Below are 288,358 nucleotides of genomic sequence, written 5' to 3' on the forward strand. Positions count from 1 at the left end.
TTTAAGTAATATGGAACGGTAAACAATATTCAGTTTTCCAGCCCATGAACACAGGATACCTTTCCATTTATTATCTTTTTTCATCAGTGTCTTTTTGTAGTGTCCAGTATTCTTTCACCTCCTTGGTTAAATTTATTCTTAACTATTTGTTTCTGATGTTACTGCTGCAAATGGAATCATTTTATTTCTTTTCAGGTCATTCATTGTTAGTGTATAGACATGCTACTGATTGTTGTATGTTAATTTTGTATCCTGGAACTTTACCAAATTCATTGCTAAGATCTAGTTTTTGTTTTTTGTTTTTTTTTAATGGAGTCTTTAGGATTTTGTATACATAAAATCATGTCATCTACAAATAGAGACAATTTTACTTACTTTTTTTTCCCCAATTTCCTGCTTTTTATTTATTTTTTTTTTTCTTGCCTGATCACTCTGGCTAGGGCTTCCAGGACTATGTTGAATAAAAGCAGTGAGAGTGAGCTTGTTTTTGTTGCTGATCTTAGAGAAAAAGATTTCACCCCTTCATCATCAAGCATAATCTTAGCTGTGGCCTTGTCATATATAGCCATTGTAATGTTGAGGACATTCCTTCTACACCTAATTTGTTAAAAGAATTTTTATCATGAATAGATTTTGAATTTTGTCAAATGTTTTTTCTCCATCTATTGAGAGGATCATATAATTTTTGTCCTTCATTTTGTTAATAAGGTGCATCACATTGATTGCATATGTTAAACCACCTTCTGACCCTGAGATAAATCCCACTTGGTCATGGTGAATGATCTCTATAATGTGCTGCTGAATTTGGTTTGCTGGTATTTTATTGAGAATTTGAGAATTGGCTTATAGTGTTCTTTCCTGGCTTTGGTATCAGGTAGTGCCTGATACTTTTCTACCTTTGGTCAGGCCTCATAAAATAAGTTTGGAAATGTTTCCTTTTTTTTTTTTTTTAAGTTTGGGAAAAGTATTGGCATTAATTCTTCTTTAAATGTTTGGTAAAAGCCACCGTGAAACCATCTGGTCCTGGGTTTTTCTTTTTGGGTAGATTTTTGATTACTGATTCAGTCTTTTTACTAGTATGGATCCATTCTGATTTTGTTTCTTCCTGATTCAGTCTTGGTAGATTATATATTTTTAAAAATTTTTGTATTCTAGATTGTCCAGTTTGTAGGTGAATAGTTGTTCACAGTAGTCTCTTATGATCCTTTGTGTATTTGTGGTATCAGTTGTGATGTCTCCTTTTTCTTTTATAATTTTGTTGACTTGGGTCTTCTCTCTTTTTTCTTGCTTAGTCGAGCTAAAGGTTTATCAGTTTTGTTTATCTTTTCAAAGAACCAGCTGTTAGTTTTATTAATCTTTTCTATTTTCCTATTCTCTATTTGATTTATCTGCTCTAATCTGTTGTTTCCTTCTTTCTGCTAATGTTGGGTTTACTTCGTTCTTCTTTTTCTAGTTTCTTAAAATGTTAGATTGCTTATTTAAGATCTTTCTTAATGTAGGTGCTTATTGCTATGAATTTTCTTCTTTTAACTGCTTTCTGCACATATTACGTAAGTTTTGGTATGTTGTGTTTCCATTTTAGTTTGTCACAGGAGAGTTTTTTTATTTCCCTCTTTAATTTCCTCTTTGATCGATCTGTTGTTTAAGAGAGTGGTGTTTAGGGGTGTCTGGGGGCTCAGTTGGTTAAGCCTCTGTCTTTGGCTCAGGTCATGGTCTCAGGGTCCTGAGATCAAGCCCTGCATTGGGCTCTCTACTCAGCAGGGAGCCTGCTTCCCCCTCTCTCTCTGCCTGCCTCTCTGTCTACTTGTGATCTCTCTCTCTGTCAAATAAATAAATAAAATTTAAAAAAAAAAAGATAGAGTGGTGTTTAATTTCCATTTCTCCATGAATGTTCCTGTTTTCTTCCTGTTACTGATTTCCAGTTTCATATCATTGTGTTCAGAGAAGATACATGATATGATTTTAACCTTGAATTTTCTTTGACTCGTTTTGTGGCCTAATGTATGGTCTGTCCTAGAAAATGTTTCATAGGCACTTGATAATAATGTATATTCTGTTGTAGGATAATAATGGTCTCTGTATATCTGTTAGGTCCATTTGGTCTATACTGTTCAAATCCACTTTTTTTTTTTTAATTGATTCTCTGAATGATATATCCATTGTTGAAAGTGAGGTATTAAAGTCTCCAATAATTATTGTATTGCTGTTTGTTTTTCCTTTATCCTCTGTTTTATTCAGGTGCTCTAATGTTGAATGCATAAATACTTACATTTTATATCCTTTTGATGGATTGACCCCTTTATCTGTGTGTAATGACCTGTGTCTCTTACCATTTTTAGTTTAAAATCTGTTCTGCTTGGTCTAAGTACAGCTACCCCTGTTTGGTTGTTTTTGTTTGGTTACTGTTTGCTTGAAGTATCGTTATCCATCTCACAGTCTGTGTATCTTTGAGGCTAAAGTGAGTTTCTGGTAGGCAACACTTCATTGGGTCTTGTGGTTTTTCTTTTCTTTTCTTTTCTTTTTTTTTCAATCTGTTCATCTATTTTATGTCTTTTGACTGAAAAATTTAATCCATTTATGGATGAGGTAAGGACTTACTGTTGCCATTTCATTGTTTTCTGGCTGTTTTGTAGATCCATTGCTCCTTATTTCTTCTCCTACTGTCTTGTTTTGTATTTTGGTGTCTTGTGGTATCAGTATGCTTTGAATTCTTTATCATTTGTTTCTGGTTTTTTTTGTTGTTGTTGTTGTGATAACTACAGATTTTCTCTTTGTGGTTACCATGAGGCTAACATAAAGTATCAGAATTATGACAGCCTATTTTAAACTGATAACAATTTCTATAGCATTCCTAAACTATGCTTAAAGTCAGGATTGATATATGTTGTCTTCTTGAGGATGGGCAGAGGGAAGCAGGGAGAGAGAGAGAATCCTCAAGCAGACTCCCTGCTGGGCACGGAGCCTGATGCAGGGCTGGATCCCAGTACTCTGGGATCATGACCTGAGCTGAAATCAAGGGATAGATGCTCAATGGACTGAGCCACACAGTTGCTCCAGGAAGCTTTTCTTAAAAGGGTTTGCTACCCACTTGTAGGTACAATGCAGGGGGCACTGCTGCCTGTTCCCTGTGGGTTTTTCCCCAGCTATGACCATAGCTTTCATGTTGCTTTTTATTTTTTTGTTATTATTTATTTATTTTTGAAAGATTTTATTTACCTGAGAGAGTGCATGTGCACAAGCAGGGAGAGGGGCAGAGGGAGAAGCAGGGTCCCCACTGAACACAGAGCCTGACACAGGGCTTGATCCCAACACCCTGAGCCAAAGTGAGCAGCTTAACTGACTGAGCCACCCAGGTGCCCCTCATGTTGCTTTTTAAGTGAGCAAAGAAGCTTCCCTCTCCTGGCCTGTCTTCTACCATTCCTTGAAAGCCTTTTCCTGACATAAGCCAGGAGTTCTTAGCAGAAATGTGTGTCCTAAAAAGTTACAACCATTTGTATATGAGATGGGGTTTTAAAGTGTTTGCTTTCCCTAGCAGGAGATCAGGGTATCTGTCCCTGTGCTTTGGCAGGTTCCCCACTTCCCCATACCTGGTGCCTAGAGGGAGTGGCAGAGAAGACGATGGGATGACCTCCTAGTAGACTAATGTATCCGTTTATTGAAGCAGTGTACTTGGAGCCCTGCACCAGCCGGGTGCTGGCTGGGGTGGTGCTGAGAGTTGAGGAAGGTTTGCCTGGAAGATACCAGCTGGGGGATGGTCACAGCTCCATGTAAAGCCTAGGCTGCCATGGCTGGAGTGTGCAGGGGAGAAGTGGAAGAAGAACTCAAGTTCCTGAACTGAGACAGTAGCCACTTGGGTTGGCAAGGCAGGAGCCTGAGCTTGGCTATAGGAAGGACCCAAACAGATGTGAAGATTTCTCTTTGGGAAAAGACTGGGATGCAGTGCAGAATAAAAATAATCCTCATTCAAACCATGGCACTCCCGAGATGGTAGATGATGCTCTAAGACCTTTATCACCAACTCACTTCCTTACGGTGTCCTCGGGAGGTTGGCACTTACTCTTCCTGTTTTGTTAACGGAAAAATGAAGCTAAGATCATGTAACTTGCAAATGGGGATGTGGGAGTCCCACCCAGGCTGACTGGCTTGGGACCCTGGGGTCTTGAACCCCTTTGCTTGGGATTTTGCTGCTCTCTGCCTCCCAAAACAGGGTTTTAGGGGGAGGCAGAATTGAGAGAAGAGAAGAAAGAGAAGGACTGAGAAAATATCTTCTGGTCCCCAATGTGTTACTGGCCACACCTGTTAAGAAGTTAGATCCCTGCCTTCACCTGAGGGAGAACTGTGGAATCAGAATTTACCTGCCTATTTCCTGGGTGGTGCCAGTGAGCCAGGCTCCTTGACTCTGAGAAATAAACCTCATTTGTGTCAGTAAAGGAAACTTCCCCGAAACAGCCATTTCCCCGAAATACTTAACATCTTGGGACAAGGTTCCTTGAAGCTTATTTTCAGAGAGGAGGGCCAGTAAGGGCATGGGGAGTGGTGAGAGGGGGAAGGTACAGGATCCATTTTTGTCTGTTCTCCAGGAGCCACCTGGGTACAACAGCTTCTGAGGAGAGATGGGCCACCCTCCCTGCCCCCTGCGTGGTCAGGCCCCACAGCCCTGGGAAGGATTGGCATGGCGGTGATGTGCAGAACCTACCTGGGCCCTGGGCCCTCTTCCATCCCTCCCTCCTTTCTGCAGGAGTCCCAAGGGACAACTACAGCAGTGCTCTGGGGAGGGGCTCTGATCACACGGAGACCTTCCCAGAAGTTTAGGAAACACTGTTATTTTGAATCCCACTGGCCACCCCGAGTAAGGAACATGTGTTACCATTCATGCATTCATTCACAAACTTTCAGAGCACCTATTATATGCCAAGAGGCTATGTGAAAGCAAGGCATTGGCCCTGCCCTCAAGGTGCTTCTAATCTGGGGGGAAAGGTAAAACTTATATTAAGGGTGCTGATGTGGTAAAACGTGCTGGGCACCATGAGAAGGTAAGAAGATAAGATGATTCATGGTGGATAAAACAAGAAAGGTTTTCTAGAGAAGATGGCATTTCCTTAGGTGACACCTGAAGTCGGAGGCGGGGGAGCTATCTTTCCATATCTTGTCTTCATTTTCTTTTGATATATACTTAGAAATGGGATTGCTGGGTCATATGGTAGTTTTATTTTTAATTTTTTGAGGAACCTCCATGCCATTTTCCATAATGACTGAAACAACTTATGCTCCCACCAACAGAGCATAAGGGTTCTCTCTTCTCCACACCCTTACCCTTGTTCCCTCTTTTTGCTGAAGGTGAGATGATACCTCATTTTGGTTTTGATTTACGTTTTCCTGATGAGTAGTGATGTTGAGCATCTTTTCATGTACCCGTATGTCATCCTTATGTCTTCTTTAGGAAAATGTCTACTTAGATCCTCTGCCCATTTTTAAATCAGATGACTTGTTTTTATACTATTGAACTGTATGTGTTTTTATGTATTTTGGTTATTAACCCCTTATCAGCTATGTGGTTTGCAAATATCTTCTCCCATTCGTATTCCCATTTCTTCTCCCATTCCCATTCCCATTTCATTTTGTTGTTTCTTTTGCTTTTTAGTTTGATGTTGTCCCACTTGTTGATTGTGGCTTTTGATGTTTGTGCATTTGGTGTCAAATCCAAAAACTCATTGCCAAGACCAATTTTAAGGAGCTTTTTCCCTGTGTTTATTTGTAGAAGTTTTATGGTATCAGGTCTTATGTTTAAGTCTGATCCATTTTGAGTCAATTTTTGTGAACATGTAAGATAGAGACACACCGTCATTCTTCCGCATGTAGTCATCCAGTTTTCCCCACAGATCTTCTCTCTGTCCTTTCCCCAGTATTCCTGGCTCCCTTGTCAATAGTTGTTGACTCTATATGCAGGAGGTTTTTGTTTTGTTTTTTCCTTCCTCTGGGTTCTCAATTCTGTTCTGTTGACCTATGTGCCTGTTATTTTGACGATGATGGCTTGGAGAATAGGTTGAAATCAGGAAATGTGATGCCTGCAGGTTTGTTCTTTCTCAGAATTGGTTTGGCTGTTCAAGGTCTTTTGTGGATCCATATAGACTTCAGGACTGTTTTTTCTATTTCTTTGAAAATGTCATGGGAATGTTTTTTTACAGTTTACACTGGATCTATAAATGGCTTTGGGTCGAATGGACATTTTAACAATGTCCTTCTCATCCGTGAACACAGGTTACTGTTATATTTCCTTGTGTCTTCTTCAGTTTCCTGCATCAAAGTCATAGTTTTCACCATACAAAACTTTTACCTTTCTGGTTAGATTTATTTCTAAGTGTTGTTTTAAATGCTAATATAAATAGGATTATTTTGTTTCTTTTTCAGATATTTTGTTGTTAATGCTAAAAACTGTTTTCTGTATGTTTATTTTGTATCCTGCAACTTTACTGAATTTGTCCGTTCGGGCAGTCTTTTGGTTGTGTCTTTAGGATTTTGTTAAGATCATATCAGTCATAAGCAAAGGCAGTTTCCCTTCTTTTCTTATTTGGATGCCTTTTACTTTTTTTAACTGGCTTGGTGACAGTAGGTATCATTGTGTTGTTCCTGATCTTAGAGGAAAAGCTTCCAGCTTTCACCATTATGATGTTGGCTATGGGTTTGTCATATGTGGCCTTTGTTGTGTTGAGGTGTCGTTCTCCTACACTTAATTAGTTGAGCATTTTTTATCATGAAAGGTTGTTGTATTTATAAAATGCCTTTTTTCCACCTGTTGATATGATCATATGATTTTTTTTTCTCTTTCTGTTACTGTGTCTCACAGTCACCCATTGATTTGTGTGTGTTGAACTGCCTTGCATTCAAGGGACAGATCCCACTGGATGGCGAGTGGCTCTTTAATGTGCTATGTGCTAATTAATTTGGCTTGCTAATATTTTGCTGAGGATTTTTGCATCTATATTAAGTATATTTGTTTGTAATTTTCTTGTCTTATAGGCTCCTTTATCTGGCTCTGGTATCAGGTAATGTAAAATATGTTTGGGAGTTCCTTCTTTTTAATTTTTGGATAGTTTGAGAAAGACCATCACTGACTCTTCTTTAAATATTTGGTAGAATTTGCAACAATGTGGATGCAACTAGAGAGTATTATGCTTAGTGAAATAAGTCAATTGGAGAAAGACAACTATCACATGATCTCCCTGATATGAGGAAGTAGAGATGCAACGTGAAGGGGTTTGGGAGGTAGGAAAAGAATAAATGAAACAAGATGGGATCAGGAGGGAGACAAACCATAAGAGACTCTTAATGTCACAACACAAACTAAGGGTTGCTGCGGGGGAGGAAGGTAGGGAGAGGGTGGTGGGGTTATGGACATTGGGGAGGGTATGTGCTATGGTGAGTGCTGTGAAGTATGTAAACCTGGCAATTCACAGGCCTGTACCCCTGGGGCTAATAATATATCATATGTTTATAAAAAAATTATAATAAATATTTGGTAGAATTCATTAGTGAAAGTATCTGATCCTATACTTTTCTGTGTTGGGAGGTAGGAAGTGTGTGTGTGTGTGTGTGTGTGTGTGTGTGTGTTGGGACATTTTGAATACTGATTCAATCGCTTTACGTGATACTTGTCTGCTCAGATTTTCAAATTCTTCACATTTTTTTAAACAGCTCTTAGTTTCATTGATCTTTTTAATTATTTTTCTTGTCTCTATTTCATCTATTTTTAAATTTTCTTCCTTTTACTAAATTTGGGCTTAGTTCTTTCTCTAGTGCCTTGACCTGTAAATTGAGGTGGTTGATGCTTTCTTGTGTTTTGATGTAGGTATTTGCGAATTTTTCCTGTAGCAGTACCCTTTGATTCCCTTCTCATCTTATGTGTATCTGTTGTAGATTTTTTGTTTTTATAAACTTCCCTCTTAGAACTACTCTTGCAGCATCCCATAGCTTTTGATATGTTGTGCTTCCATTCCCATTTGTTTCAAGATACTTCTTGATTTTTCATTTGATTTCTTCTTTGGCCTATATTCAGGAGCATGTTTTGTAGTCTCCATATATTTGTTATGTTTCTATATTTCCTCCTGTTATTTATTAATTTCTGGTTCCATACCACTATAGTCAGAAAAGATACTTGGGTTTTTTTCAATCTTTTAAAATTTGCTAAGACTTTTTTTTTTTTTTTTTTAATGACCTACATGTGATGTATTCTGGAAAATGTTCTGTATGCACTTGAGAAGAATGTGTATTCTGCTGCTGTTAGTTGGTCTGTTTATACATGTTAGGTCCATTTGATCTAAAGTATAGTTCAAGTGCAGTGCTTTCTCACCGATTTTCTATCTGGATGATCTAGTATTGATAGGTAGGGTACTGAGTTTCCTTTCTATTATTGTGTTATCTGTTTTTTCCTTCAAATCTGTTAGAATTTGCTTAATGTAATTCAGGTGCTCTAAAGTTGGGTGCATATAGTTGATGATTTTTGTATCTTGATGAATTGACCCCCTTATCACTCACTATGCAGTGACCATCGTTGTCACTTTTAACTGTTTTTGGCTTATTGTCAGTTTTGTCTGGTATTACTACCCATGTTCTTTTGGCTTCTGTTTGCATGGGGTAGCTTTTGCCATTCCTTTGATTTTATGTGTGTCCTTAGAGTTGAAGTGAGTCCCTGGTAGCATATAATAGGGTATTATTTTTTAAAATCCTGGCAGTAAGTCTGCCTTTTGATTGGAGAATTTGGTCCCTTAACATTTACAGTAATTATTGGCAGGTAAGGACTTACGAATGCCACTTTATTATCTTCTGGCTGTATATAGTTCCATTTTCCTTTTCCTCTTGTTGCCTCCCTGTGTAAATAAGAGATTTTTGGTATCAGTATACTTTGATTCCCTTCTTATTTTATGTGTGTCTGTTGTAGATTTTTGTTTTGGAGTTCCCATGAGGTTTACATAACAAATCTTATAGATATCAGAGTGTATTTTATGCTAATAATAATTTGCATATTAAAAAAATCTATCCTTTTCTCCCCCATTTTATATTTTTGATGACACTATTTACATTGTTAATGGTGTATCCATTAACAAACTGTCAAAACTATACCTAGGTTTCATACCTTTGGCTTTTAATCTTTAGGTGAATCTTTACCTAGCACAATGCCATATTAACAGTGTTAAGGTATTCTAAGTCTGACTCTACACCAGTGTGTCATATATTTCTACGTTTTCAAGCTACTAATTAGTGTCCTTTTGTTTCAGCTAGAGGAAATCCTTTTAGCATTTTTTTAATTTTTAAAAAAATGCTATTTAAAGTGGGCTCATTACTATTTTATGATCTAATATAAAATAAATACTATTTATTTTAATTTGGGAAAGGAGCTCAACATAGGGCTTGAACTCACAACACTGAGATCGAGGCCCAAGCTGAGATCAAGTCAAACACTTAATCGACTAAGCCACCCAGGCACCCCCCACTTTCAGCATTTCTTGTGTAGTTTAGTGGCAAAAGTTTAGCACCTTTTATTAGGGGAAGATTTTATTATTTATTTTTATATGTGTATTATTATTATTGTATGTTTATTATTATTTAGCATTTCTTATAATGTAGTTTACTGGCAAGAGTTTAGCAGGTTTTGTTTTTTAGGGGAAGATTTTATTATTTCACTTTCATTTCTGACGGACAGCTTTGCTGGGTAAAGTATTTCGGTTGGCAGTTTTTCTCTCAGCACTTTGAATTTATCATCCCACTCTCTGCCTGTAAGTTATCGGATGAGAAATCCTCTAAGAGCCTTATGGGGGTTTCCTTGTGTGAGAATTTTTTTTCTCTTCTAGCTTTTAAAATTCTGTCTTTGATTTTTAGACCATTTCATTATTATATATCTTGGAGAACATTTTGGGTTTGTGGTGACCAAGCTTCATGAACTTGGATATCTAGTTCTCTTCCCATGTCTGAGAAATTCTCAGTCATTATTTCTTTAAATAAGCTTTTCATTCCTTTCTCCCTCTGTTCTGGGACTCCAGTAATATGTACATTGTTTCTTTTGATTGTGTCTCTTGACTCCTGTAGGCTCTGTGCCTTTTCATTATTTTTTCTAATTGTTTAAATTCAACTGATCTGCCTTCTTGCTCACTGCCTCTCTCTTCTGTTCAACTACGCTGTTGAAACTATTGAATTCTTCAGTTCATTGTATTCTTCAGCCCCCAAATTCGGTTCTTTTCTCTTTGTTTAGCTACTCCTTTTGTTCTTGTATGGTTTCCCTCCTACTATTGAATCATTTATGTGTTCTCTTGTAGCTCTGAGCATTTGTACTACAATTATTTTGAATCCTGTGATGGGCAATACCTGCATCTCTGTTTCTTTGGGTCCCGTTACTGGACTCTTCCTTTGGTAGAGACATGTTTCTCTCACGTCTTCCAGACTTTATGGATTGCTTTTGGTTAGAGAAGACTTTCACTTGCAGATAGGGGAGCGCGGACCGCATTGCGACCAGGTCTAGTGGTGCAGGGCAACAGGTGCAGGAGTGTGCAGTAGCAGTAGGTCCAGTTGGGGCATGATGGCTCTTTGGCTCAAGCCACTGGGGTCCACACTGTTGGTAACAGTGTTCTTGGTGATCACTGCAGGTGTCTGCAGCACCTGTAAGGGCTATTGGGCTTCTCAGCCTCTAGAACCAATTAGTAGCTAGGGACCAGAGCAGGCAGCATTGGTGGCTAGGGCCAGTGGTGTGCATACACTTGACTGTGAGGGGCCAGCTATAGGCCCCTTGGTAGTGGCAGATGTCACTTGCTAATAAAGTTGTTGTGATGGGGTTAGGGCAGGTAGCAAGGGCTAGGGCCAACTGGGGGCTCCCTGGCATTGGCAGAGGACCTGAGTGTCCGTGTGCTGCCCTAGAACTTGACCCTCTACCCCTGGGCGTGCATATTGCAATGGAGGTCGGTGACAGGTGTCATGCTGCAGAAAAGGAGGTGGAGGGCGTGCAGGCCCTTGGCCAGAGGGACTCACTCTAGCTGCAAGTGGGCATGGTGGTGCTGGCCAGTAACGGAAGGCAGGGCTCCCCGGTGGCTGTGCTGGGGGCATGCACACTGGAGGAGCTAGTGACAGGTGGCGTGCTGATGCTGGCCTGCACCGGAAGGCGGGCTTAGTAGTCCCGGAAGAGTGTCAGCTTCCTGGTTCTGATAGTGGGACGACAGTTATGTCAGTGTTAACTGTGGGGAAGGTGGGTGCAGGATATATGGAAACGATGATTTCTGCAGCTTTTCTGTAAGTTAGAAGTAAGTTCAAAGTAAAGTTTAAAAAAAGCTTAAAAAGGGGAGTGGGATGGGGTGGGGGGGTAGTTTACAGTGAAACCAATTAGTACAACTGTGATTTTGATTTTCTTCCCCAGCTGCCTTCAGCTGCTTTGGAAGAGAGTGAGCAGGCAGATGATGTCAGGAAGTGACTGAAGTCTAAGCATTCTCTAAAGCTGGGTGAGCTCCTGTCAGTCTGGGTCGTCTGGAAGCAGAAGCAGATGGGAGTTGGGAGTGCAGATGATTCCTTGCAGGAGGGAAGGGGCGTAGCCCAGCTGTGTGCAGTCATTGGCTGGGGGCTGGCTGAGAAGAGCGTGTCCTGTGACAGCTGGAGCCCAGGGCTCACCTCTCCCACACTGGGCTCAGCGGTGTCTGCGGTGTGATGGCGCGAGTCCACGGGTCCCTGAGGAGCCCCTCTCCTTAATGTTCCAGGCACCTCTCCGGAACCCCCTTTCTGTGGAGGACAGGAAAACACAACCGGTTTCCTCGGTCCCATGCCTAGGTGGTGCTTTGACCCCTGCCGAGCGACTGGCCGGGCACATGAGAGCAGGCCGGGGCCACCGGGCTGGCGGAGAGTTCCGAACGAAAACTCCTCTTCGAGGCAGGTGCCAGGCAGCATCAGCTTAAAAGCAGGCTCCAGGCTAGTGGAGGGCGCCCGTGGGAGCGAGCCTGGAAATCGCGATGAATTGATTTTAAGCAGCTGCAGCTGTGATCAGACTATTTTTAGCCACGGGACTCAAGCAGCTTTCAAAACCTGCTAATAGGAGCCTCACTGGAGCCAGCGAGTAAAACCAGCACAAAAATTTAGCTTTTAATCTAACTGACAGCAAGAATGTGCTCCGTTACGAGCTGGCTTAAAAGGCAAATCCAAGGAAGAGAGCGCTTGCCACTGCCAAGTTTAAGATAAGTTTTCACACCTGTCATTTTTGAAATGAACTCATTCAGTAAATCTGTCCTCTGCTGCGGCTCGCTCAGTATCGGGTGTGCATTTTGGGTAGACCGAGTCGCTATCCTCAGAGCCTGTTTAGCAGTAACTCGCCCTCTCCCCCCGCCGGTATATCCTGCGGGCCCTGCGGCAGCGCCTGCGAGGGCCGGCCCCATCCACGCCGGCTGCAGTGACGGGCCAGGCTGGCCGAGCTGGGCCCTGGATCGCCCCCTGCCTCCTGCAGGGACCCGGGCAGCCCAGGAAGGGAAGCCTCAGGAGCAGCTGTGGGCGAGGCTGGTGAGCTGCCGCCGCTGCTTCCTTGACCAAGCCTCAAAGTAGGTAAAGGGGATCTCGGGCAGGAAGAGGCCTGTGAGGGGAAGGGACAGGAGTCGCATCTGGGGGCGGGGCCAGGGGACGACTGGCGGCAAACATGACAGAGTCTGGAGTACACAGGAAAAGCCAGTCCGTCTTTACTGTAGTGAGTGCAGGATACAAATAGTTTACAACAACCTCTAGCATTTTCTTAACCATTTGATAAAAAGTTCACTATAATATTTATTGTATAATGAAGAAAAAACAACACATTCAGGGAAAAATTGAGATTAACTTATTTTTCTTAAAAGGTTCATCTCAAGGATGGCAACAAAGTCCAGCTTGTGCCGCCAAACGGTTTTACATGATCAAACCGTGTACAGCTTCTTGTGTGAACTGTTGACTACAAACATTTACCAAATACATAAATCTCTTTTTAAAAAAGCCATTTTAAATATAGCAAAGCAGTGTCTTCTTGCACAGCAAAGTGAAGAAAGTTTCTACAGAGAAATAAAAGTTTTACATTTGTAAAATCTTTTTCACATTCTAATCATCTAGCTTCTTATGATCCAATGCCAGGAGTTTTCTGGTTCCTTATTTACTATGTATTTCTTGTGCGCATGATGGTTAATACAGAAAATAGGTTAATGCTTTATTAGTTGTCCTTACAGTTAAAGGAAATGGTAAAACATATATTGTTCTTTTCGAACAAACCCCTGATTTAGTCTCTAACACAATGGACATAATTAGGGCTCAAAAGATGGAGTTTTGATCGGGACCATCTGCAGACATACAATGGTGACTCTCACTCAATGCAGGACGGTTCACGCACTGAGGGAAGGACAGCTGTTGGAAACCGTACTTGAGCCAGTGCGGCGTCCTCTAAGCTTTTTTTGTTTTTGTCTTTTAGTAATAAAATACTTCATCTGAAGGATAAAATTTTCTGGTGATGGTGTCATACAAAACACACGAGTCTAAAACGGTAAGAAAAGTCAGTTCTAAAGAAACACCATTCGTGTCTTCCCCACTCTGAGTTGGTTTCCACCAGGAGATGTGCATGTGTATGTGGTGTTTGTATATGGAGTCTGGGTGAGGGTGTCTGTCAAGTCCACACGCTCCAGGTCACACTGGGCAGACAGGAAAAGGGTTAACAGTCAAATATTCACTTCCTGAAAACGGAATACATTGTTACTTGGTCAGTGTAATTGAAATACAAACTCCGAGCCTCGTGTAATAGTATTTTAGAAAACAGTAGTTGTACTGATTATAAACCTGCATAGAAAGAAAGACTATTGAGATACAGTCAGAAAAGCCATCTCATAAGGCACACAAGAAAATAGACAGTAAATGCGAATGTGGTAACTCCTATTCCAATGTACAGCAGAAGTTCATGAACGTGCATGAAGAGTAATGAAAGAATCACTTAACACTTTCAAAGCTATAAATGGTTTACAAAGTGGTAAGGATTATCTTGGAAATTCAGTGTCGGGAGACTGTCTTGTCTCAATCAGGTGTGACCTTACGAAGAAACGTGCCGGTATGCAGTTCAGTAAAATAAGTACGTTTGAAAGAGAAACTAATCCTTTCTGAACAAGAGCCCAAGGGCCATCCTGCTGAGAGGAGACAGCACGTCACCCTCCCTTTTTTTGGCCTCTCAAAATTTACTACCTGAACTGTTACTAAAACCGAATTCCATTTTGTAGCTGTGAACACCACAGGTTTCCCCTGTACCTAATACCTATGTGTCAGTCAGGAAGTCTGGCTGATGATTTGTCACAAATAGCATATGAGGAAAATGTCAGAAGCAAGGCAATTTAGGGGGAAAAGCAAAACCTAAGTAAAAAATTGTAGGTAGCTGCTCAACATTAAGTTTAAAATACAAAATAGCAGCAGTTTTTAAACCCTTATTTTGAGTTTCTCAGGAAAGGGAGTATTTAAAAATCTACGATGAAAGATATACAGGACTTTGAATTTTGTTTGTGGCACAAGCCCAGGAAACGGACGAACCTGCCCTCCAGCCCCGCTGTCTCGGTAAGAGGGAGGCCGCGCTCGGAGGCGGAGCGGGGCGCGGCCCGGGTTTCAGGAGGACGGCGCGCCGTGCCAGCCAGCGGTGTGCCCGTGAGAGAATTTCTCCCCACACCGAAGTGCCATTTCGATGCACAGAGAGCTCAGAATGGTAGTATTTTGTAACCAGCTGCATCATTCTATTTTAGAGGGGCCAGGAAGAAAGATCCCTTTCCCCACAAGTATTTTTCCCTAATCATTTACCACTTATAAAACCTTTGTGCTCGTCTACTATTTTGCCATGTTCTCTAATATTAAATTAGGTCAGCTTTTTCTACTATATTTTTTTCCTCACAAAAGGCAAGTTTTAAATAATGCCTTAAATCTGTTACAACACATTTTATATTTATGCAAGATGAACTTAACACCAGTTTTTTTTTGCCACTTTGCTATTTATGTACACATATAAAATATATAATGGTGTTCAACCCGTACAGCACAAAGATTACAACGTAACATCACACATTCACCACCAGTGAGGGGAGAAACCCCTTTATACAATCCTCTGAAAAGACTGGGCTAATAATTAAAATCCAAAGTACAGTATATTTAACAAAATAGTAAATATTAAACAGTGAATACTCTACTTAATAAGGATCTCGCCTTTTCCCCCCAAATTGGCGGCAATCCACAAAAATATACTTTTTAATCTGGTGACCATACAATACATAGGTACTTACATCAAAGGTGATAATATATTTAAGATGCTATATACACAAAAGAGTTTGGCTCAATTTTTAATTTACATATAGAATAATAAGTGTTCATGGCTTTTTTTTTCCAAGGTTCTGCTTGCAAGATATTTTTGTTTTTTTTCCCCTCTTAAAATAAAACTAAAAAGTTAAAACAAGATAAAGCTATTCTCTTAAAAAAAAAAAAGTTACAACATACAGCTTTGGCTTATATAAATAATTCATAGCAGAATGTGTTCAAAAGTAGTGAATATAATTTTATATATAGTCATCAATTCATAAGGGTGTTTTCTTTCATATAAAATATACATGAGCTAAAATCAGTTTCTTTAAGATATGAATGTAAAAAGAAACTTCTGACATAGTCCAATTATAACTTAATATATTAATTTATTTTGTTAATGCTCTATATTTCTAGACTAGTATTTTCTGAATATCTCATGCGTGTTTTCTACTCTCTCTCTTTTTTATTAGCTAAAGATCACTTCTTTGACCCAATACATTTTTTGCACGTGCAAAACAGTTATGTGTGGGGCTTTTTTGTTTTGTTTTAAAATATCAACAGCCCTTCCCATGCACCCCTCTGCAACAGAGACCCATGCCAGGCTGGGTAATTAATATAAATGACATTTTATGTACAGTATTGCTTTCTTGGTTCCTGCTTTTCTACTGCTCTGTTCTACAAAGCATTTTTCTTAAGTAACTACAGTCACTGCACAGTTAAATAAAACAAGTAGGGGCCCTCTAGGTTTCTGCAAGCTAGTGTGGGAGAATTATATATGGGTACACGTTTTTCTGCAAAAACTGGTTATCTTATGAAACAAGTAGTCCAAGGAAGTGCCAGACTAGAATCTGCCTACAGGGCGCTTTGTTTGCCACGGGACGTACATCTGCAGATCTACGAGGCAGGTAAGTGCCCGATTCTGTATGTAACACACACCCACACACACACACACACACACACACTCACACCCACATACATATATATATATAAAGGGATATATATGTATGTATGTACATATAAATATAGTTAACTCATGTCCTTATTTACCGATGTAGATATGTAGGGCAGTTCGCTGCGGGATCACGAAGTACAAACACCAGCCCGGGAGCCTTAGGTCACCCATGCGTCCATCCTCATTCGCTTGACGGAAGGGCTTTCTCTGTCCTCCGTGGTGGGGGGTCGGCCAAGCACGATTGGAGAATGGAAGTCGCCCCGTGGATCCTCCCGGTCACTCCCATCATAGGAGCTGCTCGAGCTGCTCAGACTGTCCACAGGGGAGCGCCCCATTTCCTGCCGGGGCTGGGGGGGTTGGGGGGGTTGTGGCGGCGGCGGCGGCGGCTGCGGCGGTGGCTGCTGCTGCTGCTGCTGGAAGCCTGACGGGGTCATTCGATCCCGGGGAGGTGAAATTGGTTCTGACTTAATGTTGATGTTTTGGTTGGTATTAATGGATAAATTCGAACCCTGAGATAACTGCCCTCCAGCACTGAAGGAAAGACAAGATGTTAGAGGGTTGGTGAGTGCATCTGTGTGACCGGAGTGATACTGCAGCCTCCACCCGACAGAGCCTGTCCGAATGCCCAGAGTGGTTTTAATGACCTCTCCATGGGAGGAAAACAAAACCAGGGTGGCTAGTTCTCCTGCCCAAGACCTCGGTCGTTCTGCAGATGAAGGAGCCGAAACTGTGTGTCCGCTGCTGTGCGTGGACCAGAACGGGAGAGGAAGCCTTCGGCTTCCCCTCTGCTCCAGCCCTGGGAGAGGCACCGCTCACTGCTCGCACAGTACCTGCAAGGCCGTCACCTGACCCTGTCTTCCAGGGGAGGGCACCGCCTCAGACAGGCCGACTCAGAGTAGCGGAGCGTGCGTACAGGCTTCTCCCCCGAGCTGAGTGACCCTTTCGGCTCATGGTGTGTTCATTTAGGATGAACAGACCCCCGAGGGCCAACGGGTGAAGAAATGCAAGGAAAACCACCTTGGCTTTCTCCACGGACAGGACGGGAGGAACAGTAGGGGGTGGGCATCTTGTGTGTGGAGCCAGCTAGCTACTGGGTTTCATGCGGATGATCCCAGCCCACCGCCCACACCGACCCTCACCGAGAAGAGTTCAACTCAGAGAACATTCGTTCTGGGCAGGGTGAGGGGACAAGCGTGAGAAAAGCTTAAGGCTAGTAGCAGGGACAATGTGGGGGCCGCCTGTGCCTCAGTACCCCTAGGTCACCATCTCCAGAGAAGAGAAGCCTTGCCTCCCGAATCTCTTCAGGGAACGCCTAGTTTGAGCAGGACCCAAGCTATTATCCGGAAGCACGTAAAGGAAATATTTTCTCCAAACACTTGTACCACATAAAGAAGTAGTCATCCTAGGACCGTCACGTGACAGTCAACAGCACCAAAGACTGTAACTGATAGAAAAATAAAGTGCAAGGGTCGGGAGGAGAAATTCGGGGACAATTTCCAGTTACTCACACCAGAGAGCTGAGGGCGGCTTGTCCTAAATGGTGCTGCTGCCAGGCCGACACCTGTCCCAGAGACAGCATGCCCGGGGAGTTGAAGCCCTGCAGGGCCGACAGGTCCGCGCTAGTCAGTGAGTAATCTAGGACAAGGAGAGAAGTATCACTCATGTGAGAGAGAGAAGGCCCAAGCACAAGCCGGTTACCCCAGCTGCGAGAAGCCAGGTACTTCCTAATGTAAAACACACACGTCTAAACCGACAACAGTTTTTCTTTCGGCAGGTCCTAGCTGCATTTGCTTGTCTGGGATTATCTCGATAAAGTCAGCCTCAACTCTGTGCTACCTGTTTACAGTCTGTCTCACAAAAGGTTGAGATTCTTTCTCCAGACTTGTAAATAGAAATAATGGCAGGGCCATTGCTAAGGGACGTGCGCATGCAGCGGTCGCCTGACACGTGCGCACCGCTACCCCCTGGGAAAAGCAGCGACAGACCGGATGGAGCCTAGAGCAGCAGCTCTTCTCTTCCCGAGAAGAGGGGAGCAGGAAGGACACAGCAGCCCTCCTCGTGTGGGGCCAGCTCGGCGGCCAAGTGAAGGACGCCGGCACACAGCGGGTGAGCAGCGGTCGCTCGCGGCCGGGGCTGTCGGAGATCGCTGACTGCGTGCAACCCAGCTTCAAGTTCATGAAAAAACTTATGTGTGACAAGAGTGTAACAGAGAATGTGGCTCATTTCCTCAGAAAGGCTCAGTCATAATCACTCTGGCCAAGACCCAGGACATTAGGTATCGTTCACACGTCGAGCTATTTCAGTTCTTCATTAACACTTGTTTTTTCCATTTACTTTCAAAGAGAGGTGGCAAAAACCCTTCTACTTTTAACTGTTTTTTCCCGTCTCAAGGGAGGTATTTAAGGAAGCCCATCTTCCTAGTGCATTAACATTCATAAAAAAAGGGACTCAGAGGAAAGAACGTAGCTGCTGCTTGGGATCCTGCCGGCCTCCACACTCTGCTCCCGCCACGCTCTCCGACTGCCTCAGCCACTCCCCGCCGAGGTGCGCAGGGGTCCCGCATGCACACCGGTGCCCCCTGCAGCCCCCAGCTCTCGACCTCTAGATCCACCCAGCTACCTCCTTGGTATGTTCATTTGGATGTCTCTCCAAACCCCTCAAATCTGACACCCGACTGGACTCGTCTCCTCCAAACCTGCTCCTTATCTTAATAAACGGCACCGATATTCACCTCGGTCGTGCCAGAAACCTGTGGGTGTTCTTGATACTTCTCTCCGACTTCCAGCGCCAACCACCAAGGCCCGTCAGTTCTCTGTGTTGTCTCTCAAACCTGCCTGTTTCACCAGCTTTCCTGCCACCGTTCTCCTCTAAGCCATCAGGATCCACTACCTGGGCCACCATGCGAGCCTCCGGATGGTCTCCTAGCACGCAGCCTTGCCCCAGGAACACTAGCCAAAGTGATCTTAAAGTAACAAATGGGCTCACGATACCTCTCTGCCTACGACTTTCTGGCTTCCCTGTGCTCTCAACATCCAAAATCTTCAACATGGCCTAGAAATTGTGATGTACCTCTACAGTTTCCACCCTTCACACCCTGCGCCATCCCGATCCCGCCGTGCTCCCTTCTCCCCGGAACAATCTCCCTGCCCCGCCCCGCTGAGTCACGGGTGCCCCTCTAGCGAGGCTTCTCGTAGCTCTTAACACGACTGTGGTACCTGATTCTCACAGTGGTCTGTCCCAAGTTCCGCTGTGAACCGTACACTCCCGCGTGCCCAGCCCCACAGCTGCCACCCAGCGAGTGTTCAGCAGGCGTGTGCTGAATGGACACACGAGCAGGGCTGCGGAGGGACCTTATGAGGGGCATGACGGGACAAAGCACTGGGGCTCTTCCACATAAAAACTTGCACTTTTGGAAATGTTGCTCCTATCTTCATCCCTTTCCTGATCATTTGGCACGAGTCTGACTCTGCACAGAAAGGCAGCTGCCAAACTACAGAAAGATGAAGGTGGACATGTTTAAAAAGGGCAACGAGATAGAGTAAAAATACTGTTTTTTAAGATTAAGCTGCACACATGCTCTGAAAATGAGCACAGAGACTGAGTCACAGTTAAAAGAAGGAATGAGACTGAGGCCAAGTGATTGATGGTTTTGAGAGAATCAGACTCTGTTTTTATGTTTTGGTAATTCCTTCTGGATTTTTAAAAAACAACTTCTTGCTAATCCAACAGCATTTCTTAAGCACGCACAGTGGCACAGGGACGTATCCTGGAAAACCTGTCATGAAAGCTCAAGAAACTGCTCTCGCTCCGAACCAGTTCAAGTGCCACCTTCCCCGCTGGAGCGCTTCTGAACCTTTCAGGTCGTGCTTTCCCCCCTCTTTCCTCATGTTCTCAGGTCTCAGAGCACAAACTACTAACCTCAGCCGCTTTAACCTCAGCTCCGGCCTGTATCCCGAGCTGGCACGAACCTGGGACAAAAGCTCTGTCCCTGGCATATGGGCGCGCCTACAGCTGGCGATCACCGCCAGGACACAGAATTTCTATGAACGTGTTATCTCTCGCTTCACTCTAAATTTGCACTTAATAGGTTTGGGCATTTTTTTCCATATTGATTGTTAGAAAAGGTAGTGGACATTCTCCTAAGAGGCTTTCTTTTTTCAACAAAACCTTTTCAAATTCTGTTTTAAATGAACTACACAGCATTAAAGTGACAAGCAAATGTATCAATGGCCGCAGGGAGCGTCAGACAGCAGTGTGAAAGCACCGTGCTAAAGCATTTACTCTGAAGGCTAAAATTAGATGGTTTTTATTACAGTCTGCTTATAAGAATCCTGAAAGGATGAATAACCTGCACCGCAGTCTGAAAGCTGACAAGGTATCGCTTAACTATTTCCTTCTTTCCTTCTCCCTTTGAAGCATCAGGTGTTTGGCTCAGCGGGTAAGAAGGAGAAACCACACCCGCCAACCTTCTGCCTCTCCCCAGAACGGCTGATCTGGAAGAAACCTGCCGCGCGCCGGGCCTCTGTGGACAGCCTGCGTGGCCCACAGCACCTCTCCGGTCACTCAGCAGTGCTGACTTTGCCTTACAGACCCCCGCAATAGGTGTTTTAAGATGAAACGTCTAAGTAAACATAAATGAGTGAGAAGCTCCTCTCAGAAGGGAGGAATGACTGACTGGCTCTGAGGAGAAACAAGAAATGTCCTGGTTTTGCTCCTGAGGCACAAGGGACAGAAACTAAAAAAGGTAGTTACACAGAGGAATACACCAGCTGCCCGGCGCAGCCACGCACGTGTCCCCTTCCGGAGTCCCGAGTCCAGGCGGAGGCCGTGCTCCCCCCAGCAGGTCAACACCTGCCAGCCTGGAGGACTGCAGCGAGACGCACCAGAGAAAATGCCAAGCGGCGCTCTCGTCCTGTCTGGTCACAGGCCGGGATTCTGGAACAGCTGTTTCTTCGTCAGGGTAAGTAAAAGCAGACACTGGGAAATCATTCCACAATGTATTTTTTGTACGTTTTTCAAAGCTAACCTTTGTCTTTTAATATGCCCAAATGTGACTCTAAAGAACTGGAGATGATTGATTTCAATCAATATACTTGTAAAAAAAAAAAAATCACAGAAGCACATGGTGATCACCAAACAAAGAAGTACCAGCCACAAAGAAGTACCAGCCACAGAAGGCAAGAGAGCAGGCTTACCAGTGTTGTAGGCGGTCGGCATGGCTGAGTACACGAGTCCCTGTGGAGGCAAGCTCGGGGTGGTCACAGACACGACTGGGGTAGCTAGAGGCTGAGTGGCTTGAGAACTGCTTATCCTTTGGGTATTCTGTGAGAGAGTAGAAAAAAGGGTCATTATTTGAGTATTTATATTCAGCCTTAGTATTTTAAAAATAACATTCTATTTAAAAGTGACATTTTTCACAGTTTTATGATGTGAACGTCATTATGTCTTAAAGCAGTGATGATGTGAAAAAAACCCTTAAAAATACTAATGGGAACTAAATATTTAATTTCAAGGGACATAGTTTTACATTAATTATTCATTTTCCCTTGTCTTTCATAGTGTTTATCGGTGGCAAGGATATATCCTTAAAACAGAAACCTGCACTCTGGGTGAGAATGCTTTGATGTGTTACCATAAATGAGGACCTGCTGGCACTAAAATACCGCCAGGCTGCCCCAAATCAAACATCTAGGTTTTCGAGCCGAGGAGAGCCAAAAGTCTTTTGTATCCTGAGAGTGTAAGTAAGTTTAGGGATCAAAACCACTTGCACCGGCAGCATTCCCATGTTAGTGTGCTGTGAGGTCCTGGCTTCCTGAAGTAGAGTTTGCTTCCAGTTTTCCTGCCCTGTGCTCCTACAGTTGCTACACCCACACCCCCCGGTGCCCCACCCCCATACATGCTCAGCCTCCCCTACTGTCACCGCCCCCCCCCAGTGACCTATTTCTTGGCAGCAGGTTCCAATACACATCCCTGCACAGGCTCCCGACACTTCTGAAAGGAGAGGCTTTGCGTGGAGAGCTTGTGACTAGCATCACTTCTCGTGAGACGGCGAATGGGGCAACACTAAATGCTCGCTGACCGACTCCATCTACACCGTATCCTATCTGTACCGGGAGTGAAAAAACCCAACTACTGAATAATCAAGTCAGCCTGACATGGCCACTCTACGTTTCGGGGGTGACCGCACTTTCTCACGACAGGGGCTTCCGGGAATGCTCCAAAAGCAGGATCATAGAAAGAGAACAGACTCCATGATCCATGGGTTCAGCACCCAAGAAGGCCAAAGCACAACTAGCCCAGGGGCTTTTAATATAGAGACATCACCTACGTTTTTCTCCCCAATTCCCGACTTCCTAAGCTTGGGGAGGGGGGAATCATTTCACTTTTCTGAACCTCTCTGTTTGCACAGTAGGGAAGACAGCGATCTTTGTGCTGCCGGCCTTGGGCACTACTGGGAAGCTCTAATGAGCCAAGAGGTGGGAAGTGCTCTGGTGACTGGAGTACCACCCAGATGTAAGACAGTATCCTTAAATGACTCTCCTGAGAAACCCTCTGGCCCACATTTCTACGTCACTTCAGATCCACAGGTAAGACCCCTGGAGCTACCACAAAGCGAGGTTGTTTAGAACAGCAAGGCTTCTCAAGGCATCTCAGCAGCCCGGCTCTCACCATGAGAGTCTTTCTTCACCTTGTGGTTTTCAAAGATTTAGAAATTTATCTTTTGAGATTCTGTAACTGGGGAGTGAACTTTAAGTGGGTGGAAGTCAGTGTATGGTAAGTGGGAACACATGTTCATCTCAGCATCAAGTTAATAATTTTAATGAGTTTTTGAGGTAGAGATATACTTTGGACTTAATCTGGAAACTCAGAGTCAGACAGTAGGCGAAAGAACACAGCATGACCCAGTTTGGCCTAACTCTATCCATGCCAGGGCTTCAACTCCATGGCAATCTCCGTGCATGACCTCAAGAAGAGGTGGTGTGTATGTGTGTGTGTGTGTGTAACAGTGAATGCCAGTATATAGGCAGGATGCATCAAAGCTCCGAATCTCCAAGGCATTGATTTTTCTGAGTAAGAGACTTGTGGGACCACTAGAGGGCAACATACTGCTACAGAATTGAAAGGAAACACTTGTGACAACTAACTTCCTAAGGGTAAACAGTCGAAGACAAATCATTTTATCTTTAATTATAAACTTCCATTTTCTAATTATTACCATATCACTAAATAAAGTATTTCCCCAGAAGAAAGTCTAAGTCTGCACATGATATAATCCAACACCACAGTTGATGGCACACTAGTATATTTTAGTTTACTGAATACAAAACCACATCTAAAACTGTGAGTGATCACGAAGTTAAAGAATGATCTCTTAGTTTAAGGACAGAACACAGACAACCTTATCTAAAAAGACACAGACTGTGCAAAACACACCAGCATGCATATATATGTAATAATAAAATATAAATAAAACCAACAGATGCCTTCCCCCCATGCTCTCATGCAATCTGAACCCTTGTCCATGCTACAAACTAAACATTTTCAAGTTTTTCTCCCTTAAGGTCACTAATTAGCAACTGACTGAATTTATATGATTTCTGTGAATTTTGGGTTTTAGTTCCCAAAGAAGAGATAAAAGTTATTTTTAGTCAAATTTATTTTCTAGAAGAGAAGCCAATAGAAATCATTTATTTTAGAAAAAAGAAATCATTTATTTTAGAAAAACTTTTAACAACAGAGTATGTCCTGATAGAAAAAGGTAAATTTGTGTATATTAAATTACAGACATTCCTTTTAGCAAACAGGGAACCCCCCTTATGGTTCAGATCATCTCATGCAGTATGAAATAATTTCAACTCTGAAAAAAGTGACCTCACCAAAAATGATGTAATCTTTTTGAAAGAAAGAGAAATAACACAAGACCATGTGTTACAATCTGAGGAACTTTGAGGGTGAAGTCATTTTCTAAAAATATTTTAATAATTTGGGGAACTATATAAGGTATTTTATATCTTTCCTTAAAAAAAATCTTTAGCAAGTGTCTTGTGATCATTGACAGCTATTGTTTTTAAAGGCTCTGTTCCAATGTTCCCTCCAACAAACAAAATGGGTCAAGATATACAACTATAAGCAGAAAAACGGGATGGACTCAGTAGTACCAGATTGGTTCCGTTATTAAAAGTGCTTGGATAGTGTTTTATAACAGCAAGAAAAACTGTGTAACAAAGGGAACACTGGTTAGATATAAACACTTAAGAGAATTAGTACTTTCTAGATCTTTTGCAACTCCCTTCAAGCAGAAACGCACACTCACCAACTCCAATTCCTCTTCCTCCGACTGCACTCAGCACATGAGAGGGATACGAGAGTTACTAAGACTGTTGATACTCAAAAATAAAATATTTCTTTAGAAAAACACGTTATTCGGACACTAGCAGTTGCTTGGAACTCTAAAGAGATGATTAAATATAAGCAGTGAATACAAATATAAACTATTTATCGTATCTCCACTAGTAGCTGCTTTCAGAAGAAAGATTCTTCGGATTCTTGCAGGCCAGGCTTTAAAGCTGCCCCCGCTCCCTGGCTTCGTCCACTCCTGTGTCGGCCTCACCCACATACCGCCGGGCTACCACCACTGTGTTTAAACAGAGTTCCTCATCATGACACCAGTTTATACCTGAAACCCTGAGAGTACTTCATCCTCGCATCCCTAGCCCACCTGGTCACACACGTCCATTATTTATCTCCTAGATGTGTGCTTTTCGGTCGGCAGGAATTTTTTGTTTTCTAATTTCCCACCGCAGCTAGCATAGTGTTACAAAACAAGAAGAACTCCAACAGTAGTTCGTAACAGTCTTGGATAACACGGATTTGGATGCAAATACAGCTTTCGTGTGTATAGTTTCGCTGCGGAAAAACAGTAACATGTATGAAGCTAATGAGACTGGAAGAGAACTGAACTGATAAATCACATCCAGAAAAGAGATGAAGGACACATATTTGCTCTTCTCCTAAGCATTCAGAAAATACTAACAGGTTAGAAATAATCTGCTAGCTAGTGCTTTCTTATTTTACTTGAAGGAGTCAAATTTCTCTGTCAATCTACGGAAGTCTTTGTAAGCATCAGTGATGGAGGAGACCCGGATCCAAAAGCCAGCCAACCTGCAAACAAACGGTAACACAGGCAGGCTGGTTGCCGACTCTGAAAAACAAGCGCCCAGCCTACAGCTGCTGTCTCAAATGTGGGCGAGAGGCCCTTCAGCGGCGGAGTTACACAGATCTTCACAGGCCTCCAACCACAGGACCCGCGTGCAAATACCGCAGGTAAGTGCTGTGTGGTTTCCACTTGCACCTGCCAGGCCAAGGGTGTAAAATAGTTTATATGGCAAATTCTGAGTCTTCTAAGAGCTGCTTCATGATCTCTGAAAGAAAGCCCAGACAGAGATAGTCCTGACCAGCAGCTGAAGGCCTCCATGCAGGTCTGCCCTTACCTTCTGCAGTTGACTGAGCCTTAAATGAAACTTTCTGTAGCCTCTCTGAAAGACAGGGGCAGGTGTTCGACATCCTGTTCCTAAAAGGTGACCCAAATGACTACCCTGAATGCCCACATGTTTTTCTTTTCGGGGTTACCTGTTACACCTGTGTGTATCTTTAACTCGGTATCCTGCAATAATTTTACCCGTAGAGAGCGGCTGTGAAGAGAGTGCACCATCACAGCACACACCCCAGCACCACCCCACCCGGTCTGCCTCTCAAAGAAGCACGAGACAACTGTCAAACTGACAGGAACGCAGCAATAACTGTGGCTACAGGACTTCACCTGGCTTTCACCCGTCTTTCACCGATGTCCTTTTTCTACTCCAGGACTGGATGCTGCATCCCACATGCCCTTACCGGTCACATACCCTTCGTCTCCTCTGGTCTGTGACCGCTCCCTCCATCTTTCCTCATTTTGCATGACCTTAAAAACTGCAGAGTACTGGGTGGATATCTCATGGAACATCCCGTAATTTGGGTCTTAAATTTTCTTGGATAGAGAGCATGGATTTTTGGAAGAGTACCAAAGAGGTGATGTGACCCTCTTAGCACATACCAGAAGGTATGTCAGTCCATTATTGGTGATGTTAAACTCGATTGCTGGTGAAAGTCGCGTCTTCGAGGACTCCCTACTACAAAATTACTATTGTTCCCTTTGTCAGTTATTTGGGGAGAGACATTTTGAGGCTATGCAAACAACCTGTTTTTCCTTAAACTTTCGCTCACTCATTTTAGCATCCATTGACCCTGTCTGGCCATGATCTCTGTACTGTGGTAATGACAGTGATGATTTCCTATTTCTCTCATTCTTTCTACATGTAATAATTAGAACTCTTCTCTAAGGAAGAGCTGTTTCTTTCATCATTTTTATCAATAACAGACTTGGTATTTTGTATTCCTTGGGTACTAATCCAATACTATTGTTACTTATTTTGTTGCTTAAATTGTTCTAGTTTGGGCCACTGGAGCTCTTTGGAGAGGCTGGTTCCTGTAAGCATTTCACCTGCACTTGCTTATCCTCTGGCACCTCCGACTCATCCTGTATTTTCATTGCCCCCACTCTATAATCAATCATTTCTCCAAGGAATCCTGATTCCTTTTATTGGAGAATGTTTAGAAACGAAGATCTGAGTACTAGGTGTGTTCAGTTATCAGGTGCCATTATCTGAAGGGTCTGTCGGTAGAGCTAGGAAATATATAAGGTACACTATTCACGTGTATATACATTGATATTTCTCTGTTAAGGAAGTTCATACTGAAACTTCCAACAACAGCCCAGAAACACAGTCTTCACTGTAGCCTTCCTTCCCCAACCACCTTGCTTATTTGTAAATTTTTCCCCCCCAACAATGAAAAACCTGGCTTTATCTACAATGTATTCACTGTTTGAGTGTTGTCTAACAAATGTACCCTCTTGAGCACAAGGACTTCCTCATTTTTTTGTTTTCTCTATCTAGAGTTAAAACCGTTTCCAAAGTTACTGAGAAATCCTTCCCCGTCCCCTTCCGGATCATCCTGTCACAGACTTGTACTACAGCCATATTCATGTGTCACAGTCTGTATTCCATCTGCAGTTCCCCTGGAATCCTGGTTGATTTTTAACTGCATATAGTAAAACCACTCTTTGTACAGTTTTATGAGTTTTAACAGAGGCATAGACTCATATGCACACCCACCAGCACAGGATCACTGAACAGTTCCATCGCCTCAAAAATTCACCTCAAATACCCTTTGCAGTCAACTCCTCTCTCCATCCCTGGCAACGACTGATCTGTTTTGCATTTTGCAGAATGAAATATAAATAGAATCAAATGCTATGTAGTCTTTCGGATCCAGCTTCTTTCACTTAACAAAACTCATTTAAGATCATCTATACTGCTGTGAATAAGTGGCTCGTCCCTTTTTATTGCTGAGCAGTACTCCTTTGTCTGGATGTACCACAGTGTGTATATCCATCCATTCTTCTGTTGGAAGGACATCTAGGTTGTTCTCAGTTTTTGGCAACTGTGAAAAATACAGATTTCTATAAGCACAGTTCTCCGTTCACTTGTGTAAATTCTCTAGGAGAGGACTGTTGGGTTGTATGACAAGTATATATTTAACTTTGTAAGACGTTGTTGATCTGTTTTCCCAAGTGGTGTGTGACTTTGCATTCTAAGCATGAATATACGAGGGTTCTTGTTGCTCTGCATCCTTGTCAGAACTTGGCATTTTAGAATGCTGGGTTTTTGTTTTGTTTTTAAGTAGGCCTCATCGGGTCTTGAACTCGCCTTGAACTCTGATATCAGCGGGTCTTGAACTCTGCTATCAAAACCTGAGCTGAAATCAAGAGCTGGACACTTAACCGACTGAGCCAACCAGGCACCCGAGTAAAGCTGACACATGATGTTACATTTTTTCAGGTGTGCAACACAGCAGTTCCCCAACTCCATACAGCATGCTGTGCTCACAAGTGTAGCTTTTCCATCTGTCCCCATACAATGCTATCACAGTACCACTGATTTTATTTTTTAAATCTTAGCCATCCTAATAGATGTACAGTTGTATCATCATAGAAGCAGGTCCTTTATAAGGTATGTGATTTGCAAACAGTTTCTTATCTGTAGGCTGTCTTTTTATTCTCTGGGTAGGACCGTTTACAGAGTAAAACTTTTTGATAGTGAAACTATTTTGATAGCATCAATATATCAGAATTTTCTTTATGGATCATGTTTTTGGTGTATTGTTTCTTCCAAAATTTTCTTCTAAAAGTTTCAGAGTTTTGTATTTTATATGCTTGAGTCTATGATGCATTTTTAGTTAATTTTTGCATAAGGTATGATTTGTATTTTGAGGTTTTATTTTTGCATATGGATGGTGAACTGTTCCAGGAGAGTCGGTTGGACCAGCTATCCTTTCTCGGCTGAACTGCTTTACTGCCTTTGTCAAAATACAACAGAATATATTTGTGTAGGTCTATTTTCTGGGCTCTCTGTTTTGTCCACTGGCGCCCACCTTTCTGCCAGTACCTCTTTCATTCTTGATATTGATAACCTGTGCCTTCTCTTTTAATTTGGTCAGCTTGGCCAGAAGTTTAGCAATCAAAAAACTAGGCTTTGCTTGATTGTCTATTGCTTTCGTTTTAAATTTCATTTATTTCTGAATTTTTTCTTTTGATTGCTTTGGGTTAAGTTTTTGCTCTTCTTTCTTGAGTTTATGAGTTTTAACAAATGTTTACTGATTTAGTACCTTCTCTTTTCTAATATAAACATCAAATGCTGTAAGTTTCCCTCTCTCATATACATACATACACACACACACACACATACACACATACATATTTTATAATTTCTCCTGAGATTTCCTCTTTGACCCAGAGATTATTTAAAAGTGTGTTAATTTCTCAATACATAAGAATTTTTCCTTTCTGTTATGATTTCATTATGATCAGAGAATATAATCTAGATGATTTTAATTCTTTGATATTTGTTGAGATTTACTTTATGGCACAAGTAATGATCTAGCTTGGTGAATGTTCCAAGGGCCCTTAAGAAAAATGTTATGCTCTGCTGTTGTGAAGTATCCCATATAAGTCTGTTAGAGTACTGGTGAGGCTGGCTGAGTATTGCTCAGGTTGTCCAGATCCGTACAGATTTTTCTGCCTGCTTGTTCTGCCGATTACGAAGAGAAGAATGTTTAAGTTTCCAGCTACAGTTGTGGATTTTTCTATTTCACCTTTTAGTTCCATCAGTTTTTGGCTTACAAATTTTGAAGGCAGGCTGTTACGTGTGTATACATTAAAGATACTTATTTCTTGGAAAATGGACTGTGTGAAGTCCTTCTTTATTCTTGATAATATTCCTTATTGTGAAGCCCATATTGTCTGAAATTAATATTGCTACACTAGCCTTCTTGTGGTTAACATTTGCATAGTATGTTTTCTCTGCTAACCTATGCCTTTATATTTAAAGTAGGGTTTCTATAGACTGTGTATAGTATGACCTTCCTTTTTTTTTAATTAATTAATTAATTTTTTAAATAAACATATAATGGGGGTGCCTGGGTGGCTCAGTGGGTTAAAGCCTCTGTCTTCGGCTCAGGTCATGATCTCAGTGACCTGGGAACGAGCCCCGCATCAGCTTCTCTGCTCAGCAGGGAGCCTGCTTCCTCCTCTCTCTCTGCCTGCCTCTCTGCCTACTTGTGATCTCTGTCCGTCAAATAAATAAAATCTTAAAAAATAAATAAATAAATAAATAAATAAATAAACATATGATGTATTTTTATCCCCAGGGGTACAGGTTTGTGAATCGCCATGACCTTCCTTTTCTTAAACAATCTGACATTTTGTCTTTTAACTGATGTTTACGACCACATTCAGTGTGATTACTTGTATGGTTGGATTAAAATCTACAATGTTGTTAGCTGTATTTATTTGTCTCACTGTCTCTTTGTTGTATTTTTCTGTTTTCTCCCATATCTTGGGCTATTCGAGCATTTTTTTATAATTCCATTTTATCTTCTCTATTGACTTTTTATACCTCTTTTTAAATTGTTTTCTGTAGTTGCATTAGGTTTTATAACATACATCTTTAGTTAACTAGAGTTTACCGTCAAGTAGATATCATATTAGGTGTAGAGTAAGGGCTTCGAACAGTGTGTTTACAACTTTGCTTCCTGTCTTTTGTTGTCCTACACTTTATTTCTACATGTATTATAAGCACCAAATTCATTCCCGCTATTTTTGCTTTAGAAAGTAGTGATCTTTTAGAACAATGAAAAAGAGAGAGATGCCTGGATTCCGGTTTCTAATACCAGTCTCCAATAATAAGGAACCAGGTTCCTTAGAGAAATGACTGATTCTGGGACTGGGGCAGGGAATATACAAGATGAGCCTGGAACACTTCGTTGTAACTGAAAAATTTTAAAGTAACCTTCATTATCCCCTCCCTGCCAAAAATAACCCCACAAGGATGAGGGTGTATTTTCAGAGGAACTGGAACCAAGTGAAAAGTCCTCGACAGCTAAAGCTGGAATATGAGCAGCAGAATGAAACAGTATTGGTAGAACTATATGTTAGCAGAATTTAGTAGTATAAATATCCATAAGTCTGTATTAAAGTAAATCATTAAATAATAAAAGCAAACAGATAAATCACCTGTTCAGAAGAACTCCAAATAATTTATGTAGATATTCTGCCCTCAAGGAGGTAGAGCCTAATTCCCCACTCCTTAAGTATGGACCTTGCATAGGACTTCTTTCCAAAGAGGACAGTACGCAAAGGAAGAAGTGTAACTTTGCAGCACAGAAACCCATGCAACACTGCATCAGGAAGGTGACCAAGGTTGACAACAACAGTAATTACTCATAATGATACTATGTACCCTTTGTATGAGGTGATCAAAATGGCACACTTGAGTTGTGGCCTTCCTCCCTGAAACCCATAACCCCAGTCTAATCATGAGTAAAACGTAGGGAAAAAAGTCCCAAAATACCTTACTAGTACTTCTCAAAACTGTCAAGGTCATTAAAGCAAGGAAAGACTTAGAAACTATCACAACCAAGAGGAGTCTGAGGAAACAGCCTACTAAGTGTAATGTGGTGTCTTGGATGGGGTCCCAGAACACAAGCTATGTGGTTTAAAAACTAAAGAAATCTGAATAAAGTACAAAAGTTCTGTGAATAATAATGTATCAATACTGACCTTTTAGTACTATGCAGTACTCCAGTACTACTGTACTATACTAATGCAAGATGTCAATAATCGGAGAAACTGGTATGAAGCATTAGGAGAACTTTCTGTACTATCTTTGTAATCTAAAATGTTTACAAAATGTAGGGGAAAATAAATTGTGTTTTATTTTATCTTCATTTATTTCATTTCCATTGTTCTATATTTCTCTGTGTTCTATATTTCTCTGTGTAGATCCAAGTTTTGCTGGCATCACAGTCCCTTTGCAGAAGGACTTCCTTCAGCATTTTTTGCAGAACAGATCTCCCAGCAATAAATTCCCCAGATTTTTTTGTTTGAGAAAGTTTTTATTTCTCTTTCATTTCTGAAAGACAACTTTGCTGGATACAGAATTCCAGGTTGAGGGTTTCTTGTTTTGAATTCCAGCACCGCAGGTTACTCCGCGGTTTTATAGCTTGCATAATTTCTGAAGAGAAGTATGGTATATATTTTCTTTTTCCTTCTCTTTCCTCTGGCTGCCTTTAAGATTTTCTCCTTGTTGTCCCTTGCTTTTAGCAATCTGAAATGTATGTGTATTTGTCCTACTTGGTGTTACTGTTTCTTCAAATATTTCTTCTGCTCTGTTCTCTCTCCCCTCTTTTTGGAATTCCAATGACAAATATGTTAAACCACCTGATAGAAGTCCACAGCTCTTGGAAGATTTGTTCTGCTCTTTGTTTTGCAGTTTGGGTTAACTTCACTGACCTACAGACCAATAGGTCTTTAGCGCTTGGTTGGAGTTCATTTAGTTAGGAATTGGGCTGAGTTGGAGCTCACGGGTGCAGTCATCACCCTCGGTGCCGCCACCATGGGCCCCGAATCCCTGCAGCAGGAAGTGAGGCTGGTTTGCTGGAAGTCGGTTTTTCTCCAGTGTGTGATCCATTCTCAGTCTGCAGCCTTCCCCTCTTGGTGCTGCGCCCCGGGCTGGGGCCTCTTGGGCATCTGCCATGCTCTTGGCGTTCACATTGTTCCTGCGCCTCCGCCCTGGCTTCAAATGTTTTTCCTTTTCCATTTCTCAAGATACAGTGGGAGGTCGCCAAAGGGCCTGGAGGGTGACACTTTCTGTCGTTCATCCCCTCACAGATGAACACTTCTGGTCCATAGGACAGAAAGGGGAGAAGGGTCCAGGCAGCACATTTTGTCCCTATTACAGGGGCTGCTCGTCCCTTTTCTCAGCCGTACATCATAGGGGAGACATCTTCAGGAGGTTCCCAATCTCTTCTGTGAGCACTCAGTGGGGTTTGTGAAGAAAAAGCCTCCAAAAGAACGTGGACTTCACCTACGTCAGAGTACTAGGGGTTTACATGGTCCTGCCAGTGAACACTTGGCCTCCAGCAATTCCCCAAGCATCTGAGCTGAACCTCTCATTACCTGTGGCCTACCCAGACAAATCAGTGCTCGAATGTCCTCTCCCTACAGTATCTGTCTCTTCTTTAAGTTTGGGCCACTTGGTTGCCATGAAATCTCAGCACCATGATCTATTCAAGGAGAACTGTGAACTTGTTTGTCCAACTCGTTTTCCTTGTAAGGCTGGGAGCAACACAGTTTCCAGCTTTCTATCATTTCCAAATGAAAAATTGTTTGTTTCTTGCCTTAAAAGGTTTTGGGTCCTGGCTCTCTTTTATATTACCTTGGACAAGTACTAACTTCTCCCTCAGTTTCCGCATCTCTACCCAGCCAAGATTACAACATAATTGACAATCAAATGTGACAAGGCATATGAAGATGTTTGGGAATCGATAAAGCATTATACATATGTAGATTATCTAAAGCCTGATGGCATCAACTTTTACTTAGCAAAAAACCAAACAGTGCTGCACTGGAGAGAGAACGCCTTGCATATCACACTGCATGTTAGTCAAGCCATGCTGTATAAGGAATGGTTTCAAAACTTGCATACATATTCTGATTTTTTTTCCTATTAGAAGTGCAGGGAGATAAACATACTCGCCTCTTCTTCATAAACACAGGATTCAAAAGCATATGACCCTGGAACTATGAAGACATTGCAAAGGGCTAGAGTGGGGAGACCTGTATTAATAGTATTCAATGGGAAGGTTAGCTGAGAAGGAATAAACAAAGACTACGTGGAGACGAACTCATTCAAGTTTTGATGCCTTGTCCCTTATTCTATAGTGGTTCTCTTTGGTATGTAGAATTTTCTAACAACTAATACAGTGTTTCTCCTACAGAAAAGCATGTGTAATCGATTACTGAAAGTATGCAAAGTTATAGAAGAAATACTTAAGTCAGGTTTATGAATTTGGTCATGGAATCTCTGAGCTAAGATCCCAGCCTGGTAAAATTAAAATTAAGCCTAACAACCTCTCCTCATTTAGCTTTAATTTTAAATAACCACTAAGCATATTTACATCCTGTTTTTCTATAATCTGATTTCTGTGTATTTAAAATAGACCTGTATCTTCAAATGCTGACTTCAAACAGAAATATTAAGGGTCTAGATTCAATGGAAGTACAAAAAATTCCAAAGAAAAACACAGACTGTATTTTGAGGAATGAGGCTGAAGAGAAATTTAACGTACCAGTGGAGGCATCATGCCCTTGCTGGAAGGAGGGATGACAACTCGAAGATCTGGTTTTCGACTGTTCATTCCAAGATTGCCACCACCTGGAGGAGGGGGAGACTTTGTAGGCATAACTTTGCCTAAACTATTTGCACCAGTAGTTCCAATCAAATTTGGAGAAGCTCTTGAGTTTACGAATCCATTCCCTGGAAAAAGGAAAAATCATTCATTAATATGAAAAGAGTTGTTAAAACACATTGGTAGAAATAGGAAACAAGTTTTCCCTAGTTCTAGTTTCAAATAAATTTTGTAACAAAACTCATTAGCAGCTGACCACGTGTATCTCTGAATATTTTAAAAAGAAGCAAAAATATCAACCCAAGTTTGAAACACACATAAAACTTACGACTTACGCCACTTGCTTCCAGTCTTACTGCTTGGACCTACTGAGAGATATTTAAAACACAAGATCCATTTCTAACAGGGCATGTCCTACTGGGGAGCAAGGTAATGGAGATCGGATAAGCTGGCTGCCAGTAAGGTCTTCGTTAAGTATTTGTGGTTTGTCTGACTTTAATCATCTTATTCCTGGTTTTCAACTTTCCTAAAAGAGCAGGCTCTCTCTCAGAGGAAGTGAGGACGTGGGTACACAGTGGTGATGTTCTCTATGTGCAGCCCTTCTGGGCGTCAGCTGAGCTAAGAGATCAAAGTGAAAGACCATTCCTATTTTCACAGAGGCTGCAGTCCTTCTAGTCCTCCTCGGGGGTAGCAGCCACGTGGTTAGGGTGAGCGGACTCCACTCCAGCCCCGCTCAGTGACAGGTCCGAGCTAACGTGTGCAGGCCTTCTCCCTCACCACTGGAGGGGACCCAGGAACGTCCAGTCGGATCCTAAGTAAAGCAGCTCTTACATGATGGTGAGGGAGGCTCCTGCATTCCTCCAAACATGATTGAGGAAGCATTTGATACTCGAGCCATTTTGAGACTCAGAAGAGAGCCAGGATGAGGAAAAAGCTGACACAGAAAGGAGAACTGCACCCTGGAAAAAGCATGCCAAGAAGTGCAATGATGCGTCTCTAAGAACTGCAATGAGTTAATGACAAAAGACAACTATGTACTACAGGTTTTTCACTTTAAGAGCATTTGTATTTGGTTATCAGAACATTTTAAATCTATGAAAGTTTCTTGAATGGAGCAGAAATATTATTTAAAATTATTTACAACCCATATAGTGTTTGGTGGTTTATAAAACACTTTCGGGGGCGCCTGGGTGGTTCAGTCAGTCAGTGAAGGATCTGCCTTCAGCTCAGGTCATGATCCCAGAGTCCCAGGATCAAGACCTGCATGGGGCTTCCTGCTCTCTACCCCACCCCCTTGCTCGTGATCTTTCTCTCACTCTCAAATAAATAAAATCTTTTTAAAAAATTAAAAAAAAAATTTCAGGAGCAGTATTCAAATGAATAGGGCAACTGATCTATAGAATTGTAAAATTTAAAAAATGTAACCAGAAAGAGAGGGATTAAGTACTTGAAAATAATCAGCTGAAGAAAATGGATGATTCAATATATCTGCTTATCATAAAGAGTTTGAAAAACATGTTATTTGGCTGTACTATTTACATGAATAACTAAAAATTGACGTTTGACAAAGTGATCTAATCAACATTACTGGATCCTAACCAGTACATTTTCAAAGGACAAAGAAAACTGAGTGGTGAGGTGTGGCCCCGGAGAACTGGCCTGCATCTTTCCTGCCGCTGTCATTCAAACTGTCAGGATTCCAGATAACCGGTTTTCCTCCTGGCATCCCCCCCCCCCCCACTCTCACCCAATTCCTCCTGCTTTCTCTGGAACTTTTACAGAGTGCCCTACCAGTTTTAATTCACTTATGTGATTTAATTTTTGTTGTGAGGACTGGTATTTCAGTTAACCTTATGAGGCTGTTTCCTGCATTCTACTTCCATTATCTTGAAACAACATGTATTAAATCTGGGCCAAATCTCCTCTCCACACCCCAGAGAGCAATTCCTGCTTCCTGTTAAGCTTCAGAAAGTAGTGCTGTTAAACAATCTCTTCACTAGGCCATCCCCTGTGGAGGAGAGCTCATCCAGGCATTAGGCAGAGGTAAGTGCTAAGGGTAGTCATCTGAATATAAAATGCTTATCAAGTAATTTTTCAAAAATAAGCTTAACAGAAACGAATAAAACGTTAGATTAACATTAGTAAGTACAGATAACATTTCTCTTAATAGGCACAAATGTTTGTAATCTCTTCGATAACATCTGCAAGATTCTTATTTACTTGATTTGCACTCAAATCTGAAGGACAAAGCAGTATTTCTTCTCAAATACATGACAAGATGATGCGAAGCTAATGTAGAAGAATGCATTATCAAGAAGCTCTAATACTCTTTACCCATGTGGAGCCTAGGATGCTTTTCAGCTACATAAAATACCAGTCACCCAGAGTGAAGGAAATCTAAAAGCATGGTATTTCTTAGTGTGAAGCTGGGAGTCTGCAGCAGATAATTACTAGATGATAACGTAAGTGTCTGGTGACTTGCCAGGCTGAAACAGGATAACCTTATATGCACTGTTGGTTATTTTGTGCAGTGGAGTGTAGCATATATTAAATATACTTCTTACTCCCCATGCATTTTTTTTATGACCAAAAAACCACCTCATTTTGCCACAGCCTACAAATTTAAGAATTAAAATACCAACTCTAAATGAATTAACCCAATGTCATTATTATCAAAATGTGTTCTCAGGTTTTAAAGTAAATTATCCCCTGACACAAACATGACAAAAATGCTCTTGAGCAAAGTGCATACCGATGTCTCCAGAAACTTAAGAAAGCTAATCTCATGGTCCCTACAGTTCTAAGGCAGATCATTCAATTATAGCAGTCTGGATCGTAGTTCAGAATATCCTAACAGCTGGAATAATGTATTCAAGTGGCTAGAAAGCACTTCATGTCCTTAACACTACTCTTTAGGGCTGAATTGCAGACAATGATGTCATTAATGTTTTACTACTAAGAATCAAATTCAGAAGTTGAACTGACATGCACAGGATTTTGAAAATCTCAAAGGATCCTGAAAAATGTGTCCAAAGCAAGGCTCAAAAATTGATTTTTATCATATCTGACAAATTTTCATAAAATCTGATAAACTTTCAGCTGATTATTTGATAAATAAGAAAACATTTAAAAAATCTATACAATTATCTTTTGTATAAAGAACCAAAAATTAAAGAAGACTAAAAATCATGGTAGACACATGCACTTAATGCACTGGAAATCCCTATATGACAGACAACATGGGTTCTGTCCACTAGAAGTTTGTAATCTCCAACAGACAATGCTCATGAGATAAACCTGTGAGCCCTTCCTGAGGACTGTACTCAACCTCTCCATCCCTCCCATGTGGGCAGCCCCAAAGCGGCTTCTCTTCTTCTGAGGCTCCCTGGCTTTAACCGTTGCCTCTGTATGACTCTTAAATCTGTTTCTACTCTTTATATCTCCTAATTTCTAGTCCCCATGCAGCCATATCCCACAGATATGCTGCCGTCACCTCAAACCCCGCCAGTTACACACCCCTGTACTACAAGCACCCGCTGTCACTCCCATCCAGGTTTCAGAGCTCCAGCTTTACTGCTCTTTGTAACGTTTCTTGTTTCATCCACCTCTCATTACTGGCCACTGCCTCTGCCAGGACGCAAGCCCTTACATATTCCCTTCGCTCACCCCTGAAAATTTCTAAGAGCTTCTTGAGCCTTTCTATTTCTAGTCTGATATATTTTTTTCTTTCTCAACATGTTTTTAAAAAAAAGTGAAATTGCTGGATATCAGAGACTTTATTTAACGCTTGATCTTTAAACACGGGCCCAAAGTCAAAAGGAGTTCCTGAAGTCATCTGAACTACAGTGTTATTTAAGTATTAAATGTCAACTTTCAGTAGAGAAATGTACTTCGTATGCCAAGTCAGAATGCCACTTTGGAAAATGTATACAATTTACAGCATGTACAAAACTGGCAGGTTTTACTTGAACAATAAAAGACTGAAAACAAATTATGTTTCAAGAAAAAACAAATGAATGCTTTAATTTACTATAATAAAATGTTATGACTGTGGAGGTACCAACCATATCAATATAGAAAGTTTAAAAACTAGAAAAGGAGAGAGAAAATTCCTATATCCACCATCCCAACATAACTATGATAATCAGTTTGGATTTCCCCTCCTTTTTATTTTCCACATGCATATTTTTTGCATAGTTTTAAATTACAACTAAAAAGAAGTTCAGATGAAAATTTTCATTTACATAATTTTTATACTGTTGAATACATTGGTTTCTTCCTATTATTCATACTATAAATAAAGTTGCAGTGAATCTTTGCAAGTTCTAGTTCATTTCTTTAGGAGAGATTCCCAGGAATGGGATTTGTGGGCTCAGAGGCATGAACATTTTTATGACTACTGGAACATCTTCACAAAATCTTTTCAGAAAGCTCATTACTAACTTACAATGCCATCATCAGTTTCCTCACACCTGCACTGGTTCTCCAGATCACAACACAAAGTGGTAATAGTTGGTAATTAGTGAGTTTGTGGTTTTCTTTTGTCATTTTTATTTAAATCTCCTGATACATCCTTTCCATTTTTCAAATACTAGTTGGGTTTCTTTTTTGAATTGTACATTTAGGTACATTAAAAAACCCACCTACTTATTAAATATTCCCCTTCCTCTTGCTTGTATTTTATTTTACTTCTCTATGGAATGAGAAAATCTTTTTATCTCCCTTAAGACAACTGGAGAAAAGTGGTTGCAAGCTCAGTGGCTTTTGCAGCTCACTGTGGAGGAGCCAGAGCTTTCCAGCTTTCTGCTCTGCCATCCTAGGCTTTTGCTGGTCTGTCCCCTTGACACAGTCTTGCTTCCTGATCTCAAGATGGGACTGTACATCCCGCTGCCACATGCAGACAATAGTGCCCAATGAACGGAGTCTTTGCCCAAAGACTGTTAAGTCTTTCTGAGAGTATGAATGTGTAATGTTTTCTCTCTAGATTTCAGGGTAGTATAACACCTATACAATGTACATTACATTCTCTTATCATTTGATTGATTTATTTATTTTTAAGATTTTCTTTATTTATTTGACAAACAGAGATCACAAGTAGGCAGAGGGGCAGGCAGAGAGAAAGGGGGAGGCAGGTCTCCCACTGAGCAGAGAGCCTGATGCAAGTCTCCCAGGACCCTGGGGATCATGACTTGAGCTGAAGGCAGAGGCTTTACCCCACTGAGCCACCCAGGCGCCCCTCTCTTATCGTTTTAAAAGTACCTCCACACTTTGGTTTAGAATTCCTTTTAAAAATCAAATGTATCTATTTTAAAACTCATATTAACGTACCACATAATACAAAATGGTACATAAAATAAAAACTTAAAAATCAAGGCTTGGCTTTAGCATAAATTTAAAATCTCCACGTATCCATTACATCAGGAAAAAGAATACTGCCAAAACCCTGAAAAGGCTCTATAACTGGGCCCCCCAAACATTCCTGTTGTCCCACCTACCCAAAATAACCAGTATTATGACTATTATAGTGACTTGTTTTTCTTTACAGTTTTATCATCTATCTACACGCAATCTTAGCACATAATATTGCTTGGCTATTTTTCCAGCTTTATTTAGATAGAATAGAATAATTTTGTATTTGCATCCATTGTCTTTCATACATCATAGTCTGATGAAATTCAGCCACCATGCTAATTACTGCTACAGTTTCTTCCTTTTCATTCCAGTATAGAACTCCTTCACATAGACATACTATCACTTATTTATTTGTTCTACTGTTGACAGAAATTTGGATTATTTCTAGATGTTGCCTATAACAGGCAATGCCATGCGCATTCCTTTATTTCCTGATGCTCATGGTACACATATGCATTTCTCTACAGTATATAAGGATGAATAAAAATGGTGGGTTGTAGAACCCATATATCCACTACTTTAGGAGACAATGTCAAAACAGCTGCATCAATTTGCACTGTCATCCTCAGGGAATGAGAGTTTGGAACTCTCACAATGAGAGTTATCAACAGCTGGTATTATCAGCCTATTCTGCTTTCGCCATTCTGGCTGGTATATGATGCTTTCTGTGATTTTAATTTTGCATTGCCTTGGTTACTGAGACTGAGTATCTTGTCACAGGTTTACTGGATACCTGGTAACTTCTTCTGTAAAATGTTCTCGTGCACATTTTCAAAAATCAGATTTCTTTTCCATGATGACTTGTATGTATTCTTGATAAAAAAGACCTCTGTGTACTGTATGTATACAATCTACATTTTCTCACTGTCTTGCCTTTTTGTTCTCTTCATGGTGTTTTTGATCAATAAAGATTCTTAATTTTACACAACCAAATCAATCCTTCTTTTACGGTTATGCTTCCTCTGGTTTCCTATTTAACATGTCTTTCCCTATTCTAAGTTTGTCTCATGCTTAAAAACCTCAAAGATGCTTCTGCTTTCCTTATTACATGGGCCTGAAACATCCTGTATTTTGGGAAGCAGGAGACTCAACAAAAATTAAAATAAGAACAAGGAGAACAGAGGCTCATCTATAAAAACATTATACATTTGAAAATTACAGTATCAGTAAAAATGTTCCAGTTTAAAGGTTAATTGAAACTATATGGAAGTGGTTCATGACAAGTCTTTAAGCCTGGACTGAAAAATTAAAGTTATTATACAGATTGTGTATAAAAAATTGATTTTAAACAAGGGTCTTTGGATATTGGTTGCTGGCTGAAATACTCTGTCACCAGAGAGCTTACCTCTATGTGATTAAATTCTCCGAAATTTGTTGATACTTTTTTTGTGGCCCAGCATGTGGTCAATTTTCAGTTTTATGTACACAAAGAACTTTTTTTTTTTTAAATATAGAAGAACATATGGGACACCTGGGTGGTCAGTCAAGTTAAGCATCTGCCTTCAGCTCAGGTCATGATCCCAGGGTCCTAAGACTGAGTCCCACACTGGGCTCCCTGCTCAGCAAGGACTCTGCTTCTCCCTCTGCCCTGTCTTTCCTCCCCCCTCATGCTCTGACAAATAAACAAGCAAAATCTTAAAAAAAAGAAAAAAGGAACACAGTGTAAAGAATGTTTACTCTGTACTTTAAATGTAAATAACAACACTCTAGTGTACAGAAAGCAGATGGCGCAGATGTTAGATGTAGCTACTAGAAGGGCCTGTTAATCTCTGATTCACTCTACTTCTATGGTCTTGCCTTTTGGGGGCTCAACACAAAGTGACAGGAGCACACTGGACCCTCCCAATTTTTAAGGGCCCTGAACTTTGACTTCTGTGTCCCCCTAGGTCTCTGAGGCATCCTGCTCCACTGTGGACGTGGCAACTACCACCTGCGGAAAAGCAGTCATTAATGCCAGGCTCACCCTCTTTGAGGATCTGTCTCCAACATTCCCTGGATCGTGAGCCAGGAATTCTTCATTATTTTGTAGGTTCTCAAGTGCTTTCAAGCAGATTTTAAAAATATTTTGCCTAGCATTTGTAGGTGTCTTCAGCGGAAGGGCTGGTCCCAATAATCAGGTCTACTATTATCAGAGCAAAAGCTTAATTGTCTTGTCTTTTTTTAAACCTCAATTTTAATTTCATTTATGGAAGGTTTCATTATCCAAAAACTCTTTTCTATATATCATCTTAAGACCAGAAAGAAGATTTCCCAAAATGTTTTATGATACTAATTATGAAAGATGCTTTTTCATGAGGAAAAAAATGAAGGTTTCTATTATGAAATCACTTTGTGTAACCATATGTTACATACTAAGTTTAATGACTCACAAACAAATTAGCATTTTAAAGGCTCCAGTAAGTCCTACAGTGAAGAAAACTGCTTAGTTTTATTTAACACAAGGTTTATCAAACATTGATAAATCCTTCTTCTCATACAGTTCCAAGAAACATATCTGGAAAAATAGATTAGAAATCATCTTTACTTTTAAATATTTTTCCCCTCTAAACTTCTCTGGGAATCTTAACTGTTTAATCTTTTCATTCATAAAGAGTATATCTGGTATAATAATGAGTTTAAACTACTTTTTCCAAACTACTAAACCAAAATGGCATCATTGTTGAAAATGAGCTAAAACATATTATCTGGCTCTTCCTCACAAAAATAACATTTTAAAAATACCCATGGCAGATCATTTACTTTAGGGACAATTTATAGTAAAAACACTTTAAACCCATGTATGCTCTAAGTATTTCACATAAATACATGCTTCCAGTTGGTATCTTAATTGACATAAAAGGTCTACTCAGTTAGATCTAATTCTGTTAAAAAGCAGTTATATATATATATATATATGACATTTAGAATACAAGCCACACAAGTGGAGTAAGTAGAGTTACGCACAATCTAGGTAAAATTGGCATGTACGAGTATGAGTTAATGAAGAATCAGGACATACAATCTTGATGCATTATGAGATGCTGAGGTGTACCCTAAGAAGCAGGATTTATCTCTGTTTATACGTAATAATGTAAACAGACTTTTAAATAACTCACTAAAGGGGTGCCTGGGGGGCTCAGTTGGTAAAATGTCTGCCTGTGGGTCAGGTTGTGATGCGGTTCTGGGACTGAGCCCCATGTCCAGCTCCCCAGTCAGCAGGTCAGCAAGGAGGCTCCTTGTTTCTCTCCTTCTGTCTCCTCTCTCTCCCCCAGCCCCCCATTCATGCACATGCTCTCTCTCAAATAAATAAAATCTTTAAGTTTCTCACTAAGCACTTACAATATTTTAATACTTACTTGAATTTTAAGTTTTAATAGAAATACATGTTCCCTAATCATGATTATTAACACTATCAACACTAAACACATTAGTTACCTAAGATGGGGGGAGGAAGGGCATGGGAATGGAACAGAGGTATAAAAGGGATTAATACACAGCAGACTGAGATGCTTTGTATGAAGTAATGACAATGTGCCATGATCCCAGGAGTAGGATTATGTAGCCCTCTAAACATAAAGTTCACGACAGGGAGAGGAGGCTTATAAAAAAAAAGAAAAATGAATGAAAACAACAACAACAACAAAAGAAAATGTCTTTTGATGATGACAAAGTCCGAGTTTCAAACTACCAAAGGGAGCACAGAAAAACCAAGCAGCAGAGACAGAGTTTAGATTTACAGTTGCATGGCAGATAAGAAAAAATATTGATAAAAGCTTTTAGGAAGTGTAAAAAGTACAAGAAAAAAAAAAGGGAATTGAAACATTTGTTTGACAGGAGTTAGAACCGTGTTTACAATATGCCAGAAGGATGAAGAAAAAAAAAAGAAGGAAAGTCAAGGGGAAAACACATTAGAAATCTTCGAAGAGTTAAACTCCATGGGGGAGGGGGAACTAATTTCGGAAATAAACCAAGAGGTACTTACAATTAACATTAAATGAAATAGAAATTCTTGAGTCTAGCCTTAACTAAGCTAGGAAGTAGAAGGCAAAGTAAGATGGGCAGTACTGGGGGAGTACAAGCATATGGGAAGGTTTAACACAAAAAGAGTATGTATATGGGCATGCAAATAACTCAAATGAAGTTTAAATAAACTATAAATATTTGGAAATACACATATAAGTAAAGCAGCCTAATGTGTAACTATTAATACTGTTATGAATTTTCCACAATTATGTTAAAAAAGATCCTACAATGGGTCTTATATAATATTCCATCCAAAGCACAATTAATATGTGGCAGAATTAGGCATTTAACCTACCACTATGTTTTATAACTTGTCTCAGCAATATGTTTCTTTCTCATCACCTTAAATTAAGTTATTCAATTATCTCTGCAAATCTCTTGAGGCAGAAGCTCCTTACATTTTAATAGAATGAATGGACTGAATACATACAAGTGTAAATTTTTCTTAGAAGTGTCTATGTTCAGAAGTCTCCAGGAACACACAATATCTAAAATCAGGGAGGAAATTTTTTGTTTTTTCAGATACAATGATGATACAATGATGACAACTATGTTTATCACAGATTAAGAGACCAAGACCACTTAATGTGATGATAATCCAAAGGAATACAGTTATTCTTACAACTCTTTGACATATATGCCATGTTTCTATAATGTTCAGTTCATACTGTATCTTTGCCAGCACTCAGAGGTTGGGCAGACATATTTAAACATGTGTTTAAACTTGCTAGTCATCTTTGGGATCCTAAAGTAAAAAACAAAACAAAACTAAACCAATTTGGCTACAACTGTGACAAAATGTGGATGTTCTACACGTAGCCACCAAAACAATGCTTTGAAGACAAACTTCTTAATAATCTTTGTAGCTCTAGAAGCAGGCCCACCATTTCTTTGTTATTGCAACCTCTCCAAAAACATTTCATGCTATTATAAAATGTATCAGTCTGCTAATGATCTAACTTTTGGCAAGAATAGATGATACAGAAATCTTCTCCTTAAGAAACTAGCTTGATGTAAAAACTGTTTGAAGCAATTGCATCTTTAGCAAAGAACAGTATCTGAAAGCACTTGAGGAAGCACTCAAGGCCAAGGTATAAAGAACAGAGCAGGGATGTTATTTAAAAATGTTAGATATTAGTAAAAACACCCCTCAGAAGAAAATTAAGTCTACGAAGGGACATGTCTGCTCTAGTCATATACCCATTTTTCCCTTATCTGGTATAAGGCCTCATTTGAGGGACAATATTCCCTTTATCTCATATAGGGCAGATGCCTAGAAAGACAAACAGGAGTAATTCACGTACCCACTGGACTGCTTCCGGCTCCATTTGGCACTGTGAGGTCTGAAGTGCTCAACATCCCACCTAAAAATTTTAGAGAGAGAACAGAGAGGGCAGAGAATGAACATGAATTGGTTTTCCTTATCTGAACGAAGTAAACTGCACTCCTTTCCTAAAAAGCAAAAATAAAAACTAGCCCTAGACTGAATCTGGCATAACTGTGTAATATGATATAGTTAAATATACATATAAAAGCTCTGGATACAAATGCTTTCCTGTATCAATATCAAAAAGTAGAAATTCCTAAGAATGGGGTCAGTGCTAACAGTACTATTAAATTTGGGACTTAAAGAAGAGGAAACACGGTATTACAAAGAATAAAGTCATAAATGCTGATTTTTGCTGAATTCATGAACTCTAACTCCAGTCAGGTACATCTACTCTCTTATTTTTGACATGAGTGACTCACACTCGAACTTAAGTCTTTGCTCATGATACCCTAATTAAATTTTCTGCCTGTCAAAGTATGGTTTCCCGTGAAAAGGAAAGTTATAGATGGCAGATTCTGTATATGGGTCCACTGTACCCAAGAGGATGCCACAGCGCCGCAGTAAATCCCCAAAAATATTCTTTAAAATGGAATCAATTATGTGGCAGGGACTCTCGCACATCATAGAAAATTAAAGGTAGCGAAACAAGAAACTGCTTATGTCAGCAATTCTTTTTCTTAAAGAACCAGCAGAAGAGAGACCACTACACACCTGTACTGCCGGTACTCGGTGGTCTCTGAGGGACTCCAGGGGATACATTTCTGTGCAGCGTGGCTTGAGGCGGAGACAGCATGCTTGAATCTGCTAATGTTGAGCTGGCGGCCAAAGATGGCGACACAAGTGAACTCCCTGGGTTAGTGTAGGACAAAGCGTTAGGGCTGGTCACAGGGACTGTGACAGACATTGAGAAGTTTTGAGGTGGCAAACCAGGCTGTAAATAAAGAACAAGGAAGAAGAGAAAGCTGTTAGTTTCATTTTCATCTATATTAAATAAATAACTTACGAATTTTAATTTGGATAAGGTAACTCCACAGTTATTAAAAGTTGAGGACAGGGATAGTTTCTTACTAATCAACTGGTAGATTTAAGTTGCCTTCTTCAGAATTACATTTGAACATGAGTATGTCTGACATAAACTTTTCAATTTCCGTTTTATATATGAATACATATACACTACTATAAAGTGTGTGTGTGTGTGTATATATATATATATATTTCAAACGGTCCTAGAAATGAAAATTAGATGTCAGAACCTGATATTAAAGTAGTGTTGTCAGATTTAGACATTACAAAATATATCGTTACCAAGTGAGCATAAAATTAGCACTTTAATAATCCAAACCAGTTTAGCAACATTACATTTCTATTGAGAGATTACAAATTTAACAAAAGGAGAAAATATGTACACAAATTATAAATTTAATACACCAAATGTGGGACATTATAAATCAGCCCTGGTTTAACTGACTGACATTCTTAATGGACAAAACTTAAAAAAAAAAAAATCAAGTCATATATACAACACAATGCAATCTGAGTGTGATGAAATGCAAAGAAACCATCTAAACAATAAAATTAACCGCTGAAAACCTATCTTTAAATTGTATGAAGATTAAGTTATAATTATAAATGCTATCTTACTTCCCTCCTAAGTATTCCACACCCCCTTAAAACAGTATTTGTCATTTCTTCTTGTATTTCCTTCATAGACCATATACAATATACTTGTTAACCATGAAAATAACAGTTCTTTATAAAATCTCCATTATAGAGAAAGAAGAAAGCTTGCTTCTCCCCATATTTTAAAAGTGATTGCAAAGAGTGGTAACACTGCTAATTCAAAGTTGGAAGAATATAGTTTATGTTCTCTATTCAATAGATTATTTCAGAAAGAAAATTATCATCCATTAACTGACATAAAACAATGGCTACATGACAAAAAAATTTTTTTCAAAGGTAAAGCAATTTTATTTACACAATATTTTGCAGTTTAACATTTACTTCAAAGTCACCAGCATCCATGTGAGGTCAGAAGGGATTTTATTTTATGTTTTTAAAGAATAATAACTGTATTAGCACAAAAATACGTCCTTAAATCTATTTTTCATGAGCTTCTTATAGTAAAGGACTCCTTTGAAGAGATAATCCATGATGTATACTTCAAGGCATAGTTTTTAAGAGAATTAACTCTGACAATAAGATAAATATCAGAATCAGAACCAATTTGTTCCCTGAAGCCTACAATACAGATGCAGCTTTAGAAAATCAGATCCAAAATAGCTGTTTTAAGCAGCTCTTGCCAATGAGCTCCCCAAAAGAACTTTTTGAAGAACTATCAAAGAAGGATAACAAAAAACTACTGGTTTTCATGATGGATAGATGTATGAGCATAGGAAAATTTTAAACCAAGTATTTGATTTGCAACCAGTTTAAAAACATTGCTTCCTTAAATTAGTATCAAGCCAAGGCTCTCTTCCTCAATACCTACAGTAAAAGAAAAGAAAAGTTTGGAGGTATTTTGCCAAATAGTTTTAGGACATTTACAAAGAACCAAAGAGTAAGCTACTACTATTACAGCAACTATACAAAATAATTAAAAATAATCCTGAACATCAAATTTTGTAATAAATCTAATCACTTTATATTTTATAGTCTCAAGATCTATTAATGTACATGTAATATTTTTTAAGTCATGAGAGGGAAAGGGAAATCTTATATGAACCCTTTATATTTACGAACATGGAAATTTAAGAGCTAGAAGGGACCTTAAAAATTACGTAAGCCAGCTCATTCACTTTACTGATGAGAAAATTGGCATCTGAGAGGGATTTATGTGCCCTGTCTAAAGGTATAGGAGACAGTAAGTAGAACTTAGATTAGGATGCCTTCTCTTCACTTCCTTGTTTAAGACACTGAACATGTATTATTATAAGACTCCAACAAATTTATTTTGAAGTTCTGTAAAACAAACAACAACAAAAAAACCCTAATGAAAATTCTTCCCCTTCTATTATTGGTATCATCACCCACTGCGAAAATAAACAGGATGCGTAGCCAATATCTTCATGCACAAGATAAAAGCACAAACCATACTTTAGTACTCACTGCGATTTTATGATTCCGCATCATATTATCAAATTCCTCATTAATTTTTTTATATTTTTCTTCTGTATGTGGAGTTAGCACATAGGAAGTATCAGGGTCTGGGCTGTCGCACCCTCTGTGTTCCTTCTTGTTCAGAGCCTATATAATGAAGTTAACAAAAAGGATCAACAAATAAAAAGTAGAGGTAAAGTAAAAGTACTTACAGGGCCTCGTTTGAAAATAAAATCACTATCTTCATTTAGTTTGCTGAATCTGTCCTCCGAGAGTGGACTGTGCTCAAAGTAATCGTCAGCATCAGGGCTCTCACAACCATTAAGGCCTTTCTTTCTTAAAGTCTGAAATACAATTGGAAAATTCACACACAAATGATACTAACTTGCCATGAGTTTTGTAAAATTTATTAAGAGAGCACAGACTGAATGAATTATTACAAGAGCCACTGAAATGATTTTTAAATGATCACAAATGTACTCTAATCCTCCAAATAAGGTAAACCTTAGATATAAGCAAAATTAATGCTCCCAGTGCACATTAAGAAAAAAAGGAATGTTAATTTGTTTGGATTCTTTCTTCCCAAACTTCCTAGAGAATACTAAATTACTCACGGCTCTGACATTTACAACCTGAATCTGATTACAGCCTGATCAACACATCTGATAGGGCCAATGAGTGTGCAAACTGACACATAAATGTATCAAAATGATGCTCTGAGAAGCTATCATAGTACCTTTACAAAATGAACATTTCAGCAACTTCATCTACTGAAACTGCTTTCCACCTGAGTTTATCCTAGCCACCAGAAAGAATTAGCATCCTATCTCAGTAACCTCATTCCTAATTTGTTCTTAAATACTATCATTTTCCTACAAAACTTAGAGGCAAAAAACTCAAATACTTATTTACATATGACAGCTATGACTCTTTTCTATGTAGAATATACATATTATTAGTGACTTTATTAGTGACACTGAACATCTATTGGTGTAAGATTGCAACAAATTTATTTTGAAGTTCTATAAAACAAAAAAAACACCCCACTAATGAAATTTCCCCCCTTCTACTTACTTTTAGTTTGTAATAATATGTTAAACAGCATGTATCTTTCACCCCCTTGGCTACCTCTTCCTACAGAGCTCCTTCAGGGGTTGACCTAATCCACTGAACTGACTTTCTTTTGGAAAACTTTGTGTTATGAAAGTATCTCCTAGACAATATGTTCACTTTTCCTTCTTATTTTGAGGTAAAAATATAATGAACAATTGGTTTTCTGATTTTTATTTTTTTTTTTCCACTAAAATCACCATGAAATGACTTGTCCAATATTTAAAAGAGTAGCTTTACAACCAAGGGCTTGACAATCTGTGGAATACTAATTTATTTCCAGAATGTCTAAATTTTTAAAAACCCCAATGGGTGTTTTTTTAAAGTAGAATTACAGAGTTCAACATTTTAAATAGCTTTGAGACTGGCTGATTTTCTAATCAACCACTGTGAAGTTTTGGGAAGCTAAAATTTTCCAAGTAAACTAATGAAGTTTATTTAATTGGGAAACAAAATTTGATCAATAAATTAGTACTATGTTTGTTAATTAATTCGTTAATGATTATTTAAATTAGATTTAAGATGCACTTTTAATTAATCCATAGTAATCTTGATATCCTTTAAAGTATGATTTACAATTATGAATGCTTATTTTATAAGCACTGAAAGAATGTAAACACACAACAGGTTAAGATAGGAAATTTTTTTCTTAGTTTCTCTGAAGTCAAATTATTTTAAAATCACTTTAGTCAATTTGATTTTTTTCATGCTTACAGAATCATAAAAAATCCTAAGTGCTGATACGTTAACTTCTCCAATTACTTAGCATGCACCAGGAATCCCACATATAGTCTCTGAAACCCCCACCGTAACACAATCACTAAACATAAGCATAGAGCAAACACTACCTGTACTTCCCCAATACTGGCCCCATGGCTCTACGTTCTATGGATATAACTAATCACATGAACTTTTATGTGTACTTAGCCATAAAAGGTCCTGTTATTTAGAACTAAGGGATGGAGACATGTATTCTCCCCTGCTCACTGTAGCAAGTTCTGCTTGCCAAAGCTCTGCAAGTTGCTATCAGCAATGAAGACGTTAACACTCAGAATATTGGAACACAATGAACTCTTATAACCTACACAGCCCTAGAAACAAAACAAATATAGTAAGTGCCTACACAGATTTCATCATGAACTTGTTGACTTATTCTAGCCTGAAATCTCCAGATATTTTCCCATCATATTCACGCATCTTAAGACTAGGAAATTCATAGTCATGCTTTCACTAATAGTGACCACCAACTATGTGCCTCTTTGAAGTTCTTTCAAATTACTGAAGAAAAAGAATATGGCCTTTTAAAGTAATTACACAGAAGTTTTATTCTACAACAACAGGGTTAACCCTACTTGCACTCATAAAGAATAGTGTTCTGGTATCTCCAGGTCTGCAAGCCTTCACTTCAGATGGGGTTCCTGTCATTGTGTGGGAATTCAAGAGGCTCTATCAGCTCTGGAGATAACAAGCTCATGTACCTCTACTGGATACCCAACTTGCGTCTTCTTATCACCAGAACACGAAGAGTTGTTGTGAGGACCCAACTACCATAAAAAGACTTTTTCTGTCTTCTTTATCATTACCACATAGCTTAATAGTAAAAGTCTCTCCTGTGTCACAGGTACTAACACATGGAATGCTGTCATCTATTAACAAGCCTAGGTGAGGCATATAAGAAACAGGCTAGCTTCAATTTTTTCAAGTGCTTCAGGTTAGCCACAATAAAAACACTTGGTCAACGAAGAAAACAGTCTGAAAAGCTACCATTTTGAGGAATCTGTTGTTGTGTATTCCTTAAGAGTACTAGCACAGTGCACAGTCTATGGCTATTACAGATGATTATTATGGTCCATTCTGAAGTAAATGGTACTTCGTAAAAAGTACTTTGCTATTGTACATCAACTGACAGTTTTCAGTGACATTATGGCAAACTCACGGGGAAAATTCAATTGTGACAAAATAATTTCAAGTTTCACAGGTATGTATCATGTAAGTTGACTGAAGTTGCTTTTCTTAAATAATTAAGTTATTAATTTAAGCTAACTTGATACAACCTGTTTGGTGTTCTTTTGTACCAGTGTTCTAAACATGTCTAATGATTCCAACTGCAAAGATTACTTAAATGAAATCCTAAAATGAATGCCCATATAATTTTCATCAGTGCGTTTCTATAAAAGAAATTTTATTTTTGGAGGGTTAGCTAAACACCTTTAAAAAACAAACATTTCTACTCCTCACAATAGATGTAAACTATATTATGATTTTAATGGCACTTCTTATATTTTGGGCCAATTCGGTCAGGTACTTTCTGCATACTTTAACATACAGTATAAAATGCAGATTTTAAAAAATCACGTCCTTAGCTAATATTTACCTTAAGTATTAGTTATCTAAGGACAGATTCTGAAAGCTTTTTAAATGAATCAAAAAAAAAAAAAAAAAACCCTCCTAAGTGTCTTTATGGAAAACTATGTATTGTTTAGGGCACATCCTTCCATGTCATCCGATTCTATGGGGTTTGTGCCTTTGAGCTATTTAACAACTCTGTAGAGAGAGAAGTTAATTTGTTGAAACTGGTAATAATGGAAATTAATGTTTGTAGACATGCAAATAAATTCTGTCTGATGGTGGTTCAATTGACTTCTGTCCCTACTGTGGAAGAGGTCAGGTCTTTTATTTGTTTGCACCTATGAAGAAAATTTATTTTGCCTTCTTGATGGGCTTATGTATTTGTCTAATCTTAGGATTTATCTATTAAACACTTGTAATTTTTTCCAGTTTCCTCAGCCACTAATGAGTTAAAATCTTTTTTTTTTTTTTAAAGAGTGTGTGTGAGTGGGGAAGAGGAGCAGAGGGACAGAATTCTCAAGTGGCCTCTGCAGTGAATGCGGAGGCCAATGCAGGGTGATCGCAGGACCCCCACGATCTCGACGTGAGCCCAAACCAAGAGCTGGATGCTTAACAGACTGAGCACTCAGGTGCCCACGAGTTAAAGTCTTTGATTCATGTTCATTTTAGATTTGAGAGTCATGATTTTACTTTTGAAGAGTACTGTTTAACAGTAGTATAAAACTACCCTTGACTTATGATTCACAGTAAATGTAAACTCAAGGGAGCTTCCCAGTAATTCTTGTTAGGATTTAGTATGTACTAAGCATTGGTTTTTAAAAGAAAAAACTAATGTGCTGCTAAATTTTTTGAAAATATTTGGTTAACTGATTAGTGATCTGTGTTAATTTATTATAGTATCAAAAATTAAGGAGAGATGATCAGAGAAGACTTGTAACCTTTCAGTATTCTTCTTCAAAAAATAAAAGAGTAATCCTTAATTCTTGTGGTAATTCATAAATTAAATGCTATTCCTATCACAGTATTAAGAGTACAACAGTCTAAAACAACAAACCCACAATCTTCTGAGGCAGGGTTCCTCTCCATCTGAAGCAAGTGAGTTCTAAGGTGAAATTTGAGCTGCTAGAAGACTGGGTAGTGTTTTACCTATACGAATTTACAAGGGAGGGTCAGCACCTGGGTGGCTCAGTTGGTTAAGCGTCTGCCTTCAGCTCAAGTCATGATCCCAGTGTCCTGGGATCAAGCCCTGCATTGGGCTCCTTGTTCAGCGTAGAGCCTGCTTCTCCCCCTCTTGCTCTTCCTGAGGCTTCCCCTGCTTGTGCTCTCTCAAATAAACAAATAAAATCTTAAAACAAATAAACAAAAAACAAAATTTCCAAGGGACAAGGGATCCCTGTATCACATCCACAGTTTCTGAGCTGGAAATGCCCAAATTAAACTTAAAAGAGGCGGGTTTTTATTGTATTAAAAAATATAAATGAGTTTTAATTAAATGAAGAGGAACTTAAAAACTTCTATTGATTAAAGACCCTACCAATAGGAAGGCTCTGAAATTTAAAACATTTCCATCAATTTAAGGAAAAAACAATGAAAATTATATCCTGGCTAGAACTTTCATTCAGGTTTATCTACCTTTGTTCTTCGACAAAGCTATATTACAACTCTGTAGGGATGGATGTTAATTAACTTGCAGAAAATGAATAATAACTGCAAATAACTCCTGTTCATAGAAATTGTTTCCTGTGGGATGTCACTGATTATCACCTTGTGGATACTGACCCGTTTTCTTGCATTTGTAAATTCACTTCAGCATTCTTTAACCACTATTACATGGTATTTTGAGTTCTTTGAACTGGCTGTAACATCTTACTGGTGTACTCATTTGTTAAATAAAATCTTTGATGCCTGTTCATTCTATAGTTGTAAGAGTAACGATTATGCTTTCTTTCACACCTAACCTAACATTTGGAAGACCTATAGTCTCAACTGCCTGTTGCACATTTTCATTTGGATATCTGGCTACTCTATTTCAATGGAACTCACTACCTCTCATTAAACAGATCCCCTCTTCAGACTTACTCTTCTCCAGTTAACACAGAAAGCAATCTTGCGGTGCATGCTTTGTTTTCTCCCCCACAATTCACAGGGAACACCAAGTTTTATAGATTATAGTTATTTCCACTGCCACCATATTCAACACAGGCCTGTGCTGCTTTATATCTAGATGCTTATAATATACCCTTGTACTTTTTCTACTCTCTTTTCTAATCTGTCCCATAACTTGTTAGAGATTCGGGTCTCCTCAATACCACTTTGTATTTATCACACCTGTTTTAAATCTTTGATGCTTCTCTAGAATCTAAAGCAGCAGTCTCTAAGACTTAGATTAGCTACCCCATCCAGACACATATTTTATGCACAGCCCCCAAAATATGCATACATTTTGCAATTTACAGGCATAAATTAATCTTTTTAATATTAATAAGCACATTTTAGAGTAAAATAGAATTTCTATTATTTTCTTCCTAAACCGCAAGAGACTGTTTTACATATCTTACATCCCTCTTTTGAAATAACAGATACAGAATACAGAACCAAAATTCCTTAGCCTAACTGCAAGTCACCAACAGCCTAGCTCCTACTTACCGGCTCACTTGTTTAAAACCCTGCCCTCTTTTCTGCAGGACTGCTTCATAGCTCACTATGGCCTGTGGCCTTGTTTGAACCCCATCTTCCATGAAACTTTTCCCCTACTACTTCCCTACGCTAAAATTCTAAGAGCACTTATTCAATAGAACATTCATTTATTTATACTACCTTGTATTTACCTATCTAATGTACCCTCAACTAATACGTGAACTTTCAAGTCAAAGACTGAAGTCTAGACTGCTTTACATTTTTCTGAATCTAGACAAACAAGGCGGTAGACAAGCATAAAATATTTATTTATTAATACTTGCAAGATAAAAAAAAAAAAAAAAGGCAAAGAACGAGACCAGGATGCTATGACAAGTTACTTTAGAAGTCTTCTAAAACCTAAAGTTATGAATTTGTAAAAATACATAATAAGGCAATCTAAAAATAATAGTTTGTACCAGATGGATCCACAGAAATTGTTGTATTTGGCTACTTTTGAACTATGAGAAAAAATATAATTTCATAGGTATAATTTCTTAAATTCATACATGTATTTAACTTACAACAGCTTATATTCTGAAAGCTGCTAGGAGATGCCCCAGTGGGCTTTTGGATAGTAAAGAATAGAACTGGTAGTGCAAGAGGACATCTATTACACTGTGTGTGTATAGTCTTTACCAAACAAAGGTTTTGATTCTGGATCTTATTTTGAGCCCAGCAGGTTGGAATACAAACTTGGTAACCTGAAAAACAAAAGTCATACTTTTCTAGAGTAGAAAAATTCATACCATCTATAGAGAACCAACCCAGTTTTTAAAAAAATCTTATTAGTACTAAGATAGAGGTCCCACAGCTCACCAACCCTTTTCTCTCACTGAGACAAAAGACAGTAAGATAAATAAAGCTTTTTTTAAATTTGGAAATTATACTCTGATTATAAAAACGGTTAACTGGAAAAGGACCCAGAACATCAATTATTTTTACATAAAGCCTTTGCCAGAGTCATCCAGCAAACCAGGGTTGGTGGCAGAGATGACACACCATGCAGACCTTGAGATGGAGCTCCTGGTGTCAAGCCTTTAGAACACCCGGTATTCCTTCCTGCCTTGGGTGCCACGTGACTGTATTCTCTCAATAAATTCTCCTTTAGGGGTATCTGGGTGGCGCAGTCAATTAAACATCTGCCTTTGACTCAGGTCATGGTCTCGAGGTCCTAGGATCGAGCCCTGAAGAAGGCTCTCTGCTCAACAGGGAGCCTTCTTCTCCTTCTCCTTCTGCCCCTCTTCCCTGCTTGTGCTCTCTTTCAAATAAATACAATCTTTAAAAAAAAAAATGATAAATTCTTCTTTAGCTTCAGTTACTTTAAATGGATTTCTAGTTCTTAGAATCAAAGAACCTTGATGAAAAAAACTATCATAATCCTTTAGGTCATATATTAGTGGTCTCTTATCTAAGTCCCATAATTCCCAAAACAAGTCTGGCTAGTGCCCCCACTACTCTGAGCTCAGAAAGGATCCCAAACCTGGAAGTAAGATGCCTGAGCAGTGCTTACTGTTTCTAGCCAAAGATAATTGATTCAAATAATGGTACATATACCAACAAAGATCCTTAAAGTGCTGTACTGTTCTACTTACAAAGCATCACCGACCCTATCTCTCAAGTTCAAGGAAGCATATACAGAATTCTGGGTACATAGCACAGCTTGGCAGGTCCTATACTTCATTTTCTAGCCTATATTATTAAATCTGCTAGTGACAGTGGAGATGGAAAGGGTAAGGAAATGGTGGAAAGGAGACAGGGAAAAGAAACTCAAGGCAAAAACAATGCTGTTTACTTTTTTCCCTAAGTATATCCAAGTTTTCTTTTATACAATAAACTTAAAAAAGCAAACATATTTCAAAATGGGTTGTATACAAAAGGTGGTCAATTTTAAACAGCTTTTTTAGCTTAAACGCTCTTATCCCCAAAAAACAATGTATTTAAAATTTTAGATACGCTTGGGCGCCTGGGTGGCTCAGTGGGTTAAGCCGCTGCCTTTGGCTCAGGTCATGATCTCAGGGTCCTGGGATCGAGTCCCGCATCGGGCTCTCTGCTCGGCAGGGAGCCTGCTTCCCTCTCTCTCTCTGCCTGCCTCTCCGTCTACTTGTGATTTCTCTCTGTCAGATAAATAAATAAAATCTTTAAAAAAAAAAAAATTTTAGATACGCTTATTCTCCATGGAAATTACATATAATCATGTGTGTATATAGAGATATTATATAAATACATATACATACAATCATGTACCATAATATTTTGTTTTTTAATAAAGAAATCTAGTACTCATATTTTTCACTGTAAATAAGTTTAAATATTTAAACTCCAGGAATTCTGAAATAAGAACTGATAAAAATCCCGACGGGCAGGGTGAGGGATGCCTGGGTGGCTCAGTCAAGCGGCTGCCTTTGGCTCAGGTCATCATTCCAGCATTCTGGGATCGAGTCCCACATCGAGGCTCCTTGCTCAGTAGGGAGCCTGCTTCTCCCTCTGCCTGCCACTCTGTCTGCCTGTGCTCACTCGCTCGCTCACTCTCTGACAAGTAAATAAATAAAACCTTTAAAAAAAAATATCACAGGGGGCTGGCATTTTCTGCAATTTTGAGTTATGCTACAAAGTTTTAGACTCAGGAGTCTCTACTGTCTGTTTACCAGAGCCCACACCTGACAAGACTGTGTTTTTAACAACTGCCTACAAAGAACTGAAATGTTCTTTAATGTATGCTCAATTCTGTCACTGCCAAATTCCATTACAAGCTAATAGAATCACAGTACTCAGAAGCAAAACTATGGAACTAAAAGTACTCAATAGGTATATATGCATGATTTTTTAAATGCACAAGGAGCTAATTAATCAATCTATAGTATCACCACCCATCCCGAATCTCATTTCTGTCAAGCACCTGAGCAGTAAATGCTCCATAAACACTGGATGAATGGATAATCAGATCTAGCACAAGATATGACTACTTGTAAAATAAAGGAATAACATGTCTTAAGTTCCAAGGAACTCAAACCAAATAGGGTTATTTTAAATAGGCAAAGTTCTCCTTTTCCTCGTTTTTAATAACTGTTGCTAATTAAAGACACTTCATATTCTTCCTAAACACTCTGAAAATGCATAAAAACATTTAATTTTTTAAAACTGAAAAATTCACAAAGGCCATCAAAATTTATTAAATTCAACAATTAGAAAATGACTACTAGTAATCAAACCAAATCAAAACACAGACTAGAACTGGAACCTATATATCTTCCTCAATCACACACCTCTCCTCTCTGCCTTCTCCAGGAAAGACCACCCAACCTCTGTGATGACGAAGCTTTCTGGTTTACCACATATATGCGTACCTGTAACTATATCCTTCGGCTTACTTTTAAATATTATGTGAATGAAGTATATGCGATGCAGTATTCTGTCTTGCCTCTTTTATTATATATTATGTTTATTAGATTCATCCTTAGGGTTGCATACAGATCTAGTTTGTTCATTTTCACTGAATATTGTAACTCATTGTATAGGGGAAAAACTTTATTCATTCTACTACAGATATTGGAGCTGCTTCAGTTTTTTGGCCATTATTGAAATGAAAATGGTGCTATGAACATTTTTGTAAACATAACCTACCCCATATCTACACACACTTCTCTAGAGTATATTCTTGGGAATGGAACTGCTAAGTTCATAAAGTATGTGGCTCTTATCTGTCTTATACTAGATAATGTCAAAACATTTTTTAAAGTACTTTTTATCTTTGAACAACACAGGTTTAAACTGTGCAGACCTACCCAGATGTCTTTCCCAATAAATACAGTATAATACAGTAAATGTATGTTTTCTTCCTTCGAGTTTTCTTAATAACATCTTCTCTTCTCCAGCTGACTTTACTGTCAGGATACAGTATGTAACACATATAACTTGAAAAATGTGTGTTAACTGACTATGCTACTGGTAAGGCTTCTGGTAAGCCGCTAAGTTTAGGGGGAGTCAAAAGTCAAACATGGATTTTCAACTGCACAGGGTGCTGTTTTCCCAACTGTGGAGCTGTTCAAGGGTCAACTATAATTGTATCGAAGTACATTTCTACCTGAAATGAGAAGTTGATTTGCATTTCCCTGATTACTAAGGAAATGAAGCACATTTCATACCTATTGGCTCTCTGAATTTTTTTTCTAAGTGTCTGGTCAAGTACTTTCCAAATTTTCAATTGGGTTGTTCATCTTTTTCTTATTTATTGTCATTTTTAAAATTTGAAATCAACATAAGTCCTTTACTAATTTTATGCATTATAAAAATCTTTTTCCATTCTGTGGTTTAAAAAAAAAAAAACTGCCTTCAGATAAAAACAGGCTCTTAATTTTAACAAAGTCAAATTTACCAATTTTTCCTTTATAGTTTTTATGTCTTCAATAAATCCTTCCCTACCTCAAAATCATGAAAATAATCTCCTGTATCTTCTAAAAGCTTTCAATTTTGCCTTCTGCATTTAAGTCTATAATCTTCCTGGAGATAGATTTTACGTAAGATATGAGGTAGACTCCCTTCATAGTTTCCTATGTATCTAACTGTCCCAGCACTATTAAAGAATTTTTTTCTTTCCCCTATGATTATAGATACCCCCATTTATGCACACATGGTTCCGTTTCTAAGCTATTACTTCACTGCTATGTTTGGAAATCAGTATTTGTGCATTGTCATAGTATCTTCATTACTACAGCTTTAAAATTAGTCACAATATATTGTAGAGCAAACCCTCTCACACTGTTATTCTTCAGGATGTGCTCTTTTCCCCCTCATTTTCCCTTTATTTCAGAATCAGTTGTTGAATTCTTTTGACTGGCATTTCCTTGACTCTATAAGGATTATTATTATTTCTTTCTTTATTTGTTTGTTTGGTTTTTTGGTGGTAGAGATATATACCTATTGAGAGTTCCATTCCACAATAATGGGATAACTGTTAAATCAACCCTACATTCCTGTGAGCAATCCAATGTAGTCATGATACACTGTCCCTTTTATATACTGCTGGATTTAATTTCTGTTTTAGCATAAGTAACATGAGATGCTTTAATGAACAAAACACTCTCAGTGGTCTAACACAATGAAGTTTCCTATTCATAAAAAGCCATATGAGGATGTTTCTTATCTCAGAGGCGTGCATGAGATTATTCAGAGCCCAGATTCATTTATCTTGTGCTTCCACGCATAAGACCTCAAGAGTGCTCATCTGGATTCTCTGCACCTGGCAGGCAAAGAGGGAAGAGACAGTATGAAGATCATGTGGGAGGTATTTGACAGATCAGGCCTGGAACCAGCATGTGTCACTTCTACTCAAATTCCATTGGCCAATTTAGTCACATGGCTACTCCCAAAGGGAGGCTGACAGAGTCTATATGCATGCCCAAGGAGTACAGAAAACGGATCAAAGTGAAAACAAGTTAAGTGTCTCCACTAAAAAAGATGTGAACTCAAAGGAGTGGACTAATATTTTGTTTAGGAGTTCTGCATTTATGTTCAGTGGGGCTGATTTCTGATTTTTCTTCTTCGAACTCTCCTTGCTGGTTTTGCTATCAAAGTTGGGCTAGCGCATATAATGGAGAAAAGAGTGTTTCTTCTTTTTCTGTTCTCTGAAAGAGTTTAGAAATACTGGCATTATTTCTTCCTTAAAAAATCTGTTAGTCCTTGCTTATGAAGCCATCTGGACTTGGAGTTCTTCTGTGGTAAACTTCACAATTAAGACTATTCAGGTTGTCTATAGTTTCATGATTCCATTTTGTTAAGTTTTATTTTTCTGAAAATTTGTCCACTGAGTCAAAATATTTGAGGCACAATAGGATCCTGAGATTTTACATACACAAAAAAAGTATACTAAGATAGCTGATGAAAAACAAATTAAATGGTACCATCGCAACCTAGGTTAACCTCCTATCTTTACAAAGGAGAATATGAAGCTTAGGAGAGACCCAAGTACTCCGCCTTCAACCCTACCACATCACACAGCTCTTAAGTAGCAGAACTAAGACTAGAATCTAAATCTTCTGATGTCCAATTCAGTGCTTTTTCCACCACACTGTACTAGTTCAGCTGGTTCAACAGACTGCATTAATCAGCCGATAAATGAAAGGGAGAACACAGAGAGGCTTGGGATCAGGAAACACTTCAACCTTGGGAAGACAGCACATTCCTTTTGCATATAGCTATAGGCAATGCCTTCTGGCTCCTTCTCCAGTTCCTCCATAATCTTATTCCTATCTTCCTCAGTAAGAAGTGTGTCGTGTTCAAAATATGGCTTCTTTGAATTTTAAAAGTTCTATGATACTCCTAGGTTTGAGTGTAAAGATCCCAATTAATGGCAATGATACTTCTTCCCTTAACCCTGAGCAAAACCAACAGTTTGAGGGGGCCCTTAACTCACAGAAACCAGATATTGGGCATCAGCCTATCAACAGGGGATAATGTAATTCTGTTGCAAATCTTCACACATAAATATTTTGATAAACTTGGTTCTCAGTGCACCATGAAGTCAGGAAAGTGTATCTTCAAAAGCCTTGGCTATTGGTTTTCACCATCCCTTCTTAGTGTGTGTGTGTGTTTTAATTATACAAATAATTTAATTTGCCTTCTTTTTTTCCAACAAAACTTACTGAGAGTACCTATTAGGTTCTAATGTTCACTGATGAAACAGAGACACGGGTCACTGTCTACTGGAAGCTTCTGTAGATCATTTGATCTTCCCATGAAGACTGCTTTCTTACCAAGACAGTCTGACTTGGGTTTTGGACCCCTTCTTCAAAAGCCTGACGTGGTTTAGTTGCAAAACTGACACACAGTTTTTTGCTTTTTTTTTTTTTTAAATGAATGAGCCAATTTATTAACCCCGCATTTGTTCTAATACTTCCGGTGGCAGCTGATACCTGTCTGGTGATTCTTTCCAGATTTCTCTGTCCCTGATGTGTCAGTGTGCAGGTTCCCTCTTGGTCCTTCTTCATAGTTTTCAGCTCCTAAGCTTTGGAGGACTTGTGGGCCATGCTCCTAGAACCTCTGCTGAAGTGGCTGGGCATGAACCCATTTCTCTGGTGTCCCCCATAGATATTGGTTATGGAGCTGACCCCAGCACCACCCTGGAGAAACAGGTACCGTGCTGTGGAAGCAGCCCATGTGTAGAACCAGTTCTCATCAGGGACTTCTGGGTGGTTCAGTCGGTTAAGTTTCTGCCTTCGGCCTGGGTCATGATCCAAGGGTCCTGGGATGGAGTCCTTGCTCAGTGGGGAGTCTGCTTTTCCCTCTGCCTGTTGTTTCCTCTGCTTGTGCTCTCTCTGACAAATAAATCAAATCTTTAAAAAACAAACAAACAAACAAACAAACAAAACCGTTCTCATCACAGGGAGCAAGCAAGCTCTTTCTGCTATAGTGTTTACCCATGCAGGGACTTTCAGCTCCCCAGACTTTTTCAGCGAAGACTGCCAGAGCGCTGATGAATTCCTGCTAGTTCACGTCTTTTACAGTACCTCCAGCTATAGTGTGGCCTCCCTGCTGCCAGCCAGAAGAAAGGAAGCAATGGGGTTTCCTGGGCGTGTAAGTCAGGCGTCCTGCCTTCATTCTTTAAGACATTTTCTCTGAGTATAGAATTCTAAATTGGATTACAAGTTCCGTCTTCTCAACACATTCAGCATATCATTTCATTGACTAGAGATTTTCATTTGCTGCTATTTAGAGTCACTACTCCTTTGAAGATAATCTGCTCTGTATGTTTTTCTCTTTGTCTTTGTTTTCTGTAGTTTCCCTCCATATATATATATATATATATTCTTTTTTCTTTTATTCTGCAAGGGATTTGTTGAATTCCTTAAACCAATCCTGGAAAATTGTCATTATCTCTTCAAATATCGCATCTGCCCCCATTCATATTCATCCTCTCTTCCCCTCCTTCTAGAAAGCCAACAAAAATTCAGGCTAGAATTTCCAACCAATTTTCCTCTTCCTCAACATCTTATATTTTCTACCTTTTCATCTCTTTGTGGTGAGCCTCCAGATAACCTGTTTCAGTTCACAAATTCTTGTGAATTTTCATTGCTCTAAGTATTTCATTCAATTTTGCTATACTACTTCGTTTCGATTTTCCTGTTTCTTGCAGATATTTTCAAGCTTGTTTATTAAAACAGAGTGAAACTGTTTATAATCTATGTATAATAATGAGTATCTGAAGTATTTAGATGTTAGTTTCTGCTATTTCTTCTGCATTTTGCTTATGGTGTCTTATTTTCTTTTATGGTCAGTCATCTTTGTATGAGGTATGCTCTATGGTTTTGAAAGAGATTTTTGATGCTTTGAATAAAGTGCCTTTCTTCAAAAAGTATATCAATTTGCTTCTTCCAGATACCTGAGGCAAAAGTTTTCCCGGGCTTCCTGTGTTAAATGATTTTGGACAATGAGTGGTTCCACACAATGCTGGTACTTGTTTTACAACCCTCAGAGACAGGTTCTCTTTCTTACTTTTCTTATTCTCCTCTTTCCCCCATCTGTTCAGGACAACAGATCTCCCCTTGCAATTTTTTCAAGTGAGAAAAGACTGTGGACTTTTTCCTCTTCCTGAGGTCCCAGTTTGATATAAGAGGTGATCTATTAGACTTGGAAACCTAGATGTAATGAGTTGTTCTTTGCCTCTGGATCCAACAAAATCTGAAGCTCAGTTTTCAACTGTTTTATCCTGGTGGGCAAATGACTCAGGGTAGCCAGAATTTTAAATACTTCTTTACCTCTTAGGATCTTACCTTTTCTTAGATTTTGGTCTGGCATGTTCCTTAACAGCTCTTTGATACTATAAGGAAGTTTTTGTACAATTTATCTAGTATTTTTAGTTGTCTTCAGCTGAAGGGTTGGTCCAGATAACCTGATCCAACATTACAGAAATAAAAAAAAAAAAATAAAAATCAATGTTTTAGGAAAAAATTAACCAAATATTTTCTAATGACATCCACAAAGTTTTTTGATGATGTTTCTGCTTTTCCTTGAAATGTGGAAAGGAGTCCCACATTTTCCACAGAATTCCACTGTCAAGTTCCTCAAAAAGTTCAACACAGAGCTATCATACAAACTGACCAATGCCACTCTTAGGTAGATACCTAAGAAAAATGAAAACATGTCCGTACAAAAACTTGTACGGACAAGTACAATTCAGAGCCACATTTTTGTAGCAATCAAAAAGTAGAAATAACCCAATGTCCATCAATGAATGACTGGATAAACAAAATATGGTTTATCCATACAATGGAATATCATTTAACCATGGAATGATATATTGATACATACTAAAATATAAATGAACCTTGGAAGTATTATGCTAAATGGAAGAAGCTAGACACAAGACAGAACATTTATATGAAATATCCAGAATAGGCAAATTCATAGACACACAAAAAAGGTTAGTGTTTGCCAGGATGAGGAGGTAAGGGGAGCTGGGAAATGACTGTGAACGGTTGATGAAAATGTTCTGGAATTCGCGTGCACAGTTGCACAAACTTTTGAATACATTAAAAACTATAATTTTAAATGGTGAATTTTATGGTCTGAAAATTATATTTCAATAAAAAGAAAAAGTTAATCTCAAATATGTCTACATTGTGGTAGCCACTAGCTAAACTACGTTGCCTTGCTGAACATTCAATCATTCAATTTCACATGACAGTGAAGGATTTGGGGGGCAATGATTTATAAAGATATCAGGTAGTGTGAAAGCACTTTATGCAGGTTGCAGAAAACACTAGAAATCTTTACCAATTACGAATAATCACACTGGAATTCACACCTATTGAGTCTTATACCCAGGTATATTAAGATTAGCACTGAACAGAACTATATGAAACAAAAGCCAATAGAATCTATGAAAACAGCTATTTTTTGTACCTTAAAAGAAACCAGTAATAATAAAACTCCCCCCCCACACCCAGAATAATCTTCTTTTACACAGCAGCCGCTTATTCAGATGAATATTAGCTAATAAATGTGCTTTTTAAAAAAAGCAAAACTCTTTCTATGATTAAACAATACAGTCTGCTCTACTATAATGTGTTTTGGAATGTAAATTAGGTGCCATGAAACTGACAAATAGGGAATGGTGTCAGTATAAAGAAGTCACTCTGGTTCACTGGGGATTTTTCCTAGGAAAGGGGAGCCAGGAAAGTGGCAACCTTTAGCAGGAAAGGAGAAAGGCCTCCTGAGAGCCAGAGCATTTAAAAAAAAAAAAAGAAAGGAAAAAAAAAAAAAAAGAAATTGAAAACGAGGGCTTCAGAGGACTATTCCCAGCCTTGAAGAAGGTTGTAATATTTCCCATGCTCACTTTAATGGCAAGCCCCCCCACCTTCCATTGCTCATTGCTACACAGCCATCTGCACTGTCCTAAGACCCACTATCTCCATTCTAATTAAATGTTGCCAACACTTCTACTCAAGTAATCAATTCTGTGCATTTATAACAACTACTGTGGTAGCCACTAACTACATACTAAGCTGTCTCACTGAGCAGTTCAAATTCTCTTTTCAATTACTAATTATTTTTTAGTTTGTGTTGATCAAAACACAACGTTGCACAGGTTTTGGAGTTTATGAGATTTTTCAGGAATGCATTACAGCAGAAGCACTTGTATGTTTTTCTTTTTAAGTCTGTTCACTTTTCTAAAGGTTGGAAATAATATATCGTGGGAGTCAATGTGGAAGATGGGGGCAATACAGCAATAAAGGCAGTATTTCCAGTATTACAGTGTGAAGAGAATCACATTCTTTCATTCTTGAACTTTATTTCCATTTAAACATACTTCATGCTTTTTGTCCTTAACACTTTTGGGTAACGTCTGATGTTTGTTTTTTGTTTTTTAATTTAAAGATTTATTTGAGACAGAGAGACAGTGTGTGTATGGGGCAGGGGAGCAGAGAATCTCAAGCAAGATTCCACACTGTGCAGGGTCTAACATGGGGCTTGATCCTGTCACCCTGAGACCATGACCTGACTTAAAATCAAGTTGGACACCCAACCAACTGAGCCATCCAGGCGTCCCTGATAAAGTTTTAAGAGTATAAATTAACTGAAGGAAGCAACATTGCTTTTAGTTCAACCTTACAGGTTAATATTAAGCTGTGTGCTGATTTTTGGGAATCCAGTGGGAAGAATATTGATGTTCTTTAGCAAAGACTTTCTGAGATAGACCCAGGGTCTTCAAGAAAACATTATTTAAGTCTTGGTTTTGTCACTGCAAACTCGTAAGATCTTGGACCAGTCCTTTGCTTTGTTTGGACTCCTGCTTTCTTATCATTTAAATGAAGTACAGAACTAGATCAGGGTTTTCCAAACCTTCTCATAATAAACTCCTTTTTACAGTAATTTTGGTCACTTTTTCATAATAAATAATGACTTTAAATAAAAATACTTTAAATTGTTACATTAAGGGAGATCACATTACAAAGCTTATTTATACTTATACTTGATCACATTCACATTATGGTTAAATTCTAAACATTTCCTTTTCTACAAATGATGCTCTCTTCAATTTTTTTATAGATCAATTAAGAAAAAGCATGACATGTCAATATTCCATAATCTTTAGGACACAGTCTAAACCACCATTTTAATCACCATTCCTCATTCAAACTAAGTGGAACAGCATTCTTCTTCATAAAATCTCAACATTACTAAAGACTATCATAATTAAAAGATGAGATCTGTAGTCTATTTTTAAAAGCTATAAACCTCCTTTAAAATGCTGGTAATCTGCTGCCAGATTAGTATTCTTGTAACAATTATTTGACTACCTAAACTTTAAACACCTCTAAAGGCTGCCCAATACCTGTAAGACAAAGGTCAAACACCACAGACTGATATTCAAGGCCCTGTATCAACTACACCCAGTCTGTCTGTTCCTCACCTTTATTATTCACCCATGCAAACTCTTTACTCCACAGACATGTGTATGATGTATAGTAATATTAAGGTTTATTTTTTCTTTATGTATATCCAGCTTTTCTAGCACCACTTATTGAAAATACTTTCCTTTTCTCATTGATTAACCTCAGCACTTTTGTCAAACATCCACTGACCATGAATGTATGGGTCTGTTTCTGAGCTCTGTGCCCTGTTCCACTGAGCTACAGGTCTATCCCCACCTATGCAAATAGAAACTTTCCGGATCAATGTAGCTTCATAGTACATCTCAGAGGTGGAGTATCTAGCAAGAATAAGCCAATCAGCACTTTCCATTTTCTCCTCACTACCATGATTAGTGTACTGCAGGGAGGAGTGTGGAAGCATGTTATCCAAGCCAGCATAACAGAGTTAATTTCAGAACATTTGGTGAAAACTCTAGGACACAATAAATCTCTGATGCTTTATATTGGTGCTTAACAATATGGTAGCCACTAGCCACATGTGGTTACTCAATTAAAGTTAAAAATACAGTTTCTCAATTGCACTATTTCTATTTCAAGTGCTCAACAGCTACATATGACTAATGGCTACCACTACTGGACAGCACAAATAGAGAACATTTCCATCACCACAAGAAGTTCTATTGGGTAATGCTGCTATAGATGATGCCATGTGCAGAGGTAAGATCGGGAGCTGCTACTGTCAATATGCACCAGCCAGCATAAGGATGCCTGAGAGAAGCTGATGCCTGAGAGAAGGCAGAAACCTGGAGCCAACTTCAACAGAGCAGAGCCTAATCTCTACCACACTGCTGCATTTTTTGTTATGTGATGTAACAAGTACCCCTATTTTATTTATTTTTTAATTTTCTAAAAAGATTTTTTAAAGATTTTAAAAGATTTTGGGAATCCAGTGGGAAGAATATTGATGTTCTTTAGCAAAGACTTTGCTAATAAATTTATTTATTTGACAGACACGAGCAGGCAGAGAGGCAGGCAGAGAGAGGAGAAAGCAGGCTCCCTGCTGAGCACAGAGCCCGATGTGGAGCTCAATCCTAGGACCCTGGAATCATGACCTGAGCCAAAGGCAGAGGCTTTAACCCACTGAGCCACCCAGGCGCCCCAACAAGTACCCTTATTTTAAAGGTGAGTTTCAGTCAGGTCTTTGTTGCTTGTAATCAGAAACAACCTAATACAAAAGAGTTTTCAAAATGCTTTCACGGGGTGCCTGGCTGAGTTAGTCGGTAGATCATACAACTCTTGACCTTGGGCTTGTGAGTATGAGCCCCATGCTGCATGTAGAGATTACTTAAAAATAAAAAATCTTTTTAAAAAAATGCTTATGCATATATTATTTTAATTGATACTTAATACCCACAAGATTTAGAACTTTTTTTTAAAAGATTTATTTATTTATTTGATAGAGAGAGATGACAAGTAGGCAGAGAGGCAGGCAGAGAGAGAGGAGAAAGCAGGCTCCCCACTGAGCAGAGAGCCCGATGTGGGGCTCAGTCCCAGGGCTCTAGGCTCATGATCCAAGCTGAAGGCAGAGGCTTTAACCCACTGAGCCACTCAGGTGCCCCAGGATTTAGAACTTTAATTCTACTTTCTGTTCCTATTAAACAGGCATCATAAATATTCAATAAATAACAGATCAGTATAGCAAAGAAATGCTAATTATAAATACTAAATATAGAAATTTACTTTGGATCATAATCAGTGAAGTCTCAAATAACAGAATTTGAGAATTATTACCACCTTTCACAAAATGCCTAAATCTTCATCTAAAACCCTTCCTTTCTGTTGTTGTACAGAACATAACTGATAGATTTTTTTATACCCCAAAGTAACAGAACAATTTTTAAAAACTTAATCCAACTATAACACATACGGAAAATAGCACTAAAAATATTTTAATTATATCATACAATGGAACAATCCTATAAGACCACTGGTAGCATAAAAAAGCAAACTGATTTTTTAAAAATTCCTTTACAAATACTAGTTACTATTTCTAAGGTTTTTTTGCAGAACATAAACTTTTTGAGATTTTCAAGAGACTTTGGAAATAACAACTCAAGCCCAGAAATTACCACAAAATAACAAAGCAGTTATATGGAATGAAAATTTCTTTAAAAACAAAGCAGCACAGAACAATATTCCCTGTCAAATTACAAGAGGTAAATTCCAATATGAATTCAAGCTTTGGTTTATTCTCTAAGACTCAGACTTGTAGTTTACATAACAAGTTGCAAGAATCATTAACATTTAAAAAACAATCTTAAAAGCGTACTTCTGATCTTTTACTGCCCGATCATCAATTAAAATCAAAATTTTAGGAACTATTCTTTGAGTAAGAAATAAAATCACGTATCAGTGCGCCTACACATACAATAAGATTCTTCACAGAATATCCCTAGGACACACAAGTATCAAAGCACATATCCAAAATTGATTTGATTCACAAATCAACACACCAAACAAAACCTACAAAATTATAAGGTATGCTTACTTTTCCAAAACAAAAGAAGTTCATATTACCATTTGGAAGGATTTATAGGTCAAGCACTGAATGTGTAATTGTAAATTTAAAAAGTAGGATTATGACTAATCTATGATAAGAAGATACCTCTCGGGGTGCCTGGTCAGCTCAGTTGGTTGTGTCTGCTTTTGGCTTAGGTCATGATCCCGGGGTCCTGGGATCAAGCCCTGCATCAGGCTCCCTACTCAGCGGGAAGCCTGCTTCTCTCCCTCTCCCTCTGCTGCTCCCCCTGCTTATGCACACATTCTCTCTCTCTCTCTAATAAACAAATAAAATCTTAAAAAAAAAAGAAGATACCTTTCTTTAGACTCTAGATCTCTAGAGCTTCTCTCAAAGCTGAGCTACAAAAATAACATCAGAATAAATATAAAAACTATACAAGTTGTCTCCTTAATTTTAAGAAGGAGCTATGTGTTTCAATGGCCATTTTTTTTTTAAAAACTGCATGTCTGCACTTGCTACAACTTTATAAGAGAAATATCACTTACACTCTATCTATCTCTCACTCTATAGGCATACACAGAACATCCTTAAACATGGTAAGTACCCTGCATCTTTTGCACTAAATAACCTTATCACTCTAATAGTAAGATAGTATTTATATGCTGAATGATTACTCTTTGATGGGAAACATCAAAACCTTGAGATTCTAAGTGTCTTGAATCTATACTGAAATGTATCTAACAAAAGAACTTCTGTAGAAAGATAATAAAATAGCTTTTAGGAAAACGGCAGAAATATGGCCACTTATTCCCAGTGTCTGGCACAATGCCTTGCACATGGTATGGTAAGTATCAGTACAATAAATTAAAAATGTAAAAATAATGCATTATATTTAACATTTTTACCCTTTTCCTCCTTCCTTTTCAACCCCTTTCAAAAACAAACAAACAAACAAACAAACAAAATTACAGTGTGATTTGAACACAAGGTACTGCTTGGGAAGTGAAGAGAGTCCCTAAAACCTAGACACAGCTCTCTCAATAGCTACCCAAGCCTTCAGGAGAAAGTCAAGGGCCTTATACACCTCCCTGGGATCTGGTTTCCTTTCCAGGTCTTGGCTATTTCCACTCTTCACATTATACTACCACAGCTATGCTTGGCTGACTTTAACTCCATAAACTAACTGTGCTAGGTTTCATTTCCCAATTTCCACATAAGCTGCCTCTTTGAGCTAGAACACCGTTCTTCTACCCTTTTAGCTCTCCAACCCTGTCCTTTAAAGAACTAAGATGATGGTGTTACCTGGAGAGGAAGTTTGCTCTGACCACTCCCCCAATCCTCTGTACCCTTTTTCTCACTGGCCAAAAATGTGGCTAATGTAGCAAAGAACTTCAGAGGAAAAAGAACAACTTACTGATGCTAACTACTAAAACACTCAATCTGTGACCCAAAGAGACATGAAAAAGATACATAGGTATTCATCGATGAACACAAGAAATGCAGTAGAGAAATGTAAGCTGTATTATAAAGTGATCCCTCATCCCTTTCCCACATGAACTCCTGTTCATATATCAGCAACATCAATCTTCGATGGGAGAAAAATCTGACCTCAAGAAAATAAAAATCACAAGCAGAGATGCACAGTTCCTTAAAAAGCACATATGTGAGAACCAATAATTGTATGATAAATAATAATATTCAAATACATAGTAAAAATAAAAAGAGTCAAACTGAAATTGCGAGAGCTACGGTGACTGCTGTGTGAGGTGATGGCGCAGGACAAGTGAGAAGAGGAGGAGGGCCATGAGGATTCGTGCCTCACCCTGTGAATCACCATCCTGCTGCATCAGGCTCTGTTAGGAATAAAAGAGCAGGGCAGGGGGCTGGAGGTGGAGGGAAGCTTTGTCTTGTCTTCGGTTGTCTCATTATTTTTCCCCTTTCCCTGCCGCTCCACTGCAGCCCTGTAAAACATTAGGCAAGCCTCTTAAACACTCCCTGTCTGTTCCATTCCTCATCTGTAACATGGGAAGAAAAAAAAAAAAAACTGATTGGCTCAGAAAGATTCTCTGAGAACATTGTAATACTGTCAGAAAACCGAAGTATAATGATGCTTCTGATTCTATAGGGTCAGTACTAGATGATCTCAGGAGACAAAAATCATTTTTATCTTTCTGTTTTGTTCAACTGAGGAACTGTAATCCATGGCCCACACATCTGCACCAGACCCTCCATATACATTCAAAGAAGCACTTATAACCATGCAGAAGTGAACTGAAAGTAACCCGTTAGAAGGTAACCCACTGGAAACGTGTCCCCTCGTTTGTAATTCACACCAAAATTGGCATGCTATTTTGGATTGCTTCCTTAGAAGGTCTTACAACTTACACTTTTTTCTTGCTCATTGCTTAAAATTATTTCAGAGGATATTCTTGGGAATAAAAATGTTTAAGAAGCTGGATAACGACTGCCCAGGGACTGCATGTTACCTTGAAGCTTTTGGGCTCACACCACTTAGGACAAGTTAATTCGAATTCATACAAGATTGCTCAGACCTCCCCTCAGCGTTTCTGCTTCAGTAGCCTAAGATCTCTAAAAGTTCTCTTATGACGCTGCTCCTGGTGGTCAAGGTACTATACTCTGAGAGCCACGGATTTTCAAATAATGTATCCCTGCCATGGTCAACTTTCACTACCAGCTCTTTTTATTTAATAATTGGTAGATGCACCTTATATTGATTCCCTATCTTCCTCTTTTTTAAGATATTGGTAATTTCTAAATTCCTTTGTGATCTGAAAGTCGGAGGAATGAGTAAGACTCTGAAAAAGCAGATTTTCTCTTTCTTTAGAATCCAAATTATTGTCATCCTATTTTATCACTGTGTCTCAAATTCCTCATCTGTGAAATAAGGACAGTAAGAGGGTTCAATCAGATGAAATAAGTAAAAGCCCCAGAAGGTACCAGGCTAAATTAGCAACTAGATAAAAGTTATCTACTATTCTTACTACAATTATCCCCACTCATTTTCTGTTATTTTTGAGGAAAACTCATTCATGTTTGCTACATGTTATGTATACATCACTGACTTATATATAAAAACCTTCATCCATTTATGGCGAAATGTTCCAAAGCTCCAATGGATTCAATAAACTGGGGAGCAAAGGGAGGCTATAATGTCAATGCCAGATTCTAATCCTATTTCTGCTGTTAAATTGCTACATGACTCTGGGCAAATGGAGTCTCAATCCCCACTTCTGAAAAAGCATACTGTGGATATGAAGATCAAATAAGATAGTACAAGAGAAATTTTTCTTTTGAGTACTATAGTATTCCTGTCAAGAGGAAGATACCTCTATCTGGGAACAGTTTACAAGATACGAACTAAAGAGGTAAATGGCCATGGTCTCTTACATTCTTAAATAACAGCACAGTGATAAGAATCACCACATAAGCTATTTGCTGAATATTCTCCAATATCACCAAGTCAAAACTATTTTTAAATATTTATACACTGGAATATATCATATTTCAAATATTCCTACAAAGCGAAAGAAAGAGAAAAGTAGATACAAAAGTATTCTCAGGTATTTACCAGCAGCTGCTAAAATCCTCACTTCGTGGCTTTAGCATCATTTTTATTTTGATGCAGAACTGTTTTATTGGTCCTAGGCTTTTGTTTAGTGTAAACACAATGTACACACACATGTATGAATAATGGTAACCAACTGATTTTCATTGCAAGTTTCTCTAATACTCTAAGACAAATCCAATGTTCTTATCAAATTGCATACTACAGTTCACAACCTTTTAAATCTTAATTTATTGAAAAGAAAAAGATGGGGGATTATAACATTGCCTTTGTACATTTCAACTAAATTACCAAACAAAAAGCCACATATTTTTGTTATCAATGCTTAATAACATGGAGAGGTACAATGTATATTTCTGATGACATTCTTTACAAAATGTCTCCTAATGAAATATAGTAAATATAGTAAAACTCATTTTTTAAAGGAATAAGCTCCTAAAAAGCATTGTATAAGCATTTTCAAATAAGATGCCATTAACACAGCAGCAATACTCTCCATTATAAAGAAATCCAGTTATGAAGTCTCTTATAAAGTTTATCTTAATGACACTCTCTAATTTACTAATGTGTAAGTTTCCATTTTCATTTATTTAAGCTTTCTGAATGTAAGGGGTATTTACATCCTACAAGACACTACAGACTTTAAAATATCTAAATGCAATTTAAAATATGCAAATGCTGTTGATTTTTTTTAAAAGCCATAGCGAAATTATTTTTTATCAATTATAATTGTTAAAATTTTAAGAAACTAGTTTCAAAATATAAGTAATGTGAAACAAGGGACAGCAAAGATAGAACACCATTCTGTATATGGGTTTCTTAAATTTGAGGTTAAAATCAAAAGATAAAATGTGAGAACCGTATCTTTCTTTATATCTGTTTATCATCATAATATTTAAATACCAACTACTTTTAATATATTTTTTTCACTGTGTTCCCAAAAAACATACTAGGTCTAGTTTCATAGGCCTAATATACGTACATCCTTGCAGGTATAGCTTTTTAGCAATATGGGAGAAAGTAAAATCCTACTGATCTTAAAGAGTAATATTGCATTAGGAAACACTCTAAAGTGAGTCACTTATGCTTCCATTTACTGTAGCTGATGAACTCAGTCACAGGAGATGGCTTTTCAGCCATCCAGAACATTACACCAATTTGTTAGACGTTCACAGATATAAAATCTTCAGTTGGTACAAGCGTATCTCACTGGTTTACAAAACTATGTGTAGAAACTGGCGCCTGAGTCAGAAATCACTAAATAACATCACTCTGCAGACTCCATGGCACACAGGACCCCTCGAATATTTCTGTTAAATGGACAAAAATGTGCTTCCAATGACTACAACTGTTTGAAAGGAAACTATATGAAACACTATATGAAAAAAATACTTACAATGGTATTCTAAAAGTATCTTTAAATGAGATATTTGTAAAGCACTTGGAAATGCCTGGCCCATAGGAAGTTCTATATGTATCTGTCATTACTCTTATCCTATAATCTTAGTTTGGTTCACAATAATCTTCATAGCTCCATTAGTATAAGCCATTACCACCACTGATAAAAGGAACTCAGACACATGCACACCACTAGTGAGGCTGCAGTTCCGTTACTTTTGTATGTAGAAGAAAAAGTATCTAGGATAACCACCATCGTTTTATAATGAAGGTTAATTCAGTCAGCTTAAGATACAAAGTAAATTCAGCCTTATAATTTATCCTACCAACAAATTTATCCCTTATAAGCCAATATGTCTTCTACCCACTGTATTTATATAATTCAGAACTCCACATAATATTCATGTTCACTTGTATCTAAGAAATTCACTTAAAAAGAAAACATTCAACTCCCAATTGATAATTGACCTGCAAAGTTTCCCTTCACACTAAAGTAAACTGTAATATAGGAGACTGCTAAAAATTGTTTGGGATTTACTCTCTTACACTTTGATTGCTGACCACAACAGAGATGAAGACTGAGGTAGTTTGAAAATTCTGTGAGGATTAAATCAGACTATATTCTTCATATTCTCTAAGGAAGTAAACTTTAGGCTGTGCGAAGTACCCTCAACTTCCAGGGGCCAAGAACAACAACTGCTGCAATGAAAGAGCAGAGTAGTTAGGGTTAAAGAGGTGGTTGCCTTCTACAATGAAACTAGCTTGAATTATCTATTTGTTGGCATTATTAAAGTCAACTCTATTTCTTTGACTTAGGCAGTGGAGCGTTTGATAAGATACAAAGATTTTTAAAATAAGATGTCATTTTAAAATAAACGCACCAGGGACATTCTCCATTTCAAGGGAATCCAGTTATGAAGTCTCTGATAAAAGATTACCTGAATAATGATCTCATAATTTACAAAATCAAATTCAAAATGAATTATGGTTTAATAGGGAAAGGGTCTAATTTATACCGCACATAAGTGATTAAGATATACCATAAATGCTAATATAAAGTAACTTAAAATTGATACAATCACAACTGCATTAAGGGGTTTGGCTACGATGTAATCAGGTTGTTTAACTGAAGTGAACAACAAAAGCAAAATCGAACACTTCATACACATTTCAGGGGATGTTCATAGCAAAGAGCCATTTAAATAAAACTGTGGGGAACAAGCAACGGAGATGAGTTGTAGCTGTAATATAAGATGCTTTTACTTCTCACTGCAAACAACTGGTTAACTGATAAAAAGTAACAGAGGTTTTTTTAACTATAAGTAGCAGATTTTTTTCCCCCACAGTAACAAACTAAATCAATTACTGTCCAAAAAGGAATGGTTGCAGTAGAGTACAGGGTATAGAGGAAATTTAAAATGCATTTCATCAGTGGAGGCAGGTAAATTAGCTTCCTGTACACTAAAATAGTTAAAGAATCTTTATCTTAATTTTAATTACTCAAAATCTACATTAGGATTTCATTTCTTCCTTTGTGGTTAATTCCGCATCGTTTCACACGGTTTTAGTATTTTCAAAAGGAAATCCCTAATTTACTGAAACAGTCTTCTAATATAAAACTAAAGCCAAAGTATGTAACTTTTGAAGTAGTGGGGGAAAAAATTTCCTTTTTTGAATAAAAATGAAACAGAACCTCTAAATGTAAACAAAAAAGACAAAAGTATTAAGCTAATTTAAAATGTCATTAGAAATATAAATGGAAAATTATCTTTTATAAAAATATTTTACAGCAGAAAGAATTATAGGGGAAGGCATACAGATTCTTTTTTGAAGGTTTTGCTTTAAAACCTATTTCTGAGTAAGATGGAAATAATTCCAAAAAATTCCTTTTATTTTCACTTTAATTAGGTTGGCAGAACTATTAGAAATACTGAAGGACAACAGATAAGGAGGGAAAAAAAAAGTAAAGAATCTCTCCCCACCCCACAACTAAAATAATATTCACAAAATAGAAGCATTATTTTTGTCATTTTCTTCCATTTCATTAGTGTTTAAAATTGTGGGTAGTCACTGATGCAACAAAATGATTAAGGCATATTAAAACTGTAACTTCATACTATCCCAAGTGATATAGTTTCTTATAATATTAACTTTAAAATGCATACAAAATAATCATAGATAAAATGCTGTATTATACTGCTCTACACAGTACAATAGCCTAATTTTGTCTCAATAAACAGGATATGTATATAGCCTAAGTGGGTCATGACAGAGCAATAATCAGATCCTTGTAACAAATGATTTGGATAAAAAATATATATACATTATTATACAATAATCAGATCATCCCAAGAAATGATTTGGAGAAAAAAATAAATTATATATATATATATATATATATATATATATAATATAAAATATATGTTTTAAAATATTTTTATGTATTTTATATATATATAAAACGGATTTTAAATGTGGATGTGAAGCAATCTGGCAGTTAAAAGTTACTAAAGGGAAAAAATAATCATGTCTGCAATTCAGGCATTACTAGATATATGTGTTACCTCAACAATATCCGAGTTGGTTCTGCTTTCATGAGGTTCATTATACTCTGTATACTTGAGAAGAACTTTGTCCATGTCAGTGCTGGCATACTGAAACAGTTTGTTAGAGCTGTTGAAAATGATGAGTGCTATTTCACAGTCACAGAGCACACTAAGTTCATAGGCTTTCTTCATTAATCCAAACTTTCTCTTTGTAAAAGTAACCTAGACGATCAAAGAAAAAAAGGTATATTTTTAGTAAAAGCATTAGCAGTACTTGAATACAGGCTACCTAAAGATGACGCCTCTTTTAATCCTGAGTCAGATTCCACAGCTGAAAAAGGTTCATAGCCTCACGTTCCACATGAGCCTCTTACTCCCCCATCTGCTGCAAGACTAGTGTTCCAAGTTTAACTTCTAATTCCTCATAAAGCACTCTCCTGAGGAAGTTTTCCTTTATCCCTGGCTGCCAGTCTGCTGCAGAACGCAGAAAACAAGAGGACACAGTTGACCACTGGGCCCTTATCATCCAGTGTAAAATTCACAGTCTAGGGTCAACAAATTCCCCAATGTCCTCAAAATTTTCTTTGAATATTCTTCTAGTTTCCAACTGAAACCTGTCACCTGAAGTCCTCTCAAACAGAGACCACTATTTGTTGGTCTATTTTAAATATTACATCTACTATGCTCAAGAGCGGGAAAGTAAGTCCTTTTTGCTCTGTATTCTATCTTACAAGTTATTTTTCCTTCCTTCCCCTTCCAAAGCCCCAGGTACTTTGAAGCTCACACCATGAAACTTAAACCACTCAATAACTGTCCTCGTGAAGGGCACCATGTGACCCCCTCATGTACTGATATCTTTCACCTGGTACTTCTCTTTCCAGCCCTACTCTTATAACTGGTGACTTCAGTATCCCAGTTTAAAAAAAAAAAAAAATCGTTGCAAAACCATCCCCCAACCTCCAAATGATCCACATCCACCGCATGTTAAACACCCACTCCTACTGTCACACCTTTAACTCTGCCATCACCAATAATCACATTGATGAGGGAGCAGGAGGCTGGCTGAAGACAAAGCAAAAGCTGGTGCCTTGCACCCCCCTCTCCATCTGCTCCCCCTCAGTATATGTGTAGCATCCCTCAGGCAGCCCTGACTGCCATGAACAATAAGCAAATAGTTAACTTGCAGAGCTCACAATCTTGCTAGACAGGAGTCTCCCTTGGCTTACAAATGTCCTAAGTCTCACTAACAAAGACGATTGATAGCAGGATTGTGACACCCCACCAAAAAGTCTCCCAACTATCTTAATGTTAATGGCTGGTCTAAAGACAACATTGATCAAGCCCCAAGGGCAAGGCCTCAGGTAGGCCTCGGACATCCTGGCACCTTATAGGCCCTCTTTAGCATATGAAAACTCAATTGAAACCTTCCTCCCCCCTCACCTTCCCCCAACCGCAGGGTATATAACCTGCCATCCCCACAACCAGGGGCAGCAGCTCTTCCTGCCCACGGGTCCTGTCCCCTTGCTTTAATAAACCACCATTCTGCACCAAAGATGTCTCAAGAATTCCTTCTTGGTCATCGGCACCAGACCTCAGCCCACCGAACCTCATCTAGGTTCTAGAACTTCATCAACATCACCTCCAAAATCTCAATTTCATGTATTCCACTTTGCTTCCTATCTAGCTCTCCTGCTTTGTATCCTCTCTCCAGAAATTCTTTAACCTGCATCCAGTCCTGCAGTCCACTTACCTCACCCCTTTGTTACAGTCTATTCTCAGGTCCTTTCTTCCCTCACTGACATGCATGTGCCCTTCAAATGACTATGCCCGTATCCTTTGGATAAACAAGTGATATTTTTAAAACCTACATCAAATTGTTTAGGTAGAAGTTTAGAGCTTTTTTTCTGCACTGGAAGTAATATCCAAACTCATTAAGTAAACAAAATAAATTATCTGCCTTCAAACTATCTCTCTGAAGTTATTTCCCATCACTCTCCTTTACATCCAGTAAGCCTCATTCATGTGTCTGTGTGTGTGCTTCTGTGCATGTGTGCGTGTCTTCCTTAACCACCAGCTACTTTCCTCCCTGGGAACTTTTCTATTTTCCCTCCTTGTGGAACACTCTTAACACTACATGTGCCTAATGGTTCCTTTCCTCACCTTGTGAAAGTAAATCTATTATTAATTAATCTTTAAAAAAAATCCTTACAATATAAATACACAAATATATATTTTATATAAGTGCATATATATATGGAAATAGTGTTTTATACTTGCCTCCCTACTTTCCCCTGAACCAAAATAAACCCCTTAACCGGTGTTTTTCACTTAGTATTTTTCATTCCACATTTTTATGCAAGATCATATAACCATATTCATATATACATGTATACATAATAAGGGACTTTGTCAGCATTTGATAAAACAGGGACTCTATCAATACTCTTTATTTTATTTTAGTCATTCAACCACACCTTGTGGATATGCCTCTATGTCAAATGGTATACTAATGGACTCTTTCATAATTTTTTCATATAAATGTTACAACTGTTTTGTTAGTATGATAGATGTAAAATAAAAATCTCATTTCTTTAATATGCATTTCCTAAATAGTAATTGTTAGATATATTTTTCTTATATTTGTTGTCATTTGGGATTTGCTTTCTCTATATTGCCCATCTTTTGGCCATTTCATACTTTGTGATTTTTTTTTTTACTTATCTAAGTAAAAGCTCCTTAGCAATATTAACTATGTTTTACAAATACTTTCCCAAATTTCCCACTTAAATATCAACTTTGTTTACATAATATTTGTCATTAAAAAGTTTTAAGCTTTCATTACTGATTGTGACACTGTTTCTTAGAATCCTGGCCTTGTATTGAAAGACCCGCGGATCCCCTTACCCAAGAATCCAACACTGCCACTGGATGCAAACAGCAAGAGGTTTATTGTCACGCAGGTACCGGCGGGTGGTCGGTAGCTCCGGCTAACCAAACACCCCAACCGGAGTGAAGCGGGGTCTTTTATAGGAAGGTACAAACAAGTTTTGGGTGGGGCGCAACTGATTGGTGGACAGTTTGAACTTTTGAAAAAGGCATACTTGGGTTTTGCTGATTGGCTCTGAGGACCCGCGCGCGCAAAGAGAGAGGCGGAAGGGGGTACAAGCTGATTGGTTCTGAGGGCCCGCGCAGGGGAGGAGAGAGGCAGGGAGGGGGAACAAGAAGGGGTAAGGTAGGAATGCCATCATGGCGTCCCTATTATTTCTATAAGCCAAGCAGTTACAGAAGGGCAAGAGAGCAATTAATCACACAATTAATAATCTAATCTTATACCTAAAAGCCAGCGGTTCACAGAAAAGCAAACAAGCGGTTAGTTATCCTATCTATCTTCTAAGGGAGGGGGCTTTCCAGGGCAGGGGTCTTTCAGTATCATACCACTTTAAGAATATAATGAATATAAGAATACCCTTATTAAAATACTGAACTTGAAATCAGTTATGTTTTGAGATGCACCTAGATGTACCTGCTGTACTAAAATTCTGAGTTTAGCAAAGGTTTAGTCAGAAATGTTTTCCCATACTTCTAATACTGAAGAGAAAGAAAATGACAATCAACAAAGTATTTATTCCAAGAATAATTCTTACTCTAAATTAAGGCTTGCAAATTAAGTGAGCTATGAAAAAGCATGAAAATTGAGACAAGTAATGCGGCTTCACAATATCCATTAAGCATGATTAGAGAAAATTTGTTAAAATAAAAACTATAGGGGTGCCTGTGTGTCTCAATCTGCCTTTGGCTTAGGTCTTGATTCCAGGATCCTGGGATCGAGCCCCATATCAGGCTCCCTGCTCAGCCAGGAGTCTGCTTCTCCCTTTGCCCCTCCCCCTGCTCGTGTTCTCTTTTTCTCAAATAAAGAAAATCTTAAAACAAAACAAAAGAAAAAACTATAGTTCACTATCGGTAAAATAACAACAACAACAAACTATAGTTCACTATCAGTAAAAAGAGTATGCCAGTCCCTATTATCCTTTCCAAAAATACTTATTCAAAAATATTTCTTCTAAGTTAATAATAAGAAGGAGTTCAAGGTGAAGGAAGGAGTTAGTAGAGGAAGGGACTCGATTTATAGCAATGTCCTCTCTATTCCTCCAACTTACTACAGGTCTAAAAGAGCTTTCCCAGTAATTAGAAAAATGTGTACAAGAACACACTTATATTTCAATGATGACACCAAAGACATAACATTGAAAACTAGAAATATTAATATTTCACTTTCAACTTTCATAAATGAAGTATTTTTTTCATTTTATCTATAGCATTTAGTCTAAAACACTGGTTTACTGCTAGCAACTTATATGAAATTAGTAACAGAAAATTAACTTTATATTCCACATTTTTCATTTATCTTCAACCAAACTCCCCAACTGTTAACATTTTACCATGAGTGCCTTCCCTAAATAAAAGACACACACACACACACACACACACACACACAGTTTTTTTTCCTGACTCCTTTGGACAAACTAAAGTAGAGGTTATACGGTCCCTTTGCCCCTAAATATTTTCTTAAAAACAAAGAAAAACACAATTATCAAAATCAGAAAACAAGGATATAGCACTATAATCTACAAACCTTATTCAAATTTCTCAATTATTCCTAATTTCCTTTTTCCCCCTGCTAGTGCAGGATCCAATCCAGAATTAGCTGTTGCTTTCTCAAAACTGCAACCTCTTTAATCTGAACCATTTCCTCAGTCTTTGTCTTTCAGGACCTTCGTACTTGTGCAGTATATTTATATATTTATACTATAAATATATTTATATTGTCATATATCTCTCAATTTGACTTTGTCTAATGTTTCTTTCTGATTACCTTTAGACTACGTTTTTGGCAGGAGCAACTTAGAAGTGATGTTCTGTCCACAATCTCTCTCATGAAAATCCACATGACATCTATTTGTCCCAACTGGTAATGTTAACTTGGTTAAGATAGAGTCTGTCAAAATTTTTCCCTTATACAGTTACTATTTTCCCCCTTGTAATTAGTAAGTATCTTGTTAAAATTTCTATGTAAATATCCTACTTATCAAACTTTAACTGATCCATTAATCCATTCACGATTCTTGCCTAAAAATTACTATGGTGGTTGTCAAATAGGGATTTTCTAATTTCATAATACATTATATCTACATTTACTACTAATTGCATTTTATAAGACAGTTTGCTTTTCCTCCATGTATGCATTTACTCATTCATGTCCATATCAACTTATAGGCTACCTTATTCAATGCATTATAATCATTACCTTTTTTCTTTTGATGTTTAAATTGTTTTTGATTTTACCAATGAGATATCCACTATGCTATCTTCTGTGTCCATCTGACATGTTCCCAATATTCTCTGAACTTGCAGGCACAGTGAGATGCTCCAATGAATTATATGTAAGCTGGACCTCTCTAATCTACCTCCCTTTTCAAACACCTTCTCCCTAACCCCTTGAACAATCTTATCTCATTTCCATTCACTTAGTTATCTCCTGCTTTCCTTCAGTAATCTTTTTAAGATTTCACTTGAATCTAGTCTTCTGTGGTCACTGTGTAATTTAATCTTTGTTTTGATATAATGTTATCTTTTTATTTTTCTTTCTGCAGTTTAATCACTTTGTTTCATCTATACCTTTGGAAAAAATCCAACTCTATTCTTAGTATTTCCAAATTCTGAATAATGATTTTTTTCATCTGTCACATTTCTAAACACTTATTTATGGAGAATGGTTTCAGCTTGGAGTTATCATTTTACAGGTTTTTATCCACTTTTCCATTGTTTGGGGACAACAACTTCATCACCTGAACAGCTATAAATCATCTTTTTGTTTTCTTCTTTATAGTAGATTGTATACGTGAAAATTACTGGCCTCAATGAATTGCAATGGAAAGAACTGGCAGTGGGAGGATGGATCATTCAGTATGGTCTCTTTAATGGAAGCTTTTTTTTAAGGGATCAGCAGGAGGGAGAGGAGTTCTGATATCATTCAATATCTTTTTTTGTACTTTTTTTTTTTTAATTTATCTTGAAGGATTTCTGTATCTCTTCCCTTCTTTTCCATTCAAAAAACATTTTCCAAACGATCACCTCTGTCTTCCTTTATAAAAGCCCTCTTCTCCCCCAAACAGTTACCCTCCCAAGACAACTTCCTTAAATATCACATAAATTTTAAGTCCTTTACCGCTGGTCTGTTTGACCTACAAGTAGTATTTTTCAGAATTTTTGTACTTATTAGGATAGACTTCCCTTTTTTAGTAATGATTACAAATCAACTTTAGATAGTCACAAAGTCTCTTCTCCCTTACACATTGTTTTTCCTTAAGTATGCTTGCTCATGTGAAAGACCTGCAGAAGTTAAAGTTAAAGAAGTTAAAGAAAAAATAGCACACTGTAAGCTGGTAATATTTCCCTAAAGTTAAAACAAACTTGGACATCATTTGCTTTCTAGTTGTGCCAAGGTTGTAGGTTTCATACAATTGTATTTGTTCTTCATGCTTTTCTGTATGGATTATTTTTGGAAATTATGTTGAGTGAATCAGGATTTATGCAGTCCTCATTACCTTGATTACTAAGAATTCCCCCATAAATTTAAATCTTTGTTTTGAATACATATTTTGTCATTTCTGGAGATTTTCTCCGATCCTTTCTTGTCTTTGTCACTTTTGGTCTCTCTTTTGCACTTAAAAGAGTACCTTTTAATACTTCTTGCAGGGCTGGTTTAGGGGGGTCATGAATCTTCACTTTTGTCTGGGAAACTCTTCCCACTTAAAGGTAAAATGGTATCTTGAATGATAATCTTTTTCTTTTAAAATTTTATTTATTTATTTGACAGAGATCACAAGGAGGCAGAGAGGCAGACAGAGCAAGAGAGGAGGAAGCAGGCTCCCTGATGAGCAGAGAGCCCGATGCAGGACTCGATCCCAGGACCCTGAGATCATGACCTGAGCCGAAGGCAGAGGCTTAACCCCCTGAGCCACCCAGGTGCCCTTGAATGATAGTCTTGATGGATAGAGTATTCTTGGCTGTAGATTCTTCCCCGTCAGTATTTTGAATATATCATGAAATGGGTTTATAAAATTACATCAAACACATTAGATATTTTATTCTAACTATTGTCAAATTTAAATAATCCTTAAAGTATCACTATTTCAGTGATATGTAGCCAAAATAAACACAAATTTTAAATCATCATTTTACTCCTGTACTACCATCACTATAAAGAAAAAAAAATAGGAATAAAAGCCTAACCTAAAAAAACTCATTACCTTTATAAATTGAGACAAATCTGTTTTACCCTAAATAGTTTTCTGGATTTTGTTACCAAATCTGGGACTCATATAATTCTCTGAATTTAACAAGGGTGGCACACCATATCTCAAAGACCATCTATATTTAAGATCCCAAGTGCCTGCAAAGATTCTTACATGCTATGTATTTGGGTCTACCTTTACTGTTGAATTTTTTTTGAATTCAACAATCCTAAATATTACTCCGTGTTCATCAGTATAAGTATACTCTCAATCCCCTTCATCTATTTCCCACCCACCTCGCCTGCCTCCTGGCATCCACCAGTTTGTTCTCTGTATTTGTCTATTTTGTCTCTTATTCATTTGTTTTGTTTTTCAAATTCCACATATAAGCGAAATCATACAGTATTTATGTTTCTGTCTGCCTTATTTCACTTAGCATTTTTCCCTTTAGGTCCATCTACATTCTTTTTTATGGCCGAATAATATTCCACTGCATGTATGTATGTGTGTATATATATACTATATATAATTTTTTTAGTATCTTCTTTATCTTTATCTCAATATCTTCTTTATCTTTACCTTCTTTATCCACTCATCAGTCAATGGACACTTGATTTGCTTCCTTATCTTGGCTACTATAAATAATGCTGCAATAAACATAGGGATATATAAATTTTTTTGTGAATTAGTGGTTTTGTTTTCCTTGGGTAAATTACCCAGCAGTGTGATTCCTGGATCATAAAGTAGTTCATTTTTAATTTTTTGAGAAGTTTCCACACTATTTTCCATAGTGGCTGCACCAATCTACATTCCCACCAACAGTGCACAAGGGTTCCTTTTTCTTCACATCCTCACTAACACTTGTTATTTCTTGTCTCTTTGATTATAGCCATTCTGACAGATTATTAAGGTGATCTCTCATTGTGGTTTTGATTTGCATTATCCTGATAATTAGCGATGTTGTTCATGTGTCTGCTGGCCATCTGGAGGTCTTCTTTGGAAAAATGTCTATTCAGGTCCTTTGCCTCGTGTTTTAATCAGATTGTTTGTTTTTTTATAGTATTGATCTAAGTTCTTTATATATTTTGGATATGAACCCCCTGTTGGATATATCATTTACAAATATATTCATTTGTAAGTATATGAATATTTATTTAAATATTTGTAAATAAATGGGAGAAGTCCCATTCAGTGGGTTGCCTTGTTTTGTTCATAGTTTCCTTTGCTATGCAAAAGCTTTTTATTTTGATACAGTCCCAATCGTTTATTTTTACTTTTGTTTCCCTTCCCTTAGGAGACATCTAGAAAACTGTTTCTACAATTGATTTAAAAGAAATTAGTGCCTGTGTTTTCTTTTAGTAATTTTATGGTTTTGAGTCTCACATTTAGATCTTTAATCTTTAAATTTTGTGTATGTTTTCAGACAGTGGCCCAGCTTTATTCTTTTGCATGTAGCTGTCCAGTTTTCCCAGCATCATCTGTTGAAGAGACTGTCTTCTCCCCATTGTATATTTTTGACTCTCTTATTGCAGATTGACCATATAAGCATGGGTTTCTTTCTGGACTCTCTATTCTGTTCCATTATCTATACGTCTATTTTAGTGCCAATAGCACAGTTTTTTATTACTACAGCTTTGCAGTATATCTTGAAATCTGGAACTGGGATATCTCCAGCTTTGCTGTTTTTTCTCAAGACTGCTTTGGCTATTTGGAGAATTTTGTGGCTCCATACAAATTACAAAATTATTTGTTCTGGTCTGTGAAAAATGTTGGTATTTTGAAAAGGATTGCATTAAATCTCTAGATTACTTTTGGTAGTATGGACATTTGAAAAATTTTTGTTCTTCCAATCCATAAACAAGAAGTATCTTTACATTTGTTTGGGTAACTTTTAAATTTCTTTCATCAGTGTTTTATGGTTTTCAAAGTAGAAATCTTTCCCTTCCTTGGTTGAATTTATTCCTAAGTATTTTATTATTTTTGGTGTAGTTTTAAGTGTGACTGTATTCTTTATCTTTCTACTACTTCATTATTGTGTATACAAATATAACAGGTTTCTGTATATTAATCTTGTATCCTAGGACTGACTGAGTTTATCAGTTCTTGGAGTTTCTTTAGTGGAGTCTTTAGGGTTTTTTACATACAGTACACCATGCCATCTGCAAAGAATGACAGCTTTACCTCTTCCTTACCAATTTAGATGTCTTTTTGAATAAAAGTAGTGAGAATGGACATTCCTGTCTTATTCCTGGTCTTAGAGGAAAAACTCTGGTTTTCACCATTGAGTAAGAGGTTAGGTATGAGTTTTTCATATACTGCTTTTATTATGTTGAGGTATGATCCCTCTAGACCTAGTTCGTTGAATGTTTGTATCATGAATGGATGTTGTACTTTGCCGAATGCTTTTTCTGCATCTATTGAGATAATCAGATGGATTCCACCATTCTCTTATTAATGTGGTATGTCACAGTAATTGATTTGTGAATAATGACCCAAACAAAACCCTCTTGCATCCCTGAAATAAATCTCACTTCATCATGGTAAATGATTTTTTAAAATGTATTGTTGGATTCAGTTTGCTAATATCTTCTTGTTGAGGATTTTTTGCATCGATGTTCATTCAGAGATATTGGCCTGTTATTTTTCTTTCTTTGTAGTGTCTTTATTTGGTTTTGCTTATCAGGGTAATGTCGACTTCATAGCATGAATTTGGAAGCCTTCTCTCCTCTTCTAATTTTAAAAAATACTCTGAAAATGATAAGTATTAACTCTTTAAATCTTTTGTAGAATTCACCTGTGAAGCCATCTGATCCTGTGTTTTTATTTGTTGGGAGTTTCTGATTACTGATTTAATTTCATTGCTAATAATCATTCTGTTCAGTTTTTTTTTTTTTTTATTTCTTCCTGTTCCAGTTTGGGTAGGTTGTATGTTTCTAGAAATTTAATTATTTCTTATAGGTTGTCCAATTTTGTTGGCATACCATTTTTCATAATATTCTCTTATAATCTTTTATATTTTTGAGGTGTCAGTTGTTATTTCTCTTCCTTCATTTATGATTTCATCTATTTGATTATTCTTTTTTCTTCATGAGTCTGGCTAAAGGGTTATCAATTTTGTTGCTCTCTTCAAAGAGCCAGCTCCTAGTTTCATTAATCTTTCTTGGTTGTTGTTGTTGTTGTTTTTTGAAGTCTCTATTTTATTTCTTTTTGTGCTAGATTATTTCCTTCCTTCTACTGGCTTTGCTCTTTTATTTTCCCCCTACCTCTTTTAGGGGTAAGGTTAGGTTGTTTATTTGGCATTTTTCTTGTTTCTTCAGGTAGTCCGGCACTGCTACAAACTTCCCTCTCAGAACAGCTTTCGCTGAATCCTACAGATTTTGGACCATTGTGCTTTCATTTTCATTTATTTCCATGTATTTTTTCATTTCCTCTTTGATTTGCTGGTTGACCCAGCATGTTATTTACCCTCCATGTTATTTGTGTAAACAAACTGAGCAATCTGAACATCAACAACTCTTTTAGATCCCGCAGTACTGAGGTCGCAGAGTAATTTCTGCTCTCCAAATTGGACACAGATGGGGAGATACAGAAAATCATAAATTACCAGAGCCACAGCAGAAACTATCACAAAAAGAAATACCAAGGTAAAAAAACCCAAACTGTAATTGAGGAATTCCTGAAGTCTCAGAGAAGACAAATATAAAAGTTAAAAACTCCTGGGGTGGGGGGGGGGAGGGTTTGGGCTTTGGGGTGCATGTATACACTTTTGTGAGTTTTATGCCTATCACGTTCTCGCAGTAAAGATCAGTGAAAAATCCCTCTGTGCTTCTAAGCAGGGAATATGGGAAAAGTGGTCATTTTGAAATACACCAGAACATTCTGTTCTTTACAAGGCCTGCCTTCAAGACAAACTATTCTATGACAGCAGAGCCCAAGTAACCTAGGGAAAAGGAAATATCCAGCTCCAGCTCCCTCAAGCCTTTAATATGAGCAAAGGGAAATATTCACCTTTAAACCCCTCTATCCATTCTGTCCCACCTAAAGATGGGGGGCAGGGATTGAGAAACAGGTATAAAGTTTACAGGCCACAGGCACAGGTTCACTAAAAGACTGAGAACTAATCAGAAGACTACAGAACACTTCCCCTCTCCCTATACCATACCACCACATTACTAAAGGTCTTTTTATTGCAGTTCCTTTTCCCAGGACATCATGCCTGGTTCAAAAAAATTCACAAGGCAAACTTCATGGCAAAAAAACACAGTTTGAAGAGAAAAGGGAAGCATCAAAACTACTCATATATAGCAAAAATGTTGATCAGACCAGCAATACATGCTAATTAACATGCTAAGGGAGTCTAATGGAGGAAAAGCAGACAATATATGTGAGTAACATAACTAAAAAGACAGAACTTCTAAAAAACTTTTTTTTTTTTAAATGCTGATGATAAAAAACACTCTAAGAGAAATGAAGAAAGTCTTTGATGGGCCCATTAGCAGGCTGCAAACTGATAAGGACCTCTAAGCTAAGGTATATGTCAACAGAAACTTCCAAAATTGAAAATCAAAAAGACCAAAGACTGAAAAAAATAGAATGAAATATCCAAGAACTGTGGGACAACTAAAAAAGTATATGCATAACATGAATACCAGAAGGGGAAGAAAATGAAAGTAAGAAACATTTGAAGCAATAACATCTGAGAATTTTCCCCAAATTAATGTCAGACAGCAAACCACAGATCAAGGAAGAAATGCAACAACCCCTGCCCCGCTCCCTACAAAAACCAAAAAACTACATCTAAGTATAGTCGATATAAAGTATAGAAAATAAAAAATCTTGAAAGAAGCCGGGAGAGTGGGGGAAACACCTTACCTACAGAAGTACAAATATAAGAATTATAAGCAATTTCTCCTCAGAAACAATATAAGAAATAAGACAGTGGAGTGATATATACAGTATTAAGGGGGGAAAAATCCACCAATCCAAAATTCTGTATCTTGAGAAATTACACTTTAAAAGAAACAAAGACCCTCTCAGACAAACAAAATTGAGGGAATTCATGGTCTACAGATCTGCCTTACAAGAAATGTCAAAAGAAATTATTCAAAAAGAAGGTAACTCCTACAGAACAAAAACTCATGTAGATAAAGAATATCAAAAAAGTAATAAGGGAAGATAAAAGCTTTTCTTTTTTTCTTAATTGACATAACAGATAACAGTCTATTCAAATAATAATAGCAACAAAATACTAATGGAATGAATTCCAGTAATGACATGGAATGAATAGAAGGGAGGAACTGGGAATACTTGTTATTATAAGGTTATTGTACTACCTGTAAATCTATAACTGCGAAGTGTTTATCTGAAAGTAGATTTATACTGCAAACTCTAGGGCAAACACTAAAAAATAAAAATAAAAAGTGAAGTATAACTGATCTGCTAAGGAAGGAGAGAAAATGGAAGCATATACTCAACTAAACCCACAGAAAGCAAAAAAAGACCATAAACAAAAAGAGGAACAAAGAATTAGAGCAGCCATTAGAACACAAATATGGCAGTTATTAATCTAACTGTATCACCAATCACTGTAAAAGTCTATGGTCTAAATACACCAATTAAAAACCAGATTGTCCATATATCAAAACCAATACTCAATTATATACTGTCTACAAAAAAAAACCACTTAAAGGACACATAAAAGATTAAAAGTAGAAAAAGATATACTTTGCTATAATACCAATCAAAGCTAACATAGCTACATTAATTTCCAGCAAAATAATCTTCAGAGCAAGGAGAATTATCACAATGAAGAAGGGCATTAAAAAATGATAAAGAAGTCAATCCTTGTGAAGACATAACAGTCCTTAAAGCATATGAACCTAATAACAAAGCATCATAATATATGAAACAAAGTGTTAAAACTTCAAGGAAATACAGAGAAATTTACTATTATAGGAGGAGACTTCAACATAAGACAAATAGATATTAAATGGATTTGATGTTACCAAAAAGAAGAAAACAGACATCTTGAGTAAATTTAGTGAAAGCTATTAAATTAGACTGCATTTTATTTACTACATTTCTATCAGAAATGTTGAATATTGGTTCCAACGGGCAGAAAAATCAGTAAGGGCATAACTGAACTCAACAACATCATCAAGCAATTTAATATAACTGACATCAAATTCACCAAATAACAGAAGAATATACATTACTGTCAAGCTCACATGAGATATTCAATAAGACAGACTACATTCTGGGCCATAAAATACCTCAACAAAGTTATAAGAATAGAAATCACAAAGTATAGGTTTTCAGATGACAATGAAATTAAATAAATCAGTAACAGAAAATTGGCTGGAAAATATCAAAATACTTAAACAACATACTTTTATTTTTGTGTGTGCTTTTATTTTTTAATTTATTTTTCATTTAAATTCAATGAGCCGACTTATAGTACATCATTAGTTGAATATAACACCCAGCAGCATACTTCTAAATGACATAGAAGTCAGAGAAGAAATCTCAAGAGAAATTAAGAACTACTTTGAACTAAATCAAAGTACTCAGGTACTGAGAGTGAAAGCAATGCTTAGAGGGAAAATAGTATTAGATGCATAAACTAAGAAAGAAAGATCTAAAATCAAAAATCTAAGCTTAAGAAATTACATTAAAATTAAATCCAAAGGAAGGAGAAGAAACAATAAGAATTAGAACAGAAAACACTTAAGTTGAAAATAGGGAATCAAAAGGGAAAAATGTTAAGACCAAATACTGATTCTCTGGGGCAGGGGGTGATTCATAAACCTCTAGCCAGGCTAACTAAGAACAAAGACAGACATTACTAATACTAGAAATGAAAAACTGACATTACAACTCAACTACAAATCCCACTGACATTAAAAAGATAACAGAGGAATATGAACAACTCTATGCCTACAAATTTGATGAACTAGATAAAATAGGCCAGTACCTTGGAAGCCACAATGTGCCAAATCTCAAACAAGGAGAAATCAATACAAGCCTATTCAGATCATCTATTACTCAATCAATAGTAAACAATCTTTGAAAACTGAAAGCATCAGCCCCAGATGGATTCACTGGTGAATTCTACCAAACATTTAAGGAATTATATCAACATTTTACAATCTCTTCTAGAAGACAGAAGTGGAGGGAATACTTCCTAACTTATCCTATGAGGATATAAATTATCCAATGGTACCTATAAGGGACTAAGACTACCTTAAATACCAAAACCACATAGACGAACAAGAAAACAAAACTACAGGCCAATATTTCTTATGAACATAGATGTAAAAACACTCAACATAATATTAACAGAACCCAATAAATATGTATGTACCTTCAGTAGGTGAATGGATATACTAACTGTGGTACATCCAGACAATGGAATATTATTCAACTCTAAGAAGTCATAAACGATCACGCCATGAAATGACATGTAGGAACCTTAAATGTATTATTACTAATGGAAGAAAACAATTTGAAAAGGCTACATACTATACGATTTAATTTGGGAAAATTTAATTCGCAAAAATCCCGGGAAATTCAGAAAAAGGCAAAACTATGGTCAATAAAGAGGTAAGTGGTTTTCAGGGGTTAGCAGGAGGGAGGATTTTTAGGGCAGTGAAACTATTCTGCATGATATTATAATGATGAATACATGTCATTATACAACTGTCAAAACCACAAAGACTGTACAACACTGAGGTTTACCGAAGTAAACCATGGACCTTGGGCGATGATGTTGTTCAATGTAGCTTTAACAGTTTAAAAAATGTACCATACTCTGATGTGGGATATGGTAGTCAGGGAACTGTACATCTGTGGGAGCACAAAGTATATGCAAACTTTCTCCTTGATATTGCTGTGAATCTAAAACTGCTCTAAAAATAAAGTCTATTTTTAAAAATGGGTTAAAAAAAGGGGGGGTGCCTGGGTGGCCCAGTGGGTTGAGCCTCTGCCTTCGGCTCAGGTCATCATCTCAGGGTCCTGGGATCGAGCCCTGCATCAAGCTCTCTGCTCAGTGGGGAGCCTGCTTCCTCCTCTCTCTCTCTCTCTCTGCCTGCCTCTCCATCTACTTGCGATCTCTCTCTCTCTCTCTCTCTGTCAAATAAATAAATAAATAAAATCTTTAAAAAAAAAAAAAAAGGGTTAAACAACAAAGTCCATAAATGTACCTTTAAATAGTCTTTAGAACTGTGAAACAATGTTAACTGCGGCATTTTCTCTCCTCACCAACAACTACGATATGCTTTTCCTTCCATGAACTTTGTCTCATTACCGACCTACATTTATAATCAATCATTACATTAGTTATTGAAGAAGCTGAGGATCTTTAATATGATTAAAAGTAATTGTTTCTACTACAAAGTTTTCCCCACAGTTATAAAACTGACTATACTATTATATTACAAATATAATCTACACATGTTAAAGAGAAGCAACAATTAAAATGCATTTCACTGTACAAATGAAAGATATTCCTTATTTTTCAATAAATTTCCTATGTAGCATGATAAAATTAAAATGTAACATGATTTAATAGTTTTCAGTAAATTTAGGCAAGATGTATGTTTTCTTCCTTTTGGTAACATCAGATGCATTTAACATCTATACTTCTTAGCACTTAATTACTTTATTCTCCTAACTTTATAGAGATCGATCTCCTTAAGTTCTTAAGGCCTTGTATTTTTTTTATATTTCACAGTACACCAAGTATAAAGTGCCACATATTGTATGACCAGAAAAATAAGCCACATTTTTGTGGACTGACTGAAAATAGGGTTAAAAGTTTTTTTTGTTTTTTTTTTTTTAATTAAACTTTCACGTGACGAGAAAATTTAATGAGCCAAAGCAATGTAGCCTGCTTATGGCACTTACTTATATGAAAGGTGGCCACACATCCAAAATACTTTTTATGAAGTATTTTTGAATACTGGCCTATAGCTGGTATTTTAATTCTCAGTATGAAACACAAATTACAAGTTACGTTAAAACAAAACAAAACAAAAACAAAAAAACCCTCAACATCTGCTGAAATATTTGTTTTCGTTTTTACAAATAGATTTTGGAAGCAAACAAAAAGGAAATGGAATTCAGGTGGGGGGGGGACAACAACAGAGAGAATGAAAAGATAACGATAACAGTTTAAGGTAAAAACCATTCTGCCCAAGATACTAGATTGTAACAAAATAATAAGATACAAAGGAAGAAAAGAAGCCTTCAGAGTCTCTACTCTACTTCAGTTTGCAGTTAAAAAATTTTTGGATGGCATATAGAGATTTCCTTCTAGACATCAGTTTTCCATCTAAAAGTGGGTATTAGTCAGTCTCCTAATTGGTATACTGTTAATTAGTAATGTTGCAATCCAGCTACATTTCAGCTCATGTATTTCATGTGAAGCAGATAACATAACATAAAATTAGGCTAGAGAATACCTCAGTAGGGAGTTGGCTTGTCCTTCTCCCCTCCCTCTGGCTCTTGCTCTTTCTCTCTCAAATAAATAAATAAAATCTTTAGGGGGGAGGGAACCATCCTTTGTTAACTTGTACCTAATGCCATTACCAAAGACATAATATAATGACCTAAAAAGTGAGCTAGTATCACACAGAGAAGAACCAGGAAGAAAAGAAATCGTAACAGAGATTAAAGCCACAATAAGGAAATTCAAAGGATCAAAACAAAAAAAAAAATTAGTATGAATAAAGACATCAGGTATAGTCAAAAGAAAGTATATTAAAAAAGCACACAACTGAAAAGAAAAAATATTTGTTTAAAAATAAAACATCAGAGAAATTTCTGGCTGTGTTCTTTTCTGGGATTTTTTTTTGTTTCACATCTCACATTTTAGTCCGTAATCCATTTGAGTTTATTCTTGTGTATAGTCTAAGAAAGTGGTCTAGTTTCATTCTTTTGCATGTAGCCTTTGCTGACACTGGTCATAGCAATATTCTTCTAGACATGTCTTCTGAGGCAAGAGAAATAAAAGCAAAATGCAAACTCGTGACTACATTGAAAACAGCAAAGGAAACAAGTGACAAAACTAAAAAACAAGCTAGGGAATGGGAAAAGATATTTGCAAATGACAAACCCAATCGAGGGGAATTATCTAAAGTATATAAAGAACTTATACAACTCAATACCCAAAAAAACAAATAACCCAAATAAAAAATAGGAAGACGATAGGAACAACATTTCTCCAAAAAACACTTTCAGATGGCCGACAGACACATGAAAACACTCATCATCACAGGAATGCAAATCAAAACCACAATAAGATAATCACGTCACACCTATCAAAATGGCTAAAATAAAAAATGCAAGAAACAACAAGCATTGGAGAAGATATGGAAAAAGAACCCTTGTGCACTGTTAGTGGGAATGCAAACTGGTGCAGCCACTGTGGAACACTATGGAGAGTCCTCAAAAAACTAAAAATAGAACTACCCTACAATCCAGTCGTCACAATACCGGGTATTTACTCAAAGAATACAAAAACACTAATTCAAAGGGATATATGTACCCTTATATTTACTGCAGCATTCGTTACAAGATATGCAAGCATTCCAAGTGTCTACAGATTGCAGAATAAAGAAGATGTGTTATATATAAATAGAATATTATTCAACCATAAAAAAGAATGGAATCTTGCCATTTGCACCAACGTGGATGGATCTAGAGAGTACACTGCTAAACAAAATAAGCCAGTCAGGCAAAGACAAATACCATATGCTTTCACTCATGTGTGGAATTTAAGAAACAAAACGAATGAATCAAGAAAAAGAGAGAAACCAAAAAAACAGATTCTCAACTTAGAGAACAATAGATTACCAGAGGGGAGGTGGAGTGGGGGGTGCATGAAATAGGTGAAGGGGATTAAGAGTACACTTACCTTGATGCACTCTGAGTAATATATGGGACTCTGAATCACTATACTGTACACCTGAAACTAATACAACATGTTAACTGCACTGGAATTAAAATAAAAAAAAGAAAGAAAGAAAGAAAAGTATAGCCATACCAAATGAAAAAAATTAAAAATTAAAAAAATAAAACAATACTGAAAGGTCACAAACTTCTCACACACACACACACACACACACACACACACACACACACACGTTAAGTAATCAAACTCATGTCATATTCTGCATAAGTTACTGAATGTTAAGTCACTTGTTGGTGAAAAGAAAAATATACTCAGTCTGATGCTGGCAAAACTGAAAGCCAGAACGCCTTGAAATAACCTTTGCAATGTTCTAGGGAAAAGGAATGGGGTCCTAGACTGTTACACCTAGCCAAGCCATACTTCAAGTACAAAGTAACAAACATTTTCAAACATAAAAATACTAAGGAGAGTCGCCTGGGTGGCCCAGTGGGTTAAAGCCTCTGCCTTTGGCTTGGGTCATGGTCTCAGGGTCCTGGAATCAAGCCCCACATCAGGCTCTCTGCTTGGTGGGGAGCCTGCTTCCCCCTCTCTCTCTCTGCCTGCCTCTCTGCCTACCTGTGATCTCTGACAAATAAATAAATAAATAAAATCTTTAAAAAAAATACTAAGGAAATATAGCACCCACAAGCTCTTCTTGGAAGAAAAACAAAACAAAACTACTTGCTGAAAAAAACCTAGTCATCTAAGTAAAATATAAATTGGGAAAGACTTGGATTTTTTTCAGTTTTGTCAATGCTGCATATTCAGTCAGCTTCTAAAATACCACATGGCACTGAGTGGTACTAAAAAATTCTCTAAATTAATCCATAAAGCACAAAACAGATTACAACAACAAAAGGAAGCAAGAACCACAGTAAAGAACAACTGATAACCAATGAATCCTTTCAATTGAGAACTATGACTAAAATATTGGAAATTTAGATCACAGAATAGAATAGGACTATTAATTTTAACAAAATTAAAAAATAGCAAATTGAGATTTCTGACAAGATGTTGACACAGGATCTACCTCCCTTAGAATTAAACCAGTGGTGGGGCACCTGGGTGGCTCAGTTGGTTTAGCATCTGCTGTCAGCCCAGGTCATGATCCTGGGGTCCTGGATAAAGTCTTGCATCTGGGTCCTTGCTCAGTGGAGAGCTTACTTCACCCACGGCCTGCTGTTCCCCCTGCTTGTGTGTGCTCACTCGCTTGCTCTCTCTCTCTGGCAAATAAATAAGATCTTTTAAAAAATTAAAAATTTAAAGAAAGATAAAAAGCAGTTTTGGGGTGCCTGTGTGACTCAGTTGGTTAAGCATCTAACTTGAATGTGAGGGATGTCTTGAGCTCAGGTCATGAATTCAAGTCCCACATTGGGATCCCTACTGGACATGGAAATCTACTTAAAAAATAAAATGAAACAAAATAAAATAATATAAAATAAAATAAAAAGAGCAGTTTCAGTTCAGCTTATGCCTCTCATCTTCATTTCTGGGACACCTAATACCTGCCACCTCATAAGAGGGATTAATATCAGAGCATCATAGAAGCAATGGTTTGCATAAGTGAAAAACATGGGTAGGGACTGACTAACCTCTGGCATTGGCTTCCTAACCATTCTTAATCAAAACCTCCAAGGTTGGGGCACCTGGGTGGCTCAGCTGGTTGAGCATCTGACTCATGGTTTTGGTTCAGGTCCTGATCTCAAGGGTTGTGGGATCGAGCCCTGCGTTGGGCTCCTCAGAGAGGAGTCTGCTTGAAAGATTCTCTCCCTCTGCCCCTTCCCCGACTCAAGCCTTCTCTCTAAATAAATCTTAAAACAAAACAAACAAACAAAAAAATCCAAAAACAAAACAAAACAAACCAACCCCCCCATTGGTAGATTTCCATCTAGATAAAGTATCTTCTTCCAGTGCTCTTTTCTGTAGGAGACTCTGTGTAAAGCTGAATCTGAAGAGTTCTCCCCCCCCCCCATTTTATTTTATTTCTTTTCAGTGTTCCAAAATTCATTGTTTATGCACCACACCCCATGCTCTGTGCAGTACGTGCCCTCCTTAATACCCACCATCAAGCTTACTCATCCCCCCACCCTCCTGCCCTCCAAACCCCTCAGTTTGTTTCTCAGAGTTCACAGTCTCTCATGGTGTGTTTCCCCCTTTGATATCCCCTTTAAGGATACAAGGTGTGATATGATTATGTCATTTTTTAATGCCTGAGGCCCTTAAACAGATTGAAATCAATAAGATGTTATAAAATAGTGCAAATATACAAACAAAACAAAGAATAAAATCCAAGTAAACTGGCAAGTCAAGAGATACTATCAGACTACATTAAAAAAGAAAAATCCAGCCATATACTATTTATAAAACATATACTTAAAGCATTAAGTACATAGTAAGGTTGAAAGTAAATGTAGAGAGCTAGACCTACTGTGAAAACACTAGCTGTAAGAAAGGTATAGCTATGTTAAAGTAAGATGAAGTGGACTTAAAATTGGAAGTCTCACTGAAAACAGAGAAGATCAATATAGATTGAAAAATTCATCAAGAAGGTAAAATAATTCTAAATATGTATGAGCCTAATGGTATGCAGTCTCAAAATATATAAAATAGCATGTATTAAATTAATAAAATGTTGAAAGAAATTGACACACCTGCTTCTAGGTAAGATGAAGTAACTGATGGAAGACTAAATAACCCACTGACATCAACCAGAAAAACAAGATAAAATACAACAAAAGACACTGGAAAGTTCCTGCAGGAAAAAGGACTTGAGTTGCCAAGACTCTAGAGGGGTGAGAACCTGACAGATGTGAAATGGTCTTCTGCAGCTGTTTTTTCCCTTGTAGCCCTTTACAGATTCTGTGTATAGGGAGATGAAGAATCTAACCTTTGTCTGGACAATGGGTTGCTGCTAATAAATAGCTCTTGTCCTGGGAGCTGAACACTGAAAAACTCCAGGTGTTGATAAACTAGTGAGAAGGGAGGAGCAGAAACTGAGGTGGTCACTCTGAGGCTGAATGAGGTAGGGTTAAAAAGAAAAGAAAAGCAGAAAGCCTCAAGTAGTGTTTTCTGTATTCTTCCTAAGCTAAGAAAACAAGAAATTTGAGAGATGTTTCAAGGACTGGGCCCCAAGAGCACAGTGGGATCAGTGTCGAAAGCTTTGAAAGGCTACTCCTGAAAGTAGCCTCCTTAAAGGGCAACCAAAATCTTCACCAAAACTACAGCTAGCATCCCTTCTCAGGTCAATCCCTAGTTGGCCTAAGCTATTCAGTAGGAATGATAATTTCAATGGTTACAGGAAAGAGTAAACCATTTCTGTAGGAAAGTACCATAACATGGAATATGTATAGTATCTTTCACATACAATGTCTGGTAAAAATCATAAGACATGTCAAAAGAATGACCACATAATCAAAAACAAAGAGAAAAAAGGGATCAGATATGAACCTACAGGTAATCCAATATAGCAGTTAGGAGACAAAAACTTTATGATTAGTATTTTCCAAAAAATAGTGGAAAGAATATGTGAAAAGATGGACAATTTCACCAGAGAATTGAAATCTAAAAAATAAAAATTAAAAAGAAATTTTATATTTGAAAATATACTACCAGAAATGAGTAAGTTACAAGGTGTTTTATCAGCTAATTTTTAAAAACCAAGAAAGGATTACTAGAACACAGAAAACAGGTCACTCACTATAAAACAAATGGAAGGACAGACAGAAAAGAATAAAATTACAGAAGAAAAAGCATAAGAAATATATGAGACATACTCAAAAGCACTAAGTCACATGTAATTGGAATCCCAGAGAAGAATAGCATGAACATGAGCAGTATTTGAAAATATCATAATCAAAAAATTAACTACGAATGAAAATGTAAAAATCTTACAAGTAATGGGGGGTGGCACAACACACACACACATTATCTTCAAAAACAGGAAAAGAAATATTGAAAGCTGATTCCTCTAAAGAAATGATTAAAGTGATGAAAATCAAAAAGGCAAACAAGTGTTGGCAAAGGAACCTTCATATAATGCTGATGGAAACCAAAATGATACAGACAATTTTGACAGTCTGGCACTTCCTCAAAATGTTAAACTTTAGAGTTACCACATGACTCAGCAATTCCACACCAAGGTATATCCAAGAAAAATGAAAATACATGTTTACACAAAAGTGTGCACATGAATGCACATAGAAACAACCAAATGCTCATGCACTGATAAACAAAATGTAGTATATTCATACAATGAAATATTATTCAGTCACAATAAAGAATGAAGTACTAGCACATCCTACAAAATCGATGAACCAAAAAAAATACTATTTTAAGCAAAAAAAGACAGTCACCAAGATCACACAGTATATGATTTGACTTTTATGAAATATCCAGAATAAGCAAATTTATAGAAACAGAAAACAGGTTAGTGGTTTCCTATGGCTAGATATATATGGGGGGAGGGGAATGGAGACTGACTGCTAACAAGTATGGGGTTTCTTTTATGGGTAATAAAAATGTTCTGGAAGGGGGCACCTGGGTGACTCAGTTGGTTAAGCATCTGACTCTTGATTTCAGCTCAGGTCATGATCTCACAGGGTGCGGGACTGAGACTTACACTCCGCGTGGAGTCTGCTTCAGATTCTTTCTTCCTCCCCGTCCCCTGCTCCTCCCTTCTCTTTCTCTCTCTCAAATAAATAAATAAATAAATTCCTTTAAAAATGTTTGAAGAAAATCGTGGTGATGGTTGCATAACTCTGAATATACCAAAAACAAAACAAAACAACCCCACTAAACAGTACGTTTTCATTTCAAATGGGGAAATTGTAGGACATGTGAATTTTAATCTCAGTAAAGCAGTTTTTAAAACTCGGATGAAAACATTCCGATAAAAATAATCGAAGACTTACACTGAAGGAAATAACAAAGGAAGTTCTTCAGGAAGAAACTAATCCCATATAAAAACATAAAGGAAGAACAAGAAGTGAAAAGTCTCAGTGTGTATTTATGGGTGTGTGTGTGTGTGTGTGTATGTGTGTATACATGAATACTGACTGCCTAAAACTTTGAGTTTTAATTAATGTATCACATTAAAATGAATAGTAACAAAAATCCAATAAGCAGGAAGCATAAATAGAGCCAAGTATGCAGTATGGTTCTAAAATCAGGGAAGGGGTAAAAGAAGTAATATGTCCTATACCAGTTATTTTGTAATAGGTAAAGAATATATGCTATAATACCCAGGGCAAGCCACTAAAAGAAAGGCAAAACAATACACAATGATTACTAGAAGAGAAAACAATAATTTTAAAAATGTAAATCAAAAAGATAGCCAATGAGAAAAAAAAAAGGGTTCCTTTTTTTTCTCACATAAAACATATATATATATATATATATGTTTTATATATATATATATATATATATATATATGCAGGTATGTTTTATATATATCTACAATTAAATTTAAGACATTTTCTTTAAGATACTCTTTTTTTAAAAGATTTATTTATTTGTGAGAGAGAAAGAGCAGGAGTGGTTAGGGAGTCATGCTGGGACGGCAGAGGTAGAGAATCATCCTTTAGCAGACTCCCTGCTAAGCAGGAAGCCCCATGGATATGGAACTCAATCCCAGGACTATGTGATCATGATCTGAGCCAAAAGCAAGATAAGAAAACACTAAGCAAAAGAAAGCTAATGTAAAGTATACTAAGAACAAACAGCTTGAAGGCAAATAGTAGTAGTTATAATAAAAAAGGACATTTCCAGAGGGCTGGTGGGGGATCAGGAAGTAGGGATATAGGGTGGCTAGGTTATGGACACTGGGGAGGATATGTGCTATGGTGAGTGCTGTGAAATGTGTAAGCCTGATGATTCATAGACCTGTACCCCTGGGCCAAATAATATATTTTATGTTAATAAAAATATAAAAGGACATTTCTATTTTTATTTTTTTTAAAGATTTTATTTATTTATTTGACAGAGAGAAATCACAAGTAGATGGAGAGGCAGGCAGAGAGAGAGAGAGAGAGGGAAGCAGGCTCCCTGCTGAGCAGAGAGCCAGATGCGGGACTCGATCCCAGGACGCTGAGATCATGACCTGAGCCGAAAGCAGCGGTTTAACCCACTGAGCCACCCAGGCACCCTAAAAGGACATTTCTTAATGCTAAAGGTGTCAATCCATCAAGAAGATAATAGGAGCTTAAATCAATATTCAACTCATAACCTAACTCCAAAATGAATAAGTAAAACCTGAAACTAAAAGAGAAATACACATGTCCACAATCTTAGGCAAAAACTGAAACACAGCCAAAGATAATCTATCAGTAGTTGACAGAATAAGCAGCCAAATAATCAGAAAGGTACAGTCCTTCTATAAGCCTGAGAAACACAATTAAGATATCTAATTTTCTCTTCCTTGCCCCTGCTCCTCACATATGCATACCACAGTAACCAAAAGTAACAATATGGTCTTTCAAGGGTAAATAAAACACTTATCAAAACTGACCAAAAGCCAGGGTCTTAAAGCAAACCTCAACACATTTAGAACAACCTTAATCATTTGGAGCACAGTCTCTGAATATACTGGAAAAAAGCTAAAAATTATTTTTAAAAAAGACAGCTTAAAAAGAGATTCTGCAATATATTTCCAAATAATTCATGTATTAAAAAAGAAATCCCAGTATAAATTTGAAAATATTTTCGCCAGAATAATAATGAAGGTAAGAAATCATTATTGTAATTTGTGAGACATATACAGCTCAATCAGTACTTACACAGGAAAACATAATTCTATAAAATTTGTTAGGAAAAAAAGAAAGGATGAAAAGTCAATGACTAATGTAAAAAAACACTGTCCAAGAGGAGAAGAAAAGACCTAAATAAATGACCTTTAAAATAACTGTATGATAAAAGTACTTTAGTGAGCTAAAATGTTCATTCTTAGAAAGGGTTAATAATTATGGTGACTAACATAACACAATAAAAAAAGAAGAAGAAAAGAAAGATTAATAAAACTGACATAATCTCAGTGATCAAGGAAAAAAAAACATGAAGTAACAATATAAGGAAGACAAAATATAAAAGAGAATATGAGCAATACGAAGAAAATTAGAGCATATGAACACTGAACTTCAATAATATTAACAATTTAAATAAAATAGAGAATTTCTTGAAAAACCCAACTGACAGAAAAAGTAGAAGAGTAGGAATCATTCTATCTCTTACAGAAATTAAATATTTACTTTAAAAAACTCTCACACAGTAAACTCCAAGCACAAACAGATTTACTGGTAAACTTTTCCAAGTATTCAAAGAAGAAATATATTACTATTACACAAACTTCTCCAGAGAACAAGAAACAACACTTCCCAACTCATTTTATAAGGCCAGCATAACTTGTCATAACCTAAGAATGAAATTACAAGAAAAAAAATTACAGACTAATCTCACACACACACACACATACTCGCAAAAATAAAAAATGGAGTAAGAACAATCAAATCAAGTGATATATATAAAGGTGTATTTCAAGAAATACATTTTTAAAGCATTCAAATGCTTTAACATTTGAAAATCAACCAACATAGGATACTACATTAAAGAAAAAAGGGGAGAAAAATACCATAGAATCATCTTCATAAACTCAGAAAAAGCTTTTGATAAAATTCAATAGTGATTCAGGATAAAAACAGTGGCATTAGAAATAGCAGAAAACTTTTCTATTCTGATAAAAGGGATCTTTTAGAAAAACTCTCAGTAAATACCATAATCAATGATCACATATTGAATGTGTTTTCCTAAAGTTGAGAATGAGACAAAGGATGCCCACTACCTTCACATTTATTCATTATTCTAGAGGTCCTAGCTAGTGCAATGTAATAGTCCTAGCTAGATAATGTAATAAAGGATTTCAAAAAGAGTAAATCACTGTTCACAGACAACACAACTGTTTACATAGGAAATCCAAAATAGTGTACAACTCATACTATTAGAAATAAGTAAATTTTGAAAGTGAATTTTGCAAGATTGCTAGACACAAAGTCAACATTAAAAAATAAACTAAGCTTTTATAGGCTTAGCAACAAGCATCGAGAATAATGAAATCTGGGGAAAAACATAATGACACTAAAAAAAATCCAATACCTAAAAATAAACAAAATAAAAAATGTTTAGACCTGTACATTAATGAAAAACAAATGTAAGGTAACCATATCTATTTATGGATTACAAGACTTAATACTGTAAAGATTTCAGTTCTCCTAAATCAATCCATACATCTGAATTCCAGTAAGTTTATTTTGTTGATTCTCTTAAGTGAATATTTTTTTTAAAGATTTTATTTATTTATTTGACAGAGAGAGATCACAAGTAGGCAGAGAGGCAGGCAGAGAGAGAGAGAGAGAGAAGGAAGCAGGCTTCCTGCTGAGCAGAGAGCCCGATGCGGGACTCGATCCCAGGACCCTGAGATCATGACCTGAGCCGAAGGCAGCGGCCTAACCCACTGAGCCACCCCGGCGCCCATCTCTTAAGTGAATATTGACACTTGGTTTCACTTGGAAAGAAAAATGACAAGAACAACCACTCAGTCATGCAGAATACCATGGTAGAGAATTTCTACTACCAAATATTAAACTACAGTAATTAAAATAGTACAGAATTGAGCAAGGATATAAAATACACAAATGGAACAAAACAGAGTTCAGAAACAGCCCCACATGTGTATGATTCCTTGATTCGCAGCAAAGGCAACCCCTGTCATGCAATGGAGGAAGGATGGTTCTTAAAACAAACTGTACTGGGTGAACTGAGTATTTATCAGGAAAACAAATCTTAACCCCAACACCTCAAACCATACACAAAACTAAATTCAAAATGGATAACAGATATAAAACATGAAAGGTAAAAAGCAGAAGAAAGCATAAAAACAATCTTTATGGACTTATGATAGGTAAGTATTTCTCCAACACAACACAGAGCATTAGCCATAAAAAAAGAAAAAGAAGAGAAACTGGACAACATTTTTAAAAAAAGGATTGAAAAAGTGAAAAGGCAAGCCATGATATGAGGGAAGTTATTTGAAATGCACATAATGAACAAAACACTCAGAATATATTATATACAGAATGTATACTAGTAATTATTAAGAAAAAAGCAGTCAAGGAGACTGCCTAAGAAAAGGTAGTCAGGTACGACTTAACAGGTAAGTCATAAAAGAAGGTATCTAAAGGGCCAAGAAAAATATGAAAAGGTGATCAACTTCATCAAACATCACAGAAACTTAAAATTAAAATGTTACTTTTGCTCATCCACCAGAACAGCTAAAATGAAGGGATAAAAACTAGTAATGGTGAATATTTAGAGTAGCTGAGCAGCTGGAACTTTCACACCCTGTTAGCAGAGCAAAAATTATAAATCAGTACAACCACTTTAGAAAACTATTGCTATTAAAGCTATCATAGGTATACTCTCTGACTTAGCAACTGTAACCCTCGGTATATACCCAAGCATTCATAGGTACCAAAGACACACACGGGAGTATTCAAAATAGCACTTTTTATAATAGTCTCAAAGTAGAAAACAACCCAAAATTCTATTTACAGTAGAAAAAATAAGTGTACACATTGTGTTCTATCCACCCAATGGAATATCATACATCAATGAAAACATATATGAAAATGTAGATTTTAAAAATACATCTACATATATACCCACATGCAACACTAACATTAATTTCACAAACATAATGTTGCCCAAACGAACACACGCTGTTCACATAAATTCAAAACCAGGGGTAATTAACCTATGTGTTAGAAAGTTCAGTTAATGACTTTCCTTCCCTGGGGCAGGGAGATAATGCCTGGGAGACAAGACAGAGAGTTTCTGGGGTGGTGCACTGGGATATGCTGGTTACGTGGCCATGTACTTTTTGCAATAACTCTCTTAGCCACACTTAGGATTTGTGTGCTTTTCTTTTATGTTATACTTTAATACAAGATTTACTTTTTAAATAGAAACACATTACGCCAAGAAGGACCAACACAAGGTTTCACCAGAAGCTCCCAAATGAAAGTCAAGTTGAAAGCTTCCAAGTAGAAGTGAAGTGAGGTGAAGCAGCTCTTAAGTGCATGGTAGTGTCAACCCCAAGAGTTTTAACTCACTGTTCTAATGACTTGAAGTGTGATTTTATCTTAGTAGCTCCAAAAATCCAATCATTAAAAACTATTCGCTATTACCTCCTTCAGTACTGCTCGCTAAACAACCCCAGAGGTTGGTAGTTCCTTCCATAAACCCTCCCAGCACCTAAGCTTAGCATCTATCTGCCACATAGTTAAATTTCTTCTGTAGGCTATATATTTTTAATGAGTCTCCAGTGCTTAACAGTCTCTCTCTGATATGGTAAATATTCAAATTTGGATGAATAAGTGACACATATCCTCTTCAGCACAGAAACCTTTTTCCCCCATTTTAATGCAAGAATAATGAAACTTTTAACTCAAAATCCACAAGTTAAAAATGACAAATTATGTCTGTGCCTAATCAAACCTGAAAACCGAATTGTCTAACTACCTCCACAGTATGTTTTCTTCATTCTTTGCCAAAATCACCTGAGAAGAAATTCAGACACCCTTACCCTTGCCCCATCTGGCAGCTTAGTAAGAAAATGACTTAGGTAAACTCAATATATTAATTATTAATTAAGGCTAATTCTAGTTGCTGAGTATAGTGGCAAGCTTCATCTTTTAAATCATTTCCTTAACTTAAAAAGCTCCATTACAGTCACTTACATATTCCTAGCTCCTTTTTCTCTCTAAAGATGGGAGGTCTTTTCCACTGGTAGATCCAGTGTATCTATGCTGAATTTAAACATGACTCTCTATGGGAAAATGAGAGTTCAGGGAATGTTTCGTCCTTTGCCAGTTCTCTGCTTTTATGTTATTCCCCGAATAAACCCTATTTTACATTAATATTGCATGTGTTCATGAAGCAGGTCCCCCATGTTCCCTCTATGTGACATAGTCCTCAGATTTATGAAGGGACATTTACTTGCAAGCTTGCTTAGAATCATGATGGAATAGTTATTTTATCACTCTCCCCTGTTTTATCAACCTTCATAAAGAATCATACTGTGTGAGCCTTACATTTTATCAGAAGAATTTTCACGAGATGAAACAGGAGTTCTCTTCATTTAGGTCCAGTGACAACTCTAATCACTTCCACTAACTTCTTTATCAGCTATTCAGCTGAGTTTTATCTCCAATTATATCCATATTACCAGATGAATTACTACTCAGACTCTGCAGATTTTATCTTTAGTGCTGTTCTGTTCCTGGTAAGCTTCCAGAAACCAGCTTTTCTGGAAACTTCTCCTAAGAGGCAAACTTTCCAGAGCAGAATCTACCCCTCCTGCATATGCTAGATTATTTACAACATTCTATGAAACTATTTTTCCTTCTTTCCTTTAAACCAAGAGCATGGCAAACTTCTTAAAAGGCCAGGAGTAAAGATTTTAGGCCTATGGGCAACTACTCAATTATGCTGTTACAATGTGAAATCAGGCACAGACAATATGTAAACAAATGCACATGGCAGTTTTCTAACAATGATTTGTTTGTAAAAAGAGCCAGCGAGCCCATGAACCACAGTTTGCCAATCCCTGCTCTATACTCTTACAATTTCTGGTCTTCATATATCAGTATTATAATTATCTTGAACTTTTAAGGGTTTATTGACACTGGTGCTAAAAATTAAGTTCAATATATTTTATCAATTAAAACTGAGATCAATATAATAACTGTTCTGGGAATATTTGTGATAATATGAGTTAAAAAAAAATTCTCTTTATTTGTTGGTTAACCAGAAAATTTAAGTGACTAAAGCACATTCACTGATAACCATAGTTAACTTAGGTATTCCCTAATTATGAAAATAGAGGTGATAATTTAGAATAATAATTAACCTATTAAAAACAAACATAATCAAATGAACAAAAGACTAAGTATATTACAATAAATCTACACAATGGACAGTAACGGTGGGACTACAGTGATCTCTTCTTTTCCCCTATATTTTCTATAACTAAAATCTATGATTTTTGTAATAAAAAGTTTCTTTAAAGCACATGATGACAAGCTAAAAGTGTTTAAATTTTTTATTTAGTTTGAAAACAAAAATAGACTTGGAATTAAATTTAAGAAAAATTCAACCATTCTATCCTATGCTCCTCTTTTAAAAAAAATATTTACATCAAGAATAAATAAGTTAAAATTTTCATTTACCTGTCGGTTCCTTTCATCCATTATGCGTGTGATTTGAATTTTCTTCCGCCCCATTTTCAATCACCTTTCCTTCCTTATATGCCAAATATTTAATTCAAAATTTATTTTCTTCAATACCCTAATGCATCGTACACAGCTTCTATTATTTCAGCTTCTGGTCCAAGGGCTACAGCTGAAATTTTCTATAAGATCTAAAAGAAAACACAAATTAGAAAATTTAAGTTCTATAAGTTTGTAAATCATGGAACTGTTATACAAATTTCAAACTTACCTCTATGCTGCACATAGGCACATATTAGTTGAAATTCCTTGTTACATATTGGTAGTTAAGTTGAAGCTTTGTTAATAATAACTTCACCCCTAAAAAAATCCCTTGAATCTTTTTGTGCCTCTAGCTCTGGCTGAAAGAGTACAATTATAAGCTTTGAGTTTTTCTCAATACATATAGTAAAAGTAACAAGAGCCAATACTTATTGGGATTTTTCTATGTGGCAAGAATTTTTCCATGTGCCTGCTATATCTTAACTCATTCAATCCAAACAGCAATCTTTTTGGTTATAATTATCATCACCATTTTATAAATAAGGATACTGAGGCAGAGAGATCCTAAATAATATGTCCAAGGTAACACACACAGTAAAGGGCAGGGCTTGGAATATGAACTCAGGGACTCTGGCTCCAGAATTTCTCTGCTTGGAAAATATCCTTGGAAATATCCTTGGAAAGAAAGTTGCTGATGTCCTCCATGTCAAAGGATGAACTAATAATCTGGGTAGCCCCAATCTGCCCTTACAAATGATTCTTGCAAACTGCCCTAGCTATCACCCAAATTACTGTCAATCCATAAAGGCACCATATGATTTCATAATAATGTCCACTTATTAAATGAAATACTGTTCCTTTTAGCCATTTAATAAAATGCTCCTTAATTTATCAAGATTCAGTTCCCCCTGATAGAGTAAACCATAGCACCTTATACTCTGTGGCTATTTGTATAATAAATTCTAAGTCCGTATTCCTGAGACCGTTAATCCTTCAAGAACAGGATTTGGTTTTTTATTCCATTTATCTCTGTAATTCAATGACTGGCAATGATATAATTTGTCATGTTCCGAATGACAGTTGTGTCAAAGACCTAGTGTTTTCAAAACTTACATAATAAAATATTTACAAGGGAAAAAAAGACAAATACTAAAATACAATAATAAATTCTCAGGGGAATTTTATTCAAGTATTTTTAATCTTGTGCATATACAGCCATAAAACTTTAAAAGTATGTGCAAATCCATGTTTGATTAAATCTGGCTTTTGCTCAAAAGCAGTGAATTTTTCATTTCTTAACACTACCATCATAACTATAAGCATGGCATGTCTTACGATAGTATCTTCCCTTGTATTCTTTCATTTCTTCATTCATACAAACATTAACTGAACATCTATTAACCTATTAACTGATCACCAACTTGCAAAAGTACTGTACTTCCAAACACTGAAGTAGGCACATAGAGTAAAATATTTAAAAAGAAAAAAGGCATGATTTCTGATCTCACTGAGTTCATAGTTTAGAGGGGAAAACAGACATTAATCAAACTACCATATAAATGAGTCCAGAAATTAAAATTAGGATGTTAGTTTATTTGACCTAAATTCATAAGTTAGGTAAGGCTTCCTTTGGAATGTGCCTCAAACCTGAGTATGAAGGTATACATTCTAAGCAGAGAGAATACCATGTGCACGGAAGCAGGAAACATTAGCAAAACTGAAGGATGGCTAGTCAACTGGTGGGAACCAAACAAACAACTTTGCTGTAGAATGTTTTTGCTTCCTCATGAGACTGCAATATAAACCAATAAAAGTCAGTTTATTCAAATCATGTTCCTTAACAGATCACACTGCATTCAATTCCCATTATAAAAATTTGAACTGTAGTAGACAAGATAAATATTCGTGCATTTCAATTCTAATGCCTCTAATGCCTCTAAGGTGTATGTACTGTACTCTCTTTTAGAATCTGAAAAATTCTGAATTCTATTAGACCATATCTAAGCATTTTGCTTTTGACAATAGTTGAATAGGTTACTTCAACCTTCTCTCTTAAGATTTATTTATTTCAGAGGGAGGGTGAGAGAACATAAGCAAGCACAAATGGTGGGGGGTGAGGGGACAGAGGTAGAAAATCTTCAAGGAGACTCCGAATTGAGCGCGAAGCCTGACAGAGTGCTCAATCCCACAACCAATGAGATCACAACCTGAGCCAAAAGTCAGATGCTTAACTAAGTCACCCAGGAGCCCCAAACCAACCTTCTAATAATGAGAAAACAACAAGAAAAGTAATCTGTTCAAAACCACTGGAGAACTTCCAAGACAGAATTGAAGGGCTGAGATCTGGAAGAAACGGATGAGATCGCACTTCAGATTAATTCTCCCCCTAGTCATTAGTAGATTCTTAAAATATTGCCTGAGCCCCATGTCAGGTTCCCTGCTCAGCAGGGAGTCTGCTTCTCCCTCTTCCTCTCCATGTAACCCCCACCCACTCATGCTCTCTCTCTCACTGTTTCTCAAATAAATAAGATTGTGTGTGTGTGTGTGTGTGTGTGTGTGTGTTTATTTTTAGACCCAAAAAACGTTGGCTGAGAGGCTGAGAAGCTAAACAGAGCTTTTAACAGATCTTCGGTAGGACACAAAAATAGATGCAAGGTCTGCCAAGGAATAGCCCAGCCCCAGTAAACACACCGGGAGTAGGGAGGGAATCTAAAAGACTATACCCTAGGTATAAAGGTAAACTAGAAATAGACCAGACCAACAAGGAGGAAAGTATAGCTTCATATCATCTCAATCCCTGATTAGGTTAAGGAATCTGGGCTACGTAGTGTCATTAGCCTAGCTGCAGGCCAATAAAAACTTCTGTAAAGATTTTAGCAAAAGTATATCTTACCAGCAAAAGTTAACATCATCTAGAAATTTAAATGATCTTATCATTATTATACAAAATGTCTAAAAATAAAAATAACCAGTCAAGACCTGACTTGAAAACTAAGATTTTAAAATGGCAAGAAATCAGACCTATAGGGGCGCCTGGGTGGCTCAGTGGATTGAGCCGCTGTCTTCGGCTCAGGTCATGATCTCAGGGTCCTGGGATCGAGTCCCGCATCGGGCTCTCTGCTCAGCAGGGAGCCTGCTCCCCTCTCTCTCTCTGCCTGCCTCTCCATCAACTTGTGATTTCTCTCTGTCAAATAAATAAATAAAATCTTAAAAAAAAAAAAAAAGAAGAAATCAGACCTATAGTAGATCCAAGTAATGGTGTTATCAGAAAAGAACTTTAAAATATGTTAATGTGTTCAAAGAATTAATAAAGACTATTAGCAGAAAATGCTAAAAGTATGGTAAACAAATGAAAAATACAATTCTGAAAACAGAAAATAAAAAAATAAATCATAATAGGTTAGAATACAGCTGAACAATCAATGATCCAGAAGCTAAGAAAGAGGAAAATACTTATACTGATGCCCAAGAAGACATAAATTGGGAAATACAGAAAAGAATGTGAAAAAATTATGACACATGGATCCAAAATACATGTAACTGCAGTCCTTGAAAGAAAAGAGAGAAATGTTTAAAGACATATAGTTGAAAACTTTTTAAAAACTTACCAGTGACATCATGCCACAGAACCAAGATCTACAAACTCCCAAGCAAAACAAATACAAAGAAAACCACAACCTAAAGCATATCAAAGTAAAAAGGGTGGATGGAGGGAAAGAGAGAGACACACACAAAGAGACACAGCCACAGACAGAGAGATCTTAAAAGTAGTCAAAAAAGGAAAGATTTACAGTTGACTTTTTCACAGAAGTAATGGAAGTCAGAAGACATGGAATGATATCCTCAAAGTGCCAAGAGTGGGAGAAATGCCAAACTAGAATAGTCTATCTGGCAAGTAATACTCCTGAAGGTGGGGGGGGGGGGGGGGAGGCAAAACACAGACATCCGTAATCAAATAGAAACAAAGAATTTAACACCAAAAACAATGAAGGGACTTCTTCAAGTAGAAAGAAAAAAGGATGTTTTCTTTGCAGAAATGTCTGTTCATGTCTTCTGCCCATTTCTTGATTTGGATTATTTGTTCTTAGGGTGTTGAGTTGGCTAAGTTCTTTATAGATTTTGGACACTAGCCCTTTATCTGATATGTCATTTACAAATATCTTCTCCCATTCTGTCAGTTGTCTTTTGGTTTTGTTAACTGTTTCCTTTGCTGTGCAAAAGCTTTTGATCTTGATAAAATCCCAATAGTTCATTTTTGCCCAAGCTTCCCTTGCCTTTGGCAATGGGAAGATGTTGCTGCGGCTGAGGTCGAAGAGGTTGCTGCCTGTGTTCTCCTCAAGGATTTTGATGGATTCCTTTCTCACATTGAGGTCCTTCATCTATTTTGAGTCTATTTTAGTGTGTGGTGTAAGGAAATGGTCCAATTTCATTTTTCTGCATGTGGCTGTCCAATTTTCCCAACACCATTTATTGAAGAGGCTGTCTTTTTTCCATTGGACATTCTTTCCTGCTTTGTCGAAGATTAGTTGACCATAGAGTTGAGGGTCTATTTCTATTCTATTCCATTGATCTATGTGTGTGTTTTTGTGCCAATACCATGCTGTCTTGATGATGACAGCTTTGTAATAGAGCTTGAAGTCTGGAATTGTGATGCCACCAACTCTGGCTTTCTTTTTCAATATTCCTTTGTCTCTTCGAGGTCTTTTCTGGTTCCATATAAATTATAGGATTATTTGTTCCATTTTTTGAAAAAGATGGATGGTACTTTGATAGGAATTGCATTAAATGTGTAGATTGCTTTAGGAGCATAGACATTTTCACAAAATTTATTCTTCCAATCCAGGAGCATGGAACATTTCTGCAAAGAAGACATCCAGATGGCCAACAGACACATGAAAAAGTGCTCCATATCACTCGGCATCAGGGAAATACAAATCAAAACCACAATGAGATATCACCTCACACCAGTCAGGATGGCTAAAATTAACAAGTCAGGAAATGACAGATGCTGGCGAGGATGCGGAAAAAGGGGAAACCCTCCTACACTGTTGGTGGGAATGCAAGCTGGTACAACCACTCTGGAAAACAACATGGAGGTTCCTCAAAATGTTGAAAATAGAACTAACCTATTACCCAGCAATAGCACTACTGGGTATTTACCCTAAAGATACAAACCTAGTGATCCAAAGGGGCACGGGCACCCAAATGTTTATAGCAGCAATGTCTATAATAGCCAAACTATGGAAAGAACCTAAATGTCCATCAATAGATGAATGGATAAAGAAGATGTGGTATATATACACAATGGAATACTATGCAGCCATCAAAAGAAATGAAATCTTGCCACTTGCAACGACGTGGATGGAACTAGAGGGTATCATGCTTAGCGAAATAAGTCAAGCGGAGAAAGACAACTATCATATGGTCTCCCTGATATGAGGAAGTGGAGATGCAACATGGGGGGTTATGGGGGTAGGAGAAGAATAAATGAAACAAGATGGGATTGGGAGGGAGACAAACCATAAGTGACTCTTAATCTCACAAAACAAATTGAGGGTTGCTAGGGAGAGGGGGGTGGGAGAAGGAGGGTGGGGTTATGGACATTGGGGAGGGTATGTGCTATGATGAGTGCTGTGAAGTGTGTAAACCTGGCGATTCACAGAGCTGTACCCCTGGGGATAAAAATATATTATATGTTTATAAAAAAATAAAAAATTTAAATAAAAAAAAAGAAAGAAAGAAAAATGGATACCAGACATAGCTTGGATATTGCACCAAAAAGTATGTACATAAACAAACAAATAAGAATAAGGAACAGGGTAAATATGTAACTCTAAGTAAATATTGACTAAAGAAGATAATAATACACTGTAGAATTTAAAATATTAATAATACACAACAACAGTACAGTACAGCAGTAAATAAAGTTAAGGTGTTCTAAAACCCTTTCATTTAATGAGAAATAAAAAAAGTACTTCTTTACTTTTTGGACTTGAGTCAAAGATGCATGTAAGAACAGTAAAAGTACAGAAAGCTAACAAGCTAACGGAAGGGGAAAATGAATTAATACCTGAATTGTATTAAAAAAAGATCTGATGACTACAAAAGTACATCTTAAATATGAGATAGAATGGAAGTAAAAGCATGGAGAACATACTGTGTAGAACACAAATCAAAAAAAAAGATCTGTAGCTATACTTTATCACAGTACATTTTTTTATTTTTTTGAAGATTTTATTTATTTATTTGACAGAGAGAGAGAGACACCGTGAGAGGAACACAAGCAGGGGGAGTGGGAGAGAGAAGCATGCTTCCCACGAAGCAGGGAGCCCGATGTAGGACTCAATCCCAGGACACAGTAAAAGCTCAATTCACTGGAAAGAGCTAGCAATTCTAAATCTGAATATACCTAATAACACTTAAAGTCAGGAATCTGTTCCTTAAAATCAGATATCCTGTACAAAATCCTAACTAGGACCTTATTTTCCATTTTTTTAAATAGGAAAAATTATATTACATATAAACTCATAATCCCCAATTATTTCTCTTTTAACTGAACTGAACTTTTTACTTAACTGAAATACAGAAAATGTCCATTTATAATAGAAAATTATCATGGTTAGGATGTAAAATACTACATGACTTCAAATGCAATAGTTTTCTCACTGGCTTTACTTCCTTTTCCATGATTTAACACTTTCTGTGTTAAACACTTTCTGTGCTTTCAACAAAACTAAGCAAAATTAAGGGACAAATACAAAAGCAATTAGAAACTTATGCAAGACAAACACATACAGCAGATAACAACTCAAAGGCTTATAATATGGAAACCTCTTTCTTTTTGCCAGTAGCAACAGAGACGCACATTCCCTCTGTTGACAGAACATGACTCAAAAATGTCTACATGTGATTCTAATGTTCTACAAATTGATTTGAAATTTAATTTGTGACTTTGCCCACATATCAGTTTGTTAAAATATTGTACTGAACTATGCAGATGGAAAAACACTTTTGTTTTCAAATTTTATTTGAGAGAGAAAGCAGGGTTGGGAGAAGGCAGAGGCAGAAGGAATCTCAACCAGACCCTGCTGAGCACAGAGCCTGATGTCGGGCTCAATCTCACCACCCTGAGAACATGACCTGAGCAAAAATCAAGAGTCAGACACTTAATGACTGAGCCACCAAGGCACCCCAAAAACATACTTTTCCCAAATAAACTTCAGTCAGTACCAAGGGAACTAGTAAGAAAGACGACAAATCTAGCAAGTTGATTTTAACAAAGCTTTCTCAGAAACTAATGGAATAAGCACACCAAAACAAGGAATAGATTAGAAGAAACAAAAAGATTTGAATTTTACAATTACCAGCCTGACATACAGAACAGTATACCTAACAAGAGCAGAAGATACATTCCTTGTAAGTGAATAAACACATCTGCCAAAAGTGACCACATGCTGGATCATAAACTGCTAACAAATTCCAAAGGACAGACATGTTTCTCTGACCTCCAATGAATTAAGCTATGAATTAACAACAATATGATTAGAAATGCTTATAGAGTTGAAATTAAGCAATAAACTTCGAATCAACTCATGGGTCAAAGAAGAAATCACAGCCACAATCATAAAAGAATTGAACACTATTAAATTCACATAACATCAAAAGTTATGGGATGCAGGTAACACCATGTTTAAGAGGGAAATTTATAGCTTTAGAACACATATATGGAGGAAAGGCCAAAAACCAATGTTCTAAGCAACCATCTGAAAGTGTTATAAAAAGAACAAATTAAACCCAAGACACTACAGATGAAGAAATAAAAGAGCATACCATAATGAAATAAAAAATATACAACAGAGATCAACAAAACTAAAAGTTAGTTCTTTGGAGGGAATAATAAAACTAGCAAGTACCTGGAAAAAATAATAGAGGGGCTGAAAATAAAACAAATATCTGTCCCCAAAGGTTTTAGATTAAAAAATATGAACTTGTTTTTTATAACATGTGCTGCATTTACCACATGAAGATTAATACAAATAACCAACAAAAATCTGAAAACAAATTATATCAAACTAAACTCATAAGTATAACTCTTTAACTACTACTTCCCATATTTCCGGCTCAAATGCTCTAGTAACAATTTTAACACTCTTTAGATCCCATTAGGTGCTATAATTTAATTATACCGACCACCTTTTCACTGTTCCTCAGCCAGTTTATGTCTCTTTATCTAATTAAATTCTCATGCACCCTCACTCCCTCGGCTCTTGCTCTCCCTCTTCTCTCCTCCCTCCAGTCATTTCCTGGGAAAGAACCCCCTCTTGACTACCTGCTTACTTCCATGAAGCTGAATAGGCTGAGAATAAACAACCATACTAACCAGGCTAATTAATCTTTCCTTAAGTTTAGTAATTTTCCATTTCCCAGTTATGTGCTTGATTATTTGATGCCCTATTCTAACACTCTAACACTCATCACTCATCCTCACTTTCAGTTGATGACTTTGCTACCTATTCTACTTATGGAAAAAGCAGTAATCAGAAGAGAATCTCCTCAAGTTCCTGCCATCATATCTATCAATCCATCAGCACCTGTCCCACTATACATGCCTTCTTTCCTATTTAGGTCTTGGCTACAGCAATTCCTCCTTTCTTTCCTTCAAAGTCAAAATTTTCTTCTATACTGAAGCAAGCACTCCCACTGGCAAAAAATTAAATAAAAGATGCTATTATCTCAGTTATCCAAAACAAAACACAGGAAACAAAAAATGTCTTGATCCTGAAATTTAAAATGTACTAAAAGAAAAATCCGTCTTTGCAGATTCTGAGAAGTTTCAATTTCATAAAGATGTCAATTCTCCCCCAAATTAATCTAGAGATTCAATGCAATCCTATTCAAAATACCAGATTTCCTTTTATTACATGCAGAAACTAACAAGATTATTTTAAAATCCATTTGCAAATATAAAGAATAGTCAAAACTACCTTGAAGAAAAGACTCATACAGTTATTTAATAGACTTATTATAAATTATAAAACGAATAGTAATTGAGATGGTGTGATTTTGTCTGTTGTGTGTTTTGCATATTGAAAGGACTGTACACCATGACAAAGTGGGACTTATTCCTGGAATGTAAGGATGATTCAACACACTAATAAAATTAATCAATGTGATAAACCACATTAAGAGAAATGAAGGAAAAAACCACATGACCCTCTAAATTGATGCAAAAGCAGCATTTGACAAAATACAATATTCTTTTATGATAAAAAAAAATCAACCAGAAATAGAAGGAAACTACCTCAACAAAATAAAAGTCATATACGAAAACCCCACAACTCACAGCATGTTCAAGTGGTGAAAGACTAAAAGCTTTTCCTCTAAGATAAGGAGTAAGACAAGAATGACTGATTTTGCCCCATAAATTCAACAGTGGAAGTTCTAGTCAAAGCAATTAAGCAAGAAAAATGAATAAAAGGTATCCAAACTGGAAAGGAAAAAGTGTAAGTACCTCTGTTTGCAGATGATGTGATCTTATACATAGAATCCACTAAAAAGATTCCACAAAAACCTGTTGAACTAATAAATTCATCAAAGTAGTAGGATACAAATGAACACAATAAAATCAGTTGCATTTCTACACTAACAATAAACAGTTTGAAAGAAGAAAATAATTCCATTTGCCATAGCATCAAAAAAATCTTTTTAAATATTTTAGAGAGCATGTGTGCGTGCAAGAGTGGGGAGGAACAGAGGAAAGGGAACAGAATCCTCAAGCATGCTCCCCACAGAGCACAGAACCCAATGTGGGGCTCTATCTCAGGATCATAATCTGAGCCAAAATCAAGATGCAAGAGCCAAAGCCAAAATTTGGCTTAACTGACTTGAGCCACCTTAGGCACCTCTACAATAGCATCAAATTTTTTAAATACTCAGGAATTAACTTAGTCAATGTGAAAAACTTGCACACTGAAAACTTAACAACACTGATAAAAGAAACTAAAGAATACAGAATAAATAAAAAGACACCCTATGTTCACAGACTGTAAAACTTATTGTTGTTAACATACCAATGTTACCCAAAGTGAACCACAAATTCAATGCAATCCCTATCAAGATCCCAAATTTTGAAAAGCCACCCTAAATTATTGAATCTCAAAGGTCTCCAAATAGCCAAAACAATTTTGAAAAAGAACAAATTTGGAGGACACACACTCCCTAATGTTGAAATTTTCTATAAAACTATAGTAATCAATACAATATGGCATTGGCATAAAGACAGACACATAGATCAATGGAACAGAATAAAGAGCACAGACAAATCCAGGAACACACGGCCAAATGTCAAGAAGTGTCCATGGACACTATCAACAGAGTAAATGAGCAACCCACCAAATAGAAGAAAATAATTCTATATCATATTATCTGAGATTAATATCCACAATATATATAAAGAACCCCTAAAACTCAAAACCAAAAATAGGCAGAGGACTTGAATAGACATTTCTCCAAAGATGATATACAAATGGTCAATAAGCACGTGAAATGATACTCAACATCACTAATCATTAGGCAAATGCAAATCAAAACCACAATGACAAACCACTTCACACAATTTGGACAACTATAGTAAAACAAACAAAAACCAAAAAAAAAGTCATATTGTGAATGGGGGTAAATGTGAAACCTTGTGCGTTGTTTGGGAGAATGTAAAATGGTCCTGTTGCTGTAAAAAACAGTATGCTGGTTACTCAAAAGATTAAACAGCAAATAATCATTTGATCCAAAAATTCCACTTCTAGGTCTATACACAAGAGAACCGTAAGCAGGGACTTGAATAATATATTTGTACATCTATGTTCATAGGAGCGTTATCCACACCTAAAAGGTAGAAAAATCCCAATGTCATTGGCAGATGAACAGAAAAACAAAACGTGTTATCTACATACAATGGAGTATTTTTCAGCTTTACAGAAAATCCTATCACTTAGGGTACCTGAGTAACTCTGCCAGTTAAGCATCTCCCTTCAGCTCAGGGTGTGATCTCAGTGTCCTGTCAGGCCTCCTGCTCAGTGGACAGCCTGCTTCCCCCTCCCTCTGCCCCCTGCACCACTCATGAGTGCATGCACACATGTGCTCTTCTCAATCAACAAATAAAATCTTTTTTTTTTCTTTTTTAAAGATTTTATTTATTTATTTGACACAGAGAGATCACAAGTAGGCAGAGAGGCAGGCAGAGAGAGAGGAGGAAGCAGGCTTCCTGCCGAGCAGAGAGCCCGATGCGGGACTCGATCCCAGGACCCTGGGATCATGACACGAGCCGAAAGCAGAGGCTTAACCCACTGAGCCACCCAGGCGCCCCATCAATCAACAAATAAAATCTTAAAAAAAAAAAAAAGATACCTTCACTGATAAAACTGTTATAAAAAAAAAATCCCAACACTTGTTATAACATGAATAAACCTTAAAAATATATGGTAAGAGAAAGAGGTCAAAAAGACACATATTAGATAATTCCATTTATATAAGGTACAAAGAGTAGTCAAAATTCATAGAGAAAGTAAAATAGTTCCTAGGGATGACAGAGAGGGACAAATGGAAAATTATTGCTTAATGAGTGCACAGTTTTAAAATGGGATGATGAAAAAGTTCTGGAGATGGTGGTGATTATTGCACAGAGATAGAAGTTTGCTTAATACCACCATACTATACATTTAAAAATGATTAAAATGATAAATACTGTGTTATATGCATTCTACCACACTTTCAAAAAATATAAATGCTAAAAAAAAAGTATGTACACACCTTTAAAACAACTGCAGGATTATGATTTTATAAAATTAAGCTAACCATTAACATATTAGGTCAACAGAGTGCTAATTCTTCTATATGATAAAACTAAAGGAATTGTAAGAAATGGAAACATTTAAAACTAACCTTTGAGACTAATAGTTATCTTTAGCAAACACAGATAGCATTTTCCCCACAAAGTAATATATCTTATCCTTCGGGGAGAGGGGAAGGAATCTCACTAACTCCAAGGCCTACATCTGTGTTCAGGCAACATTAAAGTAAAAAATTAATTTAAACTGAACTCTCAGTTAACTGAAATTCTTTTTAGTGGGTAATTTTCATAAAATCAGAAACTACATTTTAAAAAAAACTTCCAATATGGGTTCTGCTGTCTTAATTTAAGAAATACCAGGGCACCTGTGGTTCAGTCAGTAGAGCTTGTGCCTCTAGATCTCAGGCTATGAGTTCAATCCCCACGATGGGGGGTACAGTTCACTTAATTTAAAAAAAAAAAAAAAAGGAAAGAGAAATAACATCGTCTAACACTCAAAATCATACTAATACTCATCACAGAATTTCAGTCTTTTCAAATCAATTTTGTTTACTGTTTTAAAGAACTCTGTTGCTTAAGTAACTAAATATTTTAAGAGCATGAACTTTAAACACAAGGTGAACTTTACTTTCTAAGGTTTGCTCTTACTAAATAAACATCAATTTCTGAGTTCATCAGAACATCTCATTCTGATGATTCTGGTAAATCAATTATTAATTTTTTTCAAAAACTTTTAGTAAAAAGTACTAGCTTTTAAGTAAAAAGTACCTTTGTAATAGAAGTAACTGTGTACAATCAACAACTGAGCTTTTTAAACAAATAAACAAGTACTTAACAAGAGAAAATCTTTAATGATTCATTACTGCTTTAAAAGAAGGGAACTTAGAGGACACCTGGGTGGTTCAGTTAGTTAAGCACTGGCTCTTGATTTCAGCTCAGGTCTGGATCTCAGGGTCCTAGGATTGAGCCTCTGTTGAGCTCCGTGCTCAGCAGGGAGTCCACTTGAAGATTCTCTCCCTCTGTTCCTGCCCCAGCTTGTGTTGGCAGGCACGTTCTCTCTCAAATAAATAAATTGTTAGAAGGAAGAAGAAGGAAGGAAGGAAGGAAGGAAGGAAGGAAGGAAGGAAGGAAGGAAGGAAGGAAGGAGGAGACTTAATTCAATTTGGGACATATTAAACCTGAGATGGTCATGGATCATACAATTGAAAATGTCAAACAGGAACCTAGACACAAGACTCAGAGATTAGAGCTAAAAATATGCCTTTGGGAATCTTGAGCATATAATTATTAATGTTGTGGGAAACAATGTGCTCATCTAGGGATAACATAAAATGAAATCAGCACCAAAGTCCCAAGGAACACAATATATATTACTGTTGCAAATGAACTATCATCTAGACATGAGGTTTTTAAACAATGTGGTCAATAGTAAAGAATAAAAAAAATTTTTAAGATTTTATGGACTTATTTGAAAGAAAGAGAGCAAGAAAGTGTGAGTACGAGCAGGGTGAGTCTGAGTCTGGACAGAGAGGGACTCTCTCTCTCCCAGGGACTCTGGGATCAAGACCTGAGTTGAAGGCAGATACTTAACCAACTGAGCCACCCAGGCACCTCTAAAGAAAAAGAATTTTTTAAATATTTTCCAAAAAGAAAGCTTTCAGCTTCCCTTGAAAAAAATGCATTCTACTTTGAAGTAGTAGAAAAGGAAGAAAGTTCCTATAAACAACACCACAATGGCTGCCTTTAAATTAAAGAAGAAAGAAAAATCCTGAAGACCAAAAATCATGAACTTTAAACATCGCTGAAATCTTCCTTCTGCTTTAGCATTTTGCGCCATTTCCAATTACTCCTTCTTCACAACTTGCTTAGAATTTCAAAGCACTATCTGACTGAGAAGATCCATTACTATTTGAGTAAGAAAGGTGGATCCTAGCCACAAACATTTCACTGTTTGAGCTGCATAACCTTCAGTATCTCACAATTTCTAAAACTAACTTTTTATAAGAGGAAAATTGAAATTATACATATTATATGTACCACATGGGGCTAGAACAAAATGCTACACAATTGTAAATATTTGCGGGAGAATGAATCATTATTATTACTAACAAATGTATTTCCAAGCATGATATTAGTATTTATGATCATAAAAAAATGAGTATTTACTGCATTCATGCTATTTCACATATTTACTTTCTCTGAAACATATTAATACCTTTTTTGTACATACACTAGAAATCAGGAGAAAAATTCAATGGAAAATATTATCTTATAATTAATTTTCAATAATTAAATGTCAAATTGGTATCTACGGTTATACCATATAAAAAAGCAAACTAAAACATAAGAGTATATAATACATATATTACATACGTAGTTTCTACATAGTTTAAATTCTTTTCCTTAAGCTTAGTAGATACTCTGATTTCTTCCCTTTTCTTTAAATATTCATCAACAAAAAGAAGGGGAACTGCTGAGTGAATACTGTTCCAGGACCCATTTTAATCTATACATATTTCTTTAGCAAACTTCAATCAAGGTGCTTGAAAAACAACAGAATCCTGTAATTTCCAATTTATCTTAGAAATCACCAATTTATCTTAGAAACCTTGTATTGCACCTTACACACATTTATCTTCTTAAATTCTCACAACTTTTTTTTTATGAGATATGACTATTATTCTCTTTTAAATCTGAGAAAATGGAAACGAAGTCCATAAGTATCTTTTCCCCCAAGGTCACAGTGGCTAAACAGCAGAGCCAAGACTCAATGCAGGTCTAGGTATCCCCAGAAGAGTACTCTCATGGTTAGATTCTGCTGCCCGAGTAAGAGGATCAAGAATCTAAAAGCCCTGCATCACTTTTCCCAGAGCAGCTAGTGTCAGGTGCCTAATACCAGACTTGACCAGTGGACTCTGAGTCCAGGGCTGCCCCAGGTCAAAAGTCTGGCCATGAAAACCCTTTGTTTCACTATTGGCAAAAAGCAGTATAGGGGAGAATGGAGAAGACAAAGACCACCAATCCTAAGAGCATAAAGAAACTCTGCCACCAATTCCATAGCCTGGTTCCTTCCCTCCTTCCTTCTCCCTCTCATCCTTAATGGGCCATGTCAAGGGCACCATAGCTGCTGCCTCCTCCTCCTGCTTTGCTCACACAATGGGACACAGATCTTCCTTAACCGACAGCATCATTCTTCCAAAATTTAAAATCTGCATATGCCACAGAAGAAAATATTTTAAAAGTCTTCAGCACATATATTAATGTTTATAACCATTCAGAAAAATGTTTTTTAACTTATTTTTTGGACTTATTTAAAAATAAGTCCAAACTTACTGAAAGGTGTAAGAACAGAATTCACTCTCTCCTTCATTCCTCATGGTGTGAGAGTGCATGTGTGCTATAATCCATATATAAACATCTAAACATTATTGTTCTGAACCACTTGGGGATAAGTTGCATATATCATGCCCTGTAACCCTCCATACTTACAGAATTTCCTAAGAACAAGAATATTTCTTATATAACCAAAGTACAGTTAGTCAACTTTAGGATACACCTCACTGATACAATACTTCCAAGTGCAAGCCATAGTCTACTTTTATCATTGTTCTAATAATGTTCTTTAGAGCTTGTCCCCCTCTTCATTGCAGGATCTATGCAGATCACAGATCACATGCAGCTGTCAGTCTCCTCAGTCTCCTTTAATCTGGAAGCGTTTCTGGGCCTTTGCCTATCATGACACGACATTTTGAAGAATACGAGCCATTTTTCTATAAATATTTCTCAATTTGGGTTTGTCTGATGTTCTCGCATAATTCCCAGCCAAAATACTGTATTAGTGATCTTGTGTCCTTCTCAGGGTATCACATCCCTAGAGGCATCTGATACCCACCTACTCCTTTTTACCGATGTTTATTTTGATCATCTGACCAAAATGTCACCTAATTTCTCTGCTGTACACATCTATTTCCCTCTTGCAAATACCAAGCTATTTATGGGAAAACATGTTAAAATCCTGTAAATATCCCACTTCTCAAACTTTTGCCCTGAACTTAGAACACCTACATGATTAAGTTCAAGATAAGTTGACCCCTGAACAACATAGGGCTTAAGGAAGCCTATTCCTCCCTTCATCATGCAGTCAAAAATACCTAAAGAACTTTTGTTTCCTCAAAACTTTACTAAATAGCCTACTGCTGACCTAAAGCCTTAACCAATAATATAATGTTAACACATATTTTATAATTCTTACAATTAAGTAAGCTAGAGAAAAAGTCATTAAAGAAAACATAAGGAAAAGAAAATAGATTTACAGAACTGCAGTCTTTATATTAAAAAGAAAAAAAATCTATGTATTAAGTGGACCCACACATTTCAAACCTGTGATGTTCAAGGGTCAAATGTACATCATTTACAAACAGTGGACGAGGGAGCAGTTAAGTGTTTGTTTTATTGGTTTGTTTGATTTCAGGTTTGTTCATATATTTACTGGGATAGAGGACACACAGTATCAAATAAAAGGTTATGGAATTTAAAAAAAACCCACAAAACCCTAAGGAGTTAGAATGCCTGAGCTAGGGCACAAGGAAGGCATTTGTAGGAAAATGAGAAAAGATGATAGTAGAAAAGCCAGTAGGAGATATATGGACTTTATGTTAAGTATGATGAGAAGAAATCAATAGTTTTATCCTGGTGTTGCTATTAATTGTGTGACCCTGGAAATGTCGTTTGACTTCTCTAATCCAAACTAAATAAACCAACGATAATAACATATGTATTATTAGGTATATTCATAAGAATAAATGCAGTGATATCCATACAATCCTTACTAGAGTGCCAAGCACAAATAAAGTCTTCTATAAAAATGTAAGCCGGTATTTCAGCTCTAACATTACACAATTCTAATTAATATCTATAAAACACTTCTAAAAATGAAATTGACAGTATCATCTGAAGAATATAATCTCTGCTGAACAAAGACTGATTGTATCTTTGTGAATACTACGTAAACATAAATCATCACTGAAATGATAGTGAGGAAAGTGGAAGAACATCCAAAGAGTTATTAAAGACATAATTATTAAGAAAAAAAATGTTATGGTTCACAAACTTGACTTCAACAGACAAGTAAGATACTATTTTCTTCCACACAAAATTTCTTTCACACTTCTAGGGAAACGGAACACTGCAAAGGGTTTTAGAAAATCCTACATCTATTTTTACAAATCCTTTCAAATCAAGTGTGATCACTCTATAATGTACCTCTCTGATGTTTTTTCTTTCTCACAGTAATTATGGTAAATGTTTTCCAACTCAAGGGAAGGAAATTAAGATGAAGTTTAAACCCAAACCCTACTTGAAACAGTATTATGTATTATGTATTATGTACTGTCCTCTCCACACATTAAGACTACAGTAACAATTTCATAGTTGCCATTTCTTCACCATGTCAAAGTCTCTGTTGGTTAGTTAAAAAAAATTAATTATAAATATATATTGTAGGTACAAAGTGCAATAAAAAATAAACCCAACAATCGTCAATACTTAGGGTCAAGAAAACAAGCATTACTACTTTCCAGTGACATCTAACCAGGAATATGGAGGAAAATTTCCCATCTTTGACTGCATTAACAGAGAATCACCTGTAACAGTTCTAATAAATAATATCTGCACTAAACATTTTTTTCCCGAAGCCTTCCTTTTACTTTATAGTGCCTTAATGTCCAATACTTAGAAACAGATGTGGATCCCAATGTCTTTCAGTTACCCATAAGTAAACTGCAGCCAGAGACAACAGGAAGCACACCAATATCCCCAAACTGGGCGGGAATAGAAGTAGGACTGATAAAGGCATCACAACATAATATCTTTTTAAATTAACATAGAATGTATTATTTCTTTCAGGAGTACAGGGCTGTGATTCATCAGTCTTACACAATTCACAGCACTCACCATAGCATATACCCTCCCCAAAGTCCATCATCCAGCCACCCCACAACATAATATTTTAAACATTTACATAAGCAAGAATTTCATTTTCAACAATATTCTCAGAGAGAAGGATAATCCCCAAAAAGATAAAAACTTCGCATGTTTTCAAGACAACTAGATTTCCAGACAGAAAGACCCACAAGATCATAAAGAAAATAATTCTTCAAATTCAGTGAAATCTGCCCTGTTTATCTGATAAGGTATTTATACAGACTACCATTAGAGAGAAATGTATTTTCAGAACAGCCAAGGGTAAGGAATAAAACTTCAAGTGTTACAAAATTTAGTTATATGTGAAAAACAATAAACACATCAAAGCACAGAGACAATAATAGACACATACAGTCCCATAAAGAATGTTCTAGCTCTATACAGCATCTCACGTTACGATCATTTTTTTCTATAGGCAACGAATGTAAAATAATCAGAGAACAAAAATATTTATCCAACATCATTAATAAGTCTGTGGCCATTATAAACAGAATGAAGATTCCTCTGAGTCCAGCCTTTCATTCATAAATAAAATCAAGACAACAATTTATTATTTACAGAGAAGAAAGATCATTTTTATAAATAATTAACAAATAAATGCATTCCAAGGAATTGTGTTATATTTCTGTTGTATTTCTATCACTAAAAGATGTGATTCTCTCAATTTCAACTAATTTGACTGCATACCTCCAGAAAATTAAGATAAAGTTTAAACCCAAACACTACTTGAAACAGTATTATGTATTTAAAAAAATTTGCACTTAACATTAATTACCAATGAGAGCAAGTCAACTAATCAATACAATGTTTTTTTGACATTCTCAATTTTACACAAGAAAGGACTTTAGAGTCTAGCTACTAAAGAAAAATTCAAGTCTACAACTTGAGCTAGGAATCTTAAATTGCCCCTGGGGTGCCTGGGTGGCTCCATCGGTTAAATGGTTGAGGCTTGATTTCCCCTCAAGTCATGATCTCAAGTCAAGTTACACACTCAGCACGGAACCTACTTAAGATTCTCTCTCCCCCTGCTGCACCCCTCCCCTCCCAACTCATGTGTATAGGCATGCACACGCCCTCTTTAAAAAGAAAATAAATCATTGCTCATATCCTAACAAAAAGACTCACATAGCCTACACAAGCATAACTTTTCTTAAGAGTATCAAAACCCTGAGGCTGTAGGACAAACACATGAATGGAATTCCAAAGGAAGACAAAACTCTCTCGGCAAATAGTACACATGAACTGATTCACCTCTGGCAGAACATGAGACAAACAGGATGCTACCACTAAAGCTGCTAAGAAACTAGCTCATATTTTAAAATATTCGTAAAGGCTGACTGGGCTAGTTAGACACTTTAGAATCTCTGGAAAAGGCAGACAAAGGATAATGTTTTCTTTTCCATGGACCTGTTCTACATGCTTATAAGAAAGACTAGAGGGATAATACAAAAGATATGAGAGGGGCCCTCTTGGTGACACACAAACACAAAATATTCTCCACTTTTCAGACATCAAAGTCGTTTACTAGATATAGGACTATGGGCTACAAACAAGTAGAATTCTCTTACCCTTAGTTTTCAGATCTATAAAATGGGAGTAATATATTTTACACAGGGGTCTATGAGAATTGGTCAAAATAAAGGAACTTCAGCACTTGGCACATATCGAGTGTTTAAAAAATTATACTTATCACTCAACTGATTCCAACTCCAAATACTTACTTGATCATAAAATTAATGATAGCAACACAGGCTGGGCGGCCAGCTATGAAACATCTAAAAGGCAAAGGAACCAAAAATGGGGGGGGGGGGGGGGAGAAGCACACAAAAGATCAACGTCAAATTCTGCTAATTTAATAAGATATTTAGAGAAATTCGTTAGATATTATAAATCTATAAGAAATCTGCATTTATAATGACAGAAAGAACTAGCTATTTATGAGGAACCTGTGGTTCTCGTTCATGAAATGAAGAACTGTCTCTTAATTTCCCCTAAAAATTCATTACTTAAATATACTGGATTTTCATCAAGAGTATTTACTCTTTTTAACATGCTTTCTTCATTTTATACTACAGATATCACAAAAATTGGACTCGATTTATTGACAGGATTCTTTATTACTTCTTTTTTTTTTTTTTTTTTTTTTTTTTTTTTTTAAAGAACTTTTTTTTTTTAAAGATTTTATTTATTTATTTGACAGAGAGAGATCACAAGTAGGCCGAGAGGCAGGCAGAGAGAGAGAGGAGGAAGCAGGCTCCCTGCTGAGCAGAGAGCCCGATGTGGGACTCGATCCCAGGACCCTGAGATCATGACCTGAGCCAAAGGCAGCAGCTTAACCCACTGAGCCACCCAGGCGCCCTCTTTATTACTTCTGACTATAGAAAGAGGGGCTTCTGCCTACAGAAAGAAACACTCATTACTCTCTATGCTTTTCTTAGTGTTCATTTTCCTTGATGTATATGTTTAACTAAAAAATAAACATCATTAGATACTTAGGAGACTCTTCATATTTCTTTAGTTTCAACAAGGAAAATAAAAGATGAAGCAAAATAAGCTAGGAAAAATCCAGGGCAAAGAAGTCTATGACTAATAATTGCCTTTTTCAACCCACAGTGTAGGTAAATCACATATTGCTAAGGGACTATGCTACTGGGAAGGACAACTAAATAAATAAATTTAGAATGAAATAGTAAAACACAAAAATGACAGAGAAGAGGCAGAAAAGGGACCCAAGTTAAGTAACCATAGAACCAACCTAACTTTGAATTTCTTATTAGACAAGAGGGTAAATTCTGTTTTGGTTAGCCTCTCTGGTAATTGCAAAGAACGCATCCTACATACACACGAACAGTTTAAGAGTTCATTATAATCTGTTCCCAAAGAACAAATTATAAATCATTTTTTAATGTTTCAGGTAGGTCATTTTCATAACAGGTCATAAATATTCTTTTCTTATCACTTTATAATTTTTATTCTAGACATTAAAAAAGAAAAATGTTTGTAAGACCAAAATCTTCTAAGTCAAAATATCAGATGATACAGAAAAGGTCTGTAAATAAACAGACAAAATATATATACAAACTTAAAAATGAAAGTTTCCTATGTAGTTCTAATGAAAGCTATTTCTGATATCCTAAAGGCAGCCTGTACACCAGTCTTTACAAGTAATGATGTGTGAACTAAACCCTCAATTAAAAATTGCGAAACAAACAAAAGTCACTGAGACAAATCTTAAGCATTCTCACCATACACACACATATAATCGGGAGTTAACTGTGTTAATTATTTGAGATGATGCTGTGTTAATTGTCTTAATCTTTGTAATTATTCTATAATGTATATGTATATCAAGTTATTACATTGTAGACTTTAAATAAATACAATTGTATTTCTCAATGATTCCTCAATAAAGTTCACAAACTAAAAATAATAACTGCTAAACAATAGCAGTGTTAGATGATAGAACCCAGCATTCAAAAAGGAGCAGTCAATTCTTGTAATATACACAGATCATAATCATATGGAAAATAAAAGGCAAATTAATAAATGACTATAACAAAGATGAAGCAGGAAATAGTAGAACAGTAAGCTTGATGATTTAGCTACTCACTGGTTCTTAAAATTCAAAAGAACCTTTTAAGACTGCTTCAAAATTCTCACACCCAACCAAACTAATCAAACTTTAGTTGTGTTTCAGAAAGGTTCTACTGGCATAGTGAGACAATTTTTTTTCATCACTGTAATAAGAAATCCTATAGCCACAGCTCTCAATAGTGTATCCAATCCACTCACCAAAAGAAACCTGAATATAGCATTACTTTATAAGCAAGCATTCGGTACCCAAGACATTCCACATCAAATGATAGCACAAAAATAAAGGTAGCTGAAAGGTGATTTTTGGTTGCTTTTGTTTTTTGTTTTTAGAATGTGTTAAGTCCTTCTGCAAAGAGCTTACTGAGAGAAAGAAAAAAAGAGTACATATTCCAAAGTCAGATCCTGAAGAAGGAGCTAGACTGTTAATACTAAGCTTGTCTTTCACTGATTTTTAACAGGCACTAACAAGTACTGGCAAGGTGAAAGTCTTGAACTCATTCCCATTTATAACATCTCCACAGACTAAATGGCCTACAAGATCAAAGCCATTAAAAGACCTTTCTCCAACTCCCCATTTCCAGTCATAGCACAGTACTCTACTTCCAGAAACAGCTACTGCCACCTCTAGCCTAGGCTTTGCAATAGCCTGCTAACTGGTCTCAGCAGACATTCTTACCCCTCTCCAATCCAATTTCCCCATTTTCATTAGAGTGATTTTAAAATGCAAATGTCAGCTGCCACGTTCTTTAAGTCCAAACCCTATAAACATGGCCTAGAGAACCCTGTCTAATCTTGCCCCCACGTCTACCCACCATCCTCACTCTTTGCCACTCTTCCGGTTACCCAGTAAGCTTCTGGGCATAGGCTTTTCTGTACTTAACACAATTCCTAAATCCTCTCTGGTGCAGGGACTTCACACATACTACCCACCGGCTCACTATCTCCTGCAAGGTCTCATCCCAAGCAGTTCCCCTCACTATAAGTTCCATAGATCCATTATGTCTCAGTATTAGCATTATTTTGTCCAAAATATTCCCTAACTTTACCCAAACTGTATTAGGGCTCCTTCTAATATGCTTTCAAAGGACATTATACTTCTCTTTTATGACACTTACCACAACTGTAATTAACTACTTATGCAATATTTAATCTTTTTTCTCCAACCAAACTGTAAGCTCAGTGAGGGAGAAAACCAAGTATGTTCTATTTGTCCCATAACTCCAGCAGCTACCAAAGTGCTAGCCCAAAACAGATGCTCAATAAGCAGATGCACAGTAAATGAATGCATGCAATAAATCAACATATAGAAAAATTTCAGGCCCCAGGCTATGAAAACTCTCATCTTCTGAGGTCAGCTGTGCACTGAAATTGCAGAAGGAAAGGTCACTTACTCAATTCCCTAATATCTACAAGTACGCGTAGCTACGTTAGACCTTAACGTATGCTGTATTCATTCAGTAGCCACAATAATTCTGTGGGGCAGCTATCATTTGTTCTATTTCCTAGATAAAGCAACTAGGTGCCAAAATGTCAAGAACTCTTGCAAAGTCACAGGAGGAGAGAGAGTTGAAATTCTGGCTCTAATGTCATGTATGGTACAACAATACAGAATCACCATGGTTACTATTTAGGCAGCCTAAAGAAAGGCTCTCAGTCAAAAATGTCATAGGGACACAGCTGGATGGTCATATTCCCTCATTAAATAAGGTGAATTACAAATCTTTGAGGAACCATGCAACTCCAATGTCATGAGTCTACACTACTTTTCAGTAGCAGCGTTAGGGGAATTTCTGAACTGTGCATGGCTGCACGAGAGAAACTAGAGATGTGAAAGAACCACAGGTTGCACTGTGTCCTTTCCCAGTTCCAACAACAGAGAGCAATTTACTTGCCATTACAATGGGCTGTCAAAATACAAAGGCCATGAGCAGTTCTCAGCTAACTTAGAGAGTTCTGACCCTCTAAAAGGCCTCTCTCTCTCAACCCCTCCTGTTCTGTACAGTGATGGTAATACCCTTCCCCTCCTACCAAAGATAGATTTTCAACATTTGCAAAGGAACTGCAGCTTCTATCTACTTCCCACTAATCCTCCCACCTCAAAGTGACCAAAATAAACAAATAAGATAATAATAATAATAATAATAGTAAATAATAAGATATCCAAGCATCTCAATGCTTGGGAGAATTAAAAGAATCACAATTTCTGCATTACCAACACACAGGGCTGGTCCAGGAAGAAAGGGAACGGTAGGTGAGTGTAGTTAGAACGAGATTCTCTGTTGCTACCTCTGCTTACTAGTTGTGCACAAAACAATAATAACTATAGATTTTAATAATGGAGTAATAAAACTCATTGATTTAATGTACCAGTTCTCAATTGAATGAATACTAGATTCAACTGGAGAGCTAAAACATATTTTGCATGCATGAACTTACCCTAACCCCACAATAAAACTATCAAATCATAATTGAGATTAATGCCCAAGCTAGAATAATTTTTAAAAGCTCCACAGATTATTATGAAACACATCTCTAGTTCAGAGAAGATGTTTTATTATATTACAACACAAAACTCCTTATTCATTCAAACACTGATGGAGAGTGAAGTGACAAAATCACATAAAGGAGTAAACTATTAGATTTACACACTGCACTTAACACACACATAAATACTCATTTTCATTAAGAAATACCTTCTCTCCCACTTTTTTGAATTACATGGCTTTCTTAATCTTTTTCCCCACATTTGATAAAGAAGGATATTAGAAGAGTTTTATATTCTTCTTATTTCATCAATGATGGGGAAAAGTTTACACAAACCAAAAAGCAGGGAGAACATACATACAGGTTTAACTGGGACAGCTGGCTTTATGTGTATCTTGCAGGTTACTTAATTATAATTTATATAATTATAATTTAATTATAATTATTGCGATACCCCTCACTCTCAAAAACATCCTGGTTTGATAACAAATTCGATCAGAAGTAGGCCACTCTTCATTTCTATGTGATTTTTTAAAAACTGAGGTATAATTCACATGTCATGAAACTCACCTTTTAAAGTATACAATTCAGAGTTTATTTGTCTTAATATATTCACAAAGTTGTACAACCATCCCCACTATCTTAATTCTAGGATATCTTTGTCATCCCCAAAAGAAATTCAATACCAATTAACTATCATTCCTCATTCCTCCCTCTCCACAACTCTGAGCATTTACTTTCTGTCTCTATGATTTGCCTATTTGAGATATTTCAAACAAATGGAATCATACAATATGAAGCCTTTTTTGTCTTCTTTCACTTAGCACAATGTTTTCAAAGTTCATCTGTGTTAAGTATTATCAGTACCTTGCTCCTTTTTTGGCTGAATAATATTTTATTTTATGGAAATACCACATTTCGTTTACCCATTCAACAGCAGATGGAAATTTGAGTTGTTTCCAACTCTTATGAATAATGCTTTGAACGTGTATGTGTGTGTGTGTGTGTGTGTGTGTTACATGTTTTCAATTCTCTTGAATATACAGCTCAGAGCAGAACTTATGGGTCATATGGTAACTCTATGTAATTGAATCTGTTTGGGGAGTACTGCAATCTTAATAATATTAAGTCTTCCAATCCATAAACAGAGTAATCTGTCTTTGCATTTATTTAAATCTTCTTTAATTTCTTTCAATGATATTTTGTGTTTTTGGTGTACAGATGTTGCATTTCTTTTAAGTACTTTATTCTTTTGATGCTATTATTAATAGAACTGTTTAATTTCATTTACAGATTTCACTGCTAACATTCTACACCATTCTTGATTTCAAGAACTTTCAATGATAGGGGCACCTGGGTGGCTCAGGCATTAAGTATCTGCCTTCAGCTCAGGTCATGATCCCAGGGTCCTGGGATCGAGCTCCATATCGGGCTCCCTGCTCAGTGGGAAGCCTACTTCTCCCTCTCCCACTACCCCCCGCTTGTGTTCCCTCTCTCAATGTGTCTCTGTCAAATAAATAAATAAAAATCTTAAAAAAAAAAAAAAAGAACTTTCAATGATACAAAAAAGAAACTAGAAAAGTTAACTGTATTTAAGTATAAATGCCATGGATCCTTGAATTACGATCTAAGAAAAAAAGGGGAAAAAAACTGACCTAAGCAAGCAAGAAACGCTATTGGTTACCCACTTTGCCAGAAGAGCTTTCTGAAAAGTCAGAATCAAGCACTGTCTAATAATTTTAATCCCAATGTCAGTATTGACCAATGCAACTATATTACACCCACATACACACACAAACACACAATGCCCTGTATATATTCCCTGACAAAATATACAAGCAAAAAATCACTCATACTGTACAATAAGTTTATCAGACAACCTTGGGGGAAACCACCTTACTGTTCATTTTTAATACAACCAGAGGTTTTTGACTTTATGGAATTATCTCTTTCAGTTACTTTTACTGGAAGAACATTCTCCTTCGTTCCCTTTAAAATAGGATGTTTTCATACAGCTTACAAACAATTAAATCCAGGCAAAAATTCAAATTCTAAATTAATTTAAGACTATCATTAAACTACTGTTTTATGGAAAATGACTAAAGCATTCCATTTCAGCCAGAATTGTACATGTTGTATCTAATTACACATTTTAAAAATACAATGATATGTTGTATGAACACAGTAACGGCCATTAGTCACTATTTAAAGAAATGATTCAACAAGGAAAACAAACTTTAGTTCAAATATAGAGCTAATACATTCATGGTCATCACTTGAAAATGCAGCTATGTCATAGTATGTAACTTTCATAAAGGCAGAATGTAACCTACAAACATTAACACCTAGTTTTATAAAGTTCTGATTTATATTGTTATAAATTTTAGGTAAAATTCAAAACACTAACATCTCATTGAAGAAATAAGATCAACAAAAGTACAGACCACATTGAGAAAATAATCCCTGACAAACTAGAAAAGAAACTGTTTGAAGAACCCTGTGGGTACTAGGACATATTCTGATCTGCAAATTCTAATGCTAGAAACCTATCAAAAGAAAGGCAAGAAATCATTATGACTCAAGGCCACTATGAACAGTGCAGAGGTTGTACCTTGCACATGAGTGAGTGGCCAAGAGAGAGCAAATGGGGACTGAAATCCAACTAAGCACTGAATGCTCACAGAAGGCAGCATCCACCAAAAATTGGGAGATGAGCCTTTTATGAGTTTTGTAAAAACTAGCTGTGGCCTGGCTGTGGCACCTCCAAATAACTCACTACTTGTTAGAAAGTTAAGACAACTAAAATATAGGATATTGGTGTCCCTACCTGAAATCATAACACCACAATATCACTTCTTACTATGTGTTTATTCAGAATGTTTTAGATAAAATCATCAACAGAATAAATAATAAATAGGTTGGGGGAGGAGAGAAGTCATGTAAAAATCTTAAGAGTGATTTAAGTATGGCATCTATCTTAATTTGGATTTCTTTGATTAATAACAGGTTATATATTTCTATATGCTTTGACCCTATGCTTTTGGATGAGAGATATTTTAAAGCAAAATGCTAAAAAAGTTTGAGAAGCTTAGGAATAAAATATTAAAGAGTCTATTCCCAGAAGGCTCTATTCCTATTAGAGAAATACAGACCTTGTTTTACACAACATGTAAGGAAGTGCTAAAAATTGTGTATTAATTACAAATACTGGTCACTTAAGCATCTTAAATTTGCTACGGAAATTAAGTGATGGAAACTGGTAGTAATTTTTTTAATTAGTATCACTCTCTTCATTCCATTGTACAGGGCATTAAAGATTTTCTAAATTGTGAGACTGTGCTTCCTTAAAGCAAGAAATACTATTATTTTAAAATTATCAATCAAGATAAATAAGCCAAACACTAACAAAAAAGATACTGTAACCTCAAAAAATTTTTATCAGAATGACCAGTCTATAAAATTTGTTTTACTTCTAGATATACCAATGAACTGTCATATGATTTTCAATGACTCACTTCCTTACTACCTCACTCAATTCTACAAAGTGGAGCAAGAATATAGCTCAAACTCTTACAGAAAATTATGAGAATACCAGAAGGCATCCTCGGCTCCTTACATTTAGGAACAATATTATTAAAATCACTATTAGAAAGGAGACTTTGTAAAGTGCCCTTATTAAGATTAAAGCCCATCCACACATAACCAGTCATTCCCAGATTAATTACACCCACTTAAGAGCAATGTCCTGTCTTCAAACAGGACATGCAAGAGAAATAAAGGACACAGTTAAGGCAAGGTGAGGGAATGAAAATGAAGTTCTAGTTTTTCAATCACCACCAGCTTACTCTCCATATTAACATTCCCTTCATTTGTAAAATGCAGATATTCCCAGTACTTTTTGGGCTGTCATAATGATTTCTGGAAAAACTGCTTTGCCAATAATTATATGTTGTACAGAGATTAATTATCATTACTAGAAACCATACCAATTCTCTATGCTATTTTTCAAATACTAGCTATATTAAAAACTTTAAATCTTCTATCACCTAAATCAAACCTGTACATAAATGCTGTTTTATCTTTATTTATAAAGATGAATATGATTATGAAGTATACCACTATACTCAGAATCAGAAAATTTCTTAATGAATGTGGGAAGAATTTTAGAAATGTGGACAGGCATGCAATGGAATTCGGAATTGGTATTTTTGGTGTTAACATATAATTGTTCATAAACATAAATATATATATACACTTGCTATATTTTTGTGTGTTTTGATTTTATTTTACAAAAATGGAATCACAAACTATGAATTCTTTGTTCCTCGCTTCTCTTGAGAAATGTATCTGCAAATTTCACCTGTGCAGCATGTAGCTGTACTTCATTCACTTTTATTTTTTAAAAGTATTGTGTTATATGAATAGATCACAATTTTACTTATTCAGTCAATTGCTGATGAACAATGTAATAGTTTGAAGCTATTATAAATACCCCTGCCTCCAGGTTATTAACACATCTATTAGTGTACATGCTCACACGGATATACCCCTAGAAAGAAATTACTGGGTCAGAGGGTATGCAAATATTAAAGTGTTTCCTAAACTGTTTGTAATAATATACATTCCCACCAGCAGTGTTTAATGATTTTCCATAACTTAACATCCTCTCCAAAACGCGTACTCTTTTTTAATTTTAGCGACTCCGGTGGTTTATGGTGAAGCCCCTTCAGTTTTAATTTATATTTCTCATATTACTAATGAGGTAAACACATTTTTCCCATGTTTCCTGCATATCTGGATTTCTTTTATGAGGTGTCTTTTCATGACTCTTGTCATTTTTCTATTGTCTCTGTCATACTGATTTGTAAAAGTGCTTTGAATATTCTGATACATGCTTTTTGTCTGTTATATGTATTGCAAGTATGTTCTTCCACTCTGGTTTGCCTCACAATTCTCCTATTGGTAATTTGGCAAGAATAAAATTTCTTAATTGTAAGGTAATAAAACGTATCAATTGTCTTATTTATATTAGTAATTTTTACTTCTTTTAAAGAAATCTTTGCCTGGGGCATCTGGGTAGCTCAGCGGTTTTAGCGCCTCTGTCTTCAGCTCAGGACATGATCCCAGGATCCTGGGATTGAGCCCCGCATCGTGCTCTCTGCTCAACGGGGAGCCTGCTTCTCCCTCTCTCTCTGCCTACATCTACCTACTTATGATCTGTCAAATAAATAAATAAAATCTTTGAAAAAAAAACAAAAAAATCTTTGCCTGCCAGAAGATCATGAACATATTCTCCCTATACTAACTTCTAAACTTTTAAAATTTAGTCTTTCACACGGAGATGTACAAATCAATCTTAACTTGATTTTTGCCAGTGGTATGGAACATGGGTAATTGTTTTCTGTATGGATCACCAATTGTTCTAGCATCATCTGTTAAATAGTTCTTTTCCTACTACTCTATAGTGCCAGTGTTTTCAAAAAGCATACATCCATGTACATATACACTGGCCCTCTTCCAGGCTCTTTATTTGTTTTGTTTATCCTTGTGGCATTATTTCATGAAAGTAATTATTACAGATTTATAAGTTATGAGTAAAGAAAATCCTTCCGCTTTGATCTTTTCTTGCAAGAATACCAAAGTTATTCCTGAGGCAAAAAATTTCCTTCAAAACACAAAACGAAAACAGATGAACTAATGAAAATTTTATAATATTGGTTAAGAGAATAACATCAAGAATAAGCCTCAAATGGGCATAGATTGTAACACTGAGAAAGATATAACCTTAATGGGCAACTAAATTAACTCTATAAAGAATGATCTGGACCAATACCAACAAAGCTTTAAAAACAAAAACACCTCAGAGGGATTCAGCTGATGCATAGTAACTTACATGAATACAAAAACAAAGCTCGCCTCTATTTAAAATAATGCAAAAAATTTCTTTGCTCAACAATCTTAACACCACAATGTCCAGCATCCAAACAAAAATTATAGAAAATGAAAAGAAACAGGAAATGGGCCCCATCTGGAGAAAAGTCAGTCAGTATAAACTCAGGAATGATAAAGTTAAAGGAATTAACAGACGAGGGCATTAAAACAATGATTATAAGTAAGCTCTAAATGTTAAAACAGGTAAAGGAAAACAATAACATGATCAAAAGAGAAATGGAAGAAATAAAACTTCTACAGATAAAAAATAATTCTCAGAAATAAACACACTGAATGAGAGTAAGAACAGATAACATATTGCAGGAAAAAAAAGATCAGAACCTCGAAACATGGCAATATCGATGATCCAAAAAGAAAAAAAGAGGGAAAAAAGTACAAATGCTGAGACAATATCAAATGTATGAAATTCTCTCCTCCACTTCAAAAAAACAAACAAAAAACCCAACCCTGAGATGTGATATTTGAAGAAACAGTGCCAGTATTTTCCCAAATTGGGGGGGACAAAAACTCAAGAAAACCTAAGAAGGATTTAAGGCATATCATAATCAAATGACCAAAGCACAATCATTGAAAAAGTCTTAGACCAGTCAACAAAATTGAAAAATTAGAGTAAGAAAAACAGCAGTCTTTGTATCAGAAACTATGCAAGTTATTTCAGAAAAGATTTCACAACATATTACCAAAGACAAAGTGGGACATCAAGATACAGAATTCATTAAGAATATAGAAAAAAATTAAATATGCATGCAACTAATATTAGAGCTTCAAAATACATGAACCAAGAAGTGAAAGGAAAAACAGACAAGCCCACAATTAAAGCTGAAGATTTCTTACTCCTCTCTCGCAATTACTGAAAGAAAACCTGAGGGATAAATTTTGAAAAAAAAAACTATCAACCAATTTGGCCCAATTAACATTTTTAGAAAGTTCTACTCTGCAAGAGCACAATCCACATTCTTCTTAAATACTCACAAAACATTCACTAACACAGAAAACATTCTGCACTTTATAATACATAAAATATGTTCTTGGAACACAACATAATTAAATTAAAAACAAAGAAATGGCACCTGGATGGTTCAGCTGGTCAAGCGTCTATCTGCCTTTGGCTCAAGTCAAGATCCCAGGATCCTGGGATCAAGCCCCTGGACAGGCTTTCTGCTCTGTGGAAAGCCTACTTCTCCCTCTCCCCCTGCCTGTGTACACTCTTACTCTCTCTGTCAAATACATGAAATCTTCAGAGAGAAACATATCTAAAAAATTAACCAAATATTTGACAATTAAGTAGATCCAAAAAAAATCACAAAGGAATTTAAGAATTCTTTGAACTCTATGTAAATGAACACAAAACAAACTTTGTAAAATGCAGAAAAAGAAAAATTTTAGCTAATAATTGCTCCTTTAGAAAAAGAAGGAAAATCTTCTTTTCCTTCAAAGGAGAACAAAGGAGTGGATATCACTATAAATCCTTCAAACATTAAAAAGAGTAAGGAATTACAATATACAACCTTATGCTAATAAATAAGGCAATTCACCTGAAATGGACAAATTCATTTGAAAGACACAAACAACTGAAACTTTATTCAAGAATTACTATAATCTGAATAGCCCAAATCAAAGAAATTGAGTTCATAGTTTAAAATCTTCTAAAAGATGCCTGGGTGACTCAGTCCTTTGGCTCAGGTCATGATCCCAGGGTTCTGGGATCAAGTCCCATATCAGGCACATTGCTCAGACGGAAGCCTGCTTTCTTCCTACCTGCCACTCCCCCACATTCATTCTTTCTCCCTATGTCAAATCAATAAAATCTTTAAAAATAAATAAATAAGTAAAACCTTCCCACAAAGAAACTCCAAAACCAGAGGTCTTCATTATTGAATTCTACCAAACAATTAAAGAAGCAGTAACACCAAATGCATGGCAACTTTTCCAGAAGAGGGCATCTTTTCAACTCACTCTTATCCAAATACAAGACACAGACAAAACATTACAAAAAAGAAAAAAACATAAACCAGTATCTACTAAGAGCACAGATGAAAAAAAGTTAACTAAAATTTAGCAGATTAATCCAGCAATATATAAACATAACAAGTGGAGATTAATCTAAATGCAAGACTTCTTAGTTTGATATTAAAAAAAAATCAAAGTAATTAACTACATTAACAGGTAAGAGAGGAAAAAAAAGATGATCATCTCACCCATGATCATCTCAATAGTGTGGAAAAACTAATAAAATTTCAATACTCATTCACGACAAGAAAAAAAATTCTCAACAAGCTATGAATAAAAGAGAGCTTAATCTCACACAAAGGGTATCTGTTAAAAATCTGTAGTTAACATCATACTTAGTGGTGAAAAATTGAATGTACTTGACCGAACATCAGGAGTAAGGCAAGAATGTCAGCTTTCCACTTCCACATTGCACTAGGACTACTCGGCAGTGCAATAAAGCAAGCAAAAAAATAAAGGGACAAAAAATTTAAGGGAGTCTTTATGCACAGACAAGACGAAAGTCTACACAGAACACCTTAAGGACTATAAAAAAATATCCCTAGAACAGGGAGCCCGGATGGTGCAGTTGGTTAAGCATCTAATTCTTGGTTTTGGCTCAGGTCGTGATCTCAGGATGAGATGGAGCCCCGTGTCTGGCTCCCTACAGAGTCTCTCCCTTTTCCCCCCTGCCTCTCCCACTCGTGCCCTCTTTCTGTCTCACTCTCTCTCTAAAATAAACAAATCTTTTTTTTAAAATGCTACTACAACTAATAATGAGCTTGGCAGAATCACAAATTACAAAGTCTAATAAAAAATCAATTATAAGTCCGCATACAAAACCTTATTTTTTTTACATTACCACTTAACATAACATAAAAATTTAAAAGAGAGATCAACATAACAAAATAGATGTAATGTGCTTACATTAAAAACACAACTCCAAGAAAAACTAAACACAACTTAAACAGAGAGAGGTACCAAGAAGATTCAACATTCTTCACAGGTCAATTCTCCCCAGTGTAGCCTCTAGGATAAAAGCATTCACAACTGAAATCTCATTGACCTCTTTGTAAAAACTGACAAGCTGATTCTAAAATACACGGAAAGATATGGAAAGGATGCAGAGTACAAAAACAACTTTGGGAAACAGAAAAACAAGGGTGACAAATGGAGAAGGAAGATGTGGTCCCTATACACTATGGAGTATTATGCCTCCATCAGAAAGGATGAATACCCAACTTTTGTAGCTACATGGACGGGACTGGAAGAGATTATGCTGAGTGAAATAAATCAAGCAGAGAGAGTCAATTATCATATGGTTTCACTTATTTATGGAGCATTAACAAATAGCATGGAGGAGAAGGGGAGTTAGAGAGGAGAAAGGAGTTGGGGGAAATTGGAAGGGGAGGTGAACCATGAGAGACTATGGACTCTGAAAAACAATCTGAGGGTTTTGAAGGGGGGGGTGAAAGGTTGGGGGAACCAGGTGGTGGGTATTAGAGAGGGCACGGATTGCATGGAGCACTGGGTGTGGTACAAAAAACAAGGAATACTGTTATGCTGGAAAAAAAACAACAAGGGTAGAGGATGTAAACTACCTGATTTTAAGACTTACTACAAATCTACAGTAATCAAAACAGTACAATATTGCCATAAATAGATATACAGATCAATAAAATGAAAAGGTCCTAAAAAAAAGACCTCCATATATAATGGTCAGTTGACTTTCAACAAAGTTACCAAGGTAATTCAACAGGGAAAAATACAATCTTTTCAAAATTGCTTCTGGAAAAACTTGATTTTTATAGCAGAGAAATAAATCTTATCCCTTACTTCATACCATAACAAGAATTAACTCAAAAGTGGATCACAGACCTAAAATACAAGAGCCCAATGCAGTTCCAAGACACAAGGGAGAGGAAAAAAGGTAGAAAAAAAATTTGCCCAATCTCTGTACCAGCCTCCCCAATTTCCACCCTACCCCAAATTAGGACAGAATTATAGGGAAAACTAATCTGAAGCTCTTTAGTCAGCACATGAATCTGTTCAAAAGGAAAGCATTACTCAGAGTAACTCCTAAGCAAGTACTTATTAACTCAAGTACAACTCTCGGAGCCATAGAAGCCTGCCATGAAGAATAAGACACTGTATACATCCATAGATGTAGAGCCTAGTGGAAGAAGCATCATAAAGGATTTCATTAAGTTTAAACAGATCCCAAAATATAACAGCTGAAGTTATGCCCACAGGCATCCCTGAGGTTCACAGAAGGTGCAGAGTTCTGAATTATGGACATCGAGATGGCTAAAATTCCTATAGTTCTTTTGTAGCAACATGTAACTAACATGTAGTTAGTGGACAAAAGAAATGTAAATAAGATATAAAGAAAAAACAAATATTCAAAGATTTACACAACACTAATCAAGGTTTATATTTAAAAATGGGAATTAAAGGGGCACCTGGGTGGCTCAGTGGGTTAAAGCCTCTGCCTTTGGCCCAGGTCATGATGGGGTCTTGGGATAGAGCCCTGCATCAGGCTTTCTGCTCAGTGGGGAGCCCGCTTCCTCCCTCTCTGCCTGCCTGTCTGCCTACTTGTGATCTCTGCCTGTCAAATAAATAAATAAAATATTTAAAAATTTAAAAATAAAAATGGGAATTAGACTCTATTTTCCCATCCTGCCTGTGTGTATGCAAGTTCTGGGCTGAAGGATACTTTGCTTCAATTGAAAAATCATGCCTTTTCTCCTACTTCCCCAAACTGAAAGATATCATAAAATGGACGCTTCCTCTGTCAAAGTTTTAAAAGAAAAATATATAAACATAAGAAACTGGTATCATGGGGTGCCTGACTGGCTCAGTCTGTTAAGCGTCTGACTCTTATTCAGCTCAGATCATGATCTCAAGGTTGTGAGATAGTGCCCCACATAGGGCTCTGCACAGGGCATGGAACCTACTTAAGATTCTCTCTCTCCCTCTACCTCTGGCCTTCCTCCTCCCCTCCCTCCCTCCCTTTCTACCTCTCCCCATCCCTCTCTCTCTCAAAAAAATGAAATGAAAATTTAAAAATAAAAAATTTTTAAAAAGAAACTGGTATCACAATAAAGTACTTTAACAAAGAATTCATTTTATAAGTCATAAGGTTTTAATACCACTTAATACCCAAAAAATTTTACATTTTATGTTAAATAAAACTGTTCTTAAAACAAGTTCAAAAAATTAATGTCAAGTACCACTCCCTTTTCTTACTGAGATAATCATCAGGCACATCAATGAGGTCTAATATTTATTTAAAATGTTAATGTTAAAACACATCAAAAACTATCCCCTACTAACATTTTTCAAAATTTTATTATTTCAAAATGTTCTGGTATTAATGTAACTAACTTCTTTTCCATTTTGAATAAAGAAGGAATTCAGATAAAGTTTCAGTCACAAAACTTTATTTTTTTATTATTTGATAGAGATCACAAGTAGGCAGAGAGGCAGGCAGGGGGGGGGGCAGGCTCCCTGCTGAGCAGAGAGCCCCATGTGGGGCTCGATCCCAGGACCCTGAGATCATGACCCGAGCCGAAGGCATAGGCTTTAACCCACTGAGCCACATGGGCGCCCCCATGAAAACTTTTGAAGAGCACTATACATCTTACAATCTGGAACCATGAACCTAGACCACTGTAAGTTTGTAAGTCAAACACCCTACTCAGAAGCTTTGCAAATATGCATCTATGATTTAAGTAGGCAAATTCAAGTTACAAATGTTAAGTTGACATTTTTTAAAAATCTCTTAACTCTGCTTAACTTTTTTCTTTGACCCTTCCTAAGATATTTTCAGGAAATATTTGTACACTTCATCTTTCATTTGAACATCTTTCTCAGCTTATATCTAACTCAAGTCCTCAAATCCACACTTTCTTCTATTTATTATCACAGAAAATATGGACTACTTCAGGTTTTTTTATTTTTTTAAATAAGGGTAAATGATATGGAAGATGAAGTGAGAACAATGAAAAAGTTAGGATTATCTCAGCGGTATCGGATAAAATATATGAAAAACTGTCATTGTACAACAGAATGCGCTTCAAATGGACATTATAAATTCCCTTAATTAATCTACATTAAGCCACAAAATGAACTCCGAAAAGACTACTATTCAAGCTCACAAGACTGTCTGATTTTAAGAAAGGAAATAATTTCCATTGTGTTTATTTACTTCATAACATAATGAAAAATATCTTACTAGAAATGATATATCAGCAAGAAAGTGCACTTCATATGATCCTCGCAGAAAATTCTTCTTTCTCCTTTTTCACAAAATGCAATTCCTAAAGGAAAAAAAAAAATGAGATGGGTAAGTGTTCTTAACTCCAAAATTGAACTAAATATGTTTTGTCATTATACATTCCAACTCTCAACACTATGCCCGGCAGATAGCTCCACAAATACTTGCTGAAAAATAGGAAAATAAATTTTTAAGTCATTTGTGGTATTTGCCTAATAAAAACATAATGTTAGCCAATGGAGAATTTCTAATGTCACTAACCTATTTTTTCAGTTAAGTATTACTTAGATATTCAGTAATATTCTATAACTCCCTAGATTCACAAATTGGGTTTCCTAGGTCCCATTTTCCTACACTCTAGATCCCATGATATGCTTTCTACTTACCTTGTACACACAGCCTACTGAATGTGCGCTTTGCTAAAATAATTGGAAGTATTCACTGTATTATGTTCTCATTTATAAAAGAAAATTGTCAGAGGGTCAGTGATCTGCGTTGCCATAAAATATGTTTGTATTCAAATACATGTATGCTTGCAGCTTTCACTGTCTTTTAAAGGTAATAATGAAATGAAAATAATGAACATAAGATTGCCAAAGTGAAAATAAAACCGATGTCGATAATTCATATTTAAAAAAGGAACACTGGTGAATACTAACCAAGGATCAGTACATAAAGAATAATCCAGTTTGCTTTGAATAACAGTAAGGCATATAGGTATAAAGGAAAGATGGTAAAAGCCCCTTCCCTCAGTCCCCACCTTCCTCACCCAGATGGGCCAGGACCAATTATGGTGTTCATCCAATAATTTAGAAATGCATGACTGGATAATTCTACCAACTCCCAAGTAAATCTGCTACATCAAATAAAAATGGTATTTTCTCCATGGAAAGAAATACCAGTCTTTAGAATCTGATTCAGCAATATTAATTACTGTGATACTATAATTTTATTTCCATTTCAAATCAACACCTTCTCTAGAGGGGAAAAAATACAAATTGCCAAATATTCTTTTTGTATTAATAAATTAAATATTAAAAGTCTGAACTTTTAAGACATATACACACACAAATAAGTTTTTGCAAGGTTAAAAAGAGCTTGCTTTAAAAAGCCAATTTTAGCTTTTAATCTAATTACACTGAAATGAAAAAAAGAAAAAAAGCTCCTTAAAAAGTTTCATCACCAACTTCTAAAATCAAGTAATTCAAAGTGGAGCTGTTTTTTTATGGGTTCTCAAAGTTTAGCAATTTGACCCATATTAAATAACCAATTAAACACAAATCTGAGCGGCACCTGATTGGCTCAGTCGGTTTAAGCATCTGCCTTGGGCTCAGATCATGATTCTAGGATCCTAGGATTGAGTCCCATATCCAGCTCCCTGCTCAGCAGGAAGCCAGCCTACTTTTCCCTATGCGACTACTTCCCCAGCTTATGTGCACACTCTTGTGGTCTCTCTCTCTCTCTCACTCTTTCTCTGACAAATAAACAAAATCTTTAAAAATAAATAAATAAATAATGAATTGTTATTGGAAATTTGTATTTTGTACATAGTTCTCAATTTCTAAAAGGAAATCTTTTAAAAATCAAATTCTTTTATAAATAATTTATAATGAAACATACTCTTACCTTCAAAATAAAACCAGAACTAAAATGTTAGTGCTACATCCAGTTATCATTAAATTTCATATATTAAATCTCCAAATCTCATTGCTTCTATCCAGGCAAGGGCTAGACAACCTGCATCTCCAATTGATATTACTCCCAAATCTGATTCCGTGATCCCCACCAACCTCCCAGTTAGACCCTCTACCTTTTTTTTTTTTTTTTTTTTTGAGAGGGAGCGGCTTGCATTCATATAAGCAAGCAGGTTGGGGAGAGGGGGTTTAGCAAAGGGAAAGGGAGACAGAGACTCCTAAGCAGGCTCCACACCAAGCATGGAACCAAACCTGGGCCAACTGCAGAACCCTGAGATCATGACCTGAGCCAAATCAAGTCAGACACCCAACTGAGTCACCCAGTCCCTCCATTTTCTAATCAGCCTACATTGTTGTTAACCTGGAATTCAAGCTCTGTAATTTCTCTCAAATTTTTACCTCTGCTAGAAAACAGTGTGCCCCCATCTCTTAAACAATCTTCCCCAGTTTAAGGGCACCTTCTGTGACAGCAACCTCAGGAATACTCTTACCATCACAATCACTTCTGGGAGGTGGCGGGGGCAGGGGGGCGGTAAAATCATACTTAGTTTTGTTTAATATGAGCCTCTTCTATTCTATACTTTGTTTTTTTTAGAGAAAGAACTTCATGCATTTTTATATCCCCAATATCTAGTTACTATTTGGAATAGAATTCAATATAGTCCATTCAGAAAATATTTACTGAGTATCCAATGTACTCCAGACACCTTTCTAGGTTCTAGTGAAAAATCTCTACATCTACGACTGATCTCACAGAGCTTGCATTCTAGTTGGGGAAGCCTACATCACACAATGAATGAGGAATATGTAATATACAGCAGTTATATGAAGTCCTTAATAACAAAAAAAGAGAGTGAGAGAGAGAAAGAAAGCAAGGAAGTAAGTACTATCATATGGGATTAAGATTTGAGAAAGACTTAATGAGATGATGACAAGAACAGCAACGGCAACAGCAGTATTTGTCATATGCTAACCAATATCCTAACTGCTTTATATGCAGTTAGGAACAGCAACAAAGGCAAGCCAACAATAATCTCATTATTATCCTCAAAAGGAAACTGAAAGACTAAGAAGGTACCTACCAAGGTCACATAAAGTCAGTAAAGTTGTCTAACCCGGGCATGCTTTTAACAGTTATGCACAACCACAGTTCAGCTCACTTTTTTTTTTTTTAAGGTTTTATATATTTATTTGTGAGAGAGAGAGAGAGAGTACGAGCAGGGGGAGAGGAAGAAGGAGAGGACGAAGCAGACTCCTTGCTGAGCAGGGAGCCCAAGTCTGGTGGAGCTCAATCCCAGGACTCAGAACATGACCTGAGCCCTGAACCAAAGGTAGATGGCAAACCAACTGAGCCACTCATGTCATGAGATACCATGACAACAGGTGAGTGCTTGCTGTGAACAAAAATGATAAACACTGACAACTTCTCAAACTTATTCTTAAAATAAGTTTTAAGTTTCTATATGATAATTACCAGAGCTAGAAATTACACAAGACAATATCACAAAATCACATGGATACATCTTTTAAAGAAGTAATCTGAAACAAATAAAAACAGTGTAGACACTCTCAATCCAATAATAGTTGAATGTCAAATATCACAGTTTATATTGTGAAACAATTTACTACAACTTCCAATTTTACATATTAACAAGAAGGGTTAAATGAAATGACTGATTCAAACTCCTCTTTTCAAATATCTCAACTACATTTTACAAAGCAAATAGATAACACTTAATACAATTGCTGATGATAACTGAAGACCTGAATGACCCAAGAAAAACCACTCCCTAATGCCTTCTCTTGCTATATTAGCTTGTTAATTATGTGCTTAATCAGTGAATGCCAACAAATTAGAAAGCAAAATGAAACAAAGTGCTCCAAAGACATGGTATTAACATTCCCAGTATCAAGTCTTAAGGGCCTAAAATTCTAAGCATCTCCTCAAGTCTTGATAAAAAAATAAACCTCAACCTAATTATGAAGAAAATTTCTGCTTTATGTTTGAACTTACCAAATTTCACTGGATACCTCTACCCTGAGTATAATGCAGTATGAAAGAAAAGAGGTTTGTATATGCAAACAGCTTTTAAAATCAATCCAGATTAAGGGGAAAATTAAACAGGCAATAACCAAAAATAAGTCTATAAACACAATAAATGGTGCATATTTGCTCAAATATTAATTTCATTTTGTAATCAAAACAGGTTTACCAGCAACAGTGTTTTTAATTCAAGGGAAAGTCAGTTTTCACACCTGGGCATCAAACTACTCATGCCTTAAAAAGATTTTTGGGGGACGCCTGGGTGGCTCAGTTGGTTAAGCAGCTGCCTTCAGCTCAGGTCATGATCCCAGCGTCCTGGGATCGAGTCCCACATCGGGCTCCTTGCTCCGCAGGGAGCCTGCTTCTCCCTCTGACTCTGCCTTCCACTCTGTCTGCCTGTGCTCACTTTCGCTCGCGCTCTCTCTCTGACAAATAAATAAAAAAATCTTAAAAAAAAAAAAGATTTTTGGTACCAACCATGACGTAGTAACTTAGCAGGAGACATGCTCTCCCAATGAACTCAACTAGAAAACTGATCAGATATAGAAAGCTGTAATTTTAAAACACTGGATACCAAGCAGCTGAGCGCTGTGATACCTGAAAAAATGAAAGTGTCCCCTACATACTCCATTATCCATAGTTCAGAAGGCAATGCAGGAATGGGAAGCCAAGCAGAATATGATGGACTCAGTGAATAAGAGACACACACTGAAATTTAGGGAGGCCGAAGTAATAAAGTAAAAAAGATCACTACTTGAAGATACAAAATCAGAAAGCAAACAAAACAAACAAAAAACAAAGAAAAGAGCATCAAGGACGTGTGAGAATATCAAGGGCAGTCTAAAAATGGTATAACTGAGTCCTGGAAAGATGGGGAAACAGAAAAACTATCTGAAGAAATAAGGACCAAAGAATTTCCAGACTTGACAAAAACTAAACCCACATATTCAAAAGACTCAGTGAACAAAAAACAGGGTAAGCACAAAAAAATAAGACCAAGTCATATAATTAATAATCAAATTCCAGAAATCTAGTAATATAAAGTCTTAAAAGCAGTCAAAGTCAAGGAAAAGACACACTACACACAGAGTAACAAAGATAAGAACTACCAAGTTCCTTGTCAAAAACAATACAAACGAAGTTTAAAACAAAGGAACAAAGCATCTGAACTGTTATAAAGAAAAAAACCCTGCAAATCAAAATCTACACAAAGCGATAAAATCCATCACAAGTGAAGGGGAAATAAAGACATTTTCAAACAAACAAAAGCTGAGAATGTTTGACCAGCAGGTCCGCACTACAAAAAACACTGAAGGAAGTTCTTCAGGGAAAAAAAGGATATAATTTACAACAGAGTGAACCCTCCTATAAACTATAAACTTAAGTCAGTAAAAATGCACCAATACTGGTTCACCAATTGAAACACATATATCACACAATTAACACTGCAAAACGTTAAATAATAGGCGACACCGCGGGGCCAACATGAGAGGGAGAACAAGGGAAGGGAAAGAGGAAAATATATGGTAAGTCTGTACTTTCTGCTCAGTTTTTCCATAAACCTAAAACTGTTCTAAGAAATATGTCTATCAATTAAAAAATAGCAGATAGAAACTTCTACACAAAGGAAAACCAACAATGGTGAATATGTGAGTTTACCACGTATTTTCTTACCTTTAAATTTTAAAAAGATAATCTGACTGCATAAAGCAAAAGTAGCAGTAACATATAATAACCTGTAGAATGACAAAAACAGTAAAAAGGAAAAGGAAAAAACTGAAAGTACACTGTAGTAAGAACCATTCATTATTCATAAAGTGATTAGACTGTGGTAAGTTCAAGACTGCATGCTGTAAAACCCTAGAGCAACTATTAAAAAAGAAAAGAAATTAATAAAACTAATGAGCCAAGAAAAGAGGTAAAATGATTTGCTAAAAAAACAAGCAACCTCCCGAAATACAGAAAAGGAAACACGAAATACAGAGAACAAATTAAAAAAACACATTAAAAATGGTAGACTTAAATCCAATTAAATGAATAATGATGTTAAATATATATGGTCCTAATGCCCCAATTAAAGGTAGAGACTATCAGACTAGACTGGAAGCAGATATTGTCAGACTGGATAAAGTTATGTATCCCCCTTTAAACATGATATAGATTAAATATGAAATAGAAAGGGCTATACCATGCAAGCATTAATCATAATAAAGCTGGAATGCCTATATTAGTATCAAAGTACGTCATAAGAGAAGGACTATTACCAGGTACTTAGCAACATAAATCATAATGCTTAAAGTGTCACTTTATCAGAAATACAAAATAACCCCGAATGTTTATGCAGCCAATAAAAGTTTCAAAACATACAAATAATGACACAACTAAAAGGAGTAATAGATAAATTTACAATTACTAGAGAATTCTAGTCTCTTGCAATCATCAGTAAAAAAGCAGATAGAAAATCTGCAATGATATGTAAAACCTGAACATTATGAACCAGCAAAGTTGTTCATGTCTCTTGGTACAACAAGAGAGAACATATGCTGAACCATAAAACAAGGCACATATAAATGTATAAGAATAAAATCAGGGGCACTTCAGTTGGTTAAGCGTCTGCCTTGTCTGACTTCCTGCTCAGCGAGGCGCCTGCTTCTCCCACTCCCCTCCCCATTCATGCTCTCTCTCAAATAAATAAAATGTTTTTTTAAAAAGAGTGAAATCATACAGAAGGGCTTTCTTGTTGAAGATCTAATTGGCTTTATTAAAGGATTCATGAGTCAGGCAGCCCCTCATCTACCAAGTACAGATACACTCCCCAGAAAGTGTTTTCTGACCACAAAAGAATGAAAGACCAATAAAAGAAATATACTGGAAAATTTTCCAAGTCTCTGTAAATTAACAGATTTCTACATAACCCATAAATTAAGAACTCATAAGGAAAATTTAAAAACACATGGAACTGAATGGTAATAAAAATACATTATCTAATTATGTAGGGTGGAGCTAAGGATGCTTAGAAATTTACATCTTTTAAGTGCTTACATTAGAAAAGAATAAAGATTTAACAATCATGTTCTAAATTAGCTTCCACCTCAAGAAGCTGGAGAGAAAAATAAATTAAACTTGGAGAAATTGGTAAAACAGATGAGAGACCAAAATAAATAAATAAATGAATGAATAAATAAATAAATAAAAACCAATGAAAACAAAAGCTTGTTCTTTGAAAAGAACCCCTAGCTGACTGGTCAAGAAAAGAAGAAAGAAGACACAAATTGCCAACATTAGAATTGAAAGAGAGGACATTACTACAGATATTTCAAACATTAAATGTAGATTAAGAAAATAGTGCAATTCTATGTCAATAAATTTGACAACTTAAATAGACAAAATTCCTTGAAACATGCAGATTATCGACAGAAAATTTATCAAAAGAAAGTCTGAATAACCATCTAATTCAAAATTTTTTAAAGATTTTTATTCATTTGAGAGAGAGAGAGCATGTGCAGGGAAAGGGGCTGAGGGAGATGGAGAGAAAGAATCTCAAAGCACACTCTCCACTGAGCAGGGTGCCTGACCCAGGTTTTGATCCCACAATGCTGAGATCATGACCTGAGCCAAAATCAAGTCAGAAACTTAACCAACTGAGCCACCCAGATGCCCCTAATTCAGAAATTTTAATTCAAAAATCAAAAGGCTTTCCACAAAAAAAACTCCAGACCCAGATGGCTTCCCCAGTGAATTCTTCAAACATCTAAAAAAAGATACAGTATCAGTTTTACACAAACCCTTTTAGGAAAAAGAAGAGACAGTGCTTTCTAACATATTTAATAAGGCCGGAATAATTCCAACACTAAAGCAAGGAGACCACAAGAAAAAGAAAGGTGTACTAATATCATTTGTTTACAGAGATGCAAATATTATTAATAAAATATAAGCAGGTCAAATCCAGCAATATATAAAAAGCTAAACAGCAGTACAAATGGGGTTTGTCTCAGGAATGCAAGGTTGGTTTAGATTTTGTAACTCACTGCATTACCAAACTAAAAAATTACTAATTTCAATAAAGGTAAAAAAGCATCTATGCATGGTAAAATACCCATTTGTGGGAGAATGAAGGGGGACACCTCTCAACAAACTAAGCTTGAAGGAAACTTCTTCAAACCTAATGAAACACATCTACAAAAACCTACATATAGCTGGTAATAAAGGACTGATTTTTTTTTTCCTGTACAACTGGAAATAAAGCAAAGATGTACACTCTCTCTTTTTATCTCTTCACCATTTCTCTTTATTTCTCTTCACCATTTTACTAAAAGTCCTAACAATCACAATAATGCAGCAAAGCGGGGGAAAAAAGGATCCAAATTAGAAAGGAAAAATAAAAGCTTCTACTCACACATGACATGCCAATATACACAAGAAATCCTCAAAAATATAGAATAAAGTGGCAGAAACTAGAAAGTGGGTTTTGCAAGGGTATAGGATACAAGATCAGTATTTTTTATAAAGATCTTAATATATATTTTTCATTTCAAGTAAGGTCCAAGCCCAACATGGAGCTTGAACCCATCACCCTGAGATTGAGAGCTGTGTGCTCTACCAACTGAGCCAGCCCTAGATTAGTATTTTTTTAAATCAAATCTCTATAATGACAAATGCAAAGTTAATCTTTTCAAAAATATCATTCACTATAACATGAAATATTTAAAGATAAATTTAACAATATATGTGCAAGACTATTATCCTAAATACCAGAAAACACTGAGAAAAATTAAGGAAGACCTTAAAAAAAATGGAGATATATATCATGTTCACAGATTCATACACTCAATATTATTGGGATACTGATTCTTCTCAAACTGATCTATAAATTCAACATAATCCCAATCAAAATCCCAGCAAGTGTTCTTGTTAGAAATTCACAAAGATATTTAAAAATAATATAGCTAAGACAATTTATTTATTTATTTATTTATTTATTTTTAAAGATTTTATTTATTTATTTCACAGAGAGAGATTACAAGTAGGCAGAGAGGCAGGCAGAGAGAGAGAGGAGGAAGCAGGCTCCCCGCTGAGCAGAGAGCCCGATGCGGGACTCGATCCCAGGACTCTGGGATCATGACCTGAGCCGAAGGCAGCGGCTTAACCCACTGAGCCACCCAGGCGCCCCTAGCTAAGACAATTTAAAAAAAAAAAAAAACAGAAGGTAGAAGATACAGCATGCTGTATACACACACACACACACATACCCCTAAATCACGGAAACAGAACAGAGAATGCAGAAATAAATACACATGCACATGGCCACTGATAGTCAACAAAGGCACTACAATAATTAAATGGAAAGAAGCCTTATCAACAAACAGCACCAGAACAAATAAATGAATCTTGATATTACCTCATAACATGCACTAAAATTAATTCAAAATGATCATAACCCTATGTGTAAAAGCTAAACTATAAAACCTCCAAAAGTAAACACAGGACAAAAGAATTTTCACTGCCCCATGTAAAGCAAAGACTATCAGACACAAAAGAATGCAAAACTGACAATATTAGAAAGTTGACAAACAGTACTTTATCAAAATTAAAACTTCTGCTCTTTGAAAGACATTAAGGAAATAAAAATCAAGCCACATACTGGTAGAAAATATTCAAAATACATTAACGAAAATAAAAAAAGACTTTTACTTAGAACACCTAAAACTCTCTTAGAGAGTTCAGGGGACACCTGGGTGGTTCAGTCAGTTAAGTGTCTGCCTTCAGCTCAGGTCCTCATCCCAGAGTCCTGGGATCAAGCCCCACATTAGGCTCCTTGGTCATCAGGGAGCCTGCTTCTCCCTGTACCTGCTGTTCCCCCTGCTTGTGTGCAAGTGCTCTCTTTCTCTTACTCTCTCCCTGACAAATAAATCTTTAAAAACAACAAAAATCCCTTACAGTTCAGTAGTAAGAAGGCAAAAAACCCAACTAAAAATGGGCGAAAGATCTGAACAAACATTTCACCAAAAAAGACAAATGAATACCCACTAAGCAAATGAAAACTGTTTAAACCCACTACTCATCAGGGAAATGCAAAAAAAAAAAAAAAAAAAAAAACCCACTGTAATAAAATGCCAGTATATAACCACTAGAATGACTAAACTTGAAAAGGCTAACAACGTGAAGTGTGGAAAAAATAAAGAAACTGCAACTTTCATTGTCAGTGGGACTGTAAAATCATATTACTTTGGAAAACAATTTCACAGTTTCTTATAAGATAAAACATTTATCATATGACCCAGAAATCTCATTCCTTGGTATTTACCCATGAAAAATGGAAATATACGTCCACACAAAGGCTCGTTCTCAAATGCACAGAGTTGCTTTATTCACAATAGGTCCAAACGGAAAACAACCAAAATGTCCGTGCAAGATGAATGCAGAAACTGGTCTAGACATATAATAGAACATCAGGCAACACTAAAAACTGGGCAATGCTAAAAACAAACCACTTAATAGATACAAACATGGATGAATCGCAAAAACATTTTGGTGAAGAGGTAAAAAAAAGCCAGACACTAGTATCATTTAATATCTGACACTAAAATTGAAAAAGATACTACTAAGCCTTAAAAAATAGATTTTTAAGCAAATAGATAGTAAGTCACAAGAAACAATTAAGTCAGTAAAACTTTACAGAAGCAAGCATTTAAGGAAGAAAGGGATTTTAAGCACACATGAAACTAGGGACTGTTCCAATTAGAGGAGCTAAGAAAGAAAGAGGACACAAATTTGAGTAGGTGTGAACAAAAAGAGCAAAGCAGAATGTAGGATGGACAGATGGGCAGAACACAATTATGCACTACCTTGAAAATACACAAGCATTTGAATTTAATAAGACAAAAAATGCAAAGATAAAAGAAAGGCAAGGCTATCCTCTCAAATGGGATAATGCACAATTCTAGCCCCAGGGCTAATAAGGTTAAAAAGCTGGATTCACATACAATCCCCACTATAACACAACGTGTTACATTCTTAGCTAGTGGACTAAGAAAGTAGCATTGTGTCTTAATGTAATAGTATACTAATGCCCAGAAATGCTGATCTTCCCCCATGCCCTTCCACCTTCAACTAGATCTCCCAAACTACCCATGAGAACCAAAATACCTCTTCACGAAGCTTCTGCTCTTTTTAAAAAGTAAAGAAGAAAATAGCCTGAGAAATAACACACCATACAATTCACCCATTTAAAGTATACACCTGAATGTTTTATATTCAAATGAAATGTGCAACCACTACCACAATCTAATTCCAGAACATTTTCATTACCCTAAAAGAAACCCAGTACTTATTAGTATTCACTACCCATTCCTCATCTCCACTCACAGATGGAGCATCTACTTTGTCTCAGAGAGATTTGCCTATTTTGTACACTTTGGATAAACTAAACCATACAATATATGGGTTTTTGTTGGCTGACTTATTTCACACAACAATATTTTCTAGATCCTTCCACTTTATGCCATGTATCCATATGTCATTCCTTTTTAGTGCCAAATAATATTCTATTGTATGGAAATACCACATTTTATTTATACATTCATCAGTTGATGGACATTTGGGTTATTTCCACTTTTTACCTATTATAAAACTATGAACATCAGTATACAAGTTTCTGAGTGGACATGTATTCATTTCTAGCTTTTGGTCTTATATTAAAAAAAATTAAGTGTCTTCAGATTTTCTTTTCTATAACCTCATTTCATTACCATTTACAACACCTACCCACAGTGATACATATACCTGTTGTTATGTCACAGGTATAAATTAGACATTTTAAGTAAATTAGTAGGATCTATTTTATTCTTCCAAATAATTTAACAATCCCCTCAATCAACAATCAGCAAGATTACTTATAGTTTTCACAGTATTTAATATTTATTACAAGTTATGATGATGCTATCATTCTTCAAGTGAGGATGTGACCACTGAAATGCTGAAGTTCCATTATTCTACCCCTCAACCTGAGCTTAAGGGCTAATACTCCCAGTATTCCTTCTCAGACATATAGTTACTGGAACCAATAGCCTCAACTACCCAAATTCCAAAAACAAGGGGCACATTTTGTCCACACACCAAAACAACAAAAAAAGTTTGAAGATGGGCACGCTTCAAAATGTGACACTAAACACCTAACATAATGGCCAAACATATACCACTTTGGTTAAACAGTCAGGTAAAGTGGCAGTGTGTCAAACAGATGTTCATATTAAGGATGTTGACCAGAATCTAGAAAGGCTTAGACATTGTATTCATGATATTCTGCAACTTCCTATAGTTTTGAACTGGAAGAGGCCTTAGAAAGGCCTTTTTAGGGACACAAATTCTCAAACTTATAGAAATGAAATGGAATCCAGAATTAAAATCCAGACTACCAATCTACTAAAATAGGGTTCTACTTAAAACAACAACAAAGACACATGAATAAATGGAAAAAAAGAAATCCAAAAGAAAAGGGTGAAATACACAAAGTGAATTATGAGATACAAACTTCCAGTTACAAAATAAATAAGTCACAGAGATGAAAAGTACAGGGAATAAGATATCAAGAAGATGGTAGTAACACTGTTTGGTGACAGGGACTACATTTATCACAGTGAACACTGAGTAATGTATAGAATTGCTTAACCATTATATTGCACAGCTGATGCTAACACTGTATGTGAATTATACTTCAAATAAATAAAGTTTCCAGTGAAGAAAGAAAGGGGCGGGGCGGGGGGGAGAAATCCGAAAGGTCTCAAAGTTATCTCGGAAGATGAATACCGTAACTTATTATTTCCCTTGCAAGTTAACTGATACTTCTACAGTGCCTGAATCTGATGCCTCTTTCTTAAGTAAAAGAGAACTGGAAAGAGTTAAAACTACTGCCCTAAGAACTTCACATTATCCACTACCTGTTATATCTACAACATTTCCTAGGACAGTTGTGGCAATTATAAGTTACTATAACACTTTACTTCTTTGTTAAGTGGATCCATGATTGCACATGTGTCAAAATTTCATCTCACAGCAGAAGGAAGTTTAAGAAATACTGAGCTAGATCAGCAGGGGTAGAGATGTCTTAAAGTCATCTTTTTAAAACCTTATTAGCTCAGTCCAAATCCTAGATTTTTGCACTTTACAGTCATTGAGAGACACCAATTTAAAGATTCATTTATATTTACCAAGAAAAACTAACACACAAGCATAGATGCCTTCAGTGTAGTGTGCATGGGTCTACTGCCTTTAGTATAAGGTCAAACATGGTAACTATGATAAGACAGACACAAAGTAGTACTGGATTTCAAAAGGAAAAACTTCCAATTGGAAGGAATCCATTTTTTTTTTTCCAGATGCATCTTCTCTCTCTTCTATTTCCGCAAGTCTACACACTTATATACGTTTACATGATCAATCAGCGAGCAGGGTACAGGAGGGAGCGAATCAGGCGGTGCACCTAAACGAACAACTTCGCTAGCAACCAATGCTGTTTACTTCCTCTTTGGGCGTTTCGCTTAGTCTCACGAGGCAACCCTAACATGGCAACTAGCCAGGCGCCATCTTTTAATGGCGGAGGCCGCCCTGGCCAGGGGCCTGCCTCCGACAGCAACTCTCTCATATGACTGGCGCGCTACAGAGCGGGAAAAGGTCAAAGGGCTGTCATTCTTCAAACTGCTTGGTGGGCACCGCTGGATTGGCTGGGGTCTCCCTGTCAAGCCGCAGGGTGCCAGATGGTTGTTATCTCTTGCATCCAGAACTGGGTGGGGGGTCCGGGAGCAGTCATTTTGTCAGGTCCAATTGTGGGTGGGGGTTTCTCTGGTGCCAGATGACTGTTACCTCTTGGCCCAAAGCCGGGTGGGGGTCCGGGAGCGGCCACTCTGCCAGGTTCAATTCTGGGCGGGGGTTGTGTGGTTACAAAGTGCTTATAGAAAGTTTGCTGGTAATTTTCCATCTCCTCATGGGTTAGCAAGGGAACGTGCAGAAGCAGAACAACCGCTGCGAAAGACACCGAGGCAGGCCCGGATCGCAGGGCAGTGAAGTCGCGCTGCCGGCCACCAGACCACCCAATCTCGTGTCCCGGCCCACTTCGGAGGGGCGGGCGTCAGCCTCGGGAGCTCCCGGCGGGCACGGCGTGACTCCAGCAGCCCAGAGGAGACTTGGGAAACGCGCCCGGGCCGCTGCCGCCGGAAGAGGGGGGGGCCCCGACTACCCACGACAGACAGACACACACACACACACACACCACCACACCACCACCACCACCACCACCACCACCACCACCACCACCACCACCACCACCCCCAGGATGAAAACTGTTCTCTGTCAAGCATCAACCCTGAGCACTCACTGTAAAACTAAATGAGGAAACTCAGACAAGAGAGAAATCAAGCAAATAATGTGATTCTGAAGGCTGGACACCTACTGAGTCGAGAGAATTGACCAAACACCAGAAACTGAAAAAGGTTTTCCTTCCAAGTCAGTTCCTCCGTAGTTAGCTACACAACATTCTTTCACCAGTATTTCCCCAAGGGTGCGACGATCCAAATAAGGTTTCCCAGTGCAAAGTTCATGGGCGCAGACTTCACACCTGTGATTCAAGTACACGTCTTTCAGGGCACCTAGCTGGCTCCGTCCAGAGGATCCCCGAGGAAGGCGATTCTTGATCTGTGGGGGTCCTGAGTTCCAGGGCCACACTGGGTGGGTGTACAGAGCTGACAGGCCAAAGACATTCGAATCGCTATGTTGATTTCAAACACAACATAGGAAAGCAAAACAAAAATCAGAAATAAAGTCACCCTGGTCGAATGTCTTTTTTTTTTTTTTTTTTTTTTTTTGGTAGAGGCCATGGGAACCCTGTGATGTTGGCAGACAAAGAGACATGGTCGCTCCATCAATGAATCGATGGAACGGAACAGATACCTAAACAGATATGCCCAAGCCCAACAAAGGTTCCACCTGAGATGCCTAAACTATAACCATAACCGCTATTTCTGCTTCTGCACCTTCCCTTGCTAACCCATGAGGAGAAGGAATCCATTTTTTATGGAGAGCACAGCATCTGGTGTGGCCTGGGAGAGGAGACTAAGAAGTGGAATAGAAAGAATGAAAAAAGGATAATCTATCTTTATTCATGCCTTCCACATAAAAGATATGTATGCCCTATAATACCCTTCAAACCATCAAATTAAAGAATGAGCCTAGCACGGTGCTTTTTAAAAAGTGGTGCTGGAGTATCCTTTAAGGAACTAAGTTTTATTAATAAGAAAGGACATACATACAATCCTCCTTATTTTGTATGGGCATATTAAGGAAGGCACTAGTCACTTCCAAGCTTAAAAACTTTCAATAGTTCTTCCTTACCTGAAGAACAAAATCCAAACTACTCAAGGTACTCTACAATCTGTCCTCAAACTCTCTTTCCCACTTTACTCCTCCAATCTAGCTAAACTTGTGTCCATTACATACTTCTCACTTGGCTGTTTTAGTTCCTTTGCTCCAACTGTAGTCTCTATGTGGAATATCATCACCATCCGACAATTAACTTGACATTCAATTCAAATACCAATTACTTCAAGTAGCAGCCCCTTATCACTTCTGAACTCTCCTTCCCTGAGCTCCCCTAATCTGTTCATTATGTCTAAGATTTACACATCACTTGGTAATTAGTATAACACAGTAATTAAAAAGGATTTTACCCTCCCCAACCCATTACCTCATAGAAGCAAAGAGCTGTATCTCATAGGTGTTTTTATTTCAGAACTAATAATATAGAAACAATAGCAAAAGCACTGAGAATACATAAGGGATAGTTCAAAAGAGGGAGTAAGGGAGCAGAGCCATGGACACTGCTTTGGAACTACCATATTTACCAGTCAAAAGAAAAACGGGAGGACAATAAAAAAATATATAAACAGCTTCTCAAGTCATTATTTAAGATTTTTTTAACCTATGGAAACAGAAATAAAGCTTACAAATGAGGATCCAGAGACAGCTAGGGATAGGTACTGATTAACTTTTAAATACCATTAGAAAGAGAGAATTCCAAAGATCATTGATAGCAAAAAAAATTAATTTGTATTATGAAAGATTTCTGATGTTTGAAATCAATATACCTTTCTACCCTGGTTGGTATTGTTATTTTTAAAAATGTACAGTGACTAGTTTAAAAAAGTCAACTTCTACTCCAACAATCTAAAACACTGACAAGAAAACTTGTTAATTCTAGGGAAAGAAATGTTTTAAGACCATAAATACTTTAAACGACTAAATTCTAGAGCCAAGCATAAAGAACTTCCACACATAATTCCAACTTCATGTTAAATTTCTTATGTTAACAAGACAGAAAAAAGCAAAAAAGAACCAATTAAATCAACTACAGTAAACAGCTTTAGTGCCATGTAATTAAACATAATAATGAGTGTGCAGCCAAGGAGTAACACCACACCTACTATTTATTGTAATCAAAAGAGAATTGTCAAGATCATAAAATAAAATGGAGAAAACTAAAAGAGAGTAGAGAAGGAATGAAAAGAGGTATACGTAGTTCAATTTTCGAAGAAATTAACATCTACCAAATCAATTCCCAAGTTTTAAAAGTTATCTTTTCTAAGAAGTTCACATACTACATTGCCATTGGAATGTACAAGTACCAAGAAGCCCCTGGCTAAATATAAGTCTATAATTCATTCATGTTATAATAAAACCAAGGCATTTCCAATATACAGTCTAGAAAAAAAAAACTTTAGAATAACTTTGCTTTACCAAAAAAAAAAAAAAAAAAAAACCCACTTAAGACTCTTACAATAACCCAGAAACTGCACTTGCATTCTAGAAGAATGAAGTAAGAGCATTTAAATTTAAGTAATTTCTCCTACAAGCTATTTTCTGGAGTCTCCAAGCTCACCCATGGAGGCTGAATGCCTATGTCTCTTCCTAACTAAAGGCTCTGTAGCATTAAGAGTGTAATTCTGTATTTCTGCTCCCTTCCCCTAAAAGTAAAGACTTCCATGGGGACAATGGTGATGGTATATATCTAAGTAACTCTGAAAATATTCCCCCAAACCATATAAAAAAACAAGGCAGGAGAAGGAAATTCTACACAAAACCATGCTTTCAGCATAGCCTTGAAGACAAAGAATGCTGATACTGCAGAACACACATGAGTGAAATCAGAAAAATCAAATCCTAGCAACTGATCTCTCAGGCTGTCACTCCACCCCTACTAGAACACAGACATGGTGGCAAGGAGGCTAGCAAAGGAGCACCAGGGTCATTTTCAATGACCATGAAAACTAAGAAATCTGAATATATTGGAAAAGTATATTCTGTCTGGGCAGATCAGAACACTGGTAAGAACACAGGTAAGAAAGTTCAAAGTTCTGGTGATTTAAAGGAACAGGTGCCATTTAAGGCACTAGCTGCTACAAAGAGGGGCACAACTTTGAAACACATAGCTTCTGGGGGAGAAAAGGAAAAAGGAAGGGAAGAGTGTCCTTTTACAATGGGATAGTAAAGGGTAAAAAGAAAAAGGATAAAATTAAGGTCTTGCAAGACCAAAGAGAATTATAAAATTGGAATTCTCACAATCCTTCTCCAACCATTAAAACCAAAACCACCGAACAGGACTGTTCCTTACTGACAGAAGAGGGCACCATTAAACTAGGAATACTGTAAAACACCCCAATACCATAAAAATGAACAAAAGAAAAGCGAGATCCAGAAAATCAGGAAACTGAATCTGACAAATATCAATACTCCAAATAGAATTAAGGATATTCAAACAACGCATTTAAGGATACAAAAACCACTCTGAATCAGAAACTCAAAAACTAAAAACAAAAATGGACAAAATACAAAGAGAAACTTTAAAAGGTGAGTCAATTTTAAAAAAGAAATGGAAAAAATAAAAAAAAATTACAGAAATGCAGAATAAATTACAAGGAATCCAAGAGAGAATGAACTCAAATGAAAATGAGCTACCACAGTCTACCACAAGAGCTATGAACCACATCCATCCACATTTGGTGTTACTGTTTCATCTGATTTCAGGGAACTGTCTATCCACCACTTCATAACCACTCACAAGCCACAACCCTTCCAACACTCATATAAGGAAACTTCAGCTCTTTTCCATAGTAAAGTACCATATTTACTATGCATGACTTAAACATTCAACATGTCTAAAACTATGTTGTTATTTTAAATATATTAGGTCCCTCTTTTTAATGTGTCACTGACAAAGTTTTTGACTATTATTTCCCTAATTCCCATGAACCCTGTGGTTTTTACTTGTATGACTTTGCATAGCATTAGATTTTTAGGAATATATATACTGGGTCATAGTAGAACTGACTGTAGAAGTGTTATGTGTGGGGTTATTAGTTCATGCATATATTTCTTAGCTCTGCTGAAAGGCAGACAGTGACACCCCAATAGCAATGAACATACCTAGCACTCAGACCTCAGATTCTCAATGTCATCTTCCAATAAAAGGGTCAGGGCTCTTTGGAAAAGAGGGTAATTCCAGAGCTGAGACAGGTAAAATATAAATGAACCTGGAGTTTCCTGTAGTACCAGAAAGTAGGGAAGTTCTTGAAAAAAAGACAAAGATAGGTCAAAAGGACACCACAAGAGTCAAACAGGAGGGGCTTTCAATGGCTAAAACTGGATAATTTGAGCAATAAAATAAATAATGATAGCATCAAATTATAGCCTACAAAATTACATTTGAATTACCTTTGAATCTATACTGACATAAATAACTGAAAAAAATAAATGAGAGAAATGACAGCTTTTCAAAACAGAGGCATTTCAATTGGTAAATGAGAAAGGAACAAAAAAATCTACAAAACTGCTATTAGGTAACTACTTCAGCAATACAGGTATCCTCCACTTTTTGGAAGTTCACATTAAACAAGTTCACTTTCATTATGGAAGACCCACAGTAGTACCTGTTTCCTAACTGAAAGATGTATGGAAAGGATTTTTACTTTTAAGAAAAAAAGGCAGGGACGCCTGGGTGGCTCAGTTGGTTGGACAACTGCCTTCGGCTCAGGTCATGATCTCGGAGTCCTGGGATCGAGTCCCGCATCGGGCTCCCAGCTCCACGGGGAGTCTGCTTCTCTCTCTGCCCTTCTCCTCACTCATGCTCTCTCTCCCTGTCTCTCTCTCAAATAAATAAATAAAATCTTTAAAAAAAAAAAAAAAAGGCAAAAAGAGGGAGGGGAAAGGGAAGGGAAAGGGCAGAAATAGTGTTCAGCTTCTATTTTGCAAGGAACCATTACAGAGGCAGCACACACCCTGAGCAGCAGCACCAAGAGCCTTCCTGGGTAACTACACAGCACCTCACTATAATCTCAAGCTGCCATAGCTTGGATTTTTGTTTGTGACCATCTATGCTTTATCTCAATTTAGTGTGTGTGTCCAATAACACGATGTGTCACAGGTATCAGAAAAGCCTGAAGAGGTTATTTTTTTAGTCAAAAACCTCAAAAACTTCCCATATACATTAATGATAATGACTTCTTTACACCAGTGCAGCTTTTGGAAGGTTTCACAGGAAAACTCTATTATCAGATAGTGAAGAAAGTCTGGAATGGTTGCAGGTTAAGTTCCACCCATGAATGCTAAAAACAAGTGAAAGTTTGAGAAGAAACAGGAAATTAACATACTCTAAGTATCTCCAAAATAGTTAACATTTTCCAAGAGAAAACCTGTCACTTTACAATGTTGAAACCAGCAGAGACCACCTTAATTAAATACTCAAGATTAACACCATCAGTAATAAGATACTGACATCATGTTCTCCTGATATAAAATGTACCTCTTGATATGCTACCATTATTACTTCAATGGTGTTACTGCCAAAAATGCAAATTCCAAGTTAATGGTAAGAATAAGCATCAGAGAAATTCAAATTGGAAGATATTCTATAAAATAACGACCAGTACTCCTCAAAAGCATCCAGGTCAGAAGAACATGAAAAGAATGAATTAATATCACAGATGTGAGGAGACTGTACAACAAATAAGTGCAAGGTGGATCCTGGGCTGGATCCTAAAACCAAAAAAAAAAGTCATTAGGAAAAAAAACTGATGAAGTGCAAATAAGATATTTAGTTTATAGTATGTTAATATTAATTTCCTGGGTTTGATTATTATATCACAGTGGTCCAACATTAGGGGAACAATCTATACCATTTTTGCAACTTTTCTCTAACATTATTCCACAATAATTTTTTTAAGTGAAGTTTAAAAAAAAAAGAAGACTCACAAAATAATTAGTCTAGTTTTTACAAAAATTTACTAAGTAAATTATAATTCCTATGGCAATTCAAAATATAATTCATCAATAACATGGCATCACTTTGTTACAGCATTAATATCCAATTCATTATATGGAAAGAACAGATAAACTCTGCAATGTGATTATTTGTTGAGATGTAAACTGCAGAAGGATATGCAAATATGATGTCGTTTTGAAAGCCTTAAAACATGAAAAACACTGTATGTTATTTAGCAATATATATGCTCTTTAAAAAATGAATTGGAAAGATAAATCCTTATTTAAGATAACGATTACCTCTGCAGAAGAAAAAAGGGCAAGAGAATTGAGAAAGATCCGTGACATTCATCCTGCTAGTATTCATTACATTATTCACTCTAATTTTTGTATGCCAGTATGTTTCATAATTTTTAGCTACACTGAGAACCACTGATATTTTTAGCGATCTGGGGCAACAGTCTCACGCTTTGTTTATCAAAAAAAAGTTTTTATTGTTGTGGGGTTTGTTTTGTTTAACAAGACAATCTTACTAAGAAGACCATATTTGAAATTTTTCATTTCTATATTCCAAACCAAACAATTTAAACCTTAAGATCATCTAAAATAGGGTCCTCTGCGTTAGGACCGACATATCCTTTGGCTTTTTTTTTTTTTTTTAATAGATGTATATACAGATCCCCTCTGTTTTGAGATCACTTCATACCTTCACTTCTACGGCCAAATCCCAAGGCCCTGTCATTCCAGGAAGTCTCCCACTTCTGACTACACCTTTTTATCCTTCCAGGCACTCTCTCACGAGTACACTCATCCTAGTCCTCTCACACCTGCTCTTCCTCCTATGCTTCCTATTTCAGTAAACTACCCATTTATTCCCTCAGTTGTCCAAGCCATAAACCTAGTCATCACTCTCAACTTTCTCTTTCACCTTCCATATGCCCTCTATCACTGAACGCTTTCATTCTACCTCTTCTATCTCTCTCAAACCCACCTATTTCTTCTATCCTCATCCTACACCACAGTCCAAGTCACCTTACCTCTTTTAACTAATTTGCTGTAACACCCTCCTAATTATTCTTCCTGCCTACCACTTTTAACTCTCTCCAAAGAATTCTCCACAGTGCAATCAGTATTATCTTTTTAATTAATTTCCTCCCAGTGTTAAGATACTTTGATTTTCCCTAGGATGAAGTTCAAATTCCTTAATACCGGTTAAGAGCTCTTCATAATCTGGCCCCGATTTATGTCTTTAGCCCCTTCTTTCACTACTCCTATGATACTTGCATGAGGCATCAATACCGTACTACTCAGTTTCTCCAAGCAATCCAAACTCTCCAAGTGTATCTCCTGTCCTTAACACAGGTCTGGTCAACTACCTCCCTTCTTCACAATGCTAAGTCCTCTTGAGGTTTCAAACTAAACTAAAGGTGTCACTTCTCTGGGATAAATTTACCCAGCCTCCCTGAAACTGGGTTAATTGCCCCTTCTATATGCTCCTATATACATCAAGCATGTAGCAAAGTGGATAATAAACACATATATGTCCACACTCCCACCTGACTATGAAAGCCAAGCCTGTTCACTGTGTTCCTCATTACTGAGGCCAATGGACTGAATGAATAAAGTAATAAAGACCAAACTGCAAAATAAATTGCCAAAAACACAATACTTACAAAGGTAATTCCTGGCCCAGGTGCACAATACTCTTTCCACTATACTTTGTGGCACTTAATTTTATGTTCATAAACAACTCAGTGTTAATTAGGTTTAAGGCATGTAATACAGAGTTTAAAAAGATCTAGATATCACCTCATTTTACAATTAAAGAGATGCCTAGAAAGGCTATTACCTGCTGAAGAACAAAACACTGTTAAACAGCAATGCCAACATTAGGTATTTTGATGTTCTTTAATTATATATTTTAATCTCAAGGAATTAAGTTTTTAAAATTTTAAAATTGTGAAAAACTAAAGTTTTTCATTTCTTCTAAGATAGCAGTGTTATTAAAAACAGAACAAATGAATCACCAATTCACTTAAAAGTTTCCACAAAATTACCTAGAATGTTATAACAAACATAAGAATATTTAATTATGGTGTAAGAGTAATAAAGATAATCTGAGTCATTATTATAATTATATATTATAAGCAACACATGGATATCAACAGTGTTCAAGGCACTGTGGAACACATTCACTGAATATACAAAGAGATATAAAACAGGATTCCTAAATCCCAAGAAGCATACAATATGTTTAGGAAAACAAAAACCAACTATTACAGAACTAAAATAGAAAAATGAGGTGAAAGGAATCACTTAAATTATTAACACTTTCAAAGGAAAAGACTTTCTTCTAAGGAGTTTCAGAAATGTGAAGAGAAATCTATTGCCTAAGAAATCAGCATAAACTCTGTATAGGGTTGGTCAGCTGACAAAGTTCTAAAACAATGAGAGTCCACTAGCAAGGAGCTTACCAATGGCCCAGTTCTTGGTTTCTAAATAGTCTTACCCAGTAAGAGAAACCAGGACTCCTTGCAGAAATGGCTGATTCTAGGACAGCAGCAGGAAAAACAGATGATGAGCATGGAATATATTATTGTCCCCAAAGTAAGGAAGTGCTCCAAACATGACAGAAACATGTCAAAGCAATCAATGAGTAAACTGAAGGATTTCTCACTGGCCAAATCAGAGTTAACTTGGAACTGATAGTAATAAAATCTAATCTGCTTAATAAAAAAGAATCTATAAATTTATATTAAGTAAGCAAATGGGAAGTAAAAGCTCTTCTTCACAATAGATTGCCAACTATTAAGTGCCGAAGAATAGCTAGACAAACACCATTTTGGAACCACTGTGTAATAATGGACTCAGGCAAGAATTAGCAATGAATGCTAAAACCATTATGTGAACATTTTTGGGAGGACAAAGTATTTACACAGTTTGAAAGTGCCTCCCCACAGATTATTCAATAATAACAATGAGGCAATGATAACTTTTATATGGAGAAAACTGGCAGGCAAACCTTAACTAAGTGATCCAAGTAAACATCACCAACAAAGGGTCAAACAAACATCATACTGCCCCCGATGTGCTGCACTGAGAGATATATCATCACTTATTTGGTTGTCCCGCCAGAAATGCATAATCTGTATCTAACAACAGTGAAGCAAAATGACAAACTCAAACTGATGGACATCCTACAAAACAAAGGGCCTATACTCTTCAAAACTATTAATGTCAGGAAAAAGAAAAAGTTGAAGGATTGTTTCAGATTAAGAGACAGAAGATACGAAGACTAAAATGCAATAGGTAATACTGTATTAGAAAACATGCTATTAAAAGATACTGGCACAACTGAAGAAACTTCAACATAAACTATACACTAAATCATAGTACCAATATTAAATTTCTTGAATCCATCATACTGTGGTTATATAAGATTATGTCTTTGTTCTTAGGACATACCAACTGAAGCATTTAAGGGTTAATCACAATGTGTGCAATGTACTCTCAAATGGTTCATTAACAAAAATAATCATAATAGGAAAAGGAAGAAAAGGGAAGAGGGGGAGAAGAGGAGGAAGGAGAGAAGGAAAATGAGACCAATAGAGTGAATTCCTGCTATTACAACAAATGTTTAGTTCAATGACATTATATAATATGTTTAATACATGGTTTCCTTGTTAGCAAAGTACACAGTGCATTAATGCAGCATTTCCATCCATCCCCTGTATGCATCTAGAATGTTTTGCCTCAAATGATTTGCCTCTGATTTTAACTGAATAAACTTGCATCTTTGGCATACTCCAGAAGATGTAATCAAGGAGCTTCAAACTATAAATAAAACAAAATAGTAATATCTATTTTCAGGCTTTAGGGCCACTCTGCAAATACAAAAAAAAAAAAAATGATAAAGCAATTGTGCTATACATTAACAATCCATGTATACAGGTGGACCAGTATATGAGAGTTCACTGCACTTTCCTGTTAGTTTTTTCCAAAACCAAAATGTTTAAAAACAAAACAAAAGAAAACAAAAAAACCCTGCCATACTGAAATGTTACTTTTGGGAACAGAGCCATTTATGAAAAACAAAATCTTAACTCCCAGATTCTTTTCTCCTTTTTCCTTCATAATCCATATCAAATTAAGTTTTAAAACCATTATGATAAAGATTTTCAGTATTAAGATAAGCATTTTGCCAAAGTAGTCCTCAAATCTTTTAAAAAGCCCATTTGCAAGTCAGCTGTGCAGAATGCGGAATGATTTTCACTATTACAAATAGTGGTTAGGTTTCTAATGTTGGCCACAAAAGCTCTTTGATAAATCTTCATTAGCAATACAGTTGAACTGGTATTGTATTTCATGTACATTGTGTTATATATTGCACATCCCCCTAGCCTTTCTGAAATAAGGTGAAAGGATAAACTGAAGGGAGGGAATGCTGGTTGGTAAGGAACAACCAGTAACCAATTATAATTTCTAACACTATTTTTACTAAGTTATGCATTTGAAATTGGAAATACAGCCCTCAGACAAGATGGCTACTCACTGCCCAGGACGAAGACAAAATGGAATCTCAGGAAATGCCAATGGGCTAAACAGCTCTGACATTTCTGCCCTGACCCAGAATGCTGACATGTTGATATGTATAGAATACGCATAAGGCAGTATTTTAAAGTCTGAAAAATACCTTTATAATTTTTAAAGTCTGATTTGGATAAACTGATTTGTTTGGTCATTTAATTAAGAAATCATCATCCACTCAACATTTACTGGGCATTCACTATGCACTATGACAGACCAGTAGGTACTAAGCATATACGAAGAACAAAACAGTCTTTGACATAGGAACTCTGAATAGCTGAAGAAAATGACATCAATTACAATCCTTTAAATATTCTAAAAAGGGAATTACTCTTCAAATAGTGTCTGTATCAAGAGCAAGGGAGACAAGTTTTGTCTAGACTAAAATTGCTATTATACATGACACCTGAGCTACAACTTAAAGGTAAGAGAATTCCAATCTCTAGAAAAAAACATGAACAAAAATACAGAAGCACTAATTCAAATATTTCTGTCTCCTGCCTCTCAGGCAGTGGGTTAATACCTGGGGAGACAGTTATCAACAAGACAGACACTGCCTCTGCCTTCACAGAGTTTACATTCAGGTTACGGGAAAAAACAATTAAGCTATAACTAAACAAATAACATGTGTACAAATTATATTATGTGTCTTGAAGGAGATAAGATGCACGAGAGACTAACTAACTAGGTGTAACATTTAAAAGGATGGCTGGAGTGACAAAGTGAGATTTGGGTCAAGTTCCACAGGGTTAGGCCAGCCACCCTTATGAAAAGCACCTTAACCAGGCAGTGCAAAAAGTGCAAAAGACCCTGAAATAAGAAAGGACGCAACAAATTTAAAGAATAGTAAGAGCACTGTGCGGCTGGCATACAATAAGTGAGAAGAATAGGGAGAAGTAGAAAGATTATTCAGGACCATTCAGGAGAAGTACAGACTATTTCAAGAGGAATGGGAAGTCACTGGAAGATTTTAAGCAAAGAACATGATTTAGGATCCTAAAATGATCCCTAGGGCAGCTCTATGAAGAACAGACTTCTGAGGAGCAAGAAAAGAACAAGCCCAGTCAGGAAGCTACTGCAGCAACTCATGTAAGAGATAATGCCTTGCAATAAAGAGGTGGCAGTGAAGGCGAAGCGGTGGACTGGCTCAGGATAAATTCTGAAGGACAAGAGAAGGCGTGGATGGACTGGATTGGAGAGGAAAGAAAAAGAATTCAGAGTGGTATCTTTAAGTTTTTGTCATGAGTACTGCCATTCATTGCAAGGGGGAAGGGCCAGTGAGGACAGAGAGTTTGGGGAGAGGAGGGAGGAAGAAGGTTGGGGGAGAGAAATAAATAGCTATATTTCAGTCATATGGCTAATACTATGTTTGAGATTCCAACTAGATTTCCGAGTGGGTATCAAGCTCAGGAAAATTCTGGGCTAAAAAAATAAAAGTGGGAGTCATCAGCCTGAAAATACATGGCATTTTCAGGGACGAGCAAACAGCTGGCCTTAACTGGGTCATAGAAACTGAAGGGTAATGGCTGACAATGAGCCTGAAGAGATCAGATAGAATCATATAAAGTGAACCATGACTAATAACAGCAATAGCAGAAGCAACAGTGACAGTAATAATAAGGGGAAAAAATACTGTATTTTAGGTACCAAGCACTATGCTAAAAGCTTTATAACATACATCTCATTTAATCCTCTCAACAACTCTATGAAACAAATGATACTATAATCACTATTTTATACACCAAGCCTCAAGAAGACTGAGAAATTGCCGAAGAACACAAAGTGCCAGAGTGGGTATTCTAGTTTAGGCAATCTTGATTATAGAGGCTAATCTCTTATTCCTTAAATGACTGCCTCTCTACTGATTTTATGTCTTCAATGTTCTCCTTAAAAGAATGATATTTACATGTGAATTTTAGAAATACAGTTCCAGTTTCCATGTAAAAGGTTAACTGCTAGGGGTTAAGAGGTGAGACAAGCAAACTCAGTATTAGTCAAAGCAAGAGCACCTTGTTTTACTAAGCCAACAGTTACAAGTTATTTCACAGGTTAAGAGTATCCCTTTGTTCCAACAGTCACAAATCATACCTCACAACTAATCCAAGTCAACATGTATAACATGCTGCTTGTAACAAAAATAACCTGATAAAAAGGTCTAGCTTATACAGTATAAATTTACCACCTACTACCAAAATATTTCTCAAAACATAACTTTACTGATGGTTGAATTCTTTTTTAAGTTCATAAAGTTTATATTTTTGTATACAGAAGAAAATAAAATTAGTACTGACTCAAGACAACCATAAAAAGATGTGCCTTTGTTGATATTTATTAAAAGTCTGATCAACTAATGTCTGTTTTTCATCCAGGTTAAAAATTCCTCTGGTTTTCAGCATCATCAGTTATTAAACTAACAAAGTAAATTTGCTATCATACACCAATGTTCAAATATTTGGTATTTTATCCACCTTGCAAAATTTTTTCTAAACTTATAAGCTTGTGATTTCATCAAGTGATTACTAAGACAACCCAGTATTAAATATTAAATTTAGTAAATATCAACTGAGTTCAGTAAATGCAAGTAATTATTAAAACCGGTAAATAACAAACATCTGTATAAAAACAGTATTTATTAAACAAGTGTCAACATATATGCTATGCATGAGACTAATAGGCTTATACTCTTTATAATAAACTGGACACAGAGTCCATTAATGACACAGATAAAGCATATAAAGACAAAATCATTTCATTCCATACAGCAGTAAAATGACATATAAAAGCTTAAAGATTACCCACTAAAGAGCTATTTTTAAAATATGCCTATATTCCAGACAGGCAATAAAAACATTTTTTTCTGTCTTCAAATTTTAAATACTGTATTTTGAAGACAACTCCCACAGATAATTTCTAAAAGACATTTTTCACTGAAGAGTAGGGAAAATACTTATATTTAACTCTAATTTTTTTTTTAAGATTTTATTTATTTTTCTAACAGAGAAAGAGATCACAAGTGGGCAGAGAGGCAGAGACAGAGAGAGGAAGCAGGCTCCACACTAAACAGAGAGCCCGATGCGGGACTCGATCCCAGGACCCTGAGATCATGACCTGAACCAAAGGCAGAGGCTTAACCCACTGAGCCACCCAGGCGCCCCTTAACTCTAATTTTTTTAAATATTTGGAGAAACTTTGGGAGGTTACCATCAATGACTGCAGATCAAAAACCTCATACAGAACAGCCAAATAAACATTTTATGTATAATGTGATAATGCATTTAAAGTGCTGGTAGTTTTACACCCAAAAAAATATATGAGCATTCTCCTGTATTATATATTATATCAAGTCCTTTTGGTCACAGACACTAAACTTTCAGGTACTGGGCAGAATATATATATAGTCTTCAAAGGAAATAAGGGAATGTATAGAAAAATGGATATATGGAAGAAGGGATGGATGAAGGGAGATCAGGCAATATATATTTTTGTGCATTAAGCCTCAGGTAGTATGCTAGGAACTCTCACACCCATGATTTCATTTAATGCTAACAATTCTATGAGGCAAGTAGTGTAATTCCTTCCCATTTTATAGAAGACGTCTCATAACTTAATAAATGGTAGAGCTGGGATCCGAACCAAGATGTAATGACAAAGTCTTGCAAACACAGCAGGACGTGTCAAAGTGTTCTTTTGCAGGAGGTTATCTAACTGGAAGAATGATTTGATTTTCCATATTTACACTTCTCTTATTACTTAAATATTAGAAGGCACTCACTTCTCAATTTATGAAGAATGGTCACAGATTTTCTTTCTAGTCTCGAAAAAAGCAATACTGATCATGATCAACCCACAAAACAATATTTTCATTGCTCTACCACTAATAAAAAAAACTTCAGCTAAACTCTGTAGCATTCCTATGTACCATGAGCATGAGCATATCTCCATAAAGGAAAAAAAAAAAAAAAAAAAGAAAAAAGGAGTATGGTGTGACTGAAAGGCAAAATATTGGAAACTAAGACTACCCACAGAAAATTCAAGACCATCATAATTGTATGTTAGACTAAATTTCTCTGCCAGACTTGTAAGCAACAAAGAAGAAGAAAAGGTAGCTTTCTAAAATCTGACTGACAAGCATGCTACTTCCCAAAAACAAACTGGCTTACAGTTTCCTCCTCATAAATCAGAACACAAATCTATTGAAAAATTTAACTGAAATATTTCAAATTTCAAAATCATGTTCTAATAAAAAACACTTCCATGACTACTTAACCACCCTCAAAATACACTGATTTCTCTCTTGATAACCAATAAGCAACGCTGCTATTGCTTGAATATAAAATTAATATTAACCTGCATTGCATTCTTAAAGAAAAATACAAAGCTATAATGCAACTGCCTTGAAAAATAAAACATCACCACTTGAAACAACTCAATATATATTTCAAAGATTATTTCCGGTTGCATTTACAAAAAACAATCTTTGACACAGGCACCCACTAAAGAAACACAGAAACTCTAAGAATTTGGAAGGAGATTATTCTCAAACCATAACTCAACACCATGACGTTACAATTACTATTTCTGCGCCCCTATGAGCTACTTTCCTTTCACTGAATACCCCCTACCTCTCATTCCCTCAGCATTTTAAACTTTTGCTGGGAAGTAAATTAAGGAGTTAAACATAATTTTATCACTTTTGTTCCAAGAAAAAACGTGGTTTTATATATAATAATAATATGAATTAAATGGAATATACACGCAAATATTTATGTTTAGAAAAGTCATTGTTACTTCACCATCCCTGACTGTTTTAACAAGTAAGTTTCTATTGGAAGCACTCTTCCAACAGAATTGTTAAAGACGGGGTCTGCAAAGTAAATCACTAGCTTTAGTTCTTCACAGAGTTTTATTATAACAGTATCACCACAACTTTTTGTTCACTGAGAATTAAAAGTGATTCCAGAATCAATTAGTGCATCATCATATAGAACTAATCTTAATATTTAGTAGGATACATGTGCTCCTTATATTTGTTATAAAATCTAAAACTGGCATCCACTTTAATGAAAACACTTTTAACTTTTCTCCTAAAACAACAGTTGCCATTCACAGGAAAAACAGAACCCTCCAAAAATATACCAGAAAAAGAAAGAACCCAAAACAAAAATGTACATACAAAAGCCATTAATAGCACAACACAGTTATTTTATCCTCACTTTATAAATTCATATTAAAATAAGGGCCATTTTTGTGTTTTCATATAAAAAAACTTTTGAGCTATTTTGTTTACCTTTTCCACAGACTGTTCAAGTACTGCCAAGGTAACAGATTTTTTAAAAAGTGACAACTGGAGTACTTGGCAGTTGCCAAAACAACACAGCTGGATTCTTAAAGAGAAAGTACTCTTGTGTAACGTACATCTCATTACAGTTTGAAGAACCTTCTCTTCATACAGTAATTGATAATACGAGACACAGGGAAAGCATGCTGTGCTTTAAAAAAAAAAAAAAACACTTTGAAAAAATTTAGACATTTGTTTAAAAATTCTTGTACCTTTGTTAGCACATCACAGCAGGCCTTCCTAACCGCACACTAATTGTAGTACCAATCTTGTAAACTAAAATGCAGGTCAACACTATACTGCACTTCTTTAACCTACACAGGGCTTCCCTACTGGACCATAACAGTGGGCTCGCCTCGTATCCCCAGAAATCATACTTCAGGTCTGAATCACATTTTTATAGTTACACTTTCACGGGAGGGGGGGGTTCTAATTCAGGGATGCTCACCTCTTCGCAACTTGTTTGCACTATCTCACCAACCAATTTAATCCTCGCTGTTCGAAGACAGAGGATTATCGAACTAAAAGGCAAAGTTTCTACCACATAAAACCTTCCCGAGAGCTGAGATCTAGCGGGACGTCAGGGCAGCCTGCTGCTCCCGCCGCAGTCCTCGCTTCCAGCCCTCGCTTCCCCGCGACGTCTCCCGGCACCCGAGGGCACCCGCAGGTGCCCCCAGCCCGGGCCGCCTCCCGGCCCGCCCCAAATACCGACCCGGCCACTGACACCTCCACACACGCGCCGAGAGTTCGGACCTAAATGTTCCGCCCGCTTCGACCAACCTTCTCCCAAAGCAGAAGTGGGGGGAACTTCTTCAAGTCCAACCACAGCGCAAAGCGGCCCCGGCACGAGGGGTCAATTCCTTTGGGGAGACCCGGGCGCAGACAGCAGGAGAGAGGAAAGGGCCTTCGGGCGTTCCGCCCCGGAGAGGCTCCGAGCCCCCAGGGAACTCCCTCAACTTTCAAGGAGGCGTCGTCCACCACCGCCCCGCAGCCCCAAATGCGGTGCGCGCCCGGGGAGGCTCCTCGCGCGGAGCCCGCGCGGCCGAGTCTCCCTCAGCCAGCCCGCGACACGGGTCAGACCCCGGGCCCGCCCTCGGGGCACCCCGCCCCCACCACCGCGGACGCCTCGCCCGTCCGCGCCCACCCTGCGCGACCACCCCGAGCCGCCTCCCCGCACCCCACCCTCCCTGCCGCCGCGCGCCCGGGACCCCGGCCCCCTGCCAGCCGGACGCCGCCCAGCCCTGCCGTCCCCGGAGCCCCGCGGGCGCCCCTCCTCGGCCGCGCCGCCCCCCGCCCCAGCGCCCCCCAGCCCCTACCCGGCCCCCTCGCCGAGACGCCGCCCCCTCTGGCACAGCCGGCCTCGCGGACCGCGGACCGCGCCCCGCCGACGCGGCCCTCACCGTGTCTCCGGCGCAGCTGGCGAGCGCACACACGCTGCAGCCCGGGCCAGCCACCAGCGCTCCGCGCCGCCCGGAGCCGCCTCCTTCAGCCCGGGACTCGCCGGGACATCCGCGCACGGATCCCCACACCGGGGCTATTTTTAGGAGACAGGCCCCGGCCAGACCGGAACTCGTTCCTGCCGCCGCGCGTGCGCACTACGGCCGCGGTCCTCAGTGTCCCTCCGCCAGCCTCGCCTATCCCTCCCTTCCCCTCGGCTCGCTCGCTCTTTCCCCTTGAGGTTTCTGTTCACAGCTGATTTATCCTCTCGGTGGGTCCTAGAGTGCTTGGGATGGGAAAGACGAAGGTGCGGGCAAAGAGTGTCACAGTGGAAGCAAAGCGCTACTCCACAAGGACGCGAGGGGCGGACTATGTTTTTCCGGGTGGGTGAGGAGACGGATCACCCGGCACAGGAAGGAGATGACGGCGGTTTGGCGCCGGGGCTACAGGCTGGAGCTCGCTTCCCTCTGAAGGACCGTGTTCTCCTGGAAGGGATACTGGTCACTTGATGAGGGCCTAGGCGCCTCCCAGGGCGGGGCGGCCCGGCGGCGTCGCGCCCTGCAGCCCCAGCCTCCCCCGCCGCTACCTCCCGGACCAGCCCGCTGGGGCCGGGACCGGGAGCGGCTTTAGTGACGCGGCGCGCGGCAAATCGCCGCGCGTGGCCGCCGGCTCCAGCCAACCCGGGACACTGAGGGGCGGGGCTCCGGGGGCGGGGCCGGGCTCCGGGGCGCGAGTTCAACAGACGCCCGGAGTCGGGTGCCAGGCGGAGTCCTTCGACCGGCCCAGACACCTCCTGCCGAGCTCGTGGGGCCGCGGCCAGCTTCCTTCTCCCCCAACCCCCGCCCTCCGGCCACGCCGGCCTCCCGCAGACCTCTGCTCGCCACGCGCGCGCCCACGCCCTCATTGTGGTCAGGACCGCACCTGTGCTCGCGTCTGGGCCGCCGCCCGGTCACCCTCACTGAGCAAACACAATGGGACTGCGGTCCCTGGCGTTCCGCGGCTGCTCGGACCCGGGCCCGGAGACAGTAGGACTTGCAGGGACCTGGAGTGGGCAGCCCCTTTCAGCCGTGCGAGCCGAGCGCCCCACGTCCGGGTGGAGAGACAACCTCCTACTCTCCAGTATTTAATAGCAAATTACTAACGGGCATAGCTATAGTATGCCTCCAGCGCCGAGCCATGGGCCGAACATTTTGCACGTGAGAGCTCTTGCATGCCTTACAACACCCGCGTGAAGTAGATTCACTTTCTATTCCCATTTTATAGAAGAGGAAAGGGAAGCTGAGCGCTAAAGTGACCCTTTGAGGTCACAGTCTAAGAGGAGAGCATTGAGGATTTGAACTCCCAATCACTCTACATACGTATGGTGGTCTTTTCTGAGGTGCAAAGGAGACATGCGCTTGGGACTGCCCTTCTGTTTTGTGGGGTTATTGGTTTTGTTGACGAAGGTCATCGGGAGGTTGAGCCATTGTTGTTACTTGCATCCTGAAGCCTGCTAACCTCAAGAGCTTCTACAGCCACACTGCCTACATCTGCACCCAGAGGTGCCTATGCAAGGAACACGAAGCCAAATGGTTATTTTCATCGGAGGATGAGAAATTCAGTACCGCAGCACTTTGAAACAAAATGATTGGGGTGGGTGAACAGATGTGCAGAGGCTGGGCAGAGGAACTGGGAAGTTACAAAGGAAGCTGGAGGCTCGCAGGCTTCCTCTCTCAAGGACGGGGCAAGGTACTGGGGAGAACCCATTGCAAAAGCAGCACACAGACACCAGATACTGGAAAATAAACCTGGAGCTCTGCTCAGAGTCCCATAGTATCAGTTTTCAGGAGAACCAGCAGCAAGGGCTATAGGCAAGTTTTGAAAACACATTAAAATTTGGTGTAAATCAGCGAGTCATGTGAAAATGCATATTCTTTTAACCTGCCAGAAGCTGCATAAGGCAGCTGCGTTTGACTGCTCCAGGAAAATAGAAGACTTTGATACTTTTCCTTCAAAGCCTAAGGTCTGAAGTTTTGAAGGGACAGTGAGCAATAGCTCTCTCATTCCCTCTGCCTTTCTACCCTGTAAGGAGAAGAGAGGCAATGAGAACAGACTGTTCCAAAAGAGATTTTCACCCTCTCATTGCTCCAACCCATCTCCCACCCCTCTAGAATCTGACCCTCCTGGGACACAGAAGTCTAGCTGAGACTACCCACCCCCTACCCATTCAAATGCTATTGACCTCTCCAGAAAAACAGACAGAAAAGCTGGTCATGACTTCAGCCAAAGTAGAAATGGGGGGGGGGGATGTTTGCATTACCTAAGAGAGCACCTCTCTCCCTGCCACCTCCTGTATGTCAAAGCCCTTGTCTAAGAATTTCAGGGAATGGTAAGAAGGAAGGAAGGAAAGGAGGGAAAGAAAATGGAAGGAAGAAAGAGAAAGTGTAAAATTCTGGAGCACAGTTATTGTAAAATACATTAGCAAAACATAATCACTGTTTTTGAGATTAAAATAACCAATTTTAGAAAATCATCGCAGCTCCTATTCAGGTCTCAAAAGCATGTACGTGAAGTTCAGTGTCTCTAGCAACTTCCAGCACTCACCTTGGCATAGATCATGTGCAGAACACTTATGTGTGTCACTGGCTTGGAGGGAACTTGTGAGAAGCAATGTCTTTCAGTCCTCCAACTCTTGCCAGCCTCCTTCACGTACTCAGGTATCCAGGTATGTCTGTACTGAAAGGACTCAGCATTGTAGTAGGCACTGGGAAATGGAAGTGAGAAAGAACAGCGCTTTCTTTGAAGGGGCTGAAAGGCCACGGGAGGGATACACCTTAAAACAAAAGCCAGTCTGCTAACCACTAAGAGAGAGGTTTTCGAGGACACCAGAAAAGCACAGAAGATGAGTATCTAAGAAGGAAAAATAATTCCTGAGGGCTCCTTAGAGGAAGTCCCATAATGAAACTACAAAGCCTTCTGAAGGATGAAAAAGGGGCCCTCTCATTGTCTTGATCTGAAGAATAAAATTCAAGATCTCTTGGAGGCAGGGATCCCTGACCACCTGGCCAGCATCGCCCTCATCTCCTCCTACCAGACACCTCATCATCCTCATTCCTAAGAAGTTTCTCTGCATACACCAGGCTTTATCTTCCTGTGTGCCTGGTAAAACCCCCCTATATTCATCAAGTCTCCACTTGGGCATCATTTTCTCTAAGAGCATTGCTGTAATATGGTGCTTAGTTGAAGTGCATCTGTATGTATGTCTGTCTCCTTCCCTCTGGAGCTCCTTGAAGACAAGAACTGTGATTCATTCTTCATTGATCCAAAATACCTAGCACGGGGCATGGCCCATAATAGAGAAGGAAGTAAAGGTTTCTTAGATATTTATGAGCAGACTTTAGGCAGAAGGAGTGCTGTATGCAATGAGTGTGGCTCAAGGGAGAAACCATGGCTAATATCATGTGCCTGAGGCCTGGACTCTGGATTAAGTGCCCAGGAGTGGTAGGAGAAAAGGCTGGAAGAGTGAGACAGTGCAAAATCTTAGCAAATTCAGCTAGACCTTTGGATTTCTTTCTTAAAGCAAAGGGAAATACTGACAAATTTCAAATGGTGGAATAGTTTGATCTATTTGACATTTTGGAAGGATCCCTTAGGGCAGTAGTTGGGAGTTGGTGAGAGAGACCAAGACTGGAGGCAGGATGACTAGTTAGGAGGCACGGCCACTGCTGTGACAGCACCACACGCAAATAGTTCCCATCCCCAGAGATCTCCACCGAGTGTCTCCACACATGCTGATGCCTTCCTGTGTATCTCTGTTGAGGGTGTACTTTGGCCGTACGAGAGGGCTTGGGTCAATAGACAGATACCCCAGCTTCCTCATGCCTCAGGAAGACAGTTCTGGAGCATGCTCCCCAAAGTCTCTCAAGGGTGGGGAGGGGAGGTCACAGTGGATTGGGCCCCCGTTTTCCTCTGTGGTGACCCACTGAGCCACTTTTTATTGTCTCTCCTCATCTCCCCTATCTCACATCCCCAACCCCTTAGAGCCCTTGCCAGGATCACCTTCCAAATAAAAAATTCACACCGAAATCCTCATTTTGGCATCTGCTTTTAAAGAGACTCACTCAAGACAAATGGTCACTGAGGTAAGGAAGAAAAAGGACCTAAATTAAGACAGTTACCTGACAGGAGAAAGGAGGAGGAAAACAAAGAGATAGCTGAAAGGTAGAATTGACCTGCTTGCTTTTGCTCAATGAGGGGTTAGGGAAGGTAGAGGAGTCTCTCTTTGTCCCCAGGTTTCTGGTTTGGGCTCTCAGGTGGATAATAGCAGCATCATTGAAGTGGGGACACTCCTTGAGGGGACTGGACAAGTGAGTGTAATGAGTTCCATTCTGCTTATTTGAAATTGAGGTGGTCATGGGATAAAAGTGTCCTTAGCCTTTTGGGGTTGGAGAAAGATATAATTAGATGAGACCAGATAATTCAGGGAGGGCTTTCTGGAGAAGGAGAAATTTAATCAGAATTTTGAAGTTGCAGTATAAGGGCTGGAGAAAAAGGGAAATCGCTTATGGAGTGCAAGAATGATGAGAGGGATGGACAGTAAAAAGAATGGATTAAGTAGAAAAAAGCAAGGTTATCTCAACCAGGGAAACACTCAAAGGATTTTTAATTTGTGAGCTGCTTGAAGATAGGAACCATGCCATGTTCAATCTTGTGTCCCTGACACTTGTACAAAGTTAATATTTATTAAATATGGTGTTGACCTGGCAGAGTGTCTCAGATATTTTTCATGAAGTCTGTCTTGTGTGAATATAGATTAAAAATGGAAGGTTTTCAGATGGAAAAAAACAAATGAAAAGATGCTCAGCATCACTCATCATTAGGGAAATGCAAATAAAAACCCCAAAGAGATATCACCTTACATCTGTCTGGATGGCTAGAATCAAAAAGACAAGAAATAACAAGTGATGGTGAGGACATGGAGAAAAAGGAACCCTTGTGCACTGTTGGTGGGAATGCAAATTGGCACGGACACTGTGGGAAAGAGTATGGAGTTTCCTCCAAAAATTAAAAAGTAAAAATACCATTTGATCCAGTAATTACACAGCTGGGTATTAATCCAGAGAAAATGAAGACACTAATTTGAAAAGATGTATGCACCCCCATGTTTATTGCAGCATTATTTACAACAGTCAGTATATGGAAGAAACCTAAGTGTCTATCAGTAGATGAATAGATATAGAAAGGTGTATATATAATGGAATATTACTCAGCCATAAAAAGAATGAGATCGTGCCATTTGCAACAACCGGGATGGACCTAGAGGGCATTAATGCCAAGTGAAATAAGTCAGAGAAAGACATATCCCATTTGATTTCATTTATATGTGGAATCTAAAAAGCAGAACAAGTGAATAAACAAGTAGAGAACATAGAGAACAAACTAATGGTTGCCAGAAGGGAGAGATGTGGGGAGATGGGCAAAAGGGGTGATGAGGAGTAGGAAGTACAGGCTTCCATTTACGGAATAAATAAGTCCCAAGGATGAAAGGTAGAGCATAGGGAATATAGTCAATGATATTGTAATAATGTCATATGACGACATATGTATAGAGATATTGAATCCCTGTGTAGTGCACCTGAAGGAAGTGTAATATTCTGTGTCAACTATACTTGAATTTTTAAAGAGATGTAAAACAAAATGGAAGGTTTTAAATGTGTTACCCCAAATTAGTGAATTCTCCAAATTTAACTTTGTGTCTTTTTTAGAAATATCACATATAAAAACCACATCTTACTTGTAAAGTCGCTTACTTTACTTGTATATTTTAAACTTGTAAACCTGACATGAGATTTAATGACTTGTAAATATTTGAGAAAATCAAGATTCCGTAATTTAAATTAAACCTAAAGACAAAAACATAATCCACTTCGTGCTGAAACATCACAGGTTTTTTAGAGTTAAAATCGTTACTGTATGTGTGCGAAGAGAGAGACCTCTAGTGCATTCTTTTTCTATTCCAAGTTCCCTGATGAGCACTCAGATCGAAATACTATTTTCCAGGGTTGCCTGGGTGGCTCAGTTGGTTAAGCATCTGCCTTCAGCTCAGGTCATGATCTTGGGGTCCTGGGGTCAATTTCCATGTCAGGCTCCCTGCTCAGCAGGGTCCGCTTCTCCCTCTCTCTCTAGGAACTCCCTGCTCAGGCATGCTCCAGCTCTCGCTCTCTCTCTCTCAAATAAATAAAATCTTTAAAATAAATAACTGACTGACATTTTCCAGTAAAGGAACAGAGCTCCTTGGAAAGATGGTTGATTCCAGGACTGGGAAAGGAAAATAAACTAGGTAAACCTATGGTGCCAGAAAGCAAGGATTTGCTCAAAAAATGGTGGGGGCTTGTCAAAGAGACGCTGCCGATGGCAAAAGCTACACCAATTTAAGTAACAAGTAACACTAGCATTGGGTATAACCTATAGAATAAAATAAATATCCATGAGCTCATACTGATATAAATAATTGATTGAATAAATAAACGAGGAAAGAAGTACAGATCTTGCTTACAGGAGAATTCCCATGGTGGGGGGAAATGCAGAAGGAATGGGAGCAATACATAAACCCCCTTTAGGGAAACACCACAGTTAACAACCTGTTGCAGGCAAGAACTACTAGTAGATGCAACAATTAGTGGGGAAAGGGTGATGAGAAACAGGACATTCAGATTGTCTCAAAGTAGTTCCCTGTAAGACATTAATTACAAACAGGAAAATAGTAACTTCTCAATAGAGAAGCCCAGCAGACACCACCTTAACCAAGTAAAGGAGTAACAAAGTATATGGACTTCATGGACCCCGTGACATGTGCAATGAGAGGAGCACATCCCTTCTTTGGCGTTCTTGCCAAAAGGTTATAACCTGAATCTAATCATGTAAGAACATCAGACAAACACAAATTGAGGGACATTCTACTAAAAAACTGACAGCTACATGCAAAATAGGATTCAGGATCAGATCCTGGTGCAAAAAAGAGACCGTAGTGAGAAAACTGCAAAATCTGTATAAAGCCTGGAGTTAATAGTATTGCACCAATGCTAATTTCCTGGTTTTGATCATTGCACTATCCTTATGTAAGATAACACTGGAGGAAGCTGGGTGAAAGCTCTGTATGATGTTGATAACTTTTGGGTAAGTCTAAAATCATTTTAAGATAAAAAAATTTTTTAGGTGAGAGAATATTTTAGTATCCTATCATTTACTTAACTCCACAATAGTAACTATCATCTGGAACTCATATACCTGGTAGAAAATATTTTTACAGTATCTTGCAATAGGAGGCTTAACTTCGGAACTATTGGTGAAATGTTTATGTATGTTTTGAGATGGTCATTGTTCTGAATTAAGAGGAAAAAAAACACAGAAGATAAAATGGTTCCAGTTACTACACAAAGCAATAGGGTCCATGGCTGCCACGTGGTTGTTGCAAAATATCAAAATGTAAAACACACACACACATGCACACAGACACACACACCACACATGTTTAACTTCCAAAGTTACCTATTACATCTTTTTCAGGCCTTAAAAATGTTGTTTTCACTTTTCTTATTTGAATATCATGTGGGCTTTTATTCTCGAATGCCTGATGATGAAAAAGATGAATTCAGATTCTCAAAGAAGGGGATAAAAGAACTTTCCTTTGCTCAATTTGTATTCTTATGTGTCAAAGTCTACATAAAGATTAAACAAACTTTAAAAATGTATGAAATGGAATCTTTGACAGCTGGATGTTTTATGCAATTGAACTTCAAATAAGTCTTTCGATTTCTATTATATGTTGTCATTTTGTTATACTGTATTTTTTATCTTCCGCACGGAGTTTATTCAGACTTTGTGATTCTCTCCACAACTAACAATACACTCACTTGTCAATTATAGTCATTACAAACCTTGAGTTTATTCTGTTCACTTTCTACAATCCATCCAAAGAGGAGGTACATTTCACTACCCTCCCCAGTATTCCTTTCATGTCTACCCCATGCATATGCAATCATGATCTCTCTCTATTGTCCACTTTGCTTGTGTAGTTCTGTCATAGATGTTTCTTCTAAAGACTGCAATGATCCTAGTTCCCCCTAGTAATTTCTTTCAATATGCATCCCAAGAATTACCATGCTCTACCATGTCTAATAGGATGTCCATTTAGACCTGTTCTAGACCTATATGTCCCTCAAGATCCCATAGCAAAGTCAGTTCTTTCTGTGATGACCACATTATACAAATCATTCCCAAACTGCAACTTAAAATCTAGCAAGGATTTTTATCTGTCAGAACTTTAGAAGACCGGGACAAATTTGGGAGTCACTGAAGAGGTAAGGCCACACATTGTAGATTCAAACTGTTCTTTGTTTAAATCACACCTTTGCCATTTCCCAGGTATGTAACTTTGGGCAAGTTTCTCAAGCTCTCCAAAGGTTGATTTCTGGATGGAAAGTTATTTTGAGGATCAAGTAATCTACATAAAACCCCCACAGAAGCACCTACTTGTACCCATGTCAGTCGTAGCTATGCATGTGGTTGTTTCCTGATGCATTCCACAAACTTTTCCTGAGCTCTTACAGGTGACAGGCCCCTTGCTAAGTCCTGGGACTACAGAGAAGATCCATGTTCTCATGAAGTTTCTAGTCATGTAGACAGACAATAAAAAATAAATAAACAAGAAAATGTCAGATGATGATGATAAGGACCATGACAAAAATAACACAAAAACATGCAACTGGAGTAATGGAGTAGATACCTTAGCTGGGGGTTCAGGGAAGGCTTCTCTGAGGCAGTGACACATAGTTGGGTGACAAAGGAGCCGAACAAATGAAGACCTGGGGAAGAGGATCAAGTCCCCCAGGATGGGACTGAGCTTATTTTGTCCAAAGAAGAGAAAGAGGGCCATTATGGCTAGAGGAAAGTTGGGGCCTCAGGAAGTTTGGTAAGCCATTGGTGTTTTGTGTTTTCTAGGTAGAACAGTAATAAAAGAGCAATAAATTAAATTGTCAACACGTAAGCCCAAATTGTTCCCTTTTCATTCAAAAGGTGCAAGAGAGGCAACTATCTGTCAGAATGTTAGTCAGCAGTTTTTAGCTTCAAGTGACAGGGACCCAAGTCGAATCAAGTTAAGCCAAAAATTAAAAGAGGGAGAATTTGTTGGCTTGTTTGACGGAAAGATTCAGGAGTATTTCCAATTCCAGCATTGCTGGATTGGAAGCTAAAAATTACATATCCATTCTCTCTCTCTCTCCTCATTAACCCAGTTCTGTGCCCCAAAATGCATGCTGTGAAACCTAATCCCCAGTACAATGGTATTAGGAGGTGGGTAGGGTCTTTGGGAAATGATGAATTATTGAGGGTGGGTCCCTCACAAATGAGATTAGTGTCCTTAGGAAAGAGGACTCCCTTGCTCCCTCAGCCATGGGAAGGTAGACTGAATCCAGCAGCCTATGAAATGGGCTCTCACCAGATACTGAATCTGTGCGGACATTAATCTTGGATTTGCCAGTCTCCTTAACTGTGAGAAAAAAATTTTATTATTTATAAACCACCAAGTCTATGATATTTTGCTATGTCAGCCCGAAGGAACTAAGACAATTTCCCCTTAGGAAAATCTTTCTTTAAATTTTATTTGCAAGATCCCAAAGGTGAGCCTGGCCTAGGTCACATGACTGGCTCTGATCCAATCATGGGGCGGGGTGGGGGGGTGGATAGAAAGCTCTGATTGGTCACTTTCAGGTCACTAGCTTCTCCCAGAGTCCTGGCTGGGGGTTGAACTCACCAAAACTCCATGTCAAATGGACTGAGAGTGAGGGTTATAATCCCCCCCAATTGGGATGTTATTATCAGAAAAGGGAGGCCAAATCCCAGGCAGACAGAAAGAAAATAGACATCACAACATCTGAGCAGCAGGTGTTGATTGTAGGCTTATAGTTAGACTATCTGTTGTAGGAATTTGGTCGCTTCTCTCAGTGCTAACCCTGGGCTCCCAAGGGCAAAGAGACACAAAATTTCAGTAAGAAACCCAGCCAGCACAAAGTACCATGAGCAACCTTGACATCTTTGACCCTCCCAGAGTCCTAACCATGAGTTCCCAGTTCTCCTTGCCCACTGCCCAAGTTAGCTCCTTCATCAGCCAGACCCAACCGGATCCTGAACCTAATAGGTTTCGTATCCCTGCTGGTCCACACAATTATCCAACACACAAATCACATTCTCCTGTAGGAACCAGGAGCATCTCACCCTTCTGTTACTATAAAATTTTTCTCCCACAGCTCTTCCTGGTTCACCCTGCTCCCCAGTGCAACCCCCATATGGCCCTGCATGGGGTGGACAGAGCCCCGCTCTTGGTACTGCTCTGTTAACTGAGCCCTCACTGCACTCTGATAAACCACAAGAGCTCCTGCTCGTGGTTCTGTGGGCCTCTGGGCAAACTGGCAAATCTTCTCCATACTCTTAGCTCCCAACCTCTCTTCTCAGATGGTCTTCTTTAACATGAGGCTTGACACCAACCCCAAGACATCTTATGGATTATTGTCTTGGCAGGAGTCTCGCTGAGAACCTAACACATAGTAGGCTTGGATAAATGTTCCCCGAGTAAAAAGAATGGATCTTTGTCTTCAGTCAGGCAACAGCAAAGTGTGGAACATTTTGGTCTGATGCAACTGCTTGAAAACTTGGTTTAAGTTAGAGCCAAAGTGACCAACCCAGAAAATCTGAGAATGGAAAATCTATTTTATCCTGGGCTTTACAGAGGAAGGAAATACTGGAGGTCAGAAGCCATGGTTTTCAATGTTCACATTAGAGAAGTATCAAAATGCACCCCCCCCTTTTTTTAATGAAGCTTCATTTTTATGCTTACATTTTCAATGAGGTCCCTGTTTTTGTCAGAAATTTCAACCTCTGCTGGGTAATTGCACAACCCCTGGCTTCACTTGGCCTGCGTAGTCTTGGCACGACTGTCTTTTTTTGGTACATGCTGTAGGCAAGATTTTTATGAGGCTTGATTCTAGTCTTGACTTTATTTGATCATGTATATCTGTAATTCGGCACAGAGATTAAAGCAGACAGCACCTCTCAACACCGAGAGGGTGAATACTAGAGAATATGGCAACAAAGTATTTAACGCATACATATCTTTCCAGAAATCATGTGCTTGTGACTGAAGCACACTGTTTCAAGGGGCTGGGTCCTCTCTTTGAGAAGCATTTGCAAATGTTCAGCTGTTTGGGTAAGTTGAACTCAGCCTGCAAAAGACTGAAGAGGTTCAGCAAAATTCTTCCCTAGCATTCTGTGTCCTGGCCTTTGGATCTACAAAAAGGGTGAATTCTTGAGCAACTTCTCATCAGAATACCTGTTCTAGAACGGAACACAGTGGCAAAGCTGAGGTTACAAAAGGACTCCATTTTTTTCACCTTTTGGATTTAAAAACATGAAAAGGTTTGTTAACACACTGCGTTGGCAAGGGTATATAGAAACAGGCACCCTCATATATTTGTTAGTGAGAGCGAAAATTGGCACAATCTCTTAAGAGGCAATTTGGTTTATATCGGTCACAACTTTACATACACATACCCTTGAACCAGCAATTCCATATCTAAGAATCTACACCCTAGAAATATGTATATTCATTGCAGAACTTCTTTTAGCAGAAAAATAATTCAAAAAAGAAATGAATACCTATCAAGGGGAGATTGGGTAAATGACATATAGTACAATTGTGTAAGAGAATATATTCAGTATATATATATTCAGTATATACTATAGTATATATTCTAAGAATATACTATAAGAATATACTGTGTGTGTGTGTGTGTATTCCAAATTTATTGACAACTTTACAGAAGATGCAATTCCAACAGCACCTACCATCTGTGGTTTTAAGGTATGTAGAAATCTCAGTTATGCTAGACTACACAAGAATATGAAATACATTAATTCAAGCTACAGTGTAAAAAGAAATAGTATAACCTCATTAAATTAAATGTTTTCAAATAGTTTTTTTTCCTTAAGCACTAGGTATAGACCATTTTAAAAATTCAATAACCAAGATTAAGTTCAATGAGAAACCCTATACTTATTGTGGGTGACTCAGTTGGCTGAGGGACTGCCTTTGGCCCAGGTCATGAGCCTGAAGTCCTGGGATCAAATACCGCATCGGGCTCCCTGCTTAGCTGGCGGTCTGCTTCTGCATCTGACCTCCCCCTCTCAGGCTCACTCGCTCTCATTCTGTCTCTCTCTCAAATAAATAAATAAAATCTTAAAAAAAATGATGTTCACATTAAGACTCTTCAGTCCCAACTTTCACTATATGATATATACATAATTAATAATATAGTAATGTTGTTTGTGTGTGTGTCTGTCTGTCTGCCTGTCAGTCTAGACCAGTAGTTTTCTTTTCTTAAAAAAAGATTTTATTTATTTATTTGACAGATAGAGATCACAAGTAGGCAGAGAGGCAGGCAGAGACAGAGAGGAGGAAGTAGGCTCCCTGCTGAGCAAAGAGCCCAATATGGGGCTCAATCCCAGGACCCTGAGATCATGACCTGAGCCAAAGGCAGAGGCTTTAGCCCACTGAGCCACCCAGGTGCCCCCAGACCAGTGGTTTTTAACAGGAAGAACATCTGATAATATCTGGAGACAACTGGAAGGGGCGTCGAGTAGCCTGGGATGCTACTACCCGTCCCATAGTGCAGAGAACAGCTCCTCCTCCCTAACAGCAAAGAAATTATCCAGAACAAAATGTCAACATTGCCAAGGTTGAGAAATCCTTCTCTCAAATTTTCAAAAGTAACAACGGTGGCTCCCTCTGAGAAGGGAAACTGGAAGACTAGATAGAACCTTTTCATTCCAATGGAAATTTTACATGTGATATCGTCTGTATTTACTGTACTACATGTTAAGCAGTTTTTTTAACGTGCATTCTCAAGCTTTTTTCAGGCAGGGTATCAGTTCGGTTCCACAAGAGGCACTTGTCTATTTTTGTCTCAGATCTCCTCCTTGCTTAGAGCAAAGGACAGACGTAGTGAGTAAGCTTGAGGACAAGAAAAAGTGCTTTGAATTCACAAGTTCCTGGGCCATTTCTGGTCACCCAGGGACAGAAATATCCCTGATGCATTGACTCTAGAAGTGAAGAAAATTGTAGCTTTCCTGTACTGCTCTCCTCTGCTCGTGTTGACTCTAGAACTTGGCAGTGCAGAAAGGCAAACGTTCTTTTCCTGCCTCGCACGTATTGCTAAGATAAATAACCTCAGGGATATACCTCTCTTATGGCCTGAATGTGCAGTTTTTATAATCCAAGCCATAAATGATCTCTTAAGATATTTTAAGCACCGATTTAAGTTTAGCATATAAAATTTACACACAGAAGTTTTTGCAGGTAGGTCTACAAGGATGTCCATTGCAGCATTATTTATAAATGGCAAGAATCTGAAATAAGAGAGGGATCCAGGAGAAATGTTATGTAAACTATACCCCAGTCATTCTATAGAATATTCTGCTACCATCAAAAAATGAAGTCAATCCAGAGTTCCTGAGTGGCTCAGTTGGTCGAGTGTCTGACTTTGGCTTAGGTCATGATTTTGGGGTCCTGGGATTGAACCTTGAGTCAGGCTCCCAGCTCAGTTGGAAGTCGACTTCTTCCTCTCTCTCTTCCTCTGCTCCTCCCCCTGCTCGAGCTCTGTCTCTCTCTCTCTCAAATAAATAAACAAAATCTTTAAAATAAAAAAAAAAAAAATGTGGTGCCCGGGTGGCTAAGTCATTAAGCATCTGCCTTCTGCTTGGGTCATGTTCCCAGCGTCCTGGGATCGAGTCCTGAGTCGGGCTCCCTCCTCAGCTGGAAGCCTGCTTCTCCCTCTCCTACTCCTCTGCTTGTGTTCCCTCTTTCCCTGTGTCTCTCTCTGTCAAATAAATAAAATCTTTAATAAATAAATAAACAGAATAAAATAAAATAAATGAAGTCAATCCACACATGGTGATATGAGATGATCTCTAAGATATGTTACTTGAAAAAAGCAAGTTTCAGAACAGTCGATATAACAGGCTCCTTTCTGTGTGAATTACAAAAAAAGAATCTTTTAAATTCCGTCTTGGCATATGCACATTTCACTTTCTGGAAAGAATAATAAGAAACTCTCAACAGTAGTTAAGTCTCTCTTTGGGGAAAGGGATGAGGACAAGGGGCAGAGGGAGTGTCACAGGCAGCTTTCATTGGTATTTCATACCCTCACACACTGTTTAAACATTGACTGTGTACCTGTGCATACATTATTTTAAGTTTTTCAACAGAAGTTGTCAGGATGGTAGGAGCAGGGACTGCCTAAAATATTCTTCTTTGTATTACTTTCTGTCTATAAAAATGTACACAATGTATAAATATTATACAGGTATATAATATACAATATTATATATACAAATATATACAAATTAAGAAAACATCTACAAATGTAAAAGAGGCAAGAGACAGTGGAATTCAAGAGACAGTTGAATTTAAACTGATTTTTAAAAATTACAGCCAAGTCAATTTACAGGAAAAGGGCACAGAAGAGCCTTTATAAGTGAATGATGCCATTGAACAACTATAAATAGAGTATGTCTTCTTATTATAATTATCAGTTCATTATTATTACAGTCACCATTGTCCCTTTTCTTAAAATTTTATTTTATTTTTTCAGTGTTCCAAGATTTATTGTTTATGCACCACACCCAGTGCTCCATGCAATCCGTACCCTCCTTAATACCCACCACCAGGCTCACCTAACCCCCCACGGCCCTCCCCTTCAAAACCCTGTTTGTTTCTCAGAGTCCACAGTCTCTCTTGCTTCATCTCCCCCTCCTATTTCCCCCAATTCACTTTTCCTTTCCGTCTCCTCATGTCCTCTGTGTTATTCACCATTGTCCCTTAATCTGTTAGTATTTTCAAGCATCTACTATCAAGCAAAAAGCACTGTGGTTCATTCCACAAAGGAAGCTGAGACAGTCTAGACAAGGACACAGACATATACCCCTTGACTTACCCATCAGCTGAGGCAATAGATTTACACTGCATTATGTCTGCGAACCAACTAAGCTGGGCAAGAGGACTCAGGCAGCTCCTTGGCAAAAACTATGTGCATGAACTGAACCAGATTCCTCCCTTGTGGACCAAGACCTGAAGACTTCACCAGCACACTGAGCCCCAGCCTTGACAAAAGAGGCTGATTTCAAATAAAATGCTCACGATTACAATGTACTCAAGCAGGTACACATTTCTAAAATCATGTAATAGGGTGTCTAAATATATCTTTAAACAAAAATTTCTCTATTAGAAGGGAATGTAAGTCTTAGCCAATTGTGGGCAAAATGGGTTATTTAGAGTTGCATCTTATCTAATTCAAGAACTTCTCCCCTCCTTTCTCCTTGACGATGACCTATGCTGGGGTTGGGGTGGGAAAAGGGTGATGCAAGTTCCTGGCCATTCTCTGTAATCAGTTGGCATTCCACAGGGTCCACAGTCTGCTCTGGTTCTTAAAAACAGTTATCCTCCTATGTCGTCTGTCAAGGCTGGGGTACAGTGTCCCTCACCCAACTGTGAGGCTTCTCCAGGTGTCCTATGGGTCATATAAAGTGTGTAGAACCTTTTGGGACAAAGATCCATAAATAGGCTACCTAAGTTTTCATTCCAGTTTTGTGGGTTTTGAACTCTGGGTGCACATTGAAATCAACTGGAGATCTTTAACAAATGTCTGAGCCCTGTCCTTCCCCCAGATCTCCTGATTCAACTGGTCTCAGAGGACAGCATGGGCATCAGGTTGTTTGTTGTTGTTGTTTTTAATGTCTCCAGGTGATTTTGATATGTGTCCCTGGCTGAAAACCCTGTCCTACTTCCTCCAGACAACCCACTCAGCTCTCTAAGGTCTCAAGGGAAGAGCTGGGCCCCCAGGTGGCCCCCTGATCAATCAGGTTTCATCCCTTCTTTACCCTCTGACATGACTTATTACTGTGGTAGTTCGTGCAGACACAGCTTTGGTAACAAAAATACCCACACATGTAATGGCTCAACATAAAAGACATTTTTTTTCGCTTAGTCCAGGGAGTTCTGGGTAGTGTTATGTGTGTGGTAGGGGTCTTTAAGCAGGTCTCTGGAACACAAGGTAGCTGCAATTCTGGTATCCTTATGGGCCAGCTTCCAAAGTTCCTCTGGAGGTCACCAAAACCGTCAGCTGAATGGGGACAAGAGCATGGAAACACAGGTATGCAAGCTTATTGACGGCCAGGCTTGAAAGTGGCCCTTAGATCTTTTTTCCCATTCTGTTGGCTAGAACTAGGTATGTGGTCATGTCTAACTGCAAGAGAATCTGGGAAATGTAGTCCAAACATGGTGCCAAGAAGAGGAAAGTGGATTTTGATGAACTCTTAATCGTCTCTACCGCAATCACTATACAGTTGACCTTGAACAATGTAGGTGTTTCGGCACTGCCCGCCAGCCCCCACAATCGAAAATCCAAGTGTAATTTTGACTTCCCCAAAACTTGGCTATGAATAGCCCACTGCTGACCAGTAGCCTTACTGATAACAGAAACAGTTGATTACCACCTACTTGGTATGGTCTAGGCTTTATAGATTGTATTTTTAAGGTAAAGTAAGCTAATGAAAATGTGGTGAAGAAAATCATAAGGAAGACAAAATACATGTATAGTACTGTGCTGTATTATTTGCAAAATTGGGTACAGTTCAAATATAGTTAAAACACATGCCTGTTCAAGGGTCAACTCAAGTTATAGCCCCTCTTTGCCTTCATCTTAATTAGCTGGCAACACCCTACCTGGTTATGAGCTCATCACCTGCCCTCTTATTGCCAGCACCTAAATAGCTGAACACGGTGAGACATGGTTTCACATTTTGTTTATGATTTTAAACCTCAAATGGGGACCCCTGTGGCCATCTGACATTTCCTTAGTGAGCTGACTCTCCTACTGGCTGGTGTGACCTCAACCTCTACTAAGTCTCAGTATGTTGAAAATTGGACTTGAGAAACCCAAACGTGGTCTTCCCCCATACTTCCCCATGTCAGGAAGCAACACCATCCAGGAAGTTGCTCAACCCAGACACATGGCCATCATCCTGATTTCCCTCATTCTCTCCCCTTGATCCAACCCATCATCAAGTCTCATCAGCTTTGCCGCTAAAACATATGCTAATCCCACCCTCTCCCACCTCTCTGGGCCAAATCACGATTATCTCTCACTTGCAGAGCGGTCCACTGGCTCTTGTCCCTCCTATTCTCCATAGACAGCCATGGAGGAGTGGGTATTCCTGAAATAGAAGCACTAGCATGTCACTCCCCTCCTTGATCCCCTAGAGTGATTTTCACTGCACCTATGGAACTCAGCATGGTTACCGTGGGCTACTTGGTACCCTCTGCAGAATTCGCACCCCTTCCAGTCTCATCTAACCACCCCCCTCTCCCAGAACTCAAGCCTCAAGTCTCTTTCCTTCCACAAGATCTTTACACTTGCTGTTCCCTCTGACTAGAATGGTTTTTCTCTTGTCTTTTTAGGGCTAGCTCTTAAACATCCTTTCCATTTCAGTTTAAATCCCAGGGAACAGGCCTTCCCTGGCCACACTTCCAAGCGGGTGCCCTTATCTCTATCATGCTACTTTCCTCATGGCTCTCACAACTGTTCGTCATTAGTTTTGTGTTTTTATATTGTTCCAAGCTATGAGATTCTTAGCAACAATAGAGAGTATGTCTAGGTCTGTTTTGTTACTGGCTTTCCCGACTGGCTTTGACCCCCAGAGTTACTGGCTCCGACCCCCAGAAAGCCTGTTAGGTGACATCACTGAGAAAGTGCCACCAGGGGGGAGTCCACTTGCAAGTCATCATTGTGAGTTCCACCAAGGGCCCTCCAGAGATGTTGGAGAACTCATATTTCATCTTCTTGGTAGCTGTGACCAACAGGGGTGGGACAAAAGTTGATGGCGAGAGCTCTAAAGGTACCTCTTCCCTTGCCTGGATTCCTTCAGCACTTCCCCATTTCTGTGCACTGGAGGCACCCCAGGTTCCATTGTCTTTCCTCCTGATGGCATGGTGTACACAGCAGCTACTGCAGGTTTGTACACAGAGCTTCTTAGAAATTCTTGTAGGGACAATAAACAGAAGTCATGCTGGGACCAAGGCATTCACAAGCCCCAGGGGAGTTTCCCTCTAGGGATTAGAGGCAGGAGCACTATCCAAGGAGCCCCTGCAGAGAGGTGGGAAGCTATGTTGTATAGGAAACTTGAGGACCAGCACAGCTCATCAACTCTAATGTCACATGATATGTGACAGCCCAGAGTCCTCAGCCGAACAGATGCTGGGGCACCTGTCCAGCATAACTGTTACAAATTCCAGTGAATGTCACAAAAAGAGCCCAGGGTCAGCTATCTGAAGGTAAGAAGGGGTTTGGGTAACCACAGGGTCTTCACAGGTCACAGCTGTCCCTGTCCTCAGGCAAACAGGCCAGTAGCCACTAGCCTGTGGCACCCATAAGTGCTGTAGCCCACAAGTTGATACCTTGGTCATTCAGCTGTTGGACACTCTGCAAAGCATGTGTTGTCGGTCACTGTGGCGGATGACGCTAGTGCTTAAAATTCTGAAAGGAGCTTTACAGATGGGCTTTGGTCCCAGGAATTCTTTATACAGAAAGACTTCTGTACAAGGCAGAAAATATCCCAGATGGTATCAGGGCCCCTTCACTCCATATCTACCATCAATGGACAGTTTTTTTTTCTTTGCTTATTCAACACATTTTGAAAGAGGTCATGATGAGGATTGCATATTATTTCAACTTCCAGTTAATAGTTTAATAATTAAGTTGGGACTCTATATTGTCTAATAGATGCAGTTACAACAAAAATGGGGATGGTTTATACTAACTTCAGGAACATGGAACCCTTGGTGATGGAAGGAAAGGGGAGGAAAGAGGAATCGAGAGGAGGGACTTTTAGTTATTTCTGTTTATATATATATATATAAAATCCAAACCGCAAAGAGCTAAAGCAAATATAGCAAAATACCAACATCTGTTAAATCTGGATGAGTGCAGTATTATTTTCTGTACTTTTTTTTTTCTAAATTTGAAAATTTGAAACATTTATAATCAAAATAAACATTTTTTTAAATGATGGGCTATAAAAGGAAGTAGACTTTGGTGGAATGTAGGTGCATATTGGGATATCTTAAAGTTCTTCATATGCTTATTATGCCTTGGAGATGAGAGAAGGGAGGTGAATGTCCCATTTAGATAGGTAAAGCATAATAATAATTAGAGCAAACACCTACCTATGTGCTTAGTATGTGCTAGGCACAGTTCTAAACCCATTACTCATTAGCCAGATGCCAGTGCAAACCTCCAACTGGGGACCAGATAATACAACCAAAAAATGGTTTCATTACTGGGGTTTCCACCTCAGAGTAAGTGAAATGAAGCAGGAAAGCATGGGGCCAGAAAAGATTAAGCTTCTGTTTCTCAGTGCATGGGTCTCAGAAGTAAGTGAGCAAGAGAGAAACAAAGCTCGTCCTCTGATGCAGCATTTGGTGGGAGATGTACCTGTAGAAAATATGCCCCACTTCTGAAAAGACCAGGGATCAGATGCTATACGGGGACAGAAATGCTGGCATGGCTGCTGTTTCCAGTTACTCTCCCTTCCCTTGAAGATAACCACTTTCACCCTGCTTACCCCACTGATCACTCTGGCTTGTTTGTGACACTTGCATTAATGGTATCATTTGAAGGGTGTTCTTATGTCTTGCTTGTTTTACTTCACATTATATTTGTGAGTTTTATTTAAATGATTGCACATCCCAGTAGTTCATTCATTTTCATTGCTATAGAGTTTTCCAGCATATGAATATGTTACAATTTATCATTCCGTGATACTATTGATGGACATGTGGGGAGTCCCCAGTTTGAGGCTATTTTGAATGGTGCTATACTGAATGTTCTTGTGTCCTGTCTTTGGATACAAATAAATATGTGCATTTCTGCTGCATATATCCCTAGGGTATACCTTTGTTCAGCTTTTGTACACACATCACACAGTTGTCCAAAGTGATCACATCAATTTCCACTCCCTTCGTCAGTGTGTGAGAGTTCAAGTTATCCTTGAATATCAAGAAACTCAAATTTGTCTGGTTGTTGTCGTTTTTAATGAACACCTAATCTATGCCTCTTTGTGCTCATATTTAGTATTTTTTTCTAGGAAAGAGATTTCTGGTGAGACAAAAGCCTCCTCTCACTTTGTTTTTCTTTTTCAAAAAGTTTTTTACTTTTTCCTTACATATGTTCTATTCTAGGTGATGTTTTTTCCTTTCATGCTTTCTATTCTAGGTGAATCTTTGAAAAAATTTTTAAGTTCTGTAGAAATGTTAGTAATTGCTAGCTTAAGGATAGGCACATTTACAGTTTTGGTGGATCTGGCTAAATTGTCCATCCAAAAGGCTGTGTGAATGTGTAGTTCTATCAACAATGAAGAAAAGTAACTATTTCCCTTCACCTTCACCAAACCTGGATATTAATGAGTTCTGAAATTTTATGACAAAGAATCTTATTACATTTAAATTTGCATTTTCCTTGTTAATAAGGAGGAGGGTTAAGTATTTCTTACATATTTATTGGCCATTTGCATTTCTCCTATGATTTGTCAGTTCATGTTGTTGGCTAGTTTGTCTATTGTTTACCTATTTTGATTTCTATCTCTATCTGCAGGATTTTTTATATTTTCTAGTTGCACTGTCCAATAAAATGCCACTAGTCATATTTGTTTACTTAAAGTGAAATTAATTTAATTAAGTAAAATTCAGAATTCAGTTCCTCTGTCACAGTGGTCACATTTCAAGTTCTCAGTAGCACATGTAGCTAATGGCTATCCTGCTGAGGAGCACAAAGAGATGATTTCCATCATTCCAAAAAGTTCTATTGGACAGTGTTGGTCTAAATAGTAATACTTTCTCTGTACTGACATCAAAACATTTTCCCTTAGGCCATCCTTGTATTTTGACTTTTGAGTACTTTCCTTCATGGTACAGAAAGAATACATTTTTATGTGGCCAAATAGATTAATCATTTTTTATACAGATGTTGCTTAAGAAAATCTTCAGAAGTTATGAACACATTTCCCCGTGTTTTCTTCTATTTACAAGATTTGTTTTGTTATGCAATCTAAAAAAAAATTTTTTTTATCATAGTGTGAAATAGGAGCCCTGTTGAATATACTCACAATTTTTAAATTGTGCTTAAAAGGAGAAAAACCAGAAAATTTAGTGAACACAATAGCCAAACTATGGAAAGAACGTAGACGTCCATCAACAGATGAATGGATAAAGAAGATGTGGTATATATATATACAATGGAATACTATGCAGCCACCAAAAGAAATGAAATCTTGCCACTTGCAATGACATGGATGAAACTAGAGGGTATTATGATTAGTGAAATAAGTCAATCAGAGAAAGACAATTATCATATGATCTCCCTGATACGAGGAAGTTAAGAGGCAACATGGGGGGTTTGGGGGGTAGGAAAAGAATAAATGAAACAAGATGGGATCAGGAGGGAGACAAACCATAAGAGACTCTTAATCTCACAAAACAAACTAAGGGTTTCTTGGGGGATGGGGGTAGGGAGAGGGTGGTGGGGAGGACATTGGGGAGGGTATATGCTATGGTGGGTGCTGTAAAGTGTGTAAACCTGGCGATTCACAGACCTATACTCCTGGGGCTAATAATACATTATAGGTTAATAAAAAAATAAAATTTTAAAAAAAGGAAAATTTAATGAATGGTACTAATTATCACTACCTCTAATCAAGGCAATGAAAATTTCCTTGTGACTTGAGTTTGCTAAGCATTTCTTGCAGGAAAAGATATTAAGTTTTCTCAACTAATTTTTCTGTGCCTCTCAAGAAGATCTTTTTTCTTTCTTTCTTTCTTGAATTGGGACAAATTCTACCCTTAGTTGGAGGTAATATATTATTTTTAATTCACTAATGGACTTGATATGCTAATATGGTATTTAGAATTTTAGTATCTTTGTATTGGTGTTTTGCTAATTCATTTAAAAACTGTCCATCTTTGAATGGCTTGAATTTTCCTAAACTAAGAGCTTTCTGGCAGGTGACAGTATAGAAAGCAGGAATTGGGCCAATATTGTCTTTGAAACTTCATAACTCAGAGACAGACTCCTTCTCTGCTACCGCAGAGATGGACTGCTTCCTGCAAACATGGCTCAGCTTTGCCATTCCTTGAGTAGCTCTACTCAAAGAATCTTCTTTGAACCTGATCAGGTTCAAGGGTGTTTCTGCTGCCAGTCTTGCTTACTATAGATCTTGATATTGTTACTGAAAATGGGAGATAAAAATTTACACTTCAAGGAGATCTTCTTATTAATTTTTACTGATGCTTCCAGATCTGCCCCCCTGGACCTCAGGCTCTCTGGTCACTTGCTGAGCCTTTTTCTGCAAGGCTGCCCATTCTTCTTGTAGCTTTATTTAATATCAGCTGTTTTAACATTACTTGAGCATATTTTGGAGTCTGCATATAATATCTGGCTGTGTTAGGTTCACTGAAAATAAAGTTTTTTTTCTTTCCCCTCTCCTTTCTGCCTTTGCAGGATTTCCTGGAGGGCCACAGGAAAGATGTTGATTTACTCAGCCATGTTCTTATTTGAAGTCTGACCCTGTTCTTTGACCCTGAAGTCAAAACATCCTGTTGCCACTGCTCTTGAATATTCTGAAAAATGAATTCCTACCTATGTCTTCCAATATTTCAATTACCTAGTTTTTATTGATTTGGTTTTTATTTTATAAAATAGAAGAAGAAGAAGGTAATAGTGAAGTAGGGAATTGGGGTGGCAATTGACTCTCACTTATTATGGCATTGACATCAATCCTTAGGGGGAGACCTTATCCCTGCCCCTAACTCTTTGGTACAGTAATACAAATAATCAGTAGGTAATATCATGGTCAATAATTCAGAAATATCATAATCACTTCTTTTTGGTTTTACTTTCTTCTAGATCTATATCTTAGGATATATCTTAGGATAAATGCTATTATTATCCTTCATTTTACAGATGATGAAATAAAACTCAAAGGAGTTTTGGTTCCTAAGAGCCGATAGCCAGGAAGATGCCCAGATAGGATTTGAATCAAAGCCCACCAAACTCTGAAGTCCAAATTCATTTTATTTTAGTATACCATACCCTATACTGTCCATACTATGTGCCACAGTACACTATATACTATCTGTACTACAAGCCATACTATACTGTTCCATACTGTAATATGCAATCTCCCCACTTTTCGGAGGTGAATTTGTACTTCTTGAAAATATACACACTATAAATGCCAATTAAATAGCCATTATTGAGTTTAAAGACATGTACATTAGTTAAGTCATTAGGTTGGTAATGGTAGGCTGGTAATGGCTTTTTCCTTTAAAAAATGTATATGGTGTTAGTTTTAATTTTTATTTTTTTGTTCTCCCAATGTTTTTTATTTTAATTCTTGTTTGGTTAACATACAGTGTAATATTAGTTTTAGGTGTACAATACAGTGATTCAACACTTCCATACATCACCCAGTGCTCATCAGGACAAGTACACTCCTTAATCCCCATCCCGTATTTCCCCTATCCCACCACCCACCACCCCTCTAGCAACCATCAGTGTGTTCTCTAGAGTTAAGAGTCTGTTTCTTGTTTACTGACTATTTTTCTTTAATTTTTAATTTCCAAATGATAATAAAAAATAATCCTTGCAAGGGAAAAGCTTTTTCCCCTCAAATTCCAAAGTTTCTTACAGGGACTGAATTTAGAGAAATTAAATAGAGCAGGGACACGGGCAGGTCACAAGGCAGCAGGATGCCAAGACAAAAATCCAGAGTTCCATTCCTGACTCTGACTCTGTGGCTCAGGAGCCTTGGGCAAATTACATATCCTCCTGGGATTTCAGTTTTCTCATTTTCGGAAAGAGTATGTTGGACTAGGTATCTTATGTAACATCTCCTTTGGGGCAAAAATGATATAATTTCATATTTTTAAAAATGGGACTATGTGCATTATACTGTTACAGTTGGAAAAAAAAAACAGAGCTTACCAAAGTAGTATATACACTATAATCCAAATAACATCTTACAGGAAATGCAACACATTAAAAAAAATCTGTATCTCTGGCTGGTAGAATTTTCTTCTGTGTGCTTTTCTGCCTTTTTCAATCTCTGTACAGTGAATATGTATTATTTTTGTAATCCGAAAAAAAATGTATTTTGTTTTTTTTTGACACATTGGAAACTGCAAGAGAACCAAAAATAGAATAAAACAACCCAAATTTTAGTGTAACCAGGATACCAGACTAAAGACCCAACATCCCACATATTATGGAATGTTTTAAGATGTCAGGGGGTCAGGATCTCATCTGACAGATGCACTCACCAGCAACCCGGTCCCTCTCAGCAGCATCTGGGGACAGTGTTTCCACAATGACTCACAAGGACAGTGCCAGCCAGCCAGATCACAGCCTTTTCCACTTCCAGCTCCAGAGCTGTGACGGCCTGACACTGTGGTTCTCATGGAATTCTGAAACAGGCCTGGCTTCATCATAATGACTGCCTATTCAAGGCAGAAATTGGAAGGAGGATATGACTAATGACATTTGGAGGGAGTATGGGAACAAAACCAAAAATTACAGTGACTTTCTGGTTGGGACACACTGGATAAGAACAGAACTGAGTATTCACAAATCCAAGAGTCTGTGGTCTGGCCAAAAGACCAGAGGCAAAAATAAACAGCAGACCTGTCCAATTTGTCAGTTATGAGTGATGGGACTTGAGAATCGGAATGGGAGTTGGGCAAGAAGCCATTTGACAGGTAGACTCCTCAACCCTGGGGGATAAACTTCCTTGGTCTGGGAGCCATAGAGAGAAGACCCACTTTGGCATAAAAGACTCTCTCAGTTTTCCTGTGAACATGTTTCCTCCATTCTGCCCCAAAACTACCCCCATGGTACCTCACTATGCTCATGGTAGATTCAAATAAAATCATCGCCATTTCATAAGCTTAATCAGTTGTGTAAAACGGACAACTTCCAGGCACTCCAGTTTCCACGTATTAAAATAGGTGTTGTTCCCCATTGCTTCTTGGCATTTTAGCTAAGATGAAGTGTAGTATCTGTTCTTACTAGTTTAAAATAGGTGTTCTTACTTTGGATCTGTAGAACTATAAGTGGTCTATGGATAGAATTCAGGGGTCCTTCAACCTGAATGAGAGAGCAATTGCATGTTTCTTTTTACTAGCTTCTGACTGAAATTAGTGTTTCCCTTCATAATGCATTTGGCAACAAACCACCGTAATATTAACAGTACCTTGACATGGTCACCAATAGAATAGAGATTTACTCAAACCACATTGCAATTGTCTCACATATTTCAGAATATTTTTATGCTCATTACTACTTGAAAACTATGGGAAGAACTTATTAGACACATTGCTAGATCTTGTCACTTAAGGCATTAATTAAGAAGTACATCTATTACTATAAAACAACATCACAGAAAAATATTCTAATAAGTATATTTACTATTCTCTCTCTCTCTCTCTCTCTCTTTGGTATTTGTCTGTGTTTTACTTTGTATACTTGAAAACATTATTCTGAGAAGCTGTCCAGAGGTTTCAAAAGGTTTCCAGAGGTCCAATGTATAAAAATTATTTAAAATGTCTGCAATAAACAATGTGATGCTTTCTTTTTCACCCACATTAAATATGCATAAATCTTTAGCATTTCAATACCTCTGAAGATTTCTGCTTCCAGCCAAGATGGAATAGCAGGGACTGGATTTACTTTCCACTAATAAAACTTAGAAATTGGGAAAAATATACAAAAAAAATTTTTTCAAGACACTGGACATCAAAAGATTGTGATCCTGAGAGATAGGAAATGAAAAAGGGGAATCCTCTGATCCCCATATTTCTAGAAGAGAATTTCAAGAATTTCAAGACATCAATGCAGGGGGAGGGAGCACAGGTTGAGTCTGACAGTCTCCCTGGATTGAGGAGCTGGAAGTCGGAGAGGCTGAAGTGGCTACAGAGTGCAGAGCAGAGTGAGCAGAGTATCAGATAAAAAAGAGTTGCATGGAGAGAAGACGCTGAAGAATTTCAAGGAGTCCCTGAAGTCTTCATCTGAGGATAGATCAGCACATATGTGAGAGAAAATGACCCGTAACTGAAGAAAGAAGCACCTTAAAGGATTTGAAGAAATAATTCCCAGAACTCAGTAGAGCAGGGGAGAGTTTACAATTTATTAAGCATCGGTTTTGCCTCAAATAGTGGGGAGAAAGTTAGCCCTCAACTATACACCACTCTGGCCTCTCCTATCTAAGCTTAAAAGTAAGATCTGAAAGAATCAAACTGATTCCGACTAATTTAACTGAATTTCAAAACAAAACTCAAGAATATTCATAGGAATAGGGATACTAAAATTCTTGGTATGGAACAAGGTAGAATTCACAATGCTGGTATCCAATAAAAACTATCAACCATGCAAAGGAGCAGGAAAATAGGAATCATAGTGAGAAAAAAAATCAATAGAAACTGACCCCAAAATGACATGGATGAAACAATTACTAGCCAGTAAAAACAGTTAATTATAACTATTTCATGCATTAAAGACAATAGATAAAGATTAAGCATGTGAAGTAGATACATGGTAGATTATATTATATATAGAAAGAGAGAGGATTGGGTTCAAGATGGCAGTGTAGGCAATAGCCAAACTATGGGAAGAACCCAAATGTCTATCAATGGATAAATGGATAAAGATATGATATACATATACAGTGGACTATTATTCAGTAAACAGAAAGGATGAATACTTGCCATTTGCATCAACGTGCATGGAACTGGAGGGTATTATGCTGAGAAAAATAAGTCAATCAGAAAAAGACAATTATCATATGATTTCGCTCATATGAGGAATATAAGAAACAGTGCAGATGATCACAAGGGAAGGGGGGGAAAAATGGAATGGGAAAAAATCAGAAAGGGAGACAAACCATGAGAGACTCTTAACTACAGAAAAGAAACTGAGGGTTGCTGGAGGGGATGTGGGAAGGGGAATGGTTTAACAGGGTGATGAGCATTAAGGAGGGGATGTGATATGATGAGTACAGGATGTTATATGCAACTGATGGATTCCTGAACTTTACATCTGAAACTAATGATGTTCTATGTGTTGGCTAACTGAATTTAAATTCTTTTAAAAAGATGACAGTGTAGAAAGATTCTGATATATTTCTCTTCCCTGGATACATGGAATAATTTACTCTGAAAAAAACCAGAAAACTAGAGGAAAAGACCTCCCCAACAAAGGACAAAATGGACAGCATGAAAATGGGTGGGAAATGCAGAAACACTGTCTCAACAGAAATCCTCCACCTCAAGCTCAATGATACATAATCAGGAGGGATGTCAAGCACTGGACTTTTTCCCCTTAATAATGAGGGGTCTGTGCTCCATATCCAACTTCTCAACTCTTAGAGTGTGTGACAGAGAAGAGCTCCCAAATGCCCAGCTTTGAAAACCAAAGGGGATTATATCCAGGAAAACCATAGAGTTATAGGAAATGGGGAATCTGCACCTCAAGTTCTTACGTACAGACTCACTTACCCCCAGGACCCAGTGCACAAACACCAACTTGAAAATCAACCAGATCATAGGTGAAAGAAACCCACTTATTAATTTGTTTTGTTTTGTTTTTATTTTTTAAAGTAGCCTCCACACCCAGCATGGAACCTAGCACAGGGCTTGAACTCATGACCCTGAGATCAAGACCTGAGCTTAGATCAAGAGTTGGATGCTTAACTGACTGAGCCATCCAGACACCCTACCCGCCCCCACAAATTACTAATTTTAAAGTGCCTGCCAGCAAGCCAGGAAACCACCGGGACTTTCTTCAGAGATAGAGATACTGGCAGATTGCATATGTGCAATCTTATACTAACTTGCTAAGGTCAGGTGCCAGTGGGTACCAATTTGGAATTACCCTTTTAGCCTGCTAGAGCTTGTGGGCATGTCCAACTGAGAATCTCATCCACCCTTGCAGTGCAGCTACACATTCAAGCCAGGCCAGGGGACACCCTTGCCCACATCTGCATCCCAGTGAAGCTGCTAGTTGAAGCCAGGCTGACCATCAAGTCCACCCAACACAGCAGTGCAGCTGTGTGTCATGACCAGGCGGGCACCAGCCCCCATCCACCGTCACACTGCAGACATGGCCCTGCCACAGGATGGGCATATACAGCCATAGAGGAGATGCCCCTATTTCCTGTGGTCAGAGAGGAGTGCTCTTCCAGGCATTACATGGCATCTCCTACACAAGTCCACTCCTTCAAGATTGGGAGAAGTGGTTGGTTCACCTAATATATAGAAACAAACACACAGAGTCAGACAAAATGAGAAGACAGGGGGAATATGTTCCAAAAAAAGAAAAGACAAAACATTAAAAAAGAAGACATTAATGAAATGGAGATAAACAATCTACCTGGTAAAGGGTTCAAGACAATGGTCATAAAAATGCTCATTGAACTAGGAAGAAAAATGGATGAACATAGTGGGATTAAAAAAAAAAAAAAAGATAAAAAATTAAAAAGTTCCAAACAGAAGTTACAGAGCTAAAGAATATAATAAATGAACTAAAAATATATACTAGACTAGATGAAGCTGAATATCAGAACAGTGAGCTAGGAGACCAGAGAAAAACAACTTATTACATACAAAGGAAACCCCTTAAGGCTATCAGCAGATTTTTAAGCAGAAACTTTGCAAGCCAGGAGAGAATGGCATGATATATTCAAAATGCTGTGAGGAAAAAAATCTTCTACCCAGGAATTCTCTACTGGGCACAGTTATCATCCCAGAATTGAAGAAGAAATTAAGACTTTTTCAGATAAGCAAAGGCTAAAAGAGTTCATCACCACTAAACAAGAAATGTTAAAGGGATTTCTCTAAACTGGAAGGAAATGGCAATAACAAAAGAACACACAAAAGTAAAAAACTCACTGGAAAATATAAATGTATTGTAAAGATTGTTGATCAATCACTTATAAAGCAACTATGAAGGTTAAAAAACAAAAATAGTAAAACTGATTAAACTGCAATTATTAGTTAAGGAATATATAAGAAGATGTAAAATGTGACATCAAAAATATATTTTATATAAAATATAAAATGTTTTTCAATATGTTCAAATTTAAATTGCTGTGAACTCAAAATAGATGTTAATGTGAACCTCAAGGTAACCACAAATCAAATGCTTATAAGAAGAAAGTGAGAAAATAATTTAACCATAACACCAAAGAAAACCATTAAACTATGAGGGAAGAGAGAAATAGGAAATGAAAGGAACAGAGACTAAGAAAATAGTCCAAAAATAATAAACAAAATGTCAATAAGTACACACCTATCAGTAATTAATTAAATGTAAATTGACTAAACTTTCCAATCAAAAGACATAGAGTAGCATGAAAAAACAAACCCAATCTATATGCTGTCTGTGAGCACTTCAGAAGTCTCAGAAGGACATACACAGACTTAAAGGGAGGAGATGGAGAAAGATATGCCATGCAAATGGAAACAAAAAGAAAGCTGGTATAGCTGTAATCAGACAAATATACTTTATTTATTTTTTTAAGATTCTATTTTCTTTATTTGACAGAGAGAAAGAGATCACAAGTAGGCAGAGCAGAAGGCAGAGAGAGAAGGGGAAGTGGGCTCCCCACTGAGCAGAGAGCCTGATGTGGGGTTTGATCCCAGGTCCCCAAGATCATGACCTGAGTTGAAGGCAGAGGCCCAACCCACTGAGCCACCCAGGTGTCCCAAAATAGACTTTAAAACAAAGACAGTAATAATAGACAAAGAAGAGCGTTATATAATGATAAAGGAGCAAATCTAACAAGAAGACCTAACATTTATAAAGACACATGCACCCAACATAGGAACACCAAGATATATAAAGCAAATATTAATGGACCTAAAAAGAGAAAGGGACAGCAATACGATGATAGTAGAGGACTTTAACACACTACTTACTTCAGTGGATAGATCATTCAAACAGAGAATTAGTAAGGATGGGTTTAATAGATATATACAGAACATCCTACAGAAAAAGCAACAGAATATACATTCTTCTCAAGTACATATGGAGCATTGTCCAGAATAGATCACATGTTAGGCTACAAAACAAGTCTCAATAAATTCAAGAGGATTGAAATCCTATCAAGCACTTCTCCAACACAATTGTATGAAACTAGGAATTAATCCCAAGAGGAATACTGGAAAAAATCTCAAAAATGTGGAGGTTAAATAACGTGCTACCGAGCAACCAATGGGTCATTGAAAAAAAATCAAAACAAAAATTTAAAAAATATTTGGAGACAAATGAAAACAGAAAAAAACTTGAAGAAAACCAAAGCACATTGTAATCAAATTGCTTAAAATCAGGGACAAAGAGAAAATCTGAGGTACCTGGGTGGCACAGTTGGTTAGGTATCTGACTCTTGGTTTCAGTTCTCGTCATGATCTTAGGGTCATGAGATCATATGCCATGTCAGGCTCTGTGTTTAGAGCAGAGTCTGGTTGAGAATCTCTCTCCCTCTCTCTCTGCCCCTCCTGTTCCTGCTCTTTCTCTCTCTCTCAAATAAATACATAAATCTTAAAAAAAAATAAAGACAAAATCTTACAACATCCAGAGAAATGTACGGAGGAACAAAGAAGATGATGAGATATTTATCATCAGAAACGATGCAAATGAGAAGAAGGGGGAGCAACATCTTCAAGTACACATTTACACACACAATCAAATCTAAGGCCAGATAGTTTCACTGATTGTTCTACAAAACATTCGAGGAAGAAATATCATCAAATTTACAAACTTCCCCCAGAATATTGAAGAGAAGGAATATTTCTCAACTCATTCTATGAAGTCTGCATCACCCAGATACCAAAACCAAGGACATTACAATACAAGAAACCACAGGCTCAGATCTCTCATGCACATAGATGCAAAAATCTTAAACAAATACTTGTGAATCAAATTCCTCTGAATAATCTAAAGTTCCCCCAAGTAGCCTCATCTTCTTAATTCTTCATTAATTAATCATCAGCTTAGTCTGTGTTTATTGAATCTTTTCTAACACCAATCTCTCTGGCTGTGGATGGATAGATGGATAGACACAGAAAGATAGATATAGATAGATAGACTCCAACTTACAATGGTTGGACTTACAACTTTTTGATTTTACAATGATGTGAAAGTGGTAAGCATTCAGTAGAAAGCATACTTTGAATTTTGAATTCTTATTTTGCCTGAGCTAGTGAATTGTGGTATGATACTATCTCTTGATACCAGGTAATAGCAGCAGTAAGCCACATTTCCCAGTCAGCCATGCCATCATAAGAATAAGTAACTGATACAATCATTCAGTACCTCTACAACCATTCTGCTTTTCACTTTCAGTACAGTACTCAAGAAATTACTTTAGGGGTACCTGGATGGCTCAGTCATTAAGCGTCTGCCTTCAGCTCAGGTCATGATCCTGGGGTCCTGGGATGGAGCCATGCGCTGGGCTCCCTGCTCAGCAGAAAGCCTGCTTCTTCCTCCCCACTCCTCCTGCTTGTGTTCCCTCTTTTGCTGTCTCTCACTCTATCAAATAAATAAGTAAAATATTTAAATAAATAAATAAATGAGTTACTTTAAACATTACACATTTTATTAGAAAATCACTTTCTGTTAGATGATTTTGCTCAGCTGTAGGCTAATGTAAATGTTCTGAGAACATTTAAGGTAGACTACATTAAGCTATACTGTCTGGTAGAATAGGTGCGTTAAATCTGTTTTGACTTAACAATATTTCCACCTTAACCGTGGGTTCATTACAACATAACTCAAAGAAGATCTATACGTGTGTGTATACTTACATATATACATATATGTAATGAAAACTCTTGAAGGTGGCTATTGTTAATCATATTATATAGACGAAGAAAATGAAACTCAGAGAGATTAAGTCCTCAAGATCACATAACTACTAAGTGAATTTGAGTCCAGGTCCTTCATGATGTTCTTCTGCTTGCTAAGGAACATAAAACATTTTCCCTAAGGAATATTCTAGTTTTACCTTCAGTCTGAAATGTTGTCCCAAATTTTCAGCTCCCATCAAAACATTAGACATTGGTTTCTGTATTTAAAAAACAAAACAAACAAAAAAACCCCACTTTCTTTATGAAACTTGGCCCAAGCTATTTCCTCCCACTTATCTCCTACCAGAATAAAAGTTCCTTTATTGGTATTGTCATAGCAGTTTGGACCACTTGGATTTTCTCTAACTTCACCCCATTTGCATTTTTGCTACTTGTGTGTTACTTTTAATTCCTAAATTAAGGGGAGGGTAGAGTCTTATTTCTAAATCTCCTTAACATCTCACAGAGGGTTTTATACATAAGAGATGATCAACATGATGAACTTGAATGAAAATAAGAACAAAGACAAGGCAAATGGCAAAGCTTTTAGAAGAAGTTAAAGGACAAATATGTCTTCTTAGCACTAAGATTTATTTCCATAGTTAGAAGTAAAATTAGGAGAAACTGAAAGATTCCAAATTTTGGAATGTGATGTTGATATAAAAATTTTATTTTAAAAAGATATTTATTTATTTATTTATGAGAGAGCGAGAGAGAGAGAGAGAGAGAGAGAGAGACTGAGCCAGGGGAGGGGCAGAGAGAGAGAGAGAATTCCAAGCAGACTACATGCTGAGCATAAAGCCTGATATGGGACCTGATCCCATGACAAGACCATGACTCGAGCCAAAACCAAGAGTTGAATGCTCAACTGACTGAGCCACCCAGCCACCCTGCTAGAAAAAGATTCTTATCTGAAATAGGAAATAGGAGGGAGATGGAACTTTTCAAGACATGTTCATTCCTGAGCAGTGTTTTGCTATAGAGCCCAATTTCTGAAAATGGAACTAGAGGAAGGGGGAAAGGTGCTTCTCAGATAGAAATTAACTTTCACATTTTATTTCCCTTTTACCAGCTAGCTTTTCCAGATAATTCCCTATCTGGTTAAGTTGGACAAAGACAGTTTAGACCTCACCACCAAAATAGAGTGTATAGTATACACAGCTGCCTGCCATATATGCTTTGATAATTTACATAAACACAGAATTGTAATGAAACATGTAAAATAAAGACTGGAGTGTAGCAGTTCCTGTGGTGGTTAAGGAACAAATGTCATTGTGGCAAAATAATTTTTAATTGGGTGAAAATGTAAGAAATTAGAAATTCTAAAACCCACTGTCCTTCTTGCTTGTTTGCTTTCCATGTTATGCCAGGGGAAGACATGACCATCTTTAGAATAATCATTATTACTAAAGTAACCTGTATGAAACACAAAAAGATTTTTTGAAACAGAAAAGCAAAAAAATGACCAAAAAAGACAAGAGAATTTCTTCCTGGTAGACCTGGGTCATAGGAAAGGTTAAAGGAAGTTCTTAATGAAAAAAGAAAACTCAGGATGCCTGGATGGTACAGTCAGTTAAACATTTGACTCTTGATTTTGGGCATGGTCATGATCTCAGGGTTGTGAGATCAAGTACAGAGTTGGGATCTGCACTGGGTGTAGACCCTGCTTAAGATTCTCTCCCTCGGGGCACCTGGGTGGCTCAGTGGGTTAAGCCTCTGCCTTCGGCTGGGGACATGGTCCCAGGGTCCTGGGATCGAGCCCCACATCGGGCTCTCTGCTGAGCAGGGAGCCTGCTTCCCCCCCTCCCCTGCCTGCCTCTCCACCTACTTGTGATCTCTGTCTGTTAAATAAATTAAAAAAAAAAAAATTCTCTCCCTCTCCCTTTGTCCCTTCCCTCCCCCAACTCGGTGCACACATGCTCTCTCTAAAAAAGAAGAGAGAGAGAGACCAAAAAAAAAAAAAAAATAGAGAAGAAAAAGGAAAATAATATCAGATGAAAATATGTATCTACACAAAGTAAGGAGGAGTACAGGAAAATCGTGGTCAAATAGAAAAATGTTTGTGCTATAGTCTGGCCATGCATCTGTTCATCCCTGTGTGGTAGGTGGGATAGATTTATGACTACCTTTATTGGATTGTGTGCTGGGTACCACTTTGGGTTCTGAAAGTTTGCCTCAAAGTCTGAATAGGTGCAGTGGCCTTTAATTGTAGATACAAGTAAAAAGCTACAGGCCATTCACTGTAGAATATCTGTGTGTGCTCCTGATTGCCACAAGAACACTTTATAGCATTAGCAAGAAGCAAGGGGAGTATTTGTTGCCACACAGAGTGACAGGAGTAGACTGTAGGGACATGTGAGGTGGGTCTCACTGTGCCTAATCTTGTGGTAGGTACCTCTTATGCCTCCTTCTTTTTAAAAAAATGTTTTATTTATTTATTTGACAGAGAGAGAGATCGCAAGTAGGCAGAGGCAGGCGGTGGTGGGGGGAGGGAGCAGGCTCCCTGCTGAGCAGAGAGCCCAATGCAGGCCTCCATCCCAGGACCCTGAGACTATGACCAGAGCCGAAGGCAGAGGCTTAACCCACTGAGCCACCAAGGTGCCCCTCTTATACCTTCTTCTATTTGATCTTTTCACATAGTGTTTTCCCCAGTTTATAGATGAAAAAAAAAACTCAAAGAAAAAATAGCTACTAAAAAAAACAAGATGCAGAACAATGTATACAGCAAGTTCCCCTTTATAGAATAAATAAGGGGGGAATAAGAAAAAAATAGATGTATATTCACACACATTCATATTTCCTTATTTTTGCAAATAGAAACACAGACACTAATAAAAGTGGTAATGGGAGGAACAGTGGTGAAGGGAGACAGGAGTGTGGTAAAGAGAACAGAAATGGTAAAATTCCTTTCCTTTCTTTCTTTTTTTTTTTTTTTTAACAGCTTTGAGTTTTAATCTATATAAATGTTTTACATGGGAGGAGGGAGGCAAAATGGCAAAAGAGTAGGGGACCATGTTTCATCTGGTCCTTTGAATTCAGCTAGATATCTATAAAATCATTCTGAACACCTGTGAATTCAACCTGAGATGTAGGGAAAGAATTGCTGGAATTCTACAAATAGAAAAGCAGCCACTTTTTGCAAGGTAGGAGGTGCAGAGGAGTGAATCTGAGGGGATATATCAGAAGGTAAGCAGGGGGGGAGCCTCTGTAAGCCTGTTACCAGAAAGTGATATAGCCTAGAGCCCCAAATCAGATGCTTTAGAAGTCTGCTCCAGGGAGACATCTCCCTGCCTGAAAGGTGCTCAGGTGACAAAGCGGGACAGAATCCTAAGTGGGACAGTGTGGTTCAGGATGCCCAGGGTCACAGAAAGAATGGGGGTGCCTGAGCCAGCAGAGATCCCAAAGACCAGAGAGGGGAAGCTGACTGCAAACAGTGAGCTCAGATTGCCATAAACCATGAACCTAACAATGGGAGGGCTGCTCTTTGGGTGGGGGCCCTTCAAAGGGCAGAAATGTGGCGACCCTCAACCTTGTGTGGGGGGGAGGGAGCAATGCAGGTGCATGCAGGATCAGGTGACCACTCTGTGTGTGTGTGTGGGGGGGTGCTTATAAGCTGCAGGCCATTGGTGACCCTCCTTCCTCCCCTGGGAGGGCTGGCAGGGGTGCCACTGCAGGATTCTGCAGAGTTTGGCACACACAATAGTGAAGAGTGCTTTTCCCTGAGGGCTTATTGAAAAGTGGGAGTCAGGATCTTTCAGCTCTAGGGCTGGAGAACAGAGTGCCCCCAATTTAATTTTCATCATCTGAAGCAGTGACAAAAGCCTTTAGGGGAACAAAAGCCACATAGAGGAACCCCAAGCAGCTTACACTGAACCTGGCTCTCTGGCAAGGTGCAGTGCAGCTCCACCCAGGTAAAGACACCTGAAAATCAGCACAGCAGGCCCTCCCCCAGAAGACCTTCTAGAACATCAAGCTAATACCAAGTTTATGGAGCATACAGAACTGCAAATCTCCAGTGCTAGGAGAAAATAGTATATAGAATTCAAGGTTTTTTTCTCTTGATTCTTTTATCTTTCAGTTTAAAATTTTCCTTTTCTTTATTTCTTTTTTTTCCTTTTCAACTAGTTTCCTATTTTATAAACTCTGTTTGTAAGTCTTTTTAAAATTTTCATTTTAACATTTACATTTTATAGATATGTTCTTCATTTTTGGCTTCCTTTCACTGTATTCAATTTTATTTTTGTATATATAAGTTTTTCTTTCTTTAGGGTTGTGGGACTTAGTGTCTTCTAACAAACAGATGAAAATACACCCAGGACCAAATGTATCACCCTGTTCTGTCTACCTGTTTGATTATAATCTACCCCCCAAACACACACCTTTTTTTCTTTTTCAGTTTCTGATCTCTTCTGATTTGTCTAGTATATATTTCACTGGGGTCATAGTTGATTTTTTTTTTTAAGATTTTATTTATTTATTTATTTATTTGACAGAGAGAAATCACAAGTAGATGGAGAGGCAGACAGAGAGAGACAGAGGGAAGCAGGCTCCCCGCTGAGCAAAGAGTCCGATGCGGGACTCGATCCCAGCACCCTGAGATCATGACCCGAGCTGAAGGCAGCGGCTTAAACCACTGAGCCACCCAGGCGCCCCTGATATTTTTATTTTTATTTTTTTATTTCTTTTTTTGTTCTCTCATTTGTCTATTCTTCTCTGGAAAAAATGACTAGAAGGAGGAATTAACCAGAAAAGAAAGAACCAGAGGTAATATTCTCTGCCATAGATTTAATCAATATGGTTATAAGTAAAATGTCAGACCTGAAAATCAGATAGCAATTATAAAGATACTATCTGGGCTTGAAAAAAGTGTAAAAGACACTAGGGAATCCCATAGAGTAGAAATAAGAGAACTAAAATATAATCATCCCCAAATTAAAAATACTTTAACTGAGATGCAGTCTAAAATGGATGCTCTAATGGCTAGGATAAATGAGGCAGAAGAGAGAGCAAGTAGTATAGAAAACAAAATGTTGGAAAGTAAGGGAGCTGAGGAAAAGAGAGAAAAACAACTAAGTGATCATGAGGAGAGGTTTCAAGAAATCAGTGTTACCATAAAGCAAAACAATATTAGATTGATTGGGGTCCCAAAGAAAGAGGAAAGAGAGAGAAGAACAGAGGGTGTATTTGAGCAAATCATAGCTGAGAACTTCCTTACTTTGTGGAAGGAAACAGGTAATAAAGTCCAGGAGGGACAGAGAATCCTCCTCAAAATCAACAAAAATGAATCAACAGCCTGACATATAATAGTAAAGCTATGAAGCTTGCAGATTTCAGAGGTAAAGAGAAAATCCTGAAAACAGCTCAAGACAAGAAGTTCTTAATCTATAAGGATAGAGACATTAGACCCACAGCAGACCTATCCACAGAGACCAGGCAGGTCAGAGAGCCCTGGCATGATATATTCAGGGTGCTAAATGAGAAAAACATGGAGCCAAGAAATTTTATCCAGCAAGATGTAATTCAGAATGGAAGGAGAGATAAAGAGCTTCCAAGACAAACAGAAACTTAAGGAATTTGTGATCACTAAACCAGCCCTATAAACCATAAGTGACTCTTAATCTCACAAAACAAACTGAGGGTTGCTGCAGGGAGGGGGTTTGAGGGAAGGGGGGTGGGGTTATGGACATTGGGGAGGGTATGTGCTATGATGAGTGCTGTGAAGTGTGTAAACCTGGTGATTCACATACCTGTAACCCGGGGGATAAAAATATATTATATGTTTATAAAAAAATAAAAAATTAAAAAGAAAAAAAAAGTACTAAAGGGGAGCCTGTACGTGAAGAGAGACCCCAAAAGGACATAAGTCAGAAAGGAAAAGAGACAATATACAGAAATAGTGACTTTACAGGTAATACAGTGACACTAAATTAATGTCTTTTAATAGCTACTCTGAATGTAAATGGGCTGAATGCTTCAATCAAAAGACACAGGTATTAGATTGGATAAAAGCAAGACCCATCCATATGCTGTCTACAAGAGACTCATTTTAGACCCAAAGACACCTCCAGATTGAAAGTGAGAGAGTGGAGAACCATGTATCATGCTAATGGACATCAAAAGCAAGCTGGGGTAGCAATCCTTATATCAGACAAATTAGATTTTAAGCCAAAGACTGTAAAAAGAGATGAAGAGGGACACTATCTCAACCTTAAAGGGTCTACCCAACATGAAGCTATAACAATTGTAAATAATTATGCATCTAACTTGGGAGTAGCCAATTATATAAAACAATTAATAATAAAATTAAAGAAACACATTGATAATAATACAATAAAAGTAGAGGACTTTAACATCCTACTCACAGCAATGGACAGATAATCTAAGCAAAAGATCAACAAGGGAAAAAGGGCTTTGAATGACTGGACCAGGTGGACTTCATAGATATACACAGAGCATTCCATGCTAAAGCAACAGAATACACATTCTTCTCAAGTGTACATGGAACATTATCCAGAATAGATTATATACTAGATCACAAATCAGGTCTCAACTGGTACCAAAAGATCGGAATTGTTCCCCGCATATTTTCAGACCACAATGCTTTGAAACTGGAACTCAATCACAGGAGGAAATTTGGAAGGGACTCATACACTTGGAGGCCAAAGAGCATCCTACTAAAGAATAAATGAGAAATTAAAGAAGAATTTTTAAAAATCATGGAAATAAATGAAAATGAAAACATGACTGTTCAAAACCTTTAGGATGGAGCAAAGGTGAGCCTAAGAGGGAAGTACATAGCAATACAAGCCTTTCTCAAGAAACTAGAAAAGTCTCAAATACACAAGCTAAACTCACACCTAAAGAAACTGGAAGAACAGCAAAGAGAGTTTAGACCCTGCAGGAGACAAGAAATAATAAGGATCAGAATAGAAATCAATGAAATAGAAACCAAAAGAACAGTAGAAGAGATCAATGAAACTAGAAATTGGTTATTTGAAAGAATTAATAAGATCAATAAACCCCTAGTCAGACTTATCAAAAAGAAAAGAGAAAAAACCCAAATTAATAAAATCATGAATGAAAGAGGAGAGATTATGACCAACATCCAAGAAAGACAAACAAATTTAAGAACAATTATAAGCAACTATAAGCCAACAAAATAAGCAATGTGGAAGAAATGGATATGTTCTTAGAAACGTATAAGCTACCTAAACTGAAACATGAAGAAATGGAGAACCTGAATAGACACATAACCAGTAGGGAAATTGAAACAGTAATAAAAAAATCTCCCAACAAACAAGAGTCTAAGGCCTGATGGCTTCCCAGGGAATTCTACCAAACATTTAAAGAATGAATACCTATTTTTCTGAAGCTATTTCAAAAAAATAGAAGTGGAAGGAAAACTTCCAAACTTGTTCTATGAGGCACACATTACCTTGATCCCAAAACAAAAGACCCCACCGAAATGGAGAATTACAGAATTATAGACCAATATCCCTGATGAACATGTAGACCAATATCCCTGATGAACATGTATGCCAAAATTCTCACCAAGACACTATCCAATAGGATCCAACAGTACATTAAAAAGATTATTCGACCAGAGGGGATTTATCCCTGGGTTGCAAGGGTGGTTCAACATTCACAAATCAATCAATGTGATACATCACATTAATAAAAGAAAGGACAGGGGCACCTGGGTGGCTCAGTGGGATAAAGCCTCTGCCTTTGGCTCAGGTCATGATCCCAGGGTCCTGGGATTAAGCCCCGCATCAGGCTCTCTGCGCAGCGGGGAGCCTGCTTCCTCCTCTCTCTCTGCCTGCCTCTCTGCCTACTTGTGATCTCTGTCTATCAAATAAATAAATAATTTTTTTAAAAAATAAATAAAATAAAAAAATAAAAGAAAGGACAAGGAACATATGATCCTCTCAATTGATGGAGGAAAAGCATTCAACAAATAGTATATTTTCTTGATTAAAAGTCTCCGTGGTGTAGGGATAAAAGTACTATACCTCAAAATCATAAAAGCCATATATGAAAAGCCTACAATGAATATCATTCTCAATGGGGAAAAACTGAGAGCTTTTCTCCTAAGATCATGAACATGGCAAGGATGTCTACTCTCACCACTGTTGTTCAACACAATACTAGAAGTCCTAGCCTCAGCAATCAGACAACAAAAAGAAAAAAAAAGGCATTCAAATTGGCAATGAAGTAGTCAAACTCTCATTCTTCACAGATGACATGATACTTTATGTGGAAAACCCGAGAAACTCCACCCACAAAGTGCTATAACTCATACAGGAATTCAACAATGTGGTAGGATATAAAATTAATGCACAGAAATCAGTTTCATTTCTGTAAACTAATGAGATGGAAGAGAAATTAAGGAATCAGTTCCATTTACAATTATACCAAGAACCATAAGATACCTAGGAATAAACCTAAACAAACAGATAAAGAATCTATACTCTATAAACTACAGAACACTTACGAAAGAAATTGAGGCAGACACAAAAAAATGGAAAACTTTCCATCCTCATGGATTGGAAGAATAAATATTGTTAAAATGTTTATGTCACCCAGAGCTATTTATACATTCAATGCAATCCCTGTCAAAACATCATCAAGATTTTTCACAGAGCTGGAAAAAATAATCTTAAAATTTGTATGGAACAAGAAAAGACCCTGAATATCTGGAGAAATATTGGAAAAGAAAACTCAAGCTGGGGTCATCACAATGCTAGACTTCAAACTATATTACAAAGCTGTAATCAAGACTGTATGGTACTGGAACAAAAACAGGCACATAGATCAATGGAACAGAATAGAGAATCCAGAAATGGACCCTTAACTCTATGGTCAACTGTTCTTTCACAGAGCAGGAAAGAAGATTCAATGTGAAAAATACAGTTTCTTCAACAATGGTATTGGGAAAATTGGACACATGTAGAAGAGTGAAACTGGACCATTTTCTTACACAATACACAAAGATAAACTCAAAACGGGTGAAAGACCTAAATGTGAGACTGGAATCCATCAAAATCCTTGAGAACACAGGCAGCAACCTCTTCAACCTTGGCCATAGCAACTTCTTGCTAGACATGTCTCCAAAGGCAAGAGAAACCAAAGCAAAAATGAACTATTGGGACTTCATCAAGATAAAAATCTTCTGCACAACAAAGGAAATAGTCAAGAAAACTAAAAGGCAACCTACAGAATGGGAAAAGATATTTGCAAATAATATATCAAATAAAGGGCTAGTATCCAAGATCTGTAAAGAACTTATCAAGCACAACGACCCCAAAACAAATAATCTAGTCAAGAAATGGGCAGAAGAAATGCACGGAAGACATGAACAGACAAACTAATGGCCAACGGGCATATGAAAAATGCTCCACATCATTTGGCATCAGGGAAATGCAAATCAAAATCACAATGAGGTACCACTTCGCACCAGTCAGAATGACTAAAATTAACAAATCAAGAAACAACAAATGTTGGCGAGGATTTGGAGAAAGGGGAACACTCTTACACCATTGGTGGGAATGCAAGCTGGGACAACCACTCTGGAAAACAGTATGGAGATTCCTCAAGAAGTTAAAAATAGAGCTACCCTATGACCCAGCAATTGCATTACTAGGTATTTACCTCAAAGATACAAAGGTAGTGATAAAGGGGCACATGCATCCCAATGTTTATAGCAGCAATGTCCATAGTAGCCAAACTACTGAAAGATTCAAGATGTCTATCAAAAGATGAATGAATAAAGAAGATGTGATATATATCTATATATATATATATATATATGAATATTACACAGAAAAAAGATGTGTGTGTGTGTGTGTGAGAGAGAGAGAGAGAGGAGAGAGATTTTATATATATATGTGTGTGTGTGTGTATATATATGTATACACACACACTATATATATATATATATATATATCTTGATGAATATATATTATGGATATTTACTATTTACATCAATGTGGATAGAAATCGAGGGTATTATGCTGGGCAAAATAAGTCAATCAGAGAAAGACAATTATCATACGGTCTCAGTCACATGTGGAATATAAGAAACATCAAAGAGGATCATTGGGGAAGGGAGGGAAAACTGAATGGTAAGAAATCAGAGAGGGAGACAAACCATGAAAGACTCTCAACTACAGGAAGCAAACTGAGAGTTGATGGAGGGGAGGTGGTGGGGGGATGGGTTAAGTGGGTGATGGGCATTAAGGAGGGCTTGTGATGTGAGGAGCACTGACTGTTATATGCAACTGATGAATTCCTGAACTCTACATCTGAAATTAATGATATACTATATGTTGGCTAATTGAATTTAAATTAAAAAATAATAACTAAGACATTAAAAAAAGAAAATTTGTTTTACATGTTCAAAAAAGAACAACTAATTTAAATGGATGGAAAAGAGCAAACATTAAAGCTGACATAAACTAATGAGAACTATATTAAATTGATAAAATATTCATACAGAGAAAATTATTTCAAGTAACTTAAACTTAGAGTCCTCTAGTCATATCCTTAGAGATAAGTTTATAATTTATGATGCTGTAAAATGAATGAAAGCAACAAAATTATACCACAACAGTAAGCACAATGGAAAGGCTCCTGAACAGAAGTACTGTGTCTATTCTATCTCTTCCTTCATGAAAAAAGAGCTTCCTCTACAACTTTCAATATCCTGTATAAATAAAAAAGCTGGAATGTAATAATAAAAAGAAATATGAAATATCATTTTGATGGCCATTCCCCTAATAGTGAAAATATAATAGCATGGTATCAATGAAAATATTAAAAAAGATAATTTTTCTCTTTTTTTTCCCCCTTTTTCTTATGTAGGCTCCATGCCCAGTGTGGAGCCCAAAGCAAAGCTTGAACTCATGACCTTAAGATCAAGACCGGAGTTGAGATCAAGAGTTAGACACTCAGTCAGTCAAACAACCAAGCCTCCCAGGTGTACTGAAAAGACAGTTTAATTAAATAGTTGATTGACAGTTAGTTGGAAGAGGATATAACAGTATACTTCCCACTGTAGTTAGAAAATAAGAACTTGAGCTGCTTAAAAATTCTTAGATTTCTTGCATTGAAACCAGAATTTTCAGAGAAACTAGTAAAATCTGAAGGTCCAGTTTTCAGTGTTGGCTATTTGTAGTATGTGGGCCATAATTTGGGGGTCGTAATTTGGGCCATGATGGTACTGGTTTGGTGAATGAATAAAAGTTTCAAAAGCAATTGAAAAAAAAAAAACCTTTCTATATAAAAGAAATGTTTGATACTTTCCACGATCTCTGCAAATTTTGGGTGAATGAAAACAAAGGGGGTAGTGGTGTGTATTAAATTATGCCTTTCAAGTACTCACTGTTTACTATGGACATTGCTCAATTAAATGATGGAGAATTTACTTATAGCTAAATCAAAATGACTACCAGTTTTTGAACTTTAGTTTTGGTATTTGCTATTGTCAGATATGAATGTCTTATTTTCCAGAATTTTTAATAATGTTAATTATTACAGCAAAAAAACCCATTCCTTGTTTTTAACTTCTTAAAATATATATTTATATGTTTTTAACTTCTTAAAATATCTACTCATTTTTAAAAAAATATATTTGAGTTAACCAAAGTAACTTTTTAAAGATTTTATTTATTTTTTTAAAAGATTTTATTTATTTATTTGACAGAGAGAGAGATCACAAGTAGGCAGAGAGGCAGGCAGAGATAAAGGGGGAAGCAGCCTTCCCGCTGAGCAGAGAGCCCGATGTGGGGCTCGATCCCAGGACCCTAACACCAAGACCTGAGCTGAAGGCAGAGGCTTAACCCACTGAGCCACCCAGGTGCCCCATGATTTTATTTTTTTATTTGAAAGAGAGAGACAACACAAGCAAGGGGAGGGCAGAGGAAGAAAGAAAAACAGGCTCCTGGCTAAGCAGGGAGCCAGACTTGGGGCTCAATCCCAGACCTGATAACGAAGGTAGGCGCTCAACTGACTGAGCCACCCAGGTGCCCCTCAACCAAAGTAATTCTTTATATTTACAAATTGAAGGGAATAAAAAACCTATTCATAACTTTTTAAAATAGATATAGGAAAAGTATTTGATAAAAATTCAACACCCATTTTTGATAAAAACTCTCCGTAAACTAGGATTAGAAGGAAAAACTGTTAACTTGATAAAGAAGCTACAACACCCTACAGTTAATATATTTAATTGTGGAAGACTGAATTTTGTACTTAAGATCAGTGTGTTGGAGAGTGCATAGCTGGTGTATTAAGTTAGGAATATGCAGATTATGATCTACTGAATGAGGAGGCACAAACCACCCACTAGGGTTATCAGGTAGCTCCCTCAGCATCCTAGTTGCCACTTTAGGCAAGTGAAAACCGAAAGTACAGTTTCAATATATTCACCCAAAGGAAATAAAGTCTCAAGATTTATTACTTACATATCCCAGAAATGGTGGGAGGGAGACACAATGAGATAGAGAAGGGTAGTCCTCCATCCCAGGACATGACTGAGCAGGGGATAGAAACCAGAGTAGCAAGCATCTATTACTTATAAAGTGGCTGGAGTGGTCATTAACCTTGGGGGGCTCAACTCTATGTTATTTTAAAAGGTGTTCTGGAGAAGCAAAGTGGGAGCTTGTGGTAGGAATCCTGAGCTCAGGTTCTTTTCTGAGTGTGAGCAGAGTTGTCATACTGTAACATACATAGGCAGTAACTCAAAATAGCTGTTTCCTCATCACAATGGAGAATACGGCAAAGATGTTCCCTCTTAACACTTCCTTTCAATGTCACACTGGTGGTCCTACTCAATTCAATGTCAAGAGAAAGAAATGAAAGTTATGTAGATTTGATCCATTTGGCAAGGATGTATCATAAAATCAATATAAAAATAATTATATTTATAAATAAAAATTGGCAGTTAGAATGATAGTACCAATTATAATAACAACAGAAATGTTAAATAAGGATACATTTACAAAATATATGAAAGAACTGTAGACTAAAATCTCCACATTGCTAAAGAAAATTTTAAGAGATATGAATAAATGGAGAGATTATACCATATTCATGGATAGGAACATTGTTACAATGTTAACAATTTCCAAATTAATCTGTGAGATTCAATATGGTACAGATTAAAATCCCATCAGGCTTTGTTTTTGATGAATGTGTGTGTAGAGTTTGACCAAGTGATTTTAAAACATATGGAAATTCAAAGGACCCACAGTAGTCAAACTTGAGAAAGCACAAAGTTTGAGCCTTCATACTGAGTTTAAAACTTAGTAAAAAAAAAAAAAAAATTACAGTAATCCAGATAGCATACTATTGGTTTAAAGATAGTAATATATTTCAATGGAGCAGAATAGAGAGTCTACACAGTGACCTACATAGAAGTGGTCAATTAAATTGCAGCAAAGATGCCAGGTAATCCCATAAGGAAAAAGACTGACTCTTCAATAAATGCTGTGGAAACAATTGGCTATTCATAAACAAAAAAGAAACCTAGATTCCCCATATCACATCATACACAAATTACCTAGAAATGGATCACAGTCCTAAATATAAGAGCTAATGCTACTATATTTCTGGAGGGAGATGCACACATCTTTGTGTCCAGGGGTTAAGCAAAAATTTCTTAAATAAGACATAGTATGAGACATAAGTGATAAAATGATAAATTGAACTTCATCAATGTGTAAATCTTTTAGTATTCAAAGATATTGTTCAGAAAATGAAAAGGCGGGGTGCCTGTGTGGCTCAGTGAGTTAAGCCTCTTTCTTTGGCTCAGGTCATGATCTCAGGGTCCCGGGATTGAGCCCCACATGGGGTTCTCTGCTCAGCAGAGAGCCTGTTTCCTCTCTCTCTCTGCCTACTTGTTATCTTTCTCTCTCAATAATAAAATCTTAAAGAAAAGAAAAAGGCAGGCTATAGAGTAAAAGAAAATATTTACAAAATGTCTATGTGATAAAGAACTTGTATTCGAACTATATAAAGAACACTTACAATGTAAGGATAAGATGAATAACCCAATTAAACATGATCAAAAGATTGAACAGATATTTGATTGAAAAACATATAAATTGTAAGTAAGTACATGGAAAAACACAAAGTATTATTATTCATTAAGGAAATACAAATTAAAGCCACAATGGGATTCTACTACATACCAGCTAGGATATCTAAAATGAGAAAAGCTTGACGATGCCAGATAGAGCAGTAAGAACTCTCACACACTGCTTGCAGGAATTAAAAATTGAATAGATCCTTGGAAAACAAGTAGTTTGGTTTTTTCTTGTATTGACAATATACATTTACCATAAAACCCATACAAAACCAGCTATGCTAGATATTTACCCAGGTAAAGTGAAAATATATTTCTACAAAAATATGTGTGTTGAAATGTTCATAAGAATTTTATTCGTAACAGCTCCCAAACTGGAAAAGGCCTAAATGTCCATCAACTGGTGAAAGGTTAGACAAATGGTAGTATATTAATTCAATAGACTATCACTCAGCAATAGAAAGTAACACACTACTGATACCTGGAATGAGACAGCTATATTGATTGCAAAAGCATGGAAGCAAACTTCTTGGGGGTGACAGAAATGTTCTAGATAATGATTGTTGATGGTTACATTAGACAAGACTCACCAAACTGTATACTTACAAGTGCTAAGTTTTATTATATGTAAATTATACTTCAATACAGAAGAAAAAGTTGTATTTCATTTTTCTTCAGCTGATGGTGCCTGCCACGTTGTTAAGATCCATTTAATGTTAATACCCTCCTCTGTCCCCTCAGATGACAGTATAATTATGCCTCAACAGCTTCCCTTCTCCCGCCAACCAGCCCAGGTTTTTCTCCAGAGAAGCACACTTTTCCACTTATCTATCCGTCCTCTTCAAGAATTGGCTTGGGCGGGGGCACCTGGGTGGTTCAGTGGGTTAAAGCCTCTGCCTTCGGCTCAGGTCATAATCCTAGGGTTCTGGGATCGAGCCCCGCATCGGGCTCTCTGCTCAGCAGGGAGCCTGCTTCTTCCTCTCTCTCTCTCTGCCTGCCTCTCTGCCGTTTGTGAACTCTGTCTGTCAAATAAATAAAGAAAATCTTAAAAAAAAAAAAAAAAAAAAAGAAAGAAAGAATTGGCTTGGGCGCATTAACATATTCCATCCCCCTGACTGCAGGGATTGGTTCCAGGATGGGCACGTGATCTGAGTTGAACACATGAAACTCAGGAGATGTTTTCTGCAGGATTCTGGGAAAGAGTTCCGTTTCTCTCCTGTGGGAACAGACTCTTCCTCCTAAAGGTGAACGTGAGGATATGTCTGAGGGTATGAGGTCTGGAATGTGCTGACGTCATTGCTACTACTTGGAAGGGGACTGGCCTGGGATAAAGCTAGCCACAGAAGAAGGCCAAGCTACTAATTTTCCCTAAGGCTGTCCCATAAGACAAAAACCCATAAACTAGGTAGCTTAAATAACAAAATTTTATAGCCTCATACTTCTGGAGTCTAGAAATCTGAGATCCAGGTATTGGCGGGGTTGTTTCTTTCTGAAAGGCTGTGCGGAAGACTAAGTCAGGCCTCGCTCTAGCTTCTGGCAGTTTGCTAGCAATCTTTGGCCTGTAGATGCATCTTCTTCTTCTTCTTCTTCTTCTTCTTCTTCTTTTTTAATGTTTTATTTATTTATTTGACACACAGAGATCACAAGTAGGCAGAGAGGCAGGCAGGGGGGTGGATCAGGTTCCCCGCCGAGCAGAGAGCCCGATGTGGGACTCGATCCCAAGACTCTGGGATCATGACCTGAGCTGAAGGCAGAGGCTTTAATCCACTGAGCCACCCAGGAGCCCCTATAGATGCATCTTCTTGATCTTTGCCTTCATCATCACATGCTGTTTTCCCTATGTGAGTGTCTATCTCTGTGTCCAAATTTCCCCTTTGTATAAGGATACCAGTCCTACTGAATCATGGCCCACTGCAGTGATCTCATTTTAACTTGGTTACCTCTGTAAAGGTCCTATATCCAAATAATGTCACATTCTTTTTTTTTTTTTTTTAAGATTTTATTTATTTATTTGACAGAGAGAGATCACAAGTAGGCAGAGAGGCAGGCAGAGAGAGAGGAGGAAGCAGGCTCCCTGCTGAGGAGAGAGCCCGATGCGGGACTCGATCCCAGGACCCTGAGATCATGACCTGAGCCGAAGGCAGCGGCTTAACCCACTGAGCCACCCAGGCGCCCATAATGTCACATTCTAAGGCCCTGGGGTTTAAGACTCCAGTGTATCTTTCGGTGGGGGGGGGGGGGGGACAGAATTTGACTCAAAATGGACCCCTAACTCTGAGAAGGGGTGAGTCAATTAATCAAACAATACCTGAAGATTGCCTTACCACTGGACTTCTTAGTTCTTGGAGTTACTAAATATCTTTTTTTTTTTTTTTTTAACTTTAGGTTTTTTTTTTTTAACTTTGGGTTGAATTTTCCCTGTTTACATCATAAAGACTATATTATTGTAGACAGGCATCTGGGGAAGAATTTCAGAACTTTTTCAAACAATGGAAAGGATGTATAATTCTTATATGTAAATGAGGTTCTCAAAGAGCTGTCCCCAGGAGCATCAGCATCGCGTCAGCTGGGAACTTAGCAGAAACTTAGTAGAAGTTTCTGTAGAAGTAGAAGTAGAAGAAGTCAGGCCTCCCCTCAGACCTACTGAATCCAGAAATCTGGGTGTGAAACACCCTGTGTTTTGACAAACCAGGCAGGGGATTCTGATGCCCTCTTAAGTCTGAAAAACACTGTACTATAAAATAGACTGTGGTTTGATAGACACAAGCTAGAAATACTTTGTTATTCATGCCACAACCACAAAGGACATCATTTGTGGGGCAAATGAACTGAGGCAGGAAACAATTCCATTGCCCATTATGTTTCTTTCCTCCTCCGTGAGTGTGTTTGTTTATTTATTCTTGATTGTGGTAAAAGGTACATAACATAAAATGTACCATTTTTGCCCATTTTAAGCACATTCACAATGTTATACAATTATCACCACTGTCCATCTCCCGAACTTTTTCATCATCCAGAACTGAAACTGTGTCCCCATTAAACAACTTCTCATTTCCTCCCCTCTTCCCCCACCTCTTCTACTCTCTGCCTCCGTGAATTTGTCTATTCTGGGTATCTCAGGTAAGCATAATCATACAATGTTTATTTTTTGAGTCTGTCTTATTTCATCTAGTGAAATGCTTTCAAGCCTTCTCCGGGGCTTTTGTAAATGCCGAAATCAAATGCCTTCCATTGGCTTCAGCTTATAACCCTCAACTTTAATCCTGAAGGACAATCATTACTTTCCTGGTCTAATCTATGACTAAACAGACTTTTTCAGAGCTAGTGTTCCACCCACATTTTGACGATATCTCATCTGACTTTTCTTAAACATTTAAGGATGAAGAAGAAGTTGCTGGGGACTTGGGTTGGGCATCCATAACACTTTAACAGATTTGTGAAATAATTTCTGTTCTTTGTGCCCTCCAAATACTTCAGATTTCCTCTAAGAATTTGATCTTTGGTTGTGTGGAACCTGTAGATCACAATGAAAATCTTGAATTTACTCTTTTTAAATTTAAATTCGATCAGCCAACATATAGAACATCCTTAGTTTTTGATGTAGTGTTCTCTTAAATAAGGAACCATTCCAAGTTTTCATCCTGGTGGCAGCTCGGGGATGTCCACGGTGTGGGGTGACAAATATTGGACCTCCACAACAATCACAGACCTATGCAAAAGGTGCCTTCCTCCTAGTCCAGTTTCAAAAGACACATGAAATAATTTTGCAGAAAGAGCTGCTGCTTACAACTAAAATAGATTCCAACCTTTAAGTTCCAGAACAAAATTCACTGTTTTAGCACTACCCTATTAACACACATATTTTTACTTTTTATTATAGAAAGTTTCCAACATGGACAAATGTGAATCTCATGTATGCTTCACCATTTATCCACATTTTGACAAACGTGTTTAATGTATCCACACCTACAACCTGTTTTGTTTTGTTTTTTGCTGGAGTGTTTCAAATAAAATCCCCAACATTATCTAATGTCACCTGTATATTTTTAAATATGACTCTTTCACAGAGAGAGACTACTCTGCACATTCATAATACCATTCTCATTCCTAGTAAAATTACTCCAGGTTCATCAAATACCCAGGCCATAATCAAATGTCTCCCTTTGTTTCAAATATGGTCCTTACAATCTTTTGTTTGAATTAGGATCCAAGAAAGGGCCACAGATTGAATTTGGTATGTCTCTCCAACTCTTTTAATCCACGATAACTCCCTCTTGCCTTTGTTTTATGCCATTTGTTGAAAAAAAAAAACTTGAACAATTTATATTGAAGTATACATTTCCAGATTCTGTATTTGATTATTTCCTTGTGGTATTGTTTAACTTGTTCCTTTACCTCTTATACGTCCTGTAAACTGGGATTAGATCTAGAAGCTTGATAGATTTCTGTTCAGTTTGTTTGTTTGTTTGTTTGTTTCAGATAGAGAGAGATCGAGCATGAGCTGTGGGGTAGGGAGGGGCAGAGGGAAAGAGAGAGAGTCACAAGCAGGCTCCACACTGAGTGTGACTGGGGCTCGATCTCACAACCTTGAGATCATGGCCAAAGAGGAAATCAAGAGTTGGAGGCTTAACTGACTGAGGCAAACTGATTTCTGATCAGCTTTCATGCTTGTTTGTTTTTACTTTTGGAAAGAATATTTCATAGGTGTGGCTGTGTATTGTCTGTTGCACCAAATCAAGGGGTGAACCTAATGTTTGGCTGTCACAGTTTTAGTGATGTTAAGATTGATCCATATACTTAGGTGTTTTCTGCCTGATTCATCTTTTTTTTTTTTTTAAAGATTTTTATTTATTTATTTGACAGAGAGAAATCACAAGTAGACGGAGAGGCAGGTAGAGAGAGAGGAAGGGAAGCAGGCTCCCTGCTGAGCAGAGAGCCCGATGCGGGACTCGATCCCATGACCCTGAGATCATGACCTGAGCCGAAGGCAGCGGCTTAACCCACTGAGCCACCCAGGCGCCCCTGCCTGATTCATCTTTTACAAAGTTCTTCATCAACATTTCATCTTGTGACCTCAGCATCCATTGACAGTCATTGCAGAATGTATCCAAAATATTCAAATTCTCAAATCCAAAAATACATCTCTAGAAATGTATTCTAAGGGGGAATAATATTATATGTAACAGAACCTTAGGAACAAAGATGTTTGTTGCAGCCTCATTTGAGTAGCAAAAACGGAAAGGAAAAGTAAGAAAAGAGGAAGGAAATAGGGAAGGAAGGAAGGAAGAAAAGAAGGAAGGGAGGGGAAATAAAAGGAAAATAAAAAGAAGCAATTTGATAAGCCCCCCCATCCCCCCAAAAAGATACTGGTTTACAAAATGGCTCTAAATTCCATAGTGGAATAAAATGGGTATAAGATTATGAGTGCTGGGGTGCCTGGGTGGCTCTGTCTTCAGCTCAGGTCATAATCCCGGGTCCTAGGATCTAGCCCCATGTTGGGCTCTCTGCTCAGCAGGGAGCCTGCTTCTCCCTCTCCTACATGCTGTTCTGACTGCTTGTGCGATCTCTCTGTCTATATATGTCAAATAAATAAATAAGTAAAGTCTTTAAAAAAAGATTGTGAGTGCTTTTTGGATTCTTTGTTCTTTCTCATAATTTCCAATTTTCAAAATAAATGTATGCATTACGTTTATATTTTTTAAAAAGTTGTAACAAAAAGTTCTTAGCCAGATGGCATGGTACAGCAAAAATCTGGCTATTTGAGGGGAAAAGAGAAGAGAAAAAAATATTTCTCAGATCATTTCTGGATCTAAAATTCCATGATTCTCTGTTCTCTCTAGTTAGCTACCACTCAGAGTAAATAAAGAACAACTTCCATCACTGTGCACAGGCCACCATTGCTGAATCCTGATGACCCTGTATTCCTTGCCCCAAGACTAACCTCTCTGCCTCTCTCCAACCCAAATCTCCATCTTGGAGAAAGATCCAGTCAATTACATGGCTATATCAGTTATCCCTGTCCCAAAAACGTTTATGGACTCTATGCCATTGTCTTTTGGGGGTCCTTGGATAGTATTTTTAAAAATCTGGGGGATGTTTTCTTAATACACAGAACACATGCAAAATTAGATTCCACAGAATTATTACATATATAATATTATGCATATTATATATAATATTATACCAAATACAGAACTATCTGGATCAGACATCCTGAGTGTTCTTTCAGATACTATTACAAATAGTGAAAGGTAAAAGTAATACAACCTTTACATATGTTGTTCCTTCCGTCAAGAATGTTATTTTCCCCTTTATGCAGCTAACTTCATTTCATCCTTCAAAATTCAGCTGGGCCATCACTACCTCAGGAAAGTATTTCTGGACATCTCAGACTAGATTTGGTGCAGCTTTATGTTCCTGTAGTTCCTGGTCCTTTTCTACATTGCAGGAGGCAGCTGCACACTTATAACTAGATAATGTCTATCTGCCCTTCTAGAATGTGTGTTGTCTGGGGATAGGGATTGTGTCTGATTGCTCAGATAGAATCCCCACTTTCTTTTCAGTGCTTGACACATACCAGGAATTCAATACATATTTGTTGAATGAATGCATGAATTCTCCATCAAAACCAATGAGTTGGCTTCCCCTAGGGTTTCTACTAGTAAGATTGAATTGACCACAATACAACAACATATTTGCTTGACTCAAGAGATCTTTGTAATCTTTTTCTTCATAAATCTGCTAGTCCCAGATCCATAACCATGGATGATGCCATGAGTATGCCATCACCTCCAAGTTCATCCTTTCTCCATGAATTCTCCTCCTCATTGAACATCTTTGGCATTGACATGTTCATTCTGGACCATATCCAGTGCTAAGTGTCCTGAAGCTGTCTGACGTTTTTGTCTCCTAAACTTACTCAATGGTTCCTTGGGCCAGAGAATGTTTTTGTTTCTTCCAAAACCCCACAAAGGATTCAACATGATAGACAGTGGTTGAGTCTTGGTGGCTGACCTCTACTAACTTATCTAACATACTTCTTAAGTATCTGTAAAAGTAAAAAAATAACTTGATCATCTGATAGTTACTTCAAAGGTAATGAAGCAATTTTGTCAAAGGTCGTCATATCTAACCTGTGGAGCTTGTGGTCCCCTTTCAGAAGAAAGGGGAGAAAGCTAAGGACTTCCTGGAAAATGCTTCTCAGCAAACTGCAGGTTTAGTACCTTGGACTAAGGTTTGTATTGAACAGAATGTACAGAATGTAGTGTAACAATATAGTTGTTTAATAAAAGCCAATGATGTCTTCATATGTGATGATTTTATGAGTTCATATTCAGGATAGCCTATATAGAACCTTTGGGTGGCAATTATTTGAACAATCTGGGAGATTAGAGGATGAAGAAAGAAATTAATGTGGGGTACCTACCACACAGCTGCATGGGGAAGGGCCCCATGTACATAGGATCCCATTTCATAACCTTGCAACTCTGGGGTCAACTGTCATTGGCTCCATTCTAGAGCTGAGGAAAATGAAGCACAGGGAATTAAACAACTAGTCTGAGGTAATGTCGTTACTCAAGAGTGGATTCAGAATTTAAACCCAGATCTATCTTCTGGATAAGCTCTAGATCTCTCTCCTATACCAACCTCTCAGACACCAGCCCGACTTTGTATAATTTTTGCTGCACACACCTCACGTTGGGTGACCATATAAGAATGTTGCTTGCAGGTCCTATAATGCACATTTTCCTTTTAGGCACCAAGACTTGGAGTGCACAAACTATGAAAAGTGTCCCTGGGCATGTGGCAAAGGAGCATTTTGGGGATAAGAATAAGAAAGTGAGCTCTTAGAATAAAAATAAGAAAGATCTTGTTTCTCTTGCCATTCACCTCAGACAAAGATGTATAATTCCACTATTATTATTATTATTCAAAAGAGAACACTTAATACAACAGTTCTTCTTTTTTTTAAAAGGATATGTTTGTTTATTTGAGAGAGAGAGCACATGCACATGTGTGAGGGGGAGGGGCGGGAGAAGAGGGAGAGAGAATCCCAAGCAGACTCCATGCCGAGTGTGGAGCCAAATGCAGGGCTCCATCTCACAGTGCGGAGATCACGACCTGAGCCAAAATCAAGAGGTGGACACTTACCCAGCGGCGCCACCCAGATGTCCCTAAGACAGCAGTTCTAATCCCTGTTAGACTCATTGCTTTCCTTTAAAACAAAAATGTTGTTTTTCTTAAGATCCTGCAACAAAATTCATGGATAACCTACCTACATACATAATTTCAAAATGATTAACATGCCGTAAATAAATACAACATAAGAAAGAAAGAAAAAATTAATTTACAATAAAATAACATGTGTTTCAATATGTAGATACTCAGGCATGTCCAGGCTAGAGGGACGTAATGAACTAATCAGTTTTTTGCACCAATATGTGGAGTCACACTTACAAAGACGCCTGAGCCTAAAGTGTCATATTGAGGGTTTGAATAACATAAGCAGTGTTGCTAATGGAGATGTGATCTTCTGAAAAGGTGAACAATTCTCAATGGAGTTTCAAACAAAATGAAATATAGTCTTTTCTAAATTTATGTGATAGTTGCATTCCTGGAAAATTCCGTGCATATTAAAATGTGCAAATGTTACTTTCTGTTTATATGTAAAAGAGAGTATTATAAATGCAGATAATTACAGACAGATTTTTCCCCCTACATCAATGTCTGGGAGGATATTCCAAAGTTGTGTGGGATGAGGGACAATATTTTACATTGCGCAGTTGCCCCATAGGCATTGTCTAGTATTCTTGGTCTCTACCCTCTAAATGCCAGTAGTGTCTTCCCAATTATTGTAACCACAAACATTCCCCTCTACCCCCAACCACATTCCCCAAATTTCCCATTGTGAACCACTGATCTAATATGTGCTGGGTATTCTGCTAAATTCTCTAGAAATATCATTAGTGATTTATTATTATTTTTGACTTATTCAACAAACATCACATCGCTTCTTACATGCTAGATGCTGTGCTATGCTGTAGATACACAGTTGCAAACAAGACAGTCAATGGTTCTTGACCACAAAGAGTGAATGATCTGGTAGAGGAAACAGATGACAAAAACTTATAAATGAATATGTAATTAAAGACTGTGTCAAGTGCTATGAAGGAAAGTATTATATACTGTGAGACAGAATAACACTTGAACCTATTTTAAAGATGAGTATCAGGGAAAGGGAAACCTCTCTGAGTCAACAGTTTAAGCCAAGATGTGGAGGATGCCAAGGAGCCAGAAATGAGAAGTTATTCTGTGCTCTTCAAGAAAGATGGAAACGAAGCCTAAGAAGTACTCAGCCCAAAGGTACAATGCTCTTAAATTGCTGGATCTATTTGAACTCCATTCTCTCTAGTTCCAAAGGCCATTCACTTTTAGATAAAAAAAAAAAAAAAGGATGGATAATTCTTCTGTAAAATGTATGCAAATGGCCAATAAGCACATGACAAGATGCTCAATGTCATTAGTCATTAGGGAAATGCAAGTCAATGTGACACTAGATACCACTTCATACAAGAATGGGTGTGGTAAAACACACACACACACCAAAAAACAAACCTGCAAAAATAAAAAATGTTGTCAAGGGTATGGAGTTTCATCAAAAAGTTAAACATAAGAGGGGCACCTAGGTGGCTCAGTGGGCTAAAGCCTCTGCCTTCGGCTCTGGTCATGATCCCAGAAAGAGTTGGGCTTTCTGCTCAGCGGGGAGCCTGCTTCCCTTCCTCACTCTCTCTTCCTGCCTCTCTGCCTACTTGTGATCTCTGTCAAATAAATAAATAAATAAATAAATAAAATAAAATAAAATAAAATCTTTAAAAACAAAAGTTACACATAAGATTGCCATATGATCTAGCATTGAAAACAGGCTCTCAAAGAAAGCCTTGTACATGACTGTCCATGCAGCACTCCTAGCAATGGCCAAAAGATAGAAAAAACCCAAGTGTCCAACAGTGAATAAATGGATGAACTAATTATGATATACACAAATTATCAAATTATGATATACGCAGTAGAATATCACTCAGCCATAAAAAGGATTGAAATTTTGGTACATACCACAATGTGAAAGAATTTTGAAAACATTATGCTCAGTGAAAGAAGTCAGACCCCAAAGATCACGTATTGTAATGATACCACTTACATGAAATATCAAGACTGGGTAAATCCATAGAAACAGAAAGAAGATTGGTGTTTGCCAAGGGCTGAGGGAGGAGACAGTGAGGAAAAACTGCTTAGTGGGTAAGGGGTTTTACTCTGGAATAGTGAAGATGTTCTGGAACTTAAAAAGAGGTCATTGTACAACGTTGAATGTACCAAATGCCACTGAACTGTTCACTTTAAAATGGTTGATTTTATGCTTTGTGAATTTCACTTGAGTCCTTTAAAAAAAAATGAATGAGTATATTCTCTTGCCTTTTTAGATTATAGCCATCTGCTTCAGAAAAGACCTGCCTTGTTTTTATGTATTTTCTTCCAAATCAAGTTATATGGCCAGGGAGAGATTGTGGCTCACCAGAAATTTTCTTGTGAGAAAACCAGTTAGAGTAATAGAAAAACTCTACTTATGAAGCTTTGGATGTTTCTGAGCTTCCTGGAGTCAGGTGAAGGAGGGGCAGGGCATATGGTGTCAAGAGGACACCTGTGGGTCTGGTGGACGGATGACACAGGATGAGGGAACCTTTCCCTCTCCTCAGGGAAAGAGCACCACGGAGGGGAGGAGGAAGAAAAGGGCCGTGTGATGGGAAGAAACCACAGGCCAAAGAGGGCCAGCATTTGGGGAAAGCTTTCTGTGGTGTCTGCTGAGGAAGTTCAGAAACCCACCCTCTAGAAAACACCAAAAGTTCTACATTACTTGTAAAGATTTCTGGTGATAGACTTATTTTCTTCAAGAATATGGAGGAATGGGTAAGGACGTGAAACTCAATTGGTCACAGGTAAAAATGGAAAGTTAGAGGAGTTAATTTTCCTGAATTTTCTCTGTGAAGGTAGAGGCCATAACATTGTCTGACAGGGAGGAGGACCAGACCACAGGAAGAACTTGGCAGAGGGCACCCGGTCCCAACTAGTGAGGACATGGCAGGGACTGGGATCCAATTTCTTACAGTCCTAAGATGCCTACTTTCTAAGTCAGGATTCACTTGTAGACATCCGAAACCATCTTAGGTGGAGCAGAAAGGAATTTAATACAAGGAACGGAGTGCTTACAAATTCTTTGGAAAGATCCAGGATGGGCCATGAGGAACAACTTCCAGCACATTAAGGCATGACTGGTGTCAGAGGGCTGCCACAACCGGGAGGAATGGGCAACCAGAAGCTGTCCTAGACACATTGCCGGTAGGTCACAATCTAGTTGCAATTCATTAATGTAATCCAGGGCTCAGGAAGCTGCTTCAAAACTGGCCCTCAAGCCAAGTCATGATTCAGGATGTACACCTCGGTGGTCTTTGCACTGTCTCTGGAGGTCAAGATAGAAAATGGATGGACTTATACTTCAGGACAATCAAACACATCTTCTGCAAGCACATCTGTCAGCAGAAGCAAAAAAGACACGGTCTCCACGTTATGTCTCCCTCCCAAACTTCAGGCAAGTGCTCTGAACAGGCCAAACTGAAATCATTTTTGAAAGTTGAACCATAAGGGATCCTGGAAAAAGCAACTGTTAAATCTCCAGGCTTGAAGTACAGAAAGACCCACAAAGGGGGCAAATGGATCATAGGCCGAAACACAGTATCTTTCTTGATTTAGCCTCTCTTTAGATTATTTCTTAATCTTCAAGGTATTATCCAGTAACATCGGATCAAGATTTGTATCAAAATGTAGAAGCTCTAATTATCATCCTCAGTCTCCTATAGATTGCAAATCCTAAAGAGGCTTTGTGAAGTACTGGTTTCTTTACTGAATTTCATCAGACCTAAGAGAATCTGAGAATTTAGGAAAAAGAAGGGATATCATGTTGTTTTCATACTAAAAATGGAGAAGGAAAAAACGAGAGAAATCGAAACCCCTCAATGTTCATATTCAAAATTGGGGCACTCAGGCACAAAATATTCCGGAGTAGGAAGTAGTTGCTATTCTAGAAGGAAGCTCCTGAAACCATATTTTCATAAGTTTTTGAAAGAGTTCATGGACCATAACGTTAGACGGGTAACTGAGCAGCCTTTTTATGCCTGGGGCAAGTTCCAACTGCCCCTCCAATTTGCCCCCCTAATTTGCCAAACCATGGAAAAACAAACCTGCAATTAGAGCTGTATTTTTAAATCGTCTTAAGTTTTATGTGGCAGTTTTTTTCTCCTATACACAGTCTCGCCAAAACGCTGTTATTTTCACAGAGGAAATACAAAGAGTGGGTTTAAAATTACAAGTCCCATTTTAAGTCAGAAAAGGGAAGTGGGTTCTCTGGGGCAACGTCTAGGCTGGATTCTCTGTCGTTTTCCCAACCTCATGATGATGACGTCCAGCACCTGAGACAGCCGTGGCCTCCCTCTCAAATGCAAAAGCTCCTGCTTGCAATGCTTCTATGCAGATCATTGGCCACTAGCCACGTGTGTGAACATGGACGTTATTTGGTTGAGGCTGATAAGGAGGAAGTTTGGTCCTCGGCTTCCCATCACTTAAATGTCAGAAATGTTCTCATTGCCTCCACTGGTGAAATGTCTCTGACCCCTACCCCCCACTGAAGCTCATGACATTTTATGTGTTCTAGAAATGACAGAAGACAGGTCCCTCTGGGATTCACGCGCCTCAGCTGGGATTTTCACACCATTCGCCATGTTAACATGAAGCAACAGCTGGGTTGAAGAAAGCTGATAAAAATAGCAACATCATACTGCAACACGCTGCATGGAAAAGAGGGGAATCGAGTATTTGACTTTTTTTTTTCTGAGTCCAGAGCTGTGTTTCTTGGAACATCTACTTATTCGGAAAGAGCAAAGCGAGTTTATTTTCCATCGAAGTGTCATCTGGGAGAACGTGGAGAGAGGCAGACTGTTCCCAGCTCTTCCAGGGTCCACACTCACCGGCATCTGGTCTCCCTGATTTGGTAACTGGAAGGTCACGTGACCTAACAGCGGCGCCCCTCCCCCTCCCTGGACGGTTCAGTTCAACATTGGGAACTGGGTTTTCCAGGTTGCTGTGTGTTGCTGCAGAAACTTCCTGTGTTATCCTATCTTTCCATTCATTAAAGTGTAGCTTGCAATTGAACATTCTGACATAACATAGCTGAGATTTTTTGGCAGCAAAGTTAACCATATTCAAGACTTTCCTTCAGACGACATTAAATTTTCATATCCTCATGAATGCTTGCCACCTTCTTTTAATAACTTGAAAAAACAAGCTTCTCTCAGGAACTTCATTGTTCCAATATTTTCCCAGCGCACATTTACTTCTTTTAGAAGTGTGTTAGGTGTGTGTGTGTGTGTGCTTGTTTATAGAGTCAGGGTGTACCTAGGTGGGTTAGAATTCGGCATTTAACTTATAAAAAGTCTGCAACATGAATGGATCTCAGAGGAAAGTTATTAGAAGTCTAGTATTTTCTTCACAAGATCTTATTTTTCTTCTTCTAAGCCATTTGGTCATTTTGCCACAAAATTATATTTTGTCTAAAAAAAAGGGCATATTCACTAACTCTAAGCCCTGGGGTTTGAAAATAGCCTTTGAGAAAAACGTGTAAAAAATTTACAAAGGGGAGGTGGTAAAATGAGGTTTTCTTTCCCTTCCTCCATAGTGAAAACTTCAGTCTTACTATTTATGGTTACCTTAGGAGACTTTCTTTTTTAATGAAAAATGAATTGGTTTAAAGTTCTAGCTACTTAGACAATTGGAGATTTTTAAAACCCATTCTTAACGAAGATGCAAAGGAAGAGAGTGCCAAATGCTGTGGAAAGCCCAGATGAATTCGTAAGTGCCCACACAAATGGGAAGTTGGTACTCCTCTTGGATGGCAAGTGGCTTAGAAAGCTCTCTAATTCTCTATTCTAATGTGGTGTTTGTTTGCAGGCTGAATTATGGCAGCAGAGTTACTGTTCCCCAAAACTTTACAAAGTGTTATGTAATATAACACAATGTGGTTAACAGAGATTTTCGCCCAAGTTATGACATTATTGAGTCTAACGAGCTCCACTTCAGTTTCGAAATAGAGATCTGGTTCTGCTTCTGGATCCCTGTTCTGTCCCTCAGTCCTCATACACGAGGCATAAGCAAGCCGAGGACCATAACAGCTATGGGGTCAGTGGCTTACTTCACCTTGAATTCACACAAGCCAAGTTTCGTGTCCATTGGCTTACAGATGAGGAAAATGTTGCTTGGAGAAGTTAAGGAACTCCTCTGATGCGATTGAATAGGGTTGGAAACCGTGGCTTACTGACACCACGGTTAATAATACAACAAAAGCGTTTGCTTATGTTACCTGAACCTTTGGGTTTGTACCCTGTCGCTTGTTGGTATCTCTTGTCTTTAGGTGAGTTTAGATGAAGTTAGGATGGCTTTTATCCACTTCTGCTCCCAAACATGTGTAACTTAAAAAAAAAAGATCACAGATGGAATTCTAGAATATAATTTCTCCAACAAATGATTTTATAAATATATCAGGCCCAACTTGCTTGGTTAGCCAGATGCTAAAATTGTATCACAGAAGTTCGGGCAGCTTCTGAGGAAATGGGGCTGCTTCCTGTGTGCATTTGTTAAGCCTGCTGTGGCTTTAGCCTCCCCCACCCCCACTAGGGCACACTGGGCCAGAGTGTGTGTTTTGGGTGGACAGGCGGGGTCCAGCCCAACCAGAAGCCTAACAGTGCAGAGCTGGGGAGCAGTCGGAGAGTCCCGGGAGCAGGGGCATATGGGTGCCCTTATTTCCCAGGGGAAAAAAATACTATGGGAATTATGAGCCAACAGCCAAATGTGCATAGCAATCGAAGGCTTGGGTGGATAAAAAGTAGGCCGTGGAAAGGAAGAGAATTAGGGGTGGTGTGGGGATGGCAAGAGAGAGACTGTGAGATGTAGGGAGACGTGTTAAAAGGCAGAGGGAGAAAACCATGTATGTGAAGGGAAGGGTCAGTGCAAATTAACTGGCATTCAGAGATAATTGCCTCTGTGCCCAGGGATATTCTGGAACACTCCCTAACACTTTATGTTTTAGTCAGGCTTCTCTTGCATGGGGGTGCAGAAAGAACCTTAAGTGAACAACTCCTAGCTACAGGGAAAGGAATGAACTGCCTTCAGCCGCCAGACTGTGGAGGCAAATGGAGCCGGGACCCAGCTGAGAGTCCGCTGGCCCCCAGCACTCCCTCCACCTCTCACCTGGGCCATTCTGCGTGAGGGGCTTTGCTGGCTTAGACCACTCCTCTGTTCCTTTTCTTCCCTCCCTTCCCCCCCCTTCCCCCCACCTTTCACCTCTCCCCCACACTTTTAGTTTGAAACGTCTTAGGAGGGTTTGGTCCTATGCCCACATCCTGGGCCAATCCCTGCAGCTGGGGGCAGGTGAGGCATGGTTTTGGCCGGGTGACCATCTATGGGGGAGGAGGGGGCAAGGTTCCCCACTCACCTACTCCCCACCCTCCCACCTCGGGCAGGGCAGCCAGGTTTGCTGGGCGGAGGATAACAGCATGGGTCTGTTGTACTGTCCACATCTTTTCATCGTGTTCTGACAATGGCTTGATCTCTCAAAACTCAGCCGAGAGCAGCCACGTGTCCTTGTTGGGGGTCTTCTCAGGATCTCGGGGGTGGGGGTGGGTAGAGGCAGTTTCCACCAAGCATGTTCAATTATGTGATTCACTTGATTTGCTTTGAATCACAGTATTTAATATGATGTGAAATTTCCAATAACGGCACAGAAGGGCATACAGTGTTTACGCTTATCAAAATGGGGCGTGGATGAAAACATACTGCAGGAATAGCGTTTTTAAGAGGGAGCTCCTCTGACTGTCTTGCCAACCGCAGAATCCATTCCTGTCTGGAGGGAGGCTGTCTCCCTCTCTCCAGCCAACTACGGGGTGAATGGAGGGTAGGACAAAAAATGGCCAGCCGCATTCGCGGAGAGCCTGGGAGGAGCCCCCCACGAACCGAGTGCCGACTGTGTATCAGGCACACTGGGAGCCTTTTCCCACAGTGGCCCCATCTTCTCCTCCTGACATGCCAGCGAGGTTCTGCTGTGTCCTGGGCTATTTGTCCCAGATGCACCCACCAGAAGCCCAGCATCCTGGCAGCTGGCTGGGACTCTCTTTCCAGGTGCTTTCAAGTGCACTGCCCGGCTGACAGTCCATGACGGCCCACCACGCCTGTGGCAACGTGTGGAGAGGATTGATGAGATGGTGTTGGCAAAGCCGAGCACGAGAGACACTCCTTTCTGTTCTGAAACCTTATTAGGAGACCGGAGAGTTCTTTCAGAATCCGCTAGGGAAAACTGGCTAGGCTGCTGCCTTGAAAAAAAAAAAAAAAAAAGAAGAAGAAGAAGAAGGGAAAAAAAGAAAAAAAGGGACCTGTGTGTTTCTATTTCCTGCCCAGAGCCAGGCTTTCAGCAGCAAGTGGTGGGGGTGAGCAAAGGGCTGGCGACCACAGACCAAACACCTCTGGAGCCATCAACTTCACTGGGACTTGGTCGTGACAAAGGCCGATCTGCAGGGGGTTTTGGGTGAGGGAAGGAGAATGACAATTAAAAAAAAAAAAAAGTTCCTGGCAGGGTGCCTAGCGCATAGGATACACTGAATGGGAGCTGCTAGCGTTACAAAGGGAAGAGTAAACATCTGCCAACTTGTTTTTTTTTTTTTTTCCCATTTATTTATTTATTTATTTATTTATTTATTTATGTTTACCCCTTAGCTTGGAGGCCTCGCTTTGCTCAGCGTTTTGGACGCAGGCCAGGTCAAATTAACACTCTTACCTTCTGGCCCCTGCCGCTAGCGGCCTCCCTATGGGTCCCAGAGGCCTCCACTTCAGGTTCAACCATGTTCCCGGTCATCCCAGGCTGCCCTTGGCCAGGGGACCCTTGGCCCACTTGCAGGTGAGACCCCTGCCCCCACCCCAGCTCTGTGTTTGGGGCCCATCGGGCTCAGGATTCTGTGCAGCAAAAGGAAGTTCATGGGGGGGCCCCGGGCCCCGGGTCGCAGACATCTTGCCATGATGGGGAAGGAGGAGGCACACATATTCAAAATAAACATTTCTGCTGGGCAGAAGTTCACTCAATTTTGCCAGAGCGGGCTCGACCCGAAGAGTTGGATCCATCAGGTAACAGCCACACCGTGGAATGTGGAATGCTACTGCAGGGCTTTCTTAGGCTCTGGTTCTCAAACTCCGTTTTGCATTTTAATCCCCTAGGGACTTGGTTTAAAAAGGCAGGTTCTGATTGAGCAAGCCGTGGTCTGAGATGCGGCAGTTCTCACAAGCTTCGAGGCAATGCCAGCGATGCTGATGACCGCAGAAGACCTAGGCTCTGAGACCATGATGTAGCAAACTTTCGTCGTGGTTTCGGTCACATGCTCTTTCTTTTTTTTTTTTTTTTTTTAAATTGAGCTAATACTTTTCTTCAAACTGACCTGGCTTTTTAACTTCAGTACATGTGTGTCACCGTGAAGTCACAGCTTTGAGGAGTAAATTTTGCCTTAAAATGAACACATAACTGTCAAGATAAGAAATATATGTCTGCAATCATTTTATCTTTCACCAGGGATATAACATAGCACTGTGTTCTAAGAAACCTGGTAACAGGCCTTCTGGAGGAAACTAGAGTCTGGATTGCCCAAGACTTGTTCTTTGGACTATTTTTCTTTTCTTTTCTTTTTTAAAATTTTATCTATTTATTTTAGGGGAATACAGAGTGAGCATGAGCGAGTGGGGAGGGGGCAGAGGGAGAGAGGGAATCCCAGGCAAACTCCCCACTGAGCTCAGAGCCCGACGAGGGTCTCGATCCCAGGACCCTGAGAATGTAACCAGAGCTGACACCAAGAGTCAGATGTTCATCTGACTGAGCCATCCAGGCACCCCTGAACTCTTTAATTTCAGCAGAGTCGATGTTTCTGTGGAAGCACGGGGGATTCTAGAGGGAAGTCGGGGTGATTTTTGGACACGGTATTCACTGTGCCCCCAGCAGGCTGTGTGTGGGGCAGATAGCCTCCTATTGAAAGGGTGACTGGCAACAGTGACTCTCATCCAAACTTGCATCCCCAGTCACTTTTTCTGTTTGGTTGCAGTTTTGTGAAAATCTGCAGAAAGACCAGAAAATAGGAAAAAAAAAAAAGAAAAAAGAAAAGAAAAAAGAAAGAAACCCAAAAACAAACAAACAAAAAACCACACACAAATTTCCTTCTGACTCTGAGGTGCTTGTTTACAAAGGAAAAAGTCCCTGGTGAATCGTTTCATTTATAATTAAATCTAATCATAAGCCATTGTGGCTAAATTAATTTTGAGCTAATTCCACAGGAACTCCATGTCCTGTATCACTTCTGAGCAAAAGAGCTTGGTGTCGTATAATCTGACTCATTCTGAGGCCAAGGCTCCACAGACAAGCTCCAGGAGGGCAGTGAATAAATACTTCATGAAAAGAGTTGATGTCTGGGACCCATGGAAGCAAGAGATGCTGCCATGACGGGCCCTGTAAGCTCTCAGAGGCTGTGTGAGGGTCCCTCAGTGGAGACTGGCTTTTTGCTCAGAGCAGAACCTCTGAACAGCCCTTGCCTCATGCAAAGCTTTCCACCAGAACCAGATCTTCTCTGGCCACAGCCTAGAGGAACAGGTGTTTGGGCCACAGGAATCTTCGTACAGGTGTTTAAGTCCTGGGAAAACCATGATGTGCCAGACACCCTCACACATAGTCTTCTACTTCATCCCCACCCTGAGAGGTCTGTAGAGTTCTCCTTTTTTTGTCAGTATAATGAGGACGCTTAGAAGCACCCCACATGGTCACCCCAAGGCCAAGTACAATGGAAGGTTCAGAATTGGAGTTTCTGTTCAGACCAAGTGAGTCTGGTCATTCTGTCACCTCTTTGAAATGGGGACTTTCCAGAACACTTAACCCCATGCAGGTCCCCCTAGTCTCCCAGCAAGGATCTGGGAAATCTCTCTGGAAGCTCTTTCCTTTCAGATTTGAATATTGGTCCCTCACACTTGAGCACAAATGATTCTGAGAACAAATTTTGGGCTCTTCTGCTCTATAGTGGTGGGAGTGGGAGCCCCAAAGGAACCCAAAGATGGGAAAGCCTCAGGAAGAAGAGGCTGAGGATGCCAAGGACAAGCTTGGAGTGTTTCCTTTATCCGTGGAAGAAATGGCCATACTCGGTCTTCCTCAGACTGCTGCCTTTCTGGCTTTGATTTACTTGTGTAACCAAAGGAAACATCTTCCCAATTTGTCTGTAAATCTCTCTTGGGCTGTGTTTCTGATTTCACTTGCTCGGTTTGCCATGGGGTGATTGCATCCAGGAAAAGACACAATGTGATGAGGCCCACAAAAGAACAAATCCATGAACATCCCGCCGTCTCCGGAATGAAGGCTCCGAAGACATGTGGGTCTTAATATTCCTGAGCAATAAGCACCTGCCTGTGGGTGTTTTCAACCAGATTAGATTAGGATTTTTTCCTGGTCATGCCAGTGGTTTGAATTATGAAGATGACCTTTGAAAGAATTCACGGAGCGGGTCCTTTATAGGCTTTCTGAAGTGATGCATTTTAATTTGGATCGGTTTCCCAAACAAAAAGATTAGGTCAATGATAGTGCTCCTGTGTTTCCTGTGGCCTTGGCCTTCTTCACAGAGACAAGTTGTGTCTGAGGGCAGCACAGGGCCATTGGTCAGAAAATGTGGAGTCCTGGGGAAGCAGCGCAGTGAGGCCATTTGCGGCCTGGAGAGCGTGACATTTATGTTCCTGAGCAGGATGGAATTTCCAGCTGAATAGCCCGGGCACCTCCCCAGATTTTACTTTGGCCCCAACTGTGTATTAAGTGTGACCGACATCTCTTTTAAATACTCCTAACAGAAACCTGAACTAATGGGGCTGTTCTGTTTCTAATCAAAGGAACCTGTTGGCATCATCAAGGAAGACAACCCCCTGCCCAGGGGAGGATAAGAGTTGGATGAAGGGGCAGGAGCCATTTCCACCAGCGAGCGGCTGCTCCCATGGGTGAGAACCAGCCAGAACTGCACCCAGAACTGTTTTTTCTCTTCCTGCCCTGTGTCTTCTTTGTCTTCTTGAGGGCTTGCGTTTTGACCTTCCCAATAGGCTGCAAAATAGCAATGATTGCTTTCCCCAGGGGGAAGGTGACCTTTAAGCGGAAATACCATCCTTGTGAACAAGAGGCCACAGGCTAAAGGGCACCACATGGAACCCCAGGGAGCTGCTTTGTGTCCCCACCTGGAGCCATGACCATCCCTCAGCCTCAGAGTGCCTGCCCCTTCCATGTCTTCTCAGGGGTGGATGGGAGGTGGTCTCTGATGTTCACATCCAGAAGTGGAGGTCTTTGCCTCTCCCCGTTTGCCCTGCCCGAAATTATTTCAGCAGAACCTGGTTTTACCCCGAGTCATGGCAGGGAGGGTGGGGGACACAGTTTAATATTAAATAACTTGACTCCTGGCCAGTCAAACGCTCCTGGCACAGTGGTATTTCCTTTCGGTCAGTCGTGACTTCCAGCCAGTCCTCAGAGGAGGTGAGCCCTTTCATTGTGTCTCATTTCTCTTACTGCTCCCCGTGCCCTTGACCCTTGACATGCCTCGCCCCCTCCTCCCCAAGGCTGAAAATGTCTTTGTGCCCTCAGCCTCCCTCCTACAGGCTGGCTCCCATCCTCAGGTGAGAGAACCTTCTCAGTCCACCTCTCATGTGTTTCTCACGTGGGAAGAGGACCCTGGTCATTCGCTTTGCTTTTCTAGCATTTTCTTTGGAGAACTGCCAATGGTATGAGTCTCTCCTGTAGGTGCTGTGATGGTCAGATAGTTCCTTTCCCAGCCTGCCCTGCAACAGGGGCTCAAAAAAGACTGCTTCACCTCTGCCAGGCAGATGCACCAGAACAGCGACTCAGGAGGCAAGAGCCAGTGGGGGCCACTGCAGTGGTGGCAGCCGAGCCCAAGCCCTGGGACAGAAGGTGGATGGTGCTCAGAGGGAGTGATAGCGCTTTCCCATCAGCCCTTCTGTGTGGTGGCTTGACTCGTTCTTCAAAGATCAGCACGGAACCTTTTTCCTAGCTCTCACCATGATTCTGTGAGCTATCCCATAGTCTTTTAACAGACTCCTTTTCTCATAATTTGGCCAAAATGGGTTTTTGGTGCTTGCTACGAAGAACCTTGTGACAAGGGGCACTGTTTCCCTCTTTTCTCTATCCCTTTTTTCCTATTTATCCTATTTCCCTCGTTGACCAGTGTCCCCCTCACAATTTGAATTTCTGAATGGATTTTTTTTTTTTTAAACAGTGGCAGTACTCTTTAAAAAGCCAGTACTTTGGTTTCTTCAACAGATAAATGGAAGGGGAGGGGAAAAGATGGGGAAGGGAAGGAAGCCTCTCACAGAGACCCATGTGCTCTATGACATCAGAGCAGCAGTGGCCACAGCATGGATGGACCTCAGCAGATGAGCCCCCAGCACCAACTGGTGGGGAAGCCGATGTTTCTGTGCCACAGAGGGGGTGTAGGTGTGCCTCAGAGCAAGCTGGGGTGCTCTGGTGGTGGGATCAAGAGGACACAGGACCAGCTTGATCTGGCAACTGGAGATTGGAGGGGACACAGATGAAGTTATGGTAGAGTAGATGCTAATGTCCTGGGGCCAATGAACATTGGATAGTTTGGTCACAGCCACACAGTGCCTCCCAATTCATAATGCATCTTCCTCAATCTTAACACCTAGACAGAAGAAGGGAAAAAAGGCATGGGAGGAAATATCCCTACCTGATTCAGTTTTTACCCAAAGGGCACTGAAATAATCTTGTAACTGGATGCAAACAAGGGCTTGGGAGCTAAGTTACGTTGGATCAGAGAAAAAGAAAGTAAGTTATTTACCTGCATGAGTCTGCAAAATTTATACCCTCTTTACCTCCTGTGGATAGCCTAGTTTTGATGTGTGCTAGGCTCTGGAAGGGCGTGGGGTTTCAGGGTAGAGACCCATTCTTCCGCCAGCTCAGACATGTCTTTCTCTTTAAGAACTCCAGGCTCTCTGAACCCGATGTGGTCACATTTCTGAACTTATTGGCAAGATGCTTGTGACTGCAAATTGGCCTTGGAAAGTAATGCCTCCAGACAGGTCATCTAGAAGGGCCAGGATCCTTCTTCTGGGAAATTCTCAACTTTCCTGGGAAGAAAATGCTGCCTTGAATGAAAACGAGGTGAAACAAAACCAAAGAAATCGATAGGTTTCCATCCGCCTTCGCCACTTCAGCCTCGGCTTTTGGAAACTCAGATTTGGAGGCTGGAGGGAGCCCACTTAACAAGGTTTTTATTGTTTTGTTTTGTTTTTGTTTTTGTTTTTTTTTAAAGATTTTATTTATTTATTTGACAGAGAGAACACAAGTAGGCAGAGAGGCAGGCAGAGGGAGAGGGGGAAGCAGGCTCCCCACTGAGCAGAGAGCCCGATGTGGGGCTCGATCCCAGGACCCTGAGACCATGACCTGAGCCAAAGGCAGAAGCTTAACATATTGAGCCCCCCAGATGCCCCTTGGTTTTTTTTTTTTTTTTTTTTTAAAGGTCAGCATTCTTGGGTGATCAGGGCTAGTCCCGGAGCCCCAGTTTGCTTTACAGGGCCCCTCTTCTGTGCCCTCCAGCCTCCCATTGCTCTAGAAGCATCTCCTCTGATCAAATAGAAGTGGACAGATGGACCCCACCATGTCCCTTGCTTAACTGGCACCTTTCCTTAGACTTCACAACACTTGGGCTGATCCTACACATCTTCCTTTGTGTGCTTGGGGCTCTGGGCCCTCCACCTTCAGGGCAGGGGTTTTGACAGGTATCCTGGGTGGCCTTGACACACTTCTTCAGGAGCCTCGTTTCATCACACCATATTCAAGGAACTCTCTCATGCAACAGCAGGGGACAACTCACTCATCTCTAAAAAGCCACACATTTTCTCACCCGTGCTTTTGCCATGTTGTCTCCTCAACCTAGAGGCCCATCACCCCCTGCTGGCATTCCCTGCCTACCTCCTGCAAGATGATGTCCTGGGCTCTCATAATGACAAAGCACAGCAGGACAGAGAAGCCAGGGCACAACCTGAATGGTGAAGTCTGAGAAACCACTGCGAGCTCAAAATCAATCAGTTCATTTAAAATGGGATGATGAGTCAAGGCGTGGCTTAGGCACTGAGCAGATACGTGATGTTGATGGTTTCTCCAATCTCCATAGTCTTCTGCTTTCTCTTCTCTGAGCCGATGGGGTTGGATGGATCAGCCCTGTCTACCACATGAGCCTGCCACTGTGATTCTGGGCTTGCTTTCAAGATGGCTCACTCATGTGGCTTTTGAAAGGAGGCCCCAGTTCCTGGCCATGTAGACTTTTCCACAAGGCTCCTTTAGTGTCCTCACGATGTGGCAGCTGACTTCCCGCAAAGCGAGTGACCTGAGACAGATGGGCAGAAACCACAATGTTTTTATAACCTAGCCTCAGAAATGACATACATCACTGTGCCTTATTCCATCAGTCACACCGACCAACCCTGATCATTGTGGGAGGGAATAAGGGCAAGATACTAGTGGGCATGGCTCACTGGCGGCCATCTTAGGCGCTGGCTGTCACAGTGCTCCCAGTCCAAATGGAGTTAGGCTCACCTGCCTTACCCAGAAATCTGTTTGAGGATTTCTCAGCAATGCCTTCCCACGGGTTTCGTGGCCTGCTGATTTGTTGCCCAAGAATGGATGGATCCCGAGGAGCTGGATATTAGGGGAAATCCACGTGTGAACAATGTAGAGAATAAACAGACCAACCAGAGTCAAGAAGGGGGATTTGACCACGGAAGGCCTTGGAATATCCGGAGGCACATGCAGGGGAGGAGGGCCTGGAGTGGAAACTATAGTTGGAGCTAAGTACAGGACCACGTGACTTTTTTGTTTTTTCTTTGATGGCAGGAATAAGTACTTCCTACTTGCCACCGAAGTAAGTGTGTTAGAATTAAGACCTTGACTTATATTAATGTGCTTTCTTTTTTCACTTCTTCTTTGTTATTTTCCCTTATTTGGCCACAGTTTTCATTACTTTCACGAATGGTAGCTGGAACGAAGGAGAGGGGAGAGACCGGAACGGAGAGAGAATGCTCGGCCTCAGACATCCAAACAAGCCCAGAAACAAGGGGATCGAAAGCCAAGTTTTCAGCTGCAGGATCAGGCCATCGAGAGTGGAAAGGTTTTCCTAAATCCAAATAGACTTCTTTTAAATATAACAACCTTGGAGGATGAGTGTGAACTTTTTACCAAACATCACAGAGTAGGGAAGGATGGACAAGAAAAGTTCCCAACCTCACAGGTAACTGAATGGCCTTTCCTGGATGGGGATGTTGAGGACAGAGACTGGAGATTTTGTTTTGTTTTGTTTTGTTTTGGGGGGTATTTTTTAGGGGGGGGGTTGCAGCCCTAAAGGGGAATGGACATATTTTTAATCAATAAAATTAGACAAAGACACTAGTCGTAGGGTTCTGGGTGTGATTAGGGATATACCAGACGGTCTGAGGAAAGATCCAAATCTTGTGTTCCATTTGCGGTTGAGGTTTCCAGGCAGACACTGCCTTGTAGGGCGACCTATACCCACATGGGGTGACTTCAGCAGAGAGAAATGCTGGTGTAGCACGTTTAGGCAGAGAGGGAATCTGAGCTCCATCGACCAGGCCCCCTGGGTCTAGCATGTGGCTTGCACAACATCCAGAATTTTCTGTGGAGTTTGGGAATAGGGAGCAGTAGGGTGTGCTAAGTGGGCAGGGGAACAGGCAGAAGTGGTAGCCTGGTAGGTGACAAGACTCTCAGCTGGAGGTCAAGGCAGGGTCATGGTCAGTAGTAGAACAAGTCTGGTTTGCAGCTGTCATCCAGAGACCAAAGGCCGACCCCAAGTGCCTCCCCAGACAATCCAACTTATTGGAGGACAAAAACCAGACCAGGTATGCCTAACCTTTTTTGCCATGAGGAGTGTAAGCCACTTCCTGATCATCCTTTGTGGGGCAAAATGACGGTAGAGAGTACAGAAATATAAAAGGGACTTTAAACTTTGTTCTGCTAAGTGAAATCCTGAATCGCCCAAGTAATTATACAAAAGAGATTAAGTCATTAAATGGGAGAGAACTTACCTCCAAGCACTAAGAATAGTTGTTTTATTTGTTCCTTTGTTTTGCTTTCTGCTTTCAAGAGAAAACAGATCATCAAGAAGCAGTTGAGTCTGATTAAGTAGAATTTAACATTTATGCCATTTGGGTCACAGCAGGTGCATTTTAAACTCAGTTTACCACCACCGAAAGGGATATGATATGAAGTGAGATGAAGGCGTGGCAGTCATTCAATTTAATGAACCTGGGTAGCATGACTAGTGGCTAGTGATTTACAAACCTTCCTCTGGAGGGTCTAGAATATATAAAGAATGCCTAAGAATCAACAATATGAAAAAGACGAATAGCCCAATTTTCTAAGTGAACAAAGGAGTTCAACAGGCCTCTCATGAAGAAGATCCATGAATGGCTAATAAGCACGTGAAAAGGTGTTCAACATCATCGGTCATTAAGAAAAGACAAAATTAAAACCACATTGAGACACCATTTCACATCTACTGGAATGGCTAGAGTAAAATACAGTGAGAGCGGAGAAGTATGTGGGGCAACTAGAACTTACACTTCAGTGAATCAAGAACTGGTTAGGTGTTTCTTAGAGTGGTGAATGTGTATCCCCACATGATATCCCCACACAACCTAGACATTCCGTTCTCAGGTATTAACTCAAAAGAAATGAATAATAGGTCTCCACAGAGACACATACACAACTGTTCATAGTAATCATATTAGTAAGAATCAAAAACTGGAAACCAACCAAATGCCCATCAACTGAGCAGATAAAAGAATGTGCTATTTCCTTTGAAGGGAATATTACTCAGCAATAAAAAGGAATCATTTACTGTCCAACCTATAATGTGGAAGAATCTCAAAACACATTTTGCTGAGTGAAAGAAGCCAGATTCCCAAGGGTACACATTGTACAGTTCCATTTGTATGAGTTTCTAGAACAGGCAAGATGGATGTGTGTTGACCCAAACCAAGAGGTGGTCAGGAGCACGTAGGAATGTTCTCGATGATGATTATGTCGCATATTTTGGGTTTGGTTGCAGTTTGTTATGACCGCTCATCCAACTGACTACCTTATACCTTAATTGATTATACCTTAATTTAAAAAAAAAAGAATATTTAAAAAATAAAAAACCTCTTTTCTCAGTTTTGGCCCAAATTCTTACAGCAAATTAGCCAAGCAAACAGAATTAATACACAAGTCCCAGAAGGTTCTGAGTCTTTAGGGGTGCACCTTCCCTCGCTTTGTCCCTTGGTCCATTTCAAGCACATAGACACACATGTACTCACGCACACTCACATGCACTCACACACGTACTCCTGTAGACCCTGCGCGTACCCCACAGCCCACCCCCTCCCTCGCAGGTAGCCTACAGGATCCCCTCCCTCCCCCACTGCCACCCTGTCCCTCAGCCAGCCCTGCCCACACTCTCGTCCCCCATCCGTGGTCTCCAACTACACTAGAGTCATCTCCGGTTCGAAACCTCAGCACACCCTAAATCATAGTTTGTGTGTGTTTTTTTCAGTGAAGTACAGATGCCTTTGAAACCACTTTCTCCTCTAAAGGCCTCCTTCTTCCTTGTCAACCGAAGCTTAGCCGTTTCATAAATAATGTAGCTTCCTCTCTCATCTCAATTACAAATGTGGACGTCTCCTTGTTTTGAAGGATTGGACCGGCCTCTTTTGGGTTGCCTCCTTGTTTCTCAAGCCCGGCCAGCGGCCACCAAGATGAAGGGCTGGGCCTGTGCACCAAGCATGTGCTGGGTCTCAGTCACCTTATTGGAAGTGCACTGGTTGCCCTCTGCCTCCCTTTTCCAGAAGCATAACTTGGCAGCTGGGCTCTCTCCCTCTAGCCTGTGGGTCTGTGGGGGAGGTTCCAGCGTGCAAACAGTTCCCCCGGGGAGTGGACCTTTCCACAGGAACCGAGTGTGCCATGTCACCAGCCCTGAGTGACAAAGATAGCTGACGCCAGTGTCCAAATCGCAATGGCTCTGAGCTCCTGCCTCCTTTACAGTAGAAATTCTGAGACTCCCACCCTCCAAATATTTACCAATTCAGCATCTGAAGATTGCGTCCCATCCCAGTGAGCCAAACTGGACGTCCATAAACCAGGCCCTGCCCACATGGCCCAGTTCTGCTGATGGCTTCAGTGGGGCTGGGCCGACCTGGGGCTTGGAAGCTGGGTGTTCACCATCCTTCCTGCGGATGCTAGCTGGGCCCCATTTAGGGAATGAAGAGCATCCTTGGTCCATCTCCTGAGCACTGGACCTGGTACTTTCTTCTTGGAGTCTGGCTCATCCTCTTAGAACTTCTAGCCTTTCTGTTTCCCTGTCAAGTTTTCTGGGTCCTCAGTGAGGGCCCTTCTGCAACTGACCTGGTCTTCGCTGCTGACAGCAGCAGCGAGGCCTCCTCCCGAGAAGAAGCTGGTCTTTCTGGAAACTGTTAAGGAGGCCAATGGGTGAAGCAGCCATACTGAGAGCAGGCTCAGCCACTGACTTATGGATGGGCTCTCCAGAAATTAGCCCTGGGAGGTAAGACCTGATCGGTGTTCCTGAATACATGGCCTGACGGTCCTGAGGTGGTAGAGGGAGAGGCCAAGGGCATCTCTGAGTGAGTCCGTGCGGGCATTTCTCCATGGAAGCAAAGGGCTCCTCAGGGATGTGGGGCTTCCCTCCACCTGAGGACTTTGGACTTGTACATGGACCTCCCTCCACCTGCAGGATGAGATACACCTGGACTGGTGGTGCTGTCCACTCTGGTCCAGCACAAGTGACACTGAGGGCAACTGCTGAGGAAAAGCTAACAATCTGACGTGTGATGTGGTAAAAGACATATGATTAAACTTCACCGTCATTTCTCTCATTTCCATTCTTGAATTAAAAGAAGAATCTACTTCCCAGCTTCCCTTGCACTTTAGGTGAGACGGGGGAGGGGCAGGTCTGCTTCATGTTCTCTGAAAGAGTGGGGAGCACAGCCTTGCCATGGGCACCTATGTGGCCTGTAACAAATGCTAGAGTGATGGTGACAGCTACCAGCGGGCCTCGGACGATCATGTAGGCTGACTTTTCAACACAAGCTATACATGGTAGTCAGATAAGACATCTATGCCCTAATCACGGAACCTATAAATATCTTATCTTACATAGCAAAAGGGAGACTGCAGATAGGATTAAGTTAAGTGTTCTAAGATGGGCAGAGGGTCCTTGGTGACCCAGGTGGGCCCAAAGTCATCACAAATGTCCTTATAAGAGGGAGGCAGGAAGTCAGAGAAGGAGATGTGATGATGGAGGCAGAGTCATGTGACTTCCCAGGAAGCAAAGAGTGTAGGCAGCCTTTAGGAGCCAGAAAAGCCAAGGAACAAGATTCTCCCCTGGACCCTCACTTAGGATCACCACTCTGCTGACATCTTGAGTTTAGCCCAGTGAGACCCATTTCAGACCTCTGGCCTCCAGAGCTGTAAGATAATAAATCTGTATTCTTTTATGTTCTAGGTTTGTGGTCATTTGTTACAGCAGCAAAAGTCAACTAATACACTATAAGAGTTGGCAGCCTATGGAATGGTATCTTCCCGGTGCTGAATGGAATGAGGGGCAAGGTATAAGTTTGTTTGTTTGTTTGTCTGTTTTGAGATTTATTCATTTATTTTAGAGAGAGAGCACGATTGATTGTGAGCCAGAGGGCTAGAGGGAGAGGGTGATAAATCGCAAGCAGATTCTGTCCTGAGAGTAGACCCCAACGTGGGGTTCGATCTCATGACTCTGAGGTCATGACCTGAGCCAAAACCAAGGAGTCAGACGCTTAACCAACCGTGCCACCCAGGCACCCTGCCACTCTGGGCAGACAGTAGAAGGAAGTTTTTGGTTTTAAGCTGTAAAGGGGGAAAAGGAGTAGGGTATAACATACGGACAATTTCGGGCCACTCAGGAATGCCGTGGGTCCCGTTTCCTTGGGCTGGAGGAAGAGTCTGGAGGGAGAGGGAAAGTGAGAGGATGGAGGCTTGAGGGTGTGGCCTCTGTCCCCTCTGTCCCTGGAGTGAGGAAGGAACGGGACCCAGCAGGCTTGGGAATCCTGGAATAGAAGGAGTTTGCCCCACACCTCCCATCAAAAGGAGGCCAGCTTGCCAGCCAGAGGCCCCAGCCTTTGGTAAGATGGTCCATGGATGTCCTCCTGCTCCTAGTGCCGGTGGAAAAGGCTGAGCATTTCTCCGTCGAGACTGAGTTCATTGTACGCAAAGGTAAGCCCAAGGTGACCAGGTTCTCCTGGAGGGATGAGGTTCATCTTCTCACTGCTGAGCAGAAACACAGCTCTTCAATGCTCCGAGCTCTGCTGGAGAAAGGAAGGAAAGTTACTTTCCTTGCATCTGAGTCGTTGCTGCCAGTTTTATACCCGCTGCAAATACCCTGGCCCCAGAGAGTCTGTCATCTCCCCTAAGGGGCTTGAGACTAGCTTCCCTTGGCTTCCCTGGCTGTTTGGCTCCGAGCTGGGTGGGGCCCGCACGCAGGAGCAGGAGCTCCACGTAGAAAGCTGTTTCAGATTTCTCCCTTGGGCAGTGTGCCACACGCACACACTGCATGGGCCGCTGACAGCCATGCCCAGCACGCAGGCGGGCCCCCCAGCTCCTCCACCACTCGGGCCACTTGCAAACGCCCACCCCCCTCCCACCCTCTTTTTTTCCCTACTCCCCTCCCCACACCAACTCTTCCTCCAGCTCCAGAAAAAATATTTGGATATTTCATGACCCTCCTGTCACGAAATACGCTCAGGCAGAGGAAAGAGAATGAAGGTGGGGTCCAAGGAGGCCCCAGCGACCTTAGAGCCCTTCGTTCCTACAGCCAGAGCCTGGGGAGATGGGCTGGGCATGCTGCCACCAACAGGCTGCCCCATGGAACACGGCGGAGGGGGAGGATGGCCCGGTGCTCCCCAGGACTAGAGGTCTTGCAGAATCTGCAGGATCCACGTGCCTGCTCTCAACCTCCAGCAGACAAGCTTCTGGAAGGCTGAGCCGGGCTCGGCTGCTTTGAGGCCCTCCATTCATTCCCTCTGTCCTTCCATGCAGGGTGCCTCCTGTCCCTCCTCCTCTCCGGCACTGGGGCATCCAAACCTCCCGCCTCTCCCTGCAAAACCGCAGAACGTCCCAGAGCCCAGGCTGGCATAGCTCGCAGAATGAGAAGCCCCAGAGGGCACTCAGGGACCCATTTGGCTGAATTTCCACAAGAGCCACTGGCCTTTTTTCTCCGAAGGAGAAAGGAAACAAGAGCTGCAATTGAAAATCAGTCTGGGTTCAGTCTCTCCAGGGAGGAGAGATGTGTTCCTTTTCCTAAAACACCCCTTTCTTTGCGTGACCCTTATGTCCCCCCTGGCTGTCTGCTCCCGGCACCACACGCTGCCCAGGCCCCCGCCGAGGCTTGTCCTCACCGTCAATCTCTCCAGTGGCCTCAGAGGCCAACATGAGCACTCTGAGCCCCCAGAAGCTTCTGGAAGTTCGCTTAAAGACACAGGATGTCCCTGGGAGAAAGGGCTGTGGGACCTAGGGGTCTTTCCGCGAGGGACAGAAGTCTCTGAGTGTTAGTGAGAAGGACATTCCCCTTTTGTCACTCAGAAGAGAACAGGAAGCTGCCAAGTGAGCTGAGGGGGAAAAGTGGATGATGTTGGCTCTTCAGGCTTGCCTTGGTGCTGTGGGGTTTTGTTTGCTTGTTTATTTTCGCTTTTGGTTTTTTGTCTGTTTTTTATCTCCACACCACTGAAGTATGGCATCAGAGAAGGCCTGACCCCTCTTCCAACAGCTTCGATACATTCCAGCCAACGTTTCTACTCTAATTAACATCATCTTTTTGTCTCCTCCTAGACAAGACCATTCTCCAGGCCACAACTTGAAGAGCAAATCCAAATAAAAAGCATTTTCTTTTTTCTTCTTGAGCTCAAATATATAACCCCAGACCCTGAGTGGGCCCAAGCGCTGTAGATACTCATAGAAAGCTGCCTCGTAGGCTTGAGGTGGACCTCAGAGACCCTCCCCCAGGAAGGTCCCTAAGTCCTCTCATGTCTGGTGACACTGTCAGGCCCTTTGGGTCCTCAGTTCTTCACCTGTGAGACAAGACATATGGTACCACATTTTAGCAGGCCCATGGGTGTTCCTGGAAACTTCAAAGGCTAAACAATGAGAATTAAACTTCTTTTAGTGATTCCTGCGTGCTAGGCATGGGTTTAATTAATCTTTACAACCACCTCATGAGGTAAGTACTACTGTTAACCCCATTTTACCGATGAGAAAGCTAAAGTTGCACAATGAATAAGTGGCAGAGGCGGGACCCGAACTTAGGGCATCTTCAGAGTCTGGCCATGTTCATCTGTCTTAGCTGCAGGCCGTTGTTCCCATGCTGGGGAGTGCCTCAGCATGGTCAGATACTCTAGATTTTTAAGAGAAGCCAGAAATCTGGATACTTATGTGAAATTTCCCCACTGAAAAGTGTCATCAAGTAATTCAATCCTTTTACAAATCTTATGTGAGAAAAAAAAAGACCACTATCCTATCTCCATCCACATCTGGCTCATCTCTCTTCACCTGCCTGTCTGCAGCTGCCGACTCAGGCCAGGGAAGGCAGATGAATTGAATCTCCTGAGTCAACATTCCGTTGGTAGTGGCTACACCGAGTGCGATGCTGAGAAGGATTCTGAGTGTGAGTCTGGCCTCCATGAGGTAAAGTTCTGCCATCCATTAGTCATGTCTGCCATGGGCACAGCCTGGAAGAAGGATGGCATCTGCCATGAGTTTGCCTTGACTGGGTTAGACATTATACAGCGTGGACTAAGGTTCAGTTCCTGATCCTCCAGAACTTAACTGCTTATGTCCCCTCCCCCACCTCACCTTGCCCCAGAGCACCTTCTGTTTGAGTAAAAGTTTGGTGGTTAAATGTTCTAGGTACCAAACACATTCCTCACCCTTGTGAGAGAGGTGTAGTCATGCGCATTGGACTCTGGGTCAGCGCCACTTTGGCCAGAGGCTAGGAGTCCTGCATCTTTCATCATCGCTGCAAGAAATTCAACCTCTCCAGGGTGCTCTGTGACCTCCTTGGCGTGTCAGTGGCCTGTGGCACACAGCCTTGCACACACACATTATTTTCAGTAGAAAAAGCCTCAGAAGACAAAATTCTTTTCTAGAATGCCTTCCCGCTCCCCCTGCTGTGGGGTTTCTTCTACATCTGGTGCACCCCTCCCTTCTCCTTTCAGGGTCTGACCCCACTAGCCTTTCCCTCATGAGGGCTTCCTCAGAGAAATTCTCAACCTTTCATCCCTTTCTGGAGTAGCCATCTCCTGTGGCTTTAGCACATTCTGTAGAATCACCCTTTATCCTGATTTGCATAAAAATGGATTTTTCCCAACAAAGTGAGCCTCTCCTTAGGGGTTCTCATACCAACTCCTAACAGAAAATGGAACTCTCAGGCATCATGGTTCCACTACAGTCACACAGAGGCTGTCCTTGACACAGATGTGTGGCATTTCTGATAGACTGGTGGCCTCACCCACATCCTGATTTTTTTTTCTTTTCATCGTACCCATATTCAGTTAGAGTCTCTTCAGCCTGGCATAGCTCTCCTATTTCCCATCTTCGTGAAATTGGTTTTTTTCCATCAAATGATGAGGAAACTGAGGGTCAATCCTATTTCTTTCACTTCATTCACACATTGGATAAATGTCACTAGAGTGCCTGCTGGGGGCCAGACACTGTTCGGGGGCTCTGGGACCTGGATACTGACCAGAACAGAATTTCTATGCTCTTAGAGCCCCCTTTCTCTTTCTTTGACTCATGTAACCATGGGTTACATGACACACTAGCCTTGAGGATTCTCGAGGTTTCCTTGGGCAAAGTCACACACTTGGATCTTGCCCCAGCTTGGGCTGGCTGCATGCTTTGGCTTTGGTTTCTCTTCATGGAGACTTCATCGTCTAGCTGCGTTGACACGTACCCTGAAGAGGAACCACCCTCGCCAGGCCCAGTCATTGCCACTTGATCCCAGACCAGGCATTCTAACTTCTAAATCCCCTTCCCTTATGTGTTAAGGATAGCCAGCTTCCTCATGTTGGGGTGTGATGAATTGTTAGCAGAGGAAAACATGTCAGCCTGATGCAAATGTTCCTTATCATCGTAGCATGATCATGTTTAGAGATAAAAATTCGTGTCCTCCTTCTACCAACCCCCCCCCCAACATTTTCGTATTGCCCTGATTCTTCCACAGGTGTCCTTTCCCTGCAAAAGAGAAGGTACCTCAGAATACAAATTCCAAGAAATCAAATTCTTGGCTTTGAAGTTTCAAGATCAACTTTTAAAACTTATAAAAAGAAAAAATAGGGGTTTCCTGGGTGGCTCGGTGGGCTAAAGCCTCTGCCTTCGGCTCGGGTCATGATCCCAGGGTCCTGGGATCGAGCCTCACATCGGGCTCTCTACTCGGCGGGGAGCCTGCTTCCCCCTCTCTCTAGCTCTGCCTGCCTCTCTGCCTATTTGTGATCTCTCTGTCAAATAAATAAAAATCTTTAAAAAAAAAAGAGGGAGAGAGAAAATAGTCTTGGGAGTCTAGACTTTTTGCTATGCAAGAGTGTTTATTAGTCATCACTCTCCTGAGAAAGAAATAGAACCAGTAGGATATATATAGAGAGATATATACACACACACATATATATATTCTTATGTATATACATGATCTCTCTCCCTTATATCTATCATCTATCGATATCTCATTTTTTTACCTATTGTCTATCTATCCACTGAAATGTATAAGGAATGGGCTCATGTGGTTATGAAGGTTGAAAAGTCCCAAGATCTGCAGTTGGCAAGCTAGAGACCCAAGAGAATCCATGGTATAATTCCAATCTGAGTCTGAAGGCCTGAGAACCAGGTAAGCATGTGAGTTCCAGCCTGAGGAATGAACAAGACCACTGGTTCAGTTCAACAGTCAGGCTTGAGGAATTCCCTCTTTCTCTGTCTTTTGTTCTATATTCAGGCCTTTAACTGATTTGCTGAGACCCACCCACATTAGGGAAAGCAATCTGCTTTACTGAGTCTACTGATTCACATATTAATTTCATCTAAGGGTGCCTAGATGGCTCAATCAGCTAAGCATCTGCCTTGAAGTCAGGCTGTTGTCTCAGGGTCCTAGGATCGAGCCCTGCATCCCTCTCCCTCTGCACCCCCGCTTGTGCTCTCTCTCTCTCTCTCTCTCTGTCTCTCTCAAATAAATAAATAAAATCTTGAAAAAATTAATTTCACCCAAAGCATCCACACAGACACACCAGAAAAATGTTCGACCAGGTTTTGGGACATCCCCTGGCCCCGTCCAGTTGAAACATAAAGTTAACTATTAAAAGGAACGAAGTTTTTTGAAGGGGGGAAAAAAAGGGGGCTTGCTGAGTTTCAAAGAGAAATAAAAGAATTTTAAGGATTTGCAACATGAGTATATTCCCTAAATAGTAGAATGGGAAGAGGACAGAAGTAGCCAACTAAGCCACCTGCCATGTAGACCAGATTAGGATTCCCAAGGCCAAGCACAAAGGAGCTGTAAAAGAGAAGCCCATGATTCTCCCTGTCCTGCCAAGATGCCTTGGGCTCTGGAGAACATAAAGAAACCCCTAGATGAATTTGGGGAAATCTTGTACCAGCTTCCTGAAGGAGAGCCGTCTAGAAGAGAGGGGTGTGGGGACTTTTTAAAAAATATTTTATTTATTTATTTGAGAGAGAGCACAAGTGAGGGCAAGAGCAGGAGGAGAGGGAGAAGCAGGCTCCCCACTGAGCAGGGAGCCCAACTTGGGCCTCATTTCTGGGACTCCATAATCATGATGTGAGCTAAAGACTGACGCTTAACTGGCTGAGCCACCAGGTGCCCCTGGTGTGGGGGACATTTGAGTGAGAGCCTGGGCTGGGCTTCCTGCAGCCTCACAGAGATTGGGAGAGCAGCCAAAACCCTGTATGTCCCTGAGATGCATACAGCAGCAAGTAGAGAGGGGAAGCTGGTGGCCTCAAAGGTGCCGGGTGTGTGAGAAGAAGACACAGTCACCAGTGGCTGATTGAGCCATATCCAAACCAGAGGCCAGATGGGCATATGTTCAGTCCCACAGACACAGACATGAGGAAGTTCTGGCTGCTTCCGGATACCAATGGAAATCAGTGTTAAATAGTGAACATTGAACAGTGGGGGTCAGAACAAGATGGCTCTTGTTCTTCCCAGGCTAGGCTAGACTCTAGTCACAGAATGCAGTAGTAACAAGCAGGCACCTGGAGGAGCTTGGTACCTAAAAGTCTGCTTCTCTTTCACTTCAGTCTGATCCACTGGAGGTCTTCCTGAGTAGCTCCCTTCCAAGTGACAGCTCAGGGGTCCAATAGGTTGCATTTTAATTAGGACTTCTGGGGTGTCCTCAGCAGGGAAGAGAGGACTGGGAAGTTACACAGAGGGTTTTTCATTACCTTAACAAATACGTTGTCTCCCTCATAACCCCTAGGCCCAAACTCATCACATGACCCCATCCACCTACAAGGGAGGATGGGAAATGCACTCTCCCTTTGTGCCCAGGAGGAGGGAATGAAACAGGAATTAGGGAAGCCTCATATTGTCTCTACCACCATCATGAGCCAGGCATATCCAGGACACGAAAACCCGTAAGTCTGCCGTGGAAATGAGATGTCATCCCAGGGAGGAAACCCTACATTGCAACAAGCTTTAACCTAAATTGAGAAGTCCCTGAATTCTACTGGGTTTTTATGAAAATGACTAGGTTACAAGTTTTATCATCAGAGAGAAATAAGGAAAGAAGAAAGGAAATAGATTCAGGTATAGAAAAATAAATGAAGTTGAATCTTTACCCACAGGAGAACATGGATCATTATGTTATTACATGTTATGTTATTATGGGTTATATATTTTTATAGCTGGAAAAAGCTTACAGTTGGTCAGACGTGGGGTAGCACAGAAGTCTGAGGCATGGGAGCATGGGTTCAAATCTGCATTCAGTCCCCTGCTAGCTGGGGTGAGGGGGAAGCAGAAGAGGGGAAGGAGGGGGAGGAGGGGGTTGGGGAAGGGGAGGAGAGTGGGGAGGAGGGAGAGAAGGAGGGGGGGGAGAAACCACCATCCATTGAGCTCCTACAATGTGCCAGCCAATGTACTTAACTTACCTCATTTAATCCTTGAAATAACGTTATTAGGGATCATTATCACCATTTCATACAGATGGGACAATCAAGGCTTACAGAGGTTGAGTAACTTGTGCAGGGACACTGGGGAAGTTTTAGAATTCATCCACACCGGGATCCAACACTGGCCCTGTACCCTCGGACTGACCCTGGGCAAGACACTTCTTGGCTCTAAAATACACTTCCTCTGCCTATAAAAGGGGAATAGAAATAATGTCTGTTGCAAACACACAAACAAAAAGTCCACAAATCCTTTGACCTTCCTCCAGCCAAGGAAGGTCAAGTAGGGTCTCTATTCCCTCTCCTTAAATCTAAGTTCGCCTTAGTGACTTGCTTATGGCTGGGAGCTTGAAGCTCAACTTCCAAGGCCACTCAGAAAAGACCATGTGGGTGTCTGCCTGGTTCCCTTGGGAACACTTGCCTTTGGAGCCTTGAGTTGTTGTGATGGGTTGAATTGTGTCTACCCCCCAGATTCATATGTTGGAGTTACCTCAGGATGTGACCTTCTTTGGAAATTGCGGCTTTACAGAGGTAATCAGGTTAAATGAAGTCAGTAAAATGGGCCCTAATCCAATTTGAATAGCGTCCTTGTAAAGGGGAAAAATTCAGACATGGAGACGTTCATAAAGGAAAGATGATGTGAAGACACGGGGAGAAGACCATCTTCAAGCCAAGGAGAGCCCTGGAGCAGATCCTTCCCTCAGGGCCCGTAGAAGGGGCCCCTTGATGTTGGACTTCCAGCCTCCAGAGCTGTGAGACAATAAATTTTTGTCGTACTAAGCCACCCACCCAGTCTGTGGAACTTTGTTATGTCAGACCTCACAAATGAAAACAACTTTTATATGAGAACCCTGACTTTCCTGAGGCTACCATGCTGTGAGGAAACCCAGGCCACATGGAGAGGCACCGTTTCTGTATTCTGGTGACAGGCCCCCTTGAGGTCCCAGCTGAGAGCCAGAATGTGGGACACATGAGCAAAGATGTCTCCAGATGATCCCCCGCTGTCACCCCTAGCTACAGACTTACTAGTGAACCCCTGCCCACCCGTGTCCTGATGAGGCCCCTGACGTGACCCAGTAAATGGATCATTCCCTATCCCTGATTCTCAACCCAGAGAACCTTCGAGCATCATAAAATAGGACTCTTCCGCCAACAAGGTTTGAGGTTTTACACAACAAGGAGACTGGAAATGGTCTCACAGCCCGTGAGGGCCAGAGCCGGGGTTCTGTGACTCCGAAATGCAGGCCTTTCTCCACTCCCTGAAGCCGGCTCAGCAGCTTTGCTGTCTCGGAGGGTGTCTGGTAGGAAGGTCTTTGCTGAGTCTTGTCTCCGAGGAAGCAGGCCGGCCCATGTGGGCTAGACTCTGATTAACCCGTGAGGTCTGTCTGGCCCCTGAGGAAGCCTGCTGGGCTCGGCCTTCCTCAAGCGTGGGGGCAGCCCAGATTCCCAAAGGCAGCCATGGAGTCGGGGTTTTCCGAGGTCTGATCACTGGGTTGAGGGCTTGAACTGTGGGTGCCGCTCGTGCCTGTTCCCACGGTCACGGTGCTCATGGTTGTGTACACGGAGAGCTGCCAGGAGGTCGGCTGTCATCTGGACCTCGGATTGCCCGGGTTTAATTCTGGCCGAGCAACGTCTTAGCCGCATGGTCCTGGGTAAGTTCTATAAGCTCCCTAAGGCTGTTTTTTCATCTGCAAAATGGGAAAATACTAGCGCTCCCCTCGTAGGGGTTCTCAAGAGGTTCAGTCAGTACATTCTCAAAGGGAGTATGGAGCTGGGGCCGAGCACTGAGTCAGCCGAGCACCCAGTCAGCCCACAGCATAGGGGAGCTGTGACCACTGTTCGCCAACATGAGCTGTTTGCTTGTAGGAATCCGAGTGGGCTTCCTGGAAGCTTCCCTGCAAAGAGGAGAAGGGAGCTTAAAATACACCCCCCTCCCCAATTCTGAGCTCTTTCAAAAGTTATCAAAAAGAAAAAAAGATGCCCTATACACCTAAGGCAGCATCATTATTTCTGGCTTTATCATTCCGAAAAGCCCTGAAAAACTACAAAGGGTAGCATTGGGACACAGGGCTTCACTTCCTTCCCCATTTGCGGCCACCGCTGTCTGCCTGTGGCCCCCACCAGGGCGCGGGCAGGAGTGGTGGGAGGGCCACGTGGCCTCTCCCTTCCTGGCTGGCACAAGAAACATTCATCTCCTGCCATCCTGATGAGTTCTTGGAGAAAGAAGGCGGACGGGGTGACTCAAAGTGTACCATCTCCTCCCCCCTCCCACGCCCCCCTCAACCCGGGCATGCTGCCGCCCTGATGAACCCCCTCTTCCAAGAGTGAGGGTGAATCACCGCTCCAGGCCCTGGGATGCTCTTGCACCCTTTCCTCAGGGCCATCCCACAGGGTGGGTGTGTGGGGTTGCTTTTAGGGATCAGAGCGAATTCCTGCCCCACAGGGGCACTTTGTCAGAAACCGTCCCTGGGCAGGCTGCTGGCTGGCTGCAAAGTCTCCCTCCTGCTCCACGCGGGGCAAGGCTTGTCTAAATATTTGGCTTGATCCTGCTTTCTGATTCATCATGTGCAGGGACCTCTGTAATTTCATCTCCTGCGTGACTCAGACCAGAGCCGAGCTCAAGTGCCTGGCTCCGGAGGCCAGGCCCGCGGCCAGCGCCCGCTGCTCCCGGCTCCCCTCTTCGGGAGAGATGCGGGCGCTCTCCAGCCCGGCTCGCCCTCCGATTAAATCGCTGTTGTCTGAGATGATTAATGAAGCCCCAAACACGCCTCAGCACAAGGGGGTGAGGTGCACTTTGTACGTTTTCCAAGTTTCTTTCTTTCTTTCTTTCTTTCTTTTTTTTTTTTTTTAAGGCTAAATCCATTTGCATCTCAGAAATTAGATTGGCTCCAAAATGACAGGTTCCTGATAGCGGCAGCAGGGTATGGGTTCTGCTAAGACATCTCCTCCTTCCGCCCCAGGGTCCCCTCTCTCATTCTGAGACCCCAGAGAGAAACTCTGTTCATCTTCCAGAGGAGGAAAGGAGGCAGCAGAATGACCTAGATTCCAAGTCCATAAGACAGGTACAGCTGTCTCGCCTGTCTTCAAAAGGCTGCCAACGCCCGGGGTTCCTGGGTTTTGGAAGGAGCCAGCGGGAGGAGGCTCTCTTGTGTTCCTGCTCAAACCCTCCCTGCTTGGGGATGACGTGGTCATTTTCTTCTTCGGCAGGTTTGTCTGCTTAGGAAAGGCCACCAGTTGGGTCGGTGGCATCCCACAGCCCACCTGAGTAGGGGTGTGGGAGAGGGGGTATCGTCGCTAGCAGAGCTAAGGCATTCCTTCTGGAGGTGTGAAGGACAAGGGAAGGGGGCATCTGAAGAGCAGAGAAGAGGGGGGATGACAGCTCAGACCCTGGGGTCTCCAGGACTCAGAGACAATGAAGTTTAAGCCTGCCTTCCACCACTGTCCCGCTCTGTGGCATTGGACAAATGACTCACCCTCTCTGAGCCCGTGTCTTCATCCATTCATTCATTTAATGCCTGTTTTCTGAGCACTCCCTCTCTGTCGGGCCCAGCCTGCCCCCTGAGCCCTCATATTCTAGACATTGCATAAACACAAGCACGTGCTTATGTCGCCCTTCAGGGAGTGGTAAGGACGAAGCAGAACAGAGACAGCCCTGGGCTGCCCTGGGTGCCCTGGGCAGGCTCTGCTGTGTTGGGCTAGGTACAGCTGAAAGAGGAGGGGGTCCAGCCAGGGAGCCCGTGAGGGAGGCGCAGGAGGGTCCCAGAGAGCATGAGCATGAGGCACGAGAAGGCCTGTGTGACATGCCGTGGGAGCTCAGTAAACGTCCTTGGTCCTGGAACACTACGCTTATTCTGGCCGTGAGCATGGTGATATGCTTGGGGCCGAAGATGCTGCAGGGGAGGAAAAAAGGGCTGGGAGGAAGGCAGCTTAAAGGCTGGGGTCAAGGGTACACAGCCACACTGCGGTGAGGGCACCCATTGGATCCCGCCATGCCACCTCCATGCTCGGCCTCCCAGGCCCAGGCAGGCTCCGCTTCACACCCAGCCCCAAAGGTCAGCTGGCTAGGGTTTCACAGGCAGGCATTCCAGGTCTGGGGCCCACACAGGGAGCACCCTGCCCGTGGTCAGGCCTCCAAGTTCCCGTCCAGGGCCAGCTGCCGGAACTTTGGCCCATCCCAGTTGGCCTCAGCTGCTGCCAGGCAGGGGTGGGGTGGGGAAGCGAGTAGAGAAGCGGCCCGGGGCAGCTGTCCTCCTGTAAGAACCTGAGTCACGCCCCAGGCAGGGAGCCCTCCCGGCTCTGCAGGGAGGGGGATGCAGAGCAGACTGCGCGCGCGCGCATGTGTGTGTGTGTGTGTGTGTGTGTGTACACACATATACGGGACTTATTTCATGTATTTTTAATTTAACTTAATTTATTTTCCCAAGATCCTGGGTAGCTGCTATTGTTTATCCCCATCCGGTAAGTAAAGAAAAAGGGGACCCGAGGAGGTCCGAAGACACTGAAGCCAGGAAGCAGGCGGCAGAACAAAAGTTCGAACCCGGTGTTCCGTGCACCTGCCTTCAGGCAACCGCCATGGAACCAGAGGATGCAGCCGTGGTGTTGGGTGGGCCTCTCCGGGATCTTGGATCTCGTTAGTCTCGACCGACTGACACAAGAGAGAGTCAAGTGTCCTGTTTTGAAGGTTCCAGGAGAGTCAACAGAAGGGAGTGGAGTTACCACAAGGTCCCCGCCCCCCCCACCCCGCCCCGCCGCTGTCGCCTCTCTGCCCAAGTGGGCGATGCCCGCACAGTGCCCCTGTCCACCGGATGTCCCTGGGCTCCCGGCTCCTGCAGGAACTCTGCACATGGTGGGTGGGCTCATTGCAAAGCCCACACTCAGCGCTTTCCACCGCCTTCCCCTTCCCCTTTCACTTCCGGACCCTATTTGGGTCTCTGCCTGCCTCTCTCGAGGGCAGACAGATTGCTGTGCTCATCTTGGGGTCCATGGTACCGGGCAAAGTCAACCACCATTGTGTGTGGGTCGGGGGTGATGCTCCCTCTCCTTTTTTCACCTTGATTTCCAGTAGGGAGATGTGAATGCACAGCAAACCAGGCCGGGAGACTCAGCTGAGAAGTGCAATCCTACCCAGGCTTCCTGGGCTGCAGCCCACAGGGCAGAGGCTGCCGGCCACGCAGAAGACTGCCAAGTGACAAGTGACAGGGGCAGCAAACCCACCTCGGCCTTGGCTGCTGCAGCCTGCCAGCCTACAACAGAACAATCCCTCCAAGTGGGAATGGGCCCTAGGAGCGAAGCCACAAAGGGGAGGGCACCTTTCTGATGGGAGATGGAGGAACTTTCCAGAAATAAATGAAAGTCGCCCTTACATCTTGGGGAAATTTAAAGACACCCATAGAATGAAATCTTAGATTTTTTTCCTTCCTGAAAGGCTGAGGCTGGGCATAATTCTCTGCTTTTGTTCCCCTCCTTTGTTGAATCAGTGTTCCTGGCCATCCTGTACCTGTGGTTTTATTGTCATCCGTTTTGGAAATGGGTAGGGTATAAATCAGTCCGTGAAATTTAAAAATGTAAGCTCTTTGGTCTAGCATCGAAGTAGACAAAGAAGAAACAGGGACTTAATAAATGCCTTTGGAGGCTTGTGATTTGCATGGGGCTTCCAATAAAAGGCGAAGTCTTTGCTTTGAGGCTACACACACGGAACCCGGGGTGGTCCTCGGGCCTCTGGTCGCAGCACGAGCAGTGCTGGTACCTTGATCTACAACCCTGGAAAATGCAGCTACTGGGGACCATCTGTACCGTGGCCACCCCGGGGAACAAACAGGGAAAGGGGAAGGCTCCTTGCTGCAGGCAGCAGTGCATGGCCCCCTCGATCACTCCTCTGCAAAGGAGTGGTCCAGAGAGGGTGACACAGACCAACTTGGTCCGTTCCCCGCCCTCCCCACCCCCTACTCTATTTTGCCACCACTGGCTTCCCCAGCAAAGTCTGACAATACTGGGGAGTCAGAGTTCCTGGGGGGAGCCTGTTCTCATGTTGGGCATATGGTGCTACAAATGACTGGGTCTTGGGGAGCCAGCAACAGAAGAAGGAAAGCAATGTGTGTCCCTGTCCCAGTGGGCTTGGGAAAGCCGGCACCAGGGACTATGGGTTCCCTGAGTTGGGGGAAAGATCCAAGGAAGGATTGCGGAATTTTGAGGCAAAAGATAAAACAGAATGCTTTGTATACTTCAGTTGTGAAGAGAAAAAAATATTACGGCAAGCTACTCACCTGCTATCCCTGCTTTTTATTTGCAAAGGCAGCTATGATGAAAACCTGTGAGGGAAGTCAAGGTCAACATGCAGTCCTGAGTCATTAGCCATACATAGATTAGTAGGTTAATACAGAGCAGTCTCGACAGATGAATTACACCCAGAAGCTGTGTATGAGTCCTTGGAGTTGACATTGAAAGGTTCAGTTATCATAGGGAGAGTGATGCCTGCTTAATTTTGATAGGGCTTAATTATTGTGATAAATGTCCTTGGAGTTTAACTGTTTCTCTTCACCTAATGTCAGAATGAAGAGTTCAGCCCCAGCTGGGCTGGTCCCCTCTCTCCCTAGCCCCTCTGACATCCTTGGGGAGGATCTAGGAGGAGTGGAAGTCTAGCATTTCAAAAGGATACATCCTCCTCAGCTGGGACTGTCAGGACACTTTCTGTCAAAAGTGACAGAAGTCAACTTCAAACAAGTCCATGAAATTTATTAGCAGGAAATTGGGTGCTTCCTTGGAATCAAAGGTGAAATCAAACAATTGGGCCTCTGGAGAGGTAGGAACCAAGCCTGGAAGATGCCAAGAACGCAGGAAACGATTTCCTGTCTGTCTCTGTCACAGGCTGCCTCTGTTCCTGCCTCTGCTTCTTTCCACAGACCTGTCTTCTGTGTCACCTGCGGTTGGAGGGAAGATGGTCTTTGCAGAGCCTCTGAGTTTCCTCTCTCCAGCGTCTGTCACCAAGCACCAATCGGTACAGCCTGATTTAAGTGTTCATGCCTGAGCCAGCCCTCTGGGGGCCGGGGGCAGTGTTGTGTGTCTAGATACAGCTTCGTGGGAGGGTGGCTGGAAAGGTTCAGCACTCAGAGAACAGACATTGTGAGCAGGTCAGACACTCTGAAAAAGGATATGTCCTGTTCCCTGAGATCAAAATGGTACCGCCAGAATTTCTTGATGCCAGGAACAGTTTGACAGAACCCTGGCAGTCAGGAGGCCTGGCTCTCTCACACTTTCTCCCCTTCTTTTTATTACAACTCGCTTTAGGAAGGCATCTGGGAGTGGCTTTCTTCAGCCCGACCATTTTCTTTCCTGCAAAGCTCGGTTGTCCCAGATGGACTTTAGACGTCCGTGCCTGGGCTGGGCAGCAGGAATTGGAACCCCGAGATGGCCTTTTCTCCTCTCGAATCCTCCTTTGCATGGGGGATCTGTGTTGGGGGTAGAAAGTACATCGTTCGATATCAGACGCGCTGGATTCTTACCAACACTTTCTAAACCTTGGCTTTCTTATCCATAAAATCAGATAGTGACCTGTCTCCCTCAGGGTAGTTGTGAGAACTTGAGATCATCTATAGGAGACCTTTAGTTCACTTAGCTCAATTCTAGGCACAAGAAAGGTATTCAATACACCCCCAGCACCGGAGCTCTTCCAAAGGCAACATTGTTGCTCTTCCTGTCCCTTCCTCACCAGAGCAACTTTCAGTCCAAGTCCTAGTGGCAACCAGTGCGATCCACAAGTTCAGTGAGGCATTACCACTCAGGTGTGCTCAGGTACCTGGGATAATTGGCTGTCATAAATATTTAAATAGGTTCATTCATTTGTAGTCAAGAGTGGAATGGATACAGCATTCCCTTGAAACCACCATCAGAGACAGAGTCTGAGAGACTGGGCCATGGGAACTCTTGAAATTTTATTTTATTTTTTTAAAGATTTTATTTATTTATTTGACAGAGAGACATCACAAGTAGGCAGAGAGGCAGGCAGAGAGAGAAGAAGCGGGCTCCCCACTGAGCAGAGAGCCTGATGTGGGGCTCGATCCTAGGACCCTGAGATCATGACTTGAGGTGAAGGCAGAGGCTTTAACCCACTGAGCCACCCAGGAGCCCCAACTCTTTAAAACTTTTGAGTTATGTGTGTCGAGTGAATGAGTCAGCATTAATAGAGGACTCAAAAACCTAGGAGAAATCAGACCACATAGAAAGAATGAAGAAAGAAGCCCACAAGACCCAGGAGAATTTCTAAAGAATCTTCTCAGAGTGGTTTGAACTGAAAACCAAGGGATTCCATCCTGTCTCCAACACGGCCACAGCCCACCCATCATCAAGACCCTTTGGAGGGGGCCATTCACATCTGCTCCCTCCCTCTCAAGAGTCAAATCCTTAGGACATGACTTAAAGATGGCGGAGCCTGGGTTGTAGGAGGGCCCTTGGCTGAGAACCTCTCCAGGATGTCACAAAGGAGATCATGGCTCTGTGAGCAGAGATGGGGGACATGGCTGCTCGGTAACCAAAAATCAACACAGGTTCCCCATACCCAGTCCTGTTTATACGGCCTGCAAAGTGTTTTCCAGATATATTTCAAATGTATTTCTCAAAACCACTCCTGCCTTTCTGATTCCCTGGCCTCTACCACATCCCAAGGGCTCCTTAGCAGCTACAGCACAGGCCCTCCTGGCACCTCTACCCCTTCCCCTCCACCCAGCTGCCAGACTCACTTCCAGAAACATACACTGACCTTGTGACCCTCCTGCTCACAAACCTCCCATGGCTCCCAGCCACCTGCAGAATAAGAGAAGGTCAACGTGGGACCCCAAGCCTGCTGCGGGGGGCATGCTCCCACTTCTGGTTTCAGCCCAGGTGGACCCTGTCTCTGCATGCCTTGATCCATGCTCATGCTTTCCCACTTGGAAAGCCACTTCTTTTCCTCTCTACACAGCTCACTCTTGCTCATGTCTTTTCAGGGACCCAGTCAAACGTGGCCTCTCCTCTGAGGTTCCCCGGGGGCCTCCAGCAGTGGTGATTTCAGGATCTCATTCCACCCCGGTGACCTGAATGCAGAGGGCCTCCTGCCTGGATGATTGAGATCCTGGAGAGTGGGGACTGCGGCTGCCCGGCACCGTGCACAGAGCCTGACACAGCGGCTGGGCGGCTCCCGAGGTCCACGCTCCTGGCCCGCCTGCCCTTCTGCTGGGTTCCCGGTGCTGCCTGCCTCGGGAGGCTGGGAAAACCCCAGCTGGCGCCATTTCCTGTTCTCCACATCCGCGCAGATCTTCTTTGTCCCAGGCTCTTCCTCTCCGGAGACCTCCTTATCTGGGGACAGTCCAGTGCACCGCAGCGTGCCTGGAGGAACCGTCCTGCCGATTTCCTGCCTCAGCCTCTCTGGGTTTGAGTCAGAAGGTCTGAGTTCAGAGCCAAGCCCTGAAGCTCTTTCCAGCTCGGTGACCTTGGCCACTGCTTTCACCTCTGTGAAACGTCAGTGTCTTAATCTACAAAATGAATTCTTGTTTGTTTCACATAAGTTTGTTGTCAAAAGTGAAAGCGTGTCTCCCAACCCATGCTTTTCCCTGCAAGGAATCTCTGTGAATGCTTTACAATGCATCTGCCCACACCTTTTATATGCATTTACGAAATACTAAAATTTTATCTTGTTTTGTCCAAAAAAGAATCCTGTATACATATTCTTTTATTCCTTGCTGTTTTCACCCAACGGATCTGATGCTCCTTCATTTAATGCTTACCTCGCAGCATAGACATGACCCAGAGTCCATTTAGCTAGGCTCTTCACAATAGACATTTTAATTATTTCCCTTAAAATTTTTTTATTATTGAAGTTTTTGTTTTGTGATAATTTTAGATTCACGTGCAGTTGTAGAAATACCACAGAGAAACCCCATGTACACCTCACACAGTTTCTCCCCAATGGTGTCTTTCAAAGCTCAACACAATGTCACCACCAGAATATTGTCACTGGTAGCAACGATCAAGATGCTGAAGATTTCCATCACCACAAGGGACCTTCCTGTCGTCCTCTTTTAGCCCTACCTACTTCCCTCCCATCCTCACCCCGACTCTCTGCATCCCTCGTCCTTAATCTCTGGCAATCATGCACTGATCTTCTATTTCTACAATTTTACTATATAAATGGGAGCACGTTTGAGATTGTTTTTTTTTTTTTTTTTCCACTTAGCATCTTTCCCTGAACATTCACACTGCTTGTCGGAAGTATCAGTATTTCGTTCTTTTTTATGGCTGAGTACTGCTCCCCAGGACGGATCTGCCAGTTTGTTTAATAGTTCATGGTTGAAGGGCGATCCAATTTCCTTATTAACGTTTTATTTATTAAAATTCAGTGTTGTTCCTATTGTTTATTTCAGTCATTCTAACAGGTAAGTAGTGATACCTCAGTGCAGTTTTCTTTGCATTTTCCTGACGCCTAACGATGTTGAGCATCTTTGGTGCAAGGTCTCTTCATATCATTTTCTATTTGGCTTTTGTTTTGCTTTGTTCTACCGTTAAGTTTTGAGAGTTGTTTGTACGTTCTTCTAGATGCCGATTCTTGGTCAGATATGTAGTTTCCAGATATTTTTGCCCAGTCTCTAGCTGGTCCTTTCTCTTAAGAGCGTACAGTATAGAGCAGATTTTTAAATTTTGACAAAATCCCATTTACCAGTTTTTTCCTTTATAGATTATGCTTTTGTTGTCAAGCTTAGGAACTTGTGGTTTCACCCTAAACCCCAAAGATTTCCTCCTATTTTTTTCCTATAAGATTTAGGGTTTTACATTTTACATGAAGTTCATGATCAGTTTTGAATTAGGTGTGAAGTTTGGGTCCAAGTTCACTTTTTGCCTATACATGTTCAACTGCTCCAGAGCCGTTTGTTGAAAAGGCTATCCTTCCTCCATTGATTCGCTTTCACATCTTTGTTAAAAATCAGTTGGACATTTTTGTGTGAGTCTATTTCTGGGTTCTCTGTTCTGTTCTGTTCATCTATTTGTCTATTTCTCTGCCAGTATTGCACAGTCTTGGTTACTCTTCTTTTTCATAATTTACTCTTTTCTTTTCAAAATTGTCTTAGCTATTCTTAGAAGTTCATTTGATTTTTATATACATTTTAGAATAAATTTGTCAGTACCTACAAAAAAAATCTTTGTAGGGGTTTTTTGATAAGAATGTATTGAATCTCTGTTTAAAATGGGGGAGAGCTGATGTTTTACTATGTTGAATTTTCCAACCCATAAATCTCATCTGTTTCTCCATTTTTATTTTATTTATTTATTTTTTAGATCTTTGGTTTCTTCATCAGAGTTTTATCGTTTTCAGTATGTAAGTCTTTATGCTTTGTTAAATCTGCATATAAGGATTTCATTTTTCTGAGCAATTGTAAATTGTGTTGTATTTTTAGTTGCTAATGCTGCTGGTATATAGAAATACAATTGATTTTTGTATGATTATCTTGGATCCTGCAACCTTTCTGAACTCACTTATTAGCTCTAAAAGTTTTTTGTAGATTCCTTGGGATTTTCTATGTCATTTATAAATAAGTACATTTTTATTTTTTGTGTGCAATTAAGCTGTGTCACTTTTATTTAATATTCTTAGATTGCGGACACTTTTATTTCTTTCATTATAAATTGTATGCCTTCTATTTCCTTTTCTTGCCTTATTGCAGTGGATAGAAGTTCCAGTGTTGTGTTACATTAAGAGTGATGACAGTGGACATCTTTGCTTTGTCCCCAGTATTCAGTTAAGTATAGTATCAGCTATAGGTATTCTGTAGATGCTTTTTATTAAACTGAGGGAGGGGAGTGCCTGGGTGGCTCAGTAGGTTCAGCCTCTGACTCCTGATTTCAGCTCAGGTCATGATCTCAAGTTCATGAGATCGAGCCCCGAGTCGGACTTCCTGCTCAGCAAGGAGTCTGCTTAAAACTCTCTCTTCCTCTCCTTCTGCTCCTCCCCCTGCTTGCTCTCTTTCTCTTTCTCTCTTTCTTTTTCTCTCTCTAAAATAAATAAATCCAAAAAAAAATAATAAACTGAATTTTATTCCTAGCTTGCTGAGAGGGTTCTTTTTTTTTTTTTAAATCAAATTATGAGTGGGTATTGTGTTTTGTCTAATGTGTCTTCTCAGTCCATGGATATAATCATATGATTTTTCTTCTTTAGTTTACAACATGGTGAACTACATTGATTGATAGTTGAATACTGAATCAGCCTTGCATATCTGGGACATACATTTGATCATGGTGTATAATTCTTTTCCTAAATTGCTGAATTCCATATGCTAAAGTTTTGCAACTGTATTCATGAGTGACCTTAGTTTTGTAGTTTTATTTTTTTATACTGTTTTTGTCTGGTGTTGGTATCAGAGTAATAGTATCTTCATACTACTTTCATTTTATGAAAATGAATTCAGAAGTGTTCCCTCTTCTTTTGTTTTCTGGAAGAGATTGTGTAGAAATAGTGTTAATTCTTTAAGACTTTGACTTCTGGTGTTGTAACTATTTTAGTCTAGAAATCCCTTTTTTGGATATTTTAAAATTAAGAATTTATTTTTCTTAATAGTTACAGGACTATTCAAATGATCTATTTCATATATGGATAAATGGTGGTAATTTTTGCTTTTCAAGAAATTGGTCCACTTCTCTAAGTTGTCAAATTTATATCTTTGGAATTGTTCATGCTATCCCATTATTATCCTTTTGACGTCGGTAGTGTTTATTTCCCTTTCATAGTGGTATTCCCCATTTTGTTCTTGACATTATTAATTTGTATCTTTTTTTTCTTTGTCAGTCTTACTAGAAACTTGTCAATTATTGATATTTTCAAATAATCAGCTTTTTGGTTTCATTGAGTTTCTCTCATTTTTCTCTTTTCAATGCCATTGATTTATGCTCATAACCTAATAATTTCTTTTCTTCTCACTTTGGTTTATTTTTGTTACTCTTTTTATTAGTCTTTGAGATAGGACCTTGGATTTTTGATCTGAGACTTATCCTTTCATCTAATATAGCATTTAATGCTATATATTTTCCTCTGAGCACTGCCTTAGCTGTATACCATTAATTTTGACATATTATATTTTCATTTTTATTTAATTCAATATATTTAAAATTTTTTTCCTTGAAATTTCTTGTTTGACCCATGGATAATTTGAAAGTGTGGGTTTAGTTTTTGAATATCTGGAGATTTTGTTATCTGTCTATTATCAAATTATTGATTCATAGTTTGATCCCATTGTGGCTAGAATACACATTCTATATAGGTTCAATTCTTTTAGTTCTGTTGAGGTTTATTTTATGACCTGGGATATAAACCATCTGTTTCATGGGCTATTGCTAATAATATATATTCTGCTCTTTGTGGAATCAAATGCTTTATGAGTATCCATGAGATCCTCTCAGTCAATAATGTTGTACTTTCCTATGCTGCTGAATTCCAATTGTGCTATCAATTCTTGAAAAAAGAGTGCAAAAATCTCCAACTATTATTATGAATTTGTCTGTTTTCCAGTCACTACTCTCAGTTTTTGCTTCACATTTTTGTAGCTCTGTTGTTTGGTGCAGAAACATTTAGGATTATTGTGTATTTTGGGGGATTTACCTTTTTATTCCTATGTAATGTCCTTCTCTATGCCTGGTAAATTCCTTCACTCTGATGTATACTTTATCTGATAGTAAGACAACCACTCCTGCTTTCCTTTTAAAAATGAACTTTTGATTTTTTGATTGATTTAGAGTCACAAAAGAGTTGTGAATATTTCCATATATCTCATGCCCAGTTTTCCTTTATTAACATCTTAAATTAGTGTAGTATAATTGTCACAAGTAAATGAACCAATATTGATATATTATTATTAACCAAAATCCATACTTTATTTCAGATTTCCTTAGTTTTTAGTGAATGTCTTTTTTCTGTCTGGCATTTTCCATTCAGGTTACCACATTACATTTAGTCATAATGTCTCCTTAGGATTCTCTTAGATGTGACAGTTTCTTGGACCTTTGTTGTTTTTAGTGACTTTGACAGTTTTGAGGAGTACCAGTAAGATATACTATAGAATGTCCCTTAATTGAGATTTGTCTGATGCTTTTCTCATAATTAGACTAGGATTATGAGTTTGGGGAGGAAGACCTTGAAGATAAAGTACTATTCTCATCATACCATATAAATGGTATATACTATCAACATGATTTGTCATTGATGTTAACCTTGATCACCTGGCTGAGATCATGTTTGTCAGGTACTCTCTTTCCATACTGTCCTCTTTGAAAAGGAAATCACTATGCACAGTACACAGCTAAGGAGTGGAAATTTATGTTCCACCTCCTTGAGGACTGAGTTATCTCCAAATTATTTAGAACTTTTCTGCTTGGGATGTTTCTTTATATTCTCTGTTTATTTATTCAAGTTTTTGTTTTGTTTTGTTTTTTAGGAGAGAGAGAGACAGTGAGAATGGGAAGGAGGGGTAGAGAGAGAGGGAGAGAGAGACTCTTAAGCTGGCTTTGTGCTCAGTGCAGAGCCCAATATGGGACTCATGACCCTGAGATCATGTCCTGAGCCAAAATCAAGAATCAGAAGCTTAACTGACTGAGCCACCCAGATGCCCTATATTCAATTCTTGTTATAGCTGTATGGTCTCAAGGATATTTATTTCATATTCCGGGTTATAATATAAGACTAATTTACTTCGTTGCTCAAATTGTTCCAGCTTAATTCTTGGGATCCCCTTCAGTTGCCTCTTGTGTCCCTTTGCCATACTCCCATCATTGTGTTTTATTTTCTGTTAATTTGGTGTTCAGTACTTCCTTACTTTCTGGCCTTACAGAAAGTAAGGATCACCTAGTATATTCCCTGCCTAGATGTAAAATTGGCCATTCCTCTAGGGAACTCTGTTTCCTTTCACTGGAGAATGGTATTAGAAGCCAAGATCTGGGCACTAGGTGTGCTCCTGGGATGTCAATGCTTCTGGGCTCTCTTGGCTGAGAGAATAGGGAAGTCTGTGTGTATATAAAACCAGGTTTCATTTTTTTTTAATTGAAGTATAGTCAATATACAATGTTGTATTAGTTTCAGGGGGACAACATAGTGAACTGGCAATTTAAAACATATGCAAGCTCACCACGGTAAGTGTAGTTACCATCCATCACCATACAACTTTATGACAATATTATCAACTGTATTCCCTATGTTCTACTTTTCATCCCTGTAACTTATTTATACTAATCTGTGTGTATACACACACATCTCTATAAATAGTTCTATATGTGTGCATCTTTATTTATATTAAGTTAAACATGATTTCTCACCAGTATTTCCAACTCTAGCCTTCTCCCTTTGCTTGTCTGTAATGTCCCATTCCATCAGTGAGAAACTTGAATTCCAACACCCACCTATCTATTCACTTAATTGTTCAATTCTAGTATTCATGTATATTTGTTTTAGGCTGCTTAACCCATACCGCTATGGGAAACAACTTGATCAATGAAAGTACAGTGCTTGTATACAGTTCTTATTGCTTTTGGTGATATAATTTCCATGCATTCCCAAACTCACTTAGGTCAGTGCCTTCTTCCTCATCCCCTTCAGAGATGCTGTTTCATGCATTTGTAATAGAATTATAATGTTTTGTCACATTCTGCCTTCCATCCTGGGATCTCTTGACCTCCTAAATGATTTTCAAAAATTTGCATACATTAAAGATCACTCCGTGCTGTAAAGTTCATTGTATTTTGATAAATGCAGTGTCAGAAATCCACCATTACAGTTTTCTACAGAATACTTTCTTAGCCTTAAAAATAATACCCTGTTCTTCACCTATTCAACCCTCCTCCCACTCAAAACCCCAGCAATCAGCAATCTGTTTACTGTATCTACAATTTTGCCATTTCCAGAAGTCGTATATATGAAATTATACAGTTTTTCAAATTGGCTTATTTCAATTAGCAATGTGCATTTAGGATTCATCCAATTTTTTGTGGATTTACAACAAATTTCTTGTATCGTGGAATAGTACTCCATTATCTGGATGTACCAAGGCTTATCTATTCACCTATTGAAGACATGATGATTGCTTCCAGTTTTTGCCAATAATGAATAAAACTGCTATCAACATCCACATGCATGCTTTTGTATAGACATAGATTTTCAAATCTATGGGTAAATAACTAGAAGCATTATTGTGGATTGTATGATAAAACCATGTTTAGCCTTGTAAGAAACTGCATGTCTTCCAAACTGGCTATACCATTTTGCATTCCCACCAACAATGAACAAGAGTTCCTGTTATTTTTAGGGCCCACAGCAATTGGTATTAATTGCTTTCTTTTAAGTAATGTTTGCACAACAATGTCTTTTTCTATCTTTCCACTTCCAACCTACTTAAACCATTATAGTTGAAGTGAGCTTCTTGTAGACAGCGTATAGTCTGGTCAGTTGGTCAAATCCACTCTGCTCATCTCTGTCTTGTAATTGGTGCATTTAGAACATTTACATTTAATGTAATTATTGCCAGCAAGGTCTTGGCTGTCATTTAATTTTTGTTTTCTATTTGCTGTCTCTGTTTTTTATTTATTGTCTTCTTTCTGTCTTCCAGTGGGTACTTGGACATTTTTCAGAATCCCATTTTGATTTATCTGCAGTATATTTGTCAATCTCTTTGTGTAGCTGTTTTAGTGGTTCCTTTAGTTATTACACTGTATCTATCTTACTTATCATAGTCTATTGGTGTTGACATCTTACCAGTTAGGAGGAAGTTTGGAAACTGTACTTTCCTTTCTATTCTTTACCACTCCCTGTTCATAATATAATTTTCTTACATATGTTCTCTATATCCATGTAGAACTACATCAGACAGTGTTATTACTTTTGCTTTAACTGTCAAACACAATTTAGAACACTCAGGGGAGAAAGGAAAATGTATTGTATCTGCTTATATTTTCATTATTCTTTCTTTGTTCCTATTGTTCCAAGATTCCTTCTTTTACCATCTCCTCTCTGTTTAGGAAAATTCCTCTAGTCATTCCTTTAGGTCTCTGGTGACAAATTTTCTGCGTTTTCTTTCACTTAAGAGTGTCTTGATTTCCCCTTAATCCCTGAAGGATATTCTGCTGCATATAGAATTCTGGGTTGTAACCTTTTCCTTTTAGCACTTGGAAAATGTAGTGACACTTCTTTTTGGTGTCCTTGGGTATTAGTTTGTTTTTTTGGAGGGGGGTGGTTTAAATAAGAAATCTACTATCATTTGAATTGGGTTTTTTTTTTTTTTTCCGATAAGTAGGTGTAATTTCTCTCTTGCTGCTTTCAAGATTTTTCCTTAGTTTTTAGTTTTCAGAAGTATCACTATAATGTGTCTATACTAAGATTTCTTTGAGCTTATCCTTTTTAAGACTTGAACAGCTTCTGGAATCTATATATTTAGTCTTTTGCCAAATTTGGGAAGTTTTCAGCTATATTTTCTTCAAGTATTTTTTAATTCCAGCCTGCTCTCTCCTTTCCTTCTGGGACCTCGATGTTGTAAATGTGAGGTTTTGTTGTTTGTTGCTGTTGCTGCTGTTGTCGTTATAATCCCACAGAACCCTAAGGCTCTGTACAGTTTTTTCCCTCCATCTATGATCCTTTTGTTGTTCAGACTGGGTCACTTCTACTCTTCTACCTTCAAGTTCATTGATTCTTCTGTCCTCTCCATTCTGCAATCTCCACTGAGTTTCTTATTTCAGTTATTGGATTTTTTTGTTTTAACATTTCCATTTGGCACTTTTAAAAAATTTTACTTATTTGAGAAAGAGAGAGTTCATGCGTGTACAAGCTGGAGGAGGGGCAGAGGAAGAAAATTTTCAGCAGACTCCCCACTGAGCAAGGAGCCTGACCTGGGGCTCAATCTCAAGACCCTGAAACCATGACCTAAGTTGAAATCAAGAATCGGACACTTAACCAACTGAACCACCCAAGCACCCCTTCCATTGGCACTTCTTTATTTCTTTGCTTAGATTTTTCTATTTTTCATTCATTTCAAATGTGTTTATAATTTGCTCACTGAAGCATTTTTTAGGCTTGCTGCTTTAAAATCCTTGTCAGATCATCACTCATCTCATTATTGGCATGTATGGATTGTCTTCTTTCCTTCTAGTTAAGGTTTTCCTGGTCCTTGATATAATAAGTGACTTTAAATTGAAATCTGGACATTTGGGGTATTATGTTGTGAAATTCTGGATCCTATTTAAGCTTTTGATTTTAGCTGGCTTCTTCTGAGATTGCTCCAGCAGCAAATGTAGGGATGCTGTTGCACTACTACCAGGTAGAGATGGAAGTCTAGGTCCCCCAACTTGGCCTCTATTAAGACTCGAGGGGAGGGGTGCCATGTGACTGCTGGTCCAGGGTGGGAATTCCAGTTCTCCATTAGGTCTCCACTGGTCCTACCCCAAAGGGAGGGAGATGGATGCCTCACTACTGGCAAGCAAGGGTAGAAGTCTAGGTTCTTCCTCTATTTTCCACCAACCATGCAGAGGGCAGGGAGCCTAAATTTGCTTTTTAAAAAATTGCTATCATAAACGAAGCTGTGCTAAACATTTGTGCTCCAGCGGGAGGATCTAGACTCTTGAAGGTAGAACTGAAGGTAAGAGAGAATTCTCATGGCCCTTTGAGAGCAATGCTTTCAACCTGAGGAGTCCATGGGGGTGCTAGGGACTAGGGTGCTGGGGTGCTAGGTGCTAGTAGCCTATGAACACAAGGAGTTGTATGAAATGTTAGGCAGCAGGGGCTTTGGGTTCTCCACCTTGATTCGCCTGAATCTGCACCCCCTCTCCCCTGTCCTGTTTGCTCAGCTTCTGGATACGATTTCATTTGGAAAGGGAGCTCCATGGCTGAAAGGGTTGGGAGGTGGCATTTGCAAACCACAGTGAAAATGTCTGAGCTGCCTTCCACTTGTGAATGTCTGTGATGGTGTGAATCATAAAATGTCCCAGCCACGTTTTCCAGGCTGCTTTCAGGAGAGGAGACATGAACTTGAGTATAACTGGCTCTGAAAGCCTTTGAAAATGGTTTGCTGCAGATTCATCTTAAAATATCAAACCATCGTGGTGCATTTTAAATGGCACTTGATTTATAACAAATGTAATTAACATCGGTTGTGTGAAGCAAGGTGCACCTGTACCAAAATTCCCAGGCTTGCTCACGATTTGGAGAACAGCTGTTTGGAGGGGCCCTCTGAGAGCACTGCTAGATTTGGAAGGAGGGACAGGTCAGGAGGCTGCCAGGGCAGGAATAGAGTTGCAGCCGTGTTCCCAACCTTAAGAGAGGAGGCCCTTGCTAATGGAAGTCTTTTACCAAGCGTCTCTCCTCCTGATCTCCCATCCACTGTTCTCACCCCGCATGTGGGTCTCACTTCCAGAGGCAGCTGCCTCACATTCGGCTTGTGACACTTTCAGAAGCTCTGCTAATAAATGCATATCGGAAAAGCATTCTGCCCATGGGACCAATTTCTTTTTCCATCACCCGTGGCTTCTCGACATGAAATTAAAGGCAGCAGCAACTAATTGCAGCTGGTGGCAGCTCTGAATGTTCAGCGGCTGCCAGGGGACCCGGGCTGTGTGCCTCCTCCCTCTGACACTCCTGCTTCCCATCCTGGGGTGGAGTGAAATGTGGGACTTGGCTTTAATGAGACAGACATCATTCTGTTAGCACCCGGCTAGGCTTCGGCTAGTTGGCTGAGCCCAAGGGGGCCTGCCCACCATCAGCCTTGCCCAGCCTGGGGCACCAGAACAAGGTCTGCCGAAGGTCCTCTTGACCCAAGCACAGCAGCCCGAGGGGTCCTTCTCAGGAAGTCTCTGGAGGTGGCACTACTTTAGGCCCTGCCCCATGTGTAGGGCTTCACAAAAGATGTCACCAGCCCTCTGTCCCCCCTCAGGACCGTGAGTGTCCCGGTAGGCTGCCCCTGCCGTGTGACTGCAGGTTCTTCTGTCTTGAGGGAGAAGCTGAGAAGGAGGGCTTCTCACCGTGCCCTTGTGGTCCTAGCCAGAGCCTTCAGTGACATCTCACAGTCACACAGTCACACTCAGGTGTGCAGAAGCAAAGGCAAGTAGAATTTGCCCAGACTTTGGATATAAGCAGTAAGAGAAATAGAGGAGTCAAGGACGTCATCACGGCTTTTGGCCTGAGCTAAGAAAGGACAGAGTTGCAGAGGAATTAGGAGGAGTGGCTTTGGGGGTGGAACTCAGGAGTGCTGGTCTGGGGAGCGGATTTATAAGCCCAGAGTTCAGGGGAGAGGGCCAGGCGGGAGATAGAAATGTGGGAGGCATCAGCTGGCTTGGACATTCTTTCCCAAACTACTTCATACCTGGCAAAGGCCCCGTCCCCTCCTCCCCACTCCTCGGGGTGAGTTAGATGCTCCCTCCCTTGGGTGCCCTGCCCACCTGCCTTCTCTCCCTGCAGAGAAGCAAGCTGGTAGGTAGTGGGTCCCTGGGGCCGGCAAGCTCTCTCTGGGCCCTGAACAGAATATCCTCCGATAAGATCCCCCCAGCCCACTCATGGCTACCCACCCACACCGGCCAAGTGTCACGGAAGGAATGCAGTGGCAGCTGGGCCCCGATCACAAGACAGAAACACCCAGGACACGTATGTTGGGCCGGGAAGTGCCTCATGAAAGGGAGAAGCCCAAACAAGCCACAGGGTGTGGGGGTGGGGTGGGGGTGAGGGTGGGGTGCGCAGAGGGGGGGTGGTGCTCAGAGGAAACAGGCGAGGGTGACTCAGCCTGCGCTGTTGTCAGAGAAAACAAATTCCTCAAGCAGGTTTATCTCCTTGTGGAGGAGGGATAATCAGCAGCCTGAAGTGGCAGCAGAGGGAGACCATGTGGTCTGGCCTCAGCAGACAGAGTGGCTTGTGCCAGGGTTCAGCCAGGCTTCCGGGAGAACCCGGTTCTAGAAGGGGGTGTCTGGTGAGCCCGGGTAGGAGAGAGGCCCCCCCCACCCCGACACACAGAAGCCAGATCGGTCCCAGTCCCCATCGCCCTGGGGTTGGTACCCACAGTGGCAGGGCACAGGGCAGACAAGGTAAAGTCAATGTTGGCACACAATTTCTGAGGCACTGTATGGAAATCTCCATGGTGACACTTGGAGCTTTCAGCAGGAAGCCTGTTGGGCTTGACAATACTGGGAGGCAACCGCTCTCACACCGACAGTCCTGATGGCCCCTGGGTTTGTGCAGTGCACAACCTGCCCAGCCATCCCTGAAGGCCCCGGGTGTGGGACCCAATTCTCCATCTATATGGCTGTAATTATGTTACAAGAGACAGATTCCCATCCTCAGGAGGTGGATTTGGGAGAACATCCCTGGGAAGCCACACTAACACTTAGGAAAATAAGACCAGGTGGGTCCTGCTCGATAGAACAGGTCAGAACAAAATGGCTCAGTGGAACATTTCTTAGCTTTCCCTCTGCTTGTTCTTTTTTCTACTCCAGTCATTCCCAGAATGCTGTCCCCCAGCAGCAGCACCTGAGAAATCGAAAATACAAATTCTTGGGCCCTCCTAAGACCTGCTAAATTCGACCCTCGGGGGGCAAAGCCTGGCCACGTGTGTTGAACAGCTTTTCAGGGGATCCTGGTGCCTGCTTGTTTGAGAGGGACCCAGACAGTGTGGGGACAGCTGGCTCTCAGCTTTGAAGCCATCTGAGGAACTTTAAAAATTGCCAATGGCCTGGGACCCACCGTAGAGATTTGGTATTCATTGGTCGGAAGTTCAGCCCAAGCGCTGGAATTTTCATGGCTTCCCCGGTGAGAACCTCCATTTCCAGAAGGGCTTGGCTCAGAGTTATCATCTGGACCCAGGTCTGACCCTCACACTGGGGAGGCAGTGCAGCGAAGAGAGAGGTCCTTGGGCTTTGGGGTACACCAAAATCATCCCAGGATTGTGGGGGATGCCTGCTGTTGCAGATTCCTATGTACCTTCCCCCCAGATCCTAATTCAATGGGTCTGGAGTAGGACCTAGGATTGGCCTGGTGTGCAGTGCCCAGCGATTGGGCCGTGAGCTCAGGGAACCCTCCTTTGAGAACCACAGGTCAGGACCACCTCGTTCTGGTTCTGTCTCCACCATTCACCAGTCACTTCATCAACTGTTGCCTCATCTATGCCTGGGGAGGAGCAAACAGCAACTGCTCCGTCACCTAGGGCTGTCCTGAGATCACAGGGAGACAGTCTGACCATTGTGGAGGGCAGGGCAGGGCAGGGGTAAAGGTTTGCTGGACTGTCCCCCTTTCTGCCCGGGACTGAGCTCACACAGAAGTCCTTCACAAAAGTGCCTCGCAGGGGTGAGGGAGCCCTGGCTGAACGAGCAGAACTGGAGTGGGGTGGGCACGGCTCACAGTTCCTGGCAGCTTCAGGGAGGGGCTGTGGGCCCGAACCAGGCTTTGGGATGTGCGGTCGGGGCAGCGGCAGGTGCAGGGTTCCGAGAGCCAGATCTGACCCGGAGCAGCCGTAGGTAACCAGGGGGCCCTCATTTCTGATGGGCCCCCACCAGCTTTGGGACTTGGGATTCTGTTTCGCTGCCCCTGAACACAATCGACGACAGCCCCTTCGCCTGTTCAGAGTTTTGTTTTCTCATAGAATGAGGCCAGAAGCAGGCAGGGCTGGTGGTGTTGTCAAGGGGTGCGGTCATCAGGGTCCCAGACTCCTTTGAGCTCTGGGCTCTGCCATCCTTAGTCACCAGGCGGCCACCCCTGGCCGGATTTCGCTTCTGCATTCAGGCAGGAAGAGCAGGAAGCAGCCAGGAGACAGGGCGGGGACTGTGTCTGGAACCAGCTCTTCCCCCGCATCCCCGCACCCCTGCCACGTGCGACTCACTGGCAACCTCAGTCGCATTGGTGACCTCGAGCACATCCAGGTGCCGGCTCCCAGGGAAGCCGGAGGTGCAGCTGTCTAAAACAAAAATCCAGGGAGGGAGGCGGGAGGCGGAGTCTGCCCTTGGCTGGTCACGGTGGACTCTGACACCTGCTAGGACTGCCTCCACGTGGAGGTCACGGAGACCACCACAGGGCAGACCGGATCCTCCTGCTCCTCCCGGCCCAGGTGTGGCCCCACACAACCCAGGCTCCATCCAAAGAGACTGTGCCATGGGGAGAAACACCCTGGGGGAAGCTCAATGAGGTCCCCAAGGATGTGCCCAGAAGCCTTGATTTATTTCCATGAGGTTCCCTGACTGCCCACTGGTATGTCTAAGAATCCAAGGATGATCATGGGAACAATGGAAGGGTTGAAAGTGCCAGGCATTAAACAAACCCTGACTCACACACTTCCTTCCCCCACAATTCTCAGATCCTCTCAATTCCCTCCCCTCCCCGCTCAGCAGGATTTGCATCCATGCCCTCCTCTCCTCTGAGCTTCTAGATTGGGGGGGGTGGGGTTGGTGTCTTGGTGTCTCTGGAGCCTGGCAGCTGTATCCCCCAAACCCCAGGCTGGGGTCTCCATACTGCAGTCTCCCCCCTGCATGCCCATCCCAGGCTCCCTACTCAGTGTCCGTGCCTGGCCGTGTCCGACCTTGGCCCATGCAGGGACCTTCCTTGGTCAGCATTTCTTCAGACCTGTCGAGAGGAGATATTAACGTCGCCTGGACTCCGGCAGGGGCAGGGAGAGAAAAGCAAACAAAAGACCCAACACTTGGCAAACCTAGACAGGCCTGGAAATGCTTCACAATCAAATTGCTTTCTCCCCTTTTTGAAAACAGAAATGGAGGGAGAATGGCAAGGATGGAGAGAGCGGACCGAGGTCACATCTTTAACGCTCCGGGGGGCGAGCGAGAGAGGAGGGGAAGAACGGCTCTGCTGAGGGCACGTGGGAGGGGGCTGGGAACCGCGCTCCTGGGAGGCTGTGAAGTCCACCTGAGGGGACAAGGTGGCCGAGGGTCCCTGCCACTCGACTCAGCAGGCATGTGGTCAAGCACTATGTTACTTATTGAGTGATCTGCCAGAGGGGGGGGTCCTTCTCGGGCTCTGCCTCTCAGGGGTGCTGGAAGGGACGGGACTGTGGGCGTGACTCGGTCCCACTGATTTAGAAGGGAGGAGGGCGGAGAGCACCCACAGCCTCTGAGCAGAGAATCTGGGTCACAGCTGCTGCCACTTCATCCTGGAGGTGACCTGGGGGCTGTCTCAAGGACCCTGATTTCACGGTCACAGAGGGGAGTTTCCAAACGACGTTCATCACACAGAGCAAGGCTTCTGAAGGAGGACCCCATCTTCCACATTAAACGTGGCCTTCCTTAGCAAACACCTCTCGTCTTGGTGTGGGAAATGGTTTTATAGCCGAGAGTCTCTGGGTGCTCCAGGCTCCCAGGAGTCAGGTTCCTAGTTTTCCGGCTTATCACAGTGAATTTGTCACCTTTCCACGGGGACAGGTGTCAGCCATCCTTTTTTTGCATTCCTCTAACTTGGGGGAGAAGTAGGGAGGAGAAGAGAGGGATGCTGATCCCAAGATTGGGGATCATACAACCAAAACTCTAACAGTGAGGGGACGTGGGCTTTTGATCTTGGAGAGAAGTTTCCAGCAGCAGGATTCCCTGGCTCCAGAAGGATGGTAGGACATTTGTTCCAAATGTGGCTCGACCCCACCGTGGAAGGGGGTGTGCCGGTGAGGGCAGGAGCCAGAATTCAGAAATCAGCAGTAAGTGTTTTCCTGAAACCATGGGTTGTACAGAAGAAATGCAGGCCAGCCCTGGTCCCAGGTCAGGGATTATCTTTATAAATTATTTATTAAAAAATTTATAGGGGCGCCTGAATGGCTTAGCGGGTTAAGCCTCTGCCTTTGGCCCAGGTCATGATCCCAGGGTCCTGGGATCGAGCCCCGCATTGGGCTCTCTGCTCAGCGGGGAGCCTGCTTCCCCCTCTCTCTCTCTGCTTGCTTGTCTGCCTGCTTGTGAACTCTCTCTCTGTCAAATAAATAAATAAAATCTTTAAAAAAAATTTATAAAACCAGTACCCTCCATGGCACCAAAGTTTGTACCCTACAGCAATGGTTCTCAAGTGTGGTTCCTGGAAATGTGTTGGAAACACACATTTCGACTTCCTGCCTAAGACATGCTAGGGCTGGCTGGCCAGCTGTGTTTGGACAAGACCCTGCAAGGGTCCCCAGTGCACCTGAGAGTCTGAGACCCTAGCACACGGAGAAGGAAGAAACAGTGAAGGTCAACTTTTCGCCCTCAGTGCTCCTCTCCCAAGGGAACCTTTCTCAACTCCTGTTCTCCCACTAATGGGAGGAGGCTTCTACACAGGGCTCCTGCAACCGCTTCACCTTTTCACTTAATAGATATATCCTGGGTCACACCCCCCGACGCCCACCCCATCTCGGAACTTATGAAGCGACCTCGGTCCCTTTAACACCTGGGTGGAATTCCATTCCAGGGAGCCAGGGGCATCAGTCATCCCGTCATTGCCCTATCAGTGCTTTGAGGCTGTTTGTAGATTTTTTACTATTTCAAAGGCTGGTATAATGAGCATTCTTAGAGAATCTGTGGGCAGACTGACAGGTTTCCTCTGCTATCCAAAATCAGAGCTCCTCCTATGAAACCTTTCATAAACCAAAATGGCAGAAAGCAAAGAAGCAACTAGCATTCGTTCATATGGAAAATTGTTCGAGGGTTCCCAGACCCCAGAGAAACCTTTCTTAGGTTTTCTGATATCTTGGGACATAGCATTTTAATGGATGCAAGGAATAAATTGAGATAAGACACATATGCTCCCAGATAAGTTTGAAGCTCTGGTGGTCCGATGCTGAGATACTGAGTGTAATCCCCAGGGAAGGAGTATGGTGGAGCCTTCTTTGTTGCTTGGGGTGTGCACTGCCTCAATAATGGCTTGTTGCAAAACCTGCACTGGATGTTATTCTTGTTTTTCGAGAAAAAGCAAAAATCTTTTTGGGTTTCTTCATTTCAAAAACAGGTACTGCTAGAGGTCTTTCGTATAAGTGAAGAGGTGTAATATGAACTTCCAGAAAACAGGGGATACCTCTACCTCCTGGCAACATTTCCTAGATACCTCTTAAACAGCTTCCATCAACTTATACTCCCTTCCAAAATACAGAAAAATTTCCTTTTCACACTCTCTCATCAGTACGGGAATTGTAAAACCTTTTCCTTTTGCTGCTTAATAGGTGAAAGTGAAGACTCAGTGTCTGATTTGCACTTCTTGAACTGTGAGTGCTCTTGGGTGACTCTTTGCAGTTGGTAACAACTTATATTCCTTCTGTGAACTTCCTCTTCACAGATTTTCTTTCTTTCTTCTCTCCCCTGCCTCCATTTTTCTTTTGGGTTCTTAGCCTTTTTCTTATTGATTTGGAAGAGCTCATTATATATTAAGGAGAGTGGTAATTGTCACATTTTACATGTGGTTTTCCCTGGCCATGAAGGAATTTTGTTGAATGTTAAATTTATCAGTGTGTTCCTTTCATACATCTAGATTTCTGTCATGCTTTTAAAAGTCTTTTCCAATTTGAGATTTTGTTTTTTTTAATATCCTACATTTTCTTCAAGTTCTTGGGTAAGATCCTGAGTTCCAGGGCTAGACAGTCTGAGTTCAAATCCCAGCTCTCTCTCTTCCACGGTGACCCTGTTCCTCACTTTGCTTCTCTTTAAAGTAGGAATCAGGGCATTTACATCATGAAACCAGGTTGAGCGTGTGCTTCTCTCCTCACATTTTCAACACAAAGAAGGTAAAAATTCCAAATTAACCAGAAAGATTAGTAGGTGGTCCTCTGGAATAGGAGGCCAGATGAGATGGATGTAGGATCTCCCAGCTTCAAGAATGAGTGGATTTTCTTGAGCCTGACTCCATGTTTGTTTCCTTCACCATGGATTGTCTACCTTCCAGGGAAAGGACCAGTTCTGCTCTGGAGACCAGCAAGCCCCAGAGAAATTGTGAGTCTCTGGAATGCCATTAGGGGCTCAACTGTGTTTCCCCTTCAAAAGCCATATATGAAAATCTTAACTCCCAGGGCCTCTAACAGAATGATATTTGGAAATAGGGCCTTCAAAGTAGGAATTAAATTTAAAGAGTTCATTAGGTGGGTCCAGATCCAATATGACTGGTGTCCTTATAAGAAGAGGAAATTTGGACATAGGGACAAAAGGAAGACCATGTGAAGACACAGGAGAAGATAGCCATACTGAACAGATCCTTCCTTCAGGGTCCTCAGAAGGAATCAAGCCCTGTGGACACCTTGAACTTGGACTTGAACTGTGAGAAGACAACTTTCTGTTGTTGTTGTTGTTTTCGAGATTTTATTTATTTATTTGAGAGAGAGAGAACAAGAGAATGATTGGGGGTTTGCAGAGGGAGAGAGAGAGAGAATCTCAAGCAAACTCCCTGCTGAGCACAGAGCCTGATGCAGGGCTCGATGCCATGACCCTGAGATCATGACTGGAGCCAAAAGCAGGAGTCGGATGCTTAACTGACCGAGCCACCCCAATATCTCCAACCTTCTGCGGTTTAAATCCTGGTGTCTGTGGCTATTTTATTATAGGTTCCCAAGCAATGAGCCCAGGTGCTCAGAGGGCACACACTCTGGGAACTCTGGTTGGAACCTGTGACTCTCCAGGCCCCAGGTGAGTGTGAGGGTTATCTGGGGGTCTCGTGTCCCCCTTCCTGGATCCGAAGACCATGTAGACAACTGTTCTGTTGGCTTTCTCCTCCCCCTCACAGTTGCCCTCCCAGAAAGACAGTATGTGAGGCTTTGGCTTTGGACCGAGATGAAAGCCAGAGGACAGGTGCTCAGGCATAGTGTAAGGACCCTGCCGTCACCGGGTGTGGACAGGCACATCCACGGGGACTTCCCGAAAGCAGCTCCCTCCACCGAAAACCCCCTGAGGCCCGCTGACAGCTGCAGCAGAAACAGGTGTGGGGACACAGGAAGCTGGCAGCCCCCACTGACCCCGGGATGGGTGGGTGGCACATAAGGGTGGATAGTGGTTAATGTTGGGGAGGGGTGATAGGGACAAGACCGTGGGGCCCCTGCGGTGAGATTTCCGGTCCTCCCGGCTTGCCAGGGCCTTCTGTGGGTGGTGGTCATGTCCTTGGCACCACCAGAATGCTCCTGCTTCCGTCCCCCTTCCCCTGACCCCTGCAAGCTGGCTACCCAGATCCCAGATGGGGAGGGAGCCAAACCGAGGGGAAGAACAGGGACAGGCAGGGCAATCTGGGAAAGCCGGAATGTGGCTTCTGGGATGGCAATGAGGGTCCACAAGCTAGAGGAGCAACATATCTGTGTGGAGGACAGGCCTGCTGGCCAAGTTCATGCATGAGAGACGGCTGGTGTGTCCCTTTACTATTCCCATAGGCTTCAATGAAGCTTCTCCATACAGGGCTGGGTAGAGGTTTTTGGAGCCTTCCACAAGTGAGGACCCAGCCCCTCTAATACATCTGGACCCCTGCATGGGTAGGAATCCTCCCCCAGCCCAGAGAGCCTGCAGATTCCCCACCTGCTCCCTAGGGCTGAGCCAGGCTGGGAGTAGCACAGTGGGGAATGAGCCAGTTCTACTGTGATTTGGCCCCAAGGCCCAGACAGGTATGGGTGCTGCCCCCCACCCCTCCCTGCCCACCATGAAGGCCACGTCTGCTCCTGAGCCAGCTGCCAAGGAGTGGCTGCCAGCAGCTGCCCGGGCCCCGGCCAGGTGTGTGTGGCCTGGGGCAGGCAAATAGCCGGGAAGGCCGAGCGCCACTTGTAAAGCGTAATAACCCGGTGCAGCAGGATAATCGCCCTTCCCGAGAGGCAGACGTGATCTCATTAGGGATCATACAGGAGGCTGGACTAAGACTCCTTGCTCTCTGGAGTGGGGGAAGTGCTCCAAGCCAGAGAAAGTGCACTGTCTGCTCCAGGTGCAAAGGGGAAATCATGGAGGGATGGGCAGGAAGACTGGGCCCTTGGAGACTCCTCCATGAAGGAGAAAGAGACTCAGCTCCCTGGGCCGGCAGAACACGCATGGCTCCTCCCCTGTCCATGCTTATTCCCACCTGTGAGGCCGTGCTCTGTATTCCTACCCAGTGCACCCCTCCTTGGACCAAACGAACCCTCCTCTGCTGGGAAGAGCTCTCGTCCAGGCCACACTGTCACCTTCTCTCTCTCCTGTCACCTGCACCACCAGGCTTGGAAGGAAAGAACGACCCACCCCTCACTGCACGGGGAAGGTTCTAGGGTTTGTCCTGGGTTGTGGGGTCATCAGTGTTCGCTGCTTGGCCCAGTTTGGTTCTCCTAATCTCTTTCCTCTATCCAGAGGATTCCTACCCTTTTGTTTTTGTTCTTGCTTTTTTGTTTGTTTGTTTGCTTGTTTGTTTTTTGGATGCACGGCCACTTTTGGGAACCTGGTAGAAGCTATCAAAGTGTTTCCAGATGAATATATGTAAACATAAAATGTTGCATTCCATGTCTAGGAGTTAATGGGATTCTCCGAATCAGACCCTCCGTGGATCTTCCAAGCCTGTGATTTCCACAGTGTGCCTTAGAATCATCTGGGGCTTGTCAAAACCAAAGGCATCCCGGGCTTACCAGCTGGTCTGGGGTAGGACCAGGAATCTTCATTCTGGCCAGGTCCCAGGTTGCTGGGACACCGGTTCCAGAATAAGACTTTGAGAAACACTGGTGGAACAGTATGTGAAGCCCAATGGAGACGGCTTCAAATCCCCACCCGATCTGTTGCCTTCGCGGATGTACAGAACTTGACCACCCACAGGAAGTCGCAAGCTCGTGGACAGAGGAGACCTCAGCTTACCTCTTTCTGTATCCAGCCCCAGTGCTCCAAGACCTCACCCATTAAGTTCTCACTGATTGTCAAAACTCCCTAAGATTCCTGGAGGAGGAGTCCCCCCTCTGAAAATCTACAACCCAGCCATGATGGGGAGACTTGCTTTCTTATTCTATTACCAGCATGATCAAGCAGCATTACCTTGCTGGGATAGGATGGAATTCTGTCCCCTCTCCTCCCTTCATCTACCATTGGGGGAACTTTGCCATCAGGGTCCCTCTCTGGGAGGAGGTAGAAATAATCACCAGGGCTCCTGACTTTCCTGCCCAGTCTCCAGCGGCCACACACAGGCTGCCCATTGCAAGACGACGCGTGTGTTGGCATGGTTCTACCTCTGCGTTAGTGAGTTTGAATTTGGAATTCCAATCTGATTGACTAAGTAACTTTTTACTCTAATTAGAACGGTAGGGTTTGTTCTTAGTCGGCAACCATTTAATCTTCTGTCTCATCAATTGTACAAAGGTCTTTATGAATATGTAGATTGGGAAGGGAATAAAAGATTATTTGACCTTGAAGAAACACATATAAAATAGGTGTACACTCTCCCGGTCTCCCACTCCCTTTTATTATGCAGATGCAAAAATTGGTTCGGCTTCAAATCAGGCTATTGTGGGTTATCGGCAATCTTGCAGCCAATTAGGATGCAACATTCTGATGAGCCAGAGGAGTTTAATAATTAGAATAGTATTCACATGCGAGCTGCTTGCTGTGAATTTGCATGTAAATAAAAACGGGGCTATCAAAACCCAACAGAAACAGCCCACGGATGAAGCCAATTTCCAAAGGGTCAAATGTGAAAAAGGAAATAGGTCTGCGGAGGAACAGGAGAGTGTCACAGGCAGAAAGTGGAGGCCTTTATGAAGAACACGTGCTTTCGGGTCAATGGCCTTCTGAACATACCTCCCTTCTTCCCTTTTAGTGTCCTCTTCGAGCTGGTTAGCTGGTTAAGATCCTAGCCCGACCACCAACAGGCTGGGACCTCCTCACGTCTCAATGTCCTTGTCTGGATGGGACATTCTTACCTTCCCCCAGGCCAGTGAGGCTCAAGTTAAATGGGATTGAATGTGGAGCTCCTAGCATACAAACACTGCCCATAAAATATCCATTTTAAAATTTCCTTTCTGGGGCGCCTGGGTGGCTCAGTGGGTTTAAGCCTCTGCCTTCAGCTCAAGTCATGATCCCAGGGTCCTGGAATCAAGTCCCGAATCGGGCTCTCTGCTCGGCGGGGAGCCTGCTTCTCTCTCTCTCTCTCTTTCTCTCTGCCTGTTTCTCTGCCTACTTGTGATCTCAGTCTGTCAAATAAATAAATAAAATCTTAAAATAAAATAAAATAAAATTTCCTTTCTTCCTTCTGACAACATACATGGAACCCTCGGGAGGAAATATTTTCTTAGCAGCCCCATCGACCCATGGGGAGAAAGCTGTTCTTGTCTCCAAGGAGAATGGGGGGAAATAACAAACCTATTTAGCAAACCACTGGCTTTTGTTGCACCTAGTGGGGTGTATCAGTCGGAGCCCAGGAGACGGAAGTTCATGGTTTGCTGGGTTTGGACCTGGTGTGGTTGCTAAAAGCCCCCTGTTTGCTTCCAGAACACCCTGGTTTGAACCATAAATTATACAGACACTGCTATAAGAGCAGAGCTGCTCAGGACCACAAGGAAGGTCTTCAGAGGCTGCGTGGGACAAACGGACAGGATACCTGGAGGCCACTGGTGACGGGAGAGTAGGCACGGTTCCTGGGGAATTACATGTCACTACACGCTGGGTGGTGATGGTTCCTGGAACCCCTAAAATCATCAGCATGTTACCTGTTTTTTATTAACCTGCTGTGGAGTTGTATTTTTGAGTGAGACACAGTGGCCTCAGGGAAGGTGCCCAGGAAGAAGGTGAGGGCCAGCCATGGGAGCCCACATCTTTGGTTACAGCTGGGACTTGGGC

At 39.5% G+C, this 288,358-nt stretch overlaps 1 protein-coding gene and 1 long non-coding RNA gene across 21 annotated transcripts; one reads left to right on the forward strand and one right to left on the reverse strand.

Moving 5' to 3' along the window:
* Positions 1–12,668: 12,668 nt before the first annotated feature.
* Positions 12,669–174,657, reverse strand: MEF2A (myocyte enhancer factor 2A). 20 transcript variants are annotated; one of them, XM_082736474.1, is made up of 12 exons: positions 174,046–174,657; positions 142,639–142,723; positions 106,514–106,704; positions 76,011–76,214; positions 47,943–48,080; positions 45,549–45,768; positions 44,812–44,871; positions 34,034–34,119; positions 24,561–24,584; positions 21,442–21,568; positions 17,755–17,881; positions 12,669–16,777 (listed from the first exon to the last, which is right to left on the reverse strand). In XM_082736474.1, the coding sequence occupies exons 3-12, from the start codon at positions 106,565–106,567 to the stop codon at positions 16,405–16,407; spliced, it is 1,413 nt and encodes a 470-aa protein (XP_082592600.1). In that variant the 5' UTR covers positions 106,568–106,704; positions 142,639–142,723; positions 174,046–174,657; the 3' UTR covers positions 12,669–16,404. The 20 variants fall into 20 exon arrangements, with proteins under 20 accessions (XP_082592600.1, XP_082592597.1, XP_082592611.1 ...); XM_082736471.1 differs by having other exon boundaries at positions 34,034–34,221; positions 174,046–174,653; XM_082736485.1 differs by lacking the exon at positions 47,943–48,080 and adding an exon at positions 48,146–48,277 and having other exon boundaries at positions 34,034–34,221; positions 174,046–174,651.
* On the forward strand, positions 21,575–25,927 carry LOC309867545. Its single transcript, XR_014313233.1, has 2 exons — positions 21,575–22,833; positions 25,328–25,927. It is a non-coding gene; the product is annotated as an uncharacterized lncRNA (long non-coding RNA).
* Positions 174,658–288,358: the final 113,701 nt, after the last annotated feature.

This window comes from Mustela nivalis (genome assembly GCF_964662115.1).
Source record: "Mustela nivalis genome assembly, chromosome: 6".
NCBI lineage: Eukaryota > Metazoa > Chordata > Mammalia > Carnivora > Mustelidae > Mustela > Mustela nivalis.

Excerpts from the sequence above, each read along its gene's own strand:
- MEF2A (XM_082736484.1), bottom strand. The coding sequence starts at position 106,567 with ATGGGGCGGAAGAAAATTCAAATCACACGCATAATGGATGAAAGGAAC. Across the intron at positions 45,769-47,942 it reads TGCGGAATCATAAAATCGCA|CCTGGTTTGCCACCTCAAAA; the intron begins GTGAGTACTAAA and ends CTTTATTTACAG. Across the intron at positions 16,778-17,754 it reads GCCGCCCTCAGCTCTCTGGT|TGCTGGAGGGCAGTTATCTC; the intron begins GTGAGTAACTGG and ends TCTTTCCTTCAG.